At 40.4% G+C, this 288358-nt stretch overlaps 1 protein-coding gene across 5 annotated transcripts; it reads right to left on the bottom strand.

Moving 5' to 3' along the window:
• Positions 1–70596: 70596 nt before the first annotated feature.
• On the bottom strand, positions 70597–213498 carry HIVEP1 (HIVEP zinc finger 1). Of its 5 annotated transcripts, none has more exons than XM_044258982.1 (9): positions 213465–213498; positions 206117–206260; positions 137626–137679; positions 103930–109901; positions 100664–100797; positions 99770–99945; positions 94889–94990; positions 73955–74466; positions 70597–72374 (listed from the first exon to the last, which is right to left on the bottom strand). In XM_044258982.1, the coding sequence occupies exons 2-9, from the start codon at positions 206154–206156 to the stop codon at positions 71193–71195; spliced, it is 8172 nt and encodes a 2723-aa protein (XP_044114917.1). In that variant the 5' UTR covers positions 206157–206260; positions 213465–213498; the 3' UTR covers positions 70597–71192. The 5 variants fall into 5 exon arrangements, with proteins under 5 accessions (XP_044114917.1, XP_044114902.1, XP_044114892.1 ...); XM_044258967.1 differs by lacking the exon at positions 213465–213498 and adding an exon at positions 213084–213163; XM_044258957.1 differs by lacking the exon at positions 213465–213498 and adding an exon at positions 209801–209869.
• Between the last annotated feature and the right edge of the window lie 74860 nt (positions 213499–288358).

The raw sequence follows: 288358 nt of genomic DNA, 5'->3' as shown, positions 1-288358 counted from the left end.
TTTAGTAAAACCTGACCCACCAGAATGTTCCAGGCCTTATCCATGTGGTTTGCCAAACATTCCACAGGCTCGCTGAAACGACCTGTACCCTTTCCCTCTGCGACCAGGCAAGGAAACACACTGTTCTCTGTAGTCATGGTCACTCGGCGGATTGTAGTTGCTCTTTTTCTCTTCTTTCTCCATCACGCTTGGAGGCCTCCAGTCCATTTCTATGCCTTTGCACATAGGATGGAGACAGAGGAATAGATGTCAGGATAACCACACACCAGTGAACCAGACAAAGCCAAAGTCATCGTGGACGGCCATAGCAAAATCCCCAAGACTGGGGACTTAAACAATAGAAATTTATTTCTCACAGTTCTGGAGGCTGTGATATCAGATAAAGATCCTGCCAGTTCCATTCCAGATGAGAACTGTCTTCCTAGCTCGCCAACAGACACCTTCTTGGTCCAGCTTCACATGGACTTTCCTCTATGGCGCATGGCACGAAGAGGGAGGATTGGAGAGAGAGCTGTGTGGTGTTTCTTCTTCTTCTAATTAGGTTGCCAGTCCCATCAGATTAAGGCCCAACTCTTTTTTTTTTAATACTTTATTTATTTATTTGACAGACAGAGATTACAAGTAGGCAGAAAGGCAGGCAGAGAGAGAGGGGGAAGCAGGCTCCCTGCCAAGTAGCAAGCCCGATGCAGGGCTTGATCCCAGGACCCTGAGATTATGACCCGAGCCGAAAGCAGAGGCTTTAACCCACTGAGCCACCCAGGTGCCCCGAAGGCCCAACTCTTATGACCTTGCTTAACCTTATTATTACCTCCTGATAGGCATTATCTCCAAATACAGTCATCCTGGGAGTTGGGGCTTCAACATGTGAATTTGAGGGGGACGTAATTCAGTCCATTACATTCTACCCTCTAACCACCCCCCAACCACTGTCGCCAAATTCATGTCTTTCTCAAACGCAAAAGGTATGAGTGAAATTCATCCTGAGGCAAAATTTCTCTCTGGTTATAAACATGTGAAACCAGACAAGTCATATTTCCAAGATACGACTGTGGGACAGGCAGAGGATAGACATTCCTAGTCCAAAAGGGAGAAAGGAGAAAGGGAGTATTGGGTCCAGAGCGCGTCCAAAACCGAGCAAAGTAAATGTCATTAGACCTTAAGGCTCAGGAATAATTCTTTTTGGCTCAATGCTCCTCCTGCAGGCCCATGGCCCTAGCTGGTGGTCCTGCTAGGGCTCTGAGCAGGGGTAGTCTGGCTTGCTAACACCCAGGAGATGGCCCTCCACCCTTTGAAACCAACAAGGAAATGGTCCTGCCCCTGGGCCTATGGTCGGAGTGAAAACACTGATGATCTCTGAGTCACCTTTGGGGTCATTCTTCCCTCTTCTTGAAGGATAACACATGTTTATAGTTGAATAGCTCTGTTGTCTCATCCTACAGAATCCTAGAAGTCTAACAGCCTGTGTTCATTTTGTTTTATTTTCTTGGTTCCCTGTAACCCCAGGTGGCTGTATTTCTGATGATACAATCCCATCTCTATTCTGGGCTTTTCCACTAAAATGGCAGTTTAAATCTGGTTCACACCCACACTAATCCCTTTTCAAACCAGCTGTTGGACCAAGCCCTCAGTGTTCTCCTCGGAACACCTTCATTTTTTATAATGTGGTTAGGCTAAGAATTTTCCAGATCTTCACCTTCTAATTCCTTTTGGCTTGACAATTCCTTCCATGTATCTCTCCCTTCGCATTTTACCGTAGCTGGTAAAGAGAAACCAAGCTACTCCATCAGCACTTGGCTTGGACAGAGCCTCAGCCAAATGTCAAATTTCTCCATTCCCAAGTTCTACCTTCCACCAAACCCTAGGACACACAGACAGCTCTGCCGCGTCCTTCGCCACCGTGTAACAAGGCCGGTTTGCGATAACCTCTTCTTCATTTCTGTCCCATACCTCAACAGCATGGCCTCGAATGTCCCATTGCTGCCAATACTATGTTCATGAGGCTATGTGTTCCCTAAAATAATAGAGGCTTTCTCTACAGCTCTCCTCTTCTCTTCCTGGGTCCTCCCCACAACTGCCATTAATATCTGCATTTCTACCACCAGTCCTTTCCAGAATCTCTAAGATCTTTCTACCACGTGCCCCCAGACTCTTCCAGCTTCTTCTCATTACCCAGCTCCAAAGCCACTTCCACATTTTTAGGGATTTGTTATAGTAGCACCCCGCCCCTCTGTACAAAATCCGTGTTAGTCTGTTCAGGCTGCCGTAACAAAATACCAGACTGGCTAGCTCGGACAGCAGACATTTATTTTCTCATAGTTCTGGGGCCTAGAGGTCCCAGGTTGTAGTGCCAGCCAGTTAGGCTCCTGGTGAGAGCTCTCTTTCTAGCTCTTAGCTCTTGATCTGTCCTCATGTGCCTTTCCTTTGTGGCATGTGGAGGGAGTGGGGAGTGGGAAGGAAACACAGAAAGTGAGAGACAGATATCTGGTTTATCTTTATTTTCTTTTTTTAAGATTTTATTTATTTATTTGACAGAGAGAGAAAGAGAGATCACAAGTAGGCAGAGAGGCAGGCAGAGAAGGGGTGAGGGGAAGCAGACTCCCCGCTGAGCAGAGAGCCCCGATGCGGGGCTCGATCCCAGGACCTGAGATCATGACCTGAGCCGAAGGCAGAGGCTTAACCCACTGAGCCACCAGGTCCCCTTTGTTCCTCTTCTTATAAAGATCCCAGTCCTATCAGATTAGGGTTCAACCCTTATTACCTCAATTCACCTTAATTACCTTCTTATAGGCCCTATCACTAAATATAGTCACATTGGGGTTTAAGGCTTTTGCCACAGAGTTTTGTGGGGGATACAATTCATACCATGACAACAATGTAATTAGGAACTCTCCGGAATAGTGTTTCCAAAATGATTTCTTTTGCCAAAACGTTGTAGGATCTGAAACTCCCTTGAAATTTTCCAGACCAATAAAATGCCCAATGCCAGTATCAGTGTCATTCGTGGCATAGGAACATGGGTCATGAACTTATAAGATCAGCCCTCTGGGGACCAGCCTTTTCCCGCCAGCAGCTACACTTACACAACAAGGTTCCTTTAGAGCGATCTGCTGGGCAGCAGGTCAGATCCACACAAGGAAACGGGATCATGGAAACCAAGTAGGTGCTGTGGCCTGGGAAATGATTCCCAGTAACCTCCGTTCTGACAAGACCTGACCTGCTCCTACACCACACACAGCAGAAACCAGGGAGCCCTGCCTGCTACCAGTGTTATCTAGGAGAAGTATAACTAAACCACCAGCCCAATGCTTTTACAGTCTACCAAACACTTCCGAATGCAGCCGCCCATGTAACCAATGTCCATTGAACAACCGCTACACACACCGTTCACTGCTCCAGATACTAGGATGAAGCAGCTAGGCGAACAGTGCCACATGCTAGCGATCGGTTCTTAATGAGGATCTTGCAAAGGGGACAGAGTATTCCTATTCCCAGTTTAAGACGGAAGGCTCAGGCAGAGAGATCAGCAGCTTGGTCTAAGCTAATAAATGATGTGTAAACTGAGTCTAGGTCTTCTGGCCCGAGGTCTGGTGCTTCTCAGTCATACCCAGAGTTTATCTCACCTTTCACCCCAAATAACTCCTACTCCTCATAGTAAATGTAGAAACACCCAGGATTGGGGGGCGTGGTGGTGGTGGTAAGTCAAGACATTATGTCAAAGGGGCCCCAAGGTTTGGGACAGAGAGAGGAAAGCCAGAGGTGACAGATGAAACTGTTAATTCCAACAATGATGTTGGGTGTCCGACATCCGCCTTGACATTGACACTGGCCCCAAAGAGCAGACTTATAGATTCTGCTTGCATGGGCTTGCCCGGATCTCACCAATGGCTCACGGGAGAGGGATTGATATTCTTGGCACAGAAGAACAATGTCATTGCAACTCCCAGGCAAATTACTGTCTGAGGAAATGGTTTTCCACTCAGGCAAGCTTTTTTTTCCTCCAGTGGTCAGAAATGAACAATAGGATTCTTGTGCTCTCTCTCTGACGCCAAGACATGGGGTGAAGAAGGAAGACTTTCAGAAGCTGTCCTGCCCTTCAGGTGGGTCGGGTCAGGCATGCTCCATTCAGAGACACCCGACCTGTGCCTTCCATTGGAATCCCGTACCAAGAGTTACAGATTGGAGGCCACGGTGGAAATAATAGGAAGAGAAAAGTGAGATCATCTTCATGAGGAAAGGGCCATGTGACACACAGATGAAGGAAAACGTTTGCCCCTCTACATATGACTGGGGGTCTGTGTGTTCAGGGATCTTGCTTTGCCTCTGGGAGGTGAACTATGGGGCACATAAATCCAGCAGTATTATGGCAATTACTAGGGATAGGTGGAGAAGGTCCTGTTACCTGAACAGGCTGGTGAGTGTGAACATGACATATTAAAAGCAGCTTCTAGGGGTGCCTGGGGGGCCCAGTCAGTTGAGCCTCTGCCTACAGCTCAAGTCATGATCCCAGGGTTCTGGAATCAAGCCCTACATCAGGCTCCTAGCTCAGCAGGGAGCTGCTTCTCCCTCTTTCTCTGCCCTCCTCCACCCCCATTGCTGCCCAAATAAATTTTAAAAAAATCTAAAAAAAAAAAAAAGAAGAAGAAGAAGAAGTGCTTTTGTTTACAGAACCAGGGAGTCACATTCACCTTCTCTTTTTTGCTCATCACTGGTGCCCACCCGCCACCTCCTCACCTTCCACACATTCTGCCTGTATCTCCAAACGATATCCCCCGCCCCCCCATCACTCACAGCAGGAGGATGGCCGTGGACGCCTTACTTAGCCCATTTTCCCCTCTGGCTCCAAACAGGAAGGAAAAAATGCATCTGTACTTTCAGAATGAGTACCTCCAGGACACGCGGGCCAGAAGGCTCAGTCCTTCCAGGGTGTTTCTCTAATCTGGAATTCCAAATTTAGCAAGGGGCACGACCCTGGCTTGGAGAGAATGACTTTTTCAAAGACTTTCCATCTATCAGCAGAAGTGGAACATGGAAAAGCTCCCGAGAGTCACACTTTCCCTGCAGGCTTTCAGTTACTTTGTAAACTCCACCTTAGGGATTTCCAAAGCCTTCGCCTTCACGGGAATCTTCTATTTTTCATTAAAGTGAAGCATGTTTGAGGAGACTGGACAGAGTGACTCAGGATGGCAGGAAGGGAAAGGCATTGAGAAGTTAATCAGGAGGGCAGTCCCGCTCCTACCTCCTATTTCCTCCATGACTGTGCGTTCAGTCTCGTCTTCTCAGATCCCTCACCTGTAAAATGAAGCGAATCTCAAGTCCTGGGCAGCCGCATCACAGAGATGTTTTAAAGTCACAGTCGAATAGTTCATGATAAATCCATAGGAGAAAAGCCACTGGAAGTACATTCAATGGGGATTTTATAGTTATTCACTGTATGACTGCCACATCTTAAATGCTGAAATGTTTTCAGGGGTAGAAAGTTTTAAAAAGATATCCTGAGACTATTTTCTAAATTTTTTTTTTTAAGATTTTATTTATTTATTTGTCAGAGAGAGAGAGAGAGAAAGAAAGAGAGCACAAGCAGGGGGAGCAGCAGGCAGAGAGAGAAGCAGACTCCCCACTGAGCAGGGAGCCCGATGCGGGACCCCGGGATCATGAACTGACCTGAAGGCAGATGCTTAATGAACTGAGCCACCCAGGTACCCCAAGATTTTTTTCCACCCAGGTGCCCAAGATTTATTTTTAAGTAGTCTCTACACCTAACACCGAGCTCGAACTCACAACCCCAAGATCAAGACTCACACGCTCCCCAAGCTGAGCCAGCCAAGCACCCCTGAGACTTTTTTTATATCAATAATTATGTTAAGGCTATTTCTTGAATGTCAGTCTAAAACACAATCATCATAAACTTTGGTGACATTTTGTTCTTGGTTTGTTCCTGATGGGGGAAGGAACAGAAAAGATGCTTAATTAAAAGAACATATCGGTGAGAATGCCATCCATAGGATGTCGATGAGAATTCCGGTTGTAAGGACCTATTTAGAAACTGTCGCTGCTCCCTTTCCCCCAGGGGATTTACTTGGAGACAAGTCCCGGAAATCAGCTTCAGGTAACAAAGCCCAGATACAAAGGTGGGTCAGGCCAGGTGGAGACCTCCGATCAGTGGAGTGATGCATACTGTCTCCCTGGTTACCAAGGAGTATGGGTCCCGCCATTAGGGAGCCTTTTTGGCGCCAATCCCAATCAAGGTGTAATAGGCTGGTTCAAATGTCTACGAGGGTAAATTGTAACTCAATTGGTCACCTAGCATCACTGTGGAGTTTCCTGTGTGTGTTACAATCTCATTGGCCACCTGAGCGTGGCCAGGCCCAACGGCATGGCCTTTGCCCTTAAAAGCTAGTCTGTGAAACAGAGAAGGGTCACCCTCTCTTGTAAGAGGTGCGGCCCCGAACGTTCGGCTAGATTCTTTTTTTTTTTTTTTTTTTTTTAAGATTTATTTTTTTTATTTGACAGACAGAGATCAGAAGTTGGCGAGAGGCAGGCAGAGAGAGAGGAGGAAGCAGGCTTCCCACAGAGCAGAGAGCCCGATGCGGGGCTCGATTCCAGGACCCTGGGATCATGACCCGAGCCGAAGGCAGCGGCTTAATCCACTGAGCCACCCAGGCGCCCCTCGGCTAGATTCTTGATGCTTGTCGCAAAATAAAGCTTTGCTTGACCTTCGCTTTATATCAGTCTCGCTCCTTTAATCACGGACCCATTATTGGGGCATAACACGATCATATTAGAATACCTATCACAGTGATTCTCAAAGAGTAGTCTGTTGCCCTTGGGATTCCCTGAGGTCCCATGAGATCAGAACTATTTGATTAATAATACCAAGCTGTTCAAGCACTTCCACTGTGTTGACCTTCGCACTAACGGTGCAAAAGTACCAAAAGTAGGCGAATAGCTGTTGCCTTAGTACAAAGCAAAGCAAGGGCTCCAACTTCACTCACTAATAGTCACTGTTTTTATCACCAGAAAAAAAGGGGGATGTGGTTTCATGTCCTCAAACAAAAACAAAAACAATAGGGGGAATGATTAATTCTAGTTAATTAATCTTAACCCTTTAACTGGACGTCTTTTCAATGTTCTATGTGATGAAGTAAGAAGTATGCAGAAAGCACTTGGGACACATTACTCCAACAGATGCACAGTGGTCTGAGTTGCAATCTGAAATAGCTCCTTTTCCCATAGAACAACATCTTTACTTGATGGACAGCTAACAGCAAACTATTGCTATGAACATGGCTATTTGACACACTTTTCCTTGAGGTTGGAAAAACAGAGCTTGCCACTTCAAGAACAACAGACATTATTGCCTGCCAAAGGTAAAAATGTGAACCGTCAAGGCAAACTTAGAATTTGGGGAAACTTTTATCTACTAATGTAAACCTCACAGCCTTCCAACACTTGTCTGAGGTGGTCAGTGATATTAAAAAATGGGATATTTAGAAATTGTATAGCCGACAGTTTAAGTATTGTGTCATCAAATATTCACTCAGCAAATCAGTATTTTTCCAAATGGTTGATGCATTATATGGCAGTCATGCTTAGGCAAGAGATCTGTTAGGAAAATATAATTGATTTTTATTAAAAGTAATTATTTTTGCTAATATGTGCTGAGTTTCTCATTGTTGTTTTATACAAATAAATATCTTAACTTTTTCTGCCTTAATCTCAAAAAAGTTATTTTATGTTAATATATATTGAATTTCATATTGTCTTTTCTTTTTTACTTTTTTTTTTAAAAAAACATGTTATTTATTTAACAGGGAGAAATCACAAGTAGACAGAGAGGCAGGCAGAGAGAGAGGGAGGGGGAAGTAGGCTCCCCGCTGAGCAGAGAGCCCTATACGGGGCTCCATCCCAGGACCTCGGATCATGACCCGAGCAGAAAGCAGAGGCTTTAACCCACTGAGCTACCCAGGTGCCCCTCTCTATTGTCATTTTTAAAAGAGAAAAATATTTTACATACTCTTCAGCTTTATTTTCTAATATATTCCATACAACCCATATAAACAAAAGCTTCTTGGGATCCTCAATAATTTTCAAGAGTATAAAGAGATTCTGAGATCAAAAACCTTCAGAATAACCTGTTCTATCGATCTCAGTCTCATACATTGTAGTGAGACACTCCAAATATAAGAAAGAAGGACTATTCCATCTCAAGTCAATAAATACTTTCTTTGACTGAGAGAGACAAAAAGATGGCAGTTGCATCCATAAGGATATATTCAACAAAAGTCTGTCTGAGCAGTGGATGGTATGTATTTTCAAATCAGAATGTTACATTGTTACAGAATGTTACATTGTAGTGAACTGGATTTGAACCATCCTCACACAAGGTACTCATTCACATAACAAATCTATTGAGTTCCTACTACTTGCCAGTGCAGTGTTAGGCTCTTAACAGTACAACGATGAACGAAACATGGTCTGCCTTCAAGGAGCTCACAGGTTCTAAACAAGTAGAAAAGGAAATTCTGCTCACACTCATTTTGTTTATCTAGATATTCATTCAGCAGATGCTGCGTGTCTATTCTGAGCCAGACACTAGTCTAGACATTGGGTTGACAGACACAGGCTCTGTTGGCCTTCCCAGAGCTCACAGTCTCTCCACAAAGCTGAGACTCGTCGCACAAACCAGTGTTTCATTGATATCATGGCAAGTGTTCTGGAGGAGAGGGATAGGGTGCATTGCGAGAAATTAAGAACAACTGAGCCTGGTCCGGGAGGGTGGAATAGACTTCCCAAGGACGTGACTTTTTTTTTTTAAGATTATTTATTTATTTATTTATTTGAGAGAGGGGGAGAAAGAGAGTGCATGAGGGGAGGGGGACAAGAACAAAGGGAGAGGGAGAAGCAGATTCCCCACTGAGTAGGGAGCCTGATGTGGGGCTCCATCCCAGGACCCTGAGATCATGAGCTGAGCAGAAGGCAGATCCTTAACCAACTGAGCCCCAAGTGTGTCCCAAGGAAGTGACCTTTGAATGATAATTAAATGAAGAGCATCTCAACCAGAGGAAATACTATATATAGGTTATAAAAACAGAGAAACTAAAAGAAGGTGAACACAATGAATGCATGGACAGCCAGAGGAAGATAAAGACAGAACAAACTGACAAGGTGAGCAGAGCTCCAAGGTCAACTAGCTAGTAAGTAGCAAGGCTGAGGTTCAAATCCAGATCATTTCTCTACAGATTTAACTAGTACCTCACTAACTCCATTTACAAATATAAATTATAATTTAGGACCTATGACCTGCCGTGGGCCATAATATACACTCGACAATTGATCTGTATGAATCTGTGTCATCAACTCTCTTGGTTCGGTACACACAAATCCCCATTTTATAGATGAAATGACAGGGCTCAGAGAGGTAAAATAACAAGCCCCAAGCTACACAGCACAGCAAAGAAGTAGCAGAGGCAGAACTGGAACCAAGGAGTTTTGGATTCAGAGTGTCTACTGTCTTTGCACCACCTCACAGACCACAATATTGGCTGGTCCAAGACCCGGTATTCACAATGGGGTCTTTAAGTCTTCTTTAATTCTTTAAGTCTTCTGCAAGACCATTCCCATTCCCTGGACTAGAAATCAGGTTGGTGAGTAAAATCTCAGTATCTACTGGGCAACACCTACAATGGCCTGGAAGACTACACATCTGCAGAGTGCCCCTGGCATAGGAGGGGTGAGGGATTCCGGGATTTCTTCCCCGTGTGTCACCTGACATTTCGGTGACAGCTTTGTAGCAAAGAGGAATGAGCTGTTGAGGAAAATCTTTCAAACGTGCATCTGTCCCTTCCTCATTCCAGATAAATTATGTTAATGCATAGCCCATTACCTAATGGAGTTGTGGTTTAACTTCCTTCTTTCAAGCCTTTTATGGGAAACAGTAAAGATGGGGACAGCCCACACAGTGTACATTTGACTGTTTCAGGAGAAATTCCAACCACCACACCCTTGCTTTCTTTGGTTTCTTGAGTTTAAATTTGTATTAAGCATGTATGTTGATGCAATTTTCAAAAGTTGCTTAAGATAAAGCAATTGCTAGGGAATGCATGAGTTTGGAAACAATGAGTCTTCAAAAAAGTGTTACTCATGTGATTGCCTCCTATTAAAAAGTGTAAGAGAAAGAAAATACTGGTTTCAGATCTAGACTACACTTAATTTCTAAAGAACAGAAACATGTGAGCAATTATCTTGATATTCCACTTACTGTAGAGCAATGAGCAATCTCATTGGGTAAAAATGTAGAACCACGCTTTTTGGCAAATAGTTTTATAATAAAGCAAGTGGTGCGTCTGAGGACACCGTCTTATGCCAGTGCCTTTCTTTCTGTCCTCAAGCCATCTTTCCTGCCGCAATACCTAAAGGTGCTTCCTTGCAAATGCACATTTTCAATTTTCCATGATGAAAATGCCTTCCGAGAGCATTTAGAGTCAGGATCAGCTGTGAGTGATTGAAAACTCAGACTAGAAGGGCTTAAACTTGGTGAAAACTGATGTAATCTCTCACATGAAGGTAGGAGACCCAGGACTAGAGTGATGACCTCGCCATGATCAGGGCCTCCAGCATTCTCTACCTTCATGTTCCATGTTCTCAGCACAGAACAGGATCCACCACCAGCCATCACATCTGCATCCCAGGCAGCAGGATACGAGAAAGAGAGGCAGGATATGACCACGTTGTCTCCTTCAGTGACTCGTCCTAGATATCATTCATACCACAGCTATTTATAGTCCTTAGTTCTTTCACTGAAAGAGGAGAATAGATGTTGGAGGGCAATTAGGTCTTTAGCCATCACAGCATCTCTGTGTCCCCTTCTAGTTCCATGTGTAAGACACATTCAACCTCTCTCTCTCACAGAAAGAATCCCAAAGTTCCATCAGATTCATGTATCTAAGTTCAGAGCTTTCAGATAATCTTTAGTGCTCTTCATTAGGTCTGGGCATGACTACTCATGATTTGAGGGCCTATAAAAAATCTGTTATCTGATATAACTCACTCAATAGTGCAGTAAGAATAGGATAAATGACAAAGTTTTCTCCCATTTAGAAGAAGAGGGTAAGAATTAAGCAATGGTTCCCTTATCCCTAAAGATGATAGAATCCTCTGGACAGGAAAGGAAAAAAAATGTCTAGTCATGTGGTAGACCCACATTCCTGCTGAGAAGGACTCCTTGTGAGCTGTTATCCGTAGACGCTGGCTCTCATCCTTGGGAACTATTTCTACCACCATGATCCTTTGAAGCCCTTCTTAAAGCCCCCCACAGATTACATGGCCTTTCCCTTGGTGGTAGCTGGACCACTTTAGGTGTTGACTGGTCAAGAGTATTTGTAGGACAAGTTGTGGCCTCTTTGTCAGTACAAAACTTAGTGGGCCCTGGCCTATTTGAATGTATTCAATTCTATGCAACCACAAAGATCTTGTCTGAACATAAATTTTATGCCTGATATTTTTGTTTTCTTTTACTTCATAACCTCTCTACCCTCTCTCAACTTGGGTTCCCCTTACCATATTGTTCCACCTATTTTCAACCGAGAGTTTCTACTTTATGGTCCAAGATGGCTCCTCTGGCTTTAGCCACCATATTTGGGCTTTAGCTAGAAGGAAGGAGAGACGAAGGAAGAGGGCTGGCGCATCCCTTAAAACACATCCAGGAACTGGACACATGCCTTCTGCTTTTATCCATTAACAAAATCGTAGTCACTTGGCTGCATCTATCTGTAGAGGAGAGTCATGGAAATGGAGTTTTTCTTCTAGGTGGACATGACTCTGCTAGCCTTCAGAGGCTTTATTACTGAGGAAGAAGGGACACACAGGAACATTCAGGAATAAATAGCCATCGTTCTACACCTAGATGTGTATTTGCTACTAAGTTTAGAGAAATGGACAATGATAGAGATTGAAACGCTTATCAGAGTGAGGGAGGAACAGGCACCCCTGAGGCAGCAACCTCAAAGAGATACTGCTTACCTCTTTTGCCTACCCCTGGCCCAGAATTGTGACAGTGATGGTTGATCATGGTTCTTAAGCCAACACACAATGAGAACTGCTGTGTGCTAGGGTGGGGACTGGCTATGAGATCTTGCCAGGGGTCTGTGCAACTTATCTCAAAGAAGCTTCTAGAAGTTGGCATCTTATACAAATGACTAAAAGATCAGTTGAGAGTCGATAAACTCGACAACTGATACATGCAGTTTTCCAAACAGTTGGCCTCGGCCCTGCACATATGAATGTAGAAATGATAGATGGAATGGTTCTCAATTAATTTCCAATTCCTCTTCACTGAGGAATTGGGTAACCTTTCATCAAATGGAACTGAAGGAACTGCACCCACTGCAACACTTGTTTGAATTGCGTTCTTTCATTTTCTCCTTTGCTTTCACTTCTGTGGTTATAATGGTGATTGCATCAGATCAAGGCTTACAAACTGATCGTGGTGGAAAATTTGTAGTCTCTCTTCCTGCAAGAGCCAAATGCCCATGCTTGAACCATTGTTGGCATCAGTCAGGGTCTCAGGAGGTTTGCTGTGCTCCAACATGACACTGGGTGGCCTGAAGGTTATATTAGTTAACCCTAGACACAGTTTTTGCCTGTGAGCATTTCTCTGGTAGCTCTCTGACAAATGCTTTTGACCAACTTCCTCCTGGTTTCTAGGGTCACTGAGTTTAGGGTGCTTCCTGTCCTATGGTTCTGAATATTTCCTCTGCTACAGCTACTTGCAGGGACATGGAGTGGGCAATGGGGGATCTCCGTTTTCTTCATGTGGGCCGTATGACGCAGGACTTGAGAAATGGTCAGCTGGGATAATGACTGGCTTTTTTCACAGCATACATGTGCCTTCGTACCCCAACATAACTTCTACATCCTCTCAAATACCATCCCCCTTGAAAACCAAATCACAAAGAAATAGAAGCATGGACTTCGTTTGTTTTTCTGTAGCACTTTGGCTTATGGTAAGGTCCTGAGGTTGATTTGCATTTATTTGCCTTTGAACACAGGTGAAATGTTCATTCTCAGGAAATGCAGTTTGAGGGTTCTGAGTCACTTTCTGGAGCAGAGATGATTTTTTCTGCACCAAAGGGAAAAATGTATGAGGAATTCTTCAAATAGAGCTCTGGACCCCTAGAATTAAGATGTCTGCATGTCACCATTGTCAAGCAAGAATAGGCCCAGGGCAGCAGGCCATCATATGTTCCCAGTAGGGAAACCACGGTTATGTAGCAGATGAGAAAAAGAAACTAGGATGCCACTCCTTCATTGTGGATGAAAGTCAGAATCTTTTCTTTACTAGGTGTCACTTACAATTCTGAAATACATCAATGCACATTCTTGTGCAAGCCTTGTGTTTTTACCATAATCTTTACAGGAGTTTATAGATTCTCCTCCAGCCTAGGCATCACTTTCTCAGTGAAAACCTCTTTATATTCTCTTTATATTCTCTGAGGATAAAAGGCTTTATTTTGAGCTCAAATAAATAGATCATGTTGCTCAATCTTTGTTCTAGTGAAGAAATGCCGAGCTAATTAATTAGGACCGTACTTGGAATGTAACTTGAGCTCCTTCAAGATAGAGTTATCTAATAAAGCATTTAGAACTTTACCAGTTGTTCCCCTCCCAATTCTGTCCTCTGTATCAAATATTTTAGGGAAAAAATATGTTTCTAAATGGAGCCCTACTTTTAAGCATAGATCCTATTTTTATTATGACATCAAAACCAGTCATTAACTGAAAGACATGCTGAGATTACATTCAAACTTATTCTATTATTGACTCTAAACATCTTCAGAGTAAGAAAATACTTTTCTTTCTATTTACAACGGTAGAGAAGTTCTAGTCCTGCAGAATTAAACAAGGTTTCTTTCTCTCCCTTTTAGTGTGAAATTAAGAAAAAATTCATTCATCTCAAAGGCAGAATACATTTCACAAAGACGGATAAACTCTTACTTTTATGTAATCTTGCTTTCAAGAGAAACAACATAGAGAAACAGTCTTTCACAAGCCTGTAAAGTCAGTATGAAGGATAGTTCTGTTATGACATATGCCTGGTGTCCTAGAAGAACCACAATGTCGACAACAAAAATCTGGGTTATGGCAATGTTATAGGGTCATCCTGTGCCATGTGGTGGCCACATGTGATGGTTTCAATTAAAATTTAAATTAGTTTAAATGTTATGGAATTGAAGATTTAGTCCATCAATCCTACTAATTCAAACATTCAATAATCACTTATGGTTACAGACCACTGCACTGCAGAAAGTTCTTTTGGACAGCTCTGTTCTAGAGTCTACTCTTGTATAGATTACCTGTTAATAATCTATTTCTGTTTCATGAATAGAAATCCAGAGTCTGATCTGGAGAGTAAGAGCCCAGGAGGGAAATTGAATGAGAGCGATTTAGAAACACCATGCACTGCCTTGATGTCACAGACCAGCAGCCACCCAAGAGAAGAAAGTTCAGAGCAGTGTTTCCTCTTCTTACTTTAAAACACTTTTTGCATTTCTTTTCGGTGGGTGGAAAAGAGCTAGCAAGTCATGCACTGTGTGCATTTATCTCTTCTTTGGAAAAGCAGAAAAGCAAATATCCCCTGCTCCACCCAAATCATTGTTAGTTAAAAAAAGAAAGAAAGAAAGAAAAAGAAAACAAAGCAAGAAAAAGTTACTGAACATCACTGTGTTATTGTGTTACCAAAATTAGCAGTGGGTTCAGTTGAGAATAGGAAGGAAGTATGGGCAGGACAGACTTTCTAGGGAAATGGACAAAGCTGAGGCTCCCAACCCCTATTTTCCATACAGTTGAATTATACACTATCTTAGAGCCATCTACCTTTTAGTGTAGTTCAAGCCCCTGTTCTAGACATGAGAAAACAGAGACCTGGAGACAAAGAAGTGGCTTTCCCAAGGACACCTGCAATGTCGCTGGAACAATAATCACTGCAAGTTCTCCCTTAGATTATTTTACCCACACTACCGCTACTTTCCTTATACACTAGCTAAGCGGATACTCGCTTTAAAAAAAAAAAAAAAACCTTTAAAAAAACTCCTTTAAAAAACGTGTAACTTCTTTAAAAAAAAAAACTTATAGGATAAAAATAATTACTTTTTGCAAAAGGTAAAATATCGTGGTTCAGAAAAGCACTGTAATTGGGCAAGGGAATATTTGCCATCTTCCTGGTTTTGCTTCTTCATGGAACAATTTGGGGCCTAGTCACTGGCCCAGTTGCTCCTTGGCCCATCCTCAAATGTCGAAATGACTCCCTCATCTCTGGCCCTCTTGGGAGGTGGATGGACATTTATTTGTGTGAAGTCCCTCCAAATACAGACTTTCCCGAGTAGGGTCATTTTGGAGTGGGTTATTTCCAGAATCTAAGTGAATGAATGTCATATAAAATGAAATCCAGTTGCTTCTGATTTGCTTTTGAGTACAGAGCCACAGTCCCCTCGGAGACCCCAAAGTAGACCCTAGTCTCGGTCTTGGGAAATGGTTAAGGGCAGGGCAGTATTAGAAGGACTTGACTTCCAATCCGAGTGCTCTACTTATCTGTGGTCAGACCACTGGTGGCCTCAGCCTCAGTTTCCTTACTTACTATGGAGAAAAAATTAAGACCCACTTCCCTGTGGCTTTGAAAGGATGAAATTGGTTACTAGAAGTGAATCACATGATACATCCATGTTAGAAACATGAGAAAAGTGACATTGTTGAGAATGGACCCGAGAACCCCAAGAAGTAGTAGAAAGACCCTTCTGGGACATTGCCTCCAGGCATCCTGCCTGAACCCGTTTCCAAATCTGGGCTTCTTTGCTACCAGCTGAGGGAGCATTTCCAAGTCCTGCTCTCAAATTTTGCCACTTTAATAAATGCGTCAGACCACAAGGTGGTGCTTTATTCTAAAGTTTGATATTAGGAAGTTTTGCCAACCACAAAAAGTGAATAGCAAAGCACATTCAAGACCATTCTCGAGTACCAGCTTCTTAACCCTAATACAAATATCCCAGTGCCCCACCACTCCTGCCCCACCACTAAGAAGGTGCACAGGCCACATAAGGAACACCCAGCCCTCTTTGTTCTTCCATTCTTTGACTGAGAAGGAGGTAGGGAGAGCCCCGGCAAAGCTGAAGTCTTTCTGTGGTTCCTTTATCTAGAGCATTATGTAAACTCCTGTCAAATCTATACATGCACTGTGGTTTCCCCCAATTGCTGCCACTCTGTCTCCCGGTGAGCAGCGGTTCAGAGAGTTCAGCGAAGAGGAAGAAAATGAGAGTATCCTTGTGACATTTGTCCTGAGGGGGTGAAAAGCCAACTTCCCCCTTGTAATGCAGGGACTGAAACCAGTGACCAGAACAGACCATGCAGCTCGGTGTGCGAAGCAGATGCCCACCCTGCTGAACTTCCAACTTTTAAACACTCTTGCCATGGGGTCTCCTTGAGCTGGCAATGGGTTCGGTTGACATATGACCACTGAACCACAGTGTTCGTTGGGTTAACTACCTCGGATGAGGAGAGCAGTCCAGGCTGTTGAAAGGGCTGTGACACCCATTTGCAAGCCGTTATTGAGAGGTAATAGAGAATCCACCATCCTGAGTACTAGTCCTGGCTTGCTCACTCCCTGGCTGCATGGCTTTGAGCAATTCCATGAATTTTGTTTACCTATAAAAGGGTGGGGAGGGGGAGAAGGCAGGTATACCAGATGACTTCCAAGGTCTTCTTCAATACCAGCATTGTGTAAGTCAGTCTCATTGTTCAAGAAGAAGTTCTGCATCAGCTAAGGCCTGGGATATTGTACAGGCTAGGAGAGCTTCAGGGGGAATGCCAGATAATATCAGGCAAAGACTGTAGAGGTCAGAGAAAGGCAGAAAGAGGACAGAACTAGGAAGAACTAGGCTGAAGAGACAACAGCTCAGATCCTACAAACTTGGGCTAAGACATGGAGGCGAATTGAGAGGCTTGTTGTGGAAAATGGCCTCTATAAAGGAAAAAAAAAGGGGAGGTGTGGGGGAGAGGTAAAGGTGTTTTTCGGATCCAGCCAAAGGATTAGCCCTAAGACTGTTTTCTAGCTGATCCTATGATAACAGCTTTCTAAAGCCTTGTGTAGACTTCCCTTCACCAAGTTCTTTGACCTTTTAATCCTTCTGAAAGTGACCTGCCCTCTCTTTCTACTAATGAGAAGAGGGACAAATAAAAGAAAGTTTGCTAGCAGTCATTCCAAGAACATTTTGTTGATTTTCTCATTGTTCTTCAGGCTGCACCCAACAACCTTTCATTATAAAATAACCGAAAGGCCTTGCTATGAGTCACAATGGCTGCTGTCCATAAACTGCACCCCAATTCCCATCCCACAGCATTTATCCCTTAGTCTAGTCATATTTCGAGTGGACGAATCAATTAGGATCAATGAGGCATCCACGCTCAACTTTATTTTAATCGACTCAGTTCCATTTTAATGAAGAAATTCATAAATTCTTCTTCGAACAAGGAAAACACTAACACTTGGCAGAAGACGAAGGGGATGAAAGATGAGCTTGACACAACCAGGCTGCTTGGCTCAGAGAAAATACACGGCAAGATTGCTACATTCCACAAGTTACTGATTTTGGAGGAGGCTGCCTTTGTCCTCTTGAAATGATCTGACTCAGCTTCTTCGGATCTTATGAGCACTCTGGCTGTGTTGTTTGGGAGTCAGATGACCCTTATTTATTTGATTCTGGACATTTTATTGTCTGCTGAAAAAATAAACTCAGTTACTGAAAATATGAACAGATTTCCCATATAGGGATCTAGTCAGATGTACGTATGTTATTGAAAATTATATATATATATAGATATATAATAGAAAAATTATATATAAAATAGATATTTATTTTATATTTTAACATATAGTTTAATATGTATTTTATTTTAATTTAATGTATATATTTAAATATCTAAATTTAATCTATATTTAATTTAATTTGATTTATAAAATGTAAATATATCTAATATATTTTAAAATAATATAGTTTATTAATATTTAATATATTGATAAAATATATTATAAATGTTATAAAATATATAATTATATACACATATATATATTGAAGTATGTCAAACTCTATAGTTAGATGTTACATTGTAATAGAATATATAAAAATGTAGAGAACTGCTATCTCTTGGGGAAAATGTCAACATTTTACCCCTTCCTTTATTTAGTCCAAATGTTAATGAATGCCTAATGAGTTTAGGTCTATGGGTTGTTTGGAAGCTTATTTTCATTCAAATTCATCACTGAACACATCAGACTTATACAAAAGATAAAAACTTACCAGAAAGAAGGAGTTACCATTGGTATGTGTCTTGAATCACATTTCTGTGTAAAAACTAAAGGAATAAATCAGACAAGAATATTATTCCAAGAAAACAAGGTCAGGGTTACAGAGCTCATTCCCCTTCTGTTTAAGAAAATAAATGCACATACCTTTCACTTACAACTCTGCAGATAACCATGTGTTTTCTCTCACAAAGCTTGTCTAAAAAGCCACTGAAAGAGTTTCATTTTGTTTCTGGTTAGTAAAAAAAAATCCTGGAAGAATCTGCAAGGCAAATTATAGTTCTAGTAGAAAGAAAAAAAACAGCATTTTTAATAGTCAAACTTGAGCAGCAAACATGTACAGAATGACAAGAGTACATGTTTTCTTTTTTAAAAAGATTTTATTTCTTTCTTTGACAGAGAGAGCAAGAGAACACAAGCAGGGGGAGCGGTAGAGGGAGAAACAGGGAGCCTGACTTGAGGCTTGATGTGGGACTTGATCCCAGGACCCTGGATTCATGACCTGAGCCAAAGGCTGGTACTTAACCGACTGAGCCACCCAGGCACCCCGACAGGAGTACATGTTTTGAGTGGATTTCACTACATGATTTTTCTCATCGGGTTCCAGATTTGTTGCAGTTCCTTTACATCAGTAATTTTATCTTTTCCAATCAAGTATGAACTTGACTTTTGATTCATCAAAGTGGAGCTCTGATAGATCGTTGGACTTTACATTTAAAATGCCAAGCAAAAGACGGGGTTCGCAGGGCCCCTCGGCACCCTTTTGGGGTCAGTGGTATTTAATCCCCTGGCAGAAGGTCAGGTCTGCTGTGGAGGCGGAGAGTCAGGGTAGGAGGGCTGGAGGTCCACAGCAGGTTCTGGGCCGTTTAATCTCATGGCTTGTCTGGCTGTGAATCTACTTTCTATTAAAATATAATTATGTGTACATGGTGACAAAGCTCACATCGTACGGCAAGCCATTTTTCACATTAGGAAAGCTGCAGACAGTTTGCCGGAGATGCAAGGAGTTATGTTTCTCCACCTTGGGCCAGTTAGCTACTGTTCTGGTACTGTACCTCTCACAAATCATTTCTAAAAATCTCCTCGGTCTCCAAAATAATGCCTCGTTTCCTCTTCTCATGTCTTTGTCTACCCTCTGCAAAAGACCTCTGTCGCTTAATAGAAAGGAACAAATAAGGGCAAATCTGCTTACTGGCTCAAATTTATTCGTAACCCCAAAATCAATACTTGCGTGTTTTCACAGTGATTTGCGGACATGGGTGGAGCGGAGAAAAATGCAAGATACCAAAGCTTGTGGTCCCAGCGGAACTAGACCATGTGCTTGCTGCCTGCTTGTTTCAGCTCTCACACTTAAAGTAAGTGTCTTTTTTGGCTATTTAGGGCCACATTCTTTGCAAGTCTGTGCTTTGTTTTTTGGATGACTTCACTGTTTAAAATGGCCCCCATGGAGAGTCATGAAGGGTTGTCTACTGTACCTAAGAACAAGAAGGCTGGGATGTGGGGGGCCTGAGTGGCTCAGTTGGATGAGTGTCTGACTCTTGATCTCAGCTCAGGTCAGGGTCTCAGGGTCATGGGATCAAGCCCCACATGGGGCTCCACTCAGGACAGAGTCTTTTTCCAAAGAAAGGAAACTGGAGACAGTTCAGAGAAGAGAAACAGACATTTTATAAAGAGAAAAGAAACCCTACAACGAGGAGTAAGTGCAACTGGGGTTTGTTGAGTTTGCAAAAGAGATGCAGTGAAGACCGTTTCTGACCTCCATTTCAAAGAAGGGAGAGATGGCTGGGCAGTGTTGGTGGTAGAGTGGTCAGCACAGCTGCCTTCCAAAGACGGGAGAGAGATGGTCCTACATTCAAGCAGATCAGGTTGTGTTTGAATGCAGTGGAACATTTTACTGGAACTTTGGAATATGAAGTTCCATTCCTAGGGAGCATCAAGAAGAGAGAACGGACATTCATTCACAGAACCGCTAATACGATTTTGAAATTCCAAATCAGGCACTCTGTCTAGCTCCGTACAGCTCTGGAATTCAACAAACGGGACCCGTTGTAAGGGGCCCCGTGAAGCTGAGGCTATGGAACGTTTCTCCCTAGGACAGAGTTATCTAGTCTGAATAAGGCTGTGTGGGGATGAAAGCAAGTCACTGGCCATACACTGACCAATATTTTCCAGACTGTGTTTCCTGGAAAATGAGTTTTTGTTTCGTGTGTGTGTGTGTGTGTGTGTGTGAAATTAGTAATTTTTTTCTCTCTCTTTTTTAGAGATTATATTTATTTATTTGAGAGAGAGAGAGAAGAAGCAGGGTAAGGGACAGAGGGAGAAGCAGACTCCCCACTGAGCAGGGAGCCCGAAGCGGGGCTCAACCCAGGACTCCGGGATCAGGACCTGAGCTGAAGGCAGATGCTTAACTGACTGAGCCACCCAGATGCCCCATGATTTGTCTTTTTTAATATTACACTTCAATTTTGTGGGAGGACATAGGACTTGGCATTTTGCTTTTATCTGTGGTCCAAGCCTATGGGGTTTATAATCACACAGACATGTGTTTGAAAAGTCGTGGTCTCCAGTGAGCTTCTCCTCTGTGAAATAGAGATGACCCTGTCTGCCTTGCAGGGTGTTTGCTTTCTTAACTGAGATATAATTGACACACCCCATTAGATTAGTTTCAGGTGTACAACATGGTGACTGGACATGTGTGCACATGGTTAATGGTCACCACCATGAGTCTAGTTTCCATCCGTCCCCTTATACGGGTAACTGCAATGTCACTGACCAGAGTTCCCATGCTGTATGTTACACCCTTAGGACTTATTTATTTTATAACTGGTGGTTTGCACTTAATCTCCTTCGTTTTACCCCGGCTCCCCAACACCCTCCTCCCCTCCAGAAGCCACTAATCCCACGGGGCTGCCTAGAAGATTTTGTCTCTAACGCAACCAGCTGTCCCACTCTGCCTGCTCTTGGTTGCCCCCCCTTCCCCGCCGGGTCAGCATCTCACCACTAAACCATAAGCTCTTCCGGGTCAGGCAACCGATAGCAGCTTGCCTCTCACCTAAGCGGGAGCTCAAGGAAAATCTTTTTGACTTTTGAAGAAACAGCATTTCTGAGCCCCGGCCACGAAATTCCCTCCCGTGGCTCCCAGAAGTCCGCCTCTGGGTGTCTCAAAGATTTCCCATCAATTTCAGCTGAAATATGGCTTCTTCCCCAAAGCCCAGCCCCTAGGATTGGGTTAATAATCCCTCAGCCCTGCATGATTGCTGCCCCTCTAGCATTCATTCACTTACTCTGATTTAGTGATTCTTTATTAAGGGCCTGCCAGCCTCCGGCCAATGAGATGGACACAAGACCCATCTCTTGGAGCCAACAACCTATCAGGAGAGGTAGTCCTTCAACAAATCACTGCACACACAAAAAAGTGTTTTGCTTTTAATTTTGCAGGAGACTACAGCACTACAGGATGCATGAAGGAGAAGACAACTAGGAATACAAATCACACTTTCCGGGCTGCGTGGTTAATTGCCAGATTTCTTGCCTGTCTCCCCGACTTGACCACAGAGGGCGAGGCCTCTAAATCTGGTTTTCTCAGAGCCCAAGCCCCAGACTTGAGCAGGACACACTTCATAGGGCTCTAAGTGAACTGCCAATGTCACCGTCAGGGAACCTGCTTCTGTAGGGCTCTGCATTTGCTCCCTTGTGATGATGTGGGGTTTTGAGTATCGCCCTCCACAATCTTCCTTTGTCCCTGAATAAATAGAAATTAGTGGCACAGGTATGGGAAAAATCTTGTAAAGCTTGGGGCATTTGCTTTCAGAACATCTGACCCCCACTTTGAGCCTGCTCTTTACTGATGAGAAGGTTCCCCCTCCCAGGGGGCCCACGCACCTTTTCTTTTTCTCTCCCTCCTTAGGCGGAAACTCTGGACTGTCGCCCATTTATGCTTTGCCTGAAGCTCCTTCATTCCAACCCATCAACTCTCCCTGGTAGCTCCATTTCAGTCTTCTTTTCACTGTGGAGCGAGAAAGCTTGTGTGTTCTGGAAGAGGAATTCCAGACAATTGTGAAAAGTGGCCGGGGAGAGAGAGGCCAGCCTCACCCCCCGACGTGTGTACGTTATGGCCACAAGTATTTACCTTATCATTATGTCACAGGATGTGCCCTGGGCTGCACAGCTTCTTTTGCATGACTCAAATTGTACAACGAATGCAACTTTTCAATGAAATGACGCCCGGAGTCCAGAAGGCAAATTTAGGATGAGTGATGGTAAGTTAGCCCTGCCGTGGGCGCTCACGGGTCCCTGTGCCCAGATTGAATTAGTTCCTCAGCCCGAGTGCCACCACTGGCCTCTCCCCTAGTCCCCGAGCACTGAGAGCTCCGGGGCTCAGGTGTCTGTGCCCTCCATTCTGTTCTGTTTGCATCCGAATGGCACCTCCGCTCTGCAAACTGGCATGCAAGCCCTTTGCCCCCAGATGGCATGGAGGAGCCCGGCCTCGTGGGGACAGCGGAGCGCGTGCGTGGGTGTGTGCGCGCATGTGCTCTCGCTGGGGAGCCACGTGCAAGAGCACTGTGGGAGGACAGGAGCAGATGGCCCAGCGTTATAAGGAAGAACATTCTGGAAGCTGGAAGTAGGAAATCTCAGCAACTGGCTGTGCAAAATGAGGGTGTGAGCGCTGTGTACCAGTGAGCACTGCCCGAGTCGGTAAGGATTTGGGGGCACTGGTGCCAATTGTAGAGATCAAAGAAGTGATGAAAAAGAGAAAATAGAGTATTTATTTGCATAAATGATCCCCGGTGCTGCATGCCTACTCTGTGTCAGATAATGTGTACTGTAAGTTGTTCCGGACTCAATATAATAACATCTGTACCTACTCATGGGGCGTGGAGATCGGCAAACAGGCCAGAATTAAACACAAGCAAAAGACAGAAGCAGGCTTCTTCCAGACAACACCAGATTTTGAACAGGTGCCTTTAACCACAGTGAAGCAGCCCAAACCTGTTTGTTCTTGTTTGCTGGGGGCGGCGATCTGTCTAGAGGGCTTTTTTGAGGTGTGTCACTTTTCCCCCCTTTACCCTCTGCCCCCTCAGTCTCCACTCCCTCCTCTCTACTGCTTACAGAAGTGAAGGTCAGTGAACCAGGAACACCCCCAAACAACGAGCATCTTCCAAGGGTAGGAGCCATTTGTGGAAGTATCAGAGTGAGAGGGCTCAGAGCAAGTCCAGGTACGGGGAGGAAGGGCAAAGAGAGCAAGAGATACCCTTATTTGCTATATTTAGTAGTGGAAGGGAAAAACCACAGTAGAAGAGAGAGTCTACCACAGTGAAAGAAGGTCAGGCCTGTAGAAAATATATTTTTACATGTATGAGGCAGGGATCGTGCCTTTATGAAAGTGTACATACACAAATAAGATATAAAAAGAGAGACATGATTGATTACTGCAAATATAATACTAACTTGTTCATTATGAAACTTCAGAATTTTTTTAAAGGTTTTGTTTTTTTATTTGAGAAAGGGAGAGAAAATATAATTAGGGGGAGGGACAGAGGGAGACGGAGAAGCAGACTCCCCTCTGAACAGGGAGTTGGGTGTGGGACTTGATCCCAGCATCCTGGGATCGTGACCTGAGCCAAAGGTAGACTCTTAACCGACTGAGCCACCCAGGCGTCTGAAATTCTTCAGAATTTATGCTTAAAAAACAGGCAGCACACTGTATTTAGTTACAGAGTGCTAACTGTGTGCTAGGCATCGGGGAACTGTGATTAGCCAAGCGAGGCGTGGGGTCACGCCCTTGGGGATCTGAGAGCTTCCTGGGCCAGCCCGGATCGCCCAGGAGAGTGTGTGAGCCTGCGCGCCTCCGATGGAGAGTCCCAGGTACCAGGCCAGCATCTCAGAGGCTGACTTGCCCTCTTGGGAGGGGTAAAAAAGCATCAGAGAAATCTGCCTGAGGGAAATCACATTTCTTGAGAAACAAAATCACGATGGTCAGGATTATTATCTCATTTCATAACAGAGTCCATGTTCCTGGTCCTTCATTGTTTTTTTTTGTTTGTTTGTTTTTTGTTTTTAATTTGGCTCTCATAGAAATGCATCTGTCAGGTGAAACAAGCAAGTTGGAAACTCACTGTACGTGTTGGCTTCTGGCTTCTGACACATCATTAGAATTTTAAATATCCAAGATGTAACTTTATATGCAATTTTTTTTAATGTTTGGATTTTTAAAAAAATTATTTACTTACCTACCTGCTCAATGACTATTTGAGTTCTAGACATATGGGTCACCCTGTGCTGTATTCAGAACACAGAAGCTGGCTGGAGACATCAGGGGAGAAGGGAATGTACAGATGAATATATCACTGTAATTGTAGTGAGGGTTTCTCTGTGGGTCAGAATTCTTAATTATAGATGCTAAACAATTTAAGCAGAAAGGGATATATGAAGAGTGACAGCAGGCTTCACACTGGAAAGTGGCCTAAAGAAATAGACTCAAGGCAAGAATTGCAATGCCAATGTCCCAAACCATCCTGCACAACGAAGCCACAAAGGCAGCTGCCACCTTTGCCAAGGTGAGACTCACATCTCCTCTGCCAGGACCCCCGCCCGTCAAATGAACTCCTCTATCCACCTGTCTCTCTCACTGAACAGCAAGTCAGCACCACCTCCCACATATATGCCTGATATATGACCCAACTACTTCTAGAAGCCAGCTTCAAGGGAGCCTAGGAAAGACAGTTTTAGTCATAGTCCTTGCCTTCTAGAAGGAGACGGGAGTGCACATTGAGGGAACCCATCAGTCAGTCATAGTCACCAAGAGAACGAGCAGAGATCTATCAGAAGGAGCAGCACGAGAGATCTGCTGTAGGGTGGGTAATAAAGCAAGGCTGTTCTGAGGAAGTTGCTTTTAAAGTGGGCGGAGAGGAAGAAATAGGATGTTGTCAGGGTGTGCAAAGGCCCTGAGGTAGGAATTTGGCAGTGGCAGCAAACAAGAAAGTAAAGGAGAATGAGGGTGGGAAACATAGAGCTAAACCTGAGAACTTTCAGAGAAACAGAGGGGTTGGTTATGCAGGGCCTGGTGGCCCTTCATACTTTATTTCATTTGCAACAGGAAGCCTTGAGGGTCCCATGAAAGAGGGGCTGTGATGATACATTTCATTAACATATCGCACTAATAAACATATTGTAATTTATCATTAATGCTCTTGGCTTCAAGAAATGAAATACCTGACTAAAAGGGGCTTGGATACGTTTATTTTTATCACCTAACAGGAAGCCTAGAAAGAGGCAGTTCCAAGAGTGGTTCAGCTGCTGAGCGATGTCCAGGATCTGGGTCAGCTTCTTCATGATCCTTCGGACTTTTCCCACCTGCACACGAGACAGTGGCTGCAGTTCCAAGCCTCACATGCTTCGTCCGTGGAGAAACCTCTCCTTGGAAACTAGGAAAAGAAAGATATTTTTCTTGAATCCCTCAGGTACCTGTGGTCAGCGTTGGGGGCCATGGCTCTGCTGAGCTGCAGAATACACCAGAAAAATGATTAGCTGACATTTTCAGATGCTGCAGTGGAAGGTAACCCCTGCCAAGAAGGGGGAGGTAGCGACTTCTGATAGGGAGCTGAGGCAAATGCCAGGGCTGTATTTTATTACAACACATACTCGGGTCATCCAAGAGAAAGAGGATGGCAGGTAAGAGATGGCCAAGAGCAAGAGTGATGTTCGCCCAGACCTGCCTGGCTAGACAACTCTAGAAACTCCCCAAGGCATAGGATGAGATGGTTAAAATAAATAAATCCACGCTTGTATAAATCAATCACTTTTTCTTGTGTAATTGTGCCTCCTAGAAACTTTGTTTATAAATTTATCCATAAGCATTTTCATAGGGTGATGTCAACCAGAGAGGCGGTTCTTGCTATACACTATGCCTGGACCTTAGACGTAGGCTTCCCTGCACCCCGGGGTCCACTGATGGGCTTATGGATGATTTTCCTTTGTCTACCAGATGGCTGTTTGACAATTTGCACACACATGCGTGTGCAAAAGCTGCTTTCCCCTGACAGGGTGCCAGTGGGAGGGGCGTCTACCTGGACAACTGTACTCTTGGAGGTTGGGTTTTATTAAAGATGAATCTTTTCTCTCCCTCAGAGGAATAGCATTTTACCCTCCTCTTCTATCTCCATTCTTTCATCGTCTCGAAACAGTTCCAAATTTCTCTCTCTCCCATGGTGGGGCTCGGTCATATTTTCCAGTTGTTGTTTGCACAAGAGAGAGGCAGGCAGGCGCACCCCCAGATTTACGTTATTTTTCTGTTTCTTTCTCATGCTCTTTGGAAATATGCTAATGACCTTGCCAGACCCCAGGGCGATGACAAATCTGGAATGTTGTTCTCTTGCCCATTATGATGGAGTGGTGAATAGTCATCTCCCTCTTTTGTTCTCATCACAGACTTTGCCTGATATATTCCCAAACCCCTCCACCAAATCCCTGCTCCGGCTGCTCTCCATCTGGGAAAGCAAAGCTTACAGCTGTCTCTGCATCTGACAGTGCAGTTCCGCCGCTCGGAGGGCAAGACCGCCTCGTGGTTAAGTAGGAGAGACTCCACTGGAGAGATGTGTTTGAGAAATATCCATTTGCAGGTGCAGAGTGAAGGTGCAGGGGTGGGGGGAGATGAAGAGAGAGAAGACTTTCTCTAAAACCCTTTGGTTAAATTAAAGATAAAATTGTAGGGTCTCATGCAATGTTTTTAACATTGCAAAGGGAGTGTTAGCTCTCTTGCTCCCTCCCCTGCCCACTGCACTGCAACTGGAGATTTAATGCTCAAACACCTGATGCCCAGCACCCCCCACTCTGATGCTGAAGTCTCCTACCAGCAACGAGATGCGGGTAGGAGGGAGGGAAAAGTGGAAGTGAACAGAGAAGGAAGACGGAAATGGGCTGAGAGAAAAAGAGTAGATGCATCCCTGTAAGTAAGTGAGGGCATGCAGCTGCTAGGGAGCAAGGATTAATCCAGGTACAAAAATCCCCTCGTCCTGTACATTTGAATGCTTGTAAGTGGCAGACATTCAACCAGCAGCACACACTGATGGACAGGTGACCATCAAGAAAGACGTCAAGAAAGACACATCCCCGCTCTCATGGAATGGCATCCCCGCTCTCATGGAATGGCATTCCAGCCAGGGAGACCAAGAATAAACAAATACACAAGGATGCAATATCATGTCAGAAACTGTTAAGTATTGCTATTGGTTTTTAAAGATTTTATTTATTCATTTGAGAGACAGAGCATGTGCAGGATGGGGGAGGGGCAGAGGGATACAGTGATAATTAACAGTCAAGTATCCAATCTCTTAAAAGTTTTCAAAATCGTTTTCTTTAGAGACATTTTCGTTGGTGAAGAAATGCTTCATGAAGTTCAGCCAAGTCTTTCAGGTTAACGCCAGTTTGTTTTTCCTCCCTGAAGGTTAAATAAAATTAACCATGATTTTAAAAAGTGAATAGCTCAATAGAATTGTTTTATTTTGAAACAATTATTTGATATGCAGCACATATCATATTTTTTTTTCTTACCAATCTCTTTGCCCATATACTGATTGAATGTTCTAGAACAAACACCAGTCCGTAGACTACATTCCATATTTCATTTAGTCTGAATAGTGTTTTCAAACAATTTTGAGAAAATAGTGTCAAAGTAGGGGGCGTTGATTACAGAAGCAAATGCCTCATTTCTTCGAATGAATTGGAAGGCCTGGCGACACAGAGGTCACACTCCTGCTTGGCAACGATCTGTTCTGCCTGAGTGATGGTACCCGTGTCCTCCGGTGGGGCTTCGCTCTCCAGCTTGCCATGGCTCCCACCACCCTCTGATTGTCTTGAGCAACAAAGAGAACATTGGCTTCTATTTATCATTTCACTGCACTGTGGTTTTCTGAAAGTAGAGAAACATTCCTCAATACCTGTGTGGAAAATGCCGAAGGAGACAAAGGAGGTTGAGTGAATTTTCCACACAAACCATCTTGATCACTGAGACTCTTTTTGGTTGCTGAAGGCATTTTAGTCACCATGACAGGCTACAATGATGTCCACCAAGTGCCAGTACCAATAGCTTTTTTATTTTTTCTTGTGGGGAGCAGTTACTTTCCTTTTTGTAGTCTTTTTTTTTTTTTTTGCATTCTTTGATTTTTTTTTCTTTATAATGAGAATGTCCCATTTTTTAAAAAAAAGATTATTTAAATACATATACATGAATATGTTTATATAAACAGACATATATTCCTACATAATTATATATGTTTGTGTGCACATATATAATGCAGATTGGTGATGGGAAAATGATACCAGCATTCTTGTAAGAGGGTAGAGAACAGATCCTTAGAGATAGTCTATGTACTTTCAGGGAATCTTCTCTATTCCATATCAAGGCATAGGTAACTTCTTTTTTTTTTTTTTTCCTTAAGAGTTCATTAATTTGTTTGAGAGAGAGAGAGCACAGAGGGAAAGTGAGAGGGAGAAGCAGACTCCCCGTTGAGCAAGGATCCCAATACGGGGCTCGATCCCAGGACCCTGAGATCATGAGCTGAGCCGGAGGCAGACGCTTAACCCACTGAGCCACCCAGGCACCCCCAAAGGTAACTTCTAAATGAGGCATTCGTTTATCAGGCGTTAAGACTTCCCAGGCTTTCTACAGCAGCAGAAAACAGTATTTTTAATACCGCTGAAGGAAAACTGTAAAAAACAGGTCTATTCCCAGGGAAACCACACCTTAATTGGGAAGATTTTTTTTCCCACTGAAAAAAGATTGACAAGGAACTTAATCTGAATATATAATGAGGTTTTAGTTGAGTTGTATTTAATCAATCTCCCTGGCAGTGGTGTTTAATTTACAAAAGCATATTATTTCCTTCTTCAGATTATTCAGTTCAGTCCCCAGAGGTTGTATCCAACACACTAAAAACCAGGAGATGACAAATGCATGAAGGAATAAAGGCAGCACTTTTCACACCCTTGTTGCTTTCAAATTATAGTCCTTCATTAGACTTGTTCCTTTGGAGAAAAAAAAAAATCGAACAGTGCTATTGATGTTTTCTGTATTGTAATTGACCTGAGCGACTATAAACTACTCTAACTAGGGCGGAATGGGTAATAAATAAGAATCACGAAGCATAAAAGCAACAGAGATTGAAATTTAGTGGTTCTAAGATATGACTTGCTTCAAAACCATGCCAGCTAGCTAGCTAATCAGAGGACCTTTCCCAGTTCGCCAGTGATGGTAAGAATTGTTTGGACTGTAACATAATTTTACATTTTTTTTTATTCCATCTTTGCACTACGTGTTTGCATTTTCTGTGTTCTCCCTTCTCTCCCTAGCCCCGTAGTTAGGGACTCTGCTTCCTGTCGACCGAGTACTCAATCATCGGTATCTGATCGGTACGGCTTCTCATTTACCATGACCTCCTTTTTGAGTGAGAAGACACATCTTTCTTTGTCCTGAATCAAGGTTTCCCTTTTAGGCTTTATCATCAACTGTTTGACTTTGGATGAATCCTTAACTTCTCTATTTCTCACACTCCCACAATATGTGATAAAGAGAAAAATGTCAATATTGTTTTTGCCGCACAGGATTATTTTGATTGTATGCATGAGGCAATTACATCCTATCAGATGTAATATGTTAAATACGTATCTGGGCATATTTAACAAGTCAACACATGTAAAGCCCTTCGTATCTGGTCTACGTTGCTCAATTCCTGTTCATGTTCATATACATAAATCATATTATTTATATATTCATTCAATATATGCCTCTTGAATGCCTGTTCTAATACCGGGTATACATCAGTGAATAAAATAGGCAAAAATCTCTTCCCTCATGAAGCATCATGGAGAAGTCAGAGATAAAATAAGTACATTCTATGGGATGTTTGGAGGTGATTAACGCTATAGAGAAAAATAAAGCAATAAAGGAGAATGAAGAGAGTTGAGGAAGGGGAAGAGGGGATTGGTCTGTAATTTTGAACAAGGTGTCCAGAGAAGGTCTTGTTAAGAAGGTGACATTGAAATAAAGACTTGAAGGAATAAGGGAAAGAACAAGGAAAGTGCTTGGGAGAACTGTGTTCCACGCAGAGGGAACAGCATGTGTGAGGAACAGCAAGAAGCCCAAGGTGGCTAAAGTAGGGGAGGCTGGGGGCAAGCAGCAGGGGATTAACCACTCCACATTCTTTTTTTTTTTTTTTTTTAAGATTTTATTTATTTATTTGACAGAGAGAGATCACAAGTAGGCAGAGAGAGGGGAAGGGAAGCAGGTTCCCCACTGAGCAGAGAGCCCAATGCAGGGCTCGATCCCAGGACCCTGAGATCATAACCTGAGCCGAAGGCAGGCGCCACTGAGCCACCCAGGCACCCCTACCACTCCACATTCTTGAATGCCACATTGATGGCCATAAAATCTTTATGTATGTATGTATGTATGTATGTATATATGTATGTATGTATGTATGTATGTATTTATTTTTAATAAATAAATGGGCAAGGGGCTCCGTAAGTATTTGTCTTCCGCATGGAAACAAGTCAGTCTTAAATTCTGTGCTTCCCACAGTCTCTCATCTTCTCCAGAGCTTCCTTAATGAAGCGCACCGAGCTGAAGGACTGGTTTTCACACTGTTAATGAAGCCTCCAGAGCTAATGTCCAAAAAAAAGCTAAATGTAAATGACACCATTCTTTAGAGACCTTCCCTTCAGTTTGGGATGAGCCTTTGGCCCAATCAAAAGCCATAGACAAGCCACAGACAAGCAGTGGGCTCAGTCCCTGGAGCTTGCGACTCTTGATCTCGGAGTTGCAGGTTCGAGCCTCGCCTTGGGTGAAGAGATTACTTAAGGAAAAATAAAATCCTTAAAAAAAAAAAAAAAAAAAAGGGACGCCTGGGTGGCTCAGTTGGTTGGACGACTGCCTTCGGCTCAGGGCGTGATCCTGGAGTCCCGGGATCGAGTCCCACATCGGGCTCCCAGCTCCATGGGGAGTCTGCTTCGCTCTCTGACCTTCTCCTCGCTCATGCTCTCTCTCACTGTCTCTCTCTCTCAAATAAATAAATAAAATTAAAAAAAAAAAAAAAAACCTTTAAAAAAAAAAAAAAAAGCCATAGGCAAACCTTCTAGTCAACCTACAAATTCAACTCTTACCCACTACGCATGGGTTTAACTATGAAACTTTTTCTCCTCCGCCCTCTAAACTATGTTCTTGATTAGAATAATTCTCACCCTTACCATTACTCTACACACTCAGTGCCTCAAGGCAAGTCATATTAAAATAAAAAGAAAAATGCTAAATCTGTAAACCATGTCTTTGTGATTTTTGCCCAAATTTTATCACACACGATGCATGTGGTGGAGCGCCTGGATGACTCAGTGGGTCAAAGCCTCTATCTTCAGCTTCGGTCGTGATCCCAGGGTCCTGGGATCGAGCCCCGCATTGGGCTTTCTGCTTAGTGGGGAGCCTGCTTCCCCTTCTCTCTCTGCCTGCCTCTCTGGTGATCTCTGTCTGACAAATAAATAAATAAATAATAAAATCTTTAAAAAAAAGAAAAAAGATGCATGTATTTTTCTGGCTTCCATAAGTTCCTTTGAGTTCCTTGTTTTGCCACTTACTAGCTGTGTGTGACCTTGAGCAAGTTACCCCAGGTCTCTGGGCCTTAGTCACCTCAACTGAAAAATGAAGATGGACATGATTTAGAAGGATCAAAAGAGTAAATATAAATACAGTAATCCCCCTGGGGCACCTGGATGGCTCAGTGGATTAAGCGTCTGCTTCAGCTCTGGTCATGATCTTGGTCCTGGGATCAAGCCCCGCCCCCCAACCCCACCACAGGGCTCCCAGCTCAGTGGGGAGTCTGCTTCTTCATCTCCCTCTGCCCCCCCTCTGCTCCAGCTCTCAAATAAATAGATTAAATCTTAAGTAAGTAAGTAAGTAAATAAACACAGTAGTCCCCCCTTATCTGTGGGGGGGGTACAGTCCAGAACGCCCAGGGATGCTAGAAATCACAGCTAGTATGGAAACCTGCCTACACCACGTATTTTCCTACACATATATACCCATCATTAAGTGTACTCCATAAATTAGGCACAGCAAGAAATGAACAAGTAACTGATAATAAAATAGAACGTGGAGAAGAATATACTGTAATGAAACTTATGTGGATGAGGTCTCTCTCTCACAAAATAGCTTACTGTGCTGTTCTTACCCTTCTTCTTGTGATGCGTTGAGAGGATATGGTGCGATGAGATCCAGGGTGGTGGCTGAGGCAGGCACTGTGACGTAGGGTCCGGCTACCGCCGGCCTTCTGACCTTGTGGATGACCTCAGGTACCCAAAACCCCAGGAAGTGAAGCCGCGGCTGCTGGGAACTGTCGTAGTTATTTAGCTTAGTGACGGGTCTCCAGCAACACTTCACGAATACTTCTTGTTGTCATCATCACTGTTATTTTGTTTTTCTGGGGAATTGCTCAAAAAACAGTGAGACATTAGGTGCTACAAAGCACCCATATAAATTAATGGAACATGTGAATCAAAGTAGTAGCAAAATTGATGACCACGCTCCTGGGTCTCCCATGGAAGTATTAATATTAAGGAAGCACTGACTTAAATCATGATTATGGACTTTCCTTTTTTCCAGATAGTCAGCAATTTCATCTCAAGAGACAAAACAGCTATGTTCCTGTTTTTTTTTACGATTTGGAAGAGATATGCCTCAGAAGATATTTATTTATTTATTTTTTAAGATTTATGTATTTATTTGGGGTGGGGTGGCTCTGTGGGTTAAGGCCTCTGCCTTTGGCTCAGGTCATGATCCCAGGGTCCCGGGATTAAACCCCACTTCAGGCTCTCTGCTCAGCAGGGAGCCTGCTTCCTCCTCTCTCTCTCTCTCGCTCTGCCTGCCTCTCTACCTACTTGTGATCTTTGTCTGTCAAATAAATAAATAAAAATCTTTTTAAAAAATTTTATTTATTTATTTGAGAGAGAGTCCAGGGAGGAGGGGCAGAGGCAGAAGGAGAGAGAGTTCTGAAACAGGCTCCCCATTGAGCATGGAGCCCAACCTGCGGCTCGATCCCACCACCCTGAGATCATGACCTAAGCCAAAACCAAGAGTCAGATGCTTAACCCACTGCACCACCTGGGTGTCCCTCAGAAGGTATTTCTAGAGACATCTGTCACTTTGTAACATACTGTAGTGGATAATAATGATAATAGCAACCATCTGAAGGGTTTTTGCTCAGTATCAAACACTTTATGTATACTATTTCATTAATTTTCAGAATAATCCCAACAGGGATGTTGCCACCGTCCTTATTTTACAGTTGAAGAAGCTGAAGGCCAGAGAGATGGAATCACAGCTAGCGGGCAACATCTCGGAATTCAGATAAGCATCTGCAGTCTCCCACACCTGGCTCCTTAAGTCTAGTCCCTTGATTGCAAAGTGCTTACGAAATGCCTGAACAATCGACCAGACTTTCAGTGGATAGTCGCTGTCAGCTTCTAAGGCTGAGGCTATAGGGCAATTCACCAACTATGTCTAGAAAAGAGTGCAGGCTACAGGAAATAAGTGGAAATCATAGGTCCTTGGGTATATTACTAGGAAATTTAAATAATCTATGGGAGGAGATCAGGTTGAGGGCAACTTTTAAGTGTCATGATGAAAATTGTATGTATGGAGCATTTGGGTGCCATTGTACCGCAAAGACGTTTAAAAAACAAAGACCTGATCCGTGGCAAGATCTCCTTAATAAAGAGTGGAGGGTGGAGGCACCTGGGTGACTCAGTGGGTTAAGCCTCTGCCTTCGGCTCAGGTCGTGATCTCAGAGTCCTGGGATGGAGCCCTGCATTGGGCTCTCGGGTCAGCAGGGATCCTGCTTCCCCGTCTCTCTCTGCCTGCTTCTCTGCCTGCCTATTTGTGATCTCTCTCTCTGTCAAATAAATAAAAATCGTTAAAAATAAAAAAGAGTGGAGGGTAGTTAAATCCATCTTCAGCAGACGCATTACCTTTCCATGTGCATGCTACAGCAATCATTTGTAGGAATTAAAACCTCAGACTAAAAGGAAACCACACGACGGGCAATCAAAGTGAGGTACCCTACTAGATTAGCCAGGTGCCAGCAATCTCTACACATCCGAGATGATTTGTCTTCCTTAAAAATCAGCAGAATTGGAACAGATTTTTTAAAAATACTTCTGATACTTTGATGTAACATTTTTCCATGGGATCCAATTTCCTCATATTTTACTTGATCAATGTTGGCAACCCCCTAGGTTTATTAACAGGTGGTATTGACAGGTTAATTACAGGAGGAAATTAGTGCACCTCAGAGACCTGGGGGATCTCTCCTACTTTCAGTCACTTTTAATTGTAAATGATTTGCTACAGCTTCTCATTCACCTCTTGGGCTAAGGGTTTGGACAACAAGGAAGTTTCATAAACTTGGGTCTCTTATCCAGACTGGGATCTAGCGTTGTGCTTTTGCTAGCAACGTGGCAAAGACTGATCTGCATGTATAAAATAGTAAAGACGACCTAAACACAGCATATTGGTTTCCTAAGGCAGCCGTAACCACATGCCCCAAGCTGAGGGGCTTAAGCCTCAAACACTGATTCTCTCACAGATCTAGAGGTAAGAATTCTTTAGCTTCCCATCTGAAATTGAGGTGTTAGGAGGGCCATGCTTTCTTTTAATGGTGTCTGTGTCCAAATTTCCATTTTTTAAATTAACATATAATGTGTTATTAGCCCCAGGGGTACAGGTCTGTGATTCGCCAGGTTTACACACTTCACAGCACTCACCATAGCACATACCTTCCCCAATGTCCATAACCCAGCCACCCTCTCCCTACTCGCCTCCCCTCAGCAACCCCCAGTTTGTTTTGTGAGATCAAGAGTCTCTTATGGTTTGTCTCCCTCCTGATCTTATCTTGTTTCATTTTTTCCTTCCCCACCTCCCACAGCCCCCCCCGCCTCTCAAATTCCTCATATCAGAGAGATCATATGATAATCGTCTTTCTCTGATTGACTTATTTAATTCAGCATAATACCCACTAGTCCCATCCATGTTGCTGCAAATGGCAAGATTTATTTCTTTTGATGGCTGCATAGTATTCCTGTGTGTGTGTGTGTGTGTGTGTGTGTATACCCCACAACGTTAACCATTCATCTGTTGATGGACATCTAGGTTCTTTCCACAGTTTGGCTATTGTGGACATTGCTGCTATAAATACTTGAGTGCACGTGCCCCTTCAGATCACTACGTTTGTATCTTTAGGGTAAATACCAGTAGTGCGATTGCTGGATCATAGGGTAGCTCTATTTTCAACTTTTTGAGGAACCTCCATACTGTTTTCCAGAGGGGCTACACCAGCTGGCATTCCCACCAACAGTGTAGGAGGGTAAAATTCCATTTTTTATAAGGACATCAGTCATCTTGGATTAGAAACTACCTTAGTGACCTTATTTTAACTTGTAGATCCCTGTAAAGATCCTGGGTCCAAATAAGGTCACATTCTGAGTTATGTGGGGGTTAGGACTTAAATACAGGAATGTGGATGAATATGGATGAGACACAATTCAACTCACCACACAGAGTGTTACTATCAGATAATGACAGTTCCAGCAGTGGGGGGCACCAAGGGAAAGAGGCAGGTCCCATGTCTTGTGGCAAAATGGGCTCAGGGTCCTGCAGACCTGGCTACAAATCCTGACCTTGTCATTTGGGAGATGTGGCTTTAGGGAAGTTATTTGTATCAATTGCTAAAAATGTAGGTCATAACTAATTATCTTGCAATTTTTTTAGAAAAAAATGAGCCTTTAAAATTACAGTTATTTTATATGGGTAACTAATATGTAGTTTACAAATACTAATTTATATAATCCTACAACAACCCTAATGGGTAGGTACAGTCGCCACACAGAAGTTAAGTAACGCATATCAGTCATACAACTAGTAAGAAGCAGGGGCAAGCTTCACAGCTAGTAGCTTGGCCCAAGACCTGAAGACTTAGCCAGTCATGCCCCTTCTGCTTATTAAAACTGGCCCTCTAGGCCCCCTACACCCTCTATGACAAAGCAAGTCCTCCCCCACCTACCCTTGCTCCAAATATTTGACTGGCTTCCCATCTGCCTGGGAGGGAAAACCAGGGTCCTGATCCTGCCTCCAAAGCTATCAGAGATCTCACCCCTGCCAGCTTGTGACCTCATCTTCTGTCACTCCCCCTATTTTTTCTGCCCTTGACAAACCACTTTTCCTGGACACTCAGGCACCCTCTGACCCAACTCTTTGCCTTTGCTGTTCCCTCTGGCTGTAATGCCGTTCCCATTACAGCTTCCCTAGGACTTGCTCCAGCCCTTTGCTCAGACGGCACCCATCTGTCCGCTGGCTACTCTCTCTGCACCTGCTACTATTTCCTTTCTCTTCAGGTCGCTCAGTCCTGCCTGCTGTAATATGTTTATTGTTCACGTATTGCTTCTCTCCCCGACTCCCAGGACGTCTGAAGATGGAGTCTTTGTTTATGCACTGCTGGAATCCCAGGGCTTTCTAACTGGATAAGGAAATCAGTGGACTGAGTGATTACTGCCATGCTTGATCTTGCTTCATAAATAATAATTGCAATTTTTTTAAAATGCAGAAACCAAAATTCATTGAAAGGGGCACAGGGTCGGGTGGAGAACAAGATGATTCAGGGTCGGGGGGACGTTCTTTCTTTGTATTTAGGAGCATGCATGTCACTGAGATGCACCATGCGTGAGTCTTTCCAAATTGTACCGGGACATGGCGCCCAGCAGATAAGAAGCCCTTGGCACCCAGGGGTCGATGAAGAAGAGCCAGAGAAGGGAAAGCAAGAAAGGGAAGAAAGGAGGGGGAAGGAAGAGCAAAGGAGCAAGAAAAGGGGAAGGGAAGCAGCTTGCTTGGCGCTGGCAGGGAAGCTGAAAACCCAGGGTGTATCCACGAGCAGCCCATGGTCGGGAAGCCTTAGATGTGTCCCGTGTCAAAGGTGCAGTGTGACAAAACCACTCTCCCTCTCGCCTGTCTGCATGGAAGAATGCCCTGACTGTCTCCTTCATGTTCCCTTAATGCAGAGAAAGGATTTTCTCCAAACCCCCGAAAACCAGTTTTCTAAGCCACGGTCACCCCAAGATCAGCAGAGAAACTTCTTCAACATGCAGTCACCCCCGGTGGCACTGGGCAGATAGTTCAGTCTGGTGTCAATTCATTTTCTCATGGGCTAGCAAAATCTCCGTCTGTTATTTTCTGAAGGGCTTGTTTTTTTAAAATCTTTATTTTGTTGTCTCTTCCTGCTGTTTCAGCAAACAAAAACAATAGCTTGTGAGTGACTCTGAGCTTCTGTCACCCCTATAATAATAAACTACCACACTGAAAGGGGGGACAGAGGCCGACTCACACCACAGGAAGTGCATCTGGGCTTGCAATTCCAAATGTTTAAAAAGAAAAAATGGGCCAAGCCCAGGTTGTGGTGTCTGTGACTAATGAAGACTTTGCCAGCTGCCACTCTTCATGGGTCTGCAACAAGAGCCGGGGTTTAATGGGTAACCAGGCTGCCTGGATCCTTCCTCACCCAACCCCAGCATTCTCCCACTGGAATGTCCTTATCAGCATGAAGAGTCACCGCATTCCATACAGATCTTTCCAGCACAGGGAGTGTGAAGCGGTCCTGCTATATAAGGTTATTTCAGCTGCCAGAGTGCTGCTTTCAGTAACAAAGCTCCATGTGTCAGACCATCCTCTTCCCCTCCCTGCCTGTCCCCATCAAGGGCAAGAGGGAGAAACTTCCCGGATGAGATCATTAGCAAGATGGACCGCAAGATGCAGAAATATGCTGCCATTAAGGACGCCTGACATCAGCGAGCATTTGACATCTGAAAACATATGCCCTTTTTTGGAATCTAGAAAGACAGCTCTTTGGGGTCATGGGTCACATGTGTGCATTTCACAGGGGATGCGATTCATGAAGGCACAGACTCACATTCACAGTATAGAGTTGGGAAGGTACCCAGATGGTTACTTCATTTTCCTGAAAATTCAAAGAGGAAGGAGTTCTGATTTCTAGGTAATTTTCTAGAAAGTCCGACTTTTCTGACTTTTAACTCAGGGTTCACACTGCAGAGGAGGGCTGTAGGGAGGGCAAAGAGAGAGTTAGCGTCCACTGGATTTGATGCAGCTTGTAGAGTGGGATACGTTGACCCTCCATGGGCTAGGTTTTTCAACTTGACATCACAATGAATTTGTGGGTTCTGGGAACATGACAGCTCCTCTGTTTATTCGACCAACACTGATCTGCAGTATACTCTGCTGACGTGCAATGTTTGGAAAGAAAGATGTAGACAAAAGAAAAGTGATCCAGAAATTTCCTAAGTTAATGACGGGGGATAGTTAAGAACTGACAATAATACCTCAAACAATCAATAGTCTTGCATTACTGGAAACATAGCCAGAAAACAAGACAGGCACTCCAAGTTATTAACATAATACATCTCTCGAAGTAATAAAATACAGAAGAAAAGATTTTCCATGCTAGTATGACAGGAGAAACTTAGCATGACTGACCTCATAGTGTTTCCATTTCCCTTGCTGCTGTGACCTCCAGCTTAGCAACATTTGCTTAGCCCTGCCCGTAGGTATGCTACAGCTAGGATTTACAAAAACTGCTTTTTACCCAAAACCTATATCACCATGAAAGATAAAGTACATACAGAAATGACTATGCTATGTTTAAGATGAAGAGCGGCATGACCAGAATCCTGTACCCAGAGATCAACTTAACAAGGACAAAGAAGTTAGACCACCTTCTTCAGATGTCTCCAGACCTCAGTTGCCGTTGGACTCCAACCTCTTCCTGCTTTCCCTTTTGGTTAATTGAAAGAAGCTCGAATTCCATGCCAAGGGGAGGTGATCCTTTGCAGCAATGGTCCACCACCTCTCGGTTTGCTGGCTTCCCCAATAAATCACTTTCATCGATCTTACGCCAACATCTTTCCTTTCGACTTATTGACCTGTTGTAGACGAACAGAATGAGTGTAGGCTTAGTTATAATAGAAGATAGTAGCAAATAAAAGTTGCCCCTTGTAGTATCTAAAATTTACAAAATTTCTTTTTACTCCTAGGCAATAATGGAAGATATGGATTTAGATCAAAGTGTTTGTCATCATAAAAATTATAGAAAAATGGTTTCTTAAGTGTGGAGGACACTACCTTTGGTGGAACTCATTTGGTTTCTTTCCCATTTCCTTTCATCCTCCAAGTCAGCAAAAGGTTCCTTTAGTATCCTTTTTGTGAGATCCCCTCTCCCTGCACAGCCCTAAAATCAACCTACGAAAGTTTAAAATGGGATTGAGATTAAAAAGAGAAGAAAGCATGCACGATGAGAGAAGTCTCTTAGGGAATTCTTCCCAAGTCATTGGTGAAAATAGAAACTATGTGCATTTGAATCCAAATGATTCATCTTAGGAGTCTCTAGTACGACAGACCATGCTTTCTACACGTTTAAAAAATAGTTAATCATTCTATTTAAATGAGTGGAAATCGAACTCTGGAAGGGAAACAAAAACAAAAACAAACAACCACATATGTTTGGAAATGCCCAGATTCAGATAAGAACATGAGTAAGAACATGAGTTCAGATAAGAACTGCATGAGTCAACTGAGACGGACGGACTGTCTATTAGACGCCCACCTCTTCTGGGTATGTAAACTGCAATGCCCCCAAAGTCTGATGAAAAACCAATGTCATCAGTAGTTTGGTGTTGACTTCCATGTTTGTATCTCTCAGTCTGAGTGAGATATGTAATGGGTAAAGTTGTAGGTCAAGGAACAGAAGATGTTTTGGTAAAATGCTCCTTTTATACAAAGGTATTTTGAGAGGATTATAAAACAATGACAATATTATCAAGTAGAATGCAAAAGGCAGTTGAATTTTAAAGGGAAATGAATTCAAATAAACTCCAGGCATGACGCAGAGTACTGGGGGCTATGGGTTCATTCTCTTTGGCCAGAGGGAGTCTTTGGTAGGAAGTGTAAGAAGCGCATCTCGGGGGTACCTGGGTGGCTCAGTGGGTTAAGCCTCTGCCTTCAGCTCAGGTCATGATCCCACGTTCCTGGGATAGAGCCCTGCATCAGGCTCCCTGCTCAGTGGAAAGTTGGCTTCTCCTCCTCCCTCTGCCCCTCCCCCCACTCATGCTGGGTTACATGCACTCTCTCTCTCAAATAAATAAATAAAATCTTTAAAAAAAGGGAAGGGAGAAGCATACCCCTCAATCCCTACAAATGGACCTAGAATCTTTAGTGGGAATGTATGCTGGATGCATAGAAATAGCTGCCCCCAATGAATTACTTTCCTAGACTCTGGTCTCTAGACTTCCTCACTGCTCAGTGCCCACTGGGGTTGAATTGAGTCCATTTATTTATTTAATTTTTTCTTTTTTAAAGATTCATCTGTTTATTTTGGAGAGAGAGTGGTGGTGTAGGGAAGAACAGAAGGATGGAAAGAATCCTGAAGCAGGGTCCTCACTGAGCAAGGAGCTCCACTGGGGGCTCAATCCCTAGGACCCTGAGATCATGACCTAAGCTGAAATCAAGAGTCAGCTGCTTGACCGACTGAGCCACCCAGGTGTCCCTGAGGCCATTTAATTTTTTTGGAGTTTTGGTGCTGTGAACTGAAAGTTTGTGTCTCTCTGAAGCTCCTGTGTTGAGACCCTAAACCCTAACGATGAGTGTGATGGTATATGGAGGTGAGGTCTTTGGAGGTGATTAGGTCTTGAAGGTGGAGCTCTCCTGATGGGGTCAGTGCTTGTGTACTAAGAGACAGGACAGGGATTGCTTTCTTGTTCCCTCTCACAGCCATAAGAGGACACAACAAGAAGACAGCCATCTGCAAACCAGGAGGCTCTCACCGGAAGCCAGCCATGCTTGCCCTCTTCTCTCAGACTTCCAGAACTGTGAGAAACAAATTTCTGTGGTTAAGTCTCCCCAGTCTGTGGTCATTCATTAAAGCAGCTGGAACTGACTAAGACACTTGGTCTCTATCTTTCCAACATTCCTCACCTCTTCTTCTCCATCTCACCGTCTTGGCTTCAGAACTGAATTTGGAACTCTCCACCTTTGACAGTCATCCCTACTCTCTGCAGACGGGAGGCAAAGAGGTTCCTGCCTCCCACCAGAGTGAGGCCAGCACCCAGTCTACCTAGGAAGGTGATGGGACAGGTGCAGCCCTGGTTTATGCCAGCAAAGGTTGGGCTCTGCACTGGAAAATCCCCCAGAAGGGCCAGATGCTTCCTATATGCAGCTTTTATATTTTGCATTCAAATACCTTGATATAGGGCTCAATGAGTTGCATAATATGGGGAAAAAAGCAAAACTTCTGTTAAAAAAATGGTAAGTGTCTTTACCATGAAATAGCAGGAATGTATTTACACCAAATTTCTTCTAGATTTCACTAAATGCCCACTTTTATTTATTTTCTTTTAATTTTTATTTTTTTTATTATGTTATGTTAGTCACCAAATGGTACATCATTAGTTTTGAGGTAGTGTTCCATGATTCATTGTTTGCGTATAACACTCAGTGCTCCATGCAATCCTTGCCCTCCTTAATACCCATCACTGGGCTCACCCATCGTCCCAACTCCCACCCCTCTGAAACCCTCAGTTTGCTTGTTGGAGTCCACAGTCTCTCATGGTTCATCTCCCCCTCCTATTTCTCCCCCTTTATTTTTCCTTTCCTTCTCCTAATGTCCTCCATGTTATTCCTTATGTTTTACTTTTAAATACTCACTATGTTCAAGTCTGCCTCTCAGGGCAGGAAGGGAACTAACAGTCAGTGTGTTCCCACCATACAGTGCTAAGAATTAAGCACCGCCTTGCCTTGCCTCTCACCTGCTATCAAAACATCACAAAGGATTATTTTTTAGCACTATCAAACAGATGAGTAAATGGAAGATCAAAAAAGATTAAAATCCAGGTACCTCTGGCTCCAAAGTCTGGATCCCTGGTCTTTCTAAGTGATCCTGCCTCTCAAAAGACATCATTTGTAAGTTTTCTCTGGTCCCCAGGTAAGCCTTAAAAACTTAAAAAAGTAATCCTCTGTCTCTGCATGTCATGTGACCTAGAACCACCCCCCAATCCCCGACCCCCTCGTTCCCCTTCCCCCGCCCCGGCCACCCTCCATAGGGTCCCGGCAGATCACTCATCAGAGAGCTCACTGCCTTCAGAGATAGTCTGTTCCTTGTCTGACACCTCTCGATTCTTCTGGTAAGTTGATCTCCCCGTCCCCCAGTGTTTGTGCAAATCCATTAAGGACTGCAGGCTTAGGAAACAAGATAAATTAAAGAATGTACTTTTTTAGTCATGTTTAGAGTTGAGTGGAGGATTCTGAATTTTAAATGGATCTTTTTAATAAACTTGTTCTTTAAATAGCTGAATTCTGTGTTCCTGAATTCTTGACAATCTCAGTATGCCTTCTCAGATCACCCAAGATTGGGTGAGGCATCTCCTTTTGCACTTCCATCACTTTGTAGACCAATACCCATCAGAGTTCATAGTACACCATGTGGAAATTGACATTTTAAAAATCTCTGTCCCTCAGGGTGTCTGGCTGGCTCAGCCTGTGGAGCATGCAACTCTTGATCTCAGGGTCTCAAGTGCAAGCCCCATATTGGGCATACAGCTCACTTCAAAACAAAACAAAATGAAACAAAAAACCTTTGCCTAGACTAGCCCAAGACTTCAAAAAATAATTAAACAAGGTTGAATTAAAATCTGTCATTCTTCAATTGTACTGTAAGCTTCCTTGAATGCAACAGTTGAATTTGATTCCTTTTTGTCTAAGACCTAGCCCCATCTGGCAGATAGGAGGGACAAAAAATAATTTCTTGGAGAGGGTGTCTGGGTTGGTTAAGCATCTGCCTTTTGCTCAGGTCATGATGCCAGGGCCCTGGGATCGAGCCCTGCTTCAGGCTCCTTGTTCAGTGGGGTATCTGCTTCTCCCTCTCCCCCTCCTCCTCCCTCCCTCTTTCTCTCACAAAAATAAGTAATAAAATCTTTAAAAAGAACAAAAGTGTTGCCTCAAAAAAATATGCTGGAGAAATGAATAAATAAATCTTTTCTTCACTAAGTTAATAGTTCCAATTTATTTGAGAAACCTGGTTTCAAGACACTCCCTTCCAACTAAGTTGTTTAGCTTCTTGGTGCCCCACTTCAAAGATGGAGGCCAATCCTGAGAAAATGACTTTAACCATGACCTAGTAAGCCATATTCTGTTATCTCTGGATCAGGACTCTAACCTCTCCTTGGAGGTTGACTAAGTTTTGTTTGGTTGCCAGGTTCTCTGTGACAGGAACCAGTGAGTCCACAGTAACTCATCGTGATTGTTGTGGATTAGGAACAAGGATGGAACTAGGATGGCAAGTCTGCACCCTTTGTCTTGGTAGGCTCCTTCCTGAGCCTTTCTGCTGTAGGTGTTGAGTATAATCTTGTATGTAGCAGTAAGCTTCAGTATTTGAACCAAGGAGATGATAAAGTAATCTGAAGAGCCATGAACAACCAGCGATTACGGTTTTGACAACTGTTACAAACTATGAGGACTCTGACCTCAGCAACTAATTCTGATTGTCTTTGTACTCCAGCGGAGTGATGACCACAGGCAAAGATATGCAGGCTTTGGCCCTTTCTCCCAACCTCTCTTGGAACACCCTGGTTCCAGCCATCATCCAGCCATCATCTCTCACCTGTGTTAATACAACAGCCTCTTAATTGGTCTCCTTGCTACTTCCATTGGCCTCTGTGATGATTAATTTTATACATTAAATTGGCCAGAGCACTGTATCCAGATATTTGCTCAAACAGTAGTCTAGATTTTCTGTGAAAGCATTTTTTGGGTGAGATTCATATTTTAATCAGTAGACTTGGGGGGCACCTGGGTGGCTCAGTTGTTAAGTGTGTGTCTTTAGCTCAGGTCATGATCCCAGGGTCTTGGAATCAAGACCTGCATTGGGCTCTCTGCTCAGTTGGAAGCTGGCTTCCCCCTCTCTCACTCCCCCTGCTCGTGTTTCCTCTCTCGCTGTGTCTCTCTCTGTCAAATAAATAAACGAAATCTTTCATAAACAAATAAATAAATCAATAGACTTTGGGTAAAGAATGTAGGGTGGTTCTCATTTAATCAGTTGAAGACCTTACAAAAAAAGACTGACCTTCTCCAGCAAACTGCTTTCATACTCAAGTTTCAACACTTTCCTTCATCTCTGGCCTTCTGGCCAACTCTAGATTTTGGACTTGCTGGTCCCCACAATCACATAGCCAATTCCTTACAATAAATCTCTCTATTATATGAATATGAACATCCTACAGATTGTTTCTCTAGAGAACCTTGACTAATATCACCTCCAACAGTCTGCCTTCAATGCAGCCATGAAAACAACCTTTTAAAAGCTAAGTCAGAACCTGTCCCCAGTAGATTCTCTTTCTGCTCAGAGAAAAGCCATGCTTCTCACAAAGGCCTCTGTGTGATTTGTCCACATTGTACCTTTCTGGTCTAATCTGCTACCGTTGCCCTCCCCCTTGCCCTTGCTATTCTGCTGCCACACTGGTCTCCCCACTGTTCTCTGAGGCTCAGATGATAGGCATTTGTTATTTCCCTGCCTAGAACATTATTTCCCCAGAAATGTGTATGTCTCTCTCCCTCTCCTCCAAGTTGTTGTTACTTTCTCAGGAAATTCTTCCTTAGTTACTCCGTACCTGCTTTCCTTGTCTTCCTCGGGCAGACTTCTTTTTCTTTGAAACACTTGTCACCCCTTGATATGCTCTGTCATCTACTTATTTCCTGCTGGCTCTCTTATCACCACCATCATGGAAGCTGATGAAGGCAAGGGTCTTGGGTTCCCAGCTTCCTTCCTTCAGTTATTGAACCAACAAACAAATGGATGAATACTTTGTGCCCTCTTTGAAAAAAATTACTCTGTTAAAAAAAAAAGTCCCCAAGAGTGTCTGTTTGAATAAAATAAAGCTAGGCAACAAAGGCCAACCATGAACCTTCTCCAGTGTTCCCTTCTCAGTCCTCTGTCCTTAGCACTCTGTACCTGCTTCCTGGGGGACTTGGTCAAACCCAAGGTTTCAACCACCCTAAACCTACCCTTCTTGGGGTTCCTGGCTGGCTCAGTTGGTAAAGCATGTGACTCTTGATCTTATAGTCGTGTGACTACCAATGATTTCATCTCCCAGAAATAAAAAGTTATCTACCATTGGATGTGAACACGTATTTATAACCCCTGGATGTTCTCTATCTTGAGTCCATTTACTTCTTGAGATTTTGTCTCCCTTTTCCAAGGAGATGTTTTTCTTTGGAGAGAGGACAGAAGCAAAATTGGAGCTGCATAATTCTATCTTCCCTCTGTCTTATGGTGATATTTTGCCTGAATTTCTATCTGTCCTTCTTTGTTCTTCTTCATGCTCTGGACAGAGTTTTTATAGCACCTTTGGTTTCCTCTGACTCATTCTATAGAAAAGTCCTGACACGAGCCGATTTTGCTCCTTTATGTTTGTCTTTGTTGTAGGCCCTTTAAAATCTGAATCTATGAATAAGTATCTGAGCTCATGAGAGCCCTTCTGGCTGGTCATATTGGTTGATGTGTTGCTATTCTCTTTACTTAATTTAATTACGTGAGGCATCCTATCTCTCTCTCAAGTCAAATGCCCTTTCAGATCTCTGGCTAAAGCAGTGAAATTCTGAATTGGCCTTATTAAAATCTGAGATCATAAAGATGCTTTAGACCTATGCCAGCCAATGTTAGCCTTATATGCATTATGAATTCCAGAGGTCATATTTAAATAAGAAAAAGTGAAACAGGTAAAATTATTTCTAATGATATGTTTTATTTAACCTAAGCTATCCCAAACATTAGCATGTAAATAATTTAAAAATTATCAATGAGATATTTTGCATTCCTTTTTGAGTGCGCCAAGTCCTCAAAATCAGGCATCTCTCTTGTACTTACGTTCCTCTCAATTCTGGCTCGTCCTAGTTCAAGGGTTCGATAGGCACCTGCTGCCATATTGCCCAGCATGGCTATAGACCCATCATGCAGCAAATATTCATGCTGCTCATACTTCCGTTTAATATCAAATCAATTCCTTTACATCAAAACATTTGGTCTGTAAAAGCTTTAACAAAGGATAAAAGTCCCTTAAGATCTAAACCTGAGCCAGTCTGAAGTCTACAGTTTTTTGCTGTATTATGAGCTCAAATCTTGTGACTTTTGCTTCCTCTCTGTCTCATAATTTGCATATTAATGTACCTGAGAATATCATTTGAAATAATCATCACCTTAGTAGGGGGTCACTAACCATTTCTGCCTCCTGTCTGCTCTGCATTGCCTTTCATCTTTAGTGCCTTAGCTTGTCATAAAGATTTTTAAAAAATAGTGGATTAATCTAGTCTTAAAAGATACCAGGTAAACAAACAAATTGGAAAATGTTTGATCTCATGAACAAGCAAATAAATGCAAAATAAAAGGACAATTGGGAGCTATTTCACCTATCAAATCAGTGATTTATTTTTAAATGACAACACCTTGAGAATAAAACCTTGTAAACTGTTTCCCACACACTATTGTTGATATTGTCACATCCTTTGAAGAGAAAACACTTTGACAATATGAATCAGTGATTTAAAAATATTCATTCCATTTGATCCTGAAATCGTCCTACAGGGAATTTGTTCTATAGAAATTATGAGGGATAATGACCATGATATTCACATGGACTATTTACTTCAGAATCATTTATAAAAGCAAAAAGAGAAAACAACTTCAAAGTCCAAAATGGAAGTGCGATAAGTAAATCACACTATGTTCATTGGGCAGCATATTAAATATGGAGTGAAATTATGATTTGAAAAGTTTGTAGCAATAAAAATATAAGAATGACATGTTAAGCGAAATGCATAGAGTAAAATTACATATACATTGAAAAATCTATGAAAATTATATGCAAATCAAAGAAAGATACTAGAAAATAATATCCCAACATGAAAACAATGGGGATGCCTGGCTGGCTCTCAGTGGAACCTGTGACCCTTGATCTCAGAGTTGGGAGTCCAAGTCCCACATTGAGTGTAGAGATGATTGATTGTTGATTGATTGATTGATTGATTGACAGCCTCTTAAACAAGAGTGGCTGGTTCACATTTTACATCTATCAGCTTGTATCTTAGTTTCCTCTTACAGGAGAAGTTAGCTGAGAATCACACTTGACAATTACACTTCTTGGAATTTTTTTAAAAACTACTACAGGAGTCATTAATTCATCTAGTAGTTTCTAAAATTACATTTTTCTGTGCTTTTTTCTTCTGTCTTGGTTATCGAAGCACTGAGATTGTCAAGACAAATGAGCATACCAGCTGTATGTAGTTCTGTGTATAAAACAGTAAAAAGGGTGCTTGGGTGGCTCAGTGGGTTAAGTGGCTGCCTTCAGCTCAGGTCATGATCCCAGACTCCCAGGATAGAGTCCCGCATTGGGCTCCCTGCTTGGTGGGAAGCCTGCTGTGCCCTCTGCCTGCTGGTCCCCCTGCTTGTGCTCTCTGTCTCCCTCTCTCTCAAATAAATAAATAAATAAATAAATAAATAAATAAATAAATTTTTAATAAAACAGTAAAAAATATTGGGCATCATGAGTTTTAAATACTAAAAATAGGGACCACATTTGTGTATCAATCCTTAAGGCATTAATTCTGCTAGGTTGTTATACAACTTCGGTTTTTCATGAATGAATGAAGGTGTTCAAGAGATATTGGCATTCTCACCAAGCTGGAATGTGTCAACACCCACTATCATGGGTGTTGACTGATTGAAGAATAAAATAGAAATGGTACCTTAAATAATTAACAGTTTGAGGAAGGGTGTAGAAAGACACTGAACAAGCCAACAAGACAGGTAAAGAAATGAAAAACAATTATCTGTAGTTAAGTGTGAGTAGAAGGATTTAGGTGCCACAAAACACTACTAAAAATGACTCTATTTTTTTTAAGTTTTTATTTCAATTGTTTAAATTATTTAAATAATTATTAAATTTAGTTGATAAATTTAATTAATTAAATTTAATAAACCATTATAACTTATTTAATTAACAAATTAAATACATTACTTAAATGTAAATTTGCTTACATTTATTTAAATTATGTCAATTCTAGTCTGTTAACATACAGTGATATTAGTCTCAGGTGTACAAGGTAGTGACTTAACACCTGCATCTGTCACCCTGTAATCATCACAACAAGTGCCCTCCTTAATCCCCTTCACTCTTTCATCCCTCCCTCCATCCCCCCCCACCTGCCCTCTAGTAACCATCAGTTTGTGCTCTATAGTTAACAGTCGGTTCTTGGTTTCTCTCTCTCTCTCATTTTATCCTCTTTGTTCATTCTGTTTGTTTGTTTTTTAAATCCCACATGTGAGTAAAATCAATAGTATTTGTCTTTCTCTGACTGACTTATTTTGCTTAGCATAAAACTCTCTAGCTCCATGTCATTGCATTCTTTTTTATAGCTGAGGAATATTTCATTATAGATACCATATATTCTTTTTTTAAAGATTTTAATTATAAAAGCAAAAAGACAGAGAAAGAGAGAGCACCAGCAGAGGGAAGGGCAGAGGGAGAAGCAGACTCCCTCTGAGCCACCCAGGCATCCCTATCCCAAATCTTCTTTGTCCATTCATCAGTTGACGGACACTGGCTGTTTCCATAGTTGCTATTGTAGATAATGTTGCTATAAACAGAGTGTGTGTATCCCTTTGAATCTGCATTTTTGTATTCTTTGGGTAAACACCCAGTAGTGCAATTGCTAGATTGTAGGGTGGCTCTATTTTTAACTTTCTGAGGAACCTCCATACTGTTTTCCAGAGTGGCTGCAATAGCTTGCATTCCCACTGACGGTGCAAGAGGGTTCCTTTTTCTCCACATCCTCGCCAACACCTGTTGTTTCTTCTGTTGTCAATTTTAGCCATTCTGACAAGTGGGAGATGAAAACTCAATGTAGCTTTGCTTTGTATTTCCTTGATGATCAGCGATGCATCTTTTCATATGTCTGTTGGGCATCTGAATGTCTTCTTTGGAAAAATGTCTGTTCATGCCTTCTGCCCATTTCTTAATTAGATTATTTGTTTTTGGGGTGTTGAGTTTTACAAGTTCCTTATATATTTTGAATACTAACCCTTTATCAGATATGTCATCTGCAAATATCTTCTCCCATTCCATAGGCTGCCTTTTAGTTTTGTTGATTGTTTCCTTTCCTGTGCAGCTTTTTATTTTGGTGTAGTCCCAATAGTTTATTTTTGCTTTTGTTTCCTTTACCTCAGAGGAATCTGTTTCATTTTTTACACCAATAGTAAAGCAGCAGAAAGAGAAATTAAGAAAACAATCCCCTTTAAAATTGCACCAAAAATAATAAGATAGCTGGGAATAAACCTACCTGAAAAGATGAAAGATCTATACTCTAAAAAACTGATGAAAAAATTGAAGACAACAAAAAGAAATGGAAAAACATTCCATGCTCACAGACTGGAAGAACAAATATTGTTAAAATGTCTATACCACCCAAAGCAATCTGCACATCCAATTCAATCTTTACCAAAACACCAATAGAATTTTTCACAGAGCCAGAACAAATAATTCCAAAATTTTTATGGACTCACAAAAGAGCCAGAATAGCCAAAGCAATCTTGAAAAAGACAAGCAAAGCTGGAGACACCACATGTCTGGACTTCAAGTTAAATTTACAAAGCTGCAGTCATCAAAACAGTATGGTACAGTCATATAGACAGACACATAGCTCAACAGAGCAAAATACAAAACACAGACAAAAACTCACAATTATGTGGTCAATTAATCTTTGACAAAGCAGGAAAGAATATCCAACAGGAAAAGTCTCTTCAACAAATGGTGCTGGGAAAACTGGAAAGCAACATCCAAAAAGAATAAAGCCAACCACTTTCTTACACCAAACATACAGAAAAATTCAAAATGGCTTAAAGACTGCTGAGATCTGAAACCATAAAAATCTTAGAAAAGAGCACAGGCACTAACTTCTCTGACCACGGTCCTAACAAACTTGTTAGCCCTACTTTTACCATGTGGCTTTTCTGAGATGTGAACAGAATGTGTGAAATATCCAGTGAAATGACTCCCCTCTGCTTGGAACCCTGGTGCCTCCCCACATCCCTTAGCCTCCAGCATCCCAGTGCAACTCTGGCCCCTTGGGAGCTCTTCTCTACAGGTGACCCTGGAGTCACCTGGAGTCACCCTGAAACATGCGCAGATTGGTATTTGGTGAAAGACTGAAAGGAACCTACGTGCAGGTTTCTAGAGCTGCTTCTCTGTGCAACAGCTTTTTTTCCTCTCTGGATCCCCTTCTCCATAAATTACAGCTGTCTCGGCAGCCCTGATCTCTTGACACTCCTTTCCTCCACCCTGCAAGATCACTGCTTTCAATCTGGGTTAACTCCCGTGCCCTACAGTTTGGAAAGTGCCCCAGGCAGAAAGCTGAACTGAATACCTATCCCACCCCTGTGTTTTCCTTCTCTTAAGAAAGGCAGAACTGTCTGGAAACAGTTACTCGCCTCTTTTTTCCATAACTTCTTAAGTAGTTATAACCAATACCTGTTACTTGGTCATGACCGTAACCAAAATTTCCTTCTCTTTTAACACCAAAATACTTATCCCAGAAAGTTTACTTTAAATGTATATATGTCATGTGCATGTGTGTTTGTTTATTATATTATTTATTTTATTTTATTATTTATTAATTTCATTTTATTAAACTTCAGTCTGAAGTTTTATAAAAAATATTTTGAAGACCTCAGCTGCTTTTTGTTTTTAAAAATTTTTATTTATGTATTTTTTTCTTATCATTTTTAAATAGATAATGCTTTCTCCTGGGAAGATTTTGAATGTTGCAATAAAATAATAATACATACCACTTTCCAGCTGAACTTTTTGCTGTTCTGGGACAATTAAAGAATCACTTATAAAAATTCAATTTTTTTAGTGGAATTTAAACTTATGAGTCTGAATTTTTTTTTTTTTCTATCCTAACTGTTTCACCAGCAACAGAAAATGCATGCTCACAAAACTCCCTCTGGGAAAACAGACTGATGCACAAAAGTGCTGCAGTTCACATTTAAGAGGCTATTAAAAGGAAAAATGGAAGAAACCATCAATAGTCTCATTATTCTAATCATAATGAAATTAAAATGTAAATATAGTCTTCTAGCATGGCATTATTTGTGAATGCCACATGAACAGATGGCAATGAATACAGATCAAAATTTACTTTGTGGGCTGTTCTGGAATAGTGGAATGCAGAGAAGTTTGTTTGTATCTGTATTTAGTGTGATGAAGTATGACTTTAAGAAGATGATAAGGAATTTTTTTTCATGTTTGTCCTAGATGTTATTAACAAGGATTGATATCTAAACATTCTAGAAAATCCCAGATAAGCCCACACAGTGGAGACAAATATGTCGAATTCTCAACACAAAGGCTTAGAGAGATCCAAAATTAGGATCTTTGCTGAAAATACTTTGCCTCTAGTCTCTTGAAGCCAAAAAAGAAAGGCAGTGTTATGTCATCTGTAATTGTCTCCAAGAACAAATGACCTGACAGAATTCTATTTGTCCTCATTTACATTCTGACTCACTCTACCCTCAGAGACTATTTTATTTTTGTTCTATTTTTATCTATTTATTTTTTCTTTTTTCCTATTTTTTCTATTTTTTAATTTTATCTATTTTTATCTATTTATTTTGTTCTATTATTTTATCTATTTTATTTGTGTTTATATTAATAACATGATTTAGCCACTGTGGTTTCTTAAAGTAATTTGCGTTAATGATCTGAAATTCTCCATCATTTATTTTCATTAGTGATTTATATTTCAAATTTTTTCACTCATATGGAAAAATATAAGCACTCTACCCTTTGTTGTGTATCACTGATCTCAAGGCATAAAAAAATTATTAAGATATAGTGATTTTTGATCTATATCCGTATATAGGCAATGGAGGCTGTAATATAATTTTGAGTGGTGGTGGCAAGACAGTGGCCGAAAATGAGTTGAAATCATTGTCCAGTAATTAAATGATCGTATCTTGTAAATGCAAAAAAGGATGAAAGGCAGCAAAAAGATTAGGAATCGGGAAATCTGAATCCGAATCCAAGCAGGACAAGATTAAATTAAGTGATTGGAACTTAGCTATCTCAGCTATCTTTTCCATCTAAAACTAAGGGCTTTCATCAGAAAGATCACTGTGGAGCACATCTCCAAGAACTCCAAAACGCAGTTTGCAACCCAGACATTTCCACAGACTATTTAATAAACACAAGAGGGTGCTGAAGCCAGTTTGCTCCACAGAGGAGCCAGACACTTTAAATACGCCTTTCCTTCTCTCTCTTTCTCTCTTTCTCTCATTCTCTCTTTTTCTCAGTTTGTTTTCTGAGTGCTTAATGTCTCTGATTGATCCCACAGAGGACATTAAGATCAGTACAAACAGCTTTGCTTTACCATTATTTATGAATCCATTGGTTCTCAAGTTTTTCTACTTTTCAAAATGATTAAAACTACACTTGGTATGCTCCTAACGTTTCTTTTGTTTTCCTTTGGCTTAAAACTTGACGGGAATTTTTAAGAAAATCATTCTCTCAGCTGTCCTAGTTGAAAGCCCATTTTCTTATGAATACATACATTTTCCCTTTTTAAATGTCCGGGGACTGTCTCCCCCCGCCAAGACAATATTATATTGTGGTTTGGTCTCTGGCATGATTCTTGTGTCTTCCCTTTAAAACATCAGGTCTCCTGGACTAAAGATGGACACCGTTTTCTGAATCACTCAGGAGGGCCACTATCTGAGCACACACCACATCTTGGCAGGAAGAACCCACACAGTGTCACTCTTGTTAGTAATCGTAAGGAGTTTCTGATGTTAGTAATGACATTTTCTTGGACAGCATGGTTTGTTTTATTAGGTGGTTCTACTATAGGTCTTTGAATCGTCCTCACAAACCTTTCTGAGGGGAGCATGGCAGGCATTCCTCTTTAAGAAAGAAGATAAGGAAGATAGAAGAGTGTGAATCACAAAGAACATAAATGATGGAGTTGAGATGAGAGTCCATGTTCTACAGCCCCTGGCTCAGGACTTAGTCCAGGGCGCCATCTTTCCTCTCTGAAGAAACAGACATTTCCCTCAGCCCTGAATTAAAGGAAAAATTTCATTTGACATCTCCATGAAAATACCTTGTTTCATATTAATTCCTGCGTGATCAGAACATTTACTACTCAGTTGGAAGGAGGACAATAGATCTCAGAGGTGCCAAAGATCTGCTCGCCTAATGATGGGAACACCGATTATGCTTTCTTTTTATTTCACATGCCTGAGGCATGGCATGAAGGAGCAATTTTAGAGTTTGGTTCTTTACATACCTTTTTTTTTTTTTATTTCAAGGATTAAATGGGGAAAAATAGTACTGATATGTGCGAATTATTTTCTCTTTGACTTCTCTATGTGTTGAGATCCTAAAACAGATTTCTAAATATCTGCTTTAATCTGCATTTCAAATTATTTTCCCCTGGGGGTGCCTGGGTGGCTCAGTTGGTTAGGCAATAGACTCTTCGTGTAGGCTCAGGTCATGATCTCAAGGTTGTGAGCTCAAAGGGTCCTGTGTCAGGTTCCCATTGAGCATGGAGTTGGCTTAAGATTCTTCTCTCCACCCCACCTCCATCCATCCCCTCCCCCAAGCTCTCTTTCTCTCTAAAAAAATAAAAATAAGTTGTTCTTCATTTTTGCATTGTAATTTTTTATCTCTTATTGTTAATATAGGAAATGCTTGAGTTTTGGGTCCCACGTATGGGCTAATTCCCAAATCTTAGGAGCTGTGAATAAAATACAGGGTAACTGGATCATTATTCTGGGGATAATAACTTGGGGATTATTATCTGGGAAATCAAGTTTTGGAAGAAGATATGTGATATATTCCATCATTTCTGTATCTTGGCTTTTAATCTCGATCATAATCTCAGTCTTTCAGCAGATAAAACAAGTAGCTTCTCTTGGCTCTACTGCAAAATACATTATCATTATCAAAAGAGAAGAAAAGGATTTTTAAGGTGAGTCATCAAGATGTTAGCTTCCATGTTGAAGGTATGGGAAGAACCAAATCTTCACTTTGACAAACATAAGCTCTTACCTTAACACACTCACATTAGCACAACGGCCTCCAAAATAATATTCACATGTTCACGTATTGACTTTAGTGAGGGAGTGCTTTGGCATTTGGGTGTATTTCTGTTGGCTCAAGAACGTACTGGAAGTCCCCAAGTACTTTCTTTTGGATTACCTCAGTTCTTTTCTGCAACAACAGATTGGAGAAAAGCTCACAAGCCAAGCTAAACACACATACAATGAGAATTATAAAGTAGTTTACGTTCGGAGTATCAGCTCTTACCTTGACATATCTTCATGGGCCTTCGAATCTCACCGTCTGCCATCATTGCTCTCTACTTATGTGCATCCTAATGAAGTCACATGCTGTTTCACCCCTGTATGGTGTAGTCTCTGAAGCTTACTCTGCATTAAACAGTATTTACAAAAAGAAAGGAAAAAGTTTTCTGTAAATGAAAACAAAGATACGTTCATGTATTAGGTTATGAATCTCTCGTGTAAATTTCTGACATTGTAGAGGAGGCTCTGAATAATTGAGAAGGAAATGAATATGCAGATGCTTCCAGTAGAGATTTAAGCCCAGGGTATGGCCTTGGACGCTTTCATATCAGAAAATGGAAATTGTCATGGAGGGAAATTATATGGCATTTATGAAATACAGGAAACACTGAATATCATTCCCATTTTTTCATACCAAAATGTCTATTTATAATTACTTGTTAAGAAATTTAGAAAACCATAGTAATTCTGGAGAAGCTGACAATTAGAGCAAATCTCTAGGTGATTATTAAATACCTAGCATAAACAAATACATTTTCCCCCTAAAAATATTGAATGCTTTTAATTATAGTTTACAAGAATAAAGGACTCTTTCATCTCAGTGGATGAAGAATCTAGTTGATGAATCATTGCAAGTGTATATGCCAAGAAAATATCAGAATTTATTTTAATTTTAAAACTCATATGTTCAGCTTATCCAGTGATGGCCCTGAAGCTGGAAGAGAATATTGGTAAAGACAGGGAGATAAATATGCGTTGAGATGGGTTGAAATTTCTGGGGCCCTGTGCAAATATTTATCCATTTTATGCCTCAGTTTCCTTAACTAAAGAGGTGTGCTTTCACCCCACGGTGAATTAAAAAAAAATTAAATGAAAAAAACCTTGTAAAGTAAGTTTTATTTTACTAATTATTATTACAAAAATGCTGTTCAATACCTTACATGTCTATTGGGGTTCAGTTAAGAAAACTTAACTGAAATTCTACCTGTTACATTTCTTAGAAATAATTTCCAGTCCTTTTAAAGAATATTCATGTCACCATTCTTGAGCCTTCTGTTTTGTTTTTTTTTTTTTCCCTGTTTTAATTTCTATCTTAATTTTATTCTCTTACAGGACTTTGACATAAATACATTTTCCTTGGAAGTATTAAAACATTACTTATAAGTGATGATTTTTCTAAGAAAAGGCTAAGATCTTTTGTAAATTTCTATATTTGAATTTTGGTTTTGTTCACTCATGTCGCAAGAGTAGGTTTCCTCTTTTTAAAGCCTTGAAACATTGCTTGTTAGCAACGCGCTGTCAGGGGAAACACTCATCACCAGGGCAAACAATAGTAACAGTAACATTGAGAGCAATCTTGACCTTGCTGTCCCACACTGTCCAAACTCACTCCTCCAGAGGATGGGAAGGAGAAACCTCTTACCTAAATGGTGAGGCAGCTCTGGTCTACATTTTTTTTTTTTCAAAGATTTTATTTATTTATTTGACAGACAGAGATCACAAGTAGGAGGAGAGGCAGGTAGAGAGAGAGAGGGAGAATCAGGCTCCCCGCTGAGCAGAGAGCCTGATGAGGGGCTCGATCCCGGGACCCTGGGATCATGACCTGAGTCGAAGGCAGAGGCTTTAACCCACTGAGCCACCCAGGTGCCCTACTGGTCTACATTTTTAAGCAAAATGGAGCCCACCCTATTAAAAGATTATGAGACTGAGGAAGAAGTCTCTTCACTCCCCTCTCTGTCTCTGACCATTATGAGGTTATGTAGGACTATATTCCCTTTCCTGTGGACTAGACTGGAGGGGAGAGGGGGTATGCAGGGGGTAAATGTGGTGAGGGGGTAGAGGAGAAAGCCCGCTGGGTGTGGTCCTAAGCCATCTGCTCCATGATAGTCTTTATCTATCATAAAGCTGACATTTCTGTTCCTGTCTATATATTGGCTGGGTCCATTATATCCAATGAATGCCCACCCCCAAATACCTTTGCCATGATCCCCAGGTCTTCTTTGGTGATGTCCTGTGCTATGACTTCTATGCGTCATCCTTCCATGCCTTTTCTATGTTTTTACGTAAAGACATAAGGCTCTAAACATCTGTACTCCGTTTGGTTATTTCTTTTTATATTTTTGATATAAATTGTACCTATTACATGAATTTTTCTGTAACCAGTTATTTGTATCACAAGATAGGTCTCGGAGATCTATGCTTCTATTTAATGCTTTCCATTTCAATCATGCTGAGTATTCCAGAGAAGGGATATGTTCTGGTTGATGAAGGCATCACTCTATGTAAGGATATTTAGTGTTTTGTTTTTTTTTAATAATTTTTCGATATAGCAAACAAAACAAAACAAACAAAAACCCCCAAATCACACAATGTTTTTGCTCAAGTTCCTTTGGCGAGTATTCCTCTATGTGTTCCTTCATACTGAAGGTTGATATGGAAAAATGGGGAGGGACATAGCTTGTTTTCTGGTTCTAATGAATACTGCTGAATTGTTCTTCCTAATGGCTGTATCAACTCAGTCCTCTACTAGCTGTGTCTAAAAACACTGCAAAGTGATTCGGTTTTTATTATTTGCCTATCTAGTGAAAAAAAATATCTCATTTTAATTTCCACTTTTCTCATTTCTGTTGAACATGAACATTTGTAATATATTTCTTGGTCATTTGTATTTTTTCTATGAATTTCTTATTCTTACCTTTTGGAAATTTTCCTTTTGGGCCTTTTGATTTTTTTCTTACTGGTTTGTAAAATATTTTAAATATGTTTTAGGTGAATATCCTCTGTTAGATGTATAAACCAAATCCCTTCTCCAGCTGAGTTGTCTTTTTTATTGTTTTGATGTTTTTTACATTGAACCAAAGTTTTGCATTTTGATGAACTTGAATTTATGACTCTTCCTGATTTTTGTTTTTAGTTCCTTATCTAAAAGCCCTCTCTTGCCACAATGTCATGAAGATAGTACCTCATATTTTTTCCTAGTAAATTCATAATTTCCATTTTTATAATTATACTTTAAAATGCCATCTTAAGCATTTCAAGTTAAGTCATCAAAACATAAGCTCAACAAATTAAATTCTTTCAAACATTGTTTGTAAAATAATCAACTTCTTTAAAAACATTTAACATTCCAAGCATAACTTTTATAATCTAATCCTCTTCGGTACTTTGAATATGGACTTGGGAGACAGTCAAATGGAAAACAAAAACAACCCTAAATATATAAATATCCTCCTTATCATTTAGCCAGTTCATTAGAGGTTCAAGAGTGAAAATTTCAGAGCATAAAGGGATGCTTGGTTGTCAGCTATTGTCTTTTGGTTTCTTTCTAACTTTGACTTCCCTAAAATAATACCAATAGGTATATTGTAAAAATAATATTGAGGTACTTCCAATGCTTGTAGTAGGCAAGGCAGGCTGTTTAACAAATACCCTAATGAGATGTCATTTGATCTTCCTGCTAATTTCTGGGTTTTGGTATTATTATCATCCCCATTTTTTGGATCAGGAAATTAAGGTACAAGGAGGGTCAATGACCTTCCTAAATTTAGAAAGCTTGTAAATAGTAGAGGAAGGAAATAATCTCAGGCACTGTCTTCTTGGGAGCCTGCACGTAACTAGTGTCAATGTGACCACTTTGTATCTTTCTTAAATAATGTAGAGTATTAAAAAAAATCATAGGGCTGGGGGGTGCCTGGGTGCCTCAGTTGGTTAAGCATCTGACTCTTGATCTCAGCTCTGGTCTTGATCTCAAGGTCGTGAGTTCAGTCTCCACATTGGGCCCCACACTGGGTGTAAAGCCTGCTTAAAAAAAATAAAGTGTAGAATATTTATCTTCTTTAGACATCATTTTCCTCATTTTCTGAATGGGAAGATTAGACGAGTTGCCTTAAGCTCACTTTTTACATCTGAAATTCAGTGATTCTTAAAAACACACCCAAGACTTAAAATAATAAAGTGATCTAGAATCAAACCACATAGCTCTCTGACAGATCAATTGTTTCCAATTACTCCTTAACAATCTAATTTGGATAGCCTCCTGTCCCAGTTGGGCATAACCTTGAAGTTGCAGGCAGTGAAGGCAGCCCCAGTACAAACACAGCAGAGATGCGAAGAGGCACTAGCCTGATTCTGTGGGATTTGGGCTCCTCCCAGATCCTGGAGTTTAATTGTTCTAGAACACTGGTCTCTGGGCAGGCCTAGGCTCCACGGCTAACCCAGCTGGAATCTTCCTTGAGGAAAATTCTCTGCCCCCACTTCCTGCTAGATTCTACCAAGAAGAAAAGCAAGCACGGACAACCTGGGAAATGAGTACCTTTCCCCCTTTCCCTTAGAGGTACAGTCATCAGTTGCAAATAGCACACACATCTCCCCCACCCCCCCCATTTTTTTTTTTTTTTTTTGCCGGCGGACAGCCCATCTTCTTGACAATGTACAGGAATGTCTTCACTTATTTGAACGTATAGTTAGAAGAGTTCACGTAAGCTACTAGAAATAACCTGTTTGGTTTATTCATTTTACTTCTGCCTTGTCTGGTTTTCCTGCAAAGCAAAAACGTTAGAAACATTTTAAACACAGCACAGCAGTTAGCATAGATGAAGATCTGACATCGTTTTGTACACAGTAGGTGCTTAATGAGTATTTGCTGGATGACTGTTGAGATTTGTCTTCTTGCAAGGCATTCAAAATCCCTTGAAAACTCATAATCAGTGCTAACATTTATTCAAATGTTTCTAGGCAGGAGAAATTGTTAATTTCTTTACACACTGTTCGCTTAAACTTCCAATAGCCCTTTCAGGGGTATACTTCCTACATTTTTAATATAATAAATACATATATTAAGTATAATAAGTAATTATATTTCGAGATATAATTGACATATAACATTGTGTAAGTTTAAGGTGTTCAAAGTGTTGATTTGAAACCTTTGTAAATTGTGATGTGATTGTCCTTGTGACATTAGCTAACACTCTAACACTTCTACCACGTCACAGAATTAGCATTTCTCTTTTTGTGGTAAGAACGATTAAGATCTAGTCTCTCAGCAACTCTGAAGTTTATAGCACAGTATTGTTGATCATAATCACTGTGCTGCGCATTATTAGGTCCTCAGGACGTACTCACCTACTAGTTGCGAGTTCATATCCTTAAACAACATCTACCCAATCCCCCAGCCCTAGTCCCTGGTAAGCATCATTCTGCTTTCTGTTTCTTCGAGTTCTGCATTTTTGGATTCCACATATAAGTAAGATCATACAGTATTTATCTTTTTCTGTCTGACTTAAACTCACTTAGTGGAATGTCCTCAAGGTCTACTCCTGTTGTTAAATGGCAAGATTTCCTTTCCCATGGCTCCATTACATATATAAAAATATATATAAATATCACATTTTCTTTATTCATTCTTCCTTTGATGGAAACCTAGGTTGTTGCTATATCTTAGTTATTGTGAATAATGATGCAATAAGCATTATTATATATATATATAACATATAATATATATATTATTATCATAATAAGCAGGAGGGTGCTTACTTTTGCCCTAAAGGATAAATGAGAAAATTGAGGGAAAGAAAATAAATAATTTAATAGTTAGCTGGTAAAGTGTCAACTTGGGAATTGAATTTAAGCAGTTTGTTCTTTTTTTTTTTTTTTTTAAGATTTTGTTTATTCATTTGACAGGCAGAGATCACAAGTAGGCAGAGAGGCAGGCAGAGAGAGAGGAGGAAGCAGGCTCCCTGCTGAGCAGAGAGTCTAATGTGGGGCTCCATCCCAGGACTCTGGTATCATGACCTGAGCCCAAGGCAGAGGCTTTAACCCAAATAGCCACCCCGGCGCCCCCCCCCCTTTTAAAAAGATTTATTTATTTATTGAGAGAGAGCTTGAGTGGGTGGAGAGTCAGAGGGAGAGAAGAGAGAAAGACTCTCAAGCAGACTCCTTATTGAGTGTAGAGCCCCTCAATGGGGCTTGATCTGATGACCCTGAGTTGATGCCTTGAGCCAAAATCAAGAGTGTGACGCTTGACCAACTGAGCCACCCAGGCACCCCTTAGAAATCTGTTCTTAAGATTTCCTTGTTTCCATATGCACTAGTTACTTGTTTCTACATGTAATACTTAAAGGAACTAAGACTGAAGCTGATGTTTTGATTTGATAAACAGATAAACTATAGAACATACAGTATCTATGCTAATCATTTGTTGCAATGTGTGGCTTATGAAGCTTGAGGTATTTTTTGTGCATCCCTTCTTTCTTGTTCCTATTCTGTTTGATCATAAATTTGTGAGATGAGTCACAGCAGTTAGCAAAGTAATCACTGGCCACTGAAATAAGCCAAGATTAAAATGAAGGCTCATTCTCCAGCCGACCAACCTAGGTGGCCCCTAACTCTGGACAAAATTGTAATGAAATGCACAAGTCTAACTAATCGGTTACTTTATATTACAAATCATTTACAAACCCATTCAGCCCACATTCTACCCACTGGAGAGGAAGTTACTTCAGTGGCAACGGTAAAACAGTAGCCATGAAAGCTTTCAATGCTTCTAAGAGACAATAATGAAAGTCAGTCACAAAATATTTTCTCTATTTCAGCTGAAATTCAAAAGAATATAGGACTCTACCTATAGAAGAAGCTTTAAATTGTTTTGACGCTGTTTTGTCTTCCAAATCCCTCTCTTTTTTTGAAGGATTTCGGAAAAATGACAACAAAGAGTTCACAGGAATTTGTTTAGTTACAAAACAAAACAAACAAAACATTTTCCAGGATAGGCCCCTGGGGTCCCTGTGTCAGTTCTGATCTTTATCTCCTATTTAAAGAACCTTCAGAGCATTGACCTGAAGGCGTTCAGGGTTGCTCAGGCGTCAAAAAGGATTGATGTACCATGTACTAAACATTTTACAACTATTTCCAACAGAGGCTGAGAAAAAGAAAAATATCTTTTATTAAGCATTTCACTGCACGGTCATTCACAAAATGAAGTCGTTAGTGATCGAGATCTGAAATTCATTTTGAAAAAGGTGAGTCGTAAAAATTATTTTTCTCCTCATAGATTATTTTCTGAAATTCAGTTTCTTATCAGCAACATTAGGAGTTCAAAAGGCGGCAACCCCTGGGAGACTGAAAAGGTGCGAGTTATTTTATCAGAATAGTTAATATACTTTCAACGAAGACTGGATCTTACCATAATTATGACGACGATGATACATGGTTGGTTATAAATGAGCAGACTCAGCATGAAATCTTACACTACTTCTGGAGAACTACTTCTAGTATATATGAGTGAGGAAGTAACAGAAAATGTCTTAATGTATAATGGATGTATAAAGATGTTCCAAAAGAACTAAATTCAAAGGTATCAAAGGACACGGTTGCTGAATCAGGATGAGTCTTAACATTTGACCCGACTGGGCAAAACTAAGCCTTGCTATTAGCAAAGCAAACTAAGCATGCCTGGCTAATTGACTGATCTCAAAGCTGGCTTTCTTTCCATGATTGACCTCCAGGAATGTAAAGTCCTGTTGTCTTTCACCTAACATGGTTTCCTTAGATCCCATTTGGCAACATTCATAGGTAAATAACTAAACATACTCTCTTTCAAGTAACTGAAAACGAATGAATGAAAGATGTCTTGTCTCCGGCAAAACCAACTACATAACAAATATCTATTGGTCTTCATATTTATAAAACTCGCAAATACGTGGGCGTTATGAAAGGTATCTAATTATTTACTACTATAACCCAGATTCCAAAAGTGAATTCTGGAAGAAAATAAGAATTCTATACAGTTACCTCTACTGGTTTATTCCGAGATACGGAGTCATTTGCTAAGGAGATCAATTTTTTTTTTCTCTCTCTTACTTGTTCTGTAAAAAGAATTTATTAATGTCTTCAATTCCTTCTAAATTCCGATCTTTGCTTTCTTTGCATTATATTTAAATAGTGTAATTTAAGACATTTTAAAAAGTACAATTTGATGCTGCCTCTTGCAGGAGAAACACGTTTAAAAAATCTTCTTCTCTATCAAAAGTAACAGAAAATTGCTCTATTTCTTTTTGAAAATATTTCTGAAAGGATCAGAGTCAGAGATTTTATGATATAATGTTATGCTGTGTTCGATCCAAATGTATATCAGAAACAATGTGAACTGATGTTCCACTTTCCCGTCATTTGGCTTTTACCACTATAAGATGTGTAACAAAGACATTTTTCTGAATAGTGACTAATAATTGAAACCTAATACACTTCAGAAATTTACACGTTTTATGCTTGATTGGGATTGTCACTTTGCATTGCTATTTTATCTCCTGCTATTTAAATTAAATATTTCTTCACTAAATATTTTTATGACTCCTGTTATATCAATTATGAGAAAGGGCATAGAGAAAGGTTATAAAATCTAATATCTATACAAATATGCATGGCACTGGATGTACTCATTTCAGTTGTAAATTTAAATGGGATGTTTTATGAATACTAAGTAGACTTTCACCTAGAAATGAATACAATACAACCCAATTACTGTAAATCATTACTGAAAAGCAAGACAGTACAGTGGGGGGAAAAAAAAAGACCTGCTTTTCAATCCCAGCCTCACTACTTTGTTACCCTTAGGCAATATTCTCAGCCATAAAATAGGAATAACATCATATAACAGTTGTCGTAATTATCAAAATTAGAAATACTGCATTATATATAAGGTTATCTATAAGACATAAAATAGACATTATATATAAGACTTGTTCATAAAATACTCCATTGAATCCATGGATGATCTCAAAACTTTTGTCTGTGCAGATACCTTATTAGTTTAAGTAAGAAAATTTACCTAATTCTGAAAATGAATTTCTCATATCCTTTTAAGCCAGGAAATGTTCAGCTTTAATTTGGAATTTCATCCCAATAACCTAAGTCAGCTACATCTTTTCAGCATGGCATGTGGTTTGGGTGATGAGGAAATAAAACGGAAAGCTTACCTTCCTTCCATCATTCGCCCCAATGTGCAGCTCCACACCTACCAAAAGCCAGAACTGCCAAAGGACAGTGCTTCCGTGTGCTGGGATATAGACTTCATTTCCAACGTAACCTCAGGCATTATTGGAACGAGACAGCCCTAACTTCTCAGAGAAAGCAGCACAGGGATGAGAACACTCTTGTTCTAGGTCACAAGGACTTTTTATTTTAAAAACGGCCCAACTACAAAATAAGCCAAATGTGATTCATGACTCAGAGAGATACACCCGCCTGGTCCTTCTCCCTGCTGTGAGAACGTGGCTGGGGCCATTGGTTCTAGTTTCTGGGGCTCTTCTCAGCTCAACGGCACCTTCCCAGAGCAGACACTGTCCCCAGCACCCAAGCGCTCGGAAGTGGTGTTCTTGTGGAACTCGCTTCAGAAGAAAGTGGAGGGGAGAACGGTTCGGCAGGCTCTCCCCAGGCTGGTTGCGGATAGATCTTAAAGGATTGGTGAAACAGTAGAATTTTTAATATTGCAGTCTTCCCTGAAGATATATTCTTCTATGTCTGGTTATTATGCAAATGTGAGTTTTAGTTTGAGAGCCATGAATTCCCAGTGGCTGCTGGCTGTGAGGCTAATCCTGGTTTTACACAAAAGTTAATGGAGACATGGCATTTCCATCACAATGGTCTGCTCTTTTTTTCATAATCCCCAAACTCTCTCTTCCCTACTGGAAAGATAACTTTATGGTTATTCTTTCTTTATTATTATTATTAATTATTCATTATGATCCCTCTGTATTATTTCTGCTGCTGTGCCTCTCCTGCAGTGCTTTCTTCCCCATCATGATGAACTAACTGTCCTGGTGCTCCTGCCTGCGGTCCTCTCACCAAGGCCCTACCCAAGGCTTGGCCTCCAGAGCCTGATGGCCTCCAAAATGTGCTCATTTGTTTCTATATTGCTCAGGCCTGGGGTCCAGAAGTCACAGAATACTCCAGTGGCGTTCAGTCCACGAGAGAACAGAGCATGGTGATTTTTGCATGCGGGTCTAACTAATGTATTTCTAATATCCCCAAGACAATGCTTTTTTGGGGGAGGTGGATAAGAATGGCACATATTGAACTTTGTATAAATGAAACTGCTACATTTTTAGTATAGTTTAATTTTCCCTGTTGTGTCGTAGATCCAGCCCATCTTTCTAGCTGGCCCAATCTTCTTGCACATTGATCTTCATCTGTTTGCATGGTCAATAAATGTCTCCTGTAATTTTATTGAGTCCACCAATTAAGAAGAAATACTGTGGCCAGCTCGGTAATGGATCAAGTGTGTCTGTTTTCCATGCTCCCTGTATGATTTCCTTTTCCTCCTCACTTCTCTGGCCTGTTATTGCCCGCTCCTCCCCTAAATTATTCTCCCATTAAAGAAATGACACTTCTTTCCCCGCATGAATGACTCTGAGCCCATGAGTGCCCCTTCACGTGAGGAGCCCACACACTTTCTTTTTTTTTTTTTTTAAGGTTTTTATTTATTTATTTGACACACAGAGCGAGAGCATAAGCAGGGGGAGCAGCAGAGGGAGAGAACAGACTCCCCGCTGAGCAGGGAGCCTGATGCTGGGCTCGATCCCAGGATCCTGGGATCATGACCTGAGCCGAAGGCAGATGCTTAACCCACGCACGGAGCCTCCCAGGCACCCCAGCCCACACACTTTTAATCACCTTCAATTCTGTCCCTGTTCCCACAGTATCACCATGGCTATGTCGGGTGCTTGCTAAACCACTAAAACATTGTCTGCTCCCTTCATCTTGATCCTTCTTCCTGATTCCTGCACCTTTGCTTCTGTGCAACGCTGTTGTCATGCAATCCTACATCCAAATACTGGTTCCTGCCGCAGCATGATGAAGATTCAAAACAATGAAAGAGGCAGCCTGCTTGTCTATAAAGTGGGAGGATAACCCCTGCCTAGGTCTGAGATTACCAGCAACACACAGCAGGGATAACTACTGGTTGCCCTCCACGTCCTCTGTCCATAAGGTCCTTCCCTTCTACTGCTTCTGCTTAGTGAAGTCCTTTCAAGGCCAAGCTTAAATGTCACGTGCTTCGTAAAGCATTCCCTGATCCATTTCCCCAGCAGCTCCCCCTTAGTTGCACTACTGTTCCCGGTTGTCCAGTAGCCTCCTTATCTGTGGGGATATGTTCCAAGACCCTCCCCCAAAACAGTGCATGTGCGAAACCACAGATAGTACCAAACCATCTATTTGCTCTTTTTTCCAATACATAGATATCTATGATAAAATTTAATGTATAAATGAGGCACCATAAAAGATCAACAGTAACTTTTTAAAAAAGATTTTATCTGAGAGAGATAGAGGAAAAAGAGGGCACAAGCAAGGGGAGGGGGAGCAGCAGCAGGAGAGGGAGAAGCTGACTCTCCTCTGAGCAGGGAGCACAACGCGGGGCTTGATCCCAGGACCCGGGGATCCTGTTCTGAGCCAAAGACAGATGCTTACCTGACTGAGTCACTCAGGCGCCCCAACAGTAACACTTAACTTAGAACAATTATAATGTACTATAGTAGAAGTTACTTGAATGTGGTCTCTTTTCTCTTAAAATAACTTACGGTGGCATATTCACCCTTCCTGTGACGATGTGTGTTGAGATGATGTGGGATGAGTGACACGGGCACTGTGGCGAAGTGTTGGGCTACTACTTGCCTGCTGAGGAGGGGCCGGGGAGACACCTGCCTCCACCAAGGTTGACCGCAGGCAACTGTAACCACAGAAAGCAAAACCACCCATAAAGGGGAACTACTGTTCCACTCTTATGCCTCTTGAGATACTGTGTCTTACACTTACTCTTCTACCAGAACTTAAGCACCTAGAGGGTAGACACCTAATTGCATTAAATTTGGAACTCCCAAGTGATCTCTATATTGTTGGTACTAAATAAATATTTGTTGAAAGCCCTTGTGAATCTGCTCTTCCACTTAGATGGCTTCCCAGGCACATTATTTTTTTAAAAGATTTTATTTATTTATGAGAGAGAGAGTTAGAGTGCGTATAGGGGCAGGAGAGGGAGAAACTTTAGCCAACTTCACCCTACGTTAGAGCCTGATGTGGGGCTCCATCTCATGACCTTGAGATCATGGCCTGAGCTGAAACCAAGAATCTGATGCTCAGTAGACTAAGACACCGAGGCATCCCCCACCCAGGCATAGTTTTTAAGTAACAGTCATCTCAGCTATTTCTGTTCTACTGCTTAGCATTATCTCTATTCAAAAGTCCCAAATCCAACTCCTCCCTCAAAATTCAGCAGTCCCCAAGATACGCAAATCGTTCTTTAATTACTTAAGATAATAACTTCCTACCTCCAAAATGTTTAAAGTCTGTGGTTCCTAAGACGTGTGTGGTCTAGTATTGTTCTCTAGTTTATATGGCCTAAGTCTTAGGCAGGCATGCTCCTTTGGGGTAGAAAGTGTGCCTTCTAATTTCTTTTGTACCTTGCCTTGTATTGGAGTTGGTTGGTACTTAAAATAAATGTTGGATTTGGGGTGCCTGAGTCTGCTTCAGGCCTGAGCCTGGTTCAGGGGACAGGGAACATCCTCCAGTAGGTTTTATCTCTGCTTTAACTCTGATGTCTGCGGTTCCTTCCACAGAACCTTATATATGCAAGGTTCTAGATGACCCCGATATAGATAAGAGCCTCATGACTTTCAGATTCTAAAACGTGTAGAGAAAAGTATTTTACCATTTTTTGCTTTAAATTTGTTCTCTTTTTAAAAAAAATGATGGCAGAGAGTCAGGGTCATTAAAATACTATAAATATAAATACTACAAAATACTATATATAAACTATTGTATTATACATAATACCATATATATCTTCACTGAATATTAAATAGTTAACTCAAAGTCATGGGAAAACAGTTTGGAAGAAGATTCTTGTCTTAGATTTACTATCACCGTTTGTGATAAGTCACCTTTTGGTGTTGCTTACATTTGATCTCAAAACATAAGCTTAAAAGTAAAGAAGAGCACTGATGTTATATTTTGATATATGCATCAAGAAATACCTTGACAGTCTTCCAACAAAAATAATGAACCGCTCCATAAGCCTTGTTAAGCCCTATCATTTAAAATTCAGATAAGAGATTAACTAATATGAGTGTTATTTATACTGCTCCCACGAAATGAAAGTCATGGCTGTATTATGAAAAAAAAAGACAAAATCTCTTTGTGAAATATTATCAGCTAATTATCATTCTGAAAAAATTAAGTACCATTGTAGCCTCAAGTTTGGGGAATGAAAACAGGTTACTTGAATGCCACTAACTTAGGTTAACGCCACACATTTTCATAAAACAGATTTACCAACCTTTAAGAACTAGAAAGATGACCTTTTTTTTCTTCAGCTTATCTAATAAAATAAGCTTTATTCCATAATAAAATAATTAATATAAATTAATAATTATTTAATAATAAATTAATAAAATAATTTATAATAAAAAGCTTATCTAATAAAATAAGCTTTATTAATTTTTTATAAAGTAATCTCTACACCCAATATGGGGCTTGAACTTGAGACACTGAGATTGAGTTGCACACCCTACTGACTTAGCCAGTCAGGTACCAACCAGACTTTTGGTTCCTTAGCTATTTTCAACACTTCTGAGAGTGACATTGCAGTGGGTTCCTACAAGGAGATACTGAAATTTTAACACATTATGCTTTTCACCTGTTTGGCGAAGAACTTATCACAGGAGTTTGCTACGGTCATTGTGCTCTAGTTTTCTAGTGACCTGGGTCTTTCAGTACAAGAGAATAAAAGTCAGATGTAGGCTCATCAGCTCTCTGGATTGCATTATTTGAAAGTCACTTATATTTAAGAATAACAGTGCTCATGTGGTGTACAAACAATGAATCTTGGAACACTGAAAAAATAAAAGAAGAACAGTGCTCTGTGGGAAAAAAATGACTTTGCAGAAAGTGTTCAGAATTATTCCCTAATGTTTTGTTTATGTGAGTATTTCAAAATATAATGGCCCAGACTTGGGTTTCTCACTTAGCTGCATATTTCAAATGTTAGCAAACTATTTGCATGTCATCTTGAAGTATTAAAGTCACTAATTTTAAAGGTATGTGTATAATTTAATGAATCTTGAAAAGTCAAGACTACAAAAGAACCTTAAAGATGCAATACAGCATTATGAAATTCTCAAGGGAGCATCCAAATACATCAGAACATTTGGTATTTGGTTAAATGTAGAAAAATTTTCAAATTAAGAAAATTCTATCCATACAAACTAAAAAAACAAAAACAAACAACAACAACAACAAACCAATTCCCAAATTCTGAGCATTACTTTTGAGTTTAGAGAAGTTGTACATACCTAAAATACGATTCTAGAATGAAAATGTTTGCTATACTGCTTTAAAATGTTAGGCAAAGTGCAATAGAAAGTATAATAGAAAGCATGATATAAAGTTAAAACATGAATTTTGAGAAATCTGACAGATAATGGACCTCATTTTCAACAACTATATTGACAGAGCAATGCAATTCTTATAAATAAGTTTCTAGAATTCTTTTCCAATCTATCTTGGAAAACTTTTTTTTTTTTTTTTTTTTTGTATTTTTGGTAATTGTTAATCTGTCAGTAAGTGTAAATAAAAATTCAAACACGCATCAGAAGCATCACAGACCCATCTAAGCCTTCTGGGGCTCGACTGCATTCTAGAGATCATAATTTAGGCTCAGGGCACACAGGCTAAGATGGCAGGTGCCTTTCCTAAAGTCACAGAAAGCAGGGACTGGCCAACAGCAGGTCTCCAGTACTTCCCCCAGTAGTCTGTTGTCTCTCCAGCTCACACCCTTGGTATCCCCATGAAGGAGTGCTTTAAAAAATCTGAATACATTGCCTTAATGATATGCTGCATATTCAATTTCAATATTAAAACACTTTCTCACACAATCTAGCATGTGTAATGCTTAAGTAATAATGCAAATCACTCCAATGGGAACTGTGAATGTTTTCTGAACGAGGAAGGGTGGTTAAGCCTTACAGGGCAGGAAATAATCATTTCTAAAGAGAGTCATGTGAGTAACTTAGAAGTTTGAGTTTGGCTCTGTCAATCTTGGACCCTCCGCATTGTGCGTTTGGCCAGAGAGTTATCTGAGCATCATCAGTAGGACTTCCTATGAGGGAAAGAGCCAGTGGGTAATGAACAGACCTGGCGGCAGAGCCCGAGAGACTGGGTTCACGGGCCTCACCCAATTCTTTTTGTTGGTTTTTTAAGATTTTATTTATTTATTTGAGAGAGAGAGCGTTCACAAGTAGGCAGAGCAGCAGGCAGAAAGAGAGGGGGAAGCAGGTTCCCTGCTGAGCAGAGAGCCTGCTGCAGGGCTCTATTCCAGGACCCTGAGATCATGACCTGAGCCAAAGGCAGAGGCTTAACCCACTGAGACACCCAGGCACTCCCATCCAATTGTTTTTAAGTTATTTTATGTTTACCAGAAATTGTCACAACCGCATTTAGGAACTTTGCCCATTCCAGGCTGTATGCTGTACCTATTTGCAGGTGTTCAAGAGTACCGAATCTTTTGGAAGTTAATATCTATAAAATGAGTTCTCAAAAATAAGTAACGTAAGCCTCTCAGTCATATGGGCTTCCCCAAGTTTCACACGTTTTTCCAAAATAAGGGTGGGTGTGAGTGTGGAAAGAATGTGATTGATGACTCTTTTCTGAATACAGATTACTGACCAAGGGTATATAAAGAAGGCACAACTTAAGCAATGGTAAAGTCAGTAAACAATATTTTACTGAAACATTTCATGACACAGAAAATCTTTCTGAAGTGTAAAGTTACTGTCTTACACAAGAAGGACAGACCCATTTTCGAAGACTAATATGAATACAATAAATATGGAGTTTACATACTAATTTATACACAGAAACTCTGCCCCACAGCCATAAAAATTTATATTTAACAATGCAACATATAATTTAATCATTTGATTTATTTGACAGGTTTTTTTCTTTTTTCTAAACACAAATAACTACCTGGTTTTCATATACATATATAATATATATTTTATGTATATAGATATTCAACAATCTGTACAGCTTCTAAACATAAACTCCTAAAAGGCACAAGTGTCTATACAACATGTACAAAAATGGCTGGAGCGGACACAAAACAACAATTATTGGTCAAAAGTTCATGATTGCACAAAGATTAGTCATGAGTTTATGTCAGAAAAATGTGCTTTAAGGAAAAGAGGGTTTTCAAAGAAACCTTTAAGTGTTATATAAAAAAAAAAACAAAACCAAAAAAAAACCACCAAAAAACCAAACCAAACCAACCCGGCCCCCCCACCCCCAATAAAGAGCCCCTAGGTCGCTATCACAAGCCTGTCCTCATCGTCGTCACTACTCACATCGCTGAACTGGGCGGCGGCCTGCCTCCGGGGCGGCGCTGCGGGCCTGGGCGCCGCTCTGTCCGGAGAGAGGGTGGCCCGGCCGGGGGGCTCCGGGAAGGCTTCAGGACGCACCTGTGGAGGAGGCTCCGCGGCACAGGCCACTTTGCCCTGCACCCACGCGAGCTCAGGCTGGGGCTTCACATGATTCACAGAGGCGGCCTTCCCTGTGTCTGCTTTACCCGAACTATCGGGCCTGGCCGGGTCTCTTGTGGGGGCAGAGGGGTCTGGAACTTTTTTTGCATTTGCCCGCTGGACCTGAGGAGACCCCTGAGGAGACGTGGTCCCGCCGCCTTGATGGGCGCCGGCTGCCGGGGCGGGCTTGGGCGGCGCCTCCCGCGCTCTGCTGTGGGTGGGCGGCATTTCGGGGGCGCCCGGCGTGTCCACGGCGGCCACTTGCCCGACCGAGGGGATTAAGGTAGGCAGCGCGATGTTCAAGATCTGGAGGCCTGGAATGTGCGCTTGGGGGCTGGGGCTGCTTTGCGAGGAAGGGTTTGCGGTCAGAACCTGCAGCCCCACGGCATTGAGGGCGAGCCCCGGCGGGTGCACTTGAGGGGCCACGTTCGTGTTGGTGAGGCCCAAGATGTTGACGGTCTCCATGCTCAGGGACGGCAGCGGCTGCAGGCCCGGGGTGCTGAGGTTCGGCAGGCCCGGCACGCGGATTTGGCCAATGGGGATACACGGCACGACGCCGCTTAACTCGGCCACTCCCGCGGCGTGGGTGGTGCCCGAAGCCTCCGCGGCCGAGTCCCCGGGAGCGCCCACAGTCCTGTGAATGACATTGACGGCTGGGATCGTCAGCTGCATTGGCCCAGCTTGGATGGGTACAAACGTGGAGTACGTGAGGCCGGCAGGTACCACGTGGATTCCCCCTACTGGAACCATATTATAGGGTGTCCTGGACTGCTGCTGAGAATGCAAAGGCAGGTGGCTGAACAGATGAGTCTGGGGGGAGGGCAGGCCTGCCGGGGGCTGGAGGGTCACTTGCTGCTTCTGTTCTGGAGCGTCAGGCTGAGGCGAGGCCCCCAAGGGAACCCCCGCTGCTGTCTGAGGGCAGCGCTCCGCCGCAGGAGGAGGAAGTCTTCCAGATGCTGCACCCTGAAAGGCAGGACACAAAACCCTTTTACAGCATGGCTTTCTCGGTCACGGAGCTAAACTGCTGGCATCAAATCTAGTCTTCCTAACCTGGCGGAAGCATGTATATTTGTATAAAAATTACAAGCTTGTTGAAAAGGATGTTTACATTTAAAAAAAAAATAAACTGCCAACTAAAAAAAATCTATTACGTCTTTAATCTCGAGTACCAATAACAGCAACACATTTTGTATACTACTTTGCAGTTTTCAATCAAATTTCCTGGGTATCGTTTCATTTATAGGAAAGTTAACCTTGTGGCATAGCCGTAATTACACTACTGTTGTTCTACTTCTGTTGTGGTGGTTGTTATTGACGGCACTACCAGCTCTACCCTATTTTAGAGATTAGGAGTTAGTGAGAAATTGTGACACTAGCTGGCTATGAATGTCAACTCTAAGGGAAAATCAACTGGAGGATTACTCATTTTTTTAAATAAACGGTTGTCATTAATTTCAAAAAAAATCTGCAGTTGTTTATTTATTCCTTCGTTCCTTCATTCATAAACTTATGAAATTTCTACTGAAAACCAGATTTCTAGGCACTGCGAGGTGTGTCAGTGATTTTAGGCTAGAGAAGACGAGAGCACAGGTGGCCAAATCTGGAAGTCGAAAAGGAACAAATTTTGCCAATCTCCCTCCCGAACGAGACTATCACCTAAATATTAGCTTTTTCTTGATAATATCTACATTACAGAGTTATAATAACTCATATGCTAACTTAAATATCAAATAGGACTTAAGTATTAGTGCAATAGAGTTAAACTATATTAATTTAGGAATAGTCTCTAGAAAGCCAAGCTTGCAGAGTCTGTATTTTTCTCCAGGGTTACCTCCCAAACCAGAATCTGCCCCGTTTAAAAATACATCCTATGACCATCGTCAATCCATACTTGAGGTAAGACAAGTGTCAGGGAGATGACTATACTCGTCACAGATTTAAATATTCCTCATGAGCCACGCCAGGGGTAATAGCAGAGACTTGTTCACAGCACATGTAGGTTGTGTTTCTGTAGGCCTGTGTCTGGCCTTGAGCTGGTTTTCTGGCAGGAAGCTCTCTAAAGTGCATGGCACTTCGATCATTTAAGCAAAGTGAACTTCTTGGTACGTTATTTGGGTCACACCAACTTTGCCACAGAATCTGGTAACTGTCTTGCCAACGGGGGAAAAGTACAAAATGGATAATTTAGTGTAAATACATCACATCAATGCCAGTGGAAAAAGAACTCAGGGTAAGCACGGGGACAATGAGGTCCCAAGGTTCATGTTCCTAAGGGCACATACATATTTTTTCAATGAATTGATTTTCAACATCCATTTGGTCCTTTTACAGATTTATGATGACAATATGTGAACTCTGATTAAAATACCTAGCAAGAAACCAAAAGACACAAATGTCCTTTACCCTTAAATAAAACAAAAAGTTAAGACTAAACAAAGTGATTTAGCCAGAAGTAAATAATTTAAGTCCATTATTTTCTCAAGCCATTAGGATCCCCCTATTTAACAGGTTAAATGAAAGGAAACCAACAACAAAGCATTTACCTGTGTTAAAGTGATAGTCTTTCCAGCCACAGAACCTCCCAGAATTACTTCTGAGTCTGGGTAGTCTACTGACATCTGGTGACATGGGGATCTGGGTGCAGTGTCGGGTGACTGAGAAGAGTCTACAGGAGTCGTCGGTTCTTCTCCGTCTTCTGTACCATGCTGCCTGGTCTTTGCCGGGGACTCTGTATTCCTGCTATGGTCTGACTGCACTGTGCTTAGCACAGTCATCTTGGTGGGCAAGGCTCTGGGGAGAACGTCCATCGGGTCAGTGTGCACCCCAGAGAAGCAGTCAGCAATCCTGATGTCCTCCTCCACACTCCCAGAGTCCTGGAGGCTACTTCTAGATGGAAGGTGCTGTGGGCTGGCCGTAACGGAGGGAGCTGCTGACAAGACAGATTCGGCCTGACTGTCTTCATCGTCATCTTCATTTTCATTATCATCCTCATCTGGGCCATCTGATTCTTCAAGGTCATACCCAGACCGCTCGAAACCAAATCTTGGCTTTTCATCTAATAAAAACAACCAAGGGACTATGTTATAGAATGTTTTTCATATGGACAAGTGCAACCTTTTATTGTTATTATTATTATTATAAGCTTAGCAATGCTGTGAGGAATAGAACAAATGAGGGCTCTACCCACAAAAAGCCTACAGGTTAGGTGAGGAGAGTGGTGAGGGGAAGAATAGGTCAGTCAGTCCAGGAATCAAAGAGGGGAGGTGCTGACAGAGAGTGGCATGACCAGGACACTTGTTAGGGATGCAGAACGTGAAATGGACCTCCGGAAGAGTAGACAGGCAAGGGCAGTTCTATCAAGAAAATCAGAAATAAAGGCCTTAACTATTAAAGAAGACTGAAAGATATTTAAAAAACTGAGAGTTCAACACAATTCTTCCTGAGTTCTTTCTCTCTTACTACTTTGTATTTCCCTTTTATTGGACAAATCAAAATAAAAACAAACACAAAAACCTGAGGCCATTTGTATTAGTAAGTGAAATAATTTTATTTAATAGTTATATTAAATATTTGCATTAATATGTGAATAGTATTTTAGATATGTTTCCATTGTCCTCTGGGTAGTAATATTCTTTAATATTTAAGACATCTACTTTTTATTTTCTTTTTTACTAAGAGAGGTGCTAAATTTTCCCATCATTTTTTCATTATGATAATTCAACTCCTCACACAAAGAGGAATGTTAACTAAAAGTCATTCATATTAACAAAGAATATTCAAGAAGGTCCTGTTTCAAATGGTTTCAAAATTCTCATAAGCTCATGTGGAACTGGATTTAAAACTCTAACTGTTCAAAAATCTTACAAAATTAAAGGTGCTTTCCCTTAGAAAGCTAATGAACTTAAAAAAAAAATAGAAAGATGAATGCAAAACGTCCACCCTAATTTTTGGTCATGAGCCGTAATAAAGAGGTCACATTGTGTTCAACTTAGCTCTGAAACATTCTTCATTTACATACTTTTTAACATCTGCTTTTACACATGTATTTTGAAGAGGTTTATTTCCTGCATATAGCAAATGGTCTGTATCTTGATTTATTTTACTACTCCTTGTACATGACAAAGATAAGTTCTCAGAGAAATGTCTTAAGGGATGGACACCAAAACATCTGAGGGTGATTATTTCAAAAAGACGGAATGGGTTAGAATTTTTAAGTTGTTTATCTCAAGTATATGTTACTTTTAGAATTAAAACATTCAAGAACAAAACCATATGCATGTAGGCTACTTTAAAATATGGTTTTCATTTGCTTTTTGCCTTAAGGGTTCTGCTGTTTTGCTATAAAATAACACTGATTTGCTAAATCCCACCAGGTGCCCATGCTAGAGATGGAATGGGTGGTTTCTGGGTAATTGCTGTGCCTCCTGCCTCACAGATACCTTTCTGCAATCCTATCTGATGTTTGAAATTCTAAAACTGAAGAGTAATTACCCATTTGTTTTGAGTTTGCCACAATAGTGCCAAATCAGACATTTTTAGGTACTTTTTTTTTTCTCTTCTTAAAGGGGAAGGTTGGGCGCCTGGGTGGCTCAGTGGGTTAAGCTGCTGCCTTTGGCTCAGGTCATGATCTCAGGGTCCTGGGATCGAGTCCCGCATCGGGCTCTCTGCTCAGCAGGGAGCCTGCTTCCTCCTCTCTCTCTCTGCTTGCCTCTCTGCCTACTTGTGATCTCTCTCTGTCAAATAAATAAATAAAATCTTTAAAAAAAAAGTGGGGGGGAGTTGAAGAAAATCAGAAGATACCAGATGATTAGGAGAACAGGTGACTGGAGAGGGAGGCTGATTTCATCAGAGGTCAGCCCTGCTACAAAATCTAACTAGGATGAAACTTGCTTTACCTTAAGAACTACTACTCTATTTTAAAAAAGAACAGGCCTAATTTTATATTTCCAACTTTTTCAATATGCCTCGTAAAGCTGAGATCCTAGTCAAAGAGTCCAAACTCCAAGTGGAGACAGTGTCTGCAGGAAGAAAGGAGATGCCAAGTCTGTATCACCTGGGGTGGAGGCAATGCGACACTGGCTGGAAGAGTTCACCTAAACAGCTGACACGCCTATTAGAGCCAACTACAGTCTGGCAGGATTGTGTGAATCCTCTGAAAACATGCTCTCCTGCAGACTCTATCCTGTGAACCCCACTCAAGTGCTCACATAAGAGAGCACTCAGTATCCACTGTGATCCAGATCTGGAGGACAGGAGCGGCGGCCATAGAGAAACGACAAGATATTCCACCTGGATCCACTTCCTCCCTTCCCACTAGGAAAAAATGCTATCCTGTGAAGGGAAGGGCACAAGCATCGCTGCCCTCAGGACAGTGGTGAAAACAAACTGCAGTGGCGAAAGGTGAGGAATAGAAGAAAAAGCACGGTTCTACTCCTTGAAGAGGGAAAAGATTACCGGCTGAGTTACCGCAGCGGCTGAGAGAGTGGTCGGGAAGCACAAGGGCCACGGCCCAGAAACCTAAGAACCTGGTACATGTGGAAGACAGGCTGAATCACAACACAGGTGGCATCCTGTCCTCCCTCCTCACCCTTAAATACCAAGCTAAGACCTTTAAGTGACAGGTAACAGCCAAAAACTGCTGGGCGAGGGACAGGAGAAGAACAGAAATGTGTACAGTGACCCTCACTGAGACACAGTACACAAGGCATTGCTCTCATAATCCACTCACCACCCCAAAGACAAATTATCTCTGTAGCAATCTGAAGCCTCTGGTGCTCTCAGAGTTGCCATAGCTACAATGGATCTTTCACAGAGGGTAGGATTCCTAACTAGAGACACTCTAATGCCCACATAAAGGCCCAGCAGGAGGGATACACCCCTTAGGAGGCAGAAAGACTGTTTACAGTTTCTGCTGTCTTACAGAAGATATCTAGCTTTCAACAAAAATTACAAGGCACACAGAAAGTCAGGGGGAAAAAAAAAACCATACTCAGAAGAGAAAAAGCAATCAGAACCAGTTGGATGGGATACAGACATCAGATGTGCCAGAGCAATTAAAATAAGCGATGTGTTAAAGGCTCTCATGGGAATGGTGGACATCATGAAACGTCTAGTGGGAATTTCAGCTGAGAGATGGAAACTACGAAAAGGAATGAAATGAAACACTACCAATGAAAAACAGTAACAGTGACAACAAGAAAATGGTTCAACCCAGAAGTCTATGCTCATTGGCAGTAATTTTCAAAGATGAAGGAGAAATTCAGACTTTCTTAGAAAAACCTAAACACTGAGGGGATTCACTATCAGCAGACCTACTTGACAATAAATGTAAAAGGAAGCTCTTTAGGCAGAGAGAATATAGTATTAGATGGGAATGTGGATCTACACACACACACATGCAAATGAAGAGCTTCAGAAATAAGATAAAGATAAAGTTATTACTCTAAGTTTTAACTGCTTGCTCTAAAAGACAACTGAATGTCCACAGCAGTCACAGTATGCTGTGTTTATAGCATTGGTAAATGGAGAAGGGAGGAAAGCTACAGCACAAAGGATGGAAAGGAGGAATTGTGATACACTGTTACAAAGTCTTCACACTACCTGTGAAGTAATGTACCATTATTTGAAGGAAGACAACTCAATTTTTTAAAAAGGTATAAATAATAAAGTCAAGGAGGGGATAAATATAACAAGTCTAAATATATAACAAGGTATGAATAACAGGTCAAGGAAGAGATAAAACAAAATCATAAAAAATGCTCAATTAAGTAAAAAAAAAAGATAAAAAAACAGCTGGCAAGATGATACATTTTATTCTACTACACGGAAAAATGACATTTAAAGGAATGGTCTAACATGAACTAAAGGAGAGAAACTGCTAAACCGGATTAAAAAAAGCAAGTGTCAAGTATAAGTATTGTGTGTAAGAAACGTATTTTTAATATAAAGACAAACAGATTGAAAGTAAAGTTTGAAGAAAGATATACCTTATGACATTAACTAAATTACAGATGGAAACACTAGTATACTAATATCAGACAAAGTAGATTTGAGAACAAAGAATATTATCAAGACTGAACAGGAACATCACGTAATGATATGAAGTTAGCCTCACTATGAACATATATAATCCTAAATGCGTAGCAATGAAATCAGAGCCTCAAGATAAATGAGGATAAAACTGAGAAAAGTAATAAACCAATCCACAATTATAGCTGAGGACTTCAGAACATTTCTCTCTCAGTAATTCATGGAAAAAGAATATAGAAAATCAGTAAGAACACAGAAGACCTGAAAAACACTATCAAATAACCTGTCCCAGCTGTCAGTTACAGAACATTCCACCCAACGGAGAATATGTTTTCCTTGTAAGTATACTTGGAACGTTTACCAATATATATCATATTCAGAGCTACAAAGGAGAACTCCACAAATTTAAGTAATGAAAGTCATACAGAGTATGTTTTTGGATGAAAACAGAATGAAACAAGAAACCAATAACTAGAAGATGCTTGAAAAACCCCCAATATTCCAGATTCACCTAACATTCCTAAATAATCCTTGAGTCAAAGAAAAAGTATCAAAGAAAGGTCAAAAATACTTTGAACTACATGAAAATTAAAATATAACATGAAAACTGTGAAAGGCAGCTAAAGAAGTGGTTATTGGGAAATGTACTGTATCAAACACTTCTATTAGAAGAGAGGCCTTAAATAAATAATCAGAAGCTAGAAAAAGAAAACAAAAACCAAAGCAGGGAGCAGAAAGGAAATAATAGAGATAAGAATGGAAATAAAGAAATCGACAAAAGAAAAGCAGAGAAAGTCAATGAAACCAAAAGCTGGGTCTTTGAAAAAAAAAGAAAGAATAAAATTGATAAATATCTAGTAAGACTGGCCAAGAAAAAAAGATACAAATTACCAGCATTAGGAAAGAAAAGGGGACTACTACTATAAATCCAGAGACATTAAAAGGATAATAGAAAATCTATTAAGGGTACAGTTGGTTAAGCATCTGCCTTCAACTCAGGTTGTGACCTGGGATCAAGAGTCTCCATGCAGGCTCCCTGCTCAGTGCGGAGCCTGCTTCTCCCTCTCCTCCCTACTCCTGCTCTCTCTCTTGTTATCATCTGTCTCTCTTTCAAATGAGTAAGTAAAATCTTAGAAAAAAACTTTTAAGAACTCTATGACCCACCAATGAAAGCTAGAATTCAAAATTAAAGATACAATACTAATTAAAATAGCACTAAATAATGAAATCTAAGTATAAATTTTAAAAAGGACCTGTATGTTGAAAACTACAAAATACTAGTTAAAGAAACCAAAGACAGGAAATAAATGAAGAGATATACTAATATTCACAGACTGGAAATTTCAGTATTGTTAAGAAAGCATTTCTTCCCCAATTTGATCTACAGATGCAATACAACTCCATTAAAAATCTCATAAGTGTTTTACACATATTGACAACTTGATTCCAAAATTTCAAAGGGAAAGAAAACTAGAATAGCCAAAGACGTTTAGGAAAAGAAAAGTTGAAGAGCTCAGACCCAAGCACTGTGGTATTGGCAGAAGGACAGACATACAGGGACCAACAGATGAGTGGAGAGAATCAGAGATAAAAACCACACAAATATAGTTCGCTAAATTTTTGACAAAGGCGGTTTCCATGGGGAAAGGACAGTCTTCTCAATAAATTATTGCTGAAACAAATGGACAATCACATACGAAAAAAATGACACATACATTATACCTTATACAATAACTCAATCTAAATGTAAAATATAAAACTGTAAAACTTCTTAAAGAGAACTGTAGAAAATCTGTGTAACCTTGGAGTAGACAAAAGATTTCTTACGTATGACATCAAAAGCACAATTTTAAAAAATTGATCAACTAGGCTTCATTAATATTTTAAAACACTTTTTTCTCTGAGAAAGACACTACAAAAAAGAATAAAGACAAGCAGAGACTGCAAGAAAACATCTACAAGGCACCTTTCGGGCAAAGAAATGGTATCTAGGATTTATTTTAAAAATATCAAAATTCAACAATAAGCAAATAAATATCCCACTTTAAAAAAATGGGCAAAATTTTTGAACAAACACTTCACCAAAGAAGGCATCTGGAAAGCAAAGAGCATATGAAAATATGCTCATTGTCATCAGTCGAAGAAGTGCAAGTAAAAACTGCAATGAAATGCCACTGTACCCCCCCATTAGAATATGTTTTTCAAAACGTGCCAGTAAGGGGACACAACACTGGGCTCTCCTACATTGCTGGTGGGAATGTAAGATGGCACAGACACTTTGAAAACCAGTTTGACTGCCTTTTATAAAGCTATGTATCTCCCAGCCACAACACCCAGAGATTCCACTCCTCACGTCAAACCATGCAGGAATGGGAACTTACATTCATAAGAAAACCTTAACATGAAGGTCTTACAGCAAGTTTATTCATATTTGCCAAATACTGGCAGCAATCTAGATCTTTCCACCAGTCTGTGTATAACAAACTACAGCACATTTGGAATACTATGCAGCAATACAAAAGAAATGAACTAAATGGAAGAAGCCAGACCCCCAAGGCTATTTATTCTATTATTCCTTTCATATGGCACTCTGGAAAACTCATGACCATAGGGAAAGAAAGAGATCAGTGGTTGTGAGGGGCTGTTGGGTAGGGGTACCAGATGTCTATAAGGAAATGGCACAGGGGAATTTGAGGGGTGATGGAATGCCCCTGTATGAAACTGTGGGGTTGGACATACCATTCTACGCATTTGTCAAAGACTGCCCTAGAGTGAGCTCAATGCCATGAAGTGAACTTTACGGTATGTCAACAGAAACAGAATCAGTCAGGATGTGGGACATATCCAAGATGGAATGCAAGCCGAGACAGATGACACAACTGAAGTACAAGTGAACTGTATAACCGCTCTGAAGGGTTCGAAAAAGGCTCCCCCCTGGGTGAGGGTTCTGACCGGATGAAGTGAAGGCTGAAGACAAAAAGAACTGCACATAAACACTGACTGCAACTGTAAATCTGAATTTTTGCAAGTGGGTTAGGATTTCTGAAACTGGTTCATTAGTTAATACTAAAGCTCTGCAAGGGGCACCCAGGTGGCTTAGTCGGTTGGGTGTCTGACTCTTGGTTTTAGCTCAGGTCATGATCTCATGGTTTATGGAATTGAGCCCCATGTCAGGCTCCATGCTCAGCGGGGAGTCTGCCTGAGAGTCCCTCTCTCTCTCTCTCTCTTCCCCTCTGCCCTTCCCCCATAACAAATAAATCTTAAAAACAAAACAAACAAACAAACAAAAAAACTAGAGCTGAACAAATATGTAAACACAGTGTAGATGGGGACCAGGTTCCTCACTGCAGGTGAAAGAAAAAGAAGGAAATAGAGAAGACTAGAATCAACCGTGTGGACTAAAATTGGGACTATCAATATGGACTCATGTTTTATTCATGTATATTGCATAAGTGTGTGTTTATGTATGTGTGTGCGCACATGCCTCCCCCTCCCCCCACAGATACAGAAATGAATATAGGTGTGTGTGTAGGTAGGAGTTAGCATATGTACATATACTTCCTAACTCTACCCAGTGATAGAGGACAGAAGCAGTGACAGGTCAGTAGCAATGAACACACCACCTGCAAGATCTTGGTTTCTAAACACCATTCTCCAGTAGGGGGAACCAGAGGTCCTTGGAGAAATGGTTGATGTCAGGGCTGAAACATCTAGGGGTGCTAGAAAATAAGGAACTTCTTACAAAAAAAAAAAAAAAAAAAATGGGGCAAGTCAAAAGGGCACAGGAACAGACCTCAACTCTTCATGGCTAATGAGAACTTGAGCTACGCAGTAAGAAACGGTAAGACTGATCATAACCCAAAGAATAAAATACATATCCTTGAGTCCATACAGATGTAAATGAATGAAAGGATGAAAGAACAAATGAAGAAATGGTAACTTCTCCATGCAGAAAAATCCCAATTAATAAATCAGAACACCCTAGTAATACTCATTGTAGGCAAGATACATCAGCGTATAAGCAGAGTATCTGCAGAGTCTCAAAGTATCTCCCATAAACATTTAATATTTACAAAGGGAACAACAGTAAGTTTACAGTAGAGAGCCCTGGAAGATTAGCCAAAGTCCTTCCAGAGTCCTGGAAGATCATGTTAATATAGGTTAACGTAACCAATAATACCTGTTGACACATCCGGATACGACAACACTGAGACAAGTACAATCACTCTACGGCACGTTAAGAATGATGCAAACCTCAATCCAATCGTAAGCATCCACCAGAAAACCCCACTCTGAGGACATCCTACAAAATGACTGATCAGTATTCCCTACAATTGGCAAGGTTATGAGAGACATCAGAGACCGAGGAAGTCATCAGAGGAGTCAAAGGAGCCATGACCGCCAAGCGCCATGCGGGATTCGGAAGGGGATCCTGGGCCAGAGAAAGGACATCGGTGGAAAAAATGGTGAAACTCAAGTCACTTCTGTACTTGAGTTACTAACGTTGAGCTGAAGTTAATCTCTTAGTGTTGGCAAACATTCCATAGTTCTGTAAGATGCTAACATAAGGGGAAGCAGGGTGAGGAGTATACAGGAGCTCTATACGCGTTTTGCAGCTTTTCTCTTAAAATGAAAATAATCTCTTGGAAAGCTGCATAAAACAAACAATTTGCCAGTACTCCAGGGTCTTTATTTTACTCCCTCAACACCAATATTCCGTCTCTTTTAGATACACTTGCACAATAGCCACTTCCCTGCTGTTTTTATACCCATCAAGGCTTCTTTCTCTGATAAGCAATTTTCTCTTTCTTATTGTTTAGTAGGAAACCATTAATTCTTGAAATCAAATCCAATGCTCCTCTTGGTGAATTTTTAGAAGCACAGGAAATGTCTCCCAAATACATGTGTTAAATTTTCAGCACCTACAACTCTTCCTACCTTGCATTTTGTACCTTGTTTTGCATCTCTTAGTCAGCTGGACATAGGGTTTTTCCAGCCACCGGGGCTCAGGGAGTATGTGGCTTCGCGCTACATACACACCAATGCTATTTGATCGTAACTAAGACAAGGAGCAGATAAGGACTTGATATTTTCTCAGATAATGATTTAAAAAATGTAAACTGTAGGTAATTATTTTGAAGTGTCAAGCCCACAGTTCGTGGGGCTCCTGAGTCTCTGGCTAAATGTTGCACATTCAAATATCCTATTTTAAAAATCTAACTACAGAGTGCTTTGAAAGGTCAACAATAAATTATAGAAATTAAGTTAGCTTATAAATATGCATGAGTTGAATGTTTATAGGCACAGAAATTAAAAGCTTCATATAATTATTTGATTACGCATAGCAGAACCTATAAAATGCAATCCCCAAGAATGTAAACTAATCACTCAATGTTAACTTCACAACACATACACTGGACTTTGTAGTGACTATGGAAGTTTAAGAATACTTGTAGAATAGTATAAATCTTTAATAAAATTTTTAAATTTTATACACACACATACACACGGAATTTACATGAAGGATTTAAAAAAGAACATCATATATCGTTTAATGTGGAAGGACGTAAGACTATTTGGCTCCATGTTAATCTGATTTTGCCCTGATCACGGTAAGTTTCAGACTAAAGGTGGAGGTATGATGGGTGGGAAAGCTGCAGAGTGGCTTCCCTGGACCTTTCTCCCTGGACAGAGCCACAGGCCTACAGCTTGGAGAGGAGTTAAGAAGGGCTGGGATTCCTCTCTGTAGTTTTCCTTCCGCAGGACAAGGACAGAGTAATGTTTATCTCTGCATGCTCTGTCTTGAAACTCCTGAAGGGGGAGTTCCCAAGTCTGGAAACCTGAACATAAACTCTAAATCATTACCTTACATATTATATACATTACATGTATGTTAAACAGGGCTGATACTCTAGGGTGACAGAGAAAAGAGAAAAGGGATAGCTCAAACGAATGGGAGACAATGGCATCCTTTTAAATACCCATCCCAAGGCAGAGCCCACCAACCCCATTCTCTTGTGTTAATACAAGTCCTTTCATATAACTTCACTGTCCCTTTAGCCCTGCTCCTGTGCCCAAAGGACACTATTGCTACCACATCAGAAATTGTGCCGACGGAAGACGAAGACAGGAAAAGTGACTTGTCTGTGATCACAAGCCGGCAAGCGTGAGACCGCAGACTTGTTAACTACTCGGAAAACTTACCATTTAGGACTCTGTGGTATCGCCCATTTTGCCATAGCGTGCTACACAGTACGAGAACCCCCACACACGCTGTGCACAGTTCCTGCTCTATCCGACACTGGCAAACTGTGGCTGCGGGCCGCCTGTGGCTCGCTGCGTGCTCTTGTCAATAAAGTTTTCCCGGCACGCAGCAGGCTCACTGGTTTACAAACTGTCCAAAGCAGCCTTTGGTCACAACCACAAATGTTAGCAGTCATGACAGAGGCTACATGACCCAAGGAACATGAAATACTCAATACCCTTTTCAGAAAGAGTCGGCCGACATCCAGGAGCTGCTGTCCTGTTTCAATCTAACCAGCACCACGTGACAGCAGTGATCTCAAACTCTTCTTAGCAAAGGAAGTTAAGAGATGTCTCCGTGGCTAGGAAGCATCAAAGCCAAAACTTGGAACCAGCTTTTCATGCACTTGGGAGTCCTGTCATTATGCCGCTAAGATGTACAGATTTCCTACTAGTTTACCCCAATTGTTCTTTTTTTTTTTTTTTTTTTTTTGGTGTAGAGTGTGACACTCCAGGAGGGTAAAGGCTATAGTTCACCGCCCCCGCGCGTCCCCCAGAGACTACGAGACATCGAAAAATAAATAAATAAATCCACACTTGCTTATTAACAAGTTCATAAATGAGTGGCCCTTGCAAATTCTATTTAGTTTACGTCCTCCTAGACATAGTCCCTCCCTGCTCGTAAATTTTTCCAATACTCAGTAAAAATTTATGGAAGTGGAAAATTAATTCCCTTAATTTCTGTGAATTCAAATTCATGAGGGAAAGAAGAGGTAGGCAATGCGGCAGTACTGTTCTTCAAAAGTGAACGTTTCCATACACTCTGTCACCCAGTTTCTCTAAACATGTAGTTCCAACTTCAGCGTGGGTGGGACGAAGGGCAGCCGGGGCCTCCCATCGCTGCTACACAGTGACACCTGCTGGAAGAATCGGATTCACAGGCGGCCAGAGCCGCAGCCTCCCGTCTCTGCTGCCTGTTTTTGTTTTGCTCACGTTTGGAAACAGCACTTGGAGACACAAACAACAGCAACTTGAGGGAAAAAATTCTTGTAAAGCCTGCAACTATGGCAGTATAAGCTACTGGGTTATTTTGTTTTTGTTTTTTAAAGACGAAAACATCATTAAGAAAGTAATGGGGCCAGAGCTTCGTGTTTGTTCACTTCAGGAAGTAAAACCAAAAGACTCCTATCCGTGTCATTTGTTAATGGTATTAACACTTTATCTTTCACAGAAATCTCCAGAGCTATTATGGTTTTGTATTGTACATGGAACGTTCTCTTAAAAAGGAGTACTCATGTTTTCCCTGAAAATCCCAGAATGACAGAAACATACTGTACAGGTTTCATGTCGACAGAATTTCATTTAGAAAAATTCAATTAATTTTAAGGGCAAATATGATACAGGTTTTAAATGCTGCGGTCTGACATCAAGCTCTTCCACACACTACCCTAGACTTAAACCCCAGCAAGATCAGATCCACAGCTGCACTTGGCCCCACTGGACAGTCCTCCCCGTTGGGCAGCCGAGGGCACGTGTTAACATTCCTAGCAGTGCAGTCCGGCATTCTGTTGACAAAAACATTCTTCGGATCAAGGCATGAAAAGCAAATAGCCGGCAGCACGGTTTTTGACACGAAAAATGAAAACGCGAAAGTACTCACTACTACCCCAAGAGCACAGGGATGAAATTCCAGAGACTGTGCAATTTTGCACGGCCCAGACGACGAGGAGCACCGCGGGCGGGCTGGAGGGATGAGACTTTGTGAGCACATACGACGATAATTACAGCGCGAGTTGCTGGTTTTAAACTAAATGGGAACTTCTCTCAAATGCCAAGCGTCCACATTTTAATGGCTGGCTTAGAGAAACTTGTAATTCCTCCTGCTTCATTCAAAGTAAATGGTTCCTCGCATCTGTAAATCGACTCCACTTGGAAATTAGCACAAGAATTCATGCACTGAAGGATAAAATGGGTAGCGACGCAGCCTGTGGTTGCTAAGGGTAGTAAGGAATTCTAAAAAATTGAGGTTCTTGGGTCCTTCATCACACCATGTTCACAGTGAGCTTTAATGAGACGTCTTTAGCAACCGGGGACCTGCACGTGACTCTGGTGAAGGACATTCTGAATGTTATGTTGGTTGGCACAGTAGGGAATGGGTTTAAGATAATTTGAAAAAAGAAAAAAAAAAAAAGACTTAAGATAAATGCCAGGAAAATAAATTCTGAAGTTAAGGAAGAAACAAACCCACAGTAAAACATTGGGGAAAGTAGACAAAATGAGGCAGACATAAAGGAATAACTAAATAAACATACAGCATTAAGAGGCCTTGGACTTTGGCCAGAAAGCCATAAGCTGGCCAAGACGTTACCAAATGCTAATAATATTTAAGAAATAAATATTCTGGGGGCGCCTGGGTGGCTCAGTCAGTTAAGCATCCAACTCTTGATTTTATCTCAGGTCATGATCTCAGGGTCATGAGATCGAGTCCCACGTCTGGCTCTGTGTGGAGCATGGAGCCTGCTTAAGATTCTCTCTCCCTCTACGCCCCCGCCCTACCCCCTGCACACATTCAATCTCTGAAAAAAACACAGACACAGACACAGACAAACACACACACACACATTTTGGTGAGATACTTTGTAGTTACACTGTCTGGCCTTTCATGAGCGTTTAATAAATTTTGTTGTATGAAAGAAAGCTCAGAGATGGTATTTCTTGATGATATATCTTGATGTGCTACAGAGAAAATAAATTAAATGACCAAATTGCCCAATTTTCCCTTTAAACCTATAAGCACTATCCTTGGTATAGGTTTTCTGGGTCCTATTCTACAAACTCTGGCATTTAGTATCAGGTCTCCCAAACAAAACCATTGTGGGTTATTTGTTTTTCTTTTAAAAAGATCTACCCTGTTTCTTGGATGTCCAAGGTGATCAAGATTTAAATATATGCGGAAGGTCATGCATGTCACGTTGGCACTGACCATCTCAGCACACGTCACATTCATTAATGTGTGCCGAATCTAATTCTCTTTTTTTTTTTTCCTTAAAGATCTTTATGTGAAAGAAAGCAAGATACAGCAAATGAGTGGGGCGGGGGGTGGGGGTGTGCTGCAGACAGAGGGAGAGGGAGAAGCAGGCTTCTCGCTGAGCAGGGAGCTTGACTTGTGGCTTGATCCCAGGGCCTGGGGATCATGCCTTGAGTCAGCTTAACTGACTGACCACACAGGTGCCCCCCTAGTCGTCCTCCCTGAAGTACTGCAGGAAACCACTGCCGGCACAGCCACCACACGGTAAGACTAGGAAATGTAGCGTGGCTATCAAAATTGTGTAGGAATTTATATCAGTATCTGGAGAAGACAATGTCACATATCATCACACTGATCAAGCCCTGACATTTTGGAGGAACGGTTTCCCAAAAGACATGGAGCTTCTGAATCTGGCTACTTATTTTTCTTTACTCACTATATTTTTTAGTGGGCATCTATCATCTATCAGCATTGGTAGTGACAAATTTCAACTGTGTTTAGGCAAAGCTAGGTCACAAAGGACAGTCAGCTGTGGACTTAGTTATTTCAGACTTGACTTTTCATAGGGTAGACCAGCTGTCCCCCCACCCCACCCCAACAACTGCCATCATGTGGGCACAAAAAGCATTGGAAGAGCCATAGCAATCACTACCTTTTTGAAATAAAGGGAAGAAAGCTAACCGTGAGGCGTGCTACGGCACCTTCCTGCCAGCCCAACCTTCGACTTTTCCTCAATGTTTACTGTAGACGTGCAGCAACGGGATTCCAGTGCGGTTTCTGGCAGTACCCCGCATCGGGGCTTAATATCAGATTTACTCTAAATTACAAATCTGAGAAATGATACCAAGATCGCAGGGTGCCATGAAAGCATTTGCTAACCGTTCACCATTAAAGAGAAGACAGCAAGCTCTGTGTGCAAAGATCCCACATCACACAACACAAAACAGACCCCTGCTTTTCATCCAGCGGGCAGGGGAGATGGAGAACACACTAGCAGGCTCGAGATGGGCAGAGGAGCCTATGCGGCATCTGATGTCTCCCAAAGAACCATGGCCATGTGTCTGATCCCTACACGGGGGAGAATCTGTGACCAGGAGACAGGGAACCTCAGTGGGCAAGGGGGGGGGTGCATAGAGGCGGAGCTGGCGCAGATCACCCAGCAGTGACCAGCCTCAGACCCCGGAGCTTCAGTCTACCTGGAAGTGTACCTTTCGAAATTGAGAACTGCAATACTTGAAAACCATTGATTCTCCTTCCTAACTTTTTAAAAGTCAGCCACTTCGTCTCCGACATGTTCCCCTGGGAAAGGAAACTGACAGTAAAGTGAAACACTTTGTGACAGGCTGCTATATTTTATCACACCCTTTATGGAGACCATGAGAGCAGGATTTTAAAATACACACAAAAATTAAAGCAGGAACAAATCAAGCCTTTACCTTTTACGATCGTCTATTCTATGGGGAGAACAGAAATTAATTCCAGAGGCAACAGTGCTCCCTAATTTAATAAATGAAGAGCAAGTTTTCTAAATTAGTCATTACACATTTCTATGTATACATACAACGGGATGCCACAAGGGAAAACCCGTACCAGACTTCCCAACCAAAGTTGGGTGGGAATGAGGCATGTAGAAGCACTGAGGTGCTCTCTTTATATAAACAGCCTTCCAGAAAGAGGTGTTTGCTCCATGGAATTATTTTTTATTGCTGTTGCTGAAAGGGACCATCCACTTAATGAACACACGCTTCTTTTAGGCATTGCAGCCTAATTTCCCACTACAAAATAAAGGAGCATCATCAGGGGAAAAGAGAAACAAAAACCAAAGAAAGCAAAACAAAAAAGCTCGGCAATGAAAATTCCAGAGTCATGGATTAAAAGCCCTATTATCTTCTTTCCTTGTTTCAAAAACATTTGAAAAAATAATCTGAATTGAAAGACAGGTGTCTATGCGCCCGAGGAGGCAATGGCTTTCAATGACTTTAGAGGACATTAAAACAAAACAAAACAAAACAAAACAAAAACCTAAACTTTTTAAATCAAAGGAACACTTTCTGTATCATGGAATGTTTAAAAGAATAAAAATACTAGAAAAACATCATAACAAAGAAATAATGGGTTTCAAGCATCACAACCTCACGGAACTGGCACGAACTGTCACAGCAGAGGCTCTGGTTACATCTGAGGACAAACGAGTAGGTGGGCAGCTGGCACCACCGCTCCCTGGGCTTCCCCGGGCTAAAGCCCCCTTGCATGGTGTGGCCTGTCCCGCAGCCCCTATCAGGGGTGCACCCTGTCCAGCTCTCATGTCCTGTCCCAGTTACATGCTTCGTACCTGTTCCTTTCCCCGGTCCTTGGGGCTTCTGCCCAAGCAGCTCTCTCGGTCCAGCAGGTGGCCCTCCCTTAACCCTCCTCCTCACCAGTACTTTTTTTAATAAAGCGATGTACGGGTAAGTAAGTCCCTTCCCTTTCTTCGGGGGAATCCTTAGTCATTTTTCTGCACCATCCAGGCCTCCCTGCTCCTGCCCCAACCCCAGCTGAGGCTGGGCTCACTCCTGAGCCCTGGGGTGGCGGGGCGGTGGGGGGGGGCATGCACGTCACCTACAGCTGCTCCAGGCTGAATAAATACATAAAGAGATCAACCAGAGAAGCAACTTTTCTTCCCTGGAGCTACCGAAAAACAGGTCTTCGTCAATCTGTAGTGATCATCAGGGAATATGGGAAAACGAAGAGTCAGATGACCTCAATTACCCTCTCCCCTTCTGATCCCACAATCAGTAACAAATTAACGAACGCCATCATCGCTTCGACAATACCTGTGTCTACCTTGGCCATATCATGTAAACTCTGTTTATAGGTAGAGGTGATAAACGGTATCTCATAGCTACTGTCTGATTTTAGTGAAGGGATTTAACAGAAAACTAACATGCCCAATTCTACAAATAAGAAGGTTGAAGAACTTTCTGACAGACTGTAGGTCATTTTTTCCCCTACTCCTTCATTAAATCAACAACTATTTACTACCTTATCACCCGCCAGCCACCACCCCGAGAAGCCGGAGATTGTGCAGCGAACAGAGAATCCTTGACCTCACGTTCTATTTCCATAAAACACACACAAACACACAACACACCTGGTAGGGATACATGCCGCAAGGACTACAGAGCAGGACAGAGAGGCGTGAGCACCGCTGGCAGTAAGAGCGCGAGGTGGGTTTGCCTGGGGGGCTCAGGAGGGCCTCGCTGACCTGGCAGCACTGGGCAGAGCCCTGAAGGACACGACGAATTAAGCCCAGCAGCAACTGGCAGAGGGCACTCGGAAGACAGGAACGAGCACAAGGCCCGAGTGGGGGCCTGCAGGGCTGTTGAATGAAGAGCAGGGAGACGCAAGTGGGCGTGGCTGGGTGAGCAAGGGCAGAGGAGATGGAAGACGAGCTCGGGAGAGACGGTGAGGGGAAGGTAGTGGGCCAGAGGGCTCCCAGCGCACAGCCGACCAAGCACTCTGAAGGACAGGAGACCTTTGGAGGGTTTTCAGAAAAATAATGATGTAACTCAAAACACAACACAGCAAAAAAACAACGCTTTGGTTGCTGTGCTGCAAGTCTGTCAAGGGGCTGGGGTTGGGCACAGAGCAGTCAGGGGTACTCCAAGCCACTGAGTGGAGGCAGTGGTGACTCTGACCAGGGTTGGGCGACAGCGGGGGTCAGATGTGGGGAAGATCCTGAACACACTTGGAAGAAGTGGGAAAGGCACCACGGATGACTTCAAGACTAGCAGCTGGAAGGACGGGACAAGACACTAGGAGAAGTGCGCTTCTTGGAGGTAAGGGGTGAACGTCCAACTCAAGGAGCCCATGAGACTCGCCAATGGAGGTGGTGAGCAGATGGACAGATGCACCAGTCCGGCGTGAATACTGGAATCAGCAGGAGACAGGTGGTATTTCCATCAGAAAATGGAACGAGATTACCTAGCGAGTGGGTACAGACAGAAAAGGAGGAGACCGACCACCACAACCCTGGCGCGCCGCATGTAGAGGCCGTGTTCAGGCAGAAAATAGAACCCTCTCCAGCCACCTAGCATCCCACTGCATGCAGGCTTCTGGGCTTTCTCCCCTAAAAACACAGACTTCGGAGGAACTGTTCGGCAAGATCCCGTCTCTGACTACTGCCGATTTAATGGAGAGCAGGAACCTCTTTTCAAAAAATCCTAAGACACCACTTTAGGACAGTAATCAAGAAAACACGACAGCAGGCTCTCATTCAGCCAACCAGGCAAAATTTAAATTCTTACAGTATAAGGTAGAGTCAAGGATGAGCAGAGACAGAAACTGTTCTAGAAAACAATTTAAAATTAGCAAAATTAATTTTCTAGGCATCTACGTACAAGGTGATACTGCTGACAGAAACGCACCAGCCACATACTATTCATGGATATAGGGAAGCGCATAAATGAACTGAAGGGCACGGTCAGTGTCCGGCTCTGGGAGGGGGAGTGACCGGCAAAGGTGACCTGATGTGTAATGATGTGCTTGACTGGTTTTTTAAAAACACACTGAATTTATGAAAAAGACCGGAGACAAATATGAGAAGATACAATAATCAGGTCTGTGTGAATCCCTGAGGGCATGTAATAAAACTCTTTGTAATCATTCTGTATTTAAAAAAAAAAGCCAAAATATTTTTTTTAGAAGCACAAAACAGAACAATGAAAAGAAATCCACTGTATAAAACAACAAATGTTTACTACTGTTACACGTACATTCCAAGCCCATAATAAAGCAAAAGTAGGGTATGCTGGCTGGCATATTCATAAAGAATTGTTAGGTCTCCAGTATGGTATAGCACTTGGCAAAATCCACCTAGATGCTACAATTTACTATTCAATTAAAACTGTGAAAAAACTGAGCATGCCACCCATAATTATAGTAATTAAAAAAATTTTAACCAAGAGAAAAATCAAGTAAAACTTCCCAGTTTTATCAAAAGATCCCATCTGAATAGGGAATCAGGCTATCAAGTTTGAGTTATCATCTAAAACCCACTTCAAGTGCTTCTGGAGTGAGTGGAGAAATACAAACATGAGTGGACAGATATGTAAATCCACCCATCGGCCAATCTAAACAACACACGGTAATAATGCAAACCACACTTAATTTTCCTATGCAAATTCTGGATATAAACACTCCTTCCTCTAACTTTAGAGGACTCTAGAGATATTTTACTTAATTTTTATAAGACATCTTCTTAAAGACATACTTCTTAAAGTAAAACATGTAAATGAGTGTATATTATAATACTACTTTTTACATTTGTGTTTCTCAGACATTAGTATTTCGTATTTCTACTTTGTTCCTTTTCTAGTCTGTGAGTAATAATAAAGTTGCTGAAACTCATATTCATTCTTCCTAGCTTTTTACTTCTGAATGGCTCTATATAATAGCAATATAGAAAATAATAATAAAGCAAATAAAATGTTTTTTTCTTCACTTTATCATGGTAGTTAATTTACTGTGTGACTGCTAGGAGCAGAAAATAAACCAAATAAGCTGTATACATTAGAAGTGAATTATAAATAATTCTATTAAATGTGTTAAGTGTCTTTAAACAAAGACACGACACAGAATTCAATTTCTCGCAATTCAAAAATCAGCTTTTAATAAGTATGTTCCTAGGACAGAAAAGTAACACATATGTTAATGTGATAGGCACTTTTAAATCCTGATATTGTCATCCCCAAAATGTATAGCCTAAAACACGTAAAAAGCTCCTTATTGTCCTAAATTTATTATGATGATCTTTTTCTTCTATCAAGAATGTATCAGTTTATTCCCAAAAAAGAGTTAAAGGCAATCCTTTCTGTGTGCTCAAAATCCTGAATCATATTGGCTCTACCACTTGGCTCTACCACTTAAGGTATGAGTCACTTCCTTTGCGTATCCAGAAAAAAATTCAGGGTGATTCATTCAGTGTGTTACTGGTTGTCAGGTGGAATAAAACACGTTTGACTTTTTACCTATATTTTCAATGATATCCTTACCACTTTCTATTTGGAAATTTTCTAGATATCAGACTAATGCATATTAACTAAAACATAGCAAGCAAATAAAGGTCGAATTTAGGGCACATTTCAAAAAAAAGTAGGACAACTTTTTAGGGAAAACTTCTCTCTCTTTGGTTGATAAATTCTTGGCTTAAAAAAAAAAAGTCTTAAGAGAGAATAATTCTACTCTCTAATGAGTCAGAACAGATGAACAGGTTTATGTTCCCTCAAAATTGGTTAAAGATAAACACTTCTATTTGTTGAGTGAACACCGTTAAGAAAACAACCGGTTAACTTCTTCAAAATAACAAACATCTTGGGGATGCAAACGAATGTTCTAGTCCACAAACATTTCCAGAGCAGCCACTTGGGGTGAGGCCGTGCACCACAGGCTGTGGGTGAAGCGGGCATCACTCCTTCACCAGCTCTGCTCAGGACATGCTTCGAAATCTCGGTGAGGAGGTGAGGCAAGCAGTTTAGATAACCCCAAAATAAGGCAGAAAGAGACTCAATGCTTCCAGAGAGCAAACATTAAACTGCTACAGGAGCTGAGAGCAGGGAGAAGTGGCTTCCCACAGTGTGGGAAGGGGAAATCAGAGAACGCTTCGTGGCAGCAGTGGGTTTGAGCTAGACATCGAAGGAGAGGAAGAGTTTTGTCCAGTGAACACTGGGAGCCATGTGTGCATGGGGATTGAGGGCGGTGGGGAAGGGTGGAAAGGGAGAGAGCCAGATCAATGCCACGTAGGCAGGGAATTTAAGCATGAGGATAGGTGAAAGAAAGAAATGAGAAACAAGGCTGGAGAAGGAGGAGGACAGCAGACCGTAACGGACTTTGAAGATGTGTGGTCAGGAGGCTGGCAGTTCACTTGGGAGGCAAAGGGAAGCCCATGGAAGACTAGCAGTAGAGCAGGAGTGTGAGCAGACACATGCTTCGGGAAGATGGACATCCGTGGGGTTGGATGGATGGGAAGGAGGACAAACTACAGACGGGAACATTGATTAGGAGTCTAATGCATCGTGTAAATAAGCAGCAACGACAGGAAGAACTAGAAGTATCAGTGCGAATGGAAAGAAGCATATGGATGCAAAAAAACCAGCACATTGTAAATAGCATTTATGAAAAATATGGAATAAAGCCTTACCTGATTCTTCTGTATCTTGTTCATCTATTAAACCTACTGAGACGCCTAAATCCACACATTTCTTGCTATGTGTCTTGGACTTCATGTGTTTTGTCAGATTTCCTTAAGGGAAAAGAATGTTTACTAAGCTTATGTAGTATTATTTTGCTCTCGCATTTGTCAACACTGGCAAATTTCATTCCTATTTCAAGTGAAAGCACAGACTGTGGTTATACAATTCTAAGACTAAAATTTGGACAAACAAAAGAATTGATATCTATATGTTGTAATAACCTTGCTATTCATTACTAATAGCTTTTCTTTTTCAAATCTGCCTCTGCTACCCGGATGAGGTCTACTTTTGCCTTTGGTTTCTGTTCTGTAGTCCTCATTTATTTCTGAGAACATTTTACATTTAAAGTCCCCTTGGACTGCACTAAGATCTGTGGTTCCTGTAGTCCGAAACCTCCCCCATTGTGTCTGCTGGATCTCCCCCATGGTACCTTGTTTCCCTGCATACTTTGTAGTTGTTATTGAAAGCTCATCTTCAGCAAGACTGTTTCCCATGGAGTCTTAAGGACCCTGGGTTGTACGAACATCTCTATGGATCAGTTTTCCAACTGCTTCTTCTTGGGACTTAAGGTTTCAGACCACTAATTCTAGACTAACTATCTATCTATGAATGACATGGCAGAGGTCAGGGGTTTTGCTTTTTAGGAGGTATCTTTTTCTCACTTGATCCAAAGTCACCGGACAGGAGGGCCAGGCTTATTTCAGAAGCCTCAAACTCCATTCCAGGATTGAGGTTAAAACCCCAGGGCTTGGGACGCCTGGGTGGTTAAGCAGCTGCCTTTGGCCCAGGTCATGATCCCAGCGTCCTGGGATCGAGTCCCACATCTGGCTCCTTGCTTGGCGGGGAGCCTGCTTCTGCCTCTGCCTGCCATTCTGTCAGCCTGTGCTCGCTCGCTCTCCCTCTCTCTCTCTCTGACAAAAAAAAAACAAAAAACAAAAAAAAACAAACCAGGGCTGGATAGCTGTGATATTCCCACAAATTCTTTCTTTCTTTTTTTTTTTTTTTTAATTTTGTTTGTTTATTTAATCATTGTTATTTTTTAAGTGTCTATTACTATTGGGGCTAGCATGGAGTTTCTTTTTTCTTTCTGTTACCTGGAAATTTGTTTTTTTAAATTTCAAGCTTGACTAATCTATTAAAAACTACATTTGGTTGTTTTGTCAAACAGAATTTCTGTTCACTCGAAGCTGAGAAAGAATTTCCTGCATTAATTTCCCTTCACCATACTGACTAGAAGTCTCTCAACAGTATCTCTAAAGACGTGTTTTCTTTGGCAGCTAAGTATTACCAGGTTAACTGGGAACTTGGGCACATTTGTCCCACGTGATCATGAATGCATGGGGGGAGCTCAGGTTCTCTTCCGGACACCAACCAGCCTGAGTGGAGAACGCGCCACACACACACACACACACACACACACACACACACAAACTGCCAACAAGGGAAAATCATCTCTTTTGAGAAAACAATCAAAATCTAAAGACTTAGTTTGGTTAGCAGGGGCAGACTAGTATTTCAACATAAGCTTCCAGAAAAGTTAAGAATGTATAAATCGTTGCTCCCAGCTCTGGGCTTGCAGAGCTGTTATTTGTAGAACCTCAGGACCACTACAAGTGCCTTATTCTGTGGAACTGGTCACACTTGTCCCAGCCAACTCTTGCACTAGACAGTACGCAGGACAGCATCCCAGAGCCTGGTGCTTCGGGGGCTCCAGTGTGAGAGGGTACCTGGACCAGATGAGGTCTAAGACCCATCAAACTCATAATTCTAGAGGTGACATCTGGCTTACATGGCCTGGCCATGTCAGATACTTAATTTAAATACACTTAAAAAAATGAAGCAAATATGGCAAAATGTTAATGATTAGTAAAAGGTGGTTGGTAACTGGGTATTCATGATACAGACCTTTACTTTTCTGTCTGCTTCAAAACTTTCATATTAAAAAGCTCAAAACAAATGGCTCAGCCATCTGAATAAGGCTGAAATTTCCAATTATAAGTCAAAGCACTTTCTAATATAATAACAATATCACAAGCCAAATTACGAGTTCTACCAACAATCTCTTTAAAAGTGCTTTTGTTCCCTAAATGGACAACTATAGAACATTATTTGCTTCTTATAGAAATTAATGGATAATTATAACCAGGCAAATTTGGAAATATAAAGTTCTAAAAAGCACATTTTCTCATAACTTGAGTTATTATTTATTATTAACCTACTTCTTAAATAAGTAAAAATAAATAAACACTCTGCATTTTAACATGCAAAATATACATATTAAGATGCAAATATCCCTTAGCAATGCCATGAACTTTGTGCATTAACTTAACAAGTAAGTTTTTTAGCAGATTTAATAAACATGACCCTAAATCCTCTGGAAAGCACGTGAGCTTTTGTTTCTGGGTTCTGACGGCTACATACAGAGTGTCTAGCTTTCTGTGTATAAATGACAGTAAATCTCGTAAAGATGCAAAGCTCACTGTGTATTTTCTGCTGACTGACCTTTAAACAGGGAAACAAATTAATTAAAATTCTTCTGAATATGTCCTCATAAAATAAATTAAGAGGACAAATGATGAAGCAGAGATTTACACACAACGCCAGGGGAAGCATCACTCTCTCGCACTGCATATATCCTTCTCTGGGTGCCATTTCGCCCCCTCTGGGTGCCCATATTGATGCCGCATCATCATGACATCGCTCTTTCTGTGACCACCAGACACAGCCAGTGAGAAGTCGAGCTGCACCAACTAGGACAACAAGGTAAATCCAGGAGGGCAACATCTACAGCCTCATCTAAAAACAAGTCTCCCGTTAGTTAGCTGCCTTTAAAGATACTGTGGGGTCTGTCTCACAGATAGTCCCAGGAGGCAGACTTCTACAAGAAAGCGGACCCATAAAATAAAGAACTGTCATGCTGGGAAGAGAAAAAGACTGAATTTCTAGCATTTTCTTCACCAGTCTCCTTAGCCAGATAGCTTTCTTCAAATGAGTATTTATTACATAATTCCAAAGAATTAGCTGACAACACAAAACATTTGAGGGAAAGTCAGAGAAGCAGCGCAGCAGAGGGGCGGAGGATGTGACCGCCGCGAAGACTGCAGGCTCACTCTTCAGGGGTCCTTGTGCTCTGTCAGCCTTTTAAGAAACGTTTATCTCAACCCTGACATGGTGCCCTGTTGAGTTATTTCACTAGGGATTGCTCGTTGGTAATTCAGAGTATTTGTCTTTGCCAGAAGTCTCTGGAGCCTGATCTGGCTTTCCACACCTAAGTGTTCCTCCCTCTCCTGCCCTTATTTTATGAATATAGTTTCTTGAATACCCTGATTCCTTTTCCTCCCTCTGTTGAGAAATACTCATTTCACCGTATACCTGGAGCCTCTTCTATTTAGTACTTGGCAATCTTTTATTAGTAACGCTGGCCTCTTTTTGGCCTCCTGGTCTCATATTGGAAAGTAACCAATGTTTCTTAATCACAGGATCAAAACTAGCGAAAGGGCAACAAATTGGGTTAAGAGATCAAAGCACTTTCTCTTATCACAGCGGCACACAAGGCCAGGAGGAACATCCTGAAACCCACCCTCCACTTCCAGAAGGAGAATCCACATCACAGCCGAAGGACTACAGACCGTGAACCTCCGAATTACTCATGTTGTCTTAAAACTCTTCAGGAACATTCCAATTCCGTTGCTGTTGCTTCCAGCACTCTGGCCTCAGGTACTAGTGGCTTGTAAAGAGAGTGAATTCGAAGCTGCTTACTAGCCGCTACCTATTCTAACTCTCTTTAAACACTAAAAAACACTAGCCCAAAAAAGGAAATAAATTTTGCTGAAGAGCTGATCAAGTTTTAAAACAAGACCCCTGAAAACAGCCAATATAATCAGAAAAAAGGTACATGTTCACTCAAAAGGGATAAAAAGAAGTTTCTGTAAAAAAAAAAAAAATTTGTTGTTGTTGTTGTTGTTTTTTTACAGAGATTGCGCTTTTAGGCAGATAATTTAAGGAACACATTGTTTTATTTTAGAGAGATTACTAGTTTTTAAAGGGTGGTATGGGATATTAAAGCCTCAAGTAACATATTTTTACATAATGATTCATGAGCAAGAGCCTAATGGAGAAAGCGAGCATTATTTCCTAAGTCGTGTACTCATTATATGTAACAGGGAATCTGAGGAGGGCAAAATTACCTTAACTACAATAAGGGCTTACAATTTAAATAAAAACATATAAAGAATACAAAAAGAGTACTAAATATAATTTTAATGACTAGTTCAGAGTTCTATGCACATTAAATAGTGTAACAGCAATTTTGTGAAGCTGAAATTCAATAGAATTTGGGTGTAAAACAAAAAGCATCATGGAAAAAAGAGAAATGGCTATTCAGGTCTAAAATTAGATAATAAAACATGAACATAATCATTATACATTTACTACAGTTATTATTTAAAAATTTTCTTCAATCTTTTTGAGTTTACTGGTAATCATGAAAATTTCTTTCTCTTCTTCAGCCCCAAAGTATTTTTGAAATGTATTAGTCATCGTGTTATGCAACTCTAATTTGGGGAGTAAAACAAAAAAGGGCAGTTTCTCCTCTTAAAATGTCATTATTTATTATATATGATGTAAAAGTGTATAATTAAAAAAAACCTTTTTTTTTCCCTCAGAGGTCTAGAGACAGATAAAGAAAGAAGTCTACCATGTTGACAAGACGTATTTATATTAGTCAATTTAAGCTACTGCATCCCTGGTCAAAGAGTAGGCAAAGTTGGGTCTCAGCTCTACTAACTCAGTGCATATAAAAAGGACCATAAAGCAATGTCTTCTCATACCTTTTGTCTTAAAGGAGAAGTTACAGTAAGTGCAGTGGTAGGGGCGGACATCCGTATGGGTCCGTATGTGTTTCTTTAACATACTAGGTTTCTTACAACGTATTCCACATTCTTCACATATGTACTTTCCTCTTCCCCTGCCTCGGACATATACATACTCTTCATTTGATTTATATCTAATTTAAAGAAAAAAAATAAATAGGGAGATTGGATACTACGTCTTTGAGAAAATAATGATGATTAGAATTCAACTTACAAAACACAGCAAGTCACAGTTTTTATGCTCAATCAATACAATTTTGTGCACATATATGTAAGTAACAAAATATTCCAGGTTTTTGCATCAATACTTAATATGCTAATAACTAATTCTAATCAAGCAACCTTATTCAATACTAGGTTTAATTTTAGCATAGCACTCCCTCCTTCTAAGCCACTGGTTCAAGAGTGTTCTTTATTATTAAATTCAATGACAACAACTTTATGTACTGAAATATTTCTTGGCTTCGCCACAACTACAATCAGCTTTTACAATGTGTTTTTCTCACTACCAAATACACAAAGGCATCAAATAGGCAGTGAATTCATCTGACAACAGATTTCCCGAGGCACTCCTTATTGTAAATCGACGTGAAACCCAGAGTGTACTCTGAAAACAGTTCTTAGCTGCCTCCTAGGACCTATGATGTTTCCTAAATATTCTCTTGATCAAAATGGAATAATTTAACATGACAATATAACATATATTTTGCCATGAAGATTCTGTTAATAAGCTAAGAAACCTTGCAACATTTATGTAAAATTGGCACTGGTAAGTCTTCATTCACATGAAAGCAAATGTACATTTAAAAAGTATGTTTAAATGTACATTTAAAAAGTAAAATTTGTACTTGCCCTCCATCAAATATTTTAATTCTTCTTGGTTCACTTTTGATTAAGGAATTTTCTTTATCTTGCTCACTGTTAATTTCAGAGGCATCTTTATTGCTGAATTCAACTACTGTGGACTTTTGATTACCTAATGCTCTCTGAAAGGGAAAAAAAAAAAAAAGAGAAACTAATTTAATAAAACTGAAAACACAAACATGCTAGTGTTTCACTTGGAAATTAAAACATGGCACAGAACCGTACACGTAGTTAACTTACTGGGATGGCGTTTCGAGGAAGTAACATGTTTAGAGGACATTTGCTTTCTCCCCTCCTCAGCTTTAGTCTCTCTGTTGGCCCCCCAGCAACCTGACGGCCGTAACCTGCTTGAACAACCCACCACAATCCACTGACCAACTGCTCACACTACTCTTTACTCCTCAAAGAGCTTTACTCTTTGGAGATGGGAAAGAGCCTGTTCCCCTTTTTGGTATAATCCTGTCTCATACTCCTGAGAGACAGGATTATATCCCCTTCACCGGAAGGCACTGTAACTGTGCATTCTGTCAAGCAGGGGTCCCATTTCCCAAGAATCTCCCCTTTCCCTATTATTTTAAAACATAATTACGTTTCCTCTCTGTGTCTTCTCAAAAGTTCGGGAATGCTGGTAACTGAGAGACAGTCAGGTCAAAAGTCAGGCTGTGGCCTGATAATAATTATGTCTCTAGAAAAAGGTAATAGACGTCAAAATGATAAATTGTATGTGCATTTTCTGTGGAAACCTTATAGCGACAGCACCTTAGGATTTCACTAGCGTCCCGTTCTTAGCCCCTGTCCTTTTCACACACCCTGTGCAGCAGGCAGCACAGGGGTTATACCCAGGGAAGAAAGGCACTCTTAGGGTAAAGTCACTTGTCCAAGGTCAAGCTCAACAGCCAAGGCTCAAATACCCATCCTTTGGCCAAATCCAACATGAGGTGAGACTTTTCTGATCAAGGGCCCTTTTTTCAAACCATATCCCCAAGCAGACAGCTCTGTGCTGAGCTGACTTATTGCCAGCAAGTGAAGAGAGAGTGTGCACCCAGAGGGCCCGCGTAGCCTCAGAAGGAGCACCCCGGGGAGCCCCTGTCCTCTCAAGGCCAGGAGTAAAACAAAGCTCAGGAAGGTAGTGCGAGGAGGTCATAATGCTGACCCTGACAGGCAAAATGCATCGGGCTCTTCTTTTCCTGACAAACACATCGGGTTTCCCCATAATTTAGAATGCACACACATACCTTTCCTTGACTTTATACCGTTAACACTAATTCTACTTTTCACCTTCTTTTCAACACCTAATTCCCATTTGTCTTTTGCTCACTTTCTTACTATCGAATCTGGCTTCTAGTCACCAATTGCCAATGAGCTAGACACCCCCAAATCCTTATCCCGTCATTGGTCTTTATACACTTGACCACCTGTGCTGTTTAGTTTATGTTGCTGATACCTTGTTTCTCTTAGAAATACCTGTCCTTCAAGACCTGTCCCTTCCTGTCCTTTTTGAATCGTAACATCTGGGTTGGGAATTAGTCAACTCAGCACCCAGTCCTCCACAACCGCCTGCCTTTACAACCCAAGTCACCAGCAATATTAGAACCTCTAAGCCCAGGAACCATGTTCGTCTTCATCTTTATGTGACCTTTATTTGACCTCTCCATCTGAGTAACTTTCCTTGAAATTTCCTCCTTGATCTATGCGATTCCACTTTCTTCTAGTCCTCCTATTTCTTCTATGAACAACCTCTTTCAGTTTCCTGCGTGTTCAACCCTTTAAGCAGTAGTGATCCTGGATCCATCCTGAGCTGTTTCTTCCTTCTGCCTTCTCTGAGCAAGCTCATGAATTACACCAACACACCAAGGAATTCCAACACCGTCCACTGGGAGTCCTTGCCTAGCTCCAAACCTAGATACACATTTCCAGAGGCATTTTTACCACAGCACTTGGTACTGAGGACAGTCACTTCATATAGGCACAGTAACATTCATGAAGCTCTGTTTAAATTCTTATAATCAGGTCTCATCTTCCAAGATTATGGTTTCATTGGTCTAATGTCTGGGTAACGAAAAATTAAGTTCTGAATGGTTTGGATGCACCTTCCTTCACTGAAAAAGCATCAATGTCTCACCACCACCAGGCACATTCTTTGGTTTTTACCCGTATTTCCAACCTGAAGGCCAGTGGTGTTTCAAACTTACAACTTCTAGCTACAGCAGACTCCTCAAGGTTCTTTAAAACAAATCAAGTTCTTTCTCACTTCTAATATCTTTTCAGCAGACTATTAAAATTTCTCATTCTTATTTATCTGAAAAAAATCCTACTTTTTCTTTCTTTCTTTCTTTTTTTTTAAAGACTCCATTAAAGTATCTCCACTTTCAGAATCTCTTCCTTGTATCCACACCTCCTTGACCTACTGGCAAAGTTAGAGACTTCCTTCTTAAAACTGGATTTACCTCCCAGTATCTGGGATACTGAAATACTTCCTTCTTGAAAAGCATGTAGATATCTAGGAACCTGTATTATACACACTTGAGAACCTGTGGAGATCAAGGACTTACTCTCTAATTCTGAATGGCCAGAGTCCAACATGATCCCCTTACCTATTTATTCTCGCTTCCATGATTTTTCCCACTTTAGAAAACCAACAACTCTACTAAAACAAATTCCATAAATAACCCAAAGTTACAGCTTTATGACCTTACTCTATGTCTTGAGCACATCGACTCAATTATCCAGTGTCTGAGTCAGCCTTTTCATGACCCTGCTCTCCAGTACTAAGATTCCAACACTGGGCGGGAGTTGAGACTGGCATGGTGAGGCGAGAGGAGTCAGGGCACACAGGACAAGTATGAATGGCTCTCTGATTAGATTTCAAGATGAAATGTAACACTCTTTGATAAGTCACACCTCTGTTCCTCTGCACTAGCAGGGACAAAGCATAAACATAATCTCCTATCACTTAGTATAAGAGAAAGATGAACGTAAAACCATGCTTCTCTGCACCATTACGCAAGGACTTAAATATTCAGCTCAGGGCAAGTTATTTTCAAAATGTTTCAAGATAAAATCACTGAAGGATTCCATGTAACCCTTATCAGCCTAACTCCCGGGATAAATTTATCATCCTTTCTTTCAGATAACTTTATACTTACAGAGCACAAGTTGTCATTCAAAATTAAGATAAAACTTCCAATTAAAACATTTAAAGGCATCAAGACATTGCACAAACTATTTCTGAAGATAAATGATATATCAAGTACCTTGCTTAAGTTGCTTTTCCACTTGCTCGAATAGACCAATAAATCTGATTTGGAATGGGTAGTTATTGCTTGACAATATAGTGATTTTCCGGTCTTCTGTTTGGAGTTAAGGAGAGAAAGAGCAACTTTTGTAGGCAAACCAAGTGGGTTTGGATTACTGGCATTAACTGTCCAATCAGTATAGGCTGAAGTTTTCTGGTCATTCTGAGGCAAATGCAATGCCTTCTGCCTCAACAGGTAACACCATGTAAAGTTGGTTGAGGTCTTCAGGCTGGGGAAAGGCAGCTGCCGTGTGTCTCCCACATCAGACACTAAAAGTGTGCTGGTCGTAGCTGGACTTTGCTCTGGGATGTTCTCTCTGTCCCCTTGAGTTTTAACCCCTGGAGACTTCCTTTCTTGGTTATTGTCTACATGTTCCAAAGGGGACATGTGAAGGTTTTCTGCAGGGACAGGTGAATCTCTCACGGTAAGAGTGAGCGATGTGGATGACTTGATCTTTTCAAATTCCTGTGGGTCGCTTCTAGGTTCTGTGACTACAGAGTTAGAGTGTTCGGATGACAACTGATCGGCTGGTAAAACATCTGTCAAATTAACAGCCTCACTACCAATTTCTGGTGGAGAAAAAATACCCTGTTCCAATAGCACACCTTCAAGAGGCTCTGTAGTACAAACCTGCCTCACCAAGATGGGTTTCTTCTGTTTATTACCTTCACTAGGTCTGGAACTCAATGGCTCCAAGGGTCTAACCTCTGTTGTACAAACAGCCCCATTCTCATCTTTAGCTCGCTTCTGGTGCTTTTCCATGGCAATGTCTAAACTATTTGCTGGGGAAAGCATCCTTTTACTTGAAGCTGAAGATTCTTGCTGGGGGGAAAGTCTACCCATAGACATCTTCTGGGTTATGGACAAGGAAGCTGATGGAGAAAAATTCTGGCCCATCTCTGAAAATGCATTTTCACGAACGAGTTCCTTCTCTGGGTTTGGCAAAGCGTTCTGGTGATCTTTTTGCAATTTTGGCATGGAATTTGGTTCTTCATTGACTGGCACCATGCTACAATTAGCCTGGCAAATTGGCGGGTTGGAGAGATCTTGGGTCACCAGGATCTGTGGCAGAGGCGTGGCAGTGGTAAAACAGTATGCTGGAACGTTACTCTGCAGGTGCACGGGCAATGCAAACGATGTTGGCACCTTCTGCGCCTGACCGCCCAGGGGCCCGAGCTTCAGTGGGGGCGGGACACATGAATTAGGCATGGCATCCATTAATTTGGTTGATAATGCTAATGAAGTCCCACGATGGTCAACCCCAATGGGATCTGAAAGAACTGGCTTTGGCAAAGAAAGTACAGGACTGGAAGAGCAAGACTGGCTCGAAGTGAAAACCTGACAATGAAGTTGGTACTTTGGAGCAAAGCAATCTTTACTGTTAGAAGATACACATACACTGGGGCTTGCATCTGGTTTGACACTCTGTGTAGACACCTGCAGAGACATCTGTGTGTTTTGGTGGCTAAGGGGTGCGTGGATGTGATTTAACAAATTGATACCAAAAAGCTGTTGAACCGGAAAGATGTTAACAGAGGTGGAACTGGAAGTTTCTGTTCGCTGATCCTTAACTTGAGTCTGCGAGTGCAAAGTGTTTGCAGGAAACTCGGCTAAAGATGCATTAGTGAGCTGGGGGCCTGGAAATGGTGCTGTGTTCACACCGGGAAGAGCAACTGTTTGGAAAGATGGTGGGTTCACGGGAGGCACATGACTATCTGGAGCTATGTTTAAAGATATCTGCCGCATCAGTGGACCTCTCCTTCTTTCTAAGAGAGGCACGTGCCCGGTGACCCCCATGCCAGAAGGGGACGTCAGGGGCTGCAATTCAACAGGTGGTGTCGTCTGAGGTGGGGTTATGCTTCCACAGTCGAATGATTTACTTCTGAAATCAGAGACCTCCATGGATGTTGGCATGCAGCTGATCTGTTCTGAGGCAGCACGCCTCATTTCCCGGGGAGATCCAGGAACATTGAGTGTATTCGAGCCAGCTGGAATCATGAGGAACTCTGCTCTGTTTAGAAAATCGATTTTGGGGGGAGCCTCAGTTTTAGAAATATCCTCTATGTCTAACGAAGCTGAGAAACTGGAAGTGTGAGACAAACTACTCTCCCTACTTAGACTCCTGGACAGAGTGGAGTCAAAACTTGATTCTGTTGAAGAATGTTCCATCTCAGCAAGACGGAGCCTCTTCTTTTTGGGTGGCAGCTTCTCGGTTGGCAACTTTGACAAAGTTTCACTACGTTGAGGCCAGCTGAACTTCTCTGATTTTTCCTGATCGTAGCCTTGGGCTTCGAGGTCCCGATCTGGCTCTTCTGTGACCAGAATCTCTGGGACTTGAATGTTGTGCTGCCGAACGAGTCGGGAGGCCTGTCCTAACACGTGTCGTTCATTTGAACTCTTTCTCAAACTGTCCTGAAGTTCTCCTCTCAGAGCGTCTGATGATAGCACAGGCTGGTGAGGGTGAGATGTGTTCTGAGGAGGGTGGCCTTCCTCTGAGGAAATTCCTAGCACTTTTGGAGGCCCGGGCTTCACTGTTCTATTCAGCTCCTGGAAGGAAACTGGGGAACCTCTTTCAAGAGACTCAAGCTTGTCGAATGAATTGGGTCTGCTCAGTGAGTTTGTATGCTGAATGACTGAGATGCCAGTTCCATGTCTCTTTAACTCTGTCTTGTCCTGGGTAGCTGAACTTAGGTGTTGTTCCGTGATGGTGGACGGCTTTGGATCCATGATCTGGTCGGGGCCTCTGGCGACCAGTTGGATTTGCGGAGTTTGCAACTGTATGTTTCTATGCTGCTGGTCACTTGTTATTGCAATATTGTGTGTAGACAGAGTAGAAGTGGGGCCCAGAGAATTCTGAAACTGAAGGCCTTCAGAGCTTTTGGGAGAAGCCCCCCTTTCATTTTGCTGAAGTTCATCGTCATCTCCAACACTTTTCATCTTCCTCCTTTTTCTAATCTGGGGTGTCTGTTCCCACACCCCTGTGGAACCAGCAACTCTGTAGTGCAGAATCTGAGGCTGGGTACTATTAGGCACGGGGCTGTGTTCAGGTTCTCTCACAGCCACCTTTGTTTTTGGCCCATGCAACTCTGAACAGTAAAATTTCTTATGGTTTTCAAAATTCTCCAGTTTCCTATACCTGTTTCTACAGGTTTCACACTCAAACATTGTCCCACGCCCTTGATGTGACTTCTTTTTCTCTAAATGCGAGCCTGGGGCCAACGACTTGCTCCTGGCTGATACAGCGTCACTAGGGGCCCCACAGCCTTGATAGCTCTCATCCAAGGACTGTCCAGGACCGAGAAGGTGATTTTCATTTGCAGAAGAGTCTTCGACTGCTGACTGTCTGACGAGGGTCCGGGGATGCGCACTAGGGGGCACAGAAGTGTTAGGTCCCGACATGAAGACATCATCGTAGAGCGCGCCAATTTTGTCATCAAATGACTGACTTCCTCTCAGTGGGTGAGGGGGAGGAATTATGCTGGCAGGTACTGCTGAATAACCTGTGGTGGGCATAGAATTACTTCTTGTAATGGGCAAACAGTCAAGGGAAGGTACGGACAGAAGAAACACTTGCTTTGATTTCTCAGTCGGGGTGAAAGGGGACTTCGGTATATCAGAGCCTGAGCTTGTTCTCCGTCCCACTGGTTTCAAATCAAACTGAAAAGAATCTTTAAAAATATATGACTTGGGGGAATCGATACTTCCGCGTCGTGAAAGAGAGGTCCTCCGTGGCTTCACGCTATCCAGCTGCTTATCATCTACCAATGCTTCGTTGTCGGAGATAAGCTTTGATATCCGTTCTTCCAGTGTTTTTGTTGCCAAGGGTGGGCGCATCTGACCTGGCAGAAGCAATGCTTTCTCACTTGTTGACAGAGTCGAAGGTGCTGGGGTACTGAGGCGAGGTGCAGAGGGCCCGTTATTCTTATTTGAGTCTTGTTCCACGACAGGTAACGCTCTGGCAAAGGGCGTCGGTGGGCTCGCTGTCTGGTCAGCACTTTCAGAACGTGAAAAGTAACCAGAATCTGTACTTCCTAAACTCCGAGGACTCAGAAGTTTTCCTTGTTGCTCTTGGGAGCAGTCGGTAGCCTGCTGCCTTTGTAGTTGGGCATGTACCGTTCCTACGTGTGGTTCTTGCTTTCCTTCTGGCTGACTCAGGTCCCCCTTCTGACGGGACTTTTCGTCAGCCTCCAGGGAGGAGGCCCAGGCTGAATGGGACAGGACAATGGTTCCCTGAAGGTCCTTCTGCTTCTGTGCACTAGACAGTTCAGGCTTGGGATCCGTAACCTTTGGGCTGTCAACTCTTAACGGGGACAGGCTGACAGGGTGGACCACAACTTTTGGTAACTCTGTCACAGCTTGGGATTCAGAAGCTTTGTCCTGTAGTGAAAAGTCACCCACCACATGGTCTGGATTGCTGGGAATAGAACCCGATTTCGGTAAAGCTTCAGAGTTAGACATCATTTTCATTATTTGCCCAGGCTGCAGATCCATGGAGGCTGGGTCGTTGTGTCTTTCGTCAGCGGCCCCCTCCTCCTCACTCTCCCCGCTGTCTTCTATGTCTGAATGGATACTAAGTGCTTTGGGGGACTCCTGGGACAAGAACAAACCACCAGCATCCGGTTGTAAGACAAGACCCAGTTTGATAGTATGAGCATGGGATTTTTTGTGCTTGTACAGATTGCTTTTAGTCTTAAATGAAAATCCACAGGTGACACAGGGATAGGGTCGCTCCCCCGTATGGGAGCGGATGTGCTTTAAAAGCACGCTAGGCTTTGCACACGCCCTATTGCAATACTCACAAATATATTTTCCTTGTTTTTTGGGCTTCTGATCTTTCAGAAGAAGATTGCACATTTGCTCCATGCTGTGGTTAACCACAGAGGCGACAGGAGTTGAACTGTAAATTGGCGGGGGCGCTGACTGTGTAGAATGGGCTGGACTGACTGACATCGGGGAAGCAGAATCCATTTGCTGGTTTTGAGGAGTAACCTGAGTTCTACTGGAAGGTGAAGTCAGACCCACAGATGACGTCACTGCTATATGATAAACTTGTTCAAGTTTGGCATTGTCTTGATTTTGCAGGTTCACCAATGACCTCGTGAAACCTGAACACGCTGGAAGCGGCGGATTTTGTTGGCTAGGTTTGGAAACAAAGTGTTCGTGTTGATTATGTGAATGAGAAACTGACTGAACTGCAACCTGCTCATTCTTCTGAGCAGCAGACACATGCACGTTGTATGAGGTACGAGGAGATGGCTGTGGTTCAGAAACAAATTCTTGCGGAGTCTGATCTGGGGCCTCCACTGAGCTGCTGTTTAACTGAGAAGGGGGTCGTACAGTTTTATTTGGTCTCAGTTTTTCTATCTTAACTGCGCAAGATGAGCCCTTTTGTGACAAGGTGCTCAGTTCTGGCTCCATTGCTTTCAGTAAGACATCGAATGCGGTGTTTGTATAAGAGGAAGAAGTAGGACTACGAGTGGAGGAGATACATTCACTATGGTCAGTCCTGGTTTTACCTGACAAAGAACCAGAGTCACATTTTGTGTCCAGGAAGTCTAACTTGGCGGGGTCGGAGCCTTCCGATCCCCATCTCCGCAGCTCAGACGCGTGCTGCAGGAACAAGGGCTTCTTTGGGGAGAGAGAATCTTCGGAGTTAGGGGCTTCGGCCACTACCCCAGGGGTTTCTCCATTTTGTTTGGTAAACTGCTTCCCATTTTTTATGGGACTAGGATTCCGTTTCTTGTGAGACTCTGAAGCACTCTGGAGGATAGCAAAAGAGGACTCTTCTGTATTCTGTTTATGTTTTGCCTGAAGAGGATTCCTCAGTGGGGATTTTGGTATTTTTTTCAGGTGATTCTCAGCTACAATCTTTTTCCGTTTCACACCTTTAAGTGACTCTGAAGTTGCTTTAATGCCAGCCTCTAAGATTTCTATTAAAAAAAAAATTAAAGATATCAATTGGTAAAATGATTAGACATATTTTTAAAATTAAGATTACAATCACAAGACTGTTATGACAACTGAAGAAGGTAGTCCAGGGAGAGCTTATTTTGGATAAAACTGCATTCGAACAGTTTGGCAATTTTAAGAATTTGGCAATCAAAACCTATTGAAACAATCATGCCAAGACCTTAGTGTACATTTCCGGAATGTTGTGTTCCTCTCTTGACCATCTCTGTCACCAAGGTCCTAGAACCAGATCTTTCAACAACAAAGTTACCTTTCTCCTTCACCTGACAGCGGAGGACTCTGTCTACACAATGGTCTGAGAGACCCGCCCCACAAAGAAGAAAATTCAGTGTTTTAATGTTGGGTATTCGACTGTCTTCTCACATTTAGTATCTTTTAAGGCAAACTTCTCAGCAAGCTTTTAGAGTACTGTTCTAAAACATGCAATATTGATATTCTTGCAAGAAAAGAGTCCACTATACAATGATTTTTAGAGCAAACATACCTCAGATGATCATGAGATATTAGCTGGTAGAAGCATGAAGAATTGCTAACATGGAATTTTATCAATGAACAAAAACTTTATGAAAGTAAAAAATTCTACTTATTTATGGTTCTTTCCCAATATCATTTGAAAGTTATAATGTTGTAATGGCCCTTAGTTTAAAAAGAAAATCACCATTTTAACTGAGCAAAATATTCAATGGCTTTGTTTCTTTGTCATTAATGACAGGAAAGTAGATAGAGCTGACTGCAGGAGAGAAGGGATGAAACCACCACCATTTCTGGTGGTGCTGGAAGTAAATAGGTATTTAAATGACATTGACCACCCACAATCTCTGTCAACTATTACATTTTTGAGCAGTGATTACTTGCCATAATTTCATTTGTTTCCATTTACTGGATCCTTGGGCACTCACACAAAAACTATTCAGGCTCATATTATTTATTTATACAAAAGTCAAATACTCTAATGCCTCATATTTTCAAATAGTTATTGCAATGTATGTATTTGAAATTCACATTAGACCAAAATGCCTATACCATAATAACCACTTTATATTAACTAAAGATAAAAATTTACAGAGGATAAAAAAATATCCTAGTCATCTCATGATTATCAGTTTATATGCTGTCATAGATTAATGAATGAAAAAAATACATTACAAATACGCCAAAGATATATTTACCCACCATAATCAGAAGAGCAAAAAACAAGGGGGGGGTGCCTTGTGACTAAAATATTTGAGCTAAGAAAAATAGGGGGAAAAAGTATCAGCCTTGTTGATAAGAAATGATGTTGAGCAAATCATTTTTATGCTCCAATCCACTCATTTATAAAATGTTTCCCACTGGTTTTCCCTTTTCAAGACGAATGTAATGAAGCTCAAGGCGCACTTGGTGCCTTTTATTAACCACGCCAAGCAAACAGGTGGAAATGAAAAATCATGCTCGTCATCTGGGTGAACAGTTTCCTTAGTTGTCTCCAGAAAGCGTGAAGGTGGGTTGTAAGAGAGGTGAAAGCTACCGGGCTGTCAAAACATGTATAAAAACAGAGAAGAGAAACTACTGGCGCAGCAGTTCCAAACTGTCAGAACATTCAGAAACACAAGAGCTTTCTTAAAGATCTGCCTATGCCAAACGCCACCCAAGACCCATACAACCGGAGGCTTGGTTGGTAGGCGGGTTTATTTTGTTATGTTGAACAGAGTTTTTGGAATAAGCTTTTATTTTCAGATAAAGTTATTTGTTTAAAAAAAAAAATTCAACAATGTCTGACACTCCAAAGGAAAATGCAAAAATTCAATGCACAGGCACAACACCCAGAAATACCACACCAAGTTTTAAAGGGATTCTATACACCCTCCTATGTGTGTCTTAAACAGAAAGAGTAAAATTTAACTTTGGACTTAAAATGAAGCTGAAGTGAAAATAAAAGAAAAACTCCACTTAAATCCATATTTCTTTATAGAGACACTACATTCCCAAAAAATTCCTCTGAAGTTAAGCTTTTGAAAAAACATATTTTAAACAGATTTTCTGAACTATAAGTTTCAATTTTAAATGAAGACCAACTATCTTTTGTCAAAGTGTATAGCACTTACATTCTATTTGCATAGTTGTTTACTCTTGGTTTCTCTAGCTGAATTTTAACACTTACTTGGTGCTAAATACATCAATTCTTTCTTTCAAGACTCTACATTCTCCTTTGCTTTCTGGCAATGATGCTAAAGTGGAGAAGCCTGGAGCCTGCCTGATTGATGGCCTCCCCTTCTTGGGGTGACTTGCCTTTCTTCTGGCTCAATGTCTGCAAAATTCTTTATTTCTGAAGTCTGATAAATAACTAGGTGTCAGCTCGGGGTCTGTCTCTATACAACCTTTCTTTCCCCCCTAGAACACAATGACCTTCTCTGTAAGGAGATGTATTTCATTTCAGAAAATTTTTCTTTTAATATATCTTCAAATAGATCTTTTCTGGTCAAATTTTTTTCTTTGGGGGTAGGCTCCTTTACTTTACAGACACCAATAATCTTTATGGTGGACCACCCTTATGATGATTTAAATTGCTTCCATTTTCTTTTGCTTTCTTTATAATTATCTAAAGCTTTTCTCTATGTCAGTAACTCAATTTTCAGGTCATTAAGTTCCTTACTGTTTCAAATTTATTAGTTTTGGGTGAACGTTGTTTTGTTCTCATCTTGTTCCCTTAGTTCTGTATTTCCCATTTCATCTCATTTTGTCTCATATTACGTTTGAGCTGTTGATTTAATAAATTTATGATCTTATTAAGTTCAATGAAAACACTTCTGTTTCTGAGGTAATAGTTTCTCTAAGGCTGAGTGGTCTTTTTGTGTTCTACTTTTCTATTGCCTGAGGTCGTGGGGGACGAAGGGGGTGGTGTTCAGTGGAGAGTACTTTCCTAACAGTACTTTTCTGAGTTATGGTCACTCTTCTAAGATTTTGTCAGGTCTCCTTTAACAGGGTTTACTCTCCTTGTTCAAGGAATGAAGCCCATTCCACTGAGAGTGGGGATGACTCTGCATGTTGGATCAGTCTCTAAATCGAAGGACTTTGTTGTTGTTGTTGTGATGGGAGAGGACAGTGGAGGGGATCAGAGAGAATGTCAAGAGAGGGAGGGTACCAGGCAAACCTGGGCTGAACACGCACTATCATTCTAGAGCTGGAGCTGAAAAAGTTGTGTGTCTCACTACTGACTGTCACCCTCCACCTCCTGGTTCTCAAGATTTGGGGCAGGAGTGCACAGGGTGGACTGCTAAGCCATCTGGCTAGGAATTACAGAGAAGCCTCCTCGTGGGAACCAACGCCTGGGGCAGAATGAAGCGGCAGACCCCTGGGTATTCAAGAATTAAACACTCAGGGTAGTTTTTGAATTGTGATTGATCTGAAATCTACCATTAGAGAGTGACAAGAGTTATCTTCTCCTGCCTCCTGATCTACAGCAGAGAGCACCATCATCAAATACTGTCACTGTGGCTACAACATCTGGTATACAGTTACTGTGGGCCACTGAGTTAAGAGGATGCATAGACCAGAATGCCTCAAGGCAGAAGTACAGTCGGGGCAGACAGTGGGAAGGGAGCGGCTGTTACCCTCAACACGTGTGCTTTTCAATAATTTTAAAGGCAATTTGTTATTATGGGAGACGAAACTGAAAATTAATTAGAGGATGCGAGAGAAAGGCAGACAATCGGATAAGTGGTGGAAGGCAGTGGAAGGGCAGTGCCTTGACGATATGCCCACTCTGCATGGGCCTGCGCACAGGCCCACCTTCTGCTCCAAGTATGGAGCCTGCTTCACAGTTGCTACTACCGTATGGTTCCTGGGCTGCTGGTGTTTTACTAACACGGGGCTTGAAAATGCCCGGTGCACACAGCCCTGTTTGTGCGAAACACAACCCTCTTTCCTTACACAGTGATAACACAAGTCAGAACCGGAAAGGGTGGGAAAGGCTCAAGAATGGAGCGACCAACTGCTGCGGCTCGTGTCCTGGTCAGCGCACTCCTGGAAATGGCTGACAATCAGGCAAAAGCTCGGAGGCATTCCCAGGTGGGACACCCAAAAAGGAGTTCATGAACACAGACAAACCATGCGGAGGAGAGGGACAGAAACTGGTAGCACTGCCACTGCTGGAAGCTTTGATCTGATGGGCTTCATTGAAGAGCCAGTTCTCCGTCAGGCAGGTGGATGGAACAGCTTGGCCAGATCACAAAGGCCACTTGGCTGGGGACAGGTGAATGGTCAGAGGAATAGATCCCAAGTTCTCTGTAGCTAAGGCACCAGCACTTCGCTTCCCAAGGCACAAGCCTGATAATCATTAGGGCTCCTATAGTTTTTGAAGACCACCACCAAGGAGTATAGAACAGCACCATTAGCTGGTTTCCAGTTTCCTTCTGGAGAATAACAGAATGAAAACAAACACATCTCCTGGCTCCAGAGAGCATCTGAGTTGTCAGTTAAATATGGCAAAAATCCTCCCAACGCTGATGATAGGTATTGGGAACCACAACCTTATAGTGTGTTTAAAATCCTGCCTTGGTTGAAAGTGAATCTCTTTTGCAGATTTACTCAGAGATACATCAGTGTGAGAAACTTTAAGGTCTTTGGGGTCTTGGGGACACAAGGACTACTTCTTCCGTAATAACAGAGAGTCTGTTGTATTAGTGTGTAAGGAGCCTGGGGACACAGAGACCACGTGGAAGGCCTTTCAGGAGTTCATGCAAGGGTTAATAATGCTACCTTGAACTAGGATAGTGATGGTGGGCCTCTCAGCTGATCCAAAGCAAGAAAGCCTAAGGAAGCTTTGCCAAAGATTCTGCTGACTTTCCCATCTTTATCTAGGAGGCCCGAGCTAGTTTGGGAGGGGGGAAAAAAAAAGCAATTCATTTTCCATCCCACCAAATCTCAAACTCAATATACATGTGTAGAATTATAAAGTGTAGCTGCAAATCCAGGACTAGAAATTTTCAACAGAGAAATGGTTAGGCTAATTACAGCAGAGGCACTTAACATAACATTACACATCCATTTAAAATAATTACAAAGATTACATAGCAATACGAAAATTATGATCTATTAAATATAGATGCATATTCTTTTCTTTCCCTAGAGAGAAGTCTGGGCTAGAGGCACAGATCTGGGAGTACACAGTGAGATCTGTTTTTGTAAAAGGACATAAATGATAAGCCAGAGAGCATATACGGTAGATAGAGAAGTCTGACTCAGCACCTTGGGTAATCCCAATCTCTAAAGGGTGAAGTAGAAATGAAAAGAAACAAGGGGTAATAAGAGAGATAAAACAAAACACGTGACAGCGAAGGGCCCAGAAAGTCAGGGTTTAGGGACTTTGAAGAAGGAAGATGTGGCCAATAGTGTATTTTTAAATCTTCCATTCGGAGAAGACTAAATGAGAGGGTGCTGGGTTTGGTGGTCACCAGGATTAGGAGGACATTGTTATGGTGAAAAACCATTTCATAGAAGGGTAAGGAGGGAGGGAGGGAGGGAGGGCACAGTGAAGTGATAGGGGCCTGCAAACACAGAGCACGGTCTGAGAAGGGGCTGTGAAGGGAAGGAGAGAGGCTGGGTGCCAGGATCAGCAGAAGAGGACATGGGAAGGTTCCTTTTGGATAGGGGAGCGCTGAGTGTGGTTAGAAACAGGAAGAAAAAGTCAGCATGGAGAGACTGAAAATGGGAGACAGATAACAAAAAAATTAATGTGAGATAAACAACTATACTAGAGGCTCCCAGGCACATCTTATGTCATTGGGCTTCGCTTTACTGCACTTCGCAGCTAAGTTTAAAAAACAAACAAACAACAACAACAAATTGAAGGTTTATGGCAACTGCATCAAGGAAGTCGATCGGTGCCATTTTTCCCACAACATTTCCGACTTCATGTTTCTGTGTCCCATTTCAGTCATTCCTGCTGTATTTCAAACTGTTTTGTTATTCTGGTATTTGTTACAGCAGAGCTGTGATCAGTGACTATAGCTCATGGGAAGCACAGAAGATGGCCAGCATTTCTCAGAAATAAAGTATTTTTAAAGTATATCTTAAACTATTTTTTTTGGCATAATGCTACTGTACACTTACTAGACTATAGTGGAGTGTAAACATCTTTTTTTTTGTAATAATGAAACTGGAAGTTTATTAGCTGGAAATATTAAGTGTGAGAGAATACTTAAATTTTATCAAACTCATTCACATTTAATGCAGGTTATTTTTTTTTTAACTTGTAATGAGTTTATTATTGTGATTTTTAAAAATTAACATACAATGTATTATTTGTTTCAGGATTACAGGTCTGTGATTCATAAGTCTCATATAATAAACAGTGGTCACCACAACACACGTGCTCCCCAGTGTCCATCACCCAGCCACCCCTTTCCTCCAGCAACCCTCAGTTTCTATCCTGAGATTAAGAGTCTCTTATGCTTTGTCTCCCTCTCTGGCTTCATCTTGTTTCACTATGATCCTCTGCCTTGGAAAATAGTATGGAGATTCCTCTACAAGTTGAAAGTAGAGCTATCCTAGAACACAGCAATGAAACTACTACGTATTTACCCAAAGATACAAATGTAGTGATCCAAGGGACACCTGCACCCCGATGTTTATAGTAGCAATACAATATCTACTACAGCCAAACTATGGAAAAAGTCCAGATGTCCGCCAACTGATGAATGGATAAAGAAGATGTGGTATATATGCATACAATGGAAAATGACATAGCAATCAAAAAAATATTAAATCTTGCCATATGCAACAACATGGATGGAATTAGAAGGTATTATGCTGAGTGAAAAAAGTCAATCAGAGAAAGACAATTATTATATGATATCACTGATATAGGGACTTTAATAAACATCACTTTTATATGCATTGGGAAACCAAAACATTCACTTGACTCACTTTACTGAGATACTCGCTTTATTGCGGTGGTCTGGACTAGAACCTGAATCACCTCTGAGGAACCGTGTAGATGTAGGAATAGTGACTTTTACTGAGCAAGCAAGAGGAGGTCTCCTTCAATTCATCTCCAGGTTCTTCCCCTTCTTCATGTAATTCAAACATGTAACTTGGCTGAAGAGATGGCATGGCCATTTGGCTCTGGCTACCTTTTTGATCTCCCTTCATAACATTTCCCCTGTACTCAGTATGTTTCAGCCATACCGGTGAACATCCTGATCTTCCACCAGGCCCATCTCCTTTCTGCCCCTGGGAATTTGTACCTGCCAGCTCCCAAAAAGCCCTCCCTCCCTACTCTCAACTCTTTTAAGCAACTGGATCTTTTTCAACCTTTAGTGCCTAATACCAGTATTACCTCTAGCCTGCTCCTGTCCACCCAATCTAGAGTAGTTACTCCCTACTGCCCACCCACCCTGTTCATTTCCTTCCCAATCTAAATCACAATCTAAAGTGCCCTATTTATCTATTTACATGTGGCTTTTGTCTCCCTTTTGATCAGAATACAAATCTGTAAGACTCTCTATTACCCATCTCTATGTATCTGGCCCTTAATAGATTATCAAAGAAATATTTGCTAATGAAAAAATTCTTCAAGTAAGAAAAAATAAGGGTTGGATTTAATATCAGGTGACCTATTGATACAATTCATCATGTAAGGAAGGGTAACTTAGAAATTCACATGACCATTTTGAATAAGGGTGAATGATAATAAAATTCAACATCCATTCCTTATTTTTTTAAAAAAAAGCTAGATGAGTCTGTTTCAAGATGCAGACACTTGAAAAGAACGTTGTTCCCAGCATAATAACATAAAAAAGCTAGAGATATCACAAAAATCATAACTTCCCGTAAGCCCACCAGAAAGTTGAAGTCACCGAGCAACCAAAGCCTGAACTCAATGCAGAGAAGCATGAAATGGCTCACCTGGGGCCAAGAAGGGAAAGGCATGTGGAGGGAGACATGAAAGTTATTCCAACAAGCAAGAAAATACCATTTAAAACTATAACAAACTTTTAAGAGCTGAGCATGGGATGGATTAGCCTGGTCTCGGACCCAGGGGAATCCACACTCACTCCCAGGATCTCTCCCATGAGCCCCCTGGCAGGTACTCACACAGTGGGCAGGGAGATCAGAGACAGCAGGTGTCCGTGAGAGGCACAAAGGAGGAGCTACAGCTGTGGAAAATGCACAGACCCCAAGGCCCTGAGAGCTTCTCTAATGTGGAGTAAAAACCTTAAACTTCAAACTGCTGGGCAAAGAGCGCATACCACAGGGCATGGGTAAAACCCACTGTGGCTTGGCAAAGGGTAGAAGAAGAAACCCTTTATCTCAGGGGAAGAGAAAACTGTCCTGGTACCAAAATTCCATACCAATAAAATGAGAGGTCTGCTACCATGAGAGATGGTCAGGAAGCACAGGAATGTAAGACTGAGGCTGGAACAGGACAAGACAGCAATCCTCACCAACCCCCACTACCTGCCTGGCAATGAGGAAGAAGTAGCAGCAGTCTACTGCTAGAGGAGGTAAAGAAGTGGAGACTCTACTCCCACAATGATAGGGGCATCTAGAGCTGAGCATGGAGCTCTAAACTGAAAAAAACCTTCTAGACCCCTAACCTATAAGCACAAGGAAATAGGAGGCCATCACAAGAATAACTGGAAATCAGGGTGGAACACGAAAGATACACACACCACCACCAAAATCTAAACCCAGCCCAACTCCTGAACAAACAGCCTCCACTCCCCACCTGATCACCTAAGAGAAGAAAAACAGTGCCCATCTCCAGCCACTAAAAACCACTGACCTCAATAACTACTGTTATATATACAATATCCAAAGTTCAGTAAGACCCAGGCATTACTCATCCACTGTCAAGAGATAAAACAAACAGAAGAACCAGACTCAGGGATGATTCAGATGCCAGAACTCTCAGAGAGGTAATTAAATAACTCTAATCAATATGTGCATTCACAAATGGGAATTTAAACACACACACAGAGAAAGCCAAATGGAAATGCTAGAAATAAAAGACAAAGTAATAGGGACCGGCAAAGCCTTTTATAAGACTCATTGATAGACCTGACAAAACTAAGGAACTGGTGAACTTACAGATAGGCCAATAAAAATTAACCAAACAGAAATACAAAGAAGAAAAATATCACAGAAACAAAACAGGACAAAACAAGAACAGTGCATTCAAGGCCCATAAGACAATCTCAAATGATCTAACATATAAATGAAATCACAAAAGGAGAAGAAAAAATACTGCAGAAGAAGTGAAGAAATAATAGCAAGTATTTTCCAAAAATAAACACACCATAAATTCAAGAAACTTAGACAACCCCAACTGGTGAGTAAGAATAAATAAAGAAGAAAAACCAAGGAATAAAAGAAAAAGAAAAGAAGGAAAAAAAAATCACCTACACAAATCATATTCAGTGTGCCGAAAATCAAGGATCAAAATCTTGAAGGTACCCAGAAGTTAGAAAAATGTATTACACATAGAGAATCAAAGATAAAAATTAAAGCAGACTTCTCAACAGAAACTGTGTGGTGACATTTTCACACTACTGAAAGAAAAAAATAAATGGCCAACACAGAATTCTCCATCAAAAGATAACAGTTTTCAAAAATGAAGGCAAAACAAAGACTTTTACAGAAAAACAAAAGCCGAGAGCATTCATTGCCAGCTGGCCTGTACTGAAATGTTAAAACCTTAATTTGGATCTACATATATAAAGAGGTCTGAAAATGGTTAACAATAAAAGAACATTTGTAAAAGAATTTTTAAAAATTCCATCACTTTAAAATATCGCACAGTGTGACCCTGCATTTTCCAATATGGTAGTGTGTTAGGCAAAATAATGGCTCGGCAAAATGTCTACACCCCAATCCCGGGAACTAGAGACTATGTGTCCTTACATATGCAAAGGGGACTTTGTAGAAGTGATAAGATTATGGACATAAAGATGGGGAGACTATCCTGGATGATCACAGGACCTCTTCTAACTTAATCAATTGACAGAAGAATATGAGGGGGCATGGGGGAGATAGAGGGGTCTCACGTGTGACAAACCTGATTGGCTACTGCTGCCTTTGGAGATGGAAGAAGGGAGCCAGGATCCAAGGAACACAGGTGGACATTAGAAGCTGGGAAGGCCAGCAAGGACAGGAGGAATTCAGGCCTACAGACACAGGAGTTTAATTCTGCCAAAATCTTAATGAGCAAAAGACAGATTCTTCCCTACAGACTAAAAAAGAAACAAAGCCCTTAACACCTTGATTATAGCCCAGTGAGACCATGTCCAATTTCTGCCCTACAAAACTATAAGTATTTTTTAAACTGCTACATTATAGTAATTGTCAAAAAGGTTAAAAGGACATACAAAGTATGTTCTCTGGCCACAATAAAATTAAAGAGAAATAAACAGTACAAAGATATCTGGAAAACCCCCAACTATTTGGAAATTAAACAACATATTTCTAAACAGCCTAGGGGTCAGAAGGGAAGTCACAGAGAAATCAGAAAAATCAAAACAAACTTTAGAGAAGTAGGAAAACACAACAAAGAATATTTACCATATACACGGTACACAACATTCAAAATCAAACACTAGAGAACTCTCTTTTGGACCATGGGACAATGAAGGGATTTTTGCCATAATCACTAAGATTTTTAATCAGTTCTTTAGGTGACCAAGCTAACGCAACAGCAATAAAAATAAGTGAGATATAAATAATGATAAAGAAGAAAGTAGACTTATTTGCTGATAATATAATGGTTTCCTAAAGAACCTATCAGAAATAACCAGGAATCTACTATATCTAAAAAGAGATCAGGAAGGTAGATGTCTACCAAAAACATAAAAATATTAATCTTATCACTTGTACCAAAAATAACTAGTTAGAAAATATAATGGCAAGAATATTCTATTAGAAACAACAACAAAAATGAAAAGATGCCTAAAAATAAATTTGGCACAAAATATTCAAAACATACAAAAAAACAGTTTTTTGAAATGATTTAAAAAAAGACTTGCAAAACAAAGAAACACACCATGCTCCTGGAAAGAATATTTTGTAGTTTATCAATTCAGTTCTTTTCAAATTTCTAAACTTTATAAAATTTCACACAATAAAAAAAAATTTTTTTTTTCTAAATGTGACACGATTCTAATCTTCGCTTGGGAGAATATTCTAAATTAGGTAATAAAATTATAAGAAAGAATGATATAAGGATACCAACACAGAGAGGCATTAAATTATTAAACAGTAGACTCTGAGTATATACGAGAGACTCTGGGGTGCCTGCGTGGCTCCGCTGGCTGAGCTTCATGCTCTTGATTTCAGCTCAGATCATGATCTCAGGGTCATAGGGTCGAGCCCAGTGTCCAGCTCCACACTTACCATGGAGACTGCTTGTTCCTCTCCCTCCTTCTGATTGTAGGCTATCTCTCTCTCAAATAAATAAACAACATCTTAAAAAACAGAAAAATCTCTTTTACATAGAAAAAAGCAAATGACAAAAAGGAAAATATTGCAATATATAAGGCAGATGTCGGGATGATATTCTAAATATATTACCTTTTATGGTAATAGAGAATTAAGTAATTAAGTAATTCAAATGATAGTCCTCTGGAGGATAATAGAACAGCTTAAACAAATTAAAATATTATCAATTTAAAGGCGCCAAAACAGTAAGAAGGTAGTGAAAATTAGTAGGCCAAGAGCTAGGGGACGGTAAAGTCCAAAAAGGTGAACTCAGCATTTGGGCTCCTTTTGCTCAGGGAAGATTTGTCCAGATGGAGCAGCTAGATGGCCGAGCAGTTCTTCTGACAATCTAAAAGAGCTAAGGGTATAAAGGACAGAATCCAAGGAATGTCATCCACGGAGTCCCTGTGAAAATCTACATGTTCCCAGTTGAGAGCCTGAAGGGCTTTATTCTAGAAATAAGAGAGGACTGGATGTAGACCAAGCAAGTTTCACATGAACAGCAACTTACTTCCAGTGGCCCAGAAAAATCAAAGACCCCACATAGGATTAAGTTGACATGGGATCGTTAGCTCTCCTATGAGCCTTGTAGAAGCAAACTCTTCTCTGCAGGAAGATGCCAACTTAAGCTCTGAACCATTTCAAAGATTCTTAACTAGAATGTCTAACTATTCAAAGATAACCGGGCACCTAAGAAAAGAATGAAAGCACCAGTATCACAAAAGATCGACGAGGGTCCAAAATACTGGAACTGATACACAGAGACTTCAAAATCAATGTACTAATGCTATTAATATTGAAAGCATATTGAACATTCTAAAGGAAAACGGGAAAGTAAAGAAGAGAGCGTGTCTGAGGAGCCAAATGTAAATGACAGAACTGGAAAGTACACGCAAATTTAGAACTCCCTGGGTGTCTAAGCTCAGATTACGACAGGGGACTGAGAGAAGTCAAGAGAAACAACAGGGCATAGAGTAGCGGAGACAAAAGGTGGCAAAATGGAGATGTTCCAGAACAAAGGACAAGTCGAAAAGACTGGAACTAGAATCTCGGAACGGGAGGACACAAATAACTGGGCATCCCCCAGACCCAGGACTCTACAAATTCAGGAGTGCCTCGGAGCACCAACAAGAGAAATACAGAGAAATCACACCTATTTGCCCCTCTGTGAAGCTGCAAGGCAGAGCCAAGGCCCCTAAATCTTAAAAGTTTCAGGAAAATACATTAAAATGAAGATGGATCACCTCCCAAGGAGCAGTAATTAGACTCACAAGTGACAATCTCGATGGCAGCAATGTGCGCAGGGAGGTGAACTGCCAAGCTAGAAGACTCTAGTTTTATACTCAGAAGTTGTTTTTTTTTTTCCCATGAATGAAAACGAAAGAGACATTTTCTAATAAATGATACTTGAAGTAATTTGTCATAACAAACCTGCATTAATAGAAAACTAAAGACTAGGCTTGAAGTAAAATAAAATTATCCTAGATGGGAAACCGAAGATGTAAGACAAAGTGAAGAGGGAAAAGCGTGATTAACGTGTGGCTAAAACAACATGAGTAGCAACTCTCTGGGAAGGAACAAAGCATACGGAATGTGGGTACACGAGAGTGACAGCACCAGTGCAAAGCAGGGAACGTGGACAAGCCCCTGAGGGGAAGAACAAGCCCCACGATGGAACGTTCGAGAACCCGGCGTCAACGTGCCCACAACAACAGGTTCTGACAGCGCCACCGAGCCTCATCAGGCCCACCTCAAGCAGAAGATCGGGGCAGTTGTTGGAGTATTCAGTGAAATGTGAGTGGAGTTTAACCAACCAGAGTGGGTTCAAAAGCCTGGTTAATATTCCTAATGGAAGAACGCATGGGAAAGCAATCGGAAGCCAGGGGGCATTCCTGAACAAGAACCTCAGCTCTGACAAGAAAAGCAAAACTAGAAGCTAAGTGGAATTTAGCTTCCCTCCCATCCCAAGTCTGAGACCACACATCATCAGGCTAAAGGTTTAAACAATGCAAGATACAACATCACTAAACTTTTACAATATAACAGAGAGGCAACAACGTACATTAAAAATTCTTGGAAAAACACAGAAATAGAATTGTGGGGGAGGGCTAGAATTCACCAGCAGGCTATGACGTAGCAAACAGTCAGGAAAGAGAACCACACAGGTTTTAGCACACAAAGAAAATGTCATAAAACACCGACCTACTAACTTATAAATCTTCATTAACAGAAAATCTCATACATAAAGTTTTGAAACAAATTAAAAAATATGGGAGTGTGAAACAGGTGAAGGGGATTAAAAGGACACTTACCGTGATGAGCACTGAGTAATGCATCCAACTGCTGAATCACTATATTGTACACTGAAACTAACAGAACACAGCGTGTTTATTACATTGGAATTAAAAAAACCACTATGGGATTGAAGTATAAAGCCTGCACAGGCGACCCCTACTATTTGTCACCTCAAGTTCCACATTTTTAAATTCATCATGCACAAGTATGTTCTCATAAATATGTATTAAAATACTCATCCCAAAACTAGTTCAACTAATATAGTAAGAACCTATTTAAAGGTATCTGAAAATACTATAGATCAAAAAGTACCAGATATGGGCAATATAGGTACTCAAATATTTGTGTAATTCACCACTCAAGGGCAAATGAATACTGTAGGACCTTTTTTTTTTAAAGATGAGAGATAATTTGCTAAGCAGTTAATACATGATTTTGGAGAACTAATTAAGATGGTAGGGATATAGAAAAAAGAAAATAAAAACAAAAATAAAGTTGGACATAGTCAAATTTTAAAAATTATTAATTTATTTTTAAATTTTATTTATTTATTTGACAGAGAGAGAGAGAGAGAGAAAGAGCAAGCACAAGCAGGGGGAGCTGCAGAGGGAGAGGAAGAAGCACACTCTCTGCTGAGCAGTCCCATGTGGGACTTGATCCCAGGACTCTGGGATCAGGACCTGAGCCGAATGCAGATGCTTAACTGAGCCACCCAGGCACCCCTAAAATAACCTTCAAAGTAGAATAAGTAATACTTACCTTTGAACATTTTAAACACAAAAATCAGTGTAACCAATAAGTGCTCTTAGATACTGAAAAAGAGTATGATATAAAAACAGATAAAAGCATTCAAAATTATAAGAAGAGAATATTATATTCCATCTAATTATATTTGGAAACTTGAACAATATCTATAATGTAGCAAGTTATAAATCAAGTCACCAAGAAGGTGAGAACTTGAACAGACCTCTAACTGACGAACGTACGAAGACAGACTTCGAGACCTGCACACATGCTCCGCTCCCTCCATGCACTTAACTGCCAAGTAACCTTTCCAGACGCTTCAACATAAGGAAAGCTACCCAACACAATCAACACAGTCCTGTCAGATCAACACAATTAATATTTTAGGCCAATCTCAGTGCACAGGGTGTGGCCATTTGTGCACCTGTTAAAACCAGAAATTGTCCTAAATTCTTCCAACTCTCCTACCCCATCCACTCAGTTACAGAGGGAAGCCTGGCTTCAAGTCCTGGCTCTACCAATGGCCAGCTCCATAACCTTGAACACGGACTGGTGTTATGCAGATAATGGCACTGCTCAAGGCTGCAAGGATTATTTGGGTAACGCATGTAGGAAGCACAGTGTGGTGCTTGAAACCTCCATTTTCGTTCTAATACCACCACTGCTACTATTGATGGTGATGATGATGTTGTTGTATCATCAGCATCCTATTATTATTATATTCTATCATCATGGATTGCAATTATATTACTAGAACAAAATGGCTCAACCAGTATTACAACATTTATTTTCTATAATACGGAGTAGCTGGAATTAACTCCAATATTTTATTTTGGCTCCAGTGAAACCAAATTTTTAATTCGCTTCTAATAAAAACATCATGAAGACATATTTTATTTGATGTCTTGTAATAAGTTTATAAAAGAGCTAGCATTATTCTAATGTTCTATGTTATCAGAATATAAAATAAAAACTGTTAGACTGAACACTATCAGAATAAAGAGTATTAAATTAACATAAAAATAAAATAATAGTTAACCTCTTTAAGAAATATGTCCTTAAGAAATGACAAGGTAATGACACTGTGTGACAAGTGTACTTTTCTGCGGAAAGTTTCAGCTGCTAAAATGCTTTGACTGTCTTATTCAAAAGGAAGACAACGAGATAGCTGTTCCAAATACATTTCTCTGTGTAATCCCTTTCTTGCTTAATTATTAAGGAGATGATTTTGTGTAACGTTTTTTTTTTTGGGAGGAAGTGTAAGCCTTAAAAATCTGTTACAGCAAGCTCTATTTCTGTTTCAGAGAAAGCATTTCCAGTGGTTTGTACCTCTGTTAGCTTCCTCATGGATAGATAATCTAATGTAGAATCCTTTTATCAATTTTATGGCAGTGTTCATAGTGTATTTGTTTAAAGTCTCTGAATCATCTGTACATTAAAGTTTTGCTTTCCCGCCTGCCACTTCTCCTCTGGGGGATTATGTAGGATCAGAAGAACTTTTTCAGGTGCGCATACTTTTTCTGTTACTGATCTCTAACTTCACTGGCTCTCCAAGATAGGCCATAACCGAGGCCATGGAACAGTTGCTCAGTCAATTTAAGTGGACTGAAATAATACTTATTTCAGTCCACTTAAATTGACTGAGCAACTGTTCCATGGCCTCGGTTATGGCCTATCTTGGAGAATCTTATATGCACACTGGAGAACATGTGTGCTATACTCCTGTTCGGTGGAATATTCTATAGATGTCGATTAGGTCCAGTGAGTTTATTGGGCTGTTCAAGTCGTCTATTGACTTGCTGACCTTCTGCCAAGAGTTTTGTGAGCTACCACTGGTAGCTTGAAATCAGTCATGGAAGGCATATTGTCACTACACTGCAAACACTGTCATTTGTTCCCTCCTTTCTCCCAGGGACCAGCACATGACTGACCCTAAGTTTTTAAAAAAAGGAAGAAAGAAAACAAGTTTAAATTGAGTCTAATCTTATTACTGAGACAAGAAAACATGAAATCTATTTGATAAACATTTCTACCACAAAGGCTCTTGGGGTTGTAGTGTTGAACCTTTGGAAGCCTGAAATCCTTTTCATTCGGAACATCTAACCTCCCACCAGGTTAACAAACATGTAATTATATTATCAAAGTATACCAAGAATGGTTTTAGGGGCGCCTGGGTGGCTCAGTGGGTTAAAGCCTCTGCCTTCAGCTCAGGTCATGATCCCACGGTTCTGGGATCGGGCCCTGCATCGGGCTCTCTGCTGGGCGGGGAGCCTGCTTCCCTTCCTCTCTCTCTGCCTGCCTCTCCGCCTACTTGTGATTTCTGTCTAATAAATAAATAAAATGTTTAAAAAAAAAAGAATGGTTTTAATCACAGCAGTTAGATAAAATCATGAGAAAGGATTCATCTGCAGTAGCTGACCAGTAGCTGACCAGTCTCGATTAAAGGCTAGAGGAAAGCTTTTATTGTTGGTAGGGAGAGAGATATAAATAAGTTCTGTATATCACTGCAGAGAGATACAATTAAATTATACAGGTAATTTAATATAATAGAATAAAAATTTTACTTCAGAGATGCCAGCTAGGTTATAGCAGGAGAAATAAAAAATATCTATGTAGCCACACTTAAAAAAAGAGAAGAAATTAACGGTACGTGTGATCTGAAAGTCCTGCCTGTAATGTGAAGGAAGCCATTCCTCTCCCTCCCCCACCTACCCACCTGCCCTCATTTATTCAGTAAATTTCTGCCAAATGCCTACTGCATGCACTAGAAACCAGAGCCAAGTATGGGGGCTGAGGGTAGGGTGCTGGTGGGGTGGGCAGTAGGCAAAAGTGAACTGGAGGCATCACAGGAGCCCGACTGGTGAGCAGCTGGGGGGTGGGACTTAGTGAGATGAGGTCTCTGGGGCGCCATGGTTTGGAGCACCGTCTTCATGCCAAGGGCCACAGAGAGCCATGAAGGGGTCTTGTTAGGCAGTTTCTAATAGGTCTGCGGAAATCAGCACAGCCCCAGCAACCCCCCCCCTTCCCGGCTCCTGTCAGGGCGCCCGCTGCGCTCCCCATACGACCTGTTCTGTGTCTGCTGCAATCTGCTTCCCCACTTGAGCATCCGCCTCCGTGCAGACGTCTCTACCCGCCTTTGTGCGCATTTCAGCACGCTTCAGCCCTCTTCGTCCCTTCCTGCGTCCGTCCAGACTCTCATCTGCGGCTTCCAAATCTTTTCTCGAAGGAAAAGAGTTCATTCTTTGCCTGGTGCTCAGGACAAAACTCTAAATTATCCTTCAAAATTTGAATTTTTGTCAGATGCAGCTCAGCCCAATAAAACACCCTCTGAGTCACGAAACTGACAAAAGAACATCGCATCTTGCTGAAATGGTACTGTGCCATTTCCAAAGACGTTCGTGTTTTAATGTTTAAATTTAATTTTCCGGAGTTTCTCCCAGTTGTTTAATCCGTTTTCAATTGATTCTGCCTCCTCTCACTTTTATTTTCTATTCTTCCTTGCCTGGAGTTATATGCCTCCCTTTCACGCCACACATCGAGCACCTTCTCTCATCTGTGGAAAGAGAGACGAACACGTCTCTCTGTAGGCCTCACATACCTGAGCTCGCTTCCCTTTTGTTCCTTTGGCCCCACACATACATCACAGCAGCCAAGCCGAGAAATGCCTTAGTAAATCCACAGAAACACACACTACCCTTTTAAGTCACTGGGCAACATTATTGACATAGAAGATACGGAGGCGTATGCCTGAGGAGGTCAGTTACCCAAGAGGCAAAGACAGTAAGCTGAGCATAGCCTGCTTTTATTCTTATCATTCTCGATGAATTTCCAAGTGAACCAACAGAAAAAAAGATCTATTCCTTTGTGTTTCACAGTTCTTAGGGACGCGGTCCTCAAGGCAGCTCAAATCCAGCCTTCACCACCTGAACCACTTTGGCTCTCTCTCAGCACAAAATGAAGCCGTGGACGTGAATACACTCCACAGACTCTCAGACAAACAGGTTTCGGACATTTTAATCTCCCTGAAATGAGGATGCATCTTCTACTCAATTATAAGAGTACTGTGTCATGATTTAATGGGTAGTGACTTTCCCTTTCTAAATGGTGCATGAGATCATCGTGAATCTCACAATTAATAGCATCTTGAAGTCAATGGAATATTCAATAAAAGTACAGAAGAATGCAAGTCTGTGATAGTCTATGAATCCTATATGAATCCTATAAAACAAAAATCTTGTTAGCTACTTAAGTCTCTGATTTAATGAATGATTCATCAACAGACAGTAATCAGCAACGGAAGTTTCTTTCTAATAGTAAGGTATTAAGGATTTTGCTTTTCACATTTTATGGGAAACAGAGCATTCGTTTCACTGTCTTTAAAAAAAAAAAGAAGAAGAAGAAGAAGATTTGAGAGAGAGAGAGAGAGTTAGAGTGAGAGTGTGCACATGCACAGGACAGGTAGAGGGAGACAGGGAGAGAATCCCAAGCAGAATTCCTGCTGGGCACAGAGCCTGACCAGAGGCATGACTTGATGCATCAGGACCCTGAGATCACAACCTAAGCAGAAACCAAGAGTTGGTTCCCTAACCAACTGTGCCCTTAGTTTTTCTTGCATTTAAACACCATGAGTAAAGAATACTTAAAGACACTTGTTTTACACTAATGAACTAAAAAATGCTTTATGTTATTTATCATTGCACAAATCATCTTCTATATGGCTGGCACAGTCTATCTGAAAGGCAATCATCTCTTGGGATTTAGTATTTTTAAATCTCAAAATATTAACCAGATTGCCATAGGATTCCTTTAAGTCACACACATTGCACAAATAATTAAAAAAATACTAATCTTCTTAGAATTCAAATTAGCATTGTCCATTAAACTCAGAGAATACTTCATGAAACCTGAATGTTTAAATCTAAAATTCCAAGTAATAAAATATAAAAGATGACTTTTTTTTTCCTGAGAAAACAGAAAATCTGTTGCTGTTTTCCCAAGGGAAATTTGTTAGGCGCTGCTGCCAGTCTACATAAAACCTCATGAATTTTGATTCTAACAGTTCGGATTTCAGGACAATTTGGGCAAGAGCAGTAAAGTTAAAAGTTATCCTTTTAGGGTAAGTTAGACATGTTCTTTCCTATCTACTTCCCAGGGTTACAAAGAATGGCCGATGCATAATATAAATTTATTGAATAAAAGAATGAGCTAACAGCTTATGAGAAGAACATAATGAGCTTTTTAGGGCATTCATTAAGAAAAAAGCAGAATTTATAAATGTTTTTATTTAAAATAAACATCCATTAACATGTGCATTTAAATACACTATTTCCCAGCAATTACTTTATAAAACCCAGGGACCACAACTTGCCAAGAGGGCATACTTAACTAGCTAGTATTACCGTACACTAAAGTAATAAAACTGTGTTCCTTTAAAACACTCTCGAGTTCAGACACCTCAATGAAATAGTACACTAGCCTTTCCTCTGCCAAGGTACTTTAATTTTTTATATTGTTAACGCCCTTCTAGGTTTATTACATTTTGATGATGATAATCAAGTTTTGTTCTAGTGCACAAACTTGCTCCCAGACTATTTCTAAGACATTTTTATCTTCCCTTAGATTGCATTCATATTATTGATTTTAATTTACTAAAATTAGCCCAAATTTTCCATAATGCCACCTAAATTTTAGTCTTTCTCAGGAACCACTTCATCATCCCAAATCTAAGAAGAAACCCTTACATTTTCCTAAGTGTACTTAGCAGAATTCTTAAGGAAGAGAATGTCATTAGCATTCAAGCATAACCTTATTAACATAAAATATGATCACAAATCAGCCTTCATTTTTTTTAAAAAAATAGCATGTGTGGTATTTAAAACAGAAAAAACATGGGAGAGTTTTTTGTACTGCTGGTGAACTTACTCCTATTAGAAGAAGCTTAAAAAAAAAAAAAGACATTTAGGAAAGTAGGTGAGCAAACTGTAGGTTTCTTATTTACACACTAATTAGAGTTCCACAGTCTAGTTTTCTGCTCATTAGTCTGTCACTCTCACTTCAGAATTACGCAGCCTAGTTTTACACAGATACCTAACTTCCCTCGAGCTTCCCGGGATAACAGGAGGGTAATTCCTGGGCATAAATTATGCCTATGTTAACAGAAATCCTACTTGTCAAGAGCCTCCTTGGAGCAAGTCTAAACCTGCTAGCTACTTCAGCAGTGTAGACCCCTTACTGTGTTTCTTAAGCCACACAACCCACACAGACATGCTTATGGCCTCATGGCCTCATTACCCTCATATCCACAGTAAAACAGATGATTAACAGAAATTATTGTTTGTTTGTTTGTTTTTTAATAAACTTTCTGGTGGTTGGAGTTTAAAAAGTCAGAGTGATACTACTGCTGCTTAAGGAAAACACTGTCATTATGGGGGCAACTTCAGGATTTTGCTGTGAATTACTGTGAAAAAATCCCACGCAAGCTGACCTACAATCTCCACCTTTTTCTAGACTCAACTGTCTGAGTCCTATTTTTCCTGAATTATTTTTTTAAAGGAGATGACTGCTAACATAATCTCATCACCCAAAGGGTAATTTAGAACAGGACTATCACATATTCAACCACCACTGGACCACAGCTCTCATCCAGTTATGACGCAGGATAATGTTAGAACAGCACAGTCCGAGACAAGGACTTGAACCCTCCTCATGCTGCTTGCTGCTTCCACTCTCTGGGGGTAATGTTCTTTGACATCTTTCAACTTCAGCTATTTAGTCTTTGTAACAAGGTAAATTTAGAAAGTGATGAATTTTGAATTTCTAGCATAAAAGCTAGGAGCATTTTTGTAGGGTACTCCCTGAGAATTTTGATTACATAGTGTTCAGAAACAGAGAGCAAATTGTTTTAGAAATACAAACCGGTTTTAAAAAACAAGTTAATGTCACAATATAATTAAGTGAGAAATCACTAACAAAAACATAAATAAAATCCCCAACAGTGTGGGGGGAGAATTCTATCAAAAGAATCAAAGAAGAAACTGGCATAGAAATTAATGAAAGCAACAAATATGACATTGTGTAGAATGTAATAAAGCAATACGCAGAAAGTAATTAACAGTTTTCAGTGACTCAAACAGGAAAGAACAAAGGCTTAAAATAAATTAGCCCAAATTCCAACTTTAAGAAACTTGATAACAGAATAAACCCAAAGAAAAAGAGGAAAAAAATAATAAAAAGCAAAACTTAATGAAATTAAAAGGACAATACAATATGCAGAAAATCAGAAGTTGTTGTAAAATAAGGAAGTGAAACAGATAAGCCTCTGGTGAGACTAATCAAGAGAGAAAAAGCACAAATGAGCAAAATTAACAATGAAAAAATCCAGTAGCAATGAAAGAGAGTTAAAAGAATACCACCAATGACTTTTTGCCAAACTTGAAGACTTGATAGAATGTATACACTGTAACAAATATGTAACTTACTGCCTGATTGAAAAGAAAAAAGAAAGTATGAGCAGAACCTAAATATACTGATTTGATACTTAAAAAATCTACCTTCAATCCCTCTTGAAAGTCAAAGTATATTACAAGACCTTCCTGTAAAGCAATCATTCTAATATTAAACAAACACATCCATGGGAAGCAGGACAGTTCTCAGATCTCCTCTGTTAAGCTAATATAATTTTGAGACAAATCAGAAAAGGAAAATGATAAGAAAACAAACCATTATTTCTTGAACATGGACACAGAGTTCAACAAATATTAAAAGATCAATCTAGCAGTGTGTTTAAAAAGCCAAATATCAAAACTAAATTGGTTTTATTAAGAGAATGTAAGTGCAGTTTAAACACTAGAATGAGAGAAGACCAGAAGATCGGCTCCATATATGAAGAAAAAGTATTTGATTAAAAAAGCAGCCACTTGGGGCACTTGGGTGGCTGAGTGGGTTAAAGCCTCTGCCTTCCCCTCTGGTCATGGTCCCAGGGTCCTGGGATCGAGCTCCACATCGGGCTCTCTGCTCGGCGGGGAGCCTGCTTCACCCTCTCTCTCTCTGCCTGCTTCTCTGCCTACTTGTGATCTCTGTCTGTCAAATAAATAAATAAAATCTTAAGAAAAAAAAAAGCAGCCACTTATGATTCTTTTTAAAAAATTTCAATAATTAAAAAATAACCTCCTTAGGCTATAAAAACAAAGCAAAACTAAAAAACCTGACCACAGCCTCCCATAAAAAGACTTCGAACATTTGAATGATGAAATACTAGAAGCACTCCCTTTAAAATCAAGAAAAAGTCAAAGATGCCAACACTACCATTCTTCTGATATTTTACTGGAGCCAACTGGGTAAAACAAGAAAAATAAATAAAGGAACAATGATTTAAAAAGGAAACAAACTTTGATTGCTTCCAGCTGTCTATAAGAAAATCTAAAGCATTTGCAGATAAATTTTCAGAATGAATGATTCAGGCAAGTGGCTGGATATAAGACGAATATACAAAAAAATCATTGCATTTCTATTTGTCAACAAGAACTAGAAAACAATTTCACATATACAATCAATGAAAACAGCAAAAAAATAAAGTACCAACAAATAAATTCAATAAAATGAATACAAGAGCCATATAGGAAAAAAAATTATAAGACATAAAGAAAATACATGTATCAAAAATATGCTATTTTTATAGCTAGAAAGCCTGGAAATTGTGAAAACAGTCACTGTGCCCCAAAGTCAATGTAATCCCAAACAAGGTCCTAAAAGGTTCTTTTAGAAGCTGATTCTAAAATGTAAATGGATGAGCAAAAAACCAGAAATAGTCAAAACACTTCAGGAATTTACCCTGTTTTACTGTATGTTAAAACATAAAGTGAATTAATACACTGTAATATTAACCTATGGATGCATAAACAGAACAGAACAGAAAACCAAGAAACAAACCCATACATATAAGGAAAATTAGTATGGAACACAGAGTAAAGGAAAAATCCACTCGATACATGTTCAGGGACAAAAAACAAACAAACAACCCCCCCACACACAAAAAACAAAGCCCCCATGAAACTGGAACCCTGATACTATATTTTTTTTTTAAAGAACCAACTCCAGACAGATTTTTTTATCTGAATGTGAAAGTTTTTTTTAAGAAGAAAATAGAGAAAAAAGTATGTATGACCTTGTTGTAGGGAAGCATAGAAGACAAGCAAAGTAAGTTTAAAAATCCCCAAAACAAAAAAATACTAATCATAAAAGAAAAAGCCTAATAGTTTGATAATATTAAAATCAAGAGCTTCTGTTTACTGGAAGGCAATTTAAAGAAAGTAAAAAATTAAGCTCAAAACTAACCACATAACATGAATAAAGGACCGTTACCCAAGATATATTAAGAAAAAAAACAAAGAGTTTTAAAATGCACAAGATATTCCTAAGCATTTCAAGAAGGTAGAATACAAATGAAGGCATGTTTAATATTACGATTAAAATAAATAAATTGAGAGCAGGATAAAATACTATTTTTTATCCATCCAACTAGAAAAAAATAAAAGGGTTGACAATTCTAAGCACAAAATGAATTCTTAGACACCATTAAGCTCCCCATTGTATGCCCCGGAAAACTCACAGATGTGCACTAGGATGCGAGAATCTTCATAGCTGCAAGGAGGTAGAAATAACTCAAATCCATCAACAGGGGAATGGAGGCACACATTGTCTCACACAATAAAGTATTATTACAGCGAGGAAAAGAAAGAGCTACATTCAACAACATATATACATTTTAGAAACAATGCCGAGTGAACAAGCTGTTAAAATTATACAAGATTATTTTTAATGCCCAAACTCAGGCAAAACTAAAGAGTATAATTATTTTCACCAAGCATTAACACTATGCACACAACGTTGAGGACGGTGAACACCTCAGCAGAGAGACGGTGGGATGAAACAGCCCAGCAGCGCTCAGGCCGATGCGACAGCCTTGACAACGCGCCGGCTCTTACTTCCATGGGTAGCGGGATTAAAGACACCGGGTTATTCTTATGCTATATAATATGTTACATGCACTAGCTTGCAGGTATCAAATATTATATGATAAAAATTTTAAACTATTAAAACTAAAACTTACAAAGAAAGCACATGAAAGCTCTCCTGAGAAACTGATTCATTTCTCCCCAGTTTATTTTATAACATACTCCATTCCCGCACTGTGACATTCACTATTTATTTTTCATTTAAATCCTGTGCAATAATGTGGGGAATAGTGTCCAATACAACAGATGCTAGGAACAAGGAAAGAGCACTGAAAGGAAGAGTTTGATGATATTATGGAGAATTATATGAATGCTACATGTTCTCTTTATCCCCAAACCCATTAAAATGAAAATAAATCAAAGCCATTCATAAGCAGAAAGAATAAAAGAAATACATTAACACAATTTCGCGTCCTTCTTTATTTTATTTGTGCGTAATGAACCAAATCACTTTCTCTGCCACCATATGAAACAGATTAATCCTTTCTTAAAATGTTAGAAAATAATAAAGATCTATCAAAGATCAAGGTTTACTTTTTTTAAAATGTTTTTTGTGAGGGCTTGTCATTAATGAAGATGCTTTTGAAGATAAATTAGTTACCTGTCCTAATGGTTAAAAATAAAGGAAAGGGGAGAAAGATCCACAGATAAGTTAAGGACTACACTGTCCTCTATGGAAGCAAAGCCTTAGAACCATGAGCACTGTAGAAAAATAACCAGATGCAGAAGAAAAAGTCAGACTTGCAGGGGGAAAAAAAACAAAAGCACCTTGAAAAAACAGTGAAAAAGTGACCTGTCCTAGATGACTCGTCTTTTTTTTTTTTTTTAATTTTTTTTTAATTAATTTATTTTTTTAATTTTCAGAAAAACAGTATTCATTATTTTTTCACCACACCCAGTGTTCCATGCAAGCCGTGCCCTCTATAATACCCACCACCTGGTACCCCAACCTCCCACCCCCCCCGCCACTTCAAACCCCTCAGATTGTTTTTCAGAGTCGTCTTAATAAAAATAAGAAACAACAAATTTTTAAAGAACATTATTTGAAGGAAGAAATGAATTTTTTAAAAAAATAAATATATATTTTTGAAGATTTTATTTATTTATTTATTTGACAGAGAGAGAGAGAGATCACAAGTAGGCAGAGAGGCAGGCAGAGAGAGGGGGAAGCAGGCTCCCCGCTGAGCAGACAGCCCAAAGTGGGTCTCGATCTCAGAACCTTGAGATCATGACCTGAGCCAAAGGCAGAGGCTTAACCCACTGAACCACCCAGGTACCCCAGAAATGAATTTCCTTGAATAAAACAGGCAGCTCAGCAAGCAAAGACTTGAGAAATCTCACAACTTTTTATTACTCAAAGATTTTATCTCATATTGTTAAAGACAAACTGGTATTATTCCTTAATTATATTTGAGGGAAAAGCTATTTTATTTTTAATTTGCCTAGAATGTGTACATAAAAACGAAAGTCAAGTAGTAATTCTAGGCAGTGAATTGCACAGAACTATGCTCACTTGGTATTCATGCTAGGTCTTAAATAAATGTAGTCACTAGATTATTCTGAACCTCATTATTCAATTTCTTTTTCTAGAACCTTTGTTCCATTTCTTCCTTCCTATCAGGCATTTAGTTCACTCTTCTTAAAACTCTGCCACTGGAGTAAGAAAGAAGGAAAAGGAAAACAGGCACACATTTATTTTTCTACTTGAAGCAGCTCTAACCCATTACTAGACGTGAAAGATCTCTTACAGCATAGCCTGCATGTCTAAATGGTCTACAGTGATGGGGGAAGGGATCTTCAGTCAACCACTGAAAGGGACAGCATGGCTACAGTGACTTCTCCATTCTTTCTAGACTTTTCTGCAAGAATGTCATTAAAGGTGCCTATTTGTTAAGGACCTCCCAGGTTGCATGGAAGAAGAGGGTGGGGAAAAGGAAAAGAGGGAAGAGAGACAGTTCAGTGCCACTGCACAACACAATCTAACTATTCAGACCAACCCCAAACCATCACAGGTTGGTTCAAGGGATGGAGAATGTGGATGGCCAGAAATATTTCTACTAAAGACACCTAGCTACAAACCTAACTGGATTAAAAAAAGAAAAAAAAAAAAGACGTTCAGTTGGAATCCTACATGTAATCCTAAATTACTCTGTCAAAATATTCCACTTTCATTAGAAGACAGAAGGACAAAGAAATAATAAATCATGAAATAGAAACGCTCTAAAGGGAGGTTTAATTACGCCCTTTTAATCAATTTTTCTCATTAACATATAGGGTTAGAATACTATCCACTTCACACTGTCTTCCCTCTGCACTGGCTGTTTTATACTGAATGTACTTTTTCCTGCTACCTGGAAAAGTAACCAGTGTGCTTTCTATGATGACAATCAATTTTTGCATTTAAACTTTTTTATTTTTTATATAAAATAAACATTATAATAAAAAACAGAAAGCCATATAAATAAAAGTTAATTTTCCTCAGCCCCTTCCTCCACCATTATAAATATATTTGTGCATAGTCCTTGCAAACTTTGTCCAAACCTGTACAATCATATGTAAAAGTAGGTGTGTAAATATATTTGGTTCACATGTATGCCTTCATCATTTGACTTTACAAAAAAATTGAGATTTTTACAAGCTACAGTGCAGTTTCACTTTTCCTCATTCAGCAACAAATCATCACCATCAATTTTAATTAACATTTCTTTAAAAAGTATATAAAATATCCTCAAATATGAATGTATTATAATTTATTCAACTATTTTCTCACTGACTAGCATTCATATTATTTTATTGGTCTCGGGCTTTTGTCCTTATGAAAAAATACTGCATCACAAGAACACACATAGGCACATATATATATGTAAACAGCCATCATTAGTCAGTGTATTTGTACTTTTATTGCTATGGGATGGTCTCATAAACAGGACTTTTGAAAGACCTGCAACAATCTTCCACAATCCCACCAGCAATGTATAAATACCTGGGAAACAGTTACAGAATATGATACATAGCTAAAGCATTTCATAAAGCAGAGTCCATATACTTCTAGACATCAATTAGTCTAAGGTGATTTTTAATTTTGTGATATGTTTACATTTAGTAAGGCTGCAATTATAAGGTAGCTATATAGGAATCACTTAAGAATACAGTCTATATGCGGTTGAGTTCAATTTACCTTTTTTTGACACTTCTGCCCCATTAAGTTCTTTTTGTGCTTCTTCAATTTTGTCTAAGAAAAAGAAAGAAATTTTACAAATCAATTCATCATATACAAATAAAAATACAGAAAAACAAACATACTACTTATACATGGTATCTGACACATAGTAATAAATACTTATTGAATGAATTATTTGTGAAATAAATGCACTTAAACTGTCAAAATAATGATATATTCCCCTTATTTTAAAATTGAATTTCTCCCTTCAATCATGTCTTGGTCACAAGGACCACTTCCAATTAATTAATGTTTCCATAATGCAAATAATGAGTACATTTCAAATACTGAACTATAGTTTAAAAAAAGTCTAGGTCGGGACGCTTGGGTGGCGCAGTTGGTTGGACGACTGCCTCCGGCTCAGGGCGTGATCCTGGAGTCCCAGGATCGAGTCCCACATCGGGCTCCCAGCTCCATGGGGAGTCTGCTTCGCTCTCTGACCTTCTCCTCGCTCATTCTCTCTCTCACTGTCTCTCTCTCTCTCAAATAAATAAAATAAAATCTTTAAAAAAAAAAAAAAAAAAGTCTAGGTCCCTAAGAAAAGCACCTAAAAATAAAACTTTCCTTATTGAAGATATACAATTGCCCAGGAAGGATTTTATTAGAGAGATATAACAAACGCCCCCTAGCTTAGAAACAAGTCTAATCCAAGTTCATAGATGGCCTGAGACCTATGCCAAACATGGAAGTACCAGGAAATAATGAAATGAGGAGCTTTAATTAATAGCCACCTGTCCTGCCAAGCCTTGGTAACAGGAGAGTCATTTATGAAAGGGGAGGGTAGCATACTGCATTGAAGATATTCTGTATCAAAGTAATGGCCACAGAACTGTTTGTTTTGAAGGAGCAGGTATAACCCAGAAGTAACGCCTAACAAGGCCCTGGGAGGCTGCCCCAGGAGCGGACAGGAGAGGGAGGCACGTGTGGGCCCTGAGCCGACAGGTCTTGGATCTGAGGATCTGAGCACCACTGGCTTTTGCAAAAAAAGCATGTGTTCTACCTTGGTTAACAATTAATTTACAGTTTATATGGATGCACTTATATTTGATGATTATGACAATAACCAGTTTCAAGTTTAACACAGGGTAGTTGAAGGGCTTGTGATCACGGGAGAAGCTACAAAATTCCCGGGGAACTATTTTGCACTGAAATGAATACACAAACAATAATTATATATTATTATAGTTAGTTCATAGAAGTATCACTTAAAAGCTTTCAAAATATTGGTACTTCCATCATTTATGCCTTTGGGCATCCACCATTGCCCCCAGAATGGTCTCCAATGCTGCCACCGCTGGCCACAGATGAGCCTCTGAAATGCATCTTTTCCAAACAAATAAAAGATGCAGATCCCACCACAGGTCCCCTGAACTCCGGTCCACCTGCTGCTTCTCCCGTCCAGCTTGTGGGGGAAAGCCAGAAACTCAGAGAACCTCCAATTTACTGACCAAACTTCTTTTAATTGCTTATTGATCCACCCAGCCTACAAAAAAAAGGCAGAGTGGGAGCAGCAGAATAAAGGAGACAAGCTAGTTTGAAATATTAGACACTGACTATCAGCATTGATCAAAAATAACTAAATTTTTATCCTGACAAAGGTATCCCCACAGCAATGTCCTATTTCTTTGCTGCCAATTATCGGATCCAGAATGAGATGTATGAGGAGTAAAGGTAACCTGTAGAAAAAATAAAATTTTTCTTATGTATAAATTCTAATTATTTCTCATGAAATGACAGGTGAATTTGGAAACCGCCCTTAAACGCCCCCCCCCACCCGCAAAAAAAAAAACAAAAACAGAAACCTCTTATTAAATGTGGGAAGTGGATCCTGCTTCCACAGTAATTTTACTTCAAAGAGAAAAATACCAAATGCAAGGATGAAATCTATGTTCATATAAATAACAAAAGGGCAAGGGCCACTTAAAAGAAATAAAATATACTAAGTACACTGTAGACCTTCAAAAATATAAAGACACAAATCATATAGTTTAAATATACAGTCCTTGAGAAACATAAAAAGGAAAAAACACTGTTAGTTCTGTGCCAGCAGTACATCCAAACTCAAGAACCATAAATAATATATACGTATATAGTCTATATGTTCACAGTAGTAATGACTGTGTTTAAGAGTTTATGCACATATAATTTGGCATTTTACAATAAAACAACTGTTTATTAATAGAATTGACTGTGGCTCAAAGCAACAAAAACTCATGATCTAACACATATTTAAAGAACAGCTGCTATTCAGTATAGGGAGGTTTGGTCACCTGCTGTTCATATGGTAACCTAACAAATTCTTAGAAATGACCTCAATTTACATGTGATCACAAAACACTGCTCTTTGTTGTTAAATTTTCTATCGAGTTGCCTTTTTCTCTTCACAATAATAGTGCCTAAATCAGCAGATGTAGGACATCTACTATGTTAGGGATAAGCACCTACTTACATGCTTTTACCTAAGGCTCCAGTTCAATAGGTAAATACAATTTTCATGTAGAGGGCTTCTAACGGCCAATTTTCAAAGCATTTGCTTCGATTTTTAGAAAGAAGTCCTGTTTATATTTAACCTATGCTTTATGATTCTCCTGGTAAAACAGGATGTTTCAGAGACATTCCAAAATCACAGAGAAAGTGGTCATATATTGTACATACTTAATTGGTTCAGACAAGGTAATTTACTGATACTTAAAGCAACATTTATCATTTTTTTGCACTATGACTCAGAGCAATAAATATATTTTTACATCCCCACCAACTGCACATGCACACTATTATGTGTATACATAATTCAGAAACAAACTTACCCACACTCCATCCTCTATCTTTTCCTATTAAAAATGAAAAATGCTGCCTTGCCCAGCCAGCTACATTGATTTCACAACCCACTGTAGGATTCTGAATCAGATATAAGCAGCAGTTCCCTACACATCTTTTTACCTTTTATTTTTTTACCCTTTTCCTTTTACTAAGGCTAACACTTCCCGGCAATAATATATGGTCTCCTTATTGTAAGCCTTGACTTGGAGGGCTGGGGGTGTTGTTTAGAATGGGATCTCCGATTTGGAGCCATCTCTGTCACCCCCCTTCCCAGTGTCACTATTATCTGAGCTAACAATCTCACAGAAAACTACACATTCAGAAATAAATTGTAGTTTCTCTGTTGCTATTGTTTAAGGATAAAAACAGACCCACACCATGTTGGTAAATGCAAAGTGAGGAGCGTGTTCTTATGTAATGAGTTCTTACTGTATTTAAGGTGCAATTCTAATTAATTCAACTTTTACTAAATGTACTTTGAGGAGCTGTCACCTGGAAAAGGCAACACAAATAGATCCATAATCTTTCCTAAGTTCCAGAGAGGCCTGTGGCTGAAAGAGTAACAGGCCAGGAGAGGGGCGGGGGTACTGATCGTGTAAGTCATATTTTGGTTCTGCAACTATTAAAAATTTACAACTTTTTATGGATTTTCTTCTCCAATAAAGCACAGAAACTGTTTGCTAATGGCAAAGGCTACAAACGAGCTTGTATAAGAGCTTACATATTTTTAAACCTTTGTTTGTAAAAAATAAATAAATATTTTTGGTTGTACAGAAAATGATACAAAAATATTGTTTCTGTCATCCTCATAAATAGTTAAAGAAAAAAATCTCTTTATGAAATGTAACCTGAAAACACTGAGCAAAAACAGAAAAGAAAAAAAAAACAAAAACCCAAGTTCTAGAGCCTTAGAAACAAACTTTCTTTTAGGGCTCTGGGAAGAAGACTGAATGATAAAAACAAATCATTTATAAGCATAAAGCACTCTTCAAAGAGAGGTTCATGGTGAGTTCCTGCCGTCTGGCCATGTCTATCCTATGGTGAAGTGTGGGGGCCTCCCTCCACACCACTAAGGAGCCTCAGGATGCCTGTAAGACAGCACAGCTCTGGGGACCAACCCACGGAGTCCTGAGGATTTGATTCAACCAAAGCTGTGTTTTTACCATGCCGAATGTCTACCCTGTGTCAGGTACAACAGGAGGAACTAGAGACAGGAAAGCAAAACAAACAAAACAGAATGGCTTTCCTACAGGGGCTCACAGGTTACTCTATCCTTTCAGTGATCACTTGAATGTCAATTTCAAGGTAAATTCCACTGTGTGGCTAAGGAGGTCCCCCTCTGCCTTCCTCCCACTCCCACTCCAGCTTTCTTTCCTGCTTCAGCAGCACCTAATGCAGGCTCCATCAGATCCCTTCTCCAGTCCCTTCTCCTAGTGGTGTCCTTTCAAGATTCACCTCTTCCAGGAAACCTTCTTTAAACACCCTCATTCACAAGCCTGTTGCTCCCTTCTCTGTGCCACCATGAAAGCTTGCATGTGGAACTGTGGGTCTCTGTAGCAACACAGCTCATGGTCACTGGTTACTAATGAGAGCAAGACTTACTGACTGGATCAATGCTAACAATACCGCGCTGAGACACGGAAGCACTGGTGCACTCTGAAAGGGAGGAGAAGGCATACCTGTACACAGATTTAAAACTGGTATTGGGGAAAATAAATAAATTGGAAAAAAAACCAAAAAACAAAAAACTGGTATTGGGTGGTTCCACTTAAGAATTTTATCCTCTTTAACGTTACAAATCATTTCAACATGTGTGAAGCCATATGGGTACCCTGAAAACACTTGAATCAACTATTTATTACTCCATTTGGTCAATGACAAGTGATTTCTACCTTAATTTTACTAGCTCGTCCTGCTTTTCGGATCGGCACCTGTCACCCCTGCTCTAACACCATACTCTCCCTCTTCACTGGGCCCTAACAGCACAAAGCCAAAAGGCTAATAGTAAAATTGTATGAAATAGATCCTAATGAACTGTAAAAGGCACCTCTATTTACTGAAAGAGATACCATCTGATTGAAAAAGGATCACCATATGTGACTGTACTATTTTTACTACTAAATAAGCATAACTCCTACGTCCCCTCATTACCCATCAGTACAAGCTCCTTACTCTTACTGTTTGCTGCTAGAGCTATTTCGGTCAGACTAAATATATGACAATGACGTAATGTTAAAAATGCACCCGATACCCATAACCATTTATACGTGCTCTTTTAAATGAAAACTATCCCAGTGTTCACTACCAACTCAGCTAAGTAAGCCTGTATTTATGTGCCATACGTCTTTGTACCTCTGGACCTCTGTCTTCCAGGCAGATGGCACTGTACAATAATGCTGAAAATGAAAATCCAGACTAGTAATATTTCAAAAATTGGAAAATACTGTCTGAAGTAAATGGTGGGGGGGGGGAGGAAAAAAAAAAAAACAACTCTGTGCTAATGAATTTGAAAATTCTGATTAATTAGTAAAAAGTTCCAGAAAGCAAAATTACTCAACTTGATCCAGGAAGAAGAAAATGCCACTGGAGTAACAACCATGGATGAAATTAAGACAGTTATCAGAGAGTAACATAGAATTACCTTATTTTATGTATGTATGTAGGTATGTATGCATGTAAATATGTATGTATTTAGAGAGAGAGGAATCGGGGGAAGTAGGAGAAGGAATCCCAACCAGGTTCCACACTCAGCACAGAGCCCAATGTAGGGCTCAATCTCACAATCTTGAGATCGTGACCTGAGCCGAAGGCAGACACTTAACCAACTGAGCCACCCAGGCGCCCCTAAATCACATCTACTATTAGTGTAGTAAGAACAAAACAAAACAAAAACAAAAAACCCTCAACAGTAAGTAGAAATAGGATAGACTTCCCCATATTAACCAAGCATTATTCTAACAAACACCCCAGAACAAAGAAATTGGCCACTAATCACATGATCACTTCCTCGAGAAAGCCTTCCCAGACCCGGTCCCCCACCTCTGATCTGCACCTAGCACGGTGCTCTCACCCCCGGAGCAGCATCCGTTACCGCAAGGTTTTCTGGGACCACTTCTAAAACATTAATGCACAGGGTTCATTCAGTTGGGAATATATGCATTAGCTCCCAGGTGCTAGTGTGAGGATACACAAAGATGAGCGAGCCACATGCAGGAACCTTCAGAGGTAAACTAGCAGTCCTTGCACGTGCTGTGCTGTGATGGTGTGACTATAGCTATGGGGGCCTGGAGAACACAGAACAGGGAAGCGTGGCTGTTCCGGCAACAGAAGATTCCTGAAACACGTCCGTGGAAGAGATACACAAGCTGAACACAAACAGAAGATGAGCGATCCCACCGCAGAGAGAAGAGGAGGACACAGGTTGGACAGCAGGAGGAGGTTGGAAAGGCAAAGAAGAGGAGGACACAGGTTGGAGAGCAGGAGGAGGCTAGAAAGGCAAAGAAGAAAACCAGACAATGTGTCAGGAGCTAAGAGTAGTTTGGGAGCAAACCTGGAGAGCACAGGTCTAGGGATACAGGGATTGCAAACTACCTTCCTACATACCTAGCAATTAAAACCATACTGTGGAGTTGGCGGAAGCAAAAACGTAACTAGTCGATGAAGTGTCTGGACTACAGGTAGTAGGATCTTTGGAAACCAGTTCATCCATATTACAGTGATTAAAATACTATAAGTCTAGACTAAGACCATAGAAGGAGTGGGGCAAAGGCCATTCATCACAGTGCTTTTCATACTAGGGGAAAAATAAACCTAAATTATTTACAGGATCTGGCAAAAGTAGGTGTTCAATAAATATCTGCTGGGTGAATTCTTGAGAAATAAGTAAATTATGGTACCTCCGTATAACAGAATATTATAAAACCATTGTATTGTAGGTTTCTGGAAGGAGGGCCTACTGAACCAGTAACTACAGAAATGGTGGCCCCAGATTATATAGATATTAAGAGCTTTGACAAGGGGTGTTAATGGGCCGCCTTCCTTCCAGTTAAGAACCAGTGGTGGGATGAGGCAGCCCCAACAGTTAAGGAGGAGGTAGAGTAAAGGAAACCCAAGAAAGAGGCAAAGGGGGAAAAAAAGGAATGGCTGAAAAAAATGAGGAGACCTAGAAACAACTTTGGTCCCAGAGGTCACCAGAACAGTGTTTTACTATCATATCTGTAGATGATGCACTCCGTAAAGACTGAAAAAGCTTCCACTGGATTGAGCCATTAGGAGGTCCTAGTGATGCTTCGCAAAAGCACACAGTGGGAGGGAGAAGCCGGAGGGCAGGGGCTGAGACAGAGATGGGATGGAAGGTAAAGGAGAGAACAGAGCAGAAGTGTCTTTCCAAAGATTCAGTGGAGAAGAAGAGAGGGAACAGGGGAGCCACTGAGAAACACAGGGTCAAGGGAAGGTTGTTCGTTGTGCTTTTCAGAAGGCTAAATCAGGTGAAAAGTCTACTAATGGGAAGGTTGAGTTTGAGGGAATACATATCCAACTGCCTCAGTTTTATTGAGATTAAGAGGCATGATTGTCTACAAAGGAAAAGAAGCACAGTGTTTCTATAAGGGGTCTTCAAGACTAGCTAAGGTGAGACAAATTACTGATGAGAGCGGAAGAGCTGACCAATTTTAAGGACAAGTAAAAGCACCGATGAACAGCGACTAGGTATCTGTGAGGTGGAAACCCTTGGGTATTGCATGGCTCCCATGTGCTGTTTATCCTAACAAAGTCTGGCAACCTGGATGAAGAAAAGGAGAACGAATGCCAAATTTGGACTTTTCCAGGGGGGAAGGACAAAGAGTTCAGTGAGATGAAGATACTAGAGGATGGATCATCTGATCAGCCAAATACACAAGATGGGTCGTGGTTTGGTAGGCAGTGGTGAGGAAGGAACCGAACAAGGAGAAGTCAGAACAGAAGGCCAGAGAACAGAAGCTGAGAGTCTGAGACCAGCAAATCTGGCTGGTTGTGATCGATTTCTGAAATGAGGTTCATGGGTTTGAAAAAAGATCCAGAGTTTGGCCGCACGTAAAGTAGGGCAGAGAGAAAGGCTAACTGGACACGAACAATCTGTTCATCTAGTACGGTAATGAGTCATGGAACAGAAAAGATTAGGAACAAAATCTACCATAAGAAAACTCCAACTGTGAAATGCCTAGCCCTGTTATACTTTTACGTATACATAAATGTATACCTTTATAGACTTTGCAAAATTGTTCCTTTACCCTTCTCAGAAAGCATGTTTCCACTGGGACACTGAGGAAAAGAAAGAGTTCAGAGAGAAAAGTAAAAGCTCCATTAAAAAGATATGGATCAACTAAATGCAATGTTTCTTCTATAAGAGGATCGTCTGGGTATCAAAACTGACCAAGGAAATAACAAAATTTATACAAACAGTGGATATGTTCCCACTGAACCAGGTAAGGCTTTTAAATTACTTTTTTGTCCTTAATAACATATCGTCGGTTCCACTTTGCAGAGTTCCTTAGTCTTCATCAGCAGAGCTGGGAACTGTGTTAGCCCGCTGTGTGCAAAATAAGCTTTGAATAGTGGGGTAATTATAACTTATTACCCCTAGAGGGGGCTAGGAAGTCCTCCGGTTTTCAGAGTTCAGCATACATTTCCCAAGAAGTAAAAAAGCAAAGCAAACTCCCAAACTCTCTTTCCTAAACCTCACAGGGTTTCAGAACCCATGAGAAGTCCAGCCAAGAAGGTCAAGTTTGATGAAAAGCTCCTTCTTCAGGTGGCTGCCACAGCAACGTGGACCAAGGTGGAGTCCCCTGATGTCAGCCTCCTGGCTCATTTCTTTTTCTTCTTTTTTAAAGATTTTATTTATTTATTTGACAGAGAGAGATCACAAATAGGCAGAGAGGCAGGCAGAAAGAGAGAGGAGGAAGCAGGCTCCCTGCTGAGCAGAGAGCCCGATGCGGGACTCGAGCCCAGGACCCTGAGATCATGACCTGAGCCGAAGGCAGCGGCTTAACCCACTGAGCCACCCAGGCGCCCTCCTGGCTCATTTCTAAGTCACCGAAGAGACCCGAACTCCAGCTTGTGGCTGCTTTATTACTGCAGTCATTTAAAAATCTGGGTAGAAAGGCTGCAGCCCCTATCAATCAAATCAGCACTAGAAGTTTCCCAGGTGATTCTAATAGGCAGACAAACCTGAAAATCAATGTTCTCTAAATTACAGATATTATCAGGTCAAGATTCAAAATTGTGTAAAACCCAAGGAGTTAGGGGGAAAGTCTTATCAGCTGGCTCCTTGGAGCCACTTTTTATCAAGTAACAGGGACAGGGACAGCAACAGCTTCTGCCTTATCACAGGGGCTGCTGTTGTTGGATGGACACTGGGAAGATAAGGAAGGGGGAGCTCCTGGGATGTTCCATGGCTAGGGATGTCCAATTCAAGTATACAGCTAACATGCCAAGTCAAGCCAGACGTTCTTAACAAGCATTACATCACAGATAGATCGACTATTTATTACCAACATGAGCCCTAAAGTAGAAAATAAATCTCCAGCTGAAAACTGTATGTTTGAAAATACAAAAACTATTTAAACCTAATAAGCTCCTGTGTAAAGATGCTAAAAATTGACATGGATCAAGACAGTTTTCTAACAATCACATTAAAATACGTGGCCCATTTTGGTTCAGATATTATTATTAGAGTATGACAACACTGGTTTCCTCTTCCCACTTGATGATTTCTAACGCTGTGAATGGGAGCAGGTAGTCATGGTAACTATGATGGGGAGAGAAAGGATTAGGAAGACAGAGCGTTCTCATCCTGAGACGCTAAATGCCAGGTTCCACCGAACTTGAGTTAGTAGCCCAGTAATGGATTCACACATGTACATATGTGTGCGTACCCCCATACACGCATGCAGACACACACACACACACACACACACCACACCAATTCAGGGGTCAGCCTGTAATAGTAGAGATGGTTGAGAGAGACCCAAAAGGTGAGGATCTCAGAGTCTGAAGAGAACTCTTCTGGCCAGCTGCCTCACCTCTAGCCAGCAAATACACACACAGTTTTCCCTGTCATTTTTTTAAAGGCTTCTTATTTAAGAAAGAAGGAAAGAACTAAAGAAAGAAACAAAGAAAGACAGACAGACAGACAAAACAAAATGAAGGACTTAAATGCAGGGTGTTGCTATGATCTAGGGAACAGAAACGAAGCACAGTGAGCTGTATCTGAGGGAAGGCAGGTTGCCCACCTTCTGTGTGCCTGGGGGCTCTCCTTGGGACAGCCTCCTTAACCCTCACTGGAAGGCCACACACCACTCTTCTCCTCAACAGGAAAGAGTTCATGCTCACAGTATGCCCGGGACTGTGTAACTCAACTATGAGCTGGGGTAAATGACAGTTTGACAGTTCAGGTTTCTGGTTCCACTGGTTCCCATCCCATCCAGTGATCTCCAGTTACTGCAGATACAAATCAATCAGTATGCTCTAAGAAGTGGGGAAAAGGGTTGGGGGAAGGATGAAGATTAGTAATGTGAGGGAAGAAGGAAATCAATATTAGAAATAACTGCCCAAACCCCCTTTGGGTAGAAGAAGAGTATTTAGAGACCACAAGACTGGACAAAGAAGTACAATTACATTTCTTCTAGAATTCTGACTGGATGAAATGTCAGTCTGAGGTAAGGAATACTTGGATATTTCAGTTTCCTACTACATACCTGCTGAAGACCTGTGCCATGTGGTCTTCCCAGCTACCTGCCACTGGATTTCTCACCACTGTGTTGGCCCCTTCTGTCCAGGGAGGTCCCACTCATGAGTCTGGATGTTACGGCTGCAGTGGTTCAAGCCCTGGTCTAGTGGTTCATATCCAGCATCCCTTCAGCAAGATTCAACTCTATAGAAAGACTCCGAAACATGTATGCCATGCTGAAGAGACTCTGAAAAGGCTTCTCTCTGAATGACATTAAGTGGTTAACTGTATTCTACTGAAAAAAGAAACAAGAACTTTTTTCCACTTGTACCCCTACCACAAATTTAGCAGACACAACACACTGGTCATCTAACGCATCGGCATGGCCACCTGTCATGGTTGTATTTAAAGCAATTTTATCTGATTTTGTCTTTTATTTTCTTGTGAAAAGGAGAGACAGAGAAATTAGTATGTGACTATCTGGCCTGAAACACATTATTTACTCAAAAAAATGTTGACACTGAGGCACCTGGGTGGGTCAGTTGGTTAAGTGTCTGCTTTCGGCTCTGGTCGTGATCTCAGGGTCCCGGGACTGAGCCCTGTGTCAGGTTCCCTGCTCAGTGGAGAGTGTGCTTCTCCCTCTCCCTCTGCCCCTTCCCCTTCTTGTGCTCTCTCTCACACTCTCACAAATAATAAAATCTTTTAAAATAAATAAATAAATAAAATTTCCATATTTAAAATATTAAAAAAGAAACAAAAGAAGCGGGATGTTTTCTAAAAAAACTAGAAGATCACCAAAGTATCATTAATGTAGTGTTACAGCATTATACTTCAAATGATAATCATAAACAAGAAATGCTCTGTAACAGTGTTAAGTAAAAAGGCAAAGTTTCTACAGGCCCAGCACCCTGGGGGCATTCAATAAAGGTCACTGCCTCCAGAAATAATCAGAACCAAGAGGAAATTAAATCATTTCTGAACTACCACTAGCAGTCAGGTTTGTATATACCAAGGCCGAAAAAGATACCAAAAAGAAAACAAAATAATTTCTGGGAATACACTACCTGGTGTTTTTAACTCCTTTGGGTATGGCGGGGGAAGGTAAGAACTTAAAGATGAGAAAGCAAAGTTAGAAAGACAAAAACAAAACCCAAGAAGTAAAACAATGTATACCGTGTATTTCCATTTGTGTCTAAATATATAAACCAATGTGTGTGTGTGTGTGTGTGTGTGTGTGTGCGCGCACGCCACGGGTGTTCGCAGCCACCTCTGAGGAAGAGGGTCCACATAAGAAAGACACTTATTTCACTGTATCTTTTAATAACTAATGTTAGCATGCTGGCACATCAGATTCCAGGTTATTTTTCACACACACACACATACACACACACACACACACACACACTTTTGCATATGGTCTCAGGGACTACAGGGACCCAAAACCCAGGTTAAGAACTGACAAGGGCCTAATCTACACTATTACTATTCTTTTGCATCCTAAGTGAGCATTCAAAGGTATATTTTCACAGTGTAAAAACACGTTTTCATTTTTTCAGTCGTTAAATTTCTCCCCAAATAACTCAACAATGTAGCTCTTACTAGTACAAGCTATTCTTATGTAGCCACATGAACAAAAGGGGGGGTAAGCAGGTAACTATAACAAATAATCTGTTCTTTTCCTAGTTTTCCAGTCCCATTATATTTAATAACTCTTTACAGAGCAGAGTAGATAAGAAAGAAAAAAAAAATCACTCATCACTGTCCTAAGTACATCAGGCATCGTGCTTGGCACAGTACATTTAATTTCATCCTTAGAACCTACCCTGTGCAAAGCTTTTATCTAGATACAGTGTCTTCCCTTTGGAGCCCAGGCTCTAGTGGAGATGAAAATACATTAAGCAAGGAAGATATATTAATTTATTAGTATTTATAATATATAATAAAAAGTGATAACCTCACTTGCAAAACAAAGAAAGGACACGAAGTAAAACTCTCAAAGTATGTGCCCAACTCATAACCCATCTAACTTTTGCTTACACAATAGTTAGTGTGTAATGGAGAGTACTGCACCGTGAGTTCACCAGCTCACCTACAACCAGCTGCCGGTCAACCTGGGACACCAAACTCATGAACAAAAAGGATCAGAGGACTATCTTATTTCTCCCCTATGCCAACTTGGAAGGCTTCCCAGAGTCTCTTAATTCTTTGAATAATCACCTTACTAATATTATAAAGATCTTCCACTGATAGCGAGAACTTATTATCTACTCATTTAGGATTTCTGGCTTCTGGTAATGTCAGAGTGGCTTACAGGAGACTAACTCCCCTGTTAATACAATAAGAGTATGTATGAAGTATTAAGTTAACAAAAAACAAAAAATTTCTTGCTTTAAAAAGAAAAACAAAAAATAAAAGGAAGACATGAGAGAGTGACCAAAAGCAGGCAGAAACTGGATGGGAAACTGAAGAGCTTCACTTTTCAATGGCCATTTCCTAAGGGGCAATCACCAATTCCAGAAGAGCATGGATGGAGCAAACAGTACCAGTCACACTGGACTGAGGAGACAGAGGTAGAGTTTGGAAAGGCTACAAACAGCTGGAGTGGGGGGGGAGGGGGGGATTCCCAGAGCCTCATAGAAAAGGGTCTGGAATCTGTGAACAAGCCCCTCAAATCCCTGACTCCTTCTTGAACTGCTTGTTTGGAGGGTAAGATCTCAAGGAACCTAAGGGAAAGCAACCCAAGGCCAAGACGAAAGAACTGAGCAAAGTAACAGCAGCAACTATCAGTATGAATATAGGGGACAATGAATCTCCTGTCACATTAGAGGGTCCAGGTAAACACCTTATATTTCCAAGGCCATGCCTTGGGATTAACATCACATCCTGGACTCAGGGCAAATCAAAGAGACCTACTCTGAAAAGCCTCCACAAGTTTCAGAAAATATGATAGTAACTTAACTGTCTGCTAGTACAAAACTCAAAAAAACTCAACTTCAGATCAAGATGACAGAATGTATCAACCACACTGTTCTCTATACAACAAAACATTATAAGGAAGGTGAATCATGACACTGCTATAGACAGGTAAGTCAGGAAAAAGAATTACAGATAACAAAGATATTGTAATTAGCAAACAAGAAATTTAAATTAACTATTACAGTGACTAATTTAATCTTGTAAAGAATAAATAGCAGAATTTCAGAACATATGTAACAACTCAAAAACAGTGGAAATAATATCAACAAAATGAAATATCTGAAAAAAATTCACTGGATGGTATTAAGAGCAGATGAAATACTACAGCAGAAAAAAATTGTGAACTTGAAGACAAGTCAAAAGAAACTATCTATACTGAAGCAGAGAGAGGAAAAGTGAAAAATAACATAGTTTCAACACCCCAGGGAACAGTATCAAGTAATGTAACATATATATAACTAATGTCTCAAAAGGGCAAGAGAGAAAACTGGGAAGAAATAATAGGTGAAGAAATAATAGCTGAATTGTTCCCAAATTTGACTAAAATATCAACCTACAGATCCAGAAAGCTCAGTGAACCCCAAGTAGGATGAACACAAAGAGAACAACACATAGGCATGTCTTAGTGCAACTGCAGAATAAGGGGGCGGGGGTGGGGGTGGGGAGAGGGGCAACAGATATTTAAAGTGCTGAAGAGATGGGGCATCTGGGTGACTCAGTCAGTTAAGCATTTATCTCTTGATTTTATCTCAGGTTGTGATCTCAGGGTCAGGAGATCAAGCCCTTATTCTGGGTGGCACCAGATGTGGAGCCTACTTGGGATTGTCCCTCTCCCTCTGCTCTCCACCCACCAACCCCTGGCTGTCTCTGTCTCTCTCTCTCTCAACTAAACAAATAAATAGTAAAGTACTGAAGAGAAAAAAAAAAAATCAAATTAGAATACTATGTTTAGCAAAATTATCCATCAAAAATGAAAGCAAATAAGATATTTTCAGATAGACAAAAGTTGAGAAAATTTGTTACTTATATAAGCAACGCAAAAAGTGGTTATTTAAGCTGCAGGGAATGGTAACAGATTAAAAATATGTCTCTATAGTAGGGGCCAGCAAACTGTGGTTCACAAGTCAAATGCTGACCACAACCAGTTTTGTAAGGCCTGTACACTAATTTAAACGTTAAAAAAAAAAAAAAAGTGGGGAAAGGACAAGAAAAATATGTAATGGAGAATATATGAGGCTACAAAGCCTAAAATATTTATTATCTGGTCCTTTTCCAAAAAAAATCTGCAAACTCCTGATTTATAAGAAAGAAACAGAGAGAGAGAGGTAGGAAAAGAGACAGGACAAATAAAGGCTGTATTTCTCTTTTCTTCAATTCTTTAAGACAAACTGACCATTAAAACAAAAAATAAAAACAGTATATTATAGGGTTTCTAATAGATACACAAGTAAAATATGTGACAAAAACATTTACTCATCTCAAACTGCCCCGAGGCCCAAGGTCATCCCTATGAAATGAACTCATACAAATCTGAATCTTAATACCCATAAGTTATTTCATATTCTACCAAAATCTTAAACACTAGATTGAAATTATTATTTTTAAAAAACACAAAAATGAAATAGATGGTTTGTTCCCAACCTATTTTCTGGTACACATTTCAAACAGCAAGCACATTATCAGCTACGGCGATCTTTTGAAAAACCGAGAGCATCCTCTCTTTTTAAGTAAATAATGAATTATTTCATTCTATTAAGTACTGGCAGAGTGTGAGCTCAAATAATTCTAGAGGACGTGAAAGAGCCTGTGGGAGGGAAGAGCATGAAGAAAGCAGGAATAAGTACTCAACATGTGGGGCACCATGAGGAGGTGTAGCATGGCAGAAAGTAAATAAATACACAGGCTGAAAGGAGAACGTGGTAAAATGTTAACATATCAGGAAAGTAATCAGAGAGTCACAAATGATATGGAAGGTTCAGGTTTGCTGGCTGGGTGACTGACGCAGCCACACCACACGTCACAGAGGCAAATGACCTGCTTTCCCCCCAACATCTCTCCAACCTTAGCCACGTATACAGATGACAGAGCAAGGATTCTCCTTGCGTTTAGGAATCCAGAGATCAATGAATAAATGGGAAAAAAATGGCTTCTCTGGGATGGGAAGTCCATTTGTAGACACGATAATGAGTTTGGAACATGAGTCCAAGGGAATAAAGGCTTATTCCAGAAGAGATACTCAAAGGGAAGCTAAACAGAACTTTATTGACTGGTCAAGGCCGGATACATAGACTTGGAATTAAGAGTCTAGACTTCATGTTTATTTTCAAGGATTCTGGTTTGTGTTTCAGCATGTTTAGTCACCAGAGAAAATTGAAAGTAGTTTGCTCTCATACTATTTCAAATACTTATTTTGTAAATAATACTATTATGAGCAAGAAAATTTTTAAAATTCCGCAATACACTTACAAAGACACTGAAAGAAACTGATCGAATGGATGGGAATCGATGGCAGCCTAAAGGCCCTGCAGGAGGTTTGGGTGGAACCAAACTGCATCAGGAGTGAGCCTGCTACTAGATGTTTTCCTACTGGTATGGCTTTTGCTTTCAATTTCAGTGTATAACCCCGGGGATTTGGGCAATGAATTGTTGGAGTGTATGAGAATCCTAAATTTAAAAAACATCAGAGGTTCAGACCAGCATACATTATACAATTCAGGTTCTGTGGGGGTTTTTAATTTTATATAATTCAGTTTTTAAAAAATGATGTTGTCACAGCTGGATAAACATTTCTGAAAGTGACAAAGAAATTAGTATGAGTGGGTGCCTCTTCATATTGGGATAAAGAACAGGGGCTGGAGAAGGGAGAAAAGAGAACTTTCTCATTGTACATGATTCTGTACGAGTTGATCTTTAAAAAGAAAAAACTAAATGTATGCATTATTCATACTGAAGATGTATTACTTGCTCATTTACATATCTAGGCATGTACAAAGATATATGTATGTACATGTACATAAGTGTGGGTAGCCAAATTAACATCAGAACTGAATGCTTCAATTCTCTAAGAGTATAGAAGTACTTAATGCTTAAAAAATTCATATACTATGTATATTACATACATACACATATTAAATGTATACACATGCGCTCAGATTTTGTTTCAGTATTCTCACTTAAACTATCATTCCATGTTTCCAAAGTCATTAATGCCAGTTTCCTCCTTGCAAACTGAGGCTACATTAACATTTACTGAATGGCAGTAATACCGCTTTTAAGTACCGCAACACACTATTCTTTACACTTCCTTTAACTTATTCAACTCAACATGTTAGGCAAAATATTCAGAGGTCAGATAACAAGTCTGTTTTTCACCTCAAAACAGTCCAATTTGCATCCTTGCCAAAGGGTAATTCCCTCACCAGCAAGAATCAGAAGTTAAAAGGATATGAAAAATTATAAGTAGGTGGTAGAAGGGAGAGAAGCAAGGTGAAAACAGACAGAGTTTAACAATTTTAGTCATCAACTACAGGCACAATCTTGAAGGGGGGGGATTAAAGTCAAAATAAACCATTGTGTAGTTTATGAAGAACAAGTCAGGGCCCACAAGGTACTCCTGCAAACCCCAAAACCTTCTACCACAGCAGGTAGCTCACGGCACTGTGGGTAATGGCTTATCTGAAGTCAGCTTCCTCACTGGCCGGTGGCCCATGAGGGCAGAGACCAGGTAGGTGCTGATCAGCCCTGAGTCCTAAGAACAGTGCTAGACACACAGCAGGTCAGCTGTCCAATCACCTGGACGCTGGCATCAAACAAATGCCATAAATCCTAACCATCCCATGCTGTAGAGTATGGTAAGTGGGGAAGAATTAAAAATTTGATAACAACAAGAAAAGTGACCTTACAAATTTCCAAACTTGGGATTAGCTACATCTTTTAAACAATCCTTACTATTTTTTTCTGTGCTATAAGTGAAGAAATGATCTTAGACTAGTAAATAACTTTCCACTCAAGCCATTAGGACAAAAGCTCCCAAACTTTGCATAGTGTCACAAATGTAAGAAATGAAATACATAAAATACAATTATTTCCAGTTACTAATATTCTATGCCATAATTTACAATGTGGAAGGTATTAACTTCTGAGTGATTTAGGTCATTACAAATACATAATGGTAAGGAAGTGCACAAATACACAGGTGGTCTGTGGGGTCCACAGTGTGAAGGGCCAGCCATGGACTTGAGTTAGCTTTTGATTACTGGCCAACACACTCAGACAGACATTCCCTAAACTGATTTTGAAATGAATAACACTTACAAAATACATTATCAAATCCACTGTTTACATTAGGTTATATTTTAGGAACATAAACACAAATGGTTATTTGAGGCTCTGGGCCTGAATGGTCAAACAACAGTTCATACTTCATACAATTTTTGTATATTTGTGCATGTAGATATGTAAAACAGATGATGTGTATTACATATATGTTTTTATACATATTACCTTATTTGAAATATATCCACATGCCATTACATGCATACATGCCTATGTCTTCTAGGAGCCGTCACTGTTACTGAATAATAACATCTAAGATAACGACAGCACTGGGCCTTTTAGGACCATTGAAGTGGTCCTGAATCAATATTTATTTATTTATTTCTGTCTTTTCAAGATTATTATTTATTTATTTGAGAGAGAGAGCATAAGCAGAGGGGAAGGACAGATGGAGAGGCAGACTCCCCACTGAGCTGGGAGCCAGACATGGGGCTCCATCCCAGGACGCTGAGATCATGACCTGAGCCCCGAAGGCCAACACTTAACCAATGGAGCCATCCAGGTGCCCCCTGAATCAGTATTTATTATAAATTTTACAATACGTAATTTCCAATTCAAGTCTTTGTAGTGCAAGCACACAAACATGCACACATACACAACTCATAGACTTTTAGCAATCATAATAACTGAAACAATGAACAAATGTCATTTTTTTCACAAAGGAAGTACTTGGCTAACTCCCACACTTGCAAGGACTCCGGCCAAAAATAACAGTAATTAGGCTTGTAACTTCACATGTATGGATCTAACTAGTCAAGCCAAAAATAGCTTTGTAGTCATTTATCAACTGTTGTCATTTGCTTTAGAGGCTACGGCATTATACAGACCCAGTTAGGCAAACCATGGTGAAAACATGCTAAAATATCACTAAACTTAAGAAAATTTTAGCTCTTTTCAGTTACAATATTGTAACACATGAGAGATCACCATGATGTAATTACTTTGGATAGCTAATAAGGTTAACTCTTTTTTAAACTAAAACATATGTTAAATAAACTAGCAAAATAGGACTAACACACAAAAATTTCTCAAAAACCAATGAAGACATCTTAGGTTACCTGCTCCAACCCATCATTAGATCCCTGCTCTTGAAAACCCTCCTCTGGTATGAGCAACACTGCCTTTTAGGGATACTCACAGTGCAGGGGGCCTGCCCTTCCCCCACCACTTTCACAAACTTAGGGATGTTCCCTTAACGCCTGCCTGGAAGCCCTCGTCCTCCTTCAGAGCCTACTGGGGACAAAGCTATCAAAAACAGCACTTATTTGTGGAGCATAACAAATAGCATGGAGGACAAGGGGCGTTAGAGAGGAGTAGGGAATTTGGGTAAATTGGAAGGGGAGGTGAACCATGAGAGACTATGGACTCTGAAAAACAGTCTGAGGGGTTTGAAGTGGTGGGGGGGTGGGAGGTTGGGGTACCAGGTGGTGGGTATTATAGAGGGCACCGCTTGCATGGAGCACTGGGTGTGTGAAAAAATAATGAATAATGTTTTTCTGAAAATAAATAAATTGGAAAAAAAAAAAAACACAGCACACATGTGTTTACTAGGTGCTAGACACTGTTCTGAGGACTTTGCTGCAGGAATCCATTCAACCCTCACAGAAAACCTACCTGGGAAGAAGGAGCTGCCCTTGATCTCTGCTCCACAGAGGAGCAAACTGAGGCACACAGAGACCGACTTCACAGAGATAATAAGGAGAAGTGCCAGGCTGGAATCCGGACAGACTGTCTCCAGAATGTGCCCTTCTTAACACCACACCTGATTTCTCCTACACCGCTTCTATGCGATGGCGCTCTGGGCCCATCAAAATGGCGTCCTGCCTGGGGGGCAATGCCTCATCCTCTCTCCTGTTTGAACCCGAATACCACATGTTCTTACAGCCCCTTCCTGAGCCCCAAGGGGGGCACTCTAGTACACACCAACACTAACTACCCCTGCTCCTCTCGCATTAAAAGCACGTACGTAGGTCAGGTTGTTGCTTTCATGCCTTTATCAAATCGTTGCCTCCATGAGAAAGGTTTACCACAGTCGTTCCATCACCCTGGCCCCCGGAATCTACCCAGACCTCACCAGTGTTTCATTACCAAGCTTCACGTGACTCTCAGAAACTTCTAGTAAATCCAGCAGAGAAAGCTCCTTCCCTTCCTACACATCCCACAGAGCTTGATTTGTTCCGTACCACTGTCTGTAAAGAAGTCTCTCTCCAAGGGCATTCAACTGTATCCCATTTACCCATTATTCGTGGTCTCATTTATGGCTTCAACTCTCTATTACGTGGAAGCCTCTTTTCCATCTCTGTGACTGTTCAGCTACCTGCGGAGAGGAAAACCCATCCCCGCGGGGCGCGCCCAAACACGGCATGTGTTCCAATGTGGCTGGATTCCTATCTGTCAGAGCAAATGAACAGACTAGAAGACTCAGGACGGGAAAAGGGAGGTGAAAAAGCCCTTATCCCAGAGGAAAACAAAGCAACCAATGGCTGACCTAGCAGATCAACATAACTAGAGTGGGGAGCGTGGAGGAGAGGAGGGCAGAGCAAGAAATGAAAACTCCGCAAAGCTGTCAGGAAAGGCGGCTTCTCTCTTCTCTTTCCTTTTTGCCTCCCCTAGGCCAGACCTATGCACTGCAAGGCCTCAGTTCAGGTGCAAAAGGGAACTTCTCCTTTACTACCACTGGAATCACTGACACACTCAGCCACACACAATGCGGTGGGGCTGGGGGGAGAGTGTTTGTCATCACTGCTGAGGTAGGTAACCGGCATTGCAATTTTGTATACTAGCATGGAACGTGCGGTCACAACTCTGAGTGATTTTACCTAGGCTTATTAACAAAAGTTACTGTTAATCACTAAGTTAGGCTCATTCGATCTTGCTGACTAAAAGGGCCTCAGAAAACAGCCTGTTGAGGTTATCTGCTACCTGAAGACAGAAATTCCATCAGGTTTCCCTGAATGCTGTGCCACAGCAAGGGCTTGGGCTGCTGTGTCCTTACCGCTTGTTAAATTGATGGCGTACGCTGTGCCCACTACAGAGATGCGCTGCTTTAAGAAATCTGCAAATTTTGAAATTGTGACTCAAAAGCAAGATAATCATTTGATGTCCACAAAATTACTCACTTCACAAGTGGATGCATTCGAGGAGAAAGCTCTGGGGCCAAGGACAGAAATCAGGGCAGGGACAGGCAGGCGGGCAGGGACCCAGGAAGAAGCAGTAGCATGTACAGAGGCACACCACTGGCCACAACGGGAGACCTCCCATCTCTCGAGATCACATCTAAACTGCAAAACAAGGCAGATCCTTCACGTCTTACATATGAGCTCACCTGGCAGCTGCAGACATGAGACTCATGGTTTCCAACATTCACAAAGGTTTAGGACATTCGGTCACTTGTAACTTTGCTGATAAACACATGGGAGCCCCATGCATGGCCACATGGACACACCGAGGGTTCACCTGGCTGGTGAGCTCGTCCTGCATACTGTCCAGCACCCACCTCTCTAACCCTCCTTGTCCTTCACTCTTTCTTGTCAGCACTGTAATACTCTAGCAAACCCCAAATCGTCTGGGTCGCCCTCCAGAAGGCCCTCCCAACTGTCCAGCCCCAATAACTGGTGCAGGCCCTCACCTCTCACTGAGACCCCTGCCCATTGCCTCTGCGCTGGCCTTCATGTCTTTTCATGCCCTTCCCTGCGGGTGAACCCACACTCCATGTGCAGCCATGACAGCCAGCCTGCTTCCTCACGGTTATGCCTACTAGAGCGTCTTGGTCTTTTCCATCAAAGACCTCAACACACTCTGTAATTATATTATATTTATTTACTTGAATAACCCCTCCATATCTCCAATAGGGTCTTTAGTCAAGGATAATTTTGTCCCCAAAAGGCCTCCGACCATGTCTGGAGATATTTCTGGAAGTCACAATTGAAGGGGAGGCGCTGCAGCTGGCATCTAGTGGGTGGAGGCCAGAGACGCTGCTAAACATCCTACTGACACACAGGACAGCCCCCACAACAAAGAACAGTCCAGCCCATAATGTCCCTCACTGCCAAGGTCGAGAAACCCTGCTGTGTAAACGGACACGTATTTGAAAGGATATCTGAAAAACCGTTCCGTATTACTTTAATCACATCTTCGGTTTTCAAATAGAACAAAACATAATTTTGATTACTATCTTATATTTTAACATTATGAATAATAATGCATGTTAGCAAATAACTACTACATGGGGGTAGGGGAAGCAGTCTTCACATTAGCACTAAAATTAAAGTATTCCCATGTATTCCATCATTAAGAACCTACCAAAAAAAATTGGGCATGAGCAAGTCTAACCTCTGCTATGTCACTTGGCTAAGACATGGGAAGCTGGGGTTCCATCCTGAACACAGAGCTTTTCTCCCTTTGCCAGGTTATAGTTTTCACATGCAAAAAACAATAAAGTGTGGTGGTTACAAACATTCATGAGTTCAAATCCTAGCCTCTCCACTTCTTTTCTCTATGATAGTGGACAAGTGACTCTATCCTCCAAATCTCCATTTCCTCATCCATAAAATGGGTATGAAAACAACATCCACCTCACAAAGTTGCATAAGACTGAGAAGAGACAACAAGGGGAAATGTTTAGAATAATACTCAGCTTCGGGCGCGTGGGTGGCTCAGTGGGTTAAAGCTGCTGCCTTCGGCTCAGGTCATGATCCCAGAGTCCTGGGATTAAGCCCCAGTCCCACTCTCTGCTCAGCAGGGAGCCTGCTTCCTCCTCTCTCTCTCTGCCTGCCTCTCTGCCTACTTGTGATCTCTGTCTGTCTAATAAATAAATACTCAGCTTGTACTTGATATGCTATAGGGGCACGTGGGTGGCTCAGTCAGTTAAGCATTTGACTCTCGGTTTTGGTTCAGGTCATGATCTTACGACTACCATCTCTGACCCATGGTCTCAGGGTCCTGAGATCAGGCTCTGGGCTGGGTGCAGCACTCAGCAGGGAGTCTGCTTGAGATCCACCCCCAGCCAACATTCTCTCTTTCTCTCTTCCTATAAAATAATAAATAACAATTTGAAAAAAAATTATTTATTATTATCTTGCAAATATGCAAATATTTTATACTTCATAGCCTTCTGACTTGCATGAGTGATCAAGAAAACGAATTTTGGTTTCCTTGTTGAATCAGCATACCTTGGAATTAATTTAAAAATTAAAAAAAACAATGAAAATGTCAAATTCACCAATATTTGTACCTAATAACTCACGAACTTTTGTCTTTAGATATTTTATTTCATAAGTAAGGAAATGTATTTTTAATATACAATATCCCCAACACAAAAGAAATAGAAATTTTTAGTAAGCCAAAGAAGGTTATCATTTAAGGACTAGTTTTATATATATAAATATTTATTGAACACTTTCTGAAGTACCCTAACTTGAAATAACATTTTCCAAGTAAATTCTGTAATTGTATATTTTACAAATCTTTTCAGAAGCACTGTGTGTACGACTCTATATGACACTGTGTATAAATTTTAATAATGCTACCTTACCAAAAAAAAAAAAAAAAAACTTGGCTTGGCATTTCTTTCATGGAAAGGTGATTAGTGGTCATTCTTAAACTAAGTTTTACCATGCATTAAGCAGTCAACAACAGTAACAGCCTTACAATCTACTCATCACCTAAGCCATTTCTGACTCAACTACTACTATAAAACAATATTAATATTCAGCTTTCATTCAGATTTGATCAGAAAATTAAGAAGTCAAGTTTCCCTAAACTTGATAAATTGAGCACATTATATGATTTCCTTCAGAGAAACATAGATTTACTTAGAAAACAATTAAAACCGTTTAAAGTTAAAATTAGTTAAAATTACCAATCACATTTGTTTTTAAACAAAGGCATTATCCACAATGATACCCATGAGAAAACAAAAGTCTAATATATCATCAGATTCAATTTACCAGTTATGTGAAAACAATAATGTCCTAAAATGATCACACCAGAAACTCATTAACCACAATTCTCTATCTCATCTGAAACTCTCCCCCCAAAATACACGGATGACAAAATCTTTAGAATTCATCTGTTAAGATCAAGCATATTCATCTAAAAACACACACAACTGATTTTCTTCTACCTGTTAGTGGAGAAGAATCCTTACAACTTTTATTGTTTTCCTTTCTGCTGTATTCTCTAGCTACACCGCTCTCTCTCCTCTGGAAATATAACGACTCCAGGTTAGTAACACATTCATTTCTGGCTGCAGTTTGATCTACCATGTTAGATTTTTCGGAGTGTATTATTCCCACCGGAATTTATTTGACTTATGTCATTTATCTATATGCAAACATGCCAACCGAAGTTAGTTTCCTATGCTAATAAGCGTGTACATTTGGGTTAAATATGTTTAAACTCTTCTAATCACATCTCGCATGGAAGAAATCGTATTGGGGGGGAATACATACAACATTACAATCCTTTCACTTCACATAGAGAATCCACAGGCACGTCCACAAACATGTCTGTCACACCCAGGGGTCTGTGCACAGTCACGTTACCAGCCATGGTAGGTCAGCCAGCCCCCATTAGCTGTGCCGCCGTGGCACACCTGAGCTCCCTGCCCCTCCACGTCATGTTCTGGAGCAGCTGTGAGACAGAATTGCTCTCCCAGGCTGGGTCTTGGGAGTCCTCCCCCACTACCTCTCCATGGCAACCGCAGCTACAGAGAAGCCCGTCCACCTCTTACGCAAATGAAAAGAGGCCACAAATGTCAGCAGTCACAACATCCCCCTTTCCCTCCCTACTTAATTTCCTTCTTAAAGTAACAGCAGTGCATTCTTCTTATTTTGCATTTTCAAATACCTTCCACCGGCTAATGGACGGGAAAGCAACTTAGGAGAATCAGAGTTAAAAATCCATCTCTATGACCACTTACATAACATGACTGAGGACCCAAAGAGGCTTCTGATTTGCTGAGTTTCATTACCAAGACAGCATCTCAGCAAGTCCCCTTCGTATCTGGGCATCCCAGTATCTGAGACAAGAATCCTTTAAGATATTAACCATCCTATAATTTGGCTTTCTCAGAGAAAGAGAGAGAGAGAAAGAGATCATCCATTATGCTTACTCAGGACTCAACATGCATCATTTCTTTTCTAAGGTCCTATTTTTATGTAAAAGTCAAGGCTATTTTTTTTTAACTTTCTGAACCAAATTGTCATTATCTAAATCACTGGCAATACTGACACCAGCAAATGCTCCCTGATCAAAGTGCCTTACATTTTACAGCAGCATGTTGGCTTTAAAAATGATCTTTCTGGAATTTGCATTTACAGCCTGATGGATTCTATGAAAAGGGGGAAGAAATACAGCTAGCCCTCCCAAAGACTCTGAGGAATTTTTTTAAAAGCAGACACAATAGTTACCAGGATAAATCTGATTATCTAGATTCCTTCCTTCCCAAACTAAGGAGACATGACAACTCTATATGCTGGCTTTGGGGATTTCTCAAGTCGAAACCTAGTATGCTGCACATCCTATGTTTACTGAACAATGATCGATTCGTAGAAAGGATTCTGAAGAAATACCAACCACCTCTTGCCCTTCGAAGAAAAATTAAATTTTATATTCACTAATTCTTATCTATTTAGAAAAAGTTGTAATATTAAATATTCAAGAAAGGAACATCTTAACCAACCCTGAACATATGAGGAAGCAGTTATTAACGAAAATGTCCCAGAGCGCGAATGTCAGGAGATACGCAATGATGGTAAAGATTTACCATGAACTATTTCATAACACTATAATGCAATCACTAGTTTTTTGAATCTTAGGTAACAGAAAACAAAAGGAGAACTGAGACAGCCTCTGAAAGCTTCTTTAGTGGGTGAACCTGCAGGGCGTCCAGACTGACATCAAGATCCTCTTCTAGATAACGGACTCCCTTGCAAACTATCAGAAGGAGGACAAGGAGGAGTATGAGATCTGTTTTTAAGTATCCAGATTACAAATTCCCTACAACTTCAAGTCTGAGGACCTTTTCTCAACCAAGAATTCTGTAGTCCTCCCTGTAACAGTAGCTATACTTTTATTATCTGTTGATGTAAGAAGGATATCAATGATAAAAATATATAAAAGCAATACTTCTAAATGGATCTGTAGGGGCTACTGGGTGGCTCAGTGGGTTAAGCCTCTGCCTCTGCCTCAGATCACAGTCTCAGGGTCCTGGGATCGAGTCCCACATCAGGCTCTCAGGTCTGCAGGGGGCCTGTCCCCCCGCCCCCGCCTGCCTCTCTGCCTACTTGTGATCTGTCAAACAAATAAATAAAATCTTAAAAAAAAAAGTAGATCTGTAATTCATTAGCCACAATCATGTCCACATTCACTGACCTACTTAAAATATAGCAGCATCAGAGGTGCCTAGGTGGCTCAGTCAGTTAAGGGTTCAACTCTTGGTTTCTGCTCAGGCTGTGATCTCAGGGTCATGATACCAAGCTCTGCATCAGGCTCCACACTTAGTGTGGAGTCTGCTGAAGACCCTCCCTCCCTCCCCCTCTGCCCCTTCTCCTGTTTTAAGATAAATAAATAAAATCTTTTATATATATATATATGAATACTAATATATAGTAGTACCAAAATACATTAAGTGACCAAGTAGGATTTATCTCAGGAATATAAGGATAGGTTTGACATCAGAAAAATCTATTACTGGGGCGCCTGGGTGGCTCAGGGGTTAAGCCGCTGCCTTCGGCTCAGGTCATGATCTCGGGGTCCTGGGATCCAGCCCCGCGTCAGGCTCTCTGCTCAGCAGGGAGCCTGCTTCCCCTTCTGTCTCTGCCTGTCTCTCTGCCTGCTTGTGATCTCTCTCTGTCAAATAAATAAAATCTTTAAAAAAAAAAAAAAAAAGAAAAATCTATTACTACAATTCACTACCTAGACATACTAAGGAACAATATAACAACAGAAGCCAAATCTCAAGTGATAAAATTCCATACCTATTCCTAGCAAAATACCCAAAAAGTTATGATTAGAAGATAATTGCTGGGGTACCTGGCTGGCTCAGTGGGTTAAGCCTCTGCCTTCAGCTCGGGTCATGGGCTCAGGGTCCTGGGATCGAGCCCCACATCAGGCTCTCTGCTCGGCGGGGAATCTGCTCCTCTGCCTCTGCCTGCCTCTCTGCCTACCTGTGATCTCTCTCTCTATCAAATGAATAAATAAAATCTTTTAAAAAAAAAAAGGAAGAAGATAATTGCTAAAACTATGTAAAGCATATCCACCAGATGCTAACTACAATCACTACATTTAACTGTGAACCATAGGAAGCATTCCCATTAAAGGCAGAATTTTACCAGTGATAACTACTTAATGCTTCACTAGAGGTTCTGGATAATTTGATAAGAAGAAAAAAATTTAGAGGTATGAAAATTGTAAACAAAGAAACAGAATCATTTATTTGCACAGTTGATTGATCTAATTAGACAAATTCAAGAAAATCAACCAAATTGGTAAAAATGGGTAAAAAAGAATTCCGCCACGTGGCCATATACAAAGTCAACTCATGAAAATCGATAAACACTTTTAAAATACTTTCAAATACAGCACAGACGAAATCAAAAATAGTAGAGGGAGAGATGGTACATGGGACAAGATATAAACAGCTGTGGATTTATGTGAAGGACACATGGGTGTTAATTCTTTTAAGAGTACCACGTTCCCACAGTCTAAGTCTCCACACGACATGCTGACTAAATTCAAGATACTTCCTTCCTCTTCAAAGCCTCTCACTCTGCCCAGTTACCCTACTAGCACTTCATAGATCCTACTTGACCACCAAATTAATGCTAGGGCATTTAGCTTGACTTTCAGCTCTGTATTCTTCACTTCTGTTTCTTTATTAACTAACCACCTAGTATCTCTGCTTTTCTGCCACCTTCAGCATCAGATCAAGGCTGAATCTAACCCAGACCCCAGAACAACCATCTATAGCCTTTCTCACCCACTACCTGACTTCTGCTAACTAAACTGCTGAGCCATCAAATGTATACGAACCAAATACTAACTCACCCTTTCCGTGAATATTCCACAGAGCACAATTTCCCTTAATGATGTACAATATTCTCCCATGTCTCGCTGTACTGACGTCATAACCAGTGCTGGCCTCATAGGACCCGAGTCTCAGGCACACGTCTACATCATTTTGCTTATTGTGTGCTTAACTTGCTCGGTGAGCAAGCCAATGGTTCTTAATTGTGATGAAGTCTTAACGCTTCAAAACTGCCACTCTGGCTGGAAGAATTCAACTTATACCCTGAAATCTGCTAGTTCAGAAAAAAAATTCCAGCTCAGAACTCAAATACTCAACCAAAAGGATTAATGATTTCTTCTCCTCCAGACCGGGTATACTTGGTGAGAGCAAAACACATGAATAAAGTGTCTGCATTGTATCCTCTGGTTTGTGCCAACTCCTCAGATACCACACAGAGGCTTTCTATTTTAAACAGAAGGCACGAAAGATAATGAAATTAATGAGAATGCTTTTAACTGAAGAATTGTCTTTTCCTACCAGTTTAGTTCCTCAAGTGTATGTTCTAGGGCTACACTGTAACTTTTGGTTTATAATAGTTATTGCGAGTATAATTCTATAATAATTTAATTATTTTTTAAAAGATTTTATTTGAGAGAGCATGAGTGGGGGAACGTGGGGCAGAGGGAGGGGGAGAAGCAAGCTCCCCACTGAGCAGGAAGCCAGATAAGGGGCTCACTCCCAGGGTCTGGAGATCATGACCTGAGCCAAAGGCCGACGCTTAACCAACTGAGCCACCCAGGCGCCTGAATTATTAAGTAATTATCTAACATAATACTTTCTGACCAAGCAATAAGTTCTAGAAGAACAGGAACCCTGTCCCATCTTGGCTTGCACTATAGTCTGACTACCCAGCACAAAGATGTTCCTTTTATATTTCATGGGAGTGCGAATGAAAGTTGATCAAACTGAAGCTAACAAGGACAACTTCCTAAAACAGATATTTAAAGTGCAAAGAATTTTTTTCTTAAAATTACTGCAGGATAAACACAAAAATGGAATATTACAATTTTGAATTAGGTTCTCAGATGCTCAGACTTTTTTTTTTTTTTTTTAATTTTAATTTGAGAGATAGCACGAAGGAACCTGTGCCAGTGGAGGGGGGGATGCGCAGAATGAGAGGGAGAGAGAGCATCTCAAGCCCTCTCCCCAGGGAGCAGGGAGCCCCCACAGGCAGGGCTTGATCTCAGGACCCGGAGGCAAAATCAAGAGTCAGAAGATTAACCAACTGAGACACCCAGGCACCCCAAATGCCCAGACTTTTTAATGAACAAGAAGCAAGCCATTTTTGATCAAGGAATATATAACACCATCAAATCAGGCAAGTTAGTTATAAAAGTGGAAAAAGGGATTCCATGATACCCATTAAATAAAATGGAAACAAACTAATCATAAGTCAGCAAGAGACCGTTAAGTCTAACAAACTAATATGAGGCAAAATATCACGGAGTTATTTGAAACTGAGGTCTATGAGGAATTTTAATGACATTCTAGAACACTAGTGGCAGATATTATCAAAGGAGAATGCCACAAAACATACTATATTACCCCAACTGCATTTTAAAATTTATACATATGTAATTATATGTTCAAAGTGACAGCTGCTATTACTGGATGTTACAATTATGAGTGACTATAATTTTTGAGTATGAGGATCCTTCCAATTTTCTGCAAAAAAAGCATATTAATAATATTTTTTTGGTAACTACATCTAAAGGGAGGGAGAGAAGGCAGACTATATTCTATCCGCATATCTTAACTTCCAGGGCATAAACACTGGTATCAATCCAATTATTTACACACTCATCAGTCAGATAAGTCAACTAAATACGAGACTCCAAATATAATACTCCAAGGCCTCAGACTGGCATCACAGTTGACAGAGTAAAGCAGCCAAATACAGAGCAGACGCTTTCTCCATCTTGTTGAGAGCTGTGAGCGGCGAGAGCTAATAGCTTTCAAGTAGATTCTACTTGAAACACAGAGAAGAAAGAACCCATTTTTTCCGATCCTAACAAATTGTAGGTCCTTTCTCTCCACTGAGAATGGTCAAGCGTACGTCCCCCCTTATCATCCTACTTGTGATATTCTTCACTGAAACAAAACAAAACAAGAAAACCTCTTAAATCTGGAACAATCACTATGCACCAAGATGTTCACCATAATGTTATTTACTCAGGAAAAGGCTGGAAGCCACCGAATGACACAGTTTGTGTGTTTACCCCTCCTGTTCTTATGTTGTCTCTATTTTTTTTTTTTTTTTAAGATTTGATTACTCATTTGATAGAGACAAGGCAAGAGAGGGAACACAGCAGGGGGAGCAGAAGCAAGAGAAGCATGCTTCTTGGCGGAGCAGGGAGCCCGATGCGGGGCTCGATCCCTAAACCCTGCGATCATGACCTGAGCCGTAGGCAGACGCTTTATAACTGAGCCACCCAGGCAACCCTTATGTCGTCTCTTGATTTGCTCGGGGTGATAACGCTGGACAAGGAAAATTGGTGTTTTCTTTTCTCTCCAATCATATCCTGGTTAAATCAGTACACAACCTTCACACACATTCCCCAACCACGACCGCTCTGCTTTGGGTCATGACATGGGAGTCAATTCTGCCCCCAGGGCTATGGAGTCTGGGAAATCCCCGTACCGTCTCCCCAGGGCCTTAGAACATTTCCATTGGTCTCCTGTCCCTAAGACTTGCAAGTTTCTATTTAGGTTCTTCTGTTATATCCCAACATTTGGGTTAATTATAATTAAAAATGTTTGCTCATGACAGTCTTTTTTCCCATAGTTTACAACACAGTTTAGTCATAGTCTATTTTTATAGACTTATTTCTACAGTCATAGAAATAGTCTATTTCTATGCTGTCTCTCTTATTTTTACTCTTGATCTTCTTTTAGCTTGACCAGGAGAAAAACCCCATTCTTCTCTTACACAAACCATAAACTGACAGGACAGTTTCATGTTTAAAGAGCAGCGTTTGGCTAGACATGCCTCAGAACATATCAACGTACAAAAGAATGAGCAATTAGAAAATACTTACGAAAATTTTATATCCTGTCTCTAAATCTATATTCTGAAACACCATTTATAGTATGGACACCTACTCTTTCAGATCTTCCCCCAAAACGGGGACATAAATTAAAGCTGCTGCCCAGAAAGTCTTCTGATCAAGGGGGAAATGCTGCTACGAAGTATAACGGCAACAGAGCCCAGTAACAAGAACTGGACAGTTTTTCCCATAATGAAGATACATTACTTTAAAACCTGTGCCAATGAGAATTTCACCGCCTACCCCGACTCCAAGAAATTAGTGTCTCGGAGTTTGTTAAGTCTTCAAAAGGTAACATTTCCTAAGCATTTTGGCAAGCATCAACTCAAAGTTCTAGCTTACAAGTAGTTACCTAGTTTTAATCGGGTGAAATGAGATCCTCTGGTTTCATTATAGGATAAGAAGAGAAAGTAAACCGAGACAACAGGGCACACTGGGAAAAGTAAGGGTTTTTCTTTTCAGACAAACTGAGGCTCCATTCCTGGTTCTGCCACTTGCTAGCTGTGGGACAGAAGGCCCAGGTTCTAATTCTCACACTTCAGCTACAGCATAAAAATAAATAAATAAATAAAATTAAAAAGGTCATCTGCCCCCCAAGATGGCTTTAATTCCGGAAGCGATCGCTGATGGGATACACGAAGGACAGAGTCAGTCAATAAGCGCTAGCTCTCTCTCCCCTCTTCACAAGTACAGATTTCTAAAACTGACTAAACAACTTTGTATATGTAAGGGTCAGACAGAACTGTCTCACACACTATGGGCACTACATTTAGAGCACCAGGTTTGTTTGTTTTTTTAATAGCATTTAATAAAGTTATAACGCATTAACGTAAATCCTCAAATATTACAATATGCTGTACGTAGCACTCTCCAGGAAGCCCCCTTTTTTAAAATAATATTTTATTTATGTATTTGACAGAAATCACAAGTAGGCAGAGAGGCAGAGAGAAAGGAGGAAGCAGGCTCCTGACGGAGCAGAGAGCCCGATGCGGGGCTCGATCCCAGGACCCTGAGATCATGACCTGAGCCGAAGGCAGAGGCTTTAACCCACTGAGCCACCCAGGCGCCCCTCCAGGAAGCCCTTTAAAGATGTATTTGCCCACTTTGGGTGCTTCTGGTAATAAGACACATTTCATGATTCTCTTTACTAGAGAAAACATAATATAAAAGGAATGAATAAACACATTCATAATCTGAATGGATCTATCATGGTTTTGTTACCATAGGAAGATGGTTCTTGAGGCATCGAATGCCCTGTACCAATGGAAGTTAAGAGTTTCCAAATACTGTTTTTGACCCAAAGGCACGTTTCACAGGTGAGCGACAGCTGTCGCGTCCCGTCCACTTGTGCGGGCCGACCACACAGCGAGGCATGCTTTTCTCATCCGGAAAGTCCCCCACGCAGAGCTTCAACTCATTCTGAAACCAGAGAGGACGGTTCCTCCTATAACTCATCTGCGCAAGTTTATATGAGAGAAGACGTTTTCAGAAAGCCATGGAGTTTCTCTCCCAAGACTGTTCAAGCATAATTATGGGCAAATGTAATTTTGGAAAAAGAAGCTAACCAAAAGTAAAGGGGAAAAAAAAAAGCACACTGAGTAAGAGTTACGAAGGGAAAAAAAATAACTACAAAAACTTTAATCCTTCTATTGAAATGATTTTAGAAATACCCACTCATGTATCATCCTCCCTCATAACCTCTTCTTCCTCAAAGGGAAAAGCAAAAACAAAAACAGTTACAGTCTGTATATTCATTTGTGAAGTGTAACTAGGTAAGTTTCCTTTCCTTTGGAAATATAAAGCATAGATCAGTATACACATACATACATATGTCTACATTTTTGTATTTTATCTATAAATTATAGGTATATATACACATAAATAATAAAGACAAAAACAGAAGAATAAACCATAATTTTTCTTAGATACCTACTAAGTTTTTTTAATTGAGATATACTAGACATATGTGACAACATAATGAGCCGATATATGTATACGTTGTCAAATCATCAACATAATATTATATTAACATCCATCACCACAGTTACAAATTTTTTTTCTTGTGATGAGAAGTTTTAAGGCCTACACTGCTAGCGACTTTCATATGTACAATACAGTATTATTACCTACAGTGGCCTTGCTCTGCATTACAACCCATGACTTATTTGCTCTATAATACAGAAGTTCGTATCATTTGATCACCTCTGCCCTCCACCTCTGCCAATCACCAATCTGTTCTCTGTATCAATGGATTCATTGTTTTGTGGTTCTTTTAAGATTCTGCACATAAGTGAGATCTTACAGGATTTGGCTTCCTCTGATTTCTTTCTCTCTCTTTTTAGATTTTATTTATTTGAGAGAGAGAGAAAAAGGAGAGTGAGAGCACAAGCAGGGGGCGGGGGTAGGGGTAGAGGGAGAAGCAGACTCCCTGCTGGGCAGGAAGCCCGATGTGGGACTCGATCCCATGACCCTGGGATCAGGACCTGAGTCACCCAGGTGCCCCTGATTTATTTCTCTTAGCATAATCCTCTCAAGGTCCATCCATGTTGCTGCAAATGACAAGATTTCATTGTGTTTTTTGCCTGCATAATAGTCCACTGTATTTATATACCACATCTCCTTTATCCATTCATCCACTACTGGACACATGGGTTGTTTCCATGTCCTGGCTATTGTAAACAATGCTGCAGTGAACCCGAGGGGCAGGGGCACAGATCTTTTCAAGTTATATATTCTTTGGATAAATATCCAGAAGTGGAATTGCTGGATCATATGGTGGTTCTGCTTTTAATTTTCTTGAGGGACCTCCACAGTCTTTTCCACAGTGGCCACACCAATTTATGTTCCCACCAACAGTGCACAGGGTTCCCTTTTCTTCACATCCTTGCCAACACTTGTTGGTCTTGTCTTTTTGATGAAGCCATTCTAACAGGTTGGAGACAATATCTCATTGTGGTTTTGATCTGCATTTTGTTGTTAATACTAATGTTCAACACATTTTCATGTAGCTGTCGCCTATCTGTATGTCCTCTCTGGGAAAAGGTTTAGATCCTCTGCCCATTTTTAAAAACGGATAATTGGGTTTCTTGCTATTGAGTTGCATGAGTTCTTTATGTACTTTGGATAGCAGCCCCTTATCAGATATATAATTTGCAAATATTTTTTCCCATTTTCCAAGTTGTCTACTCATTTTGTTGACAGTTTCCTCCCCTCTGCAGATTTTTAGTTTGATGTAGTCCCTCCTGTTCAGTCTGCTATTGTTGACTTTGTTTTGGTATCAGATCCAAAAATTCATTGCCAAAACCAATGTCAAGAAACTGCCTGGGCACCTGGGTGGCTCAGTGGGTTAAGTCACTGCCTTCGGCTCGGGTCATGATCTCGGGGTCCTGGGATCAAGTCCCGCATCGGGCTCTCTGCTCAGCAGGAAGCCTGCTTCCCTCTCTCTCTCTGCCTGCCTCTCTGCCTGCTTGTGATCTCTGTCTGTCAAATAAATAAATAAAATCTTAAAAAAAAAAAACTGCCTGTGTTCTTCCAGAAGTTTTATGGTTTCAGGTCTTAGATTAAGTCCTTCATTTTGAAATGGCTTCTGTGTCTAGTCTAAGATAGCAAGCAATCCAGATTCATTCTTTTGCATGTGGCTCCATTTATTGAGAAGACTGTCCTCTCCCTGTTGTATACTCTTGCCTCCATCGCCATAAACTAATTGACCTTACATGTGTGGGTTTATTTCTGTGACCTCTATTCCATTCCATTTATCAGTGTGTCTGCTTTTATGCCAATATTATACTGTTCTGCTTACTATAGCTTTGTAATATCATTTGAGATCTCAAATAGGGCATACGAGAAAAAGGAAACTTATTTAGAAAAGCCACTTGCACTTTCCAGGAAAGTATACACTTATTAGTTAGAAATCCACTAATTCCGTTTGTTTTTAAATAACCTTGAATCATCTGTAAATCATCTTTTTTTTTTTTTTCTTTTCCTACATGGAAATGGTTTTTATTACCTGAGTGAGCAAACAGGAAAATACCTTCTTTGGCTAATTGTGTTGATTTGTGATCAGAGAAGTGGATGAAGTTCATAAACCAAAAAGCACTGGTGAGATTTCTCATGTTCTATAGTCACTTACAGAGAAGCACTCTGTTCCCGCAGAGCAGCTGGCACAGTGTCTGCGCCAGGCCCTCCCTCCTCCACCAAACACACGAGCCCACCTGCTACCTGAGGAGGCCAAATACTCCTCAGCTCCTCTTCCCCAAGGGGATGACCTGCCTGTCAAGCAAATCCTGAAGAGTGAGCGAGTGAGAGAGAGGAGAGCAGGCAGAGAAAACCTTCAGAGGAGGCTGCTCGTGATGACGGGTGTGTCCACAGCACCCTTCATCCGAAATACATGATCAGTATCATTAATCCCCAATTTCCATATACCAAAGATTTCTACATCTTAACACCTGTTTGTCTCAAGGGTGTTCCTGTCACTTGATAATCTAAACCCTATACTAAATGTTCTGCTTATAAATGCTTTGGGACAGTCACCCTCCCTGCACACACACCTTTTTCTCTGTCTCCCCTCTGCTCTTCTCCTTTGGATACCGGGGAGCTGACTATATGCTAGAATCCAAAATCTTACAATGCACAATGAATTACAATGCACACTTTAACACTTTTTTATACTGATACTCTTATTAAAATGCAGTAAGCACTCAGCGTGTTTCAGGAGACATCACATAAACACTTTGAGGTTTGCTTTTGGTTTGAATTGAGCAGACTAGTGGTGAGAAAAATAATACCAAAATGTTCCCAAGCAGAAAGAACAGCTTCATCGTTTTTGCTCAAAGGCAAGCCAGTATCTGGGTAGAAAGCTTCACAAAACAAGCATGGGTGCCAGTTTCACAAAGGCTGAGGATATTTTTATTTAAATAGTATTTAAACAGAGAAAAATCCATTTTTAACTTCTAGAGTTCTTCAACTCAACTGGAAAGGTCTTTTGAAAAACAGACATTCTATTTTGGGCTTTTATAGTGAATTTTCAAATATAGAGTATATCCAGGTCCCAATAACAATAGATTCACCATGCATGTTTTAAAATATCCTGTGAATCACAAGTAACATCTTGATTACCAAAAAAAAAAAAAAAGAAAAAAGAAAAGAGGTAAGAATTTTGGAAAGGATGGTAGATATTTTTGGTTGAAAGACCAAGAGATATTTGTAGAGATGGAGTATTGAAAACATAAGGCATCTCTCTCAAATACTCAATGATCATTTAATGTCTGGGTGACACAGGTCAAAAACATATGATAATTATTTATTCAAGCTGATTTTCATTTCCTTATCTGAAGATGTGGAAAATGTGGACTCTCTGGCCCTCTGACTGCTGTTTCAGGAACATCGTTGAGGAGCCTTCCCAGGACCGGCCGCCTGCTCTGTACCACACAGTTACTCTCACCCCTGGGCCGCAGGGTGCCTAGAATTCATGACTCTACACGAGGACATCAGATCAGCCACCACCAGAAAGCCTGGAAAAAGCTGAAAACATCCATGGGCACAGAAGTCCCTGCTTCCTCTACTGAAGGCTCCAGGTGTATCCTAACTGCTGAACTAGGGACAGCAGGAGCCACGCACAGAATTCACTTATACATTCCGAAGGTCTCTAGCCACATCCCAACACTCTGCAAACTGCTCGAGGACCCAGATTTTGAAAAGCAAGGAAAGTACTGTTGAGAAGAAGAGCGTGCTGGAAACCGCCCCCCTGGGGAGGGGGTTCTCGGACTCTCCTGGCTGGCTTGCGGAGAAAACCGTGGTCTTCCCTGACGGCCTGTGATGCGCCTTAGGATGGAGAGAGCTTCCTCCTTGGTGTATCAGTAAGAATGAGGTGACCTGCATGGAATGACCTCAAATTTCACAGACTTAACAACGAAAACAAAAGGAAACAGCACCCTCAGACAAGGCCACCACAAAAGCAGAAGTGAGGGAAAGGCCAAGCTGCACAATGGCAACCAGCTCTGTGAGGTGGGAAGAGAACACGTGTCTGTGGGCAGACGCTCCGCGTGGGAACGGGTCTGCCCCGGTGGCTGAGGGACCTGCGACGGGTGACCCAAGCTGCCCAGGGCGGCTAGGCACCTGCCTCCCCGGTTCCAGGACTAGCACGATGCCTGCACCAAGGGAGCCCTCGAGAGAACCCGTCTCCCTCACTTTTTCCTTGGGATTCCTTCCCCAGCCCTCTGTCGGCTGCTGGCCAACTGCTGAACTTCCTGATTCTGACAATGATCCTGGCTAAGTGTGTCTCGTCATTCAGCACAGTGTCTCGGGGGCCTGGTGCATCACTGTACGAGGCTGCACTTGACACGAGCATGTCCCCAAAGTCATAAGACTTACACATATCTCTGAAAGGCATTCAGAATTGCTAGTATGACATCATCTACAAATTATGGCACAAAGTGATAGCATTTTATGCACTTCCAAGCCCTGTGGCAGGAAGAGGAGGTAAAAGGCTTTGGGGAGGACAGACTAGAATTGTACTTTCAGTCCCCCACGTGATTCCTATGGGTCTGTGGCTTTTGGCTCCTTATACCTCAGTCTTCCCCTCTCTGGAATGGGGACAACATAATACTGACAGGCTGCAGGACTTTTCTGGAGATTAAATGAGGTAAGGAGATTGAGACGGGTCCAGAAATACAGTAAACGGGGGCGCCTGGGTGGCTCAGTGGGTTAAGCCTCTGCCTTCGGCTCAGGTCATGATCTCAGGGTCCTGGGATCGAGTCCCTCATCGGGCTCTCTGCTCAGCACAGAGTCTGCTTCCTCCTCTCTCTGCCTCTCTATCTACTTGTGATCTCTGTCAAATAAATAAATAAAATCTTAAAAAAAAAAAAGAAATACAGTAAACGTTGATGATTATCCTTAATAACATATTTAATATACTATTACTCCATGGTTCATTTTTAAACTATATCAGAGTGTTTCAAATACATAAAAAAAAGGTTTCTGAACACAATCTTAAAAGTCTATAAAATCTGGGTGCCTGGGTGGCTCAGTGGGTTAAGCCTCTGCCTTCAGCTCAGGTCATGATCTCAGGGTCCTGGGATCAAGCCCCGCATCAGGCTCTCTGCTCATCGGAGAACCTGCTTCCCCCTCTCTCTCTGCCTGCCTCTCTGACTACTTGTGATTTCTCCCTCTGTGTGTCAACTAAATAAATAAAATCTTAAAAAAAAAAAAAAGTCTATAAAATCTACCAAGGTAGTTCAGATAAGACAACCAAGGTAAAATTTTTCTAGTTTCTATTTTCCTTAAATTATGTGAAAATCCTTCCCCAGTGAATTCTGGGTTATTTAAATTACACATATTTCACATCTTCACTCAGTGTTTCTATCAAAAGCTACTTAACACTTGAAAATCGCATTCATTTATAAAAAGAAACTTTAAGCATTAAAAATATAAATTACTGGATTTCAAATTGGTAGAATTTAAAAGATGATTGTAAAGCATGGCTTCCCAATGCTTATAAACGTTATAATCAAAATTTTATTAGGCATGTTTACACCATTACAGATGTTACAGAAAGCCTTTAGTGAGCACGCACTGTTAAAATGATAATGTGTTTTTAACTGCTAATAAATGAGGTTTGAGATGTGCTGTAAAAAGGTGTTTACACACTACAAACACCACTAACACACCCTCCGAGGCCTGCGTGGGTCAGGCACTGACATCATCTCCTACACAGAGGTGCCTGCTTCGCTAGCAAGCGCTGCTGGGGGAGAGGTCAAGGCTGTGCCCATTGCACAATCCCAGGGGGCACCACTCACACTGTCTTCTGGAGTTGTCAGCACAGTGGCCCTGGGCCACCTCTCCACTCTGACAACACCTTGAAAAATGCGCCCGACTCATGACATGTTAAAGGAAGTGCACGAACCAAATAAATCTCCCTCGATATGTCAAATAAATTCAGCACGCTCCCCTGTCCTTTCCAATGAATCTAACGTGTCGGCAGCCGAGGCTAAGGTAGAGCAGAGCTGTCCTGCTCCTCCCTCTGCCCACGGAGCCTCCGAGGACCCGGGGCCGAGCTGCTTGTCTGCGATGGGTGATGGGTGTGTGGGATCCACGTGCACGTTCACCCCAACTCACTTCTGACCAGTGGTATCTCGGAAAATGCCCAACCGGCGACCAGGGTAGGGACAGAGATGGAAAACTAGAAGCCGAGGCCCACTCCACGTTTCAGCCCCCGGTGATCCCATTAACCTGCTGCTCCCAACAACTCGGGGACATATGCACAGAAGTCCTAGAACCGGAAAACGAAGGTGAACCTTCTCACAAGGCAAATTCAGCCTGGATCTACAGACGATGACAGGCTGGTCCCATCACGGCAGAAGCTCCGAATGACTGTAAAGGAGGGAGGCAGGGCCAGTCCGTGGGGGGCAGGAAGGAGCGGGCTGTTGAGACGCACACCTACCTGCAGGACAAGCCCTCAGCTGCAGCCAAGCCATGTGGTCGGAGGGGGCCACTAAAAGGGTGATGGGACGAGCCACCCTCTGGCTCCCCAACAGTACACTCTGGTACCTCCACTTAGTCCCTAAATTAAAAAGCTGCAGTTTTCAAGTTCATCTGAACATCTTTTTGTTTGGCAATCAGAATATATTTTCCCTTAGAAAAAAATGACATGTGCTGGTATGTTGACCAGGTCATAAGGAAGCCCATAAATTTGCTCTCCAAAGTAAGAAAAAATACAGATCCCAATTCTTCATTATAACAATGTTCTGTAGGAGAGCAAATTCATTTAGCATTCTTATTCAGGAAGCCAGAAACCCATTTTCCCTGGCTTCCATTCATGGCTTCAGAGTAGCTGTCTCTACTCTAGGCCACCCTGCAAAACGCATCACGTACATGCTTGGGACATCGAGTGCATGTGCGCGTGCACACACACACACATATGCTTTATCACAGAAAACTCCAAATACACAAAAATTGATAAAATGCTAAAACCCTGTATTCTTAACCTCACCCATCTTTAGCCATTATCCACACTCCCCCCTCATCCCTAAAGTCCACCCCACCGATTACTCTGAAGCAAAACTCTGGGCATTTTTGCTTGGCACACTCACCGAATGCCACTGGCATTTAGAGGACAGACATCAGAGGTTGTTAGAAACTCCACAAAGTCCAGGACAGCCTCTAAGTTTTATTAGCTTCAAGAAGTACCACTAACGATCCAGGAAGGACAGAGGGGAGCACCCGTTTCACCGGGAACCTGTCTTACACTGGATACGGAAGCGTCCAACGCGCCCCGAGCAGCAGACAAACTCAGTGAAATGGGAGACACTGTACGTGAGCGCTCGGGAGCACATAGGCAGCATCTGCCATGCCTGCCCAGTTCACCAAAACTTTAGGGAAAAACAGGTAACAACAGAGCCTCTGGAATTGAAATTTAGGGTATTTAAGGCAAGCGTTAACTAACGTTACTTTAAAAAAAAAAAAAACAGTGAAGCCAAACTTACCGTTTTGGAATTTAAAACTCACTAAAAACTACTGCCACTGAACAATACGGTGTCAACACAGGAATAAGTAAATCCAGGCCAGGAGGCCAATCGTATATAAAATTATGGCAATTCTGTGGGAAAAGGGTTCTTCATTTAATAAACAATCCTGACAGATTGGTTTTATTTCTGGGGGACAAAAAATAGACTCCCTACCTCACAATATATACAAAAATAACCACAAATAAATTAAAGATCTAAACGTAAGAAATGTCACAGAGGTAGCTGGGTAACTCGGGCAAGCATCGGACTCTGCGCAGGTCAGGCTCTCAGGATCCTAGGATCCAGCCCCATATCCATCAGACTCTGCTCTCGGCAGGGAGTCTGCCTGCCCCCTGCCCCTGCCCCCACCCCCAGTTTGTGTGTGCTCTCTCCCTTTCTCAAGTAAATAACTAATTAATAAAATCTTTTAAAAAAGGAAATATCACATTATACTGAATTCAAAGCATCAGTCATAATTCGAACTGTTGTTTTATATGGTACTGAAAGAAAAATGCACTACCAGTTAAACTGTGACACGCTATTAAAAGGACTCCTGAGATGTGAGAGAGTGAAAAAAAAAAAAGAATCTATGCATCTTAGAATTAATTAAATATGGTATTTCTATTAAAAATAGCAGAAGAAACTTCAGAAGAATATTTATGTCCCTGCAGGTTAGGACAGGAAAAATGCTGATGGATTTGACTATATGAAAGTTTTAAAATTGTATATAATTAAAAGGTACCGTGAGCAGAACTAAAATACTGACGGAGAGAAACTTGTGTAAATGACATGACTGACAAAGGGCATGACTCCCAGACAGAAAGAGCGTCCTTCAAAGGGATGAGCAAAAGACCAACAAGTAAGAGAGAAAGTGAGTGAAGGGTAGGAAGCAGCAAGAGGGAAGGTCAAGGGAAGTAACCAACATGTTAAGTTTGTTTAAACAAGATAAACAGATCATGCTCATGGAGGATGCTGACTGCAGGAGTCTGTAATGGCAAAGGTAAGAACAAAAAAAGGCAAAACCAAAATCAATTAATCTGTTCTATCAAAGAAATAACTCAGTAGGTTAGGTAAATTGGTATTTCAGAGTACTAATTATTTTAGATTAAATTAATAAAATATGAATTAAGATCTCTATATGATAAGTGGAAGGATATCCCTATCAAACTATTAAGTTAAAAAAAAAAAAGGTTGGGGCACCTGGGAGGCTCAGAGGTTAAGCCTCTGCCTTCAGCTCAGGTCATGATCTCAGGGTCCTGGGATCAAGCCCTGCACAGGCTCTCTCCTCCGCAGGGAGCCTGCTTCCCCCTCCCTCTCTGCCTGCCTCTCTGCCTACTTGTGATCTCTCTCTCTCTCTGTCAAGTAAATAAATAAAATCTTTAAAAAAATTTTTTAAAAATAAGAGAATTTTAAAAAAGCAAATTAGGATCATCATTTGGGGCAAAAAATTAAAAATTGGCAAAACTTTCTGTGTGTATATGTCTACAAAGAAAACAAGATACAGCAAGCTATGAACAACTTACAGGGGGAGGAAAACAGAGGGAGGCCAATCATCAGTCCACACATCCACCACCCATCGGTTAGATCCTTTCTCTGAACAAATAAAATTAGAATTTCTTTTGTGCCTCTGAAGCCGAACGGAAGGTAGGAGATGCTGCTCTGCTTCTAGCAGTTTCATGCTAAGCCTTTTGGCCAGAGATGCATTTCTTTCTTCCTTCTTCTTTTTTTAAAGACTGATTTATTTGAGAGAGAGGAAGAGAGCGAGAGAGAGAGCGCACAGGTGCGCACACATGTGCATATGCATTAGGGGGAGTGCGAAGGGAGAAAGAATTCCCAAGCAGGTTCCACACCCAGCTTGGAGCCCAACCCCAGGACCCTGAGATCACGGCCAGAACCAAAGTCAGATGCATAACCGACAGAGTCACCCAGGGCTCCCAGAGTTGCATTTCTTACACACGAAATGAGAAAGCCGACCTAAGTGATCCTCTTCCAACATGCTACTCCACTTTCTTTTGCAAAATCTCCAAGAAAAGCATCATAACCTTTAAACTGTTTACTTGGCTTCTTCTTCAGCAAAACACGAACTTTATGACAAAACAGACAAAAAACACAATTCTGGTTTATTTCTCCTTCTGGTAGTACAAGGGAAATGGAGAGGACCTGACCTGAGAAAACATCTCCAAAAATTCTACTGTTTGGGGCCGCGTTAGTTTGGGAGGCAGGGACTCAGCACCCTCAGTATCAGTCTCGGGATGCAAGGACAATCAGTAAGCTGCAACTGAAAAGCACATTTAATTTCCCATCATTACAACAAATGCATCGTGTCAGGAATTCGTGTGCAGTGCCCCCAGAATGAACCACACAGCCGCTTGCTTTCACTATAGACAAGCCGCAAATACAGAAATGGTTTCAAGGACAACAGACTCTAGATTGTGCTTCTTCCACAGGGACAACATTGCCTCAAACGAAGAAAAAGGAGTTCTTGGGGGACAAAAACCTCTCAGCTATGACCACAGTTTGTGGCCATTCAAAACTTCACCCTACCCAACAAAATCTTAGTTCTTTAGTTCTTAGTACTTAGTATTTCTTATTAGGCCGAAATTCAAAGTTAATTAATGGTCAGTTTTTCTCTTTAATGGGATAATCAACTAAAACTGAGAGGCACCTTTCTGGACCGTTCCTACAGAGTCATAAGGATTATCAAAAAAGATTGCACTTAACAAGTTTTCACCTGAACTCTAGACACACAGCAGGGACCTTGAGGATATCCAGTGGGCTTGGAGTATTTAAAATGTTGTTAGGCATAAACTAAAACTGGTAACTAGTTAACCACGGGTAGAAACATCCAAACTATTAAATAACCAAATTCAAATGTCAAACGATCTCCAAACTATAAAAAAATCATCTTGGCAATGTATAATTTAAGCAACTCTGCTAATGGTGTGTGTATATATAATATTTAAATTTAATGAGTGTCTTCAAATAGTTTTCCTCACAAATATTCAAAACATGTGCAAACTGAAACAGTCCCAAGTTTCTAAGGCAATTGTAAACATATGCACATACAAAATCCTCCTTGTCTTTATCCCAGAGATGAAATATGCATGCTTGGCTTACAAAGACCCTACCTGAGGAGATTTCTACCTCTCACAGACAAAAAAATGTCGTCAAGGGACCTGTTCCATTCAGCAGCCTACCTTCCTGTTTGGATTACGAGTCTACTTGTCAGTTGGGTCACATTACGAGACAGTTCAAATATATGACATGTCTGCTATGATACACACTTACCTTCAAAAATTTAAATCATACAAGTTTTCTGTATCAAGCAAAAAAGTTACAAAAATTGAATGAAACAATCAGCATACTGAATATATCACCACTCTTTCCCAGGTGTCATCCTTTCCTTCTAGAAAGAGCAAGACGAAATCGTGCGGGTTAGCCTCAAAAATCTGTGACTAGCTTAAAATAATCGCCAGCATTTTAGAAGTTACACATCCGCAGATTTCTTTACGAAAGACAGAAAGAAGGCAAGCATCAGAGTAATGATCCTTCACTGTTGTGTGATCGAGCTAGACTCTTTAAGAGAGAAAATGACTTGATTTTAAATTTTTCTTATCTTTTAAGAGGATTAAATTCTGTGATCATAAAAGATTTGCACCACCTGGTGGAAAAGCAAAGATTCAAACAGTTAAATCTCTTTATTATAGAGCATTTCTTAGTTCCTCTGGGATCAAAGGCCCTTTTAGGCCCCTGATGAAAGGCACGGGCACCCCCCCTCCCACCCAAAGCAGGCGTGTACCTGCCTACTCACAGCAGGTGCATACTCAAACACACAAATAATAAGCACTTTCAACAACTTCTGGATCCAGCAGTAGAAAACACTCATTTTTCTTTCTGTTTGCATTTTCTCTTAGCTGCCCGGCACCTGAATCTTCGTCCCATCGCTGGGGAATCCATCACTGCCTGGTAGGCCGCCAGGCCCTCCTCTGTTGCCTCTGCCATGATCTCCCGCATTCTGGCCGCGCACTTCCTCCTACCTATTAACACAGATATCCACTGTGGTGGCAGTTATGTGGGCGAGCCCATATCCTTCCCGTGAACTCCTGCTCTGAGTTTCTAGACTTTGCCATCAGGAGCCCCGACTACACAACCGTACTTTTTTGTAAGTCTCCGCCAACCGCCTCCGGAGCACCCCCATCAACCACTCTAACCAACCTGGAGCCCGTGGATCAAATGGGGGTTACAAAGCTACTGGAAGTGAAGATTCGGGAGAGTAGGTTACCTCACAAAATGCAAAAAAACCATTTTTAGGACTGAAGGAGGATTCCTGTACGCCAGCCCCTGCAAGAGGTCTGTTTACCAGGACAGCCTCCACGGTACCTCTCGGTGATCGTTTGAGACAACGGGCGTGGTTTCAACCAAAGGTCACTGGCCAGGACATAACGAAAGAAAGCCGGTAAAGGAAAAAGCGAGGTGGCACAGAGACAACAAACCTGTCCATGTATGCACGTTTCCAAGTTCGCAAAATAAAGGTCTGTGCCTGCTTCCCTTTAGACGGGTCTAGATCCTTTCAGTTTCAGTAAACATACAAGATCAAGAGACGATAAGCGATCTGCAGGACACACAGCTGGTTTCGGGCAAGAGGACCCAGAGGTAATGACGTTTGTTCGACAGCAGGTTACCCTGCTGGGCATATTACACAGGCATCTATTTCGATCCTCGTCACCAACCCTGCACAGATGTGTCCTACATAGTTTATAACGAAGGATGCATCTCAGAAGTTCAAGGCCTCGGCCACAGAGCTCCTAAGAGGCAGAGCAGAGGTTCACTGAGTAAAACTGTGCTCGTTTCTAAAGTTCTTCCTGGTCCTTTCCATTCCTGGCTTTGGGCTTTGGGGGAGAAGAAGTGGTTGGGGGCAGGGGGGGTAGTTCTCAACATTTCATGTATGCTGTATACATCTTTGCAGTCGAGTAAAACCTATGGACCTCTTCTTAGAATGCCTTTTTTTTTTTTTCATTTTTTTTCATGGTGAATTCTACCTAACTTTATTTTATTTTTAATTGAAATATACTTAACATGCAGTGTTATATTTGCTTCAGGTGTACAATATAGCGGTTCAACAATTCTATACATTACTCAGTGCTCCTGATAAGTGTACTTTTTTTTTTTTTTGAGAGAGAGTACACAAGTGGTGGCAGAGGCATAGAGAGAGGGAGAAGCAGGCTCCCCTCTGAGCAAGGAGCACAATGCAAGACTTGATCCCAGGACTCTGAGATCATGATAGAGTCAAAGTCATATACTTAACCAACTGAGCCACCCAGGTGTCCTAGTAAGTGTACTCTAAATCCCCCTTACCTATTTCACTCATTTCCTCCATCCATCTGCTCACCTCTGCTCACCTCCTCATCCTCCCCTCTGCTAACCATCCATTTGCTCTTTGTATTTAAGAGTCTGCTTTTTGTTTCCTCTTTTTTCTTTATTTGCCTTGTTTCCAAATTGCATGTATGAGTGAAATCATACGGTATTTGTCTTCCTCTGACTTATTTTACTTAGCATTGTACTCTCAAGATCATGCATGTTGTTGCAAATGGCAAGATTCCGTTCTTTTTGATGGCTGAGTAATATTCCTGTGTGTGTGTGTGTGTGTGTGTGTGTGTACACACATACCTATTCATTCACCAGTCAATAAACACCTGGATTGTTTCCATATGCTTTTAAGTGTATAAAACATACACATAGGATTAAAAAAAAGGAAACCAATTATTCATAATACAGTCCTCAAATATTAAAGAACACATAGAGAAACTATAGTATCTGTGCTTCTTTATGAAAGTAATCAAAAAGATCTATTGGAGCTATTGTTATTTGCTTTCCACTGAAAGGACATCAACAGATCAAAACATTTAAACATAAACATCTTGCATGGTACTAATATCCTAAGAGATGTATCATGCTCCTTTATTTTTCCTATACAAGATACTGAAAATAAAAAAGACAAAGAAAAACAGCAAATGTCAGAATTTATCATAGATTTTATAACAAGTAATTTTTTAAAAAACAGCAAAATATTACTACTATCCCTTGCATACACAAAATTCTTTCCCATAATATTCAGTAAAACTTGTTTCTCAACCACATAAAACTGCATTACCCACAAATATGTTCAGATTCAGCTATAACCTGCAGCAATAAACTACAAAGGAAAAATAGTTTCATGGATCAGGAGTCAGAAAATTTAATTTTTGCCACTGATTCGCGTACAGTCTCCAGGAAATCATGAGAGATCAGTGTATGAATGGCCACAGTAGTAAACACACAAAGACACTGACACAAATGAGTACCCGTTTTGATTCTGTGTCCTTCCCTCGTGTTTACTGTACAGTCAGACAACCACAATAGTCCACGTCCAGAGGATGGACACGACGAACTAAACAGAGGGCGGGTCCTGTACTCTCACAGAAGAACACACTGCCTGAGGTGAAAACGACATCCTTGGTAACATACACAGCCCCTGAGCCCCGGTCCCCACCACCCACCCTGCACCACCTACACCATTCCTAGTGGTTATATTTACCCTGGAAATAAGACGGTCCTTGTAAACATGCGCATTCCCCCATGACTCACGCTTCACACCTTTCTTCCCACTGTCACCTCTGCTTACATCACGTCCGCCCAGATGATTCGGCCAACTCCAACGCAGTCTCCAAGACTCAGCTCTCGAGTACTCTTCTCTGGAAAGCCACTCTTTCAAACTGGACTGTTAGCTGCGCAACGGTCCACCTACAGGACTACACACCGTGGCCTGAGGAGCTCTGCGTCCCCGGGTCCTAGCAGGGCCCAGAGCACAGCTTGACAAAACCGAGTCACGTGGAAAATGCTCGATCAGTGTCCGAAACAGTTTAAAATTCTCGTGTTGTTGTCACGCCAACAGAAGCATATCCACAAAGGCCATATAATTGCATATTCTATACTAGACATTTATTTTTCACATACAGCAAGCATTTTTCATGTTACCGCAGGATCTCAAAACTATCATTTTTCAAGTCTGTTGGTACACAAGATCAATTTACTATTCTACATCAAAGGGCATTCAAGTCACTTGTACTATTCTGCTATTAAAGATTACGGTAAAATTAGTATCTCTGGGGAAATATCTTTTTCCCTCTGACAAATTATTTCTTTGGGATAAATTTAAAGAAATAGAGCACCTGGGTGAAGGGGTTTATTTAAAGGGATTTATGTGGCGTATAAACTGAGCATGTAAGAAGTATGAGAACTTTTAAAGCCCCAGCACACCATCCACAACCAATGATAACCCCTGTTCCATCAGGCACCCTGAATGCTTTTTTAAAAAAAAAGGTCAAGTGCATTGGTAAATAAAAATTATCTCCAGACTGTTTCTACTTCCCCTTTTTATTACTGGGCGTAATTGAACCACTCACCTATTGCTTTATCTTACATATTAGAATAAGCTGTCATTGTAATATTAGCTGCCATTTTAATATTATAATCTTCTCTGAGATAAATCCTTTTATTTTTAGATCTTCCATGCTTTTTATTTCTGAGTTGTAATTCTCCAAACCTGAGAATGTAACCTCTCCAGAGGTCTGGAATGTTCTTCTCCGTTTTCTATACTTTGATTTTCTTTATATGTCCACTCTTTAAAATTATGCTGCTTCATAGGGTGAAATTCCAGCATCCAAGCACCTACTCATTAATTTCCACATTGTTTTCTAATGATCTTCTTCCCCTGTGTATGGATGTCCATGTATGTATAAGAGGATTCCAAAATTACAAATGTTAGCAAACAAGATTCAGTTTTGAAATACATTTTGGAAACAACCAACTTGGCTGATATGTAAGGAAGTCCACAGAGCAAGGGATATGGGAAAAGTTAAATGAACTATATGCGATTTTTCAGTGTAGACTTATCTAGGCTCACCTGTCAGTAAGTCCTCACCCTCCGTCTCTTCGCTATCCTTATTATATCACTAAAAAAGAACACCATGATTGTGATTCTCTCCTAAAAGAATAATGCATGTAAATTTTAAAAAGATAATGAATTATTTACACGCTACCTTATTTTCACTTTTCATGAGTCCTATCAGCAGAATTCTGTAAAACAAATATGGATACCTTGGGAGAGATTAAGCTGTTACTTAACAGATATACTCCAACTTCTATTTGTCAAGTCACCTGGGAACATACTAAACAGCTGTAATTGTCACAGATTAAACTCACCGACTGGTCTGAGCCAAGACCATACATGTGTCCAACCTTGTGTGCAGAGACTCTGCTACATATGCAAACACACTTTCTGTAACTAAAAATAATATCCACATCCATGAGGTGTCAGTAGTTCTTCATACATTTGGTACCAACAGCTTGATTCACACAAATGGTATTTTCCCCAAATCTATCTACTTTTACCAAATCTATCTAGCTTGTGTCCAGCCCCTGAGCTTACTTGAATTGTTTCTCCAGGATCTTTTCGCCGAGTGAGAGCTTGCACTCACAAGGTGTTTCCGGTGACAGGTCAGGTCAGAGGCTGCAGGTGGCCTGGCTCAGCCCTCAAGTGGAGAAGCCACCCCAAGGGTCCAAGCTCTGCTCCTTCACCAACTCTCTCACCCATGAATTCCTCTTGCCTTTCAGGCTCTTGTGATGAAGGGAAATCCGCAATGCATGTGCAGGTTTTGTGCACTAATGTGGGGACTCAGAGAATTGGTTCAAAATGGACAGGTGAAGAGAATTTTCGGGGCCGGGGATAGCTTTCCTATCAAGCACAAAGCACTGCCTCCCTTCCCAGTCTCTCCTGGCAGCTCTACTCACCCCCATGGCACTCATCACCTGGGACCTGTGACAGCTCAGGGCTTGTCTTCTGCTCCTACTGAAATGCAGGACCCTGGAGGCTGGCATAAATTAATGCCACAGGCATTCTCGTGCGCTCCACGGCGCTCACAGGGCCCAGCACTTTGCACGGTTTACTTATCAAATGTTCCCTGAGTGCACAAGAAAAAATAGCCAATCTACACAGAACAAAAGTCTAAATGTTTATTTCTTTTTAAAACTCTCCTAAAATTTTTAACATAAATACTAGGTTGATTTTTAAAGTCTGCAAGAACAAAAGCAATGATTTTTTAAAACCTGTTACAGACCTGCCTTGAGCCCTGCATTTGTATCAGTGTTTAACAGAAGCAACCTGCCGTGTAACGCCACACTTTATTCCCGCAACAAGTACAGGTACTAAAATTTAACGTGAACATATCCATGATTTAATTATAGAACTTTTGCTGATGGTGCATATTACAAGCACGTATGAGTTGCTGGACAGACCTAATCCCAGACAGCACCCAGCTGCACCACCAAGGGCAGGGTGATTCCTGTAAGACAGGATCCTGCCCACCCTGTACCTGACCTTCCTGATCTCCCTCTACAATGACAGAGCTCTCCGTCCTGACTTCCTATATGTCTAAATTCTGCAATGTCAACATTGCAAAACTTAAGCTTAATTACTTTATCTTCTTTTTGAAAAAATTATTTATTTATTTGACAGAGAGAGAGAGCGAGAGCGCACAAGCACACAAACAGGGGGAGCTGCAGGCAGAAGGAGAGGGAGAAGCAGGCTTCCTGCTAAATAGGGAGCCTGATGTGGGGCTCGATTCCAGGACTCCAGGATCATGGCCAGCAGACGCTTAACCGATTGAGCAACCCAGGTGCCCCTTAAGTAGTTTATTTTTAAGAAGAGGAACTGTTAGTTTCTCAGCTTTGAAATCATAGGAAAGTATGGCTATTCATAAAAGGCTCTGGATAAAAGCCTCTCTCAAACCAAAAACGACATTACAACCTAATGATGCGACCAAAGCCAGGACTTCCTCCCTATGGATGTAAATAATATCAGAGTCTCCAAAGTTGAACAGAGTGAGCTGTGGTCCAGCAAGATCTAAGAAAATTTCTCTGTAAAAATCTTTGATCATCTCTACTAGAGACCTTGTCCTGCCCCTTCCAATCATGTACCGAGGCCATCGAGATAATGATCCACTTTCTTTCATTTTATAGACCTCCCCAAAAGGCAATCTTATACGTATGAGCTCATTCACTATAAAGTGGCCATAAAAAGTTTCACTGCCACTTATAAGCACATAAAATTTGGATTTTAGAAAGGAAATCATTGTGAAATAGTGGGAACACTTGGATATCTGGAAAGAGCATTCAACCAAAATGATCTCTGAGGAAAACATACTGTATGCTTCAGTACTGTATAAAGTACTAAAATTATTCCATAAAAGGAAAGGGAATCTCAGGAAGCAAAGCTGGGTAGAGGAAGAAACAGATAACCTGAAAAAGTTAAGTTACCAAAACTGCATTCCCAACCACAGGCTAATGTTTACTGAGTACCTACTATGTTCCAAATGTTTCCTCAATGTTACGATTATCTCCAGGATAACTCACCAGGTAGGTATTATTATTCACAACCGAAGGGGAGGAAACCCACAGGGATCAAAAGGCACTCTGTAAATCACAGACCCGGTAAACCACAGAATCAGGATTCAATCCAATTCCATAACTCCAAAACCCCGAAGTCTCTGCATTTTTCTCCAACCAAACCACTTTTTCAGTGACAAAAACTTAGACAAAAAAGTCATCAGTGAGCTAGTGTTCAACTGAGTAGTATGGATTTTCACTACCAGTAATGGCCATGCCAGTATCCTAAGGACACAATCATCTCAGTTTTGTATCTTTTCAAAAGCATTTCTTGGGAAAAGCACTGAACTTGAGGCAGAAGCCATGTAGCACAACCCACCCCCATGCCCTGAACTCCATCAGTGCAATCGTACAACTGGGAGGGCAGGCTGAGACCACCAGTCCAGGCCACTACATGTGGAGCACCGTCCGAGGGGCAATCCCATCAGCAGGAGAACACAAAGTCCTGGGGGTCTGCTAGCCTACAGCTAAGGTCCTACGCAGCGCAAGCAAGACGCCAGTCAACTGGCTGAGACTCACCAGGGTGTCCTGGGAGCTGAGAGAACCATGGTGCCCCTGATAAACTCTCCACGGATAGCCCTGGTTGACCAGAGATTCTGCATATGCTCCGTCAACTCCAGAGTGGACTTGCGCCACCCACACGTTCCTCGATGACGGAACCTACACCTATACGCACCACGAAGATGCAAGGGGGGTTCAGCTGAAAGAACAAGCCAGGGCAGACGCAACACCTGCCTGAGAACTGCACGTGCTCCCCGGCCCACACACACTGACTCGAGATCAACCTCTGGTCAGTCACTGGCTGAACGCAAAACTACGAGCCACTGGGGTGACCCCTAGGAAACGAGGCTTCAAGGACCAACAAGAAAACAAACTGGAACAGACAGCAACAGCCACACCGCACTGTACAGGAGAGACAGCCCGTGCAGGCTTACTCAAGGCAAGTTAGAGAAGAAACAAACAGAACAACAGTGATAACAAAATACACACGTGGCAAGAGTCAGTAAAGTGAGCTGCTCCAATCCATTACCTGAGGGTAAAATATTCCACAAAAAACTTGAGAGGCGTGAGGAGAAAGAGAAAGCGTGACCCATACTCAGGAAAAAGCAGTCAATATGAGCGGTCTCTAGTGTCCTCAGATGTTTGGTTTAACAGATTAAGACTTCAAAGTAGCAATCATATGAACATACATGTTTAAAGCACTGAAGGAAACAGGAAATTAAAATAAATAAAGAACTGAGAGAAACCATGCCTTTAAGAATTAAAATATAAGAATTAAAATATAACTCAAGAAATAGAGAACCTCAAAAAATACAAATAAATCATAAAAAAGAGAACCGAGTGAAAAATTCTGGAGTGGAAAGGTAAAACAAATGAGATAAAACATCGACTAGAGGGGTTCAAAAGCAAATTTGAGCTAGTATAAGGAAACAAATGAGAAGAGTTGATGATAGAGCTGTTGAAATTAGCCAGTCTGAGGAACAGAAAGAAAACAAATGAAAGAAAAACGAACAGAACCTCATGACACCAAGTTTACCAACATACGTGTAGTGGCAAAAGGGTGAGAAAAAAAAAAATCTTCAGAAATAATGGCCTAAAAAAATTTGATAAAAAAAAATCAATAAAACCACTAATCTCCATATCCAAGGGGCTCAACTCAAAATAGAATAAATACAAAGAGATCCACACCTAAACAGAGAGTGCTCAAACTGCTGACAAAGAAAAAACTGAAAGCAGCAAGCAAGAAACAATTCATTGTGCATAGAGAAAAACAACACACAGACACACAGACACACACACACACAGACACACACACACACAGAGCTGACTTCTCATCAGAAACAATGGAGGCCAGAAGGCAGTAGAATGTCCACAGTGATGAAAGGGATAAACGCTATTAGTAAGAATTTTATAGCCAGAAAACTACTTTTCAAAACTCAAAAATGGGGAGGAGCATTCTATGATTTTTTTTAAGATGATTTGCTGCTAGAAGACTCACCTTATAAAAAAAAAAGCTATATTGAGACCTTCAGGTTGAATAGAAGTGACACACAGAAGATTATCTGAATCCACATGAAGAAATGAAGAGTGTCAGAAATGGCAAAGACATCAGCGGATCGAAGACTGACTGCTTTCTCTCATTTCTTATCTTAAATGTTTTAAAAAAACTTCAGGTTGTAGAAAGGTGTGATTTAACACTGTATAGCTAGGGTTTTAACATAAAAGGATGAAACATTTTTGACAAGAACAGCAATCAAGGATCGAAGTCTCCATGTTTTACCATGATTCAAGTAGTATCATTCTCAAGTAGAAAGGGATACATTAAGGGGCATATTCTAATGTCCAGAGCAACCACTAAGAAACTTACTCAAAAATAAGAGTAAAGGGGCGCCTGGGTGCTCAGTGGATTAAGCCGCTGCCTTCGGCTCGGGTCATGATCTCAGTGTCCTGGGATCAAGCCCCGTATCGGGCTCTCTGCTCAGCAAGGAGCCTACTTTCCCCTCTGTTTCTGCCTGCCTCTCTGCCTACTTGTGATTTCTCTCTCTGTCAAATAAAATAAATAAAATCTTTAAAAAAAAAAAAAAAAGAGTAAAAACCACAAGTGCAACAGAGAAATCAGAACTGTATACCAAAAAAAATATTTAATACAAAACAAGGCAGAGACACACAGAAGAACAAAAGTAGGAGGCAAATAGGGGCGACTGGGTGGCTCAGTTTGCGTCCGACTCTTGGTTTCAGCTCAGGTCGTGATCTCAGGGTTGCAGGAGGAAGCCCTGTGTTGGGCTGTGTGCTCTGCTTGAGGATTCTCTCTCCCTCGCCCCCGACCCTTCCCCCATCCCCCATACACATTCTCCTCTCTCTCCTTCCCCCTTTCAAATAAATAAATCTTAAAAAAAAAAAAATATATATATATATATATATATATATGACAAACAGAAAAGAAATAACAAAATGGTGGACATATACCCAATATACCCAACAAAAAGCACATCAATGTGAATGGAATGGACACCCCACACAGAAGACAAACTGTCAGGGTGAATAAAACAACAATTCCAATGACACCCTGTCCGCAAGAGACAGGCTTAGGTTCAAAGAATCCAAAGGCTCAAATAAAAGGGTCGGGAAAGATATACCATGCAAACAGCAATCCTAAGAGAGCCAGAATGTCTATAATCATGTCAGGTAAAACAGATGTTAACAACCCACTTGCCTTAAGTGGCATTTATAAAGCACTGAAGCTAACTGCAGACTTGGGCATCACTGCTAACACTAGTCCTAAGAGCCAAAGACTGAAAACTATCCAAATGGCCATGACCTGGATGGACACATCAAAGGTAATACATTCATATAATAGAATATTACTTAGCAATAAAAGGTAAGAAAAAAAAAAATCCTGATACATGCTACAATGTAAGTGTGTCTCAAATACGACATGCTCATTGAAAGGAACTAGAGACACAAGGCCGTAAATTGTATGATCTCACTCTGTTAAGGGTCCAGAAAAGGCAACTGTGAAGAGCCAGAAACCAGGCCAGCAGTTGCCTGGGAGCATGACTGACTCCTACCAGGCTCAGGGAAATGCTGGGGGTGATGAACGTGTTCTAAAACTGGACTGTGGTAAAGGTTGCACAACTCTGTAAGTTTACTAAATTTCACTGAATGGTACACTTAGAATGGCTGAATTTTATTGCATGTAAATTACAGCTTGAAAAGCTGTTTAAAAAATATATATATATATAGTGCAGTGGTTTCTGAGGCAATAAACTACTGTCTAGAGACTAAAAAATGCACTCTTTCCACAAAAACTTAATGGAACTCCACATTCTTGAAGATGTTACTGTAAATGGGAAGCACGTAACTCATCATTCATATGGCATTAATTCCACTGAAACGTTAACAGGTCAACCTGAACTATGAACAGATCGAAGGCCAAAAAATGCTCTTCACCCCCCTGCCATGCAGTGGCCCATCTGCTTACGCATGTAAACTGAACGTCATTTCTATGTTCGCTCATCAAATCTTTGCACAGCTGGCTGGACTTGTATGTGTAAGCCATTACGGTCTCTCTCAAAATAAGTAAATAAATCTTTAAATTTCAAAGTATTATAAGGTAGTCTTTAGCCTCTGACCTATCTTTTGTAAATACTCAACTTACTATGGAGACCGTAATTTGGTAGAAGACAGGGGGAGAGCTGCTGGAACTCCACAGCGTGTCCAACCCATCCAAGCAGGGGCTACAGAAGTCCAGGCAGAGGCTTCCAAAGTGGCCCTCTGTTTTCGCCTCCGTTTGTGACCACTATGGCTCTGCTCTTCACTGAGGAAGGTCACATCTTAACATACTGAATGTCATACAGTTTCTGAGCCACATGATAATACTGGCAGGTGTCACAATAACAAGGCTAATGTTGTAATGTGTCTGTGGAGAATCAGCATTGCTTCTTTATTTTTTTTTAAAGGTTTTATTTATTTGAGAGAGAGACAGAGAGCATGAGTGTGGGGAGGGTAGAGGGAGAGGGAGAAGCAGACTCCCCGCTGAGCAGGGAACGCGAGGCAGGGCTCCATCCCAGGACCCTGGGATCATGACCTAAGCGGAAGGTAGATGCTTAACAGACTGAGCCACCCAGGTGTCCCGAAACAGCATTGTTTTCAAAAGCGTTTCTCAAACTATTCAAATAATTACTATGAACTCAACCAAGTCCATCCTTGCATAAAGTATTTAAACTTAAGCAAAATAAAGTAAAACAAAACCAGAACATAAAAGTATCTTCTCTACCCACTGTCATTCCACCACCCCAAAACCACCAGGAATAATTACTTGGAGATTAAAGATGGTGGCATAGGTAATATGAGAATTCGGACATTCAGAAACGCGATCACATTCTCTGAAACCGAAGTGCAAACTGCTGGCCCTAATGTGTCAATAGCAGTGATGCAGATAACAGGTCCCATTCTTGGCACCTCACTCTCAAGTGGTGGGATTGCCTCCCAGGCCCCATTTTTCTGAGGAACAATCCTTCACAAAAGGTTTGGTGGCTTTGCCCATAGCATTGGGAATTGTGCTTTATGATATTATTCTACAACTGTGAGTTAAATATAGAGGTGACTAAGGGACACAGTACAATTGGAAGAAGGACAGTGCTCTAACAGAATGGCCCCCTGACGACCCAAGCCTTTTGAGTGGAGACCCATGATCTGGTATCAGAACATCAAGAACAATTAAGTCTTTCTGTCAAGACCAACTGAACCTCTAAGGCTTTCCCTTCACCTCAGGACCAAATGAATGTGAATTCCCTTATCATGCCTGGCAGGAAGCAGACCCTCAAACAGACCCTCTGAGATCCCCTATAATTCATTCCTATAGTCCTCTAAAGATAGATGGAACATTCTTCCTCATTCCCAAACATAAAGGGGTTTCTAAATAAGTAATCCAATTCCCTTCTATTCCACAGACAAGGATCAGCAAACTGTGTAAAAGGCTAGACAGCAAATATTCTAGGCTTTCTGAGCCACTTCCAACTCCTGGTATAGCAGGGAGGCAGGCACAGGCATATGTAAATGAGTAGGCATGGCCGAGTTCCAATAAAACTGTCCTTATAAAAACAGGTGAAAGACTGGATTCGACCATTAGATTGTGGTTTGCTGACGCTTACCTTAGAATAATCACCATTTAGAGCTAAAAAGAAAATTCCAGGTCAACATCACCCCACCCCCAACTCCATGTTGTTCTCATGGAAGAAACTTAATTTTGGAGTTACTTGCTCAAGGTCATATATGATTCTTTTGCTAGTTTTTTCATCTGTAGGAAGATGAATTTCTGAAATACAGACAGACAGAAACAGACTGCCTCATTCTTTGAACCTACCATCCTTTTCCTGGAGAGCAACAAATCATACTGACCCTAGGTGGAGGTGTTATTTTTTTTAGAATATACTGTATTTTTTAGAACAGTTTTAGGTTCATAACAAAATTGGGGCGACTGTACCGAGATTTCTCATATAGCCCTCTCCTCCACACATGCACGGCCTCTCTTACTATCAGCATCTCCCACCAGCGCCACAGACTGGGTTATAACTGATGAGCCTATGTGGACACATCATCACTCAAGAGTCCACAGTTTACATTCCCTCTTGGGGCTGACATTCTACAGATTTGGACAAATGTACAACGACATATACCCACCATTACAGTGTCATACAGCGTAGTTTCACTGCTCCAAAAATCCTCTTGTGGGGAGGTTGTCTTTAAATTTCTAAGTATTAGGGCACCTGGGTGGTGTAGTCGGTTAAGCGTCTGACTCTTGGTCACGGCTCAGGTAGTGATCTCACTACCTGGATCATGAGATCCAGCCCCACATCAGGCTCCATGCTTGGCTCGGAGTCTGCTTCGGATTCTCTGTCCTTCTTCTGCCCCTCCCAGCCGTGCATGCATGCACTCTCTCAAAATAAGTAAATAAATCTTTAAATTTCAAAGTACTGTAAGGTAGTCTCTAGCCTCTGACCTTTTATAAACACTCAACTTACTAGACAACTCAACTTGGTGATTTTATAATTATTGTAAATCTAAACTACACATGTCAAATCTACAAAGTTTCCTTTATTTTTCTTCCTTAAAGTTTTAAGCTCATTGAGAAATCCACACCAATCAAGCAAACGAGACCAACAACCACTCCTGTATGATTTTCTCCCCATTCTATCTTCCGGAAAAGTCTCAAAACAACTTATTTTTTCTACTGATCTATCCTTCCTTTCTTTAAAAGATCATCTCAAATCTCTGCTTCATTCAGGTTTTAATTCGGAAAAAAGTTAACTCCTTTAAGAAGTATTTTCTGATTGATTTATCTCAACCAGTTTGTTTTTGCTTCATTTTCCCTTTGAAAGCTGCAATGTTCCATATTAATCTTAAATTTGTTGCTTTATACTGCCCTTAGATCTTTTTCATACATTTGGAGACATATTAGATGAAAAGCCCTCAGAAGGCTAGGTGTGAGGGTTTTATTTCTAAGCATAGCATACTAAGCATCCTCACTGTGGAATTAAAAGGAAGACAGATAAAATCTCCCTTTCATTCTTTCATTTGCCCTTCATATACATCTACAATCTAGAAGAGTCCAAACAGATCTAAAATAGTACACTTTTTCTATATTCTTCTGTACTTACTTATGAGGAAAAATTATAAAAGTTTTCATTTATATTTTACTTAGAATTTTAATATTTTCACACTGGTTTTCCCAGAAATAGCTTTCAAGCATTTATGTCTAAAATTTCAACTGTTAGGTTGAGACTTCCATTTAAATACTGCCATTCTTCTTAAAAACAGAAATACCGTATGATCCAGTAATTCACTACTGGGTACTTACTCAAAGAAAACAAAAACACTAATTCGAAAAGATACAGATACCCCTGTGTTTGTTGCAGGATTATTTACAATAGCCAAGATATGAAAGCAACCCAAGTGTCCACTCACAGAGGAATAAAGATATGATACAAATATAAAACAGAATATTACTCAGCCATAAAAAAAGAATGAGATCTTGCCATTTATAACAACATGAATTGATTTGGAGTGTACCATGCCGGGTGAAATTAGGTGGAAAAAGACAAATATGATTTCACTTATACGTGAAATCTAAAAAACAAAACAAATAAAAAGCAGAAACTAATCCATAAACACAGAGAACAAACTGGTGGTCGTCAGAGGGGAGGTGCATGGGGGGATGGGCTAAACAGGTGAAGAGGATTAAGAGGCACAAGTTTCCAGTTATAAAAGAAGTAGGTCACAGAGATGGAAAGTATAGCATAGGGAATATGGGCAACAATACCATAATAACGTCGTGTGGTGACAGACGGGGACTACACTTATCAAGGCTGAGCGCTGAGCTATGTCTAGAACTGTCAAATCGCTATGTTGAGCACCTGAAACTAATATAACATTGTATGTCAACTACATTTCAAAGATAAATCTTTAAAATAAAAAATTAATTATAAAAAATGAACACTGCCATTTTCCATTTCAAGCAAGATATCTCTACTTCCAACTCCATGTTACTAAGTAAATAAGTAAGCAAACATCCTTGACGGGACACCCACTCTCTCTCTCGAAGAGCTTGGAAATTTCTGTTTGTAATAGCAAATCCACCTTGGCGTAATACAGACATCCACAGCTTGGAAATGAATTTAGCCAATTAGACATAAAGGGGAAAAAGAAAAGTCCTTCAAGTTCTGATCTTCTGAGTGACCTCGGCTCTACCTGCAGTTCTAGACAACTTGATTTTGTAACTGGGATGGAGAGCATCTGTCAGCTCGGACTAACCACAGGACTCTGCTATCGACACGGGCCAGTCTAAGCATGACAGTCAAGAAGAGGAAAGGCGCTGGAGACTCCTGGCTGTGGGGCCCTGGGCGGCCAGCAACTTCTCTGTGCTTCCTCCCCATGTCTACATCACGGAGGCAACAGCCCTGTCTCACTCAGCTGGAAGGATTACACGAACACAGATATGAAAAGCATGCTGAATGGAGCCTAGCACACAGACCTGTGGACAGATGAGCTCTTTTTACCCTAAAAATGATAAAACACAACATCCCTCTTGCCACCAGCCCACAATGAAATGTAACTAGGGGAAGCAGTATGATTTAAAAGAAAAAAGTACCAAACACCCCTCCACAAATCTCTCCAATAAGATACAAACAAGCTGCTCAAAAGTTGATTGACTTAAACTTCTCTGGCCAATTTTCTCAACTGGAAAATGAGGAAGATGGACTGTCTTCCAAGGGCTGTCCTTCCCAGCTGTAGAATTTGCAGGATCCTCCTGGAGAGGCATATGAGAAGCCAACAGGACAGAGAACTCCCGGACACACATCTGGCACTGGTCAACACCACGTCCCAGGTCCCTGTGCTATGTATCAGACCAGCCCATTTTTACCTCTTTTTAAACTATCAAACATGGCCCCAGCTGCATGCTTAATTTCTATTTGAATACTGCAATAGTAAGCAATTACATGCTGATGGTCCTTTTCTTCCCTGGTGAATCTTTTTTTTTTTTTTAAGACTTTATTTATTTGACACAGAGAGAGGGATATCACAAGCAGGCAGAGAGGCAGGCAGAGAGAGAGGGGGAAGCAGACTCCCCGCTGAGCAGAGAGCCTGGTGCGGGACCCCAAGATCATGACCTAAGACGAAGGCAGAGGCTTAACCCACTGAGCCACCCAGGAGTCCCCTTTTAAAGAATTGGGAAATAAGCACATATAACTACACTACCAAATGCAAAGCAATAAGGAGGTTTGAAATACCAGTGCACATAAATACCCAAGTACCATAAAAATCCAGCTTGGCATCAATTAGGCAGGAATAACTCTTAGACTACTACGGGTCCACTTCACACTTAAAGGACGGCTCTTCTAGTTACTTACTTAATAGCCAACTAGTTAATGATCACTGTATTTTTTTTTTTAAGTACTTTAACATGGCAGCACGGCCCTAGAATATTTTCTAGAACAAAATTCATCCTAGAAAATTTCTAAGAACCTTACATTTTAAGTTTATTTTAAAAAGTCACGCCTGGGGGTGCCTGGGTGGTTTGGTCAGTCAAGCGTCTGCCTTCGGCTCAGGTCATGATCCCGGGGTCCTGGGTTTAAGCCTGCACTGGGCTCCTTGCTCAGTGGGGAGTTTACTTGTCCCTTTCCTTCTGACCCAACCCTAGCCCCTGCCCTGCCAATTCTTTCTCAAATTAAAATACCATCTTTAAAAAAAGAAGAGTCCTGCCTGGCTGGCTCAGTTGGTAGAGCAGCGTCTCAGAGTTTCAAGTTCGAGACCTACACTGGGTGTAAAGATTATTTAAATTTATTTTAAAAAGTCAAAATTAATGCAATGCTACCCCAAATAAAAGCCCCAAAATAAAAGCCTAATAGTCAACAAGAACTTCCTTCTGAAGAATGACTTGAGTACTGAGAAGAAAGGACACTATTTGGTTACAAGGTTTTGCTGTGCAGTGTTTGATGGCTGACAACATTACAAATATCAAGGGCTTTCTAAGAATACCTGAGCACTATTTGTAATTTTGGCACATTATTAATATGCAAAAGAGTTCTGTTAAAATGTTTTAAAATAATAAATATAGGAATGAAAAAATAAGGCATTTGATTTATTCATAAAGTATTTTTTCAGATAACACAAGAACCAAATTTGAACAAGACATGTTCAAATTTATTTGGGGCGTAGATTCTAAATGAGGCGCTTAAAATACATGTATGGATATAATAGGAGATTGTATATACATTATGTATTTTACAATTCTATGATAAGATAAAATTACAGCTCATCAGAACATATTTTGTGCAAAGATGTTCTAAAATAAAATCATTACTCTGATTAATCGTATTATTACATTTTTTATTTGCTTTTAAATAGAAAAAAGCATTTGGTTAATGTTAATAAGCATTCCGAAAGCAGCAAATAAGCTCTCAATATGAGCTGAAAAATAATGATCTGAAAACAAATGGGAGGTTTGCTTTATGAAATCTACTCTCCTACTTTTATCCCAGTTGGACAAACTAACAGCTGCTTAAATGAAGCTGCTAATAGCTTCAATACCTTTCTTATCTTTATCATCAAAAACGTAACTATAACTTAAGTTATTTACTTATTTCCTTCCTAGCTGCAATCATCTACCAAAAAAAATTGTTTCTAAGCCATGGGTTGTTTACCCTACAAGACGTCTGACTTCTCAAATCGTAAGGCTGTCTACATAGAACTGCTGACTTAACATTCAAACATGAAAAACAATGCGCATGAACACCTGGAATTCCAACTAAAAATCATCAAAATTAGGGGCCCCCGGGGGGCTTAAGGTTAAGCATCTGCCTTTGGCTCAGGTAGTGAACCCGCAGTTGCAGGATCAAGTCCCAGGTCGGGCACCCTGCTCAGTGGGGAGTCGGCTTCTTCTTCTTCCTCTGTCCCTCCCCTGCTCCTTCTCCCTCTGTCCCTCCCCTGCTCCTTCTCTCTTGCTCACTCTCTCTCTCTCTCTCAAATAAAAGCTTAAAAAAATACACAAAAGTAAAAATTAAACAAATAAAAATCATCAAAATTAAACTGAATCTACTTACAAGCCCAATAAGACCATCCCCACGTAACAAGAAAACACGAGATTTTCTTCATGACAGGTGACTGATACACGAAGTCACTGGAGTGGGTCCCCGCACTGCTAGCAAATTAAAATATTCACATTCATCAGATTATTCCTGAAAACCCACTGGGTTTCCAAGGTCCCACACGAGACAGGGGCACAGGGGATGGAGAGCGGTGCCGTCTTAGAACATAAACCAAGTGTGGGTTACGGCGCCTCATCTCCTTCCTAGGAGATCGTGAATGTGGAAGCTTCTAAAAGCAGTTCCATTACAACAGAGTGGAAGACTTGACGATCAGTTTCCCGAGAACTAGATTCAAAACACGAGGTAAGGTTTGAATCTGTGCGGAGGCACGGACTGAGGAGACAGCACTCGGGGTGATAACTGTCCTTCCCAAACTCTTTCCTACAGCGATGACTCTCTTCCACATCCCCAGCCCTGGACCACCAGGACCGTATGACATATGCTGACTCACGCCGCGCACACTGGAGCAACATCACACCCCTCCTGGGTGGCCTCTGTTTGCAAAGCACATGCAACCCAAGAGTTCGGCACAAACCAGTTTTTTAGAGAAAGTGACGCTGAGTGTTCACCTGGTGTCAGGCATCGTGCTAAATGTTGCGGTGTTACCTAATCTTCACACACTCTCCCTGCTTTGCAGAGGAGGAACTGACACTTGCTGCTTGCCCAAGGCCACACAGCTAGCCAGTGATAACCTGAGGCCAGACACTTTACCCATTACGTTAATTAAATGTACCAAAGAGATAAACTTGAGGACTCCCAGGACAAAAACGGATGTAAAACAAAAGTTAATAAATAACAACTTGGTTCAGGCGATGAAAATTTCACATTGTAACAGGTTTTTTTAAATCAGAGGCCACCAAATATCACAAGAAGCATTTGCGCATCAAGGTTCAGAAGTGTATACACATTTGGAGAGCACGAATCATCTTTAACTGTCTTGTTTGCTAAATAGCTAATGCAAATACGTTTTAGTTGAACACAGATGGGTGACTAAAACACGCTCTTATGACATGGAAGTCATACCTGGCTAGGAAGATCTACAGAATGACGACGACGCAGTATTAAAAGCACGGTAAGGGGCGCCTGGGTGGCTCAGTGGGTTAAGCCGCTGCCTTCGGCTCGGGTCATGATCTCAGGGTCCTGGGATCAAGTCCCTCGTCGGGCTCTCTGCTCAGCAGGGAGCCTGCTTCCCTCTCTCTCTCTCTCTCTCTCTCTCTGCCTGCCTCTCCATCTACTTGTGATCTCTCTCTATCAAATAAATAAATAAAATCTTTAAAAGCACGGTAAGGAACCTGGAGACACAGGGAGTGGAGGTCCACCATGTACGCTGGGGGGCACAGTGGCAGGGGAGAAGGTAGGAGATGGGGAGGGGCTCAAAAATGAAGAGAAATCTGCTTTGGCAGAGACAACTCCTGGCAGAATAAGAAAACAGAGTGGAAATGAGAAGGGGAAAGAAATACTTTCCAGAAAGAAGAATAAGCACTGAAACGCTGGGTCTAGATGCTGAGCTCTTGAAATGTCAGATTATTCATCAGATACACAGGAGAATGAGAAGGCCCAATTGTGTCCGAGCCATACTCAGGACCTTGGACTTCACCTTCCAAGATGATGGGCAGCCAGAGACCCCACGTGTGGACCTCACCCTTTACTTCTCACGTTATAATAAAGCAGTGTGTTCAGAGCCAAACACACTCAACCAATAAAAATGAAAAACAGCCACACCGAAATTCCCCAAATATGTTTTGCTAAAGGTTAAAAAAAATTCACCGTTTTGCAAAAGGTTAACACTTGGTATTTTCTACACTGACTTCCAACCTTGTACTTTAAATACCTCAGTCTTTGAAACTCTGAAGCCCAAACTCAACTTAAAAAATGTAAAAAAAAAAAAAAAAAAAATGTTCTTTCTTCCCCAAAGTTTTGAAAACACATTCACAATGATGACCGGCATAAGAGAAAAACAGCCTTTCTCTAAAGAGGACTGACATGGAACCCCAGCAAGTCCCTGTTTCCTATATCAGGGTTACCTGAGTCCAAGCAAAGGCCAGGGAAGGCGGGGGGAGATGGCTGATCAGAAATGAAGGAATGCTGGTGAAGGGGGCCCTGCCTGGCCGGGACATTCATCAAGACCACACATGGGAGCCCCAGCCCCAGAGTCGGCCACAGAGTGGCCACGAGCCCCACTCTAGGGAACCTACCACAAGATAAAAAGCCTTGCTTTTGAACACCAAGTGTTTCCCTCAAGCTCTTCAGAAATTCTCATTCACCCTCACCAAGGATAGGTCAGTCAGGAGGGGCTCCTGGGTAGCTCAGTCGGTTAAGGGTCCGACTCTTGATTTCAGCTCAGGTCATGATTTTAGGGTCCTGGAATCAATCCCTGCGTCCGGCTCTGTGCTCCACGTGGAGTCTGCTTGCCACTCTCCCTCTGCTCCTCCCCCCAACTCTCTAGCTCTCTCTAAAATAAATAAATAAAATCTAAAAAAAAAAAAAAAAAAAGACTAGGTCAGTGCTAAACTCTCCCCATCTGCTTCATGCAGACAAGCACCAAAGACAAAGGTTCTATCTGGCTTATAGGGCCAAGGGTAAAGACACTAGAATTCAACAAACCCCACTCCTACAATCTGTACAGATTCCCATTGTTCTAACTCTGTCTCAGTTTTGTCCCAAATCCATATCTTACCCTTAACATATCAGTTCTCATACTTTTCTACTAAATAACCTGTAACAGCAGAGAACTGTAAATTCCACCTCCTACAGGAGCCTTGTGTGCGGGCCTCATTTAAACCCATACAAATCTTGTATATTCATATATGACTTGTATGATCTTTTAATACATGAGTACACACATGAGTGTATACGTATTTTCCCCCAAATAAAACTTATATTCCAGAATGTTAAAATAGGATTACCCTACAGCTTTGCACAACCTTAGGACTACACCAACACCAGCTGAAGAATAGAATAAATCAAAGAAAAATTATATTTTAAGAGTTAAAACTGCCATGAAAACATAATGAACATATAATCTGAGTTTTAAGTATACATCTTTTATTACTGACTTAATGACCAAACACAAGGCAAGTATTTCACAGACTGCTTTTGACACCTAGAAAGAAGCAATGCACTTAAAGTAGTTCGAGCAACGTGCTTGCCAGTGCAAGGTGGGTTGTGACTGGCTTTCTGGTCTTCTGATTTCCTCTCTCCCCATTTCATAGCTAACTTATGTGGCAGATCTTCTGTAAGTCAAAGCAGCGGGTGACAGGTAAGGCGAAACAAACATGGTATTTCAACGGTCACAGTGAGACACGAACTAAATGTTAAACAATTCATTTTACTAGCTAATGCTTACTTACTTACTTTTTTTTTTTTTAACCAGCAAAATTAGTTTCTTCAGGAATAACAGAGGAATTGCAATTCAGAACGTATCTTCTTACTTTAACTGCCAATCTGTGCCCAGAGATACAGTCCTCAAATACATTTTTAGAAGAGAAGTGGAAATTCTAGAAGTATTACACCTTTAGCACTTTCTTGCCTTTGTGCCTCTGTTTACTGGGGTTTCCTGGGCAAGAACAGCCTCGCCCCTCATCCCTCTCTGCTGAGTAAGCTCACTGGCTCAAATTCGCGGCCTCGCCTACAAAGAGCTGCCCAAGCCCCCAGTCCATCCGCACCCCACCCCCACCCCACCCCTGGACCTGGCCAGCCTGCAGGTCCCACTGAGGACGTGGCTTCTGCAGTTTGTCTTGTGCTAATCTACTCTGATCTACTCTTCAGTGTCTGAGTGAAGCAGCTCTGAAACTCCCAATGAGGGGCCAGAACAGAACTTCCTTCAAATTCTTTTAGAAAACTTTAAAAACATCTGAATTTCGGAAAAGAAGCCAGCTTTCCTATTCAAAGTTTCAGCTCTGCATACTAAATTTAGACTCAGATTTGGGGGGCCCTCAGGACCTGATTTCTAATTGTCTCACCCCAGTCTCCTACCTCTTCCTCCCCCCAAACAGAACAGTGTACGCTCCAGTAATGAAGAACTCCAACTGGCTTGGACTTCCCGTGTCACTTCATAAGCTCCTACCCCAGGATGAAACGCACTCACCCTGTCTTATCAGTTTTGTGCATAATTTCTCGGCCCTAAGAACCCACTTCAGATGGTACCTTTGCTTCTCTTCTCTTCCCACACTGCCCCGCACCAAACTGCCCCCCAACCACGATCAGGACATAGTATGAGGTCCCGCCTCTGAGGAAGGTCCATACCCCTGTTCCTCCCTTACGACAGGGGCAAAGGCGCAGGTGTACCCCCTCCCCTCCTCAACCCCATGCTCTTTCACTGTCTGGACTTGAGGATCATTTTATCCCTGCCTCCTCAAACAGTTCAACAGGAACAGTTCAACCACTACCCAGCGGGCTGTACAATAGGTACAGAAAGGAAGACAGTCTGTGGCCTAGCATCTGCATTTCTCTGGATGGCCGTGTGATCTAGAATATTACAAAGTACAAGCACACCTTGTTTACTGTGCCCTGTTTTGTTGCGCTCTACAGACACTTTTACAAATTGGAGGCGTTTCCGGCAACCCTGGGTTTAGCAGGTCCAACAGCACTTGCTCACTTCCTGTCTCTGTGTCACATTTTGGTAATTCTCGCAATTCTTCAAGCTTTTTCGTTGTTGTTGTATTTGCTATGATGACCTGTGATCAGTGATTACAACCTGCTGAAAGCCCAGATGATGACCAGCATTTTTTCAGCAGGAAGTATTTTTTAATTCAAATATGTACATTTTATAAAACAATGCGATCGCACACTTCAGAGTCCACAGCAGAGTGTAAACATAACCTTTATATCAACTGAGAAACCCAAAAACTCATTTGATTCACTCTATCACGATATTTGGTTTTTGGCAGTGTTCGGGAATAGAACCCACTATACCTCCAAGGTACACCTGTATACATTTTAAATCTGAAAAATGTTTACTCTTTATCACCTGATGAACAATACTTTAAGATCCATCATGTACTCATTTCAACAAGTATCTGGGCTCCTATTAGCCTCCAGGACCTGTGCTGGGCTAAGGAGACTACCAGCCCGAGGCTACCTTGGTGTACCCTCTTTAGACAGATGAATTAGAAAAGCGGGGCCCAGGACTCCAGATGTCAACCTCAGCTGGTACCTCTAGTGTGAAGGCCTTGCCTCTAAGAGTGAATATGAGAAAGTAACTACTTGTGGGAGCTCAAGTTCTAGTGAGAAAGACAGACAAATACATGGTCAACTCCTAACATTGTCTGTAGGACTCAGGAAAATCAGACTTCAGCACACAAGACTTCACGTTCTCTATCTAAATCCTCACCTCATTGAACACTGGTGCTATCATCATCAATTTGAACTTGGTCCGAGGCAGCCACCTAGGCCAGTAGAGCGTTCCAGTACTCTTCCAGATAGGAAACACACCATTCCAGATTCAAGGAGGCCACAAAATTGACCACGTTTTCAATGATCACCCCACAGTGACTGGCCAAACTTATTTCACAAAGGAACATCTCCCAATTAATCTGTTTGATTTTTTTTTTTACCTTGCAGGTGCCTGAAAATTTTTTTCTGTAATAGTAAATACGTCATAAGCTATTTCACCCTGTTGGGGTTTATATTTGCTGTAACGGTTCCTTGTTTCACACTCCTATACCCTTATCTACTAAAATGGAATATGAAAGATAATTGGTTTTCCCAGTTGATACAGCACATTAGAATAACATACATCTTTCAAAACAATTAACTAAAATAAGCTTACTCTCCTAAAATTAAAATCTCTCTTCACTGTAAAGGAGCAACACGCATTTTCCATCTTTGCATGAAATGTACATAGCATGCGTAATTTTGACTGATTGCTTCCTTATGGAAAACAGGTCATGTTGCCCCTGAGTTCTGCAAATAATGGCCTGAGTTAATGTCAACTACAACTCTCTTCACTTCTTGATAATCTAACATATGCAGTCGTACAGAAATAAATCTCAAAAGTAGTATGGGGGAGGGGTTAAAAAATCATATTGGTAAAGAACATCCAGCTACTCATTTCAGATTCCTCCAGGCAAAAGCTGTCTCTGTTAAGAGAAAGTAAATCTCTCACTTTCACACTCACACTAATGGTTGAGAAGGCACTATAATTTTGTCAAATGCGATTCATTCATTCAACAAATATTTATGAAACATTTTCTGAGAAATGGGAATTGTGCAGAAGACTGGAAGTGAACAAGGGAAACGGAGCCCTCCACGGGCTCACTGTGGACCAGGGTCAACATTCAGCAAGCTGCCATTCCTGTTACCCAAGAAGTACTTTACTGTAGGATTTCCCGTAAACCTTATATCTGTTTCATGCAGATCCTTACCTCTTAGATTTCTGGGATGAATCTGTTTAGTTCGAGGCATCTTCTTTGATTCAGGGGCCCCTTTTTCTTCTTAGAAACTGTAGGAAGAGCAGGTCACAAAAAGGTAGCTCCATTAAAGTCAACATCCATCAATTAATTCATGTGCTAAAAAAGAAAAAAAAAAATCACACTTTATTACCTTCAAAGGAAAAATAAACTTCAAAAGTCATGGTTAGAGTCCAGCACTCACCTGAACCCAATGGAAGATAACCAAGCCAGAGACACTTGCAAAAACTTACTTACTAACTTTTAATTAACCGTAGAATATCTCATTTTGCTACTCTGGGCTTTCTCACTAAGAAAACAAAAAAATCACTGTACTTTTATCAAAGAAGAGTGAAAAGATTCACTCCATGGTGTTTTACAGTGACATCACAGGATACAATTAAAGTATAGCATGAGACTATAAAAGGGCTATGCTACATGCAATGTGGCTCCTGGTTCATCAAGCTCTTTGGGAACAAGGACCATGTCTCGTTCATCTTATTATACTGAATTAATTCAGTTAATATATGTGGTTGCTATTGGAACTGCTCCCCAATTTTTCTAGTATTTTCTTCTAGGCTTGTGCCAGGACTGTACTTTATGCTTCTCTGTGTTTAGCTACAATGTGTGACCAGTTCTGGCTAATGACCTATGAGTGGAGGAGGCATGCACCGTTTCCAGACTATACCATTTAGTTGCAAAGCAAAATCCTCCAGCGCTCTCTGTTCCCTTTGCAGTGGGACAGGCACTCTTCCAGACAGTGAGAGTTGCAACACAGAGCTGTGCTCTTGCTAACCTACCATGATGACCCAGGGTAAACAAGAAAGAGACCTTTGTTGTTTTAAGTGGCTCAGGGTTGGGAATTGTTTGTTACTGCAGCATCACCTGGTCTGTCCTGACTTATACATCCTAAACACAATGACCAGAAATGCAATATGCCAAAACAATAGTAATTCAAAACCTGATCATCCCTCTTCCCAAATCAGCCACCTGTCTCCTCTTCCATAAGATCGTCACAGATCCTAGAGCTAAAACTTTAGTTCTGATTTCCTGGAATAAAGCTGATGATATTAAGGGGGAAATTATGTTTCATCACTAAGCAAAGCACAACAATGGGTAGCAATGCTTTGTTTAAAACTTGTCATACCCAGTACTGTAGACGAAACAAGAGAATACTTACTGAGCCCCTGCAGGGTGCCTCTGTACTTTCTACACATTACCTAATTCGGTCTTAATAATAACTGGTTAGATAGCTATCATTTACCTACTTTACAGATAAGAAGATGAGTTGGGGAGAGGTTGACTAACCTGCCCATGGTCAGCATCTAAACAATGTGGCACACATGACTCAGTCTCAGTGCTCACTTCCTCAGCAGAGATAATAGGTATTCCATGGAATAGGGTCAAGAGGCTGTACAGCCCAAGTCATGACTATATATTTTGGTGTCAAACTGTACTGGATACAAAGCCAGGCTCTATCCCCTTACTGTGTGGCCTGGATAAGGTACTTAACCTCTCTGAAGATCAGATTTCCCAAATGTGAAACTAGGAAATATTATCCACCTCACAGGGCTGTTGTAAGGTCTAAACTAAACAATGTGGATGTCCACTGCCTGGCACACAAAACTACTCAAATATTAATTCTCCTTAAGAAAGCCTATATGGGAAAGGCTAGATCTGATATTCCTGTATAAGGTTTTAGAAATTTATGATATCATTATAGCAAAGAAGAAACAGAAGTAAAGGTTACAATTAGTACTTCAGTATTTTACCCCTAATAAGGCTGTATGTGGGCACTGAACAAAATTATTTGCAATTTTTTTAACTGCACAGAGAAGAATAAGAAATACGATGGCCCAATACTATATACTTTATCTAGCACCATGCTAAGTGATCTATAAGACATGGTTCCTCAACTCCCTGCATTAAAGACATCCACCCTCCGATTCACCAAGCTTGATTCAATAGAGAATTCGGAGACATTAAGGCCAAATGAATTGTATGACTGCTTAACTACATTCCTTGTTAAACTTAAAGCTTTTAAATGGTCACGATATTTGGAAGTTTTTAAAGCGTAAACTCCGAATGTAATATAATCACGTGATCCCGTATCGAGAGCATAAATATAAAATATGCAAATTCCCAATCAGTAACAGCTCCCTGCTACCCCGCTCCCTGCCTACCCACTGTCCCTAGCTGTCCATCCCATGTTTAAATCCTTGTGGGGGGAAGTGAGTACATGCAAAGACAGCGGCACTAGAGCGACTAGGACGAGTAATAAACCGTTCCTTTACAGGAAAGAAATAAATACTACATGGAGCAAAAACATGACACGATCAAAAAGCGTAAAGACAGTTGCAAGGAGAAAAAACATGAATGAATGTGGAGGGCGGAGCCTGGGAAAACCCCTCTGCAACGCTGCACTGAACAAAGCGCTTCGCATGCCAGGAGGAGGGGGAATGGAAGTGCCAGCTCAGGAAGGAGCCCGGAGTGGATGCGGAGAGCATGAAGAGGAGGAGGAGGAGGACGGGATGAGGCGAGCGCGGCAGCCCTGAGACTCCTCCTCGCCGCCGGCTCCGCCACCGCCCCCTCCCCTCTCCAGCAGCAACTCCTTCCCCAGCCCGACCCCAAGGCGAGCCCAAGCCGACCCGCGCCCAAACCCACCGCCCGCTTCCCAACTGCTGCAGGCGCGTACTCCCAACCCGGAAAGAAACTACCCAGGTGGCTGGGAGTAAACAGGCACTTAGAGCAAAGAACGAAAGGAAAAGAAAGCCACAAAGCCGGGAGGTTGGGAAGCCGAGGCCTGGTCTCCCTCACCCCCCACCCTCTTGCAAAATGCGTCTGCGGCTGGAACGCGGGTGGGGAGGCTGGGTCCCTCCGTACCTGCTCGCCTCGCAAGACCGCAGCTCGGGCCGCTCGCGCGCGGCGAGGGCGCCCAGAAGTGGCAAGTGTCTCCCGCACGCAGCCATCCCCTCTGCAAGGTCGGCGGTTGCACACACACGCACACACACACACACGCGCGCCCGCACGCCCCCCGCCCGCGGAGGGGGAACTGGTCCTGCCCCCCTTCCCGGTACCCTCCCCCCTGCCGCCCTCCCAGCTGCAGCGCCCCCGCCGCGGAGCCCGCGCCGAACCTGCTGCCAGGACGCCCGGCGGAGCCGCTGCCGCTGCAGCCGGCCCAGGAGCCGCGCTGCTGATGGCGGCGGCCGCAGCTCGGAATCTCCGCGACCCCCGCGCGGTGGCGGCGGCGGCGGCGGCGGCGGCGGCGGCGCCCGGGATCCCTCCTTCACTTGACAACCCCAAACACAAACATAGCCTCCTCCCGCTGCTGCTCCCGGCCCCCAGGCTCCGTCCCCCTCCCCGCCGCCGCCGCCGCCGCCCCAGCAGCAGCCACACTAGAGGCCGGCGACTGGCACTCACACCACCCAGCGCTGAAATATTAAACAGGGGAGCCGGCCGGGGGGCGGGGGGGAAGTGCGGGGCGCGCGGGCGGGGGCCGCAGGCGCCGGGAGGGGGAGGCGGCCGCGCTCGCCGGCGCCCCGGGCCGCGGCATGACCGCCGCCGCCGGGGAGGGGGCGGCGGGGGGCCGGGCGGCGAGGCGGGGCGAGCGGCCCCCGGGACCGTGGGGCCCGGGGCGCGGAGGGCGGGCGCGGGCTTTACCTCTCCCCGGGGCAGAGTAGGGCACGTTTAGCGTCTTTAGGGGCGACGGGAGGAGCGCGGGCGGAGCGGCGCGGGGGAGGGAGGGCGAAGGTCCGAGGCTTTCCCGCGGGTGGGCGGGGCGGCAGGGGATCCCCGGGGGCGGGAGGCGGGGAGGCCGCGAGCTGCGCCGCGCGGGCGGGGGAGGGGGCGTCCCCCAGCGGGGGCTCGGCGGGGGAGGGGCGGGGGGGTTCGCCGCCGCCGGCTCGGAGGCCCAAGTGGACAGGCGGGCCGGCACAGCGGCTCAGGGTGGGGACGGGTTGGGTGCCCCGGTCGGGGCTCGCGTGGAGCCCCGAGCCCCGGGTCTCCCCCGCGGGGCGGACCCCAGGCCGCTCCTCCCCCTCCGCTGCCCGCCCCGCGGCTCCGCCCCGCCCGGCCGCCGCAGGGACGGGAGTGGGGGGCTGGAGGAGGCGGTGGCGCGGCCCGAGGGGGGGGAGGGGCGGGGTTAGGGACGCGAGGGGCGGGAGCCCGGGGTCGCGCCGGCTCGGGGACTGGCGCCCGGCGGGGGCGGAGGGGCGGGCCCACCCGGTCACGCGGCCCGGGGAAGGCCTGGCCGGGTCGCGCAGTTGGGGGCGGTTGGTCCGGGAAGAGGGGCGGGGACGGGCGGGGCGGTGGTTTCTCTTTACCGTCTCTTTACTTTCTAAAGCAGGATGTGGGCCGGGCCGGTGACGTCATGGGGTCTCCCAGTCCCGCCCCCCGCCCGGGCCGAATGGGGGAGGGTAAAAGAGAAGGGAGGGCGATGGGGGGGGGGACCCCAAGGGGGTTTCCTCAGCAACGCGTTGAGGGAAGGGGAAAGTCATTGTGAAACTTGAAACTCATTAACTTTGAAAAACAACTTAAAAAAAAAACCTGGGAGGGGGGCGGGGTGTTGGTTTGGAGGGTGGAAGGGGACATATTATTAACCCTGAACTGAAACCACTTCTTGGTGGCGGATGTTCTATTAAAAGACTGAGGGAAGCCAAGGTTATTCCAGAGGCCGCTCCAAAGCCCGCTGGTGGTTCCCAGAGCCAGGGCTGCGAGCGCGTTAACCCTTGCCTGTCCACCTGACAGCTTGGGGCAGGGCGGGGGGGGGTGGTCTTTGGGGTCGAAAAAGGAGGTGCGGGGCTGGGCAGCAGACCTGGCTCCTAGGACGCCGAGGAGAAGAGAAAGGGGGAAGAGGGAATAATTATCATAAACCAGAGTTTGACCCTTGCTGCTAGAAAGCAGTAGAGGAAGCAAGGAGTGGTAATCTATGGAAATAAATCAGAAGGGGCTGGACTAGGGTAACGAAGGTTTTAGGGTTAGAACTACTAAAGAATGTTAGAAATCGGGAGCTCAGAAATTCACACATGTACCCCTAAAGAAGCAGGCAAAAGTGACTGGTTAAAGGAGCCACGTTGAACTTGGGAGGAATAAGGCAAAACAAAAAATTTGATGCAGAAGAATTTCTCAGATTAAACCAAACTGCTTTCCCCTTTTAAGGAATAAAAATGCTAAACGACTGTACACCCACTACGCGGGCCATCTGTGCAAACTTGAATTGTTTTGTTCCCTGGGGTTTCCATAAAGACATCTAGGCTTTTCCTGCTACGGTTGACCCTGAAAATTACCCTGAGAAAATCCTACCTCTAGCTCACTGAGCTAAGAAAAGCTTAATGCACCAAAATGGGAATGATTAAAAATGTAATACTCAATAAAGGAGAGCTTGTAACCAAAAGAAAAGTCAGGAAAGGGGTGGGGGGAATATACCTATTAAAAACTAACTTTGGTCATAAAAGCAAAGATCACCCAAGAACTGCCTAAATTTGAAATGATGTTGTTTATCATATACTTTACTTTCAATCTGTCAATGAAATAATGCAATCTTTAAATTTTCAATGTGATGTAATCATCTGGCTTTTGTAAAAGTAAATATTATCTAATGGATTGCAATCACAAAAAGTATGTAACATAACTTCCCAACTGGGCTTTTGAAAAAAAGATAAACACTCATTTAAATGCTCAAGTATATCTAATCTGTCGGAGGATAAAGATTAAGGTAGTTTGATAATGATTAAGTCCGCCTGGTGTCACTTGCTAAATCAAAATGCTAACTGAATGAATATATCTTTACCCCAGTGATTGATGAACAGAGCAAATGCACACTGTGAACATAATGTTTATATGGGATTCGGCATTGTTGTGAGCTTTCTAACAGATTAAGCATGCAATTTGGAGTTATAATAGATAATTTTGCCATTTCAGCTTGTTAAAGAGTTTTTTTCTTAAGTAGACGACTCACAACGTAACTTTCTTGAGTGGCAAATCAATATTAAACTTTCATTTGAAATATATGCAGTACGGAACAGTTTCCTATTTCCTAGTTTCGAATTTCCTAAACGCAATTTCTTTTCCTTAATTCTGCCTGCAGGTCTAACTTCCTATTTATGAGAACGCAAGGAAATCCAGCTAACCGGTAAAGTAGCTAGTTTCGACTCGTTTTGTGGCAAATTAAATACAGTTTCTCAGGCTATCGGAATGTGGGGGAAGATATATATTTATATATGTATTTATATATATATATATATATATATTTTTTTTTTTAACCAGAAGATAAATGTGAATGGTGAACAGCAGTTTGAACTGTCAAAAATTCTGTTAACAATGGGGGAAGTGACCATACTGGGGGGTGGGGAGAAGAAGGGGGTTCCCAGGACCCTTTTTCGCTCTAGCTGCATCCCTATCGGCCCTGTGAACGCTTTGGAGCCCCCCTCGCGGCGCGGCATTCAAGTGAGGGCAGTGTCATGGCAGGGCTCTGTACACATTTTCGTTGCTCAGAAGTTTGGGGAAAACACTAGTCCACCCTGGCGTTTCGTGCCGGGGCCCAGCCGTCCCGCCGCGACCACCGGGCTCCGAGCCACCAGCGCCGTCCGCGTGTCCCTAGCCCCGGTTCCCACGCGGCCGCCCGGCCCGGCCCCGCTCGGGCTCCCCCCTGGCGCGGCCCCGCGGCCCCGGCCCTCCGCCCTGCGCGCGGCCCGGCAGCGCCGCCGCCACGCGGAGATCCCGGAGGTTCCTCCCTGCCGGCCGCCGGGTCACGCCGCCGCCCGTCCCTCCCCTCCGCCCTCCGCCCTCCGCGCGCGCCGGGCTTTCCCGGCCACCGGCCGAATCCCCTCCTCCTCGGGGCGACCTCGGCGACAAAACCTTCCCCAGCTCGCTCTGCCAACTCTGCCCCCACGCCCAGGTTGCCGCCGAGCCAGACGCCAGACAAAAGAACGGAGAGAAAACTTACCCGAACTGCAACGCAAAAGTCTGATCCAAAGCTTCCTGGGTTTAACTTTTAATTTTAAAAACAACAAAAGCAGAAACCAAAAGCCTCCTAGGTTGGAAGTGGGCGTGAGAGGAAATGCTAGGGGGAGGCGCTTCATTCCCTCGGCTGCTCTTGCCCCCCCCCCTTTTCTGGCCCCTGCCTGGGGCTTTGATGTTATCTGGTGCTCCGCCTATGTTGGTTTATACCGTGGGCTCTGGGCCGAGAATGATATACAGATATTTGGCACTTTACGTGCTGGTTTGAAGAGAGGGAAGCAGGTGGTCACGGTAAAGGATTTCCACTTCTCCCCCCCCCCATCCCCCGCAGTGAGAAAACCATTTGCCCTGGGCTGTCCTTTGTTACCTGGACCGAAATGAACAATCCACCAATCCAGAGATCCTGGAGAGCTGGACCATGTGGTATCATCTGTTAGACACACACACATACACAGGCCTTCTAAATCAGATTCATTTCCCCTCCCCTCTTAGTACAAACTTAGAACAAGGTGGTATTGTATGTTTTCAGAGGCTTTGTTTGCTTTTTAAATCTGTTTTGAAAGTAAATAGTATTTCCCTTCTGAGATGAACCTGTAGCCTTGAAGCCACAAGGATATACCTCTGAAGAGATGAATCTCCATAATAACATGCCTTTCATGCCTATTCTTATAAATCAGAATATGCCCGCACCCTCCCCCTCACATTATGGAAAGGTTGTAACTGTTGATTTTATCTTAGTTAAGTGGACACTAGCAGAAACTGGATATATTTTCACATTAGATTAGCAGTCTCAGGCCATCAAAAACAAAGCAGTAACAAAGGATGGTTTGGGATTCATTCTTTCCTTATTTCTCTCTCTCTCTCTCTTTTTAACACAAAAGTAATCAAAAAGGTTTGTCCTGTCTGCCATTCAGCTCTAACTGTTCATTCACTTTATGCTAACACCAACCTATGTTCAAGCCTTGCCCTCTGGGAGTTTACAAATTAATGGAGACAGGATAAACACATAGAAAAAAAAAATACCTAGAGGGAAAAAAGATACAAGAAGAAGCTTATAAACGGAGCCAATTAAAGTTATACAGAGTTATTTACATGCTTGCTGAGAGCTTTCTGGTTTGGGTGGAGGACAGGATTATCAGACAAAGTTCCATCCTGAAGGTGAGTTCTGGGTTGCGTTTTGAAGCAGAGAACATTCTTGATTTGGCACTGGTATAAGAACCTCATGCCAGGCAAGGAGAATAGCTTTAAGGTTAGAGCAAGTGAACTGTGTGTGATGGTGTTGCTGGCTAGAGCCGGAAGTCACAACAAACGTGAAACAACTAGTCTGGCCCTCTAAACGTGGCCTCCAAACCAGGACACTTTTGAGAAAGAAAGGGACGCTATTAATGACTATGCAGATGAGAGACATATAGCTCCACTGTCCTAGTAATGAGCTATGAAGACAGAATGGGGAGACAACAGATAACCCCAGAAAAGCCTTCTCTGGCATGGTTAGGAAGGAATTTGGACGTGATACTGCAGTTGGGAGTTCTTTGGAGACGTCTGGACTGAGACTGATCTTTTTAAGAAATATCATGGTCATTGATGGAGTTCAGATCTGTCACTGTAGTATCTTTACCTGTAGAAGTACTAAAGTAGTATTTGTATGGACAGAAATTGCTACAGTAGACTTGTATCAGCAGCAATGGTAATGGTCTCAAGAGTGATGGTGCAAATAATTGACAGTTTTTGAGAATTTATGACTTGTCAGCCTTTCCTGTGTAAACTCATTTAATCCCCACTATAAACCCATACTGTAGATGAAGAGAAAGAGGCTTAGCATTCCCAAATAATCTCCCTACAGCCACAGAGCTGGTAGATATGTGCTTGGAGCCCAGAGAGTACTGAGAGGCTTAAAGCTTGGAGAGTATAGCTTGAGAAAAAAGTTACATTAGCTCTACCATGCTCTACATCTGTGGGGAAAGAAGAAAAAGAAATGAAAAAAAAAAAGTCCATATTTTTAAGTTTTGAGAAGCTTGTGGATTGTGTGATGAAAATGGGGAAGTCCTGCTGGTATGATGGTTGAAGGGGAGAAGAGACAATGACTAATTTTAACCGAGTCTACTTTTTATTATTATTATTATTAACATATAATGTATTATTTGTTTCAAGGGTACAGGTCTGTGAATCATCAGGCTTGCACATTTCACAGCACTCACCATAGCACATACCCTCCCCAATGTTCATCACCCAACCACCCTAATTTTATTTGTTTTTTTTTTTAAGATTTATTTATTTATTTGACAGACAGAGATCAGAAGTAGGCAGAGAGAGGCAGACAGAGAGAGAGGAGAAAGCAGGTTCCCTGCTGAACAGAGAGCCCAATGCGGGGCTCTCTCCAGGACCCCGAGACCATGACCTGAACCGAAGGCAGAGACTTTAAACCACTCAGCCACTCAGGCGCCCCACACCCTACTTTTAAGAAGGATGATTTCATTCACATTTATGCCAATACTATGAACCTTACAAGATAAGCTATTATAAGAAACCTGGGTCTCTAACTTCATTTAAAAGCACCTAAGTCAATGCCAACTAATAGAAGAGTGTATTGAGTATTATCTGGTGTACTATCTGCTGAAGGGCTGGAGGCAGGCTAGAAGTGACTGATGGAAGGGAGACTTGCAGTTCCTAAAATCATTCTTCATAGATAGTGTCCATGAGTGGCACACGGGGAGCACTAGAAAAAGGCACTGGCATTCGACCTTATCTGAAATCAAAATAGTCCAACTTTGTCCATGATCGAACGCTCTGGAAACAGGGAAGTGCTGTAATCTATGGCATTGTATTGTTCGCAGGGACTGCTCTACGGAACACTGTAGATGGAGCCACTCAAACCTTAGAAGCCTATTTCCTCCCAGATCTGGAAGCTCCAAGTCCAAGATCAAGGGTTGATCTGATTTGGCCTCTGGTGAGAGCTTTCTTCCTGGCTCATAGCTAGCCAGCCAGCTGCCTCAGCCCTGTGTCTTCATGTGGCATTTCTTGGAAGTGTGTACATGGAGAGAGCCAGCGAACCTTCTAGTATCTCAGAAAGACCCTAATCCTGGGATCAGGGCCCCACCCTTATGATTTCATTTAACTTAATTGCCTCCCAAAGACCCTATTTCCAAATATAGTCACACTGAGAGTAGGGCTTTAACGTATGAATCTGGAGTGTGCGGGGAGGAGCAATTCAGTCCACAGCAGACTTACATGGAAATGCAGAGTGAATCCATACAGACCTAGGAAGCCATCCTGTCAGCTTCTTGACGATGAAATAAGTGACATGGACTTTGGGTTCATGCCCATGTTCCAGTCAGAGAGGACACTCGTGACTGTGGGAGAAGTTGTGCTCATCTCTTCAAGTTCTAGTTCCTTCCTCAAGGGGTGAAGACGGTATTGAGTGAAACACTGGAAGTAAAGCCTGGAACTAACAAAGGGCTCAGTGAACGTTAGCTACTATTATAACTCTCGCTACTATTTTACTAATGCTGCTGCCTGGAAAAATCAGGAATTGGAAAACCTCTGAAGTAGACTGCAGCCTCCTCTGTCCAAGGGAGACCCGACTGGGGCGTGCTTGATTTTATCATAGCCGCAGAGAGTCAAAGGTCTTTATGCTTGTCTCCTCTTTCCAGGAAGAATGACGCCTAAATAAATCCTATAACATAGTAGTGGGGGCAGCTGGGTGGCTCAGTGGGTTAAAGCCTCTGCCTTTGGCTCAGGTTATGATCCCAGGGTGTTGGGATCGAGCCCCTCGTTGTGCTCTCTGCTCGGTGGGAAGCCTGCTTCCCTTCCTCTCTCTGCCTACCTCTCTGCCTACTTGTGGTCTCTGTCTGTCAAATAAATAAATAAAATCTTAAAAAGAAAGAAAGAAAAACATAGTAGTATACTCTACTTTTTTTAACATGTCTAGTAAAACAGTTTTAAACCTCCTGTTGAAAACCATTTTGGTATACACATTTATTGCACTGTAAATAAAGCCATTTTATTGATAGCCAAATGATTTAAGGGTCTCATCTTCCCCATTGGGTTCACAGGCTGAACTTATATTAATTAAGCATTCTCTGTCTTAGCCTATCTAAACTGTAGAGATCCCTTTCCCCACCCCACACTCTCCATCTCATCACTCCGTTCATTTCCTTTATAACATCCAGCATTCTGGAATTACCTTGTTGATTTCCTTGTCTATTATCTCTCAATTCTCCAGTAGAATAGGAGGGCCATGAGCGAAGGGGGCTTGATTTGTTCCCTCACTGAATCCCCAGCACCTGGACCAGTGATGCAATCAATATTTGTTGAACAAATGAATGAGAAAAGCATAACTCCTTTCCATCTGAGTGCAATCCCACTCGTTACTTTCAGATCTTGCTTTATTGGTGGCAGGACCCACTCTCAAGATGGGTCTACACTAAGAGCTTTGTCGTAGACTGAGTCCAGCTCGTCTTTCTTTTTGGTTATCAAGGTTCCCATGCCAGCTTTACTGTTTTCTTACTTTGACATTTTCATTCAAATGACCTGGAATGTTTGTATTTCCGGACTCAATGTCATATAGTACAGTTAAAAGGGATCGGCTTGTAGCTTGTAGACGGGGGAATAGAGAGATAAAGGAGCCCTGTGTCTGTACAACACGATCAAGCTGAGTCTTGGCAGAGCTTGAAGGCACACCCCCAGTCAACCCTTGCTCCTTCTGCAGCCCAGTCCTTCTGCTTGCATATCCTTCCCGGATTCTCACCCACCAGACCCACTCCACTCCTTTCACCTGCTCTTAATTTTCATCCCCAGATTTGTTGAAAAGTGTTTCTTCTTTGGTACAGGTTTGATTGAGGATTCATGGCTTGAGCATTTTTATGTTGGAAGGAAGGAAGGAAAGGAGGGAGATCGAGAAAGAGAGAAAGGTAGGTGTGTTTAAAATTTTAATTCTGAAATTAAGAAAAATATGGCAGAGCAAGGGTTTAACAAAAAGCGACCTATAGGAGAAGCTATTCACGGAGCACTCCTGGCTAATGCAATCCACCATCCCATACCTTTTCTTTCTGGGTTACTATAATTGTGGAATTAAAGAGGGTTAAAAATCAGGCACTTTTCTTATGAGAAATGGGGTTGGGAAATAATTTCTTAGTAATACTCCTACTGCCCTGGAGAAATTCTCCAGTTCCAAAATCTACTACTAATGAGAACATGTAATAAGCATTCACAGACAAGGATGACCTGGTGATTAGAGGCATAGACTGGATCCTGGCTCTGCCAGAATCATGATCTTGGACAATTTATTTGACCTTCCTGTGCCTCAGTTTACTCATCTGTAAAGTGGGTGTAATTGGCATCATCATAAAATTATGAGGATGATGAGTTAGTATTTTTTTTAGATTTATTTATTTATTTGAGAGAGAGAGAGAGTGGGGAGAGGCAGAGGGAGAGGGAATCATCAAGCAGACACCCCACTGAGCACGGAGCCTGACCAGACCAGTGGGACTCAGTCTTATGACCCATGAGATTATGACCTGAGCCAAAATCAAGAATTGGATGCTAAACTGAGCCCCCCAGGTGCCCCATAAATTGGTATCTCCAAAGCACTTGATGATTCCTATCACCTTGTTAAAACAGCAACAGACAAGGGGCGCCTGGGTGGCTCATTGTGTTAAGCCTCTGCCTTCAGCTCAGTTCATTATCTTAGGGTCCTGGGATTGAGCCCCACATCAGGTTCTCTACTCCGCGGGGAGCCTGCTTCCCCTTTTCTCTCTGCCTGCCTCTCTGCCTACTTGTGATCTCTCTCTCTCTCTGTCAAATAAATAAAAATAAAACCTTAAAAAAAAAAACTGCACCACACATAAATGCTGACCAATTCTTATTGCATTTCCTGCACTCTGCCAAGTGTGCTTAAACATTTATTACCTTTCAAGTCTTGAAATTAAGTCTCTGGAGATGGGGGAGACATGTTAACTAGGTGTAAAATGGTGCCCAGGATGGAATCCTGGGGATAGCGAGAGGATATCAAAGGAAAAACTTGGCGGCCTCCAAATAAGGTCTAGAGTTAAGAGTAAATGTACTCTCAGTTTTGACAAACAGATCATGGTCATGTAACATGTTAACAGTGGAGGGAAAATGGGTGAGGGTGTATGGCAGTTCTCTGTATAATCTTTGCCTGTGTTCTGTAAATCTAAAATATTCCAAAGTAAAATTTATTTAAAATAACAATAACCTGCTGGTGCCTGGGTGGCTCAGTCAGTGAAGCATCTGCCTTCAGCTCAGGTCATGATCCCCGGGGTCCTGGGATAGAGTCCCTCACGGGGACCCTGCTCTGCGTGTAACCAGCTTCTCCCTCTGCCTCTCCCCCCATTCTTGCTTGCTATCTTTCGCAAAAATAAATAAAATCTTTAAAAAAATAATAACAATAGCCTCTTATACAAGTACTGTTGTTATCCACATGTTGCAAAGGAACTTGGCCTTCAAGAGGTTAAATAACATGTCCACCCTGCCTCCCACTGAATCTTTCCTTTGCTCACTCATCTGCAGGGCGAGCTGGTGGGGCATACCACAAAAATATACTTTATATTTTCCTACATGTATTTTGTAATTCAAGTTTATATATGTATATATTTATATATGTATATTGTATAAAATATATATCATCTCTAGAATTTTTTTTAATTGTAATAGGAGTCATATCTCTAATTATGCAATTCCAGCATCAGCACAGGGGGCCACTAGGTGTATGAACCAGCTCCAGGACAGGATTCCACAGAGCATTAAAAGCATTTCACGTTTCCCTTCTAAATCACCAGTTATCTGAGTCTTTCCTTTCTGAAAATAAACTGCCAACCCCACAACTCCACCCCCCTCAGCTTGTAAGTGCTCTCTCTCTCCAAACACAGCTTGACTCCCAATGTTTGCATCCCATGCTAATGTCTCTGTTACCCCAGACCTGACCGGGTCCCAAACTCACCAGCTCCTGGCTTTATAAAAACCTTGCTGGGTTCTAAGAAGTTCTTTCTGGATGTCTGTTCATTGAATGAAATGGTGCAACGAAATTGCTGCTGGTAAACCGTCCTACAACTCATCATTTCTTCCTCCCCTAAACTCACTGCCCATACGATTCTACACGGTTCCATTTAATTTTCTGCTTACAAAAGCTCGTGGTTTGATTTATGATTTTGACTTTCCCGGGCTCTTGTTTTCGTGGTGGTTCCTGTTATGCCAAAATGTCTATGGGTATCGATATAAAGGAACCCAGGAATCTAGAGCCAAAGTCAAAGTTGGGGCAAATTGGAAAAAGAGCAATAGACAGAATGAAATGTATGGAGGCTAAGGAAAATGAAACTAATAATTATACACACAAGTAAGACATAGCAAGAGAATGAGAGACAAGAGTAAGCCACTAATGACAGGACAGTAACAGTTCATGGCAAACTTTAACATGTTTTGAGTGCTTTTTAAATTTCAGCTATTTTAATTTCTGCAAGAGGAGGTAGAGCTTGATTTATAGTAGATAATTGGATATGTAACAAGGATTATAATAAGGCGTCTAAATAAGGCTGTGTGTGTGTGTGTGTGTGTGCGTGTGCATAGTGAATACCAGCAAACCAGATGGCTCTCTAACCTAAAGACGGCATAGATATTATTTGTAAGATTTTTTTTTTTTGCTATTAATGGATTATGCACAGGAGGTTTGGTAATTATAAAAAATATTGATGCAAGCAGGAAATCTTGTCTTGGCACAGTCGTGGTGTGTAGTGTTCAGAGCAGGAGTAACAGGACACACACATTTGTCTTCTGCTTGCTACTCATACAACTGTCGTTCCCAACTGTTGTGGAGCCTTCTGGTTGCAAAATTCCAGCGCTCACATAGTAACAAGAGAGTCAAAACAGTCCCTCCCTCCTGAGCTCGAATCGCACAACAGTTTCGTAACCATGTTCTCTCAGAAAGTTCCATAGTCCAAAATAAAATGATTTCCAGAAAGGTAAATCAGACGGTTCTCGAACAGTAATTCTTCTCTTGTTTGTCTTATTCTAAAAGCATGGTCTCTAGGATCCTAAAGTTTACTTTGGGGAAGAAATGTGGTTAGCTTCTTGATATGCTTCAGAAGTATTTTTTATGGACTCAGTAACCATTTCTTTTAAGCATAAGTTCTGAACAACTGATTATCTTATATCCATTCTGATACCACTAAAACAAATCCGCACAGTTTTTTTCACTCCAATCTCTAATGACATTTCTTATTAAGAAATCTTTTATTTTCTAATTTAGGAATAAAAAGCATTATCCTCAAGCAATTATTATTCAAGAAAGTTTTCAAACATAAGTTCCTTTATGATGGTGGTCTATTGATTCCTATTCCCAAAAGGCCAAGCTATTATTCTGCAATAAATCCCAAGAAAATATTTTGTGTCTATTCTTACAAATTCAAAGAAAGCCAGAATAAATTTAGGCAGTATTTAAATAAAAAAATTCTAGGATGTTACAGAAATATTAGCAAGTGATTTAACAGTATGGATGTCTCGCTACTAAGACTTCCTTAAGGAAATTTGCTTGATTTTCCAGTACTCTAAAATATATGGCAGTATTGAGATATTGTGATGGAACACCGACCAGTTGTGTGGTGGTTAAGTTGAAGGAATTGTTCTTTTGGGTTAAATGAAAGATCCTAGGAAGAGAAAGAAAGAAAAAAAAAGAAAAGAGAAAAGAAAACATTAATGTTTCTTATCACAGCCAAATTACAATTCAAATACACTGCTAATTAGCACGCCAAGATTAATGTGCTGAAACACTAAGAAGCATTTTACAATATCCTCATCTGTACAATGGAATAATAATCATAACCTATTTCCTAGGGATGCACTACAGGGAGCAGAGTGCTTATTAAGTAATCCGAATGTATCTACTTTTATAAAACTATCAAACTAGCGTTCTCTTTATCCTTCAAACTACGTGCAATGTCTCCTTTATATTATTCTCCCATAAATCTTCATTACACCTCGTTTCTGTCGTCACTTCCATTGTAACTAGATCCTCTTAAGCAAGCATTTATTCCCATACTTGTAAGTATTCCCCATTCTGCTGCTAGATTTTCTTTCTCTTCTTTGCTTCTGAATTTGGAGTGAATGGCTTATTCTTAAACCCAGACCAATATTATTTTTAGGTTCTATGAAGTCTGTGAATTGGATACCTGTCCTTTTTCTTCTAGTTTGTATTGCCCTGACACCTGGCATTTAGAATACAGATTCTCTAATGAAAAGCAGATTAGCTCTTTACATCCACCCAGAACCCGCAATTTTGACATCATTTCCAACCACATTTTTCTAGTTCCCTCATTTTTTTTTTTAAACCAACAACCTCCTGTTTTCCCAGCATCAACTCTGCTTTTTTTCTCCCACATTTAGAAGATTTGGGATTTCATGAATATTACCCTAAGATGTAAAGGTCAATGTGATAGGTTGAAAAATATTTTCCTCACCATTCTTCACAAAGACTGCCAAAGAGGAAAAGCCGCTCTATATTACATTTAATAAGAAGCCACTCAGTAGAAGATTAATCTAGTGGTACTCCACTGTTGCCAATATTAACGTTGGAGGGTGTCTGGAGAGAGAACACAGCTGTCCACCAATGCATCAGCTTGGAAAAGATAGGCCTGGAGTCCACACATTCCTAACTTCTCCTAATCAGGCACACCACCCTAATTATCTCCCCCAAATAATGCTTTGAACATATAACTCCCTTGCTGAAGCAAGCAAGCAGCTTACTGCTAACTACAAGATGAAATCCATATTCTCTAGCTGCTTTCAAACCACAGGGCCACCCAAAGGCACATTTCCAGCACTGATGTCTGCTGCTTCCCCAAAGAATGTCTTCGCATTTTAGCTACTTACTGTTTCTGCAAAAAGTTTCCGTGTTTCCAACCACTGTCGTTACGGAGAATGCGTGCCTTCTTCCTCTTTGCTCACCCAAACCCCACCTTAGTTCTCTAAGATCTCACTCACTTGTCCCTTTTCTGTGATCATTTCCGGAAGTGGTTGAACAGGCTCACAGGAAACGGGTATACGCTCAGTCAGAGAGGTTAATCTAAGTGCTATGATTGTTTTACTTTTTCTAGGTTTCTATCTTCTGATCTGCATTGTTTAAACAGACAACTCTACCTTATTATTCTATGTAGCCTTCTCTTTAGTCTCCTTTATTAATCAGTTAATTAATGACCAACTCTGGATGTTATCCATAGTTGTATGCAGATTTTTTTTTCCCTTTTGGTGAAAAACAGGTTAGTGGTACTTTTTATCACTAACACCCACATCTCACTGAACTTTAGTTTCTATTTGTAAAGTGACTCTGTGGGACCAGCTCACTGTCTATTCTAGAGTGAAGAATCTGTGATTTGGGGGCACCTGAGTGGCTCAGTTGGTTAAACGTCTGCTTTTGGCTCTGGTCAAGATCCCAGGGTCCTGAGACTGAGGCCCTAAGGTAGCGAGGAGTCTACTTCTCCCTCTCCCCCTGCTCATGCTCTCTCTCTCTCAAGTGAATAAAAAAAAAAATCTTAAAAAAGAAAAAGAATTCATGATTTGGTGGTTCTACTTCAAAGACTGGTGAATCTTCTGATCAGGTACTTTGGGGTAATGTCAACTTTAATCATGGACCTCAGTGTTTTAGATTTTCTTTAATCCGTTCTCTTACTACGGTCTCCTTCATTCTTCTTCATTACAACCTTGAGATGGCATTGTTCAAACCACAAACCTTCAACAACCTTCAGTTATAATATTTAAGTTATGTATTCTAGGCTCTTCTCAATCTGAGATAACATGCAAGATGTGGGTACATTCGCTGCAGAATATTGACTTGAAAACAAAATTGATCAGTGCATTTGGCCCCCTTCCTTCTGTACTATAGAATTTTGATATACCTGTAAGAATTATATGATGATTTCCCCCAATCTTCCTGTATTTCAGTAAAAATTAAAATTAAAACAATGCCTCCATATATTACTTTCCTTAGAGAGTATTGAAGTATAACTGGAGAGTACTGATTGGAATATTTTCAAAAGGTAGTACAAAAATACAAAAAAAAAGGGTTTTGTTTTTAAACAAAAGGACTTTCCTATGACTGCTTTGAAGTCCTGGCTAGAAGCACTACCATGAATCCAAAATCTAAGTGTTCATTTTATCCTTTGAGAGTTTTCCTCAACTTAAATATTAATAAATCAAAACTATTTTGTAGGTGAGATATTTTAAAATGGTAAATTAAAAGCTGTGGATTCCCTAGAACTATACCACACGAGAAGAGAACACTCATGTAAACTATGGGCTTGAATTAGTAGTAAATATCAACATCAACCCATCAGTTGTAACAAATGTACCATACCAATGCAAGGAGGAATAGTTCTCTTTTAAACCTAAGACTGCTCTTAAAAAAATAAAATCTAACAATTTCTTTAAAAGCAATGGGTTCTAGTTCATGTTGTATATGTGCCTTCTATAAAACTGTTGCCTTTATCCTATTCTCATATATCTTCTAAAGTTGCTAAAGAGCGAGTATTCTACTTTTCTCTGTCTTGTTATTTTATCCAGTTTTTCTCTTTTTACTCCCAGCTGAGATGCAGAAAGGCCTCCTCCTTCAGAAAACTCCTCTTTGGAGGGGGCAAATCTCTTGAAACTTAAGCATTTTACTGTAAATGCACCTTCTTTTACTCTAATTTGATGGTATTTCAATTATGAGTAAGGCAACATTAAGTACCCATGCTTTCAGGCATCTCCTGTCCTTAAGATATGATTAACTATGGAAGCACTGGGAACTAGAAAAGGTGACAGTAAGATTTCTGTGCCACCATGTAATCTTAATGACAGTATATTTAAGACTTAATTCGTATTAGATGGTTTCTTCAAAATTTTCTTTTCCTATCCAGTTGATAGAAATCTGTGTTCGTATACTGCAAACACATACGCTATGTAATACTAACCCAAACAGTTACTTGGGCGGCCTTGACCTTATTCCTACTTGTGAAACTTAAGCTTTCTTGTTGACCAAGGAATTAACCCAGAAAGAACACCCATTTCATAACTTAATCAGAATGATTTCCTCCCACTGATAACCCAACATGTTTGATATTTTTATAATATGAGACAAAAACCTACTAGGCTGTCATTTGGGCAAGTCATTTCTTTCTTACTTTCAATTTTCTTATTCTGTAACATGGGGTTTGCCTATGAAGATGACTGAGATCATACGTTTTAAAGAACAATTGTTCAAAAAGCACAACATGTTATATGAACTGTAGTTGCTCCATGTTAATATGTCTCTTTGGTGTCAGTGAGTTTGCTTATATTTTCACTTGATGGTCCTTTGCACAGTTGGGTCTCTAGCCCTGCCATCTAGGACGGGAACTTGTCTGCTCCTTTTAAGCTCCTAACATCTCCCCTAACCCATCCACTTATCTTGCTTTTAGCAGAAGTCCTTGACCAGCTTGTGGAGAAAGTTAGGACTATTAAAACCAGATACCCCTTACCCCTGATACCGCACCTTCTGTCCTTCTGCTCTCCTTCTCTTGAGAAAGTGGAATCTGTTCTCCACTGAAGGCCAATGCGTTTCCCCAATGACTGTGCATCTTTTGATCTGCAATTCTTACCCCATCCGTTGCCCCCTCTCCTTATTCCTTCTCCTATTCCATAGAATCTTTTTTCTATGACACATCTGTTCAAATATCTCCTAGATTGAAAAAATCTCTTCTTGGGGTGCCTGGGTGGCTTAGTGGGTTAAGCCGCTGCCTTCGGCTCAGGTCATGATTTCGGGGTCCTGGGATCGAGTCCCGCATCGGGCTCTCTGCTTGGCAGGGAGCCTGCTTCCTCCTCTCTCTCTCTTTGCCTGCCTCTCTGCCTACTTGTGATTTCTCTCTATCAAATAAATAAATCTTTAAAAGAAAAAAATCTCTTCTTGGACTCAGTTTCTCAGCCCAGTGACTATCTTGTTTCTAGTTTTCTGTTGATCTCTAAACTTAAAAGCTTCATCTCCACCCATTGCTTCTGAGTCCATGGAGTGCCCTTTCCTTGTATCCATGTCAATGTCTTTCAAGCTTCTAGCACATCAGAAAGGTGTAGGTTACATACACCTCTTACTTGTCTAGCTCTTCATAGTTCACAACATGCTCTCTTATAATTTTGTGAATCATCATGGACTTTTAGCTTCATTCTCAGCTGTGAAATTATATGTCCCCCATCTTATGGTTTTCTCTTCTTTTGTTCTCAATTTATACTGCATTTGTGCATTTACAAATCCTTGGAAGGTACCTGGTACCCTTTCAACAAAGGGGGAAGGATTTTTTTTTAATTCTTAATTTTACTAACAAGGAAACTGATATTCATTAATGAGTTTCTATAACTTGTTTCAATGACTTCTCACACATTAAATCCCTGAGAATAGGACTTAAATTCTGATTCCCTGTCCCCAAACTTGATATATTTCTATAAAGTCATGGCTAGCTTCTATAATAACCGCTCTGTGTTTCTCCTTTTCTACTTTAGTGGCTAATGGATAGAAATCAGACTTTATTTTCCATTTCTTGCTAATTAAACTGACATCTCTCATGTTTCCAACCTATCCTGAACTCAGCCATCAAAATTAGACCCATGAAAATACTCTCCTCAAATGTTTTCTTATTATTTACAGTCTGAACTCTTAAGTTCCTTAGCATGGCATCAAGACCATCTGTTCCCAACTCCTAACTTAGCCTTCCAGTCTTCTCAAGCCATGCATTGGGCTAATGTTTTTGAGTCTTCATTATGTGCCACACAATGTTCTAGGTGTTGAGAGCAGAGTGACAAATAAGGCCCTCAAGATCCCTGTCTCCTGGAATTCACATTGTCGTTCCTTGTCCTCCATCATATTGAATGATTTGTAACCTTCCAAACTGACTGAAACATTTCCTTTCTTCATGATTTTGCTCATGTGAGTACTAGCTTGTCTACCTCTTCCTTCAAAGTTCAATTCAATTGGCCACATCTGACAGGCAAATCCTGACCCTTGTTCTTTTGTACTGTAATATGGCATTCTTTTACCTCCACACTAGTCTTTTTTGTCATCTATTCCTATAAATGTAAAAATATATTTCATGTATCTTTCTTTCTTTTTTTTAAATAAAGATTTTTATTTATTTATTTGACAGACAGAGATCACAAGTAGGCAGAGAGGCAGGCAGAGAGAGAAGAGGAAGCAGGCTTCCCACCGAGCAGAGAGCCTGATGTGGGGCTTGATCCCAGGAACCTGGGATCATGACCTGAGCCGAAGACAGAGGCTTTAACCCCCTGAGCCACCCAGGCGCCCCTTCACATATCTTTCTTATTTGTTTGCCAGCAACATGAGGAAGAAAATCATGTTGTAGTCCTTCCTGTTTACTTTTCCCATGGCCCCTCACACTGTCTTGCACAAGGTAGTCTGTTAATAAATGTTCCTTCACAGCATGATTATATGAATGAATGAAGAAGTAGACAGGTATGATCCTTGTGACATAAGTGATCCATCTTAGCCACATCTCCTGAAATCATTTACTCAAAGACTTTAGGAATACAGGCTTTAACCTGAACTTTTTTCTTTTTAAAAAAATGAATGCATAAGATTTCATTGAAGTTTAAAGAGTCAGGCAGTTATAATGCATGTTGTGAACAACAGCTGTTTCCTACCATCTCTTTTTTTTTCTTTTTAAGATCTTATTTATTTATTTGACAGAGAGAGATCACAAGTAGGCAGAGAGGCAGGCAGAGAGAGAGGGGGAAGCAGGCACCCCGCTGAGCAGAGAGCCCGATGCGGGACTCGATCCCAGGACCCTGAGATCATGACCTGAGCCGAAGGCAGCGGCTTAACCCACTGAGCCATCCAGGCACCCCCCTCTCTGTTTTTCCTATTCTTTAGACACAAGTATTTTCAATTATTTCAACCAACGTTATGTGTATAACATAAGCATGTTGCCAGTTTTTGGCTTCAATTTAGACATTATCTTGGACTTCCAAAGCTGAAACAAGAGGATTTCTGTCTTTCCCATCGCCACTGCCTCTATCCTGCAGTGCCAACAGTTACAATGCCATCCCCCATGTGCACTATGTAGGTTATAATTTTGCTTGGATCAACAGTGTTTACACGTATATTATCACCATGACCCCATGTAGTACTCTGAATGCCATTCACAGCTAAACCATATAATGCCTTTTCTTTTTCTTCATTACCCTGGTGAAAGTAATTGCCTAGTTTTTACATTTGCTTGGCTTCCCATGTACTTAGTAATTCAATATAAGATGGGTAAATGCCATCTTAAATGCATTCAAACTCATTCAATATACTATTAATTTGGTTTTATGGAATAGCTCTCTCCTAGAGTGTTTTGACTTGCATTCTGAAGAGTCACCCCTTAGTGTGCCATATCACTGTTTCCATAGGGATCCCTTTCCCATCCTTCTGGGGATTGCTGTTTCCGATTTCTCAAGTGGGGCGCCATTTCCTAACCCCCATGCTTTTCTCCTAGTTTTCTCTCTTATTTGGGTGATGCTCCTCCTCCACCATCTTCCTAAGGAAGAGTTCATGGGAAACATTGAGACTTGAAATACTTGAGAATGTCTTTATTCTACCCCCACACTTAACTTATACTTTGTGTAGAGAAGAATTCTGAGATGGAAGTAATTTTTCCTCAGAATTTTGAAGGCGTTAATTCATTATCTCTTAGCTTCCAGCATTACTGTTATTGAGACACTTCATGCCATTCTGAATTTCAATTCTTTTTACGAAGTCTTTTCTTTCTAGAAAGTTCACAGTATATTCTCTTTCTCTAGAGTTCTGAAATTTCACAATGGTGTATCTTAGTGTAGATTTATTATTGTCTCTGGTGCTGGGTTTATTTTGATCTGAGGACTTATGTCCTTATGTTTGGGAGACTATTGGGTTATTTTTTTTTAATGATTTCCCCTTGTCTCTTTTCTTGGTTCTCTTTTCATGGAACTCCAATCATACAGATGTTGGATGTCTGGGACATGTTTGTTTTTCTTATCTTCTTCCATTTGCTTTTACTTAGGGAGCTCCAGGTCATTATTTTCAGATCTTCTCTTAAGCTGGTTAAATTCCAATAAAGACGTCCAGTTACTGGCTTCGGTGTGTGTGTGTTGTGTGTGTGTGTGTGTGTGTGTACCAGTGTTCCTAAATGGAAAGGGCACTCATTATGTAGGCTCATCCCCCACCCTGTTTTGTTTTGTTTCTTTTTGTCATTTTTTTTTTTTAATTTCAGCATAACAGTATTCATTGTTTTTGCATCACACCTAGTGCTCCATGCAATACGTGCCCTCCATAATACCCACCACCTGGTTCCCACAACCTCCCACCCCCCGCCTCTTCAAAACCCTCAGGTTGTTTTTCAGAGTTCATAGTCTCTCATGGTTCACCTCCCCTTCCAATTTCCCTCAACTCCCTTCTCTTCTCCATCTCCCCTTGTCCTCCATGCTATTTGTTATGCTCCACAAATAAGTGAAACTAAATGATAATTGACTCTCTCTGCTTGACTTAATTTCACTCAGCATAATCTCTTCCAGTCCCATCCATGTTGCTACAAAAGTTAGGTATTCATCCTTTCTGATGGAGGCATAATACTCCATAGTGTATATGGACCACATCTTCCTTATCCATTCGTCTGTTGAAGGGCATCTTGGTTCTTTCCACAGTTTGGCGACCGTGGCCATTGCTGCTATAAACATTGGGGCACAGATGGCCCTTCTTTTCACTACATCTGTATCTTTGGAGTAAATACCCAGCAGTGCTATTGCAGGGTCCTAGGGAAGCTCTATTTTTAATTTCTTGAGGAATCTCCACACTGTTTTCCAAAGTGGCTGCACCGACTTGCATTCCCACCAACAGTGTAAGAGGGTTCCCCTTTCTCCACAACCCCATCCTGTTTTTCATACTGTTCCTTCTATGTGTCTGTCTATAAAAAATATGTCTTTTCAGCCATCTGCTGGGGTATGTGGTTGGTCTGTTGCATAGAGTAGAGGAGGGAATGAGGAGGTCTAGCTCCTTCTTAGAGCACCCTACTTTCAACTTCCAGAGGTACCAATGATGCCCATTCTTGAATCATTATTTGAAATTTTCCCCCAAGATTAATCTACTTCTCAGCTTTCTCCGTAGGTGGCTTAGAATTTAGCTTTCCCAGTCTGCTCCAAGCTTCCAAATGTTTGTAACTGTTGTCTGTCATTTTTATTTATTTAGTCTTTGTTGGTTTGTGCCTTTTGAAAAAAAAATATGATTCTCATTTGAGCAGAAGAGGTGAGTTAGATGCTAATAGTTAATCTTCCCTCTTTAAAGATTTTTATTTATTTATTTATTTGACAGACAGAGATCACAAGTAGGCAGAGAGGTGGGCAGAGAGAGAAAGGAGGAAACATGCTCCCTGCTGAACAGAGAGCCCCATGGGGCTCGATCCCAGGACCCTGGGATCATGACCTGAGCTGAAGGCAGAGGCTTTAACCCACTGAGCCACCCAGGCGCTCTAATCTTCCCTCTTTAATAAAATGTCATAAGGTAACTATTCATGTGGGGGAAAAAATCAAGATTATTGTTTAATAATGAATTATTTTTGAACATGAGCTTCCATAAGAACAGAACTTGAAAGTGTAGGTATTCTTGTAATTCTTATTTCCTCTGGAGGGGTGGGAGGACTCTGTTGGTCAGTTACCATAAGTCAGTAAATTTTTAAAAATCCCCACAAATTTTAAAACTTTTTAAAAGCCAAGAACAAATTTTGTAAATCTTAAGTTGTTGTTAATAGTTAAGAATTATGTCCTGATTCTTATTTTAGTTAGTCTGTTCCCTGTTAATCTAGGCCTTCTGGGTTTATGGCCTTTCAGGAGACTGGCATTGCTATTCTAAATTATACGTGTGCCTATGAGGTTCCTGCAGGTTAGTTTTTGCTGCTGAGGAAACAGCCATTACTAGCACTGAATTTCAATGACTTCCTGCAGGCAAACACCTGGAGGCAATTACCTGTACTTGTCTGCCAGCAGACACAAATATGCTTTAGGATAGGAAAACTATATGTCTGATTTTCTGAAAAAAATGAGTCCAGCTCCTTTGTGTCATGTTTTACTTGTGTCTGAATGAAATGCTAGGTTATCTAGCCTAGGAATTTATCCTCCAACCTAGTACAGGTTAACCAACCCATTATGAGCATAGAATTTCTGATTATTAGCGATTTCCTATTACTTTTATCCTCCATCTGATGTCAGAGCTCTCTTGCACTTTTACAGGATATGGGTCGGTGACAGTGAGTGAAGGAAAATCAATAACCTGCGTGTTATGGAAAATGACAACACGTTAACTTGAGATTCCTTACAAACAGACTCTCCAGTCTATTAAAAGAAGGACAGAGGCCAGGAGAGTGTCAAAGTCCATGTAAAATAATATCACCTTTTATTGTAATATACAAAGGAACTTAATAATATCTTATAGAACTAGAGATGGTCTAGAAGGATAATATTGGTGATGACCACTACTTTAACTAGACCATGGAAGTTTTGTCCTTGAACTTCAATGTAGATTTCAATTAAGCTTTAAGAAGTATTAGAAATACCATTAAAGTACTTATTAAAGATTTAAAATTATATGTATTAAAAATAATGTTTGACTATATTTTTATGATTTTATTGACTGCTGCTGAGAGGGTAGGCTCTTAAATCATTAGGCGTGCAAATGGACCTCAGTTTTTATTCAGTGTAACTTCTATGTGTCACATCTTTCTGATTTTTTTTTTTTTTCTCTTTCAGGCAAAACTAAACGTAATGAACAAGCTCTGCAGCTTCTTTTTTTAGCATGATCAAATTTCAACAAAATTCTCATTTCTTTCTCTCATTCTTTCTGTCATTTTTACACTTAAGGTATTTTTAAGCCCTATTTATTTATTTTGCTATTTAGAAGCACAGCTTCCTATAGTGTCTAGTTCTTATTTCATAGATGCATTTAACCATTCAGTTCCAAAATACATTTTCTAAATTTCCACTGTACACATTATTAATGCATAAAGTGTCTGTTTTGTTTACCACAGGGCCTTCCTAGAGCTCCTGTCAAAATATATTACTGGAAGGCAAATCATACTTTCCCATAGTCTTGGTGTTATGATTAGCTATTGCATTCCCAAACAAGGACTTGACATTAAATAAATCAAGAATATGACTGACAATAAGCTGTACAACCAAAACTATGACCACAATTCTCTTTAATGATTTAAAATACTATGGTGTTTCTTTCTAAGCCTGGCAGAACTTTAGAACTGGCAGAAACCTTAGAGATCATTGACTTTAACAGACAGACTTCCCAGGTGAAAAAACGGAAACCAGGAACTGGTGACTTTTTGGGATCACACAGCTAGTTTTCCACTGCCAGCTTGGTGTTCTCAAGGTCTTGTTGCCTCCCAAATCCAAGATCTGTTGATTCTGACCTAGGATTCCCTCTTCCGCTTCTGGGCTGATGTCCCAGTACTGAGATAGACCTCAGCTCTTCCCAACTCTCATTGGAGTCGCTTCTTATGCAAATTATGGTTTTCCCTTGAGGATCAAACAATGCCCCTTGAATGAAGCATTGACTGATCCTACTTTCCACTGAATTCCTGTGGAATTCACACTTTCAGATGGTATCTATCACTGCTGAAGGTATAAAAATACTTACCTCACTCCCAACTATCTACTTACTTCTTGAGTATATCTGAGTTGTTATGATGATTTTTATATCTCTTAACGCTACTTACAATAGTAGACACTCAATACAATTTGTTGAGTGAGTGCCTATAAACCGTTGTCAGTTTTTCTGCTGGATTGCATTGTAGGGATAACTCAGGGTCAAGGTGCTTGCAGTACAAAGATCAATATCTGAAAGCTTCCCATATTATTTTTTTCTTTTGGGGGGGTTCTTGAGTTCCCCTAGTCAAATCAAACAGATGTTATTTGCTATTAAGAAAACTTTGTCATGAAAATGACTATAAAAAACTGTTTGTGACATTTTTATCAATAGAAAGTTATTCTTCTCTTGGGATGCTCCTAGGTCACCTACTATCCAAACAGGATTTGGCGTTGGCCATTTCTCTTGCTGATGACTTGAAATCACTGTCTAAAATTATCAGGTCTCATTTGCTCTTTCATGTCACTGCAGAGGTGTAACCTCTATGGACTGGTCTAGTAGTTCCTTGATCCAGTCTTACCTCCATATATACCTTCTGGTGACTTTATGCTATCGATGTTTACTCAGCAGCAGGCTGTGGACTTTCTGTGATATTTAAGCAGTGGTCACAGTGTAATAAAAATGGTCTACTGGCCCACTTTATTTCTACTAGTTAACAATAAGACCTACTAAAGCTTATGGCTCAGCTAGCACTGTGCAGCTTTAGCCAGTTGCTGAACCTCCCCATCCATAGGACTACCTCCTTACCCCACAGATTGCTACATCTTTTAGCCACCCAAGTAAAACATGAGAACATCTAAATTTTTTCTCTCTTCCTTTATTCTGAGTCTGAAAGTCTGGAATAGGGACTTATGTCACTAAGCTTTTGATGCATCACAAACCACTCCAATATGTAGTAGTTTAAAATAATTATTTATTTAGCTCACGATTCCACATGTTGTTGATTTGGTAGGCTTGTTTATGCAGTTTTTCTGGTCTTGGCTGTGTTCCCTTGTGCATATGCTTGGCTGCTAGGTCAGATGGGAGCTGGTCAGTCTAGGATGGCCTTAGCTAGGATGCTTTATCGCCTCACATGGCCTATCATCCTCCAGCAGGATAGCTGCATCTTTATTTGGTGGTTCTGCCAGTTTCAAGAGAAAGAACAAAAATCCACAAAACTTCATGAGGCTTTGGTTTGGATTTGGGACAGGACTGCCGTATTTTGCTTGTCAAACCAAATCAAAAGCCTAATTTGAGGAGTAGGAAAATAGATTCCAAATCTTAATAGGAGAAATCACAAATTCATATAGAAAAAGGGTGTACATTCAATGACAGAAGTGATTGCTTCCAATTTTTATGCAACTTATCAAGTTTCCAAGAAAACGCATCTAGATTACCAATATTGGACAAATACATCCCTCCATAGGGAAGAGCTAATAAAAAAACAGTAAAAATCCAGACATAGGGAAAGACTTAGAAATTCAGAAAAGGGGATGAATTTGAGATAATGATGTAAATTCCTCTTTCTCACCAACTTCTTTATTTACTGCAAGAAACAAAAGCCTATTTTAAAAATCTCTGATCTGTATTATCAATATGATACAAGAATATAATCATGTCTATTCAAGTAAGAGCAGGTAGTAGTAAAAAAAAGAAGAGTCTAAGAATAGGGGAAATAGAATTGAAGTGTTGTTCTAATGTTCTTGCAAGTTCCTGAAAGAGAATAAAAGCTATAAATTAATACTAGACTTTGATAAGTCAGGAATGCCTACTTTAATCTTCAGGTTAATCACTAAAAGAATAATCAATGGGTGTGTTACTTCTAAACTAATAGAGGAGAAATAAAAGAAAAACAATAATCAGCCCAGAAGAAGTAATAAAAAACAGGAAAAGAAAATGGAGGATAGAAAGTAACATGAAGTAGATGGAAACTAAGAAAGCACTCAGTAAGGTGGTGTTTTTGAAAGAATATATTAGTAATTACATCAAGTGAGATGGGCCAAATGACCCAATTTAAAGATAAAGATGTCAGACTGAATAAAAATGTAACTCACAGCTGCTTAGATGAAACACATTTAAAACATAAGGCTGAAAAAAAATAAAAACAAATAAAAAAACCCATAAGCTGAAAAGAAAATAATAGAGAAAGATACACTACATCAACTGACAACCCAAAAAGATAGTGTCCCCAGGACAGTATCAGTCAAATGAAACTTTAAGGCAAAATCCAATCTCTTTACTAAAGACAAAGTGGTACACTTTAGTAAGAACATTCCACTTAACAAGGAGGTTCTAAAAAATGTCAATGTACATGTACCCAATATTGCCCCAAAATATGTAAGGGAAAACTGGGAGAATTAGAACAAAAAAACAGGCAAATCTCCCACCATACTCAGAGATTTTTAGCATGTCTTGCAATATCTGATAGAACAGATTAAAAGCCAACAAGAATATAGAAAATGTGAGCAATGCAACTGAAAAATTGGATCTGATGAACACATTCAAAACATGGATCCAATAATTGCAGACCCCACATTCATTTCAATCTCATGGGGAACATTTGTAAAGCTCGAGAATCAAGCAGGCCAAAGAGTAAGACTTGAGACATTTGGCTTGAAATCATGTAGTGAATATTCTCTGACTCAGTGCCATTAAATGCAACAACCCGAAAAGATAAATAGAAAATATTCGTGTGCTTGGAAATTAAGAATTTGGGGAATACAAATGTACATAACACATGGATCAAAGAAGACGTCACAATGAAGATTAGAAAATCACAATAAAATACTGTGCATTAAACTTGTGGGATGCAGTTAATGTTATATTTAGAAAGATCTCAGGGCATCTGGGTGGCTCAGTTGGTTGAGTGTCTGACTGTTGATTTTGGCTCAGGTCATGATCTCTTGTAGTGAGATTGAGCTCCGTGTTGGTTTGGTTCTCTACTGGGCATGGAGTCTGCTTAAGATTCTCTCCCTCTCCCGCTGCCCTTTCCCTCTACTACCCCACCCCTGTTAATGTACTCTCTCTCTCTCTCTCAAAAACAAACGAACAAATAAAAACAAAACAAAACAAAAAAAACCCTTAATATCTTAAAATAAACTAATTTGAAATAAGATAAGCTGAAATCAGTAAGCTAAACTCACCTTAGTAAGTTAGACTAATGAACAGTAAGTTAAATTTAAACAATAATAATGGGAGGGGGGGTTGAGCTGTGATAAAGCCATAGATGTCATGAAGATTTTGGTACTTGTGCAAACACAAAGATAGGTCTGAGCTGTAACCTTTTCTTCCTCCAGTGAAGAAGATACTCATTTGAACCACTCAAGGGCTAGAAAAGCTGCCATTTAAAGAATCTTGCCTTAAGAAATCTAGTTTTGCTTAACCTTTTGTGAAAGGACAAGAATCTACTCTTGTGGAAGTACATAAAACATCCATAACCTCTACTCTCTCCCGTCTGTATCAGAAGGCTTGTAAGTGAATGATGAGGAAAGGTAAATATTCCTTCCAAAAACAGACTTGGGTTGGGACTTGTCTCAAGGGTAAAGAAAAGTCTCTGGATTCCATTATGTCCTTTGTAACACTGGATCATTAATCATTCCTCACCTTCAGGATTTCCTAACAGTTCCCTAGTAGCCCAGACCCTAAAAGTCACTGTAGAAATCCAAAGTTTCAAATCGCTGAGCAGAGGCCTCCTCCTCTGAGCCTCTCCAAATGGAGATACACTGCAAGAGATGAGCTCACAGCAAACTGGCCTGATTTGGCAGGAGGGAGAAGGAGAAAGGAGAAAAAGCACAGCAAGCAGCCCATCCCTTGATCCCATGGCTCCACAGGCTCCATAGAGCTCCTTTGATGGTGTCCTTGTCCCTGTCCTCACTGTCCAAAGGCCACTTTTTCACCCCATCCCAAGAGCCTTTCCCTGGAGTTTATAGTATAATTGCTTTTTAAAAAATGCAAATACATTGCTTATTCTCTTATGTCACTGGACCCTTATTTTCAGATCGTTTTTTATTTGAAGTTAACCTTTTGCTAAAAATAAAATTAGAATGAAATAACAAAAGAAAAAGTAGAGCAGATATTAATAATAGAAAACAAACACATTATAAAGAAAAAATCAATGAATCTAAATGGTTTTTCATCAGTAATAAAAGAGGACAGAATTAACCCATGTCAAAAGCCAAAAAAAAAAAAAGGTAAAATAATTCAATTCTAAAAAATGACAATGATTATGAGAACATTAAGAAAAGCTTTACCCAGGGCATCTGGGTGGCTCATCTACAATATAGTTAAACTAAAAAATGTTGTGCTCAGCAAAAGAAGCCATATATATTATATGATTCCATTTATATGAAATGTCCAAAAACAGACAAATAATTAGAGACAGAAACTACATTAGCTGTTGCTTAAAGCTGGGACTGGCAATAGGGAATTATTTTCATATGAGGTTTCTTTTTAGTGTGATAAAAATATTTTGAAGTCAGATATTGGTGGTGGCTACAAAACTTTGTAAAATTCATTAAAATGTACACTTAAAACATGAATTTTATGATATGTAATTATGTCTCAATAAAACTGTTAAAAATATCAATTTATGGGGCACCTGGGTGGCTCAGTGGGTTGAGCCTCTGCCTACCTCTTTGTCTACTTGTGATCTCTGTCTGTCAAATAAATAAATAAAAATCTTAAAAAAATCAATTTATGATAATAAGCATAGGGTAGGACCCAAACAGGTTCTTTTATACTGATATAGTAAAACATGCAAAGTCATAAAATTTATATGTAAATAATGATACATCAAATATACAGAATACTAGAATACTAGAAAAATTTTCCTTTAAAGAAAATCGTGGGATTAATATATGTAACATGATCCCATAGTGTGGTGCACAAACAATGAATCTTGGAACACTGAAAAAAATAAAATAAAATAAAATAAAAATAAAATATAAAACAAATACCTCTCATTATTTGTTTGTGTATATTTGTAAAAAAAGATATGAAAGAACATGACCCAGAATTTCTAACATTGAGTTAATATTTCAGGAGGAGAGGACTGGAGGGGGTTGAAGTCAAGACGTTTCCATTTTCCATTATCTGTTTCATAACTTTGACGTTGACTCCATTATCTGTTACATAACTTTTATTACTGTTGTCATTAAAATAAAATTCTCAATTTTGAGTTGAGGCAAGCAATACCTTCAAGTAGGCAACAACGTAAGTATGAAGATAAAGGATCTCAATAAGTTAGCAATGATGATTTAATAAATACAAATAAAACTTTGCCTCTTAGAAAGAAAGAATACCCCTACCTTTTTAGTACTCATAGAAAGGCAGAATGCTGACCTCAGTCATGGTGAAGCAGGTCCCTGTAGTGATCTGCTAAGAAGGACACGTGGGGCTTGTTCAGCCAACACTCCTTCTCCCAGGTCGGATATTAGTTAAGGAAGGACCTCAACTTCTTCCATCCTACTGGTACAAAATTGACCAAATACATAAATAAATAAGTTACTTTCATCTTTAATTCAAGAAATTCTGAGCAGGCATTTTTTGGAGAGCCTGTATTTTTAGTTCCTTCAGCAGAGCTATTTTTGAGAATATCCGTGTCCTGTGTAGGCTGCAGTGTGCTGTGTACCACCTTCCAGGCCACTCTGACCCTGGTCACAACAGGGAGTCACGATCCACAGGTGGGTGAGGCAACTAACTAGTAACTGCGCTCGGAACTTTATCCTGTTCTCCCCTCCCCCTCGCCCACCCTCCCCACTGCCCTCCCCCCCCCGTCCTCCCCCCCCCCCGTCCTCCTCCCCCCCCCCCCCCCGCCTCCTCCCTCCTCCTCCCACCCCCCACCATGACGGAAAACAAAATGGCTGCCACGTGTGGGAATGGTGGCTATACTGATGTTTTTCTCAACTAAAGAGACGATTCCAAGGAAATCAGGCTCTATCCTGCCCTGTTCCAAGAAGTAGAGGGACCCGTGCCACCGTCGATGGTGTTTTTGTGAGTTTTGTTCTTTGGGGATGGAAGTTTTCTTTGAGAGTGATCTCAATAAATCATAGCACAGCTAATTCGAGATTGGTCATGGAACTTTTTGTTGTTGTTATTAAAACTGTGTGACTCCTAGATCAAGAAAGAGCTATAGATTAAATCCCAAATCCAGAACCCATGACAGCCTCTTTCCCGAATCAATAACTGAGAGCCATCTTAATAAACGCTCCAAAGCAGAAGTGATATAAGTAGATTTTGTGATGACAGGACTGTATGTGCAAGATTCATATTGGAAAACAAAACAAAACAAAACCCAAAACCTTTCTTCCTCTAAACCCAACTAAGGGAAAATATTAAAACACCCTTCTAAGTGACATTTGAGTAAAGAAAAAAAAATCAAATATGAAATTATAGATTTAAACATTAATATATTTAGACATGGACCATAACGAAAACATTTATCATCTGTACAATGGAAGCTATTCTCTGAGGAGAAGAAGTCACCTGACACCTGGCTGGTTCAGTTGATTGAGCATCTGACTCTTGATTTTGGCTCAGGTCATGAACACTGATCATGAAATTGAGCCCTGTGACAGGCTCTATGCTCAGCATGGAGACTGCTTGAGATTCTCTCTCTCCCTCTCCTTCTGCCTCCTGCTCTGCTCATGTGCTCTGTCTCTCTAAAAAAATAAAGTATTCAAAAAAGAAAAAGTCATCTTTAATGCTTCATGCCCCCAGCTTTATTGAGATACAATTGATCAGTAAGAATTCTATGTATTTTAAGTTTAAATGTAATGAGTTGATATACATATACATTGGGAAATGATGACCCAGTCAAATTAATTAACACACCCATCACTTCCCAAGTTAACATTTAGTATGTGTGTGTGGTCAGAGTACTTAGGATCTACTCTTTCAGGATTTCAAGTATGGAGTACAGCATTATTAACTATAGTCACCTTATTGTAGTACCCCCAGTATTTAGCAGATCCCCAGAAATTATTCCTTTTCTAACTGCAATCTTAAATGCTTTTTTATCACTTAACTACAAAGAATACAACAACAAAAGAATTAAGTATTTAACGACAGAAGCTAATATCACAACAAAAGGAACCTAAGAAAAGGAATGGAAATAATGATTAAATGTAAAAGTCTAATAAGTAATCAAAAGAATAAAGAACTGACCAATACAAGAAATTGTTTCTTATACATTCCCACAAATTTGATAAATACCTGGCAAGGTCAGTTAAGAAAAATAAGAACAAAATTACAAATACCTGTAATTAGTAACAATAAAGAATATTTAACTACAGATGAAAAGAGATTTAATTTGAATTTAGAAGAGAATACTCTTCTAAATTGAGAATAGTCTTCTCAAGTGATATGGATACATGCAAAGGAATGGTCCAGAGTGGTCTGCAAATAAAATCATGGAAAATCTACTTTTATGTTTTTTTTTTAATCTAAAATTTTGAGAATAAACTTTCTTAATAAAGCTTATATTTTGGAGCGAACCCTCACTTAGTCTGTATGTCAGACCTGTGTCACCTTGGTAGGTGAGGGGAGGTCAGGGTTTCACCCTGTTGTGTTGATATTGATGTCCTTGGCTTTTCTTCACTTTCAGTGTATTGACACGTGTTTGGTTAATACATGCTTAGGTTAGCTAAATGGTATTCAGATTAAATTACTTAAAACAATAGAATCTTTACTCTGAAATCAGGTGAGGAATTATTATGAATATATTTTGTGTTCTGCAGAGATTCCCCCCAGTTGCCTTTTGGCGAAGTATTTAAAAAAATCTTTTTCCTTTTTTAAACCAAGAGTCTTCACACTGGGCTAAGTAGAGACTTTTTAAAGGGGATACCATGTGAATAGTTTAAAGGACACAATATACAGAGAACAACTTTGTTATATCCTCTTCCCTGATGTAATGTAGGTTTCTTTTTACTTATCTCCCCTTTCAAAATAGCCTTGTCCCACTTTACAAAAAGAAAGTTGAATTGGTTAGGATGATCTGGGAAACTTCAAAATCTCAGTGGCTTAAAACACGGTGTTTATTTCTCATTTATGCTTTCCTTTCCATTAGGGGATGTTTGGGTCTTTGTATCATGTTGTCCTCACTCTGTGACCCAGGTAGTCAATGCATGGAAGTTTGCTAAACATCATGGCGGAAGAAAAGAGGACTCCGGAAGGTCTTGTAGTGGAATGTAATGCTTCTGCTTTGAAAGGACATTCATCATTTTCCCTTACAATGCAGTGACCAGAACTAGTCTGTTGGTCTCACTGTGCCTACTGTGGGCACAGAAAGAGGAAAGTATGGACAGGTTTGGTGAACAGCATTAAGACTTCCCTGAAAGATTTATGCTTCTGAGGGTGCATGGCCCCTTGTCAACAGGGGTTTCTAGGACACCAAACAAAAGGACTTGTGGAAATACTATTTTTTTTTGCAAGTTTCCTTTTAAGATTAGTCTATGAATCAATAAAAGTCTATGGGGTTTCTAGGTTTTTCCTCTCTCATATATATTTCTTTTTCAAGGTACAGCCAGTGTATCAGAAATAAGAATCATTTGCTTATGGGAGATTGTTTTGAAATCTGATCTTCCAGGAAGAGGAGAGGGATGGATATTGTCTTTTACAGTCTTTCCTCTTGCTTCTAAAAAGGATTGTCAAAAAGTGCGTGGCTCTCTAAGGGAAAGGTTAGAGGGAGCAAAGGAGAAGGAACATTGGTAAGACATATTGGTGCTGAAACGACTGTTTCTTTTTTCTTTCACTTCTTTGAAGGTAAGCAATTTTCTTTGGCTATTCTCAACACTCAGGCCCAAGACTCATTGACAAGAAAAAAAGCATATTCTAAGAACAGGTGCAGATCTGTGGTACTACCTGCTTTAAAAGGAACTGGGGCCCAAATTTTTTGAGTTATACTATTTTTTTCTTTTTGTATTTGGTATATATTACTCAATAATTGATTAGTGCTTGTTATAGCAAGTCATATCTTAAAAATATTTCATCTTCTAGATTTTTATACTTTTTTCTACTTCATCAAAATTTCAAATTAATAAGATAGCTTCTGAAATAATTGTTTAGCAGTATGTTAAATCTTCTTTCATGAAATATAGAAATGTTTATGTATAGTGTGAACAAAATTAATGAAGCTATTTTTGGATCTTTACACATGACTTTTAGTTAATTATTCTAAAAACCTATGTCAAAGCCTAAATATACACATGTGTACATTTAATAGATATCATGATTTTACTATATTTCTCCCCTCATAACATCGTTTTATCTATAATATACACTGTTATGTAATACACTATCTATATATATACACTGCACTGTACTATTAGAAATTAGGATATGAAAAAGTATACAGATTTATTCTTGTTTTTTAACTTATAAAGTGAATGAATTTATCATATTGAATCTAAATTTAATTTTATTATATATTATATATTATAATATATGTATATATTATTATTATATATTATATTATTGCATACTATATAATTTTATTATATATTATATATTACATATTTTCAATTATATATAATTATTATATATATTCAGGATATATTCAATTATATGTTATATTATATATTCAATTATATATTATATATATTTGATTATATATAGTTGTATATATTCAATTATATATAATTGAACCTAATTTTAATTTTATTCACTTTAGTAAACCATATTATGGAAGACATTCCATAGTTTACTTTGCCGTGTTTTTTAAAAAGAAACATTCTTTGAGATAAACAATAACATATTTATTTGAACGGAAAAATGTAGCGAGTGTTTTTCCAATGCAAAAATAAATCTAAATCTGATTCACTAGATAAATTTGAAAACAAGGAATGGTTTTGTTAAGTACGTTTCAGAGCATTTTTCACAGGTTGAATGCCCTAAATCTATAGTTCTAGAGATATTAATAAAATAGGTATTTAAAGGTTGTGATTTGCTAAAAAGAGTCTTTATAAAAATAGCATCTTGAAAAAGGTTCTGAGATGATTAAGAATTTTCTCCACTCCTCATTCAAAAATAAGCTCTTATTTGGAGCATAACATGCATACAGACCATGAGTGTGCAGTTTCATGAATTAGCACACGTTGAGCCTTCCTGTGGATTTTTTACCACCCAGGTGAAAAATAGAGCGCAACTAGTGTCCCAGAAGCCTCCCTTATGCCTTTCTTAGTTTACCAATACTTTTTAATATATTGTTTTGAACATGTTGCCACTAAATCCAAACTAAAACTAAATCCAAAACAAAAACTAAAAACTAAATCCAAAACAAAAAGCAACAACAAAAGAATAGGCATGTTAGATTACGTTGGTCAGCAAACATTTTCTCCCCCAGCCCATAGATCATCCATGAGAAGACAGTTCATCCCACCCCAGTGAAACTGGGCTGTGTCATGTGACTTTCTCTGGCCAAAGGGGGCCAAGGGGGCAGTGTTCCAACTCTGAACCCCACTTTAATATACACACGTCGTGCCTACTAACTGGAGGAGAACATGTTCACGGCGCCTTCATTCTAGACCCCGAAAAGCAACACACAGAACACACCAGAATTGCCCCAGTTGACCTACATACTTGCCAGGGACAGAAATAACCACTTTTTGTTATATGCCACTGAGATTTTGTTAGTTACACAGCAAAGCTGACTCATATAATAATCATTTGGTTGATCTCAATAAAGCCTAAGTGAATGAACTCTAATGACTGGGTAACACATCCATTCTTGGCTTTCAAGAAAATTGAAGAATGAATTAGAATTGTCAAAAGATAGATTATTAAAAGTAATTTCATCAGTGGGTGACTTTTTGGCATATGATCCAGAAGTGGTTAAACAAATTGAACAGCATTGCTAAAATAAAACTTCTATTCCTATCTATTTATATGAATAAGGTTTCTTGGGGCTTACATCTAGAAACATGAAATATATAAATAGCACTGTGAGTTCTGTCTCATTCAAGCCATAAGCAATATTTATCTTTAATACAGCAAAATAACCCAACCTTATTCATGTTCTTAAGTGTTTTTTTCCCAATGATTAAAAAAAATTGTTTAATGATTATTTATGGAAATTTGTAATATAGTTAAGTTGTTTTGACCAATTATGTACTACTAACAATTGCAATGATAGCTCTACCCAAGAGGCAATTAACACTTAGAGCCTTATGTTCATTCACAGGTAATTATAAAATTAAACTTTCAATTTATGTGCATATTTTTATTGTAGAAAATAATGGTGATAAACCTAGAGTTTCAAAAATAAACATATATTAAAACAAATTCTCTGGGGGAGGGAATAGTGGAAGCAGGATAAAAATATAAATCCAAGGAAAAAAGGATGAACCACAGTTTCTCATTGTTAAATAAAATCTGGTTCATATATTTTTAAATAATGGATGGTAGTAGGTATTGAAGTGTTATGGCATTGGGATGCTACTGGATATAATGTGATTTACATTTTATTTTATTTTAAAGATGTCAATTGTTAGCAAATTCAATAATAAATAAATCCTTAAAAAAATCAAAGCAAATTGAATTTGGAGAAAGGTCTTTAATCTCTGGATCACGATGTATTACATGAAGATTAAAATATAACAAAAAAGCTCATTTAGTCCCATGACTCTTACTAAAATATTAAGATTATTTCTTGGCAGGAGGTGGGAGAAATGGGGAGATGTTGATCAAAGAGTCTAAACTTCCAGTTATGAGATGAATGATTTCTGGGGATCCAATGTACAGCAGGGTGATCATAGTTAATAATATGGTATTACATACTTGAAAGTTACTAATGAATAGATCTTAAATGTTTTCACCACACACAAAAAATGGTAATTATATGATGTGTGAAGGTGTTAGCTAATCATTTTGCAATGTGTGTGTCAAATCAACACATTGTATACAAATTTAATACAACGTTATATGTCAATTAAATTTCACTAAGACTAGAAATAATAGATTTTCAGTGGCACAAGAAGGTTATTTTAACTAAAAATTTTTTTATTGGGCTACAAAAATGAAAAATTACTTTCAAGTAGTTTATTTAATCTTTTATCTTATCTTTAAATTTTTAAATTACCAATTTGGTTTTATAATGAATGTAACCCATGAATATAGTACACAGTAAATATGTGAAATTATTTAATAAAAATATTACTCATACAACTTTACTTGATAGGGTGCAAGGATAAACCATTGGGAGCCAGTTCTCTAAAAAACTTGATGTGACTGAGTTAGAAATCATAAAGAAATAGATTGTCAGCATGGAATATATAAATAACCAAAATTGGCTCAATATGCAGAGGATCCATCATGAATAAAATTGAAAAAGATAATTATCCCCCCAAATTTGCCAAAACCAGATGATTTTATGGATGTTATTTTAAACTCTGAAATTATAGCGTTCTTTTGCAATTTAAAATGTCCCAGAGCATAAAGAAAGATGGAAATCTTCCCAGTTTATTTTAACCTTATACCAAAACCTGATAAAATTATCACAATAAAAGAAAACTACAGCTAAATTTCACTTATGATTATAGAGGAGAAAAAATCCTAAATAAAATATCATCCACCAAGATGTGTTAAAAGAACAACAAATTACTACTATAGTAGGGTTTATTTTTGGAATCAAGGATCATGTAGCGAGAAATCTCTTAATGTAATAGATACAAATGATAAAAATCGTATCAATAGATACCCTCCCCAAATTCCCAGTTCAGTTCAATATCCATGTTTGATATTGTATTTAAATATCATGTATAAATGTATGTATGTATATATACATATTTTTTTTCTTCACACATACACAAATATAAATGCAAATAAATATGTAGATACTTAGATGGGTCTCTCTGTGTCTCCCTCCTTCCCTCTTTCTCTCTCTTTCAGAGGTAGTCCTCTAAAGTCATAAATACTAATACAGTTAACTGCTGTTTGTGATGTGGAATCTTAGCCAATATAGTGAGAAAAGCTAACTAGGCTGCAAAATATTTTGATGAAAGAAAGTATCAAATGGATACCAATTTGCAGTTGAAAAATTACACCAATAAATAAGAGACCTTAGTAAAATGACCATTTGTGAAACACGCAATACAGACCTATTAACTATAAAACAGTTTTCCAATAATAACCAATGATAACCAAGCAGAGAACTCTTCACAATGACAACAAGTGTGAATTACCTAGACATAGACTTAATTAGAAATACAGGGGATCCACAGGAAAACATTTACAACATTTTCTGAGGGCAAATACAAAAAAGTGATGTTGCCAGATCAGAAGACTCAATATTGTTAACGGTTTTTGTGGAGTTACATACAAATTTATCAGGATTCTAGAGGGCTTTTTACAACACATGACTGAGTGGTATCAAAGTTCAACAACAAAAATAAACAAACTGCAAAAACTATGAACGTTTCAGAAAAAGCCTGAGAAGAGATTTTTTTCTCTCCTGTTTTTCAGATACATTATCAAAACATAATAGTTAAAAATGGAATGGAAATAGTTCCCCCTTCCGCACTTCCCCCCTTCCCTCCATCTTTCACTCCCTTCCTTTCTTCCTTTTAAATTTAATTTTGAAAGAGAGAGCAAGAGCAGGAGGGCAGGGGAAGGGAGAAAATCTCAAGCAGACTCCAAGCTCAGCATGGATCCTGACACAGGGCTGGATCCCAGGACTCTGAGATCATGACCTGAGCCAAAACCAAGAGTCGGACGCTTAACCAACTGTGCCAACGGGACCCCCCAGCAAGGGCATTATTTCTTAAACAACATATATAAAGCAATCAGTAGACTCTGCTATAATGATGTTTGAACTCAGTATTTAAAATGATGTATAGAAAAATACAGAGTTCCCCAATTAGTCAATTTGAAACAAAGAAGGCCAATTATCATACAGGAAATAATACTTAAAAAGAGCAGAGGAAATTGACAAAGTCACAGTGAGCAAATAAGGGAAAATGCAATTTAGGGACATGCAAGAAAAGACAACCGGATACTGAGAAATGGGATACACAGGAGCAGGTGTATGGCAACAAAACTAATTACCTGGCCAAGAGAGGTGTGTCTGACAGCTGAGGGAGGGTCAGATTTAACCGAGAGCTGTCCTGTGATATGCAGAAGAAAGAAGCCCATACAAAAAAGGTGGGGGGGGCAGATTCTGGGAAAAAGTAGCACAAGTAGGAATAAGTGGTAGCATACAGATAATTGTCTTTTTTTTCCCCATCAGTATTTCAGTTATTTCTTTTTCTGATATTTGCTTTGCGTAAATCCTGGATACTCCCTTTGATGTTCTCTTTTTACTACCTATCATTTGGCACTGTAGAAGAAGGGTACAGATGCTGAAATTTAGGGAGTTGGTTCTCTGATACTTCATTGTTCACCATCTCTGGTCCAATAATGCTGGTAATATGGCTTTACCCCATGGGGACTGATACTCTTGAAGAAAGAAAAACATCAACCAAGATACCCTCATTTAATCTGATGAGTTCCATCACATCCGACTTACTGAGTCTAAGAAGCTTCGGGTCCCTTAATGGTTCCTGGGGATGAATAATAGAGCAAGTCCATGTGACGGTCACGTACAATAACCACATGCTGTATGCCAGAAATGATAATGGAGGTATCTAACCAATGATATGACCGCTGAAATGAGGCAAGTCAGAATGCTTTCCACAGGGCCAGAGTGGCAAAGGAGTAAGATACCACGTGTCCACCAGGAGGGAGAAAGGCACACAGGAAGTAGAGAAATGGGGGAGAACACAGAGAAGTGGATGATCATAGTACACTCAGGGAATGATCTCATGCAGATGAAATGAAAAATAGCAACAACAACAGAACAACTGGGGGGCATTCTTACTGTCCTCTGGAGTGGTCATTCTCTTGACTCCTACGGAAACCACGGGCACAAGGAAGCCACTTCGGAGGAACAATGGAGGCTAAATCACTGCGTTTCCATCTCAGGCTGAAATCTCCTAAGCTAGCTTCTTTTAGAGGAGCAAGACAAAGAGGCAGGCTGTCATCGTCTATACAAAACCTTCTAGGGTTTTACTTCAGAACACAGCCTTATGAACACAGCATCCAAATCCCTTCATAATAGGAAGCGAGTGTAAGATCTATTTGCTATTTTTTTCAGATTTGTTATGGCATGAAAATCATCATTTCAAGAACTTCTTGGCAGGAGCTAAGGTAAAAAAAAAAAAAAAGAAAAAAAAACCAAAAAACACACTTTTATATTTGAACAGGCTTGCCTTTAGCCTGTTCCTCAGAAGTCAAGACAGCTGGCAACTTCAGACTTCTGAAGTGACTGGGATTGGGAATGATCTGGACCAAAATGCCCAGCCCACCCTCCAGAGGCAAGAAGGCTAGGCTGAGCGCTCGTGGCTCATAGCTCTCACTCACTGAGCAGAGACAGGTGAGGACGCCGTGGCCACCACGGGTCCCATGGAGCCGTGTAGTTGATGGGGATGTTGAGAAAAGGCCAATTTGTATTTGTTTCTATGTTGGTTTAAAGGTCAAAAAACAATAAAGATCTGCCAAGGAACTGCTCAAGAAAGAAAGAAAGAAAAAATAACTCATGTGAGTGCCTAAGAGATGTGGTTGCTTTAGCCATGGGGGGCAACCTGAAGATGGTCAGACAGGCGGAAAATAGATGATCCTCTGACCACAGACGAGATGACCACGTTCCACGAAGACAGGGATGTTAGGAGAGCTGCGTTGTCCTCTAAGGGGACAAAGAGCTCCCCAGGCTGAACCTACCCATACATGACAGGAGTCATGTGGGAATGTGTGTGTGTGTGTGTGTGTGTGTGTGTGTGTGTGTGTGTGTGTGGTGTATGGAAGATTTCATTGCATTTTATAACAATAAACCAAATGCCCAAAATGCATGCTAACATCAATGAATTTTTTTAAAGATTTTATTTATTGAGAGAGAGAGAGAGCACGAATGGGGAGAGGGGCAGAGACACAGGGGGATGCCATCTCTGTGTTGATCAGAGAGCCTAATGTGGGAATTGATCCCAGGACCCTGGGATCATGACCTGAGCAGAAGGCAAACTCTTAACTGACTGAGCCCCTAGGGACCCTCAATGACTTTTTTTAACAGGCCAATTTCAGGGACATTCTAAAGCCACATATTCCAACACCATCTTCATAATCATTGATAGCAACTCATAAATGAGCTCTTCAGGATTTGCTGAATCTTTGTTCCTGTGGGGACATTCCCATTCCCATTCCCACCTCAGCAAATGGCTACACAGTAACTTGGGCCAAAAATCCAGGCATCATTCTAGATCCTCTTCTCTTTTGTACTTTGACTCTGGCCTTCAGATTATTTAACTTCCTTTATGTATCTATGTATGTATGTATCTGTCTATCTATCACTTTCCATAAAAAATGGATAATATGTTTTCTCTGTTGGATGGTTAGCTCACTGAGAAAAAGCTTAATTCCCATTTTTCACTTCCAATGCTTCCTACATTCATTGTTTTAAACACTCAAACGGTGTCACATTATATTTTATTTGAATAAAGGGCACATATTGCATGGAACACTGGGTATGGTGCCTAAACAATGAATTCTGGAACACTGAAAAGAAATTTTAAAAAATAAATAAAAATTTTAAAACAACAACAACAAAAAAGGTCAAGGATTTAAAATACCAATACTCAAAAGTTGACAAAACTGGCCATATATATATATAATGGTTTGTTCCCTGATGCAGGCTGTCCAGGGTTAAGTTCTGCTGAACTCCTTCTCTGCTCTACTGGCAGGTCTCACTCCGTGGTAAGTGACACCTCCAACTGTTGTTCAAGCCTACGGACGATGCCCCTTCAATCTGGGATGTATTCAAGAATATCCACATTCTCAAACACAAGCATTCCAATAATGACTGAGCATTGCATATTAGAGGATAAAATTAGTAACTCTTCAGATCAGTGCAAAGAAAATTGTTTCTAGATTTTACACCAAATTTCACTGAGTTGCATATAAGTAAATCACAATTCTTATGCTCAATAGTCTTCTGTTTGAAAAAAATAGAGAAGACTGACACACCTAGAGATAGATAAGACTGTAGATAAAGCCAGTGCTTCTGACTTCATTCCAATGGAAACATTTCATACTAAATTAGGAAACTCCTAACTCTCTTCTTTCACAAAGCATTGTTTTTCCTTTATTGTTGTTTATATGATTGTTATCATAGAAGGGAAGAGAATCACTCATTTTGACTTTACCTTGTGATTAATCCTAGTCTTCTGTAGCTCTTCTTCAATTATTGTCATGGTAGGAGGAGATTCAGGAAAATTTCTCAGTGCATATGATGCTGTGGTAATTCTCTATCTAGTTTTGACTCTTTAAAAAAAAAGAAGAAAACTTCTTTATCGCTTGGAACCATCCCATGTTTTCCTTGTCTTTGTCTTTGTTCCATTGTTCATATTTTCCCCTTGAAACCAACTTATTTTAAGAAAATGAAAGCACCAAATTTCATTCTGGAATCACTTTATTGTACCTAATTGGAGCAGCTGATACTTGCTTGTGAGTTTCTTGAGCCAGATTTCATGGGTTTAGCATAGGTTACATACCTGTACTATGAAAGCACCTTCTTTCTTATGCTACATGGAGGTTTGGATGCCATGTTTCTGAAGGGGGACCTGCATAAGATGGCTTATTAAAGGTGATGTTCAACAAGGTACTTGCTTGATTGTTTAAGTTTGATTGATTTCTAATTCATCCTTGAGACTAAAAGCAGCTGCTCAGGACTGTGACAAAATAATGTTTTCACCATTTCCTAATGAGTTTGATGTGATTATTTCCCTTTTGACGGAGAGAAATGTTTCTTTAATAAAATCGATTTGTACCATGCATTTACTGTTTTATTTTCCCTTGAATGCTGAGTCTAGCTCAGTAGTAGCAGACATAGAAAATACAAGGAGACCCATTGTATAACCACTTATGGTGCTCTTAGTACCAATAAACGGAGACCCACAGGTGGCTTACACTGAGAGAGAGGAAATGATTTGCCTTTTAGATTTGCTCAGCTTGCATTTCATTTATTCTGTTAAGAGTCAACAATGACACATACACTTCAGCTCCAATTTCAGTTTTGCTGTTTGTTGTTTAAAATGATCCTGTGTCTGTTCTGTGTATCAGGAACTATTGTACAAGGCTGGCCAGTTCCTTATGAATTCTGCACTTCCTAGCCCCGTCATATTAGCCAGATGTCCTTTGATAACCCAACGGATGACTGGTCCAAGGATGCAATTCTTTCAAAAACACCAACAGCAAAACAAACAAACAAACCCCAGGCAGAAGCTGGCATTGTTTGTTAAGTGTTTGCTGAGTGTGTCTTGGTTTGGGTTCCTTAGCACACTCCAGACAAGAACTTGGGGGTCATTTACTGAGTCATCCCAGGAAGTGCAGATGAGGGCAGCGTGAGAGGCAGAAATGGTAGGAGGAAGGAACACAGGAAAGAAGTAATGCCCAGGGTAGCTGGGGCATTTATTCCCTTACTCTCATCCTTGCTGGTACATCCCCAGTGTTCCCAGCTGTCCTGCATGCTGGTTGGACAAGCTGGCATGGTTTGGGTGACAGAGACAAGTGTCACTCGGAACAACTGAGAGAAGCTGTCAGGAGTCCAGAAACCATCCACTGCTGATACAGAAGAGCTTGGGTGCATGAAGATCTGGAACTCTGCTATTCTAACTCTATTAAGCTTCCTTGAAAAAATTTGGGTAAACCTTGTCTTATGATGACTGCTTTGAAGATATCTGCAAAACTGGATGTTAGCATAACAAGGGTACCCGTCTGAGCACCATCTATCTTGTCTCAAGGAGATAACACAGAAATTTGGAAGTGAGGATCATTGTATCCTTGGCAAATTATAGACATCATTGAGGAGTAGTGGGGGTCTAGTGGTTCAGAACGCAGCTGAGGGGTCTGACCAGCTGTGGATGCTGACGGTGATTCCTGCTACCTGTGTGACCCTGGGCCGGTGACTCAGCCTTTCTAGTCTTATAGCCCTGTGTCCTCATTTGTAACATGAAGGTAGTCAGAGTATCTACTGCTAAGGGCTATTGTGGGGACTGACCGAGATCCTGAACGTGAAGCTGTTAGCGCATTGAACAGCACTGAAGTCCATGCTCTCTGTTGCCATGATAACAAAATAACATCTGCTGCTGCTTCTCAACTGGAATTCGCAGCGGAGGAACTGGTGTGAGGAAGTTGTGCTAGGATCGAAAGCATGTTATTAGCCAGTCATGAGGAGACAAAGGCTGTATGATTCTGCTTGTACAAGGGATCTAAAGTAGTCAAATTCATAGAAGCATAAAGTGGCATGGAGATGGCCAGGGGCTAGGGGAAAGGGGAGATGGGAATTTGTTCAATGGATTCAGATTTGCAAGCTCTAGAGATTAAAAAAAAAAAAAAAAGCTCTAGAGATCTGTTGCCCAAAAATGTGAATATGCTTAACACCCCTGAACCATGTAATTAAAAATGAGTAAGATGCTAAAGCTTATGTTTTATGTTTTTGACCAAAAATAAAATATTTTTAAAAAACATATTGTGGATAAGTCCCATCAGTTACACCTATGAGATGGCATTCAGAGCCTGCTATAAGCTTTTCTCTTATGTCGTAGTCATCTACAACAACATGGAAATTTGGAAGGCATTTCAGATCACTCTTCTATTTAGAATGCATGCCCCCCAAAATGCCACTTAAATTATTCATTGTGGGCACCCAAGGGAAGACCATAGCCAGAAAGAGAGCTTCACTCCCTGCCAGAGATATCAAAGCAGTTGTTTCTAATATAAACACTGCCTCTAAACAGCAGGCTTCCAATAAGTTCAGGAGGATACAAGAAAAACATCGTTCAGAGGTTTTGCAGATCAACGCAAATAACTCTCCCTTTGGCTCCATGGGGATAGATTCAATTTTCTGATTGAAAATTCAAGGATGTGGAGAGCCAATTCTTTAGGAAGAAAAACCTAAAAACCTTTGTAAAAAATAAGATGTTGTGCAAATCAGCCAGCATAACATTTAAGAGTTGTGTTCTACCTGCAGGTTCCAGGGAAAGAAGCCTCATGATATTCTAGAACACTGAAGAGTCTAAAAAGGAAGTCAGTGTCAGTCATGGCCTATTATTTACCAGGAATCCCACCTTAAAAAAAAATTTCTCGGGGGCTTTTTGCAATTAGCAAAGTCACAAAGATATCATAGAAAGGGACAGAACAAGCTATCAAAAGTTGGGCATCGTCCCTTCTCCCAGGTTCTGGTCCTTAGCTTCAAAATTTCAATTCATTTCTTTCCAGTTCTTCCAGATGTAGGGACCAGACCCTGGGAAATGACTGTGCCTAGATATTAACATCCTGTAAGATCTTTTGTAAGCTGACCATTCAACTTCTCTGAGGGTGTCTTATGTTAATCAAATATATGAATGACAGATGTATAAATAAGACCTCCCATTTAATAACTTGTCTGTAATCCAGACTCTAATTTTTGATACCAGAGTCAAAATATTAATCAGAAGAATTTTTTAAAAAAAGATTAGAATTAGAAATAAAGAGAGTGAGATCATTTTAAGTAATATCTTCTTATATGGGCCAGGAAAGAAAGTCACTCTGTCTCCCAGTGGTTTATACTTCTCTAAGTGGTTTGACTCTCTGTTTTCATTGGCAGTAGTAGGTTAACATGAACAAATTCTTGATCTCTATTATAATATCCTGTTGTTAAGCTCCAGTCAGATCATCTTCTCCTTAAACACCTTTGTCTAGATGAGGTTTCTGATTAGGCTCTAACGTTCATAGTTACAATCCCTGCTTTCTTCCGATGACTCTGACAGAGGCTTTCTGGGCTTGGAGCTTACCCAAATTCCCCAGCCATGTATTTACTGGAAATCTCTTGGCTAATTTCTTCTGATCCCGTCCAGGCCAACTGGTCTACTTTCACTTTTCGAGGGGAACACGTCCTCAGGATACCTCTCGTAAGATTTAAAGACCATTCTGAAGTTTGCAAAGGCTTTCCGCCAGAGCACGCACAGCAAAGAAACTGGTATAGTCCTGAACTCAGAGGACTGTCTTGCTGTCTATAGCATTTCTGTCATTAGCAAGGTGTCTGAAGCCCAACAGGCATTCAGCATGCCTGATATGTCTTTACTGCCTCTACCATATTTATAGAGCTCAAAAAAATCCCTGTTCCCCATTAGTGCAACTGTATAATGAGTTCCCACCAGTCCATGAATGACAGAGTCTTGGGAGGCAGATGTCTCTAACACTGGGCTTGGGATGTAGGAGGGACTCAAGAAATTTTCATTGGCTAGAAATTAGTATAATTGCCATGAATTCAGTGGTGCCTCTGTTAAGGGAGGAGCCATCAGGAAGCAGCATGACGGGGTGCTGCCAGTTGGAATCAGTTCTTTTTTTTTTTTAATTTTTTATTTCTCTTCAGTGTAACAGCAGTATCCATTGTTTTTGCACCACACCCAGTGCTCCATGCAATATGTGCCCTCCCTAATACCCACCACCTGATTCCTACAACCTCCCACCCCCAACTCCACCCCTTCAAAACCCTCAGGTTGTTTTTCAGAGTCCATAGTCTCTCATGGTTCACCTCCCCTTCCAATTTCCCTCAACTCCCTTCTCCTCTCCATCTCCCCATGTCTTCCATGTTATGTGGTATGCTCCACAAATAAGTGAAACCATATGATAATTGACTCTCTCTGCTTGACTTATTTCACTCAGCATAATCTCTTCCAGTCCCGTCCATGTTGATACAAAAGTTGGGTTTTCATCCTTTCTGATGGAGGCATAATACTCCATAGTGTATATGGACCACATCTTCCTTATCCATTCGTCCGTTGAAGGGCATCTTGGTTCTTTCCACAGTTTGGCGACCGTGGCCATTGCTGCTATAAACATTGGGGTACAGATGGCCCTTCTTTTCACTACATATGTATCTTTGGGGTAAATACCCAGGAGTGCAATTTCAGGGTCCTAGGGAAGCTCTATTTTTAATTTCTTGAGAAAAAATCTCCACACTTTTCTCCAAAGTGGCTGCACCAACTTGCATTCCCACCAACTGTGTAAGAGGGTTCCCCTTTCTCCACATCCTCTCCAACACATGTTGTTTCCTGTTCTAATCCTGACTCTGTCATCTTACTAGATATGTGATCCAAGATAAGTCATTTATCCATTTTGAGTTGTCTCCATTTCTGCCCTTGTAAAATGAAAATTGTAGTACCTGATCTCATGAGGTAGTTGATAAGAAAATGCAGATACAAAAAACATGTGATGATACTTGGTAGAATGTAAGAACTCAGTGATTGTAAGTTCTCTACCCTGAATGTCCCATGATACCCAGTCTTTTCAGCTTTTCCATCTACTTGTTGGACACTGATATACCAACTCAGTAGCTTTTCACATTGGATCCCAATTTGGCATGTTACCCCTATTCTCATTTCTCCAGCCTGGCCTAATCCAGCCCTGGCCTCTCTTGTCTACTCCTGGGGATTTTGAAGTCCTAAAGTCTTGTCTTCTTATATCTTCTGATGTTTCCTGCCCAGGCTCTACCTAGCCCTTCTCAGTACCTTGCTGACTTTGGCTATATACAGCAAGTGTAGAGACTTCTCTATTGGGTCCAGTTGTAGCATAGCCCAATTGGATTAGCAAAATCATTAATTTTATAATTTTAGGATTATGTAAGTATATAATTTTAGGATTTTAAGCATATCAAAAAGTCTATTTTTAGATATAAAACCTCAAGCATTTCTATGTTGTTTCAAAATATCAGATATCCAAGGTAAAGGAAGAAATTAAATTTGGAACATCCAATGTCACCATTTTGGGTCACATCAATGTTATTGGTATTAATTCCTCTCACAGTAAGGAAGAAACGAACCTAATGCAAAAAACCAAAGTTGGAGTTCTAGGCCTTGCAGTGTGACTGCATATTTGCAAAGCTTTCTTTCTACAAAAGTAAGGCTTGGGTAGTCCCAATTACCTCCACACTTTGCTTGACCCAGTGTACTGGGTCCAGACTGGGATTCAGAGTTTAAGGAACATCAGTCCTTTCCTGGAGTGGGAAAAGGAGAAAAATGGTGGCTGGGCTTAAGGAGCTATTCTGGTCCTTGTGTGGAATCAAGGATAATTCAAGGAGTAACAGCATCCATGTGAGAAACAAAAGCCCCAATATGTCCAATGTCCATCTCAGCTAACAGAGCAACTAAGAGAGAAGAGGGGGTGTTAACTAAGGAAACAAGCCCATAGGGACTGAGAGTTTGAAGTAAAGGATAAAGGTAGAATTTGCTTCTCCCAGAGGCTACAGGAGCCTTCTGGAGTTCCTCTCCCTAGGCTACCTATCTTGTCTGGAAAGGCATCTAAAACCCAATTGTCAGGGTGCCTGGGTGGCTCAGTTGGTTAAGCATCTGACTGTTGGTTTGGACCTACGTCCTGATCTCAGGGTCTTGAGATCAAGCCCTGTGCTGGACTCTGCATTCCTATGGACTCTGCTTGCATTTCTCTCGCTGCTGGTCTCTCTCTCTCTCTCTCTCTCTCAAATAAATGAATAAATAAATCTTAAACAAATTTTTTTCAAACCCAATTGCCAAGCACCCACTGCTACTCATCTATGACATTTGCATTTGTCCTCTGTTGATGTGTAACAGGTTATCACAAATTTATAGGTTTAAAACAATACCCATTTATTAGCTCATAGTTCTGTAGGTCAAAGGTATGGCATGAGGGAGCTGAGATCTCTGTTTAGGATCTCATAAAGCTAAAATCAATCAGCCAGACAGAGCTGGGTAAAAATCTACTTTCAAGTTCCTTCTTGTTTCAGGTTTCATTTCTTATGGTTGTAGGACTAAGGTCCCCAATTCCTTGCTGGCAGTTAGCTGGGGCTCATACATAGTTTCTAGGAACTGCCTGCCATTCTAAGACTTGGCTTCCTCCATCCTCAAGCCAGCAATGGCCTGTTCTTGGGATCCTTCTTATGTTCTCAACCTGAGTTATTTCAAGAGCAGCTGTAAAAAAAAAACTCTGCTTTTAAAGGGCTCGTGTGACTATTTCAATGCCACTTGGATAATCTCCCTTTGTAACAGTCAACTGTGCCATATAGCATAACCTCATCACAGGATTGAAATCCATCCTCTTCACAGTTCCAGAGATTATGCAGGATGTGAACATTTAGAAATGAATGAGAAATTTGGGAGACCATCTTAGAATTCTGCCTACCACTGCATCCCATGGATTTGTTTCAATAGGATACTTTCAGCTGTTACTGATTTTTGAGCCTGGGCCACAGTATACTTAACAGCTATATATATATATATATATATTTTTTTTTTTTTTCCAGTGGTAATTCACTTTGCTGTTTTGAATTTGTTTTCACCACAAAATCCCAGCTGTCACTGGATGTATCTATTCCCTTTGGAAGGGTGATAAAGAAGATCCAAGCTGGGGCATTCGCCAAGTAAGCCAAATCAGGGACTTGGCTTCAAAGAGCTGGAAATAGCAGGTCACGCAGCTCAAGGCAGCCAGGAGCTAAGGGGATGAGTCCTAGCCAAAGTTAGAAGGAAATACTGAAACCCAACCAGAAACCAGAATGCAGTGCTCATTCCAAAGAGCCAGAGAAAGGGCCAAAATCTGAGTTCAAAAGAAAGGGCAGAAGCTTGGTGGTATGGAAATGGGATAGAAGTAGGTTAGAAGCCAGACACAGAGAAGGTCTTAGGTGATTGCTTCAAATGCCACCGGGGTGTCTTTCTCTCTGGGGGAGTCAATGTGGAAACATATACATCCTTTACCTTTTCATGAAGGAAATGGTCACCTCCAGAATAGATCTCTGAATGCATTATCAAAGGAACATTTGAAGTTACCAAGATACAAGTTTCACAACATTGATTTCAGCCTACTCTGGTCCTGTAAAGGCAGCCAGCCCTACTGCAGTGTTCCAGCGAGCATGCCCAGTGTGACAGATAGCACATTTCCACATGCCATTACTGCCCTTCACCATAGCCAAACTCTCCAAGCTCTGTGCAAAGACAACCCACCTCTGCGCTCAATCCCATCTGCTCTGATCCACCCCAGAAATTCTCTCCTCTCTCTCTTCCATCATTTTTCCTTCTACTGGGTTATTCTGCTGTAATCCCCTCTAGTGAAAGACTTCTCTTCTCCCTTCCTACCCATGGCCCCATTGTTTGCCCCTCTCTGCCACAAATCTCTTCGAGTTATTGTTACTCACTGCCTTCTACTGCCCTCCTCCAGGCCCTCTCTAATCCATCCAACCAGGCTTTCATCCCACAACCCAATGAAACTCCTCTTGTTCAGGTCACTAAGGGTCTCCACGTTACTTAAGCCAGTGGCCAGTTCTTGGCTCATTTGACTTGTTGTCTCAACAGTATTTGGCCCCCAGAATCACTGTGTCCTGATGCACTTCCTCACTCACTTTCCAGGATTCTACCTTTGTTTGTTTCTTCCTTCTGCCCTTCTCATGGCTGCTGCTTCTTTTCCTTTGCTGCGTCCTGCTTGTCTCCAGAGCTTTTCCTGCCAGGATGCTCCCAAACTCAGCCTTGGTCTCTGTCCTCTATTCACATTCACTCCCTTATTGACTTACTCCAATCTCATGGCTTCACTCTCCACACACTGATGGCTCCCACAAGCATATTTCCAGAGATTTATTATGACAAATGCCTACTTCACTTCACTACTTGGATATCTAATAAAGACATCTCAATCAACATGTCCAAAAATGGACTCCTCATTTTTACCACAAAACCAGTTCCCCCTCAGCCTTCCCCATCTTAGTTGATAAGAGATTCCCTTTCTTCTTGCACTCCTCGTATCTGATTATTCAGAAAATGTTTTGATTTTTATCTGCAGAAAATATCCAGATTCTGACCACTTCCCACCACCTTCATGGCTACCACCAAAGTCGTGGTATCACCCGTTCTTGCCTGAATTACTCAACAGCTTCCAGACTGATCTCACTGCTTCTGCTTTTGCTCTCCTTATAGTTTTTTTCTCAACCTAGCATCTGGAGTGTTCCTTTAAAAAACTAAGCTGGCTTATCAAAAGAAATGAAATCTTGCCATTTGCAACAACGTGGATGGATCTAGAGGGTATGATGCTGAGCGAAATAAATCACTCATAGAAAGACAATTATCATATGATCTCTCTGATATGAGGAATTTGAGAGGCAGGTTGGGGGTTCGTGTAGGGGGAGGGAAGGAAAAATGAAACAAGATGGGATCAGGAGGGAGACAAACCATAAGAGACTCTTAATCTCACAAAACAAACAGGGTTGCTGGGGATGGGGGTAGGGAGAAGGTGGTTGGGTTATGGACATTGGGGAGGGTATGTGCTATGGTGAGTGCTGTGAAATGTGTAAGCCTGATGATTCACAGACCTATAACCCTGGGGCAAATACATTATATGTTAATACAAATAATTAAAAAACAAAACAAAACTAGGCTAGCTTGAATCTTTCCTCTGCTCAAAACTCTGGAAAGACTTCATCAAATGCTTCTTGACAAAAATGCTGAAATATGAAGATGAAAAACACAAAATAAAGTACCTACCTTCATGGGGCTGTACCATAGACAGAGACTTCAACATTCTGTCCATCCATCTCAACCAAGAAATTATCTGGATTACTGCTTCTCTGCCTCAGCTCTGTTAGTATTTTGGGTTGAGCAATTCTTTATTATAAAGAACTGTCCTGTGCATTGTAGGACATTTTGTAGCATCTCTGAACTCTACCTACTAGATGCTAGGAGCAGCCCCCAACTTGTGAAAACCAAAAGTGTCTCCAGAGACAGGTCATCAAGAGAATGAAAAGACATGACCAACACTGAGATAAAATTTGCAAAAGACATAACTGATAAAGGAATGTTATCTAAAATATAAAAAGAGCACCTAAAGCTCAATGATAGGAAAATAAACAACTCAATTAAAAAATGGGCTGAAGACCTGAATAGATTCCTCATCAGAAAAGATATACAGATGGCAAATAAGCACATGAAAAGATGCTCAATAACATATGACATTAGAAAATTGCAAATTAAAATGATATACTACTACAAACTTATTGAAATGCCCCAAATCCAAAGCACTGCCATTACTAAATGCTGATGAGGATCTAGAGTAACAGGAATTGTCACACATTGCTAGTGGGAATGCAGAATGTTTGAGTTGCTTTGGAAGACATCTTGGCAGGTTTTTTTTTTTTTTTTTTTTTTGTTTTATAAAACTGAACATACTCTTACCATATGATCTAACAATGATGCTTCTGGATATTCACCCAAAGGGGTTGAAAACTTTTATTTACACAAAAGCCTGCACATGAATATTTATAGCAGCTTAATTTATAATTGCCAAAACTTGCCATGACCTAGGTAATCAAAGGACAGAGTGACTTGACTGTAGGACAGTGATGGGTAGGACAGCAGGAGATGAGGACTAAATAATATTAGGTTGGGTCTTTGAATGAGAGTAGAGAAGTGGAAATTTAAGCTGAGCATGACTGCAAGCTCCACAGAGTTTTCAGTAGAGGAATGACATAATTTTACTTTGAAAAATGAGGAATTTAATTTGAAACCTTGTTGTGAGGGTCAATTTTATGTGTCCTCTTGGCTAAGCTATGGTGCCAAGGTATCTGGTCAAACACTAGTCAAGATGTTGCTTTGAAGGTATTTTGTAGATATGATTAACGTCTACAGTGAGTTGACTCTAAGTAAAGTAGATTGCCCTCCATAATGTGGGTGGACCTCATCCAATCTGTTGAAAGCCTTAAGAGGAAAAACAGGTTTCCCGAAGATGAAGAAATTCTGCCTTAAGACTCTCAAGTAGAAATCTTGCCTAAGTTTCCAGTCTGCTGGTGTGTCCTGCCATTTTGGACTTGCCAGCCCCCAGAAGTGCATGAGCCAATTCCCGAAATTAAGTCTCCATACATATACAGTTAAACCTTGAACAATGTGGGGTTTAAGGGCATTGAATACTCATGCAGCCAAATATCCATGTATAATTTTTGACACCCCTCCCCCCACCAAAACTTAACCACAATCTAATAACCCACTGTTGACTGGAAGCCTTACCAATAACATAAATAGTAGATTAACACACATTTTGTATGTTTATATGTATTCTATACTGTATTCTTACAAGTAAGCTAGAGAAAAGAAACTGTTATTAAGAAAATTATAAAGAAAAGAAAGTAGATTTATAGTACTATACTATATGTATTGAAAAAAAAATCCTTGTCTAACTAGAGCCATGTAGTTCAAATCTGCATTGTTCAATGGTCAATTGTATATCTCTATATCTTTACTTCTCTCTCTCTCCTCTTGGTTCTGTTTCTCTGATCAACTCTGACCGATAGTCTTGGCTACAGTGAAGTTGTGGCCAAGGTTTCAATTATTTGAAAATGCCTTCAAGGACAAGACCTAACAAGGTTTATTAAGTCACCAAATTCAACATTTTGTCTCAGTAGCTTGCATAGAAGCAGCTAACAATGAAAGTTGGATTCTGGGAAGGCCTGGGGGATCTAATAATTGATGGGTAGAGGGATTATATAACTCAAATGTTTGAGATTCATAGACTTGGTGAGATTTTGAGACCCAGCCCATGCATCCTTGCGCCATGACTTTCTTTCATCCTGTGCTCTGAAGTGGGATGTTCTGTATCAAGTTAGGTCTAAGGGAAGCCAGCAAAAGTGCAGCGCCATAGACTCATCCAACATCTAGTTGTTTTTGTATTATAAATTATATTATATAAAATAATATCTAGTTATTTTAATCGGTGGCTAGGCACAATTGTTTCTTACCCTGGTCTATAGGTGAACAAATATTTATTCACCAAACCAGTCATATAACATCTTTCTTTGGTACTTGTTATTTTTTGGGTTCTATTCTAGGGTCTTCAAGGGTTGTGGTGAATGAGAGAGAGAGTCTCTATCTTCATAAGTGTTCATTCTAAGTGATGATAGGTAAGGATAATAGGTAGTCTACAGGTAAACCAAAAATATAAACAAAATGATTTCAACTTGTGGTAAGTGCTATCATGAAACCAAAAAAAGAGTCTGGGATGGGAGTATTTAAGAAGAATGATCAGAGACTTTGTCTTCCATATACAAATGGAGATCTAAAAAAACAGAAAGGAATTGTCCATCAGAAGGATTGAGAAAGAATTTCTGGCAAATGGAAGAGGATTAGAAAATCTCCAAGAAGAGAAGCAGCTTATTACAGTGAAGGGTTTTGTGGAAATAAGTGAAGACCAACCAGACGAGATCGGGCGCGTTCAGGGTGGTATGGCCGTAGACAAGTGAAGACCAACCAAAGAGAACAAGCAAAAGTCATTTATTCCAAGTTCGCTACAGCAATGGAGTCAGCCATTGTCATTTATGCTTTGGCGGAGATGCAAAGGCTATCAGCTATTAATAAGTCCTGGTCATTTCAGTCTACTTGTTGAGGGGTTATTGTTTGGTTTCTTGGATCAGTTTTTAGAGGTAATGGTCTGACTTCCTGTAAGTCTGACTCATGGAAGGCAGGCCAGATTTCTAGGCCGGTTACTGTAGATAATGAGATGATTTCCTAGGCTGGTTGTTGTAGGCTGTTGGTTAGAGTTCTATTTTTATGTATGGCTTGGCCACTGTCCATTTATATACACAGTCTATCAATATGAAAGCACACTAGTGTATTGGGACATCCGGAGTGCTGAGGAGAGGGGCATCCAATGAGATTGGAGAGGTGGCAGGACCCAGAACACACTGAGCGACCATGAATAAGGGTCGGGATTTCCTTCTAAGGTAAAGAGAACAGTTGAAGGGTTTTAAATAGGGAAGTGGGGTGATTGGATGAATGTTTTTAAAGAAACACTTTGGCTACAATTTGCCTAATAGATTTTAGAGGGAGAAGTAGAGAGAAGAGTTAAGAGGCTGCTGTAAGAATCCAGGTATAAGGTAGTGGTGACTTTGTCTAAAATGATAGTAGTTCAGCTGTGTAAGTAATTTGTGCCCAAGAATCTTTTCTGAGCTGTAGTTATCATTTGCATATAATTTAGCTATCCATCTTTCTCCAGTAGGGAGTTATTGAGCTAAACAAAGACTGAGGCTCATGTTGACTTGACAGTTTTGTATTTTATTATAAATTAATGAGTTGGCATTGTGATCTATACATAAATCTGTCATGGGTTTATTCAGTATGAGTCAGTTGTTAATTACCATGGATGCACTGAAAAATTATTTCTAGACACAGTAAGTGAAGAGCAAGCATGGTGGCCATGTTGACTTCTAACACCCTGTGTGTCTGGGAAGCCATATGACCTCCCTAGAGGGCCCTGTACCTATCCCCATATCTTTTCTGCCTTTAAATCACATAAATAATAGTTATTCCTATTAATATTTATCTAATTAGGCATCTATCCTATCAAAATATTTCTGGATGTGATTATGCTGGGCTGTTTTCCTCTCCACTTACTGAACATCTACTGCATGCTAAATATTAGGGTAGGCACTGGGAATTTAGGCAAGAACAAGATAGACATAGTCCTTTCCCTCTTGGAATCTATATGGTGGGGTAGAGGATGTACATTAAACAGGCTTACGCTAAGATTAATATATAATTACACATTAATATGTAATTATACTATAAAAGAAAAGGTCAGAGGCTAAAATGGTAGATATAAATGTTACTTTAGATTGTGTAGTCAGGGAAGCATCTTATTGGTAAATACCATTTCAGTTGAGGCCTGGATGATAAGAAAGACACAATTAGGCAAAAATTTAGAGAAAGTGAGTATGATGGCTGTGAAGAGGGATGCAAGGAGATAAAAGAAGCAAAACTGGTGTAGTGAACAAGAAGAATAAAGACGGAGAGGAGGAGGAATGAGGGCATGGCAAGTGTCTACTGTCTTCAAGGTCACTGCAGAGCAGCCCTGGAACGTAAGGACTCTCAAACATAAAGGGACAGGACTACCTAAGAGTTTAAAAGATCACCCTGATTGCTATATGAATGCGTTAGAGGGACAAGAGAGTGGGCTGGAAGAATTAGGAGTTTATTGTAGTTAACCTGGTAAGATGAAACAGTGGTGACACCAGGCTGGAGGCATTGAAAGTAGAATGCAGTGTAAAGATTTGAAAGATACTATGATAGTTGGATTGATGGAATAATTTTTATTGTAATAATGGACTGGATGTAGAGGTAAGGGAAGGGAAATATAAAAAATGACCTCCAGTTTCTGGTTTGAACCACTGGTGGATGGCTGGGAAAACATGTGTGTCTGTATTTCCTCTATCAGTTTATTTACATTATCAGAATTCAAATACTTGTTTAAAATTGGTACAGCTCTTTGTTTTAGCTTTCATTTGCAGCTTCTCAAATACCTCCTCTAGCTTTGTGTTGGCTCTGTAGTCTTCCTCTCTAGTTTTCACATTCCCTAGCAGTTTCTCCACACCTGGCTTTATAGACCTCACATCTGCTTTTCTTCTTTATTTATCCTAGCACGTATTTCCATTAAGTACAAGAAATGTATTCAGATAGGGAAATTCATTTTTCTGTTTCCTTTCTACTTGAGTGATCTCTAGAAGTCAGGCTATCCTATTCCCCAGCATACACTGTAAAAATAACTAGGCTATTAACCAGAGGTAGGTAGAACCATGAGTGTTCTCTCCCTAGCTTATCCTCCAAAATAAAAGTGAAATTTGCTTGATCTATAGTTCAATGAGTTGTGCTTAGAATGAAATCATTCACATTCTTGAGCTTTACCAAGAAAATCTATCACCTAGTTTAATCTAAGGAATGCATATTTTTGGTTACATATTCTACTTTTAGCCTATTTTTTCTTCCTAAGTGTGACCTTAAAAATTGGACAAAATAACCATATTTACATAGAGCTGCTCTAAATCATAAGGAATCTTATCTTTTCACTTTACATTTTTAGCTACATGTGTCATGAATGAATAGATTCCCAATGTAAAAATTCAAACCAAGAATTATATGAAACAAATACAGAGTAAAATATGTAACTTCTCTCTCATCTTCTTATACATCTGCATATATATTATATTATATACATAAAATCATACTGTATCAGTTGATATGCAACTTGCTTGTCATAAAATGTCCTTACGATCTTTCCATATTTATTGGTAAACACTATCTCATTCTTTTTTAATAATTGGAAAGTATTACAATGTCTGAGTGTTCTATAATTTTGTAACCCTTTCCCCCTTTAAAGAATATTGAGTCTTTTTCTAATATTTTGTTGTTGCAAAGAATACAAATTGTCTTTCCTATACATGCTTCCTGAGTACATATTTGAGTATTTTTGATAGATTCATAGAAATCAAATTGCCAAATCAAAACATATGTGCATTTCATTACATCACAGTTTTTTATTTTTACATCAACAGTTTTTGTGAGTTCTTTATTTCATATCTAACTAACCATCAACACTGGACATCAATCATCTTAAAAAATTTTTGCCAGTTTGGTGAAAGTATAAAGTTGTTTTAATTTGTATTTATTTTTTCATGAAAGAATTGACCATGTATCTCTGCCACTATCCTTTTTGTGTGTGTACAAAAATATTTCTATTTTATGAAATTAAAAATTTTATTATTTCCCTTATGGCATATAGATTATCTATCCTATGTGGAAAGGTCTTTCTCAATCCAAGATGACAAAAACTATTCTTCTGTATTTTATCTTACCATTTTTATAGATTAAAAGCTACTTAACTTAGTACATTGGAAATCTGCTTTTTGTAAATGGAGTTGGTTAGAGATCTAATGCCTATTTCTCCAACATTCAGTCATTTTAAAAAAACTATAAGGAAACATAAGACTTAAATGATACTTTAGACCAGATGGACTTAATAGATATATACAGAACATTTGATCCAAAAGCAGCAGAATACATTCTTCTGAAGTGCACATGGAACATTCTCCAGGATAGAACACATGCTAGGCCACAAAATAAGTCTCAAAAATTTCAAAAAAGATTGAAATCACAACAAACATCTCTTCTGATCACAACGAAACTAGAAATGAATTATAAGAAGAAATCTGTAAAAAATGTGGAGATTAAAAACATGCAACTGTATAATGAATGAATCACTGAAGAAATCAAGGAGAAATAAAAAAAAACTCCTAGAAACAAATAAAAGCAGAAATATGACATATCAAAATCTATGGGATGCAGCAAAAGTGATTTTAAGATGTAGGTAGTAACAATAAAAGCTTACTTCAAGAAACAAGAGAAATATCAAATAAGCAATCCAACTTTACACCTAAAGGAAAAACAACAACAACAAAAACAAATGAAACCCAAAGTTAGTAGAAGAAAGAAAACAATAAAGATCAGAGAAGAAATAAATGAAATAGAACCTAAAAGACATAGAAAAATCAATGAAACTAAGAGCCCGTTTGTTGGAAAGATAAACAAAATTGGCAAACCGTTAGCTAGACTCACCAAGAAAAAAAAGGATGAGACTCAAAAAAAAAATCAGAAATGAAAGAATTTGCAGCTGATACCACAGAAATACAAAGGATCATAAGACTACTATGAACAATCATACATCAATGTATGGTGACTAACATAACATAATACTTTTAAAAAATAATAAAAAATGAAATTGGACAACTTAGAAGAAATGGATGAATTCCTGGAAACATACAATCTTCTGAAATTTAATCATGAAGAAATAGAAAATCTGAGCAGACAAATTACTAGTAAAGAGATTAAATAAAAAACCTTCCAACAAAGAAAAGTCCAGGACCAGACAGATTTATATGAATTCTACCAAATACTCGAAGATTTAATACCTATCTTTCTTAAACTCTTCCAAAAACTGAAGTGTAGGGAATGGTACCAAACTCATTTTACAAGGCCACTACTACACTGATACAAAAACACTGATACCAAAACAAAAACACCACAACAAAGAGAAAATTATAGGCCAATATCCTTGATAAACATACATGCAAAACTTCTCAACAATGTATTAGCAAACCAAATTAGAATCATAAACCATAATCAAGTGGAATTTATTCCAGTGAGGCAAGGATAATTCAACATCTGCAAATCAATCAACATAACACATTACATTAAAGATTTTTTTAATCTTTTTAACATATAATTGTAAAGATTTAATTATTTATATAAAAGGTATATAAATTTATAAGGAAGTGGTAAAATTCTCACTATTTGCAGATGACATAATACTATATATAAAAAAATCTTAAAAACTCCACCAAAACATTGGGGTACAGATGGCCCTTCTTTTCACTACATATGTATCTTTGGGGTAAATACCCAGTAGTGCAATGGCAGGGTCATAGGGAAGTTCTATTTTTAATTTCTTGAGGAATCTCCACACTGTTCTCCAAAGTGGCTGCACCAACTTGCATTCCTACCAACAGTGTAAGAGGGTTCCCCTTTCTCCACATCCTCTCCAATACATGTTGTTTCCTGTCTTGCTAATTTTGGCCATTCTAACTGGTGTAAGGTGATATCTCAATGTAGTTTTAATTTGAATCTCCCTGATGGCTAGTGATGATGAACATTTGTTCATGTGCAATGGCCACAGTCGCCAAACTGTGGAAAGAACCAAGATGCCCTTCAACGGACGAATGGATAAGGAAGATGTGGTCCATATACACTATGGAGTATTATGCCTCCATCAGAAAGGATGAATACCTAACTTTTGTATCAACATGGACGGGACTGAAAGAGATTATGCTGAGTGAAATAAGTCAAGCAGAGAGAGTCAATTATCATATGGTTTCACTTATTTGTGGAGCATAACAAATAGCATGGAGGACATGGGGAGATAGGAGAAGGGAGTTGGGGGGAAATTGGAAGGGGAGGTGAACCATGAGAGACTATGGACTCTGAAAAACAATCTGAGGGTTTTGAAGGGGCAGGGGTGGGAGGTCGGGGGTACCAGGTGGTGGGTATTATAGAGGGCACGGATTGCATGGAGCACTGGGTGTGGTGCAAAAATAATAAATACTGTTATGCTGAAAATAAAAAATAAATTAAAAAAAAGAAAATGAGATAAAAACAAAACAAAACAAAAAAACACCAAAAAACTATTAGAACTAATAAATTCAGGAAAGCTATTTCATTTCTGTGTATTAATAGCAAACTATCAGAAAGAGAAACCAAGAAACCCATTTACAATTACATCAAAAAGAATGAAATACCTAAGAATAAATTTAACAGAGGAAGTGCAAGGCTTGTACCCTGAAAACTATATGTTGATGAAAGAAATTGAGTAGACACAAATAAATGGCAAGATAATTCATGCTCATGGATTGGAAAGATTAATACTGTTAAAATATCCATACTACCTAAACAGTCTAGAAATTTAATGCAATTCCTATAAAAATTCCAATGGCATTTTTTTCATCATTCTGAAATTTGTATGAAATCATAAAATATCCCAAATACCAAAACAAATTTGAGAAAAGCAAAGCTAATTTCAAACTATACCACAGTCAAAACACTATGGTGCTGGCATAAGAACAGACCCATAGATCAGTAGAACAGAAGAGAGAGCCCAGAAATGACTGCACACTTATATGGTCAATTAATTTGTGACAAAGGAGGTAAGAATGTATAGTCTCTTCAGTAAATGGTGTTGGGTAAACTGAACAGTTACATGCCAAAGAATGAGACCAGACCACTATCTTACACCAGATACTAAAAAAAAAAAAAAAGACTCAAATGGGTTAAAGAATGTTAATACCTGAAACCATAAAACTCCTAAAAGAAAACCTAGGCAGTAAGCTCGTTGACATGGGTCCTAGTGATGTTTTTGGATCTGACTGTAAATTTAGGCCAGGGCAACAAAAGCAAAAATGAATAAACATGAGCACATCAAACTAAAAAGCTCCTGCCAGTGAAGGAAACCATCAACAAAATGAAAAGACAACTTAGTGGGAGAAGATATATGTCATATATGTCCCGAATCATATATGCCCAAATCATATATGTCCCAGTGGGTTAATATCCCAGATATGGTAAGAACCCATACAACTCAATAACAAAATAACAAATAATCTGATTTAAAAATGAGCAGAAGATCTCAGGGTGCCTGGGTGGCTCAGTCATTAAGTGTCTGCCTTAGGCTCAGGTCATGATCCCAGTGTCCTGGGATCGAGCCCCACATAAGGCTCTCTGCTTGGCAGGAAGCCTGCTTCTCCCTCTCCCACTCCCCCAGCTTTCATTCCCCCTCTCTTTGTGTCTCTCTCTGTCAAAAAATAAATAAAGTATTTTAAAAAATGAGCAGAAGATCTGAATTGACAGTTTCCCAAAGAAGACATACAGATAGATGGTCAAGATAGATACAAAGACGTTCAACATCACTAATAGTTAAGGAAATGCAAATCATAACCACAAGGAGATAATCATCTCTCACCTATCATAACAGCTCATATCAAAAAGACAAAAAATAACAAGTGTTGGTGAGGATGTAGAGAAAGGGGAACCCTTGCGTGCTATTGGTGAGAATATAAACTGGTACAGCCACCATGGAAAACAGTATGGTGGTCTCTCAAAAAACTAAAGATAGAACTACCATAGGATCCAGAAATTTTACTTCCTGGTATTTATCCAAAGTAAATGAAAACATTAATTTGAAAAGACATACATGCCCCTATGATCATTGCAACATTATTTACAATAGCCAAGTAATGGAAACAACCTAAGTGTTTGTCAGTAGGTGAATGAATAAAAAAGTAATGGAATATTACTTAGTGACATTTATATATATAATGGAATATTACTTAGCCATAAAAATAATGAAATCTTGCCATTTGCAACAACATATATGGACCATCAGAATGTTATGCTAAGTAAAACAAGTCAAACCAAGAAAAGATAAATATCTTTAAATTTCATTCACAAATGAAGTCCAAGAAAACAAAACAAACAAATAAAACAAAACATAGACTCATGGATAGAACAGAGTGGTGGTTGACAGAGGAAGGGGAGGTAAGGGGGGGTATAAATGGGTAAAGAGGATCAGGATATATAAGCCTCAACTGTAAGGTAAATAAACCATAATAATGAATGCACAGCATGGGGACTAGGGTCAGTAATATTGTATTAACTTTGTACAGTGACAGATGATAGATGACTTAATGTGGTGATCAGTTTGCAAAGCTACAAGTGTCAAATCACTATTTTGAACACATGAAACTAATACTATATTGCATGTCAATTATGTCAATAAAAACCAAAAAACCCCATGTAGTCATTTAAATAATTGTTGAATGAATAAATAACCTTAATTATCCCAAAGTCATTTAATGACTGGTTAACTTTTTCTTTTTCTAGATTAAAATATATTAGTATCCTCTCTAAATTTTCCTAGATAGATAAAATTATTTCTGGTCTTTTATCATTCCATTGACTACTTCATTTGTTCTTAGCACACCACTTTAATTACTATAGATTTAAAGTATTTTTTTTCAAAGATTTTATTCATTTATTTGACAGATAGAGATCACAAGTAGGCAGAGAGGCAGGCAGAGAGAGGGGGACGCAGACTCCATGCTGAGCAGGGAGCCCCATGTGGGGCTCGATTTCAGGACTCTGGGATCATGACCTGAGCTGAAAGCAGAGGCAGAAATTGAGATTTCCCACTGAGCCACCCAGGCACCCTAAACTATGTTTTTAAAAAAATATTTATTGATTTATTTAGAGAGAGAGAACAAACAAGCAAGAAGCAGAGAGAGAAGGAGAGAGAACACCAAGGAGACTCCATACAGAGTGCAGAGTCCCATGTGGGGCTCAATCCGACAACCAAGAGATCATGACCCCAGCTGAAGCCGAGAGTCAGTCACTTAACCAGCTGTGCCACCCAGGCACCCCTAAAGTATGTTTTTATATTTGTTAGTGTAAGTTGTTAAAATTTCCTTAGAGATTCTCACATACTTTAGCTTCTAGCTGAGCATTAGTATTAATTTATGATGCCTTATAAAATTCTGTTGGGGGTTTTAAGTTAGACACACATACACTTCACAGATTAATTGTATGTTCCTTCTTTATTACTTTTGTCATAATACCATCATTATAATTAGAGATATTCAGTCCTCATTTCTGCAGAAATAGAGATTATTATTTTAATATCAGTTATTAAGGATTTCTTGAAATAACTGGAAATGTTTGTGTGCATGTGTGTATATATGAATATACTGTGCATCCTTAGATTTGGTTAGCATGATGCTTGATACAGAAAAGTCGTTCAGTGGGTATCTGTTAAATGAACATCATTATATTTAAAATCTGTAAGTTATGACAAGTATATTCTTTTCCTAGTTTTAAAAATTAGAATATTTCAGACTTACATACTTCTATAATAGCTTCTATAATAACCGTAGCACACCCAGTGAAAGGAGGAAATCAACATTAACATTGTACAATGAACTACATTATAATCCTTGTTCAAATGTCACTTTTTCACTGACATTTTCGGTCTGGGATTCAGTCCTTAAAGAACCCACATAGCATTTGTCATGTCTGCTTCATCTCCTTCAATCTGAAAATTAACTTTTTTTTTTTTTTTGGTTCTCACAAACATGACCCTTTTGGAAGACCCCTGGTTAGCCATTATTTAGGATACCCCTCAATTTACATAATATTTTCACTGGAGGAAACAGATTTTGCACTTTTAGTGAGAAGACAGAAGTGATGTGTGGCCTTCCCCATATATCATATTAGGAAATACATCATGTGAATATATCTTAACTATACTGAGGATGTTAACTTTGACCAGTTGATCAAGGTGTATCTGCTGATTTCACCATGCTGAAATTTTCCCATTTTACTTAGTAATTATCTTATTGGGAGATGTTTTAAGGCAATGCAGTTTCTCATCATGGTTTTGTCCACGATTCTAGCATTATTTCATGGCTCTTGTATTTGCCTAAGATGGATTTTTCTCTCTTCCTCATTTTTTAATATTTATTATTAGAATTCTATTGTAAAGAAGAGTAATCTCCGCCCGCCTACTGACTGATTGATTGATAGGAGTCTGGACTTGTGGATATTTCTTTTATTCTATGTGTTATAGTCTTATATTGTAGTTTATTTTTTCACTCAAATTATTTTGGGTTTGGACATTGGGGAAGCTCTTCCAAATTGGTTTCAGTGTTCTTCTGACATAGCCCCATCATTTTCAAACAAGTCTTTACTTTTAGGTACCACAGAATGCTCTGGGCTTGTGTTGTATGTTCCCTATTACAGTCCTGAAATCAACACTTTCTTCAAGGAGCCTTGGCTCCTTTTTATTGGAGACCAGTATTTTGAACTAGTATCTGGGCTCTACGTGTGCTTATTGCTATGGCTTATCATTGCTTCTAGGTCTTCTCAGCAGACAAAGCAGAAAATATATGTTTCTATAGTAATCCAGGTACACATCTGCATTTCCGTGTATTCATCTGTATGTGTATGTGTGTGTGTGTGTGTGTATGTGTGTGTGTGTGTGTATATATATATATATATATATATATATAACACCATGAATTCATACTAACACCTTTAGTTTCAACCCAGTACCAGAGTTTATTCTATTGTTCCTCTTTCCCTATTTATATCTTTCTCCCCCAGAAATGAAAACTTAGTTCTCACTATTCACATTATATTTATGTATTTGTACAATCCTAGTATAAACATAAGTAGTACCATGAACTTTCTCAGTTCGAAAAACTCTCAGATATTACTTGGTATATAATTCCCTCATTTTATAAGTGAGAAAACCCAGGCCCCTAGAGATGAATTTGCCAAAGGGAAGAAGCACATTACTAGAAGAAGAGAATTATAAATGTCAGAATTTTAAATTTTAACATAGTGTATATTTTGCAGGAGGATGTAGAAAGAACAGGAAATGTAATGTCAGGTAACCGCTAAGAATCATTAATTTACATTTTTTCCCCATCACTGCTATATGAATCAGAGCATTCTGGATAAAAATGTAAGACATTTGGTCAGCATGGCTTGTGTATATAACATGGCCAAATGCCAGAAAAATGAAGCACACCACTCATGTGGTGTTAAGACGGCCTCCGGAAAAGAGAAGAACCAAGTGTTCCATTACTGTGTCTCATTTCTACAATTAAGGATACAGTCAAATCCTCTGAGGTCATTAAAGTTTATAGATCTTGTTATATGAAGTAAACATAAAGGATTCTATTCCTTTTTTCTGTCATAAGTATGATCAACCTCCTGTCTTTTTTGTGACTGAGTTTCAGTCACAGGAGCTGATATTTCTAAAGTTGAAATGAACAGAATATTAAGTATTCTGGGAAAATGCTTACTTTTTGAGCCTGAAAATTTATAATTTTATGCCACATGTATAAACCCCGATCATTAAATCCCTTCCATGTTTAGTCCTCTCTGTGCTAGGGAGATTTGGGATCTCTGTTTTAATGATGCCTTGAATTGTTGCCTTGGACAAGAGGAAGAGTTTGCTATTATTGTCAAGATGGGAAAGATATGCTCACAGCATCTGGGAATTGTAACTTTGTTTGGAGCTCCTTTTTTGGTAAACAATGTCACATGTAATAGTCAAGGTCTAAAGTTTGTTACCAATACAACATATATACATTTTGGGTTAAAAATCTAAATTGTACATATAATGTTAATTCTTTGGAGAAAATAAATTCCAAGCAATCTACTTGGAATTCAACTCATGGGCTAGGAACACTTTGTTGAGTTCTTGTGTCTACAGTAGGGTAATATAGTAGAGAATTATAATTTGTTCATTTCTAAGTCTTCATTCAGACTCCCAACACATTTCTTGTTTGCCTTAGCTCACACAAGTCCTAGGAAATGACAAATTGGGTCACTGTCTTGGACTTCGAGGAAGCTCAAGCTGCTGAGTAGGTTCTGATTCTTCTTCTGAGAGTGAGAGAAGCATAGGGACCCAAGCAAAGTGAGAGACTTCATACATCCACAGTAATCTCAGAGATAACCTTTAGTTTCTTCAAAGTAACCACTTTTCCCCAGTTTCAGAATTCCATAGTTCTGAAAACTCCCTTATGAAAATTTTCTCCTTCCATCTTCACTTGATACACGTGAACATTATGTCTTTTACAGTCAAATACTTAAATGGAGATAAATCCACAGAAGGTTTGTAACCAAGATCATACTCTGGGGACATGAGTTCAACATAAATCTTTATTCTGATTCAAGACATTTATGGACATTAAATTAGAGATTTGGGAAATATGCTCTTGTATTGTGTGATTTAAGGAACTGAAAATTATTTCTGAGTTGTTTGATTGAAAATGAAATCTGTAAAATTACCATCTTACAAAATGTTGAAGGGTTTATAGCTTAAATAATCATGAAATAAAAATTTTTACTACTGAATGAGTAGTTGCCTCCTTAAAGAAGATCTTTGTATTATAGAAGACATTTCAATAAATATTTTTCAGAAAATATACTAATTTTTCATGTTTGGAATTTTACTGAATTTTTTTCCTATTAAAGAAGGCAAACAATATTTCTCAGAGGACTTCTTTTCTTTCCAAAAAAATCAAAATGTTTATAACAATAGAAAAAGGCTTGAGATAAGAAACAAAAACAATTTTTTTGAAGAACAAACCAAGAGTTGCAATGGAGTGGTAACAAATGGGTGCCAGCACATATATTTGCAATAATAATTAAATGAACAGAAAATTATCCTTTAAACAGGATTATTTTGCATTTTCTCTTCTCATATCTATCAAGATGAGAAAGTTTCTTCTTAAATTTACAGGGATTCAGGGGTGCCTGGGTGGCTCAGTGAGTTAAGCCTCTGCCTTTAGCTCAGGTCATGATCTCAGGGTCCTGGGATCGAGCCCCATATCGGGATCTCTGATCAGCAGGGAGCCTGCTTCCCCCTTTATCTCTGCCTATTGGTCTGCCTACTTGTGATCTCTCTCTTTCTGTGTCAAATAAATAAATAAAATCTTAAAAATTATTTACAGGGATCCCAATTGCTTAAACTGTGTCCATACTCCCATTAGTATCAATGGACCTCATGGTGAGAAAAGAGTCCCCAGAGGATGTCTAAATGACATACTAAAATGGGTGTTATTGGGACGCCTCTGTGGCTTAGTCAGTTAAGCAGCCTACTTTTGATTTCAGCTCAGACCATGACCTCAGGATTGTGAAATCAAGCCCTGTGTCAGGCTCCATATTCAGTGTGGAGCCTGCTTCAGGTACTCTGTCTCCCTCTGTCCACCCCCCAACAAAAACCAAACAAATAAATCTATTAAAAAAATATTTAGGAGGGGAACGTGGATACTATTTCAAGTCCTGAAAGGAAAAAGAAAAATACACCCAAGAATTAAAATCATGGGATGAGAAGTGAGGTGAACAGTCTACTTCTTTTTATCATCTGATCTTATTTAGAATATTTCTTAGAAAATTGTTAGAGAGTAGTAGGGAATTTGGGTAAATTGGAAGGGGAGGTGAACCATGAGAGACTATGGACTCTGAAAAACAGTCTGAGGGGTTTGAAGTGGCGGGGGGGTGGGAGGTTGGGGTACCAGGTGGTGGGTATTATAGAGGGCACAGCTAGCATGGAGCACTGGGTGTGGTGAAAAAATAATGAATACTGTTTTTCTGAAAATAAATAAATTCGGAGAAAAAAAAATAAAAGAAAAAGAAAATTGTTCTCTGATATAGGCTTCAGTGACTGAGCCTTATCCAATTTACTTGCCAAAAAAAAAGGACTTGCCAAGATTCTAACACATTTCAAATTAAATCTAACTCACAATCATCATTTTCTCCACTTTTTAAAATGATGCTTCCTACAAATAGGAAGAAACATACAGGGTTAAAATGATCTGTAAGTCATTCCTGAATCTGTGGCTCTATTCTTGTGAGTTCAAAAGTTTTTTTTTTTTTATAAGCATCACATTTTTATGTGTGTTTAAGTGATATTGTAAAAAATGACTGCTCAAAACATTTGGATGACTTTTTTTTTATAACCAAACTTCCTATGTTAACATAGTGTTTCTATTTATATTTAGGATCACATTAGAACCAACTAGGTCTTCTTTGATCATGAAACACAGCTAAATAGAGGCAGCAGATGATGCATTAAGGGCAAATAAAGTCCAAGTCGTACATGGGAAGGTTTCCTGAGAATCGGAGCTGGGGCTGAGTCATCCTTGATCCTTGCTGTACAGGCATGTGAAACTCAAAAGCATCTTGCATCTTCTTATTGAGGAAGTAGCTGAAAGCCCATTAAAATAGCAGTAATGGAGTTCAGATAAAACATAGTCCTCCACCTTTGACAACAGAGAATGGACGGGCCTCATGGAAGGTAAGCTCTCTCAACAAACTTTGGAAAACTGGATGAAGAATGTTGACTGATGATGGAAAGTGAAAGAAGCTACAGCCTAAAATACATGCAGATTTCAGTACGAAGGAGGCTGGGAACAAAATAGAAGGCTGAAAGTAGAGTGATCCACCATCCCATTTGTTTGACTGTCATAGTTTTAGGGCTGAAAATCCCACATCCCAGGAAATTCCTCAGCTTCATGCAAACTGAGATGGTTGATTGCCCTGGCTGAAAGCATGGGGTATCATACCAAAGTTCATACGTAGATTGACCTGCTTTCCTGTTTCCTCCCTCCACAATAGTGCATTAAAACAAGAGGAAAGAAATATGCTAAACTGGGCTGATCCCCGGGTATTAAATGTTTGGGTAGTTTTAGTTGATTTCATGACTTTTGGTATTTTATAATTTAAAAAACTAATTATAAGATGTAATTGTTATGATATAAACATTACTTGTACTTATATAATAAATAAATATTGTAATGTATTATAATATTTAATATAATTTAATATAATAAATAAATATTATTTATTTATTATTTATTGTGATTATGTAAATTACTATGTATACAATACATATTTTACATCAAATATAAGAAAATTAGCTATGAATATATCATAATAAAATATAAAACTATCAAAATATTCATAATCAGGGAAAAAAGCAATCCTGGGGCATAGCAGTTAGTCATACAGTCCTGTTATAAGCAAAGATTTAGCAAAACAGTGTGAAACCTAGCAGAAGAATTTCAATTTTAGTTTTATTGATGTATTTTTGTTTTGTATTTAATTATTATTTTTTTCCTAGTTTTATAGATGAATTCAAGATATAAACCTTAGGGATTTATGCATACATTTATGTCTACATATAATTAAATAACATGAGGAAAGAATTTAAGTACATACTGAAGCATGCGAGATTTATTTTTTTGTAAAGGAGTTTACTTATTCCTTAAGTTTGATATACCTTTTTTCCCTCCTCATTTGGGTGGCCTAACAAACTTGAGTCTACAATGTGTCATTTCGTTTGGTTTCCTAGCATGTTTGGCCCACGTTAAGATGAATTTCAACATCCTGGTGTCAAAGAAGAGCATATTTGCTACTCCCAACTGTGGGTGGATTGAACTGTGGGTCACAATGGCACAATTCCTTATTAATAAGTTACCTTTGGAGGTTTTTAATAAATAAATAAATGATTCTATTATGGGATGTAAGACAATCACAAAATGTCCACAAGAAAGAACACAAGAGTGAGGCAATCAGAGTCTACTTACAATACCTAATGAGCATAGACATTCCATTGTTTATGTTAGATTAAGAAACTATTTGACTCTGGGGACACCTAGGTGACTCAGTTGGTTAAATGTCTGCCAAGCATCTGCCTTCAGCTCAAGTCACGATCCCATGGTCCTGAAATTGAACCCCACCTTGGGTTCCTTGCTCAGTGGCAACCTGCTTCTTCTGCCTGCTGCTCCCCTTGCTTGTGTTCTGTCTCTCTCTCTGACAAAAAAATAAATAAAAAATTTAAAAAAACTATTTGACTCTGAACAAGATGCTGCAAGTGTGTACATTTTCTTGATATGAGCGTTCCTAGAGATCCTCAACAGGCACTCCAGCCTGGAAAACCAGGTAGTGTCCAGTGTGCTACATGTGGACCTCTGTACTTAGGACAGAGGTGGAAGGAGGGTAGGAAAGTCTGTGTCTCAGATCCTTGGGATGTTTTTGAGCCATAGTGACTCTGCCACAGTATGGAGCAAGTCTAGCTGTAGTGCTACATTTTCAAATCCATCAATCATGGCCATGGAAATTCTATCAAAAACTATTTTCAAGACCACCTGGGTGGCTCAGTTGGTCAAGCATCTGCCTTTGACTCAGGTCATGATCTCAGGGTCCTGGGATTGAGCCCCACATCAGACACCCTGCTGATGGGAGTGCTCTCTTTCTCTCAAATAAACATATAAAATATTTTAAAAATCCTATTTTTGAATAAAAAGACCAATAATTCTGACTGAGACACTGCATATGACCTTCAGAAAATGAGAAGGCCTGCTCAGCAAATTTATCTAGAAGACTGGTAGTTTAAAATACTTAGTGTTATTTTGAATTCTAGGTACTATTTGATAATTGCATATTCCTTTTCTTGCAAACTTAAAGCTATTCAAAGCTAACTAAGACTAATCTAGTTATAGCAACGAAATTATGATAAGGATTTTTATAATCTACTGTTGACTGAATTGTGTCCCCATAAAATTCATATGTTGAAGCCCAAGTCCCTAATTCCCAGTGTGACTATCTTTGGATGTTCTTGAGAAAAAAGACTAAGCCTTACAGATTTCTCTAAACCCAGAGTTAATGTGCATGGCTTGCAGGAAATATTTGTTGACTGACAGGTGGAATGACTGATGACTGCATAAAAGTCAGTAGGTGTGAAACAGATAGATGCTGCCTATAGACCTTCAGAAGTGAGATAGAAAGTGGGTAGACAAAAATAAGTTGAATAAATATGAGGAAATGTAGGAATGGACAGCTCAGGAACATAGGGCATTGTGGGTGCACAGAATTTTGATAGCTATAGAATTATGGAGGATCTCAGAATTTTCCCAGGAGTGTGGATATGAATGGATGTATGCATACACGTGTACTTCTTATGGATTATACTGCACATTATATGAGAGTAGTGATTATGTAAAAGTAGCCCTCACAAAATGAGAAGAGAAACTACAAGAGATGGCTTAGGTGAGTTAAGAGTTATAGTGATTATAGCTGCTTAAGTCTCCAGTAATCTTGAAGCGTAGCGTCATTTACAGAAAGCAGTAATTTTGTTCTAACTGAAAGAACACTAAATTAAGCACTATAATATGTAATTTTATTATATATTGTGCAGGTAGCATAATTGTGTGTCATAAATGTAAAAATTTACATGTATAAGATTACTGATAAATTTTGCATAACGCAGTGCCTGACACACAGAAGGTGTTGTTAATCATTTATTGGTAAGTGAAGTTGTAGGGAATCATGCAGAATTCTTTAACTGTGGAATTACAGTGTCAATGGACTAATTGTATGCTTTCTTATATTTCTAACAAAATCACTCAAAAACACTTATGTTAGAATAGGTACATTTTCCCATATGACTTTATTTTTATGTTCTCCTTGTCTGTAACAAATCCATATATCTATATCCATATATCTATCTCTCTATATGTAAAGACAAAGCCTGATGATCAGCCTAGAGCAGGAGTTTATTTTGATTATTGGGAACAGTGATCTAAAGAAGGTTTGTGTCTTAAAAATACACAAGTGTATTTTTGCCATGTGAGTAATACTTGCTGGTCTTTTCAATTTAAATCAGAGAACAAATATTACCAAATGTCTACTAAATTAAAGGTGAATATAAATTAATTCCTGTGCTCAAGTCTAGCTAAAAAGGACCTAAGTATATGTAAAATTAACAATTAGTAATTGCTGAATGTGAAGGATTGCAGTTCATGTTGAAGGTCATGTCTCAATCCAAGCAGTGGAAGGTCAGGACCAAGCTAGAAGAGTTCCTAGGAGTGTTGTAACCGACAGAAATGGATTGACAGATACAGACATCAGGAAGTATTCTTTAAAGACCTAGTACTGACTCACAGATTTTAAAATCCTCAACACCATCCTCCTTACTCCTATTGGATGACATTCCTTACACTATAATCCACAGAGAACAGCTACCATGTAGATCCTTCTACTTCCTGTCTAGTAGGATCATGCATTCCAAACAGAATGACTGGAAAAAAGAAAACATGACACTCAGGTATCATGATTACATTTGCAAATTTCATAAATGAAACAAATTCTATAACCATGGAAACAGAGAAAAAAAAAAGTTCTAGGTAACATGACATATTAGTCAGGGTTCTCCAGAGAAACAAAATCTATCTCTAACCTCTATCATCTATCTATCTATCTATCTATCTGTCTATCTATCTATCTATCTATCTACCAAAAGAAAAAGGGAAACTTAAAAGGAAGTGGAGTACATGATTATGAAGGTGACAGAAAGCCAATGTTCCATTTTGAAGGCAGTCAGGCAGAATTCTCTCTTACTTGGAAGGTGACCAAGCTTTTTGTTTTATTCAGACCTTCAACTGATAAGATGAGACTCACCCACACCAGGGAGGGCAATCTGCTTTACTCAATATACCAATTCAAATGTTAGTCTCATCAGAAACATCCTCACAGAAACACCCAGAGTAACATTTGTCCAAATATCTGGGTACTCCATGGCCTAGTCAAACTGATATAAAACTAACCACCACACATGCATACTCTTCTCTATTACACTGTGTATCAGAAGATACTGCAAATTTGTGAGGGAAAGCTTGTAGCCTAAGAATTCCATGTACTGCCAAGATGTCATTCACATATGATGGAAGCAGGAAGGATATTTGAATTAGGCAAGGGCTCAGAAAGAACCCCTGTTTGTACCCTGAAAAACATACTCAAAGATGTATTATAGCCAGTAAAGATGGAAAATTCAGTAACTCAGAAATATGAAATATTGGGTTAAAAAGTAACATATGAATAAATACAATGGATAAATGGTTAATATCTTAATGGTACAGAAAAAGACTTTGACCATCACCAATAAGAGCAGCAGATCCTCCAAATGTGACAAAAATAACTGTTGCCTATAAAACATAAAAAATTTAACATTCTCAATAATCAAAGAAAGGCAAATTCAAATACAAAGCTGTTGTTATCTGTCAAGTAGGAAAAATTAAAATACTGATCATTCTTAATGCTGTAAAACAAGTCCTCTCAATCCCTATACACAGGTGCAGCTTTTTTGGAACACAACTTTGCAATGTGAATTAAAAGTCATAAAAAATGTTCAAATCCTTTTACTCAACATTTCTATTTTTAACAATTTGTCTTAGAATTTAATTCAAGGTATGCACAGAGGTATACAAAAATGCTCATGCAAAAAAGAAAATGCTCATGTGAAGATGAAATATAAAAGCCAATCCAAAGTCCAAGATAGAAATGGAGATTTGTAACAGCCCACTCATACCAGGGAAAATCATGCAGTTCTTACAAGCCATGGTCTGAAGTCTAATCAATGCTGATATCCCACTTGCTCCACAAGATGGTACGTTAAAGTGAAAATACAAGTAAGTCCAAATACAATAAAGTCTCAATTTTGTTAAATACATTTAGAATATTAAGAATTGGAAGGATAGGAGGAACAAGATGGTATAGGATTAAGAGACTTAAATATCACTGGGTCCCAGGAGTTCAGCTAGATAGCTATCAAATCATTCTGAACACCTACAAATTCAACAGGAGATCAAAGAAAACAAGAGCAGCAATTCTAGGAACAGAAAAACAACCATTTTCTGGAAGGTAGGACATGTGGAGTAGTGAATCTGAGGGGACATACAGGAAGACAGAATGCAGGAGGAGGGGCCGGCTCCCAACAAGCAGTGGAGCAGTGAGCACAAAATCAGAACTTTTAGAAGTCTGCTCCACTGAAGGACATTGCTTCAGAGGCTAAGCAGGGGGTGGAGCCCTCTCGGGGACAGGATGGTCTCAGGACCTGTGGGGTCACAGAAAGACCGGGGTGTCTGAGTGCAGTAGAGCTCCCCAGGGATTGGAGTAGAGAAGCCGGCTGCAAAGACGAAGCTGAGCAGTCGGCTCTTAGCTTGGGGCTACCTTAAACCATCATCTGGGACACAGTCGGGCCACTGCTCTTTGAGCACAGACCCCATAAGTGGGAGATCCGGGGAGAATTACCTTCTTCCTCTGGGAGGAGTGGCGTGGGAGCTTGTGGCAGGAATCTGCTGGGTTTGGAGACTCCAAATGGAGCTGAGCACCAGAAATAAAAACGCTGAGTCACAGGCTAGATGAGCTCAGAGTGTGGCTGGAGACAAGGGAGATGGGAAGGATTGACTACTTTTCTCTGAAGGTGCACTGACAAGTGGGGTCTAGCTGTCAGCTCCTCTGGGCTGGAGACTGGGAGGCCGCCATCTTCATTCCTGTCCTCCAAAGCTCTATGGAAAGCGCTTAGGGAACAAAATCTATCCAGAGCGAACCCAAGCAGATTTGCTCTCCGAACCAGGCCACATAGCCTGGCCCCTGGCAATGGTGGTGCAATTCCACCTTGGAAAAAGACAATTGAGAATCAGTACAATAGGTCACACCCCAAAAAGATCAAAAAGAACATCCAGCCAAGACCAGGTTTGCTGATCAATGAGAACTGCAAAGCTTCAGAGCTACAGAATTACAGCACATAGAATTCACAGCTTTTCCCCCATGATTCTTTAGTCTTTCAAAGTTAAATTTTTTTATATTTTGTTTTTTTCATATTCTATTTTAAAAATTATTCCTCTTTACTATTTTGACATTTGTAACTATTTTATCTTATCAATAAAATTAAAAAAAAATCTTTTGAATTTTCATTGTTATAGTCATATTCTACCCCTTCATTCTATTTAACATTTGTTTTTGTATAAAAAATTTTTTTTTTCTTTAAAAAGCTTTTTTTTTCTTTAAAATTTCCTGATAGATTTTGGGACAGTTTCTTCTAAAAGATCAAAATATACCATATAACCTAAATCTAGCACATGGCTTTGGTCTAGTCTCCAGCCTAATCACATTCTTTTCTTTTTTTCTTTTTTCAACCAACTTCTTATATTATCAATTCCTTTTTTAGAATATTTTTAAATTTTCATCTTTACAGTCATATTCCATCCCTTCATTGTGTTTACCCTTATTTTTGTATATAAGTTTTTCTTTCTTTAAAATTTTGGGAGGCGGTTTCTTCTAACAGACCAAAATAACCCAAAATAAAGTGTGTGGCTCTGTTATATTCACCAGTCAAACATATATATATACATATATATGTATATACATACATACACATATATACATACATATACATATATATATGTAGCAATGACCCCAGAAAAATATACACTAACCAAATACAAAGAGACCTGAAACTGAGGGGAGAAGAAAGGAGAAAAAATATATAGGAGCACTTGGGTGCCTCAGTGGTTTAAAGCTTCTGCCTTCAGCTCGGGTCATGATCTCAGGGTCTTGGGATTGAGCCCTGCATAGGGCTCTCTGCTCAGTGGGGAGCCTGCTTCCTCCTCTCTCCCTTGTCTGCCTCTCTGTAGTCTCTGTTTAAAAGAAGAGATTATGCTGAGTGAAATAAGTCAAGCAGAGAGAGTCAATTATCATATAGTTTCACTTATTTGTGGAGCATAACAAATAGCATGGAGGACAAGGGGTGTTAGAGAGAAGGGAGTTGGGGTAAATTGGAAGGGGAGGTGAACCATGAGAGACTATGGACTCTGAAAAACAATCTGAGGGGTTTGAAGTGGCGGGGTGGGGGTAGGAGGTTGGGGTACCAGGTGGTGGGCATTATAAAGGGCACGGATTGCATGGAGCACTGGGCGTGGTGAAAAAATAATGAATACTGTTTTTCTGAAAATAAATAAATTGGAAAAAAAAGAAAAAAAATAAAGTAGTTATTACATATTAAAAAAAAGATAAAAATATATATATACACATATGTGTGTACATGTATACATATACGTATATCTATACATGTATACATATACATGTATATGTATATATGCGCATATATGTACACACATGTGTATATACATACACACATATGCATATACATATATGTATATACATACATATGCACGCATATGCATATGTATATATGTATATATACATATATACATGTATATGTATACATGTATAGATATACGTATATGTATACATGTACACACACATATGTATATATATTTTTTCTCCTTTCTTCTCCCCCCAGTTTCAGGTCTCTTTGGATTCGGTTAGTGTATATTTTTCTGGGGTCATTGCTACCCTTTTAGTATTTAGTATTTTGTTCTCTCATTCATCTATTCTTATCTGGATGAAACGATAAGGCAGGAAAACTCACCTCAAAAAAAAAAAAAGAACAAGAGGCAGTAATAATGGCTAGGCACCTAATCAGTATGGACATTAGTTCTATGTCAAAACTAGAGTTCAGAGTGACGATTATCAAGGCACTAGCTTGGCTTGAAAAAAGTATAGATGATACTAGAGAATTCCTTTCTGGAGAAATAAAAGAACTAAAATCTAACCAAGTTGAAATAAAAAAAGCTATTAATGAGGTGCAATAAAAAATGGAATGCTAGGACAAATGAGACAGAAGAGAGAATTAGTGATATAGAAGACCAAATGATGGAGAATAAAGAAGCTGAAGAAAAGAGAGACAAAGAACTACTGCACCATGAGGGGAGAATTTGAGAGATAAGTAATACCGTAAGACAAGACAATATTAGAATAATTGAGATCCTGGAAGAGGAAGGAAGAAAGATATGAGCAGAAGGTATATTGGAGCAAATTATAGCAGAGAATTTCCCTTATTTGGCAAAGGGAACAAGTATCAACATCCAGGAGGCACTGAGAGGCCCCCTCAAAATCAATAAAAATAGGTCCACACCCCATCATCTAATAGTAAAATTTACAAGTCTCAGTGACAAAAAGAACATCCTAAAAGCAGCTTGGGACAAGAGGTCTAACATGCAACATTAGATATATTAGATTGACAGCAGACCTATTCACAGAGACCTGGCAGGCCAGAAAGACCTGGCATGATATATTCAGAGCACTAAACTAGAAAAATATGCAGTCAAGAATACTATATCCATCCAATCTGTCACTGAAAATTGAAGGAGAGATTAAAAGTTTCCAGGACAAAAAAAAACTAAAAGAATTTGCAAACACCAAACCAGCCCTATAGGAAATATTGAAAGGGGTCCTCTAAGCAAAGAGAGTGCCTAAAAGTAACAGACCAGAAAGGAACAGAGACAATATATTGTAACAGTCACCTTATAGGCATTACAATGACACTAAATTCATATCTTTCAATAGTTATCTTGAATGTACATGGGCTAAATGCCCCAGTCAAAAGACAAAGGGTATCAGAATGGATAATAAAACAAAACCCATCAATATGCTGTCTGCAAGAAACTCATTTTAGACGCAAAGACACCTCCAGATTTTAAGTGAGGGGTTGGAAAAAAATTTACCATGCTAATGGACATTAAAAGAAAACTGGGGTGTCAACCCTTATGTTGGACAAATTAGATTTTAAGCCAAAGACTATAATAAGACATGAGGTAGGACACTATATCATACCTGAAGTGTCTGTCCAACAAGAAGATCTAACAATTTTAAATATCTATGCCCCTAATATAGGAGCAGCCCATTATGATAAACCAATTAATAACAAAATCAAAGAAACACATGGACAATGATACAATAATAGTAGGGGACTTTGATATCCCCCCCTCACTGAAGTGGACAGGTCATCTGAGCAAAAGATCAACAAGGAAATTATTATTAAATTAAACACTGAGCCAAATGGACATCACAGATATATAAGAACATTCCATCCCAAAGCAACAGAATACATATTCTTTAGTGCACATAAACATTCTCCAGAATAGATCATATCCTGGGTCACAAATCAGTTCTCGACTGGTATCAAAAGATTGGGACCATTCCCTGCATATTTTCAGATCACAATGCTTTGAAACTAAAGCTCAACCACAAGAGGAAAGTTGGAAAGGACTCGAATACAGGAGGATAAAGAGCATCCTACTAAAGAATGAATCAGTCAACTAGGAAATTAAAGAATTTTTAAAAATCATGGAAACAAATGAAAATGAAATCACAACTGTTCAAAATCTTTGGGACACAGGAAAGGTGGTTCTAGGAGGAAAGCATATAGTAATACAAGACTTTCTCAAGAAACAAGAAAGGTCTCAAGTATACAACCTAACACTACACCTAAAGGAATTGGAGAAAGAACAGCAAAGAAAGCCTAAACCCAACAGGAGAAGAGAAAAAAGATCAGAGCAGAAACCAATGATACAGAAACCAAAAGAACAGTAGCACAGATCAATGAAACTAGGAGCTGGTTCTTTGAAAGAATTAATAAGATTGATACAAGCCTGGCCAGACGTATCCAAAAAAAAAAAAAAAAGAAAGAGAAAGGATCCAAGTTAATAAAATCATGAATGAAAGAGGAGAGATCACAACCAACACCAAAGAAGTACAATTATAAGAACATATTATGAGCAAGTATACACAGGCCAATTTGACAATTTGGAAGAATGAATGCATTCCTAGAGACATACAAACTATCATAACTGAACCAGGAAGAAATAGAACACATGAACAGACCCATAACCAGTAAGAAGATTGAAGCAGTCATCAAAAATCTCCCAACAAACAAGAGCCCAGAGCCAGATGGCTTCCCAGGGGAATTGTACCAAACATTTAAAGAAGAATTAATACCTATTGTCCTGAAACTGTTCCAAAAAATAGAAATGGAGGGAAAACTTCCAAATTCTTTATGAGGCCAGCATTAACTTGATCCCAAAAGTAGACATAGACACCATCAAAAAGGAGAATTGCAGACCAATATCCTTGATGAACACAGATGCAAAAATTCTCACCAAAATACTAGTCAGTAGGATCCAACAGTACCTTAAAAGGATTATTCAACATGACCAAGTGGGATTTATTCCTGGGCTGCAAGGTATGTTCAACATCCACAAATCAATCAATGTGATGCAATACATTAATAAAGAATAAGAACCTTATGATACTCTCAATAGATGTTGAAAAAGCATTTGATAAAGTACAGCATCTTTTCTTGATCCAAACTCTTCACAGTTTAGGAACAGAGTACATACCTCAATAACATTAAAGCCATCTCTGAAAAACCAATGGCGAATATCATTCTTAATGGGGAAAAACTGAAAGCTTTCCTTCTAAGGTCAAGAAAAAACAGCAGGGCTGTTCACTATCACCACTGCTATTCAACATAGTACTAGAAGTCCTAGCCTCAGCAATCAGACAACAAAACGAAATAAAAGGCATCTGAATCATCAAAGAAGAAGTCCAACTCTCATTCTTTGCAGATGATATGATACTTTATGTTGAAAATCCAAAGACTCCACTCCAAAACTGCTAGAACTCATACAGGAATTTGGTGAAGTGTGAGGATATAAAATCAATGCACAGAAATCACTTGCATATCTATGCATAAACAGCAAGACAGAAGAAAGAGAAATTAAGGAGTCAATCCCATTGACAATTACACCCCAAACCATGAGATACTTAGGAATAAACCTAACCAAAGAGACAAAGAATCTGTACTCAGAAAACTATAAAGTACTCATGAAAGAAATTGAGGAAGACACAAAGAAATGGAAAAATGTTCCATGCTCATGGATTGGAAAAACAAATATTGTGAAAATGTCTATGCTACCTAAAGCAGTCTAAACATTTAATGCAATCCTTATCAAAATACCAATAATTTTTTTCAAATAAATGGAACAAATAATCCTAAAATTTATATGGAGCCACAAAAGATCCCAAAGAGCCAGAGGAATGTTGAAAAAGAAACTGAAGTAGGCGGCCTCACAATTCCATACTTCAAGCTCCATCACAAAGCTGTAATCATCAATACAGTATGGTACTGGCACAAAAACGGACACATAGATCAATGGAACAGAATAAAGAGTCCAGAAATGGACCCTCAACTCCATGGTCAACTAGTCTTCGACAAAGCAGGAACAAATGTCCAATGGAAAAAAGACAGTCTCTTCAACAAATGGTGTTGGGAAAATTGGACAACCACATGCAGAAGAATGAAACTGGATCATTTCCTTACACCACACATAATAATAGACTTAAAATGGATGAAAGACCTCAATGTGAGACAGGAATCCATCAAAATCCTTGAGGAGAACACAGGCAGCAACCTCTTTGATCTTAGTCGCAGTAACTTCTTCCTAGAAACATCACCAAGGGCAAGGGAAGCAAGGGAATGATCAAAAGCTTTTGCACAGCAAAGGAAACAGTCAACAAAATCTAAAGACAGCTGACAGAATGGGAGAAGGTATTTGCAAATGACACATCAGATAAAGGGCCAGTATCCAAAATCTATAAAGAACTTCTCAAACTCAACACCCAAAGAACAAATACTCCAATCAAGAAATGGGCAGAAGACATGAACAGACATTTCTGCAAAGAAGATATCCAAATAGCCAACGGACACATGAAAAAGTGCTCAATATCACTCACCATCAGGGAAATACAAGTCAAAACCACAGTGAGATACCACCTCACACCAATCAGAATGGCTAAAATTAGCAAGTCAGGAAACGACAGATGCTGGTGAGGATGCGGAGAAAGGAGAAC

This window comes from Neovison vison, chromosome 1 (genome assembly GCF_020171115.1).
Source record: "Neovison vison isolate M4711 chromosome 1, ASM_NN_V1, whole genome shotgun sequence".
Taxonomy (NCBI): Eukaryota; Metazoa; Chordata; class Mammalia; order Carnivora; family Mustelidae; genus Neogale; species Neogale vison.
Note: the sequence above shows the minus strand (reverse complement) of the source record. Positions and strands in the feature narration are given on the sequence as shown.

Bases quoted from the DNA above. Each gene is read 5' to 3' on its own strand.
- HIVEP1 (XM_044258982.1), bottom strand. From the start codon at position 206,156: ATGCCTCGAACTAAACAGATTCATCCCAGAAATCTAAGAG. The intron at 109,902-137,625 runs GTAAATTGAACT...TTTTTTTAATAG, and splicing joins GGCAGAAGTGTCAAAAAAAG to AAATCTTAGAGGCTGGCATT. The intron at 100,798-103,929 runs GTACTTGATATA...TTTCCCTTTCAG, and splicing joins GGAAAAGCAACTTAAGCAAG to AGAGCATTAGGTAATCAAAA.